This window comes from Lepidochelys kempii, chromosome 15, assembly GCF_965140265.1.
Source record: "Lepidochelys kempii isolate rLepKem1 chromosome 15, rLepKem1.hap2, whole genome shotgun sequence".
NCBI classification, from domain to species: Eukaryota; Metazoa; Chordata; order Testudines; family Cheloniidae; genus Lepidochelys; species Lepidochelys kempii.
In genome coordinates, this window is record NC_133270.1 from 6,657,336 (window position 1) to 6,945,693 (window position 288,358).

General features: G+C 47.5%; 1 protein-coding gene and 1 long non-coding RNA gene across 8 annotated transcripts; one reads left to right on the top strand and one right to left on the bottom strand.

The window, feature by feature from the left end:
* Positions 1 to 3,302: 3,302 nt before the first annotated feature.
* Positions 3,303 to 147,308, bottom strand: RBM19 (RNA binding motif protein 19). Of its 6 annotated transcripts, XR_012155096.1 has the most exons (26): positions 146,670 to 147,307; positions 134,890 to 135,072; positions 133,697 to 133,828; positions 133,417 to 133,455; positions 132,579 to 132,801; positions 128,287 to 128,573; positions 126,240 to 126,320; positions 125,799 to 125,877; positions 124,839 to 124,910; positions 123,012 to 123,212; positions 120,161 to 120,291; positions 119,523 to 119,644; positions 118,862 to 118,958; positions 116,854 to 116,964; positions 115,220 to 115,420; positions 114,542 to 114,659; positions 107,397 to 107,539; positions 105,210 to 105,270; positions 102,984 to 103,063; positions 102,306 to 102,361; positions 100,255 to 100,371; positions 64,209 to 64,314; positions 55,424 to 55,544; positions 38,132 to 38,252; positions 5,835 to 5,929; positions 3,303 to 4,324 (listed from the first exon to the last, which is right to left on the bottom strand). XR_012155096.1 is itself a non-coding variant. In XM_073313160.1 (25 exons), exons 1-24 carry the CDS (start codon positions 146,703 to 146,705, stop codon positions 38,164 to 38,166), a joined length of 2,886 nt encoding a protein of 961 aa, XP_073169261.1. In that variant the 5' UTR covers positions 146,706 to 147,307; the 3' UTR covers positions 3,303 to 5,929; positions 38,132 to 38,163. The 6 variants fall into 6 exon arrangements, 5 of the variants coding, with proteins under 5 accessions (XP_073169261.1, XP_073169259.1, XP_073169260.1 ...); XM_073313160.1 differs by having other exon boundaries at positions 3,303 to 5,929; XM_073313159.1 differs by lacking the exons at positions 3,303 to 4,324; positions 5,835 to 5,929 and adding an exon at positions 19,500 to 19,586.
* Positions 147,309 to 148,491: 1,183 nt separating this feature from the next.
* Positions 148,492 to 174,304, top strand: LOC140898742 (uncharacterized). Of its 2 annotated transcripts, XR_012155084.1 has the most exons (5): positions 148,492 to 148,777; positions 170,321 to 170,491; positions 171,312 to 171,480; positions 172,458 to 172,579; positions 173,905 to 174,304. It is a non-coding gene; the product is annotated as an uncharacterized lncRNA (long non-coding RNA). The 2 variants fall into 2 exon arrangements; XR_012155083.1 differs by lacking the exon at positions 148,492 to 148,777 and having other exon boundaries at positions 169,867 to 170,491.
* Positions 174,305 to 288,358: the final 114,054 nt, after the last annotated feature.

A 288,358-nucleotide genomic window follows, 5' to 3' on the forward strand; every position in this document is an offset into this window, starting at 1 on the left:
GGTTCTGGCCTCCAGCACAGAGACCTGGACACCAGCTCCAACCCCATCCTGGGACTCTCACGTTAGGTGGTCAGGCCTCAGCCTGGGAGGCTTCCTGAATTTGAGGTCACAGGGAACCAACTCAGCTACCCCGACTGGAGACGTCTAGGCAAATAGCAGTTTGCTGACGAGGTCTCGAAGGGGTGCAGCTTCCGCAGGTAGGTATGGGACCGAAGCTCCCTCCAGGGCAGGGGGTCTGTGCTGTCTGTGTCGGGCTATCCACAGCCCAGTACGAAAACTCCCTTCCCAATACAATCCCCTGGGCCACCCCAAAGCATCGCGTTTCCACCCTCCATCATGACATGAAGTGAGACTGCACATCTCCTCCTCCCCCAGGGTTACAAGCCGGGGTCTAGGACCACCTTAGACCAACGTATTCCTGCTACTTCCTCCTTCCACGGGTCCCTCACCTCCCCTGCACATGGGATTGGGCAAACACCAGCTTTCCCCTTCCTCCTGCTCCTGTCTTCTTACCACACCCCAGGACCTGCGACCAACCCTCCCATGCCCCCCTGAAGCCCACCCAGCTCTTAAGAGCCGAGCTCTCTGCCCACCCCCTCCCCTCCTGCCTCGGCCTGTCCAGCAGTGTCGGCGTGTTTGTGGCGAGCATGGTTCCTCATTGATCCAGCTGTCTGGCAGCGAGGCTATCTGATAAATCCAGGCAGCAGTAATGAACCTCCCAACACGTCTCTTCCCAGAGAATAAACCAGCCCTGGCCCAGGCGGTTAATATTTAACTGAATAAGGGCCATAAATATGGAAAATGGGACTTTTAATTAAATAAGCAGCTTTTAAAAGGCCCCTTGGGCTAGAGAGGCTTTTGTTTAAATATGATTGATTTGACACGTCCTTTTCCTCACGCTATCTCGCTCTCGCCCACTCCTCGGAGTCGAACAAGCAGGGACACTCGGTCCCTGGGCTTGTTCCCAGGGGCTAGAGCCAGCCCCGGGAGGGGAGGAAGGGGAGCAGCCCCACAACTGGCTGGCTGCCTCAGGGCTTTCCCATTGGGGTTATCACCTTTTCACAGCACCCTGACGGGCATGATGGGGAGCTGAGTGTAAAAGACGCAAGAAACCAGCCGAGGAAATCTTTGGGTTTGGGACAGTGGGGAAGGTGATAGGGAATGGGCGGCAGGGCTGTGCACACTGCCCTCATGCCCCTGGCCTCAGTCTCGATCCTGCCACATCCCCTGCTATTTCAGTGCTGATATTTCTGCTGATGCACCCCAGTGCCACTCCACAGCCCCCTGCTACTCCTGTTCTGGCCTCCCACACACGACTCTGCCAGAGGACCTCAGGCCGGACCTCGCAGCACCGCTCTGACTCCAGGCCAGGGAGCTTTACCAATGCCCTGCCGCTCCCCATGCCATTCCAGCCCCAGTCTCCTGCTTTGCACTTCCCACTTGACTTCCACTTGACTCCTGGCCTGAGACACTCTTGCAGTCCTGCTTTCCTTAGCAAACTCTGCCAATGTACGTTTGGCCTGCAGCCCGTCTTCCTGCTCCAGGACTGTTCCCACGCACTGTGCTGCGAGCGCTGGAGGAGAACACTTGCTTTTCCCATTTGCACTCCTCCAGGAGAAGGGAGTTTTGCAGTAAAGATAGAGGCTCCATTTCCAGTTAGATTCACTTACTGCTCAGGCATGTACCATGTGGCAAAGCTTGGTTGCCCCAACCCTGCAGCACTCAGCCCTGGGTGGCACAAGTGGGCAACCATTTGCAGAGGTTCACAGGGAAAGGCCAGATACAGAGCCCATCAGATCCCTGGTGGAAGGGGCTATCATTCAGTGGTCTGACTGGGGAATCTTCCCTTTATTATCCATCAACTCCACACCCTTCAGGCTGGATTTCCCCACCCTCCTGCCCTCTCCTCCCTGGGTTGCCCAGCTACTGCAGGGACTTGGGTGCGCTAGGAACTGGACAGAAAGATACTTCCACCCCCTTTGCCTAATTGCTCTGAACTTTCCCGTACTTCACAACAGCATCTTGCTTCAGCCGCAAACGTGGAGGGGGCAAAAGGCTAAGGCTTAGATCCACTGAGATATTTAGGAACCTAACTCCCATGGATCGCAGTGGGAATCAGGCTCCTAAATACCTTGGGGCATCTGGATCCATGTGTCTAGGAAGGTCTTTGCCATCAGGTCGTCCCCGTTGTCCATCAGAGCCCAGAGGTGCAATGTCAGCAATGACAGTTGCTTCTTCACCCTTTCCCCAGGAGGGAGGATTGAGCTGGTGAATTCGCTACAGACCACCAAGGCCTAGCACATGCTGCATCCACGGATCCACTCCTATGAGCTGCTGTATCAGTGTTATATTGCAGTAGAGTCCAGAGGCCCAGCTGAGATTGGGGTCCCATTGTGCTAGGTGCTAGAGACAGGCCGTGCCCTAACCAGCTCACAGTATAAATGGACAGGACACCGGGTGCATGAGCAAACTGAGCCATAGAGGGGAAATGACTTGCCCAAGGTCATTTCCTGAACCCCAGGCGAGTGCTCTAGCCACTAGACTACACTGCCAGATACAAAATTGCCCTGGGAAGGGATATTGGACCGAAACCATGGATTCCCTGCATTCCAGCAGCTCTCAGATCATTGCATCAAAGAAAGGAGGGAGGGCAGCCTTTCCTCTTCCCTGCATCCTCCCCAGAGCTTTTGTGTTGTGGCGACACCCCAGCAAACCTGGAGACAACTTCATATCCCAGACTATTCTGCAGCAATGGGCTAAACCATTCAAGACAACCATGACCACAAGACAGCAGCCAGGATGCCTCAGAGCCTTGCTCAAGTCATCAGAGAAGCAATAGGAACAGTGTACGCAAGCCAAGCTGAAACTGCACCTATCCTGGCTCCTTGGGGAGTGAGAGGCAAGGTCAAGACTTGAGCACTGCTCCCTCTAGTGGTAGGACATTTCCCACAGCGCCGTGGTTATGTTAAAATACATTAAACCACAGTTTCTTTAAAGTTGTTTAACATGGAGGCTCATTTAGGCTTCAGGGTGTTTTTATTTTAAAGCTATTTTGTAGATTCTAGGTTATTTCCTATTCTCCCAGTGCAACTGGATCAAATTTTGTGTATGAAACTTTTTTCGTTGAAAACTGCAGATGTGGCAGCACGGAAACCTTTCGCAAGGTCAAGTCTGGTTCCCAGACCTGTGTCAGCTGGAAACCCTAAAAGTAGTTCTAAAAAAATCAAAGTGTTTCATTTGGATGTTTTCAAAACAAAATGTTTGATTTCTTAGAATAAAATGGTTTCATTTTAAAACTCTGTTAAATTTTTTAATAAAAACCATCAAACCTGGTTACAAATGCTCAACACCGAACTCACATGTTTTGTTTGACTTCAAGCAATTTTTCTTCCAGACTGTTTGATTCTCCAAAACTTTTGAAAAAAATAGTTTTTGGTTTAACCACAAATGATTTTTCTCTTCTGATTTTTCGGAATTGCCAGTGAATTGAGAATCTGTTATATGCGTCTTGTTCTATGTCACAGATACAGGGCTAGCTGCCCCTTGAACCCCTGCTTCCAATCTCACTGAACACACCCCACTCAGCTGTTAGGCCCCTTGCCTGTAACTATACAAGGGGCAAAACCATGATTACCCCATTCTCAGACCAGTCTCTGCTGTAATTCCCTGGGCATCAGCTGTGATTGCTCAGCAGGATCAACTGGGTCTAGTGACCTGCAGGCTTTCCCTTCAGGAGCTGGAGTGAGCACGGGGACCTCAAAGCAAACTTTTCAGAATAAAGTATTTTTAATTTCAAAAAGTAGGAACAAAGCATCAACAGAGCACAGGGTTCTTAACACAATGGAAGGTCTAAGCACATCTGTATCTTACCGAGATGCTTAGGGAGGCCTAGCTTATCCCAAACACCCCCACCTCCAGGGACTGGGGCTCAGACTGCTTCCCTGCAAGTATGTCTGCACTGCAAAACAAGGTGTGTTCCTAATTTGGGTTAAAACAGCAATGAAGACACAGCAACTTGGCTTGTAAATACATTAGGGCTCAACTCAACTCCTCCCATCCCCATTTTTCACTCTTCCTATCTGGTCATCCTAGTTTAAACCCAAATTGCTGTGTCTTGACTGCTATTTTAACCCAAACCAAGAACACGTCTTCGGTTTTTTTTGCAGTGAAGACAGAACTTCAGTTGTTACCAACTCTCATGACCCTGTCATGGGTCTCAGGATAATCATTGTTTTCCTTAAAGCCCCAGCTCCTGGAGTCACGTGGAGATGTGATGATTTCAGCCTTGATTCTTAGAGAAACAGTAAGCTTCTGGCCCTCGGAGCTGTGGAGAAAGCATCAAAATGTGACCTCAGTGCACCCTAGAGGCTCAAAAAGCAGAAAGCAAATTAAAAAAAACCAACAAATTTAGTATTTTTACCTACTCTCACAATTTTAAAGCCAATCTTGTGATTGGTGGTGAGCCTGACTCATGATTTTGGAACATTTGGGGTTGGCAGTCCTGTAACTTGCCTGTCTCCCCCTGTGCTTCTCTTCCTTTCCAAAGTTCTGCAGTTGCCTGCCTGGAAGCCCCCCGAGATTACACCCCTGCTTGCCAGCCAGGTGGCCTCAGCATGGACCAAGGTAAACTCTAAGGGGAAAGACCCTTGCACTGTCCTTTAAGTATTGGTAAGCAGGGCACCGTGAAGCTAACTGTCTCCTGGACAGGAGGGCATTAACCCTTCGTAACCCTACGGCAAGTACTACCATAACAGTCAATCAGACAGATAGAACATATAAAATTCATGAAATATTACAGGCATCTCCCATGTCCATAGGTGCCAAGTCTGTGGGTGCTGCAGGGCTGGAGCACCCGTGGGGGAAAAAAGGTGGGTGCTCAACACCCACCAGCCACAACTGTTTGGCAGCACCCCCAATCAGCTGTTTGGCGGGGCCCCTGATTAGCTGATGGGAGATGCTGCCCAACAGCTGTGGGGGCTTGGGGGAGGGCAGAGAGCAGTGAGTGGGCAGGGGCCTCAAGGAGGAAGCGGAGCAGGAGTGGGAAGAGGTGGAGCACGGGCAGGGCCTTGACGGAGGGGGAGGAATGAGGGGGAATCTTGGGGAACAGGGTGGAGTGGGGATGGGGCCTAGGGGCATTTCTGCCTATAAGGTGCTCCCCCTATGCCCAGGCACGGGGGGGGGGGGGGGGGAGGCGTGCAGCAGAATGAAAGCACAGATTTGGCAAATGATCACGTTTTTATATGCCATCCTACTGTGCTCCAACAGGGCTGAGGGAAGGCAATGCCCCCGTTAGGCCCTGATTCAGCAAAGCTCTTAAGTGCCTGCTTAACTCGACACACGTATTTAAGGCCTGCTGAAATCAACAGGATTTAGGCATACAGGCCGGAGATTTTCCAAGGGCCCGGAGGGAGTTTAGCTGCCCAAATCCCATTCAAAGCCAGTCAGAGTTGGGTGCCGAATGTGCACAGGCACCTTTGAAAATGCCATCCCCCTTAAAGATAAGCACATTTTCAAATGCTTTGCTGCACTGGGGCACAGTGGGGTGGGGCAAAGAGCTGAAGCTGCAGGACTATTCCTGAGCTGGCAAGTGCAGCAAGAGTTACGCAAGTGGGGACAAAACCTCTAGGGGTGTTTGTGCTCCCCCCCATGAACACCCTTTGTTTTAGGGGTTTGGATCTGCTAGAAGTCCTTAGGGTGCCTCCCCCTCTTTTTAAAGTTTTTAAAATGTGTGGAGTGGGGGAAGAAGAAAAATGATTTAAAAATATAATGGCTGCTACACAGAAAGCCTCATTGAAGTGCCCGAGTGCCGTCCAACTGCACCAGCCAGAACGCACCTGCTGTATAGCAGGACAGCCCAGGCAGGAACAAGCATTGCAGGAACTTGGATTTACCGAGGGTCTTTCAGCCCCTGGAGCTCAGCAGACGGTTCCTGGAGAGGGAGCAGAAGACCAGAAATTAGGGCGCACTAAAGCTCATACAAGGAAGGAGTGGAGCCAACATGGCATGCCCGTGCCCCTGTCAGTTTTCTGGGTTGGGGGCCACAGCTGCTTTGGTCATTTGGGGCAATGCTTGGGGCACAGTAGACTGGAATGATGGGCCTAGTGATTCTACCCCAGGCCTTCTGGGTGACTGGAGGCAAGTCACTTACAGTCTTTTGGCCTCCACTCTGAACCTGTGAAATAGGGAGAATGATTCTTTCCTTTCTGCCCCTCTTTGGCTTGTCTCTTTAAACTGTCAGCTCTTTGGGGCAGGGCCTTAGTCTGGATGTTGCTGGGCTGACCACCGTGAAACTCTGAAGAATCTAGCCTGGGCCTTTGAAGTCAATGGGAGTCCCACTCCCTGACCCCAATGAAGCCACACTCCATCTTGCCAGTAACACTGTCTGGGTTCTATCAACCCTTCTCCCGCCTGTCACTCAGCCCCGGAGATCTTATACCACTGCTGGTGACCCACTTGATTCTACTCCTGCCGCTTTGCACTCACTTGGAGACCTGGGAGGGAGGGAGGGAGGGAGACATCTCCCTTGAGTCTGGGGACCAGTACGAGGGTGAGGCAAGAAATCAGAACCGAGAATGAAGCGTTGACTCAAAGAGCCTATGCATCAGGGAACTAATTGCCTTTTATGGCTACAGTCCGTTTCCAGCGTGCACTGAACAAAGGCCCGTTTCTGAATCATAAAGCATTTGACAGTAGTTCCACTTTGTTTAAACCTAGATGCATTCAGAAGGGTCCCTCTCAAGATCAAAATCCTTGATTTTGAGAAGTAATGTCCCTAGCTGAGGCCCTGACAACACTTGCCATTATTACAGTCCATATAATTTTTAAAATCTAAATTAGTGTGAAACTCTTCCATCAGCTACACACCAGTGTAGTTCAGAGTAACCCTGCTGCCTTCAATGGAGTTACACCAGCTTTCCACCAACATCCCCAAGGACAGAATTTGGTTGTTCACTTAACACATACATTTACTTTGTGCACTGAACTCAGCTTGAGCATTTAAACTGGCTGGTTTGGGTGCTGCTCATAAGGCACAGCACTCGATTCCTTCTCCTGTGTGCACTGATGTGAATCAGGAGCGGCGTCACTGAAATCAGGGGAGAAGTGCTGGCCTGAGAGGGGTGTAAGGGAGAAAAAAATCAGGCTCAGTGTCTAATCCAGCTTCTGACATGCAATCCGCACACCACAGGCTTTGGGGGGATGGAGGTGTGTGGTTCACTACCTTGTATCAGCCCACATCTGCCTCCCCTTTCAAAGACGTTAAAAATCCTGAAGGCACATTTTCATAACAGAGACTAGCACGGTTTATTTTATATACTTACAATAAAGCCTATTATTTGTATGTATTTATATTACAGTAGCATCTAGAAGCCTTATCTGAGATAGGGGCCCCATTGAAATAGGTGCTGTACAGACACAGAGTGCTATGAAAAGCACACAATCTAAGCAGACAAGACAAAGGGTGGTTGGGGAAACTGAGGCACAGAGAGGGGAAATGACTTGCCCAAGATCACCCAGAAAATCTGTGGCAGGGCTGGGCATAGAACCCAGTTCTCCTCCAACCCAGCCTAGCTGCCAAATGAAACTGCCTCTAAAAAACAACCTTCAAGCTGAAACTCCAGTCAACGAGCAGTGTCCCTTTGAGAGACAAAGCGTTTGTGGTTTATAGTCTGGAGACATTGAAAAACAAACAAAAGAGCCCAACAGAAGTGCATAAAATCCCCCCGAACAAAGAGACCAGATTTTGGCTTTGGAGAAGAGAAGGTTCCTAGAGCAACGCTCCAGGCAGATAAATGACTTTCTGTTACTCCTACAAGTTCGGCGGGAAGGGAGAGAGCCGGAGAAAAGCAGTGCGAGGGAAGGAGGGGAAACCGGAGAGCGGGTAAGCGTGGATAAAGGAGAGCAGCAGGGAATGCTGTGCAGCAGGCAGGCGCAGGTCCAAGGTCAGCGCTCCCGCTCTGCTCAGTATGCCGCGCTACCTGCCGACTCCACATGAGCACACCCAGGCAGCCTGAGGCTATGCAGAGCCGTGGCCTCTGTCAAGCACATGCCACTGGCAACACAGCCCCCCTCCTCCCCCAGCCGAGAGGCCAGAGCTGTGCTTCATCTCCGTGTGCCAGCTCCAAGGGCGATTTACGGCTGCCCTCGCTGCCCCGCTCCCGGATCCCATTTCACTGCAGGCCGGGCTTTACACAGAAAGCCTTGGGGCATATGCTGCTGCAGTAATTCATGCCGCCTGTGACACGCCACAGCCGCTGCCTTGGCAACGGACGAGGGTGTTACAAGGCACCGTCGCCTCCCTTCTGTGTACAGATGGGGGTGGGTTTGTCTCTGGAACGGGGGAACCGTGGCTCAGCTGCCCACTTAGATGGACCAGCCTGAGATGTGCTAGGCAGGGCCGCATTTGGCTCTTGTCCGGCTACGGTCATGTCAACAAAACAGAACATGACCAAGCCAGCCTATTCAAGCAGAGAGCTGCAATGTCTGAGCTGGATCCCAAGGATCTATAAGATCCCTGTCAGGATCCAGGAGGTCAAGGCACTCACTAGCCTTTTAGCCAAAGTCAAAACATTTTGCTGCAGGTCCCAGTGAAATTACCTGAGCTGAAATTTCATCCCTGTCACACGTTTGTCCGTTTCACGAAAGCATGGAGTGATGGGACAGTTTGGCATCGCTGGGACTGCAGGCCCAAGGAGAGCACTAGCCCAGGACTGGAAAAGCAAGGGGGGTATTGTAGGCCAGGACTGAGCGACATTGGCAGACCTGGGCTAAGGGGGCAGGACTGGAATAGCAGGGGTGCTACAGGTCAGGATTGAGGGGCAGCTGCAGAGCTGATGTGAGAGAGCAGGGCTGGGGGTACTCTATAGTGCTCAGGACCAGGCTCCTCCCTTGCTCCAACCAGAGATCACAACCCCTGCGTTATACAATGTCTGGCTCTAGCCAGCATTATCAGCTACTTCCCTGAGTACTTACATTCACGTACACCCCCAAATAATTCAAAACTAGAGTCCGAATTAGAGGATAAGGTGCAGAGCTACAGTAATAGCTTGATAGGTGTCCCTTAAAGACTTGAGAGGTGCTGTGTCCTAATGATCAGTACCTGTGCCTGGGAGTCGGGACTTCCATGTCTGAACTTGGTAACTTTCACCCAGCATCATCAGGAGAGGGAAAGTGTCTTGGAGGCTATGGTCACAATTCCCATGTGGAAAGAACTGTTTCATGGCAGCCCCCTAGCCCCAATAATCCAACCAGTGCACTGCCAGGGCCCGGACTGCACGATCTCAGATGTTTTCTATCTCTAACTTCTATGATTCTCTGAGGTGTCAAGTTCAAGGTCTCAGTCCTTAGTTTCAAGACGCTCAGCGGCCTGGGCCCTGGACACCTCAAAAATAATCTAAAGCTCCGGGATGAAGATGGTGATCAGCAACTCCACTCCCCAGACACAATAGAACCTTCTACCACCAGGGTAAAGCTCGTTTTTAGACTGTTCAATGAACACAAGCACTGAGGACCATCTCAAACCTCCCCACCTTCTGATTCATGGTGGACTTCTCTGACCTGCCTTCTCTACATGCGGAGCAATGCGTCCATTTAAAAAATCAAAACCAAATGATCCACTGCACATCCGATTCTCCCCTTAGAAAAGGGCAAGAGAATGAATGTACCACAGGAAGTACTCAGAGACTGCTGTGATGGGGGTGTGTGATGGGGCGTTTGTCCCACAGTAGCCCATAAAGGGTTAATAGGACCTTAGGGAGGCTGTGCAGGAGACAGCCAATTGGAGAGGGGCTGTGAGGAGCAGCCAATTATGTCTGGACAGGCCCATATAAGAAGAGCTGCAGGGCAGAGCAGGTCAGTCACTCCCTGGAGCTCAAGGAGGAAGGAAGGAAGGAGGAGGACGACTGGCTGCCTTGCAGGCAGAGGTCAGCTAGCACCTTGGACAGAGCAGTGCTGGGCAGGATCAGGGGAGCAAGAGTGAGCTCCTAGCGGACTGCTGACAAGCTGGGGCCCTGAGACAGGAGCGGAGAAGGTGCTGGGGCTGCGGGGAAGTGGCCCAGGGAAGTAGCCCAGGGAAGTAGGCTAAGGGGTTGGCGGGGACATCGCATGTGGCTGCCATCTACAGGGTCCCTGGGATGGGACCTGAAGTAGTGGCTGGGCCTGGGTCCCCGCCTTTCCCCTAACTGCTACCAAGGAAGTGGCTGGACAGTGGACAGCCGTTCCCCTGGAAGGGGGAAGAACTGAGTGTGACACAGCTGGAGGGCTATGTCTTGAAGAGGATGCCACAGTCCTTGGGGTGACACGGGTCCAGGAGTGGAGGTGATGGCAGGCGAGACACCGCCAGAAGAGGGCGCACTGACTAGCAGAGCTGATCCCTGGGACATCCAGCAGGAGGTGCCGCAGTGGTGAGCCGAGGCCCATCACAGGGTGGATAAGAACCTACGCAGAAGAACACAATAGAAGGGTGACCCTTTGCTGAGTAGGCCGATATAAGAAAGGACAGGGACGTTTCTGGTGAGCTGGGTGAAGTTACAATCCCAAAGCCATGGAGCAGCTGCTGCCTGGCCTTTGGGTGTTGGCAGAGCCCCACCAAAGAGTGTAAGCCACAGGATGATGCAAGTGCCAGTTGACTGGGCTTTGCTGAAGAAGCCATGGGGAAAAAAGCACCTCCTTAAGAATCTGCATTGGAATCTAGGCTGGGCCGAAGCACAAACCCAGCCAGCACCTCCTGTGCTTTGGGGGCGCATAGAGCTATGTCCCATGAAAGATCTGCGGCTCACAGGATGGCCCTGTCTCTGATGCCAGCAGGGTGAATAGAGGGGGAGGAAACACGACTGCCAGACCTTCATGTGCCCCCATTCAGCTATGGGATAGGGCGGCAAACTCATCTGATTTCCCCTTCACAATAACTTGAGATCCCACAGACCGTGGGGCGGGGTCAAGTCAGAATCCAAGAGAGGGTTTTACCAAGGCAAGTTGCACGCAGACACTGATGCACACATGGGACACACGCAGATGGAGATGAACCATTGTATTGTGACTAGGGCTGGTTGACAATTTTCCAGAAAAACAGTTTTCCATCAGAAAACGCAGAGGCATCCAAACTGGAACCGTTCATGGAAAAGGGCTGGTTCTGACAATCTGTTCGACTCCAGATATTTTTGACACCAGTTTCTAAGTAGTCAGAATGTTTCATGTAGACATTTTCTCAACAAAAAATGCCCGTTCTCTGGTTCCAACAGACTTCGCACTTAAATTTCTAAGTGAAGAATTGTTACAAAAATTAAAAGTCTACTTGGAAACAAAAGGTTCTGATTGACCTGGACCAAAATTCTCCATGACTTTCAGTTTGCAAAACTTTTCAAGATTTTGACTTTTCAGCTGGGAAAATTTTTAGATCCCAAATTTTCGAGGGACAGGAAAACCAACCTCAAACAGAGAGGGACCAACAGGAGCTGTGTTCTGCCAAGAGAGAGACAAAGTGCCCTGTGTGGCGAGAGGACAGATGTCCCCTCTTAAGGAGGGTGAACTCTGTGTGTGATTAACATGGATCTGTACTGCTCAGTCACTTTAAAATCATGGACTCTTCCTGCAAATGAATCTAGCCAAAGGGAACGCCATTGCTCTGGCAGAAAGGAGACACACACACAGAGCCCGGCTTCAAATATGCAGTAAAAACGTGACTTAATAGCTTTGTTATTGTTTGACATTTGGGTTTTACTCGCTATAGAAAGTGGCACTAATTACTTCTTAGTTACACAGGAGCTGCAGTGTAACTGGAGCGCAGGGTTTTATGGAGTGCTGCCAACTGTAATTGCAAAGCCGTTTTGTGGGTGAGCCGCACAGTTCCCAGTTCTGCAATGCACTGCCCACCCCCAAAGTCAATGCAGTCCTAAGGGTAGCAGAGGCCTCACGGGGGCTGCATGTCTGGCATTCGCAGTGACCAGTGGACACAGGCGACCACACTCCATACAAAGTGCAATACTCTCTCCGGGCTACAGCTGCCTCTTACAAATATGAAAGTACTAAGGTGAACAGAGGAGGGAGACGGCTCACACCATCCCTCAAGCTCTCTCTGCGTGGCAGGCTGTTAGCTCATGTCCATGGCTGGCTTTGGCATTTTGCTGGGAAGCCACGGGAGTGAAATACAGGTGCGAGCCTGAACTGCTGAGCAAATCTGCCCAGCTCCTGAGATGTACCAATGCAGTGATGTCTGCTGTCTGGCCTGACCAGAGCTCTTCGGTGTTTGTTAGGCTGGAGGTCTAGGTTGGATATGAGGAAACACTATTTCACTAGGAGGGTGGTGAAGCACTGGAATGGGTTACCTAGGGAGGTGGTGGAATCTCCATCCTTAGAAGTTTTTAAGGCCCGGCTTGACAAAGACTTAGCTGGGATGATTTAGTTGGAATTGGCCCTGCTTTGAGCAGGGGGTTGGACTAGATGACCTCCCGAGGTCTCTTCCAATCCTGTGATTCTAAGATTCTATGAATTCTCCCATCGTCCTTTTATGACACCATTTACTTCCTGGGTACCCTGGTGATGGGGCATTAGAAATCTGTAGATAGCCCACAGGCAATTCACCTGAGCCTGTCAAACTCAATCATCCACCACCTTCCCAAGCACATGATCCTCCAGAAGGTCCCTCACCCACGAAGGAGCGAGGTGGCTCTTGACTTTTGCTCTTATTGTTACATTTCACACTAGATTGCTCCACCTCTCTCTCTCCCCGCTACTCCCACCTCCTCCAGCAGACAGATGACAAGTGAGAATGCATTGTCCCATAGAAATGATCTTCCCAGCATAACTCCCTGCCCTTGCATTGTCTGGACAAGCTTGGGTGATTTCTAGTGGCAAAAAAATTGGGGGAAAAGGGGGGAATGGTCATTCAGAAAAGCAGAAAGGAGGGGGAAAAAACCCATCTTCCCATACACTCCCCCTTCGACAGCCTGTCTGCTGGGTGAGAATGAGACACGCCTACCTTGTGAGATCCAGGGGGATTTTGAAAATTTCACACTCACTCCCAGTCTAATTCCACACACTCAGAAACTCTGCACAAAGGTCTCTCGACACTCCCAGCAGCACAATCTGAATTTTTCCCTATGAAAAGCCACCTTCTTGCTCGCCCACCCCGCTTTGCATTTGCTGCCCAGTCACTAGCATGCAGAGCAGGGCACGTTTATTCCGGGTCTGTTTGCCTTTTTGTTTTGCGTGGCTCTGCTCCTGCTTCTGGATGTAATAAACTGTGCTCCAGCTCTGCCTGCATGAAGGAGGTGCAATGGGCTGGCCAGAGGGCGCTTGGCAATGCCACATTCCCAAGGGAGTTGGAACCTCTTGCTCAATGGTTGGGCAGAAGATGGGAGCATCAAGGAGGACAACACACAAGGAGGGTGGCTGAGGTACTCACCTTGTGCTGGGCCAAGCAGACTCCACAAGCTAAGTGGGATCAGGTCTGCTCAGTGCAGCATTGGGAGACCTCCAAAGAACACAAAGGAGCTCAGGACGTGGAGCTGGTGGTTTTACAGACAGCACTATTTTCTTAGGTGATTTAAATACGATGGGACCCACTTAATCCAGTCCGTGGTTGCAGAAGTACTTTATCCTGCTGTTGGCAATGTAGTAAGAAAGATGGCCTAGTAAAGACAGCCCCCAGCTGGGACTCAAGAAACACAGGTTCAGTTCCTAGCTAGGCCACAGATTTCCCGTGTGTGACCTTGGGCAAATCACTTAATCTACATTGTGCATCCCGGGGAACAATACTGATGTATCTCACAGTAGGGTGATAAATCTGCTCAGATATTATGGTAACAAGGGCTGTAAAAGTACCTAGGATAGACCACAGCTGAAGGGGAGGCGGCCTTGTAGACTCCGCCAGTCACGATGGCACAGGCTCCTCTGCTCTATATGTCATGGTTACCTCCTGTCCCACTCTCTGTGGCAGCCCGTGTCAGCAGGTGGCAGGTCTCGGTAAACAAAGTAGGTCCAGCTGCTCCCTTTTGGCCAATTCTGAGGGAGGGGCAGCACCTGTCGCTAAAAAGGGCTAGGCCTTCCCCATGGCAAAGTTGTCAGTAACATTCACCATATTAATGGTGATTCCGTTTAATTTCCACCTTTTCACTACATTTCCTCCACCTATTTACATTTAAGGAGTCCTCGTAGAGGGAGCGTGCACGTAACTATCTGCATGAACAAAGCGACACTAACTATCCCCCGGACCGTGACCTGTTCCCGAATGGAATTGTGTGTGTAAAGTTCCGAAGAAATGAGCGAGCACTAACTTGTTAACAGAGCAGGTTAGACTTAAGTTCCAAGCATTCTGTAGTTCAAAGCCTGGAATGGCGATCCTCTAACTACACTTCCCACAATGCCCCAGGAAGCTTGAGCACACCCTTAAAACCATTTATGAGCTTTTCATTGTGATGGCAGATTGTTACATTAATTTTTCTTTTTTTACTGTAGAAGTGAGGCCATGTGCTATTTTTATTAAATAAGGTGAGACGCATTAAAAAATCAACGTTTAAAAGTTACTGTTCCAGTAACTCCATACACACATAGTATCGGCTCCACTTCCCGGAAGTCCAGTCAGATGATGCCGCTGACACACAACAAACATAGCCCAGCATGAGGAAAAAGCCGGATATTATAAGAGCTTTACTTTTTTTTGACAAATGTCTGGTTAAATTAAACTGCTATAAAAGCATCAGGAGGCCTTACCTTACAATTTTTAATGTCACCCACCTCTCATTAATTCAAATGCTGTCTCAAATGACATCATCAGATAGCAGTTCCTGCAAGGAGGATGGCTTCCTCTTGACTGTTTTTTTTTTGTTTTGGGGTCTCTGAAGCTGTTTTTAGTGACATACCCTTTAAAATTCCTAAAATATATTGATAAAATGTGTATTTCATACCACATTGAAGTTTTCCTTTAAATAGGGGTTGAAACCACCTATGCACATGTACATGCAATGACCAGTGCTTATATGCCATATACTCTCTACTGAATATAGAGTGGCCTAAATTTTCCAAACGGACTTTGGCTGCCACAATATTTTGGGGTGCAGATTGAGATCTGAACACCCGCACTCTGAAAACTAGGCCTCTTTAACACATCTCAAGTTGGGCACTTAATAGTGGAGACAACCCAAGTCTCCAGTTGCTTTTGAAAGTTGAAACCAATGTACGCCGTTGTAATTCCCAACGATTTCAACAAGCTCCTCAGACCAGTTGAAAAGCTCTGCTCCAGGATAGGATTATGAAGAGGTCACTGCAGAATCAAGTTCTTATCTGATTATGTATACGTTAGTAAGGACAGGCTGTGAAATGGGTATCATCTTTATGTACAACTGTCTATGACCCAAGGACCGCTTTCACTGACATACTAGTTCACCGAAGTGTGTCACGGAAGGTCTGTACTGAAAGCCTGTTTCACTCTGATCAGCATAATCATTGCAAAATATAAGTACAGAGAATACGTAAAGAGCTATGTTTTTATACACACACTGAAAACTGTTCTTAAGGTACGTAAAACAGGTCAGCAGAAGGCAGTAAACAGGCTCCATTCACACAATGGACAGGAGACACTTCTCTTCCTGGCTGACCATTGTGTAACGGGTAACAGGTGTAACGGGTAAGCTGGGGTGTACCATTCCTTTGGGAACAGCAGGTCCGGTAATTCTGAGAATGTCCAGTGGAACAGGGGCTGAACACAGCGGAAGGATGCTCAGAGGGTTCGGGGGCCGTCGGGATCTGTCACTAACCTGCAGAGGGACAGCAGAGGCTGTGTAGGCTGGTGGGGGAGTGCTTGTGAGGTCTGTGGCTAGGGGTGTCGTAGAGCTGACAGGCACAGACAAGGCTTCTTCACGCTAAGCGCAGGTGGTAGCGAGGTGCCTTACAAGAGTGGGTATCCCTAGGAACCATAACGCTGCCCCTCACTGGGCTCCAGAGAGGGTTCATTAATGCTTTGAGATCACAGAACAGAGAGTAACAAGAAAGGTTTCTTCAGGTATGTTAGCAACAAGAAGAAAGTCAAGGAAAGTGTGGGCCCCTTACTGAATGAGGGAAGCAACCTAGTGACAGAGGATGTGGAAAAAGCTAACATACTCAATGCTTTTTTTTTTTTTTCTCTGTGGAGAAAGAAGTGGTTCGGGACTATTTAGAAAAGCTGGATGAGCACAAGTCCATGGGGCCGGATGTGCTGCATCCGAGAGTGCTAAAGGAGTTGGCGGATGTGATTGCCGAGCCATTGGCCATTATCTTTGAAAACTCATGGCGATCGGGGGAGGTCCCGGATGACTGGAAAAAGGCTAATGTAGTGCCCATCTTTAAAAAAGGGAAGGAGGAGGATCCTGGGAACTACAGGCCAGTCAGCCTCACCTCAGTCCCTGGAAAAATCATGGAGCAGGTCCTCAAGGAATCAATTCTGAAGCACTTAGAGGAAAGGAAAGTGATCAGGAACAGTCAGAATGGATTCACCAAGGGCAAGTCAGGCCTGACTAATCTAATTGCCTTCTATGATGAGATAACTGGCTCTGTGGATGAGGGGAAAGCAGCGGACATGTTGTTCCTTGACTTTAGCAAAGCTTTTGACACGGTTTCCCACACTTGCCAGCAAGTTAAAGAAGTATGGGATGGATGAATGGACTATAAGGTGAATAGTAAGTTGGCTAGATTGTCGGGCTCAACGGGTAGTGATCAATGGCTCCATGTCTAGTTGGCAGCCGGTATCAAGTGGAGTGCCCCAAGGGTCAGTCCTCGGGCCGGTTTTGTTCAATATCTTCATAAATGATCTGGAGGATGGTGTGGATTGCACCCTCAGCAAGTTTGCAGATGACACTAAACTGGGAGGAGAGGTAGATACGCTGGAGGGTAGGGATAGGATACAGAGGGCCCTAGACAAATTAGAGGATTGGGCCAAAAGAAATCTGATGAGGTTCAACAGGGACAAGTGCAGAGTCCTGCACTTAGGAAGGAAGAATCCCATGCACTGCTACAGACTAGGGACCGAATGGCTCGGCAGCAGTTCTGTAGAAAAGGATCTAGGGGTTACAGTAGACGAGAAGCTGGATGTGAGTCAACAGTGTGCCCTTGTTGCCAAGAAGACCAATGGCATTTTGGGATGTAGAAGTAGGGGCATTGCCATCAGATCGAGGGACGTGATCTTCCCCTCTATTCGACATTGGTGAGGCCTCATCTGGAGTACTGTGTCCAGTTTTGGGCCCCACACTACAAGAAGGATGTGGAAAAATTGGAAAACGTCCAGCGGAGGGCAACAAAAATGATTAGGGGACTGGAACACATGACTTATGAGGAGAGGCTGAGGGAAGTGGGATTGTTTAGTCTGCAGAAGAGAAGAATGAGGGGGGATTTGATAGCTGCTTTCAACTACCCGAAAGGGGGTTCCAAAGAGGATGGATCTAGACTGTTCTCAGTGGTAGCAGATGACAGAACAAGGAGTAATGGTCTCAAGTTGCAGTGGGAGAGGTTTAGGTTTGATATTAGGAAAAACTTTTTCACTCGGAGGGTGGTGAAACACTGGAATGCGTTACCGAGGGAGGTGGTGGAATCTCCTTCCTTAGAAGTTTTTAAGGTCAGGCTTGACAAAGCCCTGGCTGGGATGATTTAACTGGGGATCGGTCCTGCTTTGAGCAGGGGGTTAGACTAGATGACCTCCTGAGGTCCCTTCCAACCCTGATATTCTATGATTCTATGACGCTGGCGAAAAGCAAAGTAATTACCGGTACTATGGGAGAGATTATTACCCACGAGGCTTCAGAATTTGAGTGCTTTTGGTGCCTCTTTCTCTTGGACTCTATTGAAAAATCTCCGCCTACATTTATATCCGCCAAGTCTTCACCACCTCTAGATTTCCTGGGTGTGCATCTTTTAGACTGTCAGCTCTTTGGGGCTCGCACTGGGACTAGTTTTGTGCACTGGGCAGTGCCACACACATTGCCAATGGTAACCACACCACTATGCCCATCTCTAGTTTAACCATTTCATGCCAAGAGTAAATGACCTCTACAAAACGATGACTGATCCGCCAAGTCCAAGGAGTTACCTCTGAGATGACATGGTTCTTTCTCAGACGCCCAGTACCTCTGAGTAGAGACTTGGGGTAGGATTTTCAAAAAGCACTTGCTCAGCATTGGCCCAACTCATACCACTGATTTCAAAGTGAGCAAACCGCCATTTAAAATTCTCCTTTTAAAACCTGAGCCACCAGCTATAAGAGTCACTGACATCTCCCCAGTGCATCCCCATCTAAGAGGGCAGAAAACCACGCGTCCTGCGTTTGAGAAAGGGGCAGTGGTGGGACTCCCATCTCCTGAACTAGAGTCTGCCCCACTTGGCCCAGGTTTGCCCCTGTTCAAGGCTGGGCCATGCCTGGCATCCTGCAACCACTTCCCACTTGATGCTCAGAGCGGGATTTTCAAAAGCACCATGCATCCGCCTAATGCTGCTTCCCAGTGATCTCAATGACAAAACGCCCACAGCCTTCAATGGGAGCAGAGTTAGGCCAACGCTCAGTACATCTGAAACCCCTTCTTTACAGGTGGGAACGAATAGAGACCGCATCCCAAACTCCAGAATCATTTTAGGCAGCCGCAAGATGTAACCTTCCAGGGAAGCCTTAAGACACCTTCCCAGGGAGCAAGCTGACACTGTGACTGAAGGCAGTACTGGGCTCACATCCACTCCCTTGGGAAACCAGGCAAATCAGGCCAAGAGCAGAAAGAAGGGTTTTTTTTAAAGCTATGCAGTGATAAAACATATATATAAATAAATAGAAAATTTGCAGCAAACATGTGTGATCTGTTGCATCCTCTGTTAGCCAGAGCAGTTTTGATGTAAGACAGCAAATCCCAGGGGGAAGGGGGTGAAGTGAAATACTTTATCAGCTGGGTACATATGTAAACCAGTACCCCCGGCTGAAAAGCAAAAGCTTCTTTTCCTTTGAAACTGGGGAAGTGAAAGGCCACTGCTGGCTGCGAGCGTGGACAGAAATGACAGGCACAGAGATGAACACTAACATTTTCACCTTCCTCGTGGGCTCGGATAAACAACCAGTTGTGGTTAACAGAAATAAAAAGGGATTCACCTATTTTTAGTAACAGTTTTGAATTTTTTTTTTTTAACGTACACGGATGTTTTTTAAATTATTCAAGCAATAGGAACAATCGGTTACAAAAACAAACGACTGATGTTCCCTTGGGGAGTAGCTTTCTCAGTCTGAAGGGCCAACTCCCCAGATTGCAATGCTGGTGGGTGTGCACCTCGCTGAGGTGAAGGAGTTAACGTTCTAGCCTGAAATCCTTCTCTGGTTTAACAGGGCCTTCCCCAGGCGCACGCTGACGGGCATGTGTTGCTTGCAGATGGAAAAGGCTCGTCTTCCACCTGTGGATTCAAGGGGCATTTCCCTTTTGGCTTTAAAGGGCCTGGCTACCAGATCTGTGTCTGAAGCAAGAATTGGTCCTCCGGTTTAAAGGCCTGGCATAGCAGGTTCAGATGGCAACAAATGTGCTTCATCTTCTTGGTTGCAGAATACAGAGGTGGATGGATGCCACTCACTCTCTCTGGGTCCATCAGCAGATGACCTGAAGGAACAGAAAAACCAAAAACAAAACACCATGTAGCATTGTTACCTTTCATCACTGTTTAGAAACCAGGACAGAATCTTCTGCTACCAAATGTACACAGTAGAGGCCAATGTAGCAATAGCATGCAGCAGTGTGGAGGTGGGGGGAGGCTGAAAGTGACCAGACCAACGCACTTGAAAGCAGCCAGTCCTTGTGGTGGGGGTAAAGAAACACAGACCCCTAAGTGAAGTCCCCTAAGCCACAGCCCAAGTGAAATGCCCATTAAAAATGAACAGTGCTGCTCCCCAATTCCAGGGAAAAGTTTTAATGCACACAAAATAAAGGTAAGCAAAATGGATGGAGATGAAGGAGGAGGAGAAGAGAGAGAGAGAAAAAAGGAGAGAATGAGTAGAGGGACAGGGAGAGAGGGAGAATGAGAAAGAAGGGGGAGGGAGTGAAAGAGCACACACGCGCGTACCCATCTGGGCAATGCATCACATTGAAATTGCCCCGCATTAAAAATTCACCAGCCAGTGAATTTTCAAGGGATTTGTAGTAATTAGATGACAAAATGCTGGCAAATCTCAGGCTTGCCGAAGATGTTACTCAGGGGTCAAAGACTCGACACTTTTGGCTGGGTAATTTGTAAGTGTCAATCACACTCAGCCATCAGAGAGAAAGGAAAGATCTAACGGCTGAATTCTAACTAAGTCCACTGTTCTTGCCTTCAGCCACCCTGTCTGCTATCATCCCCCCTCGCTCCCGCCTTTATGTAATGCAAACGCAGCCGCTGCCTCTCGAGAGGGACTCAAGACTCGGCAGTTTAAACACAGATTTCTTTTTTTAAACTTCCTGTTTTTATTTTTAAAACCCAGATGCATGGAGAGAGTGAAACCTGTGTGGTTATTTTCACGTGGCTAGAAAGACGACTGCATGGCAGTCCCTGTCACTACAGGTCTTTCCCTGGTCTCCCCAAATCCCAGTGCCATTTCACCTACTGGTGGAAGAATGCATTGGTCCACATCAAGGCTTTCCCTAGCTGACCCTCAGTGTGCCCTAGGCCCCGTCTCAGTGGCTGGCAAATCGGGATTTTCTCATTTAGTCCCTTGCTACGTTCTTAGAATCACTTTTAGACAATGGCCTCTTATCCCATCCCTCGTCATCCACCTGGCTCCCGGGAGAAAAGAACAAACCAAAATAAAGCATTTGCAGTTTCATTTGCCTCACATGATACAAAACCAAGATCTACTCAGGCTGTCACAGAAGACCCAGGCCCCGATCCTGCGATGCACTCCACATCGGAGTCCCTTATGCTTATATGCAGCCCCACTGCATCTGAAGGGGATGAGCATGGGTGCAGGGGTTTAGCTGCATAGAGCCCAAGGGGTCTCAGTGAGCAAACCCAGTAATAAATCACAAGTGCGGTAATCCAGGGAAAACGGCTGCATAAATGACACTGACCTGACCAAGCGAGTAGGAAAGAAAGGAGAGGATTTACTCCTTTTCTTTACTCATGAACCAGGATGCCCTCCACTGACACACTCCCTTGCAGGAGGCTTAGACAGAGGTCAGAAGTTTGGGAGTGCAACAGATATGACAGTTCAGTGGCAAGCAAGATGAGACTTGTAATGCAGTCTTATGAAAGGGTCACCAACTTTCAGTCACCAAGTTACAGACCCGCAGCCAGAGGAAGGGTAAAGCACAGAACTGGGAACGAGGTTTACTGGGCTCAGTTCTTGGCTCTGTTATGACTTCCTGAGCCAAACTCTGCTCTCACTCACATCTGGCTCAATCCAAAGTAACTCCACTTCGTAGTGGCTTCCACTTTAGGGTCTTAACTCAAACTTTGACTAACTGGTGCTCTCCTGCAAGATGCAGCGAAGCACTTAAGCACGTGCTTATCCCCTTTGAAGTCGGTGGGATTCCTCATGTGCTTACATTTATGCACATGCTTTGGAGCTTGGCTGGATCTGGGCCAGACCTCAGCACCTTGCAGCCTTTGAGCCACACAACATTCCTGAGAGGAATAAGTTCCATTTTACGGATGGGGAAATGGAGACGCAGAAAGGTTTGAACATTTGACTTTAATGTGGATGCCTGAAGTTAAGCACCTAAATCTTTATTTTGGTGCCAAAATTAAGTGTCTTGATTGTCCACAGCACCCAGCGGCTTTGATGGGACCCGTGGAAGCTCAGCAGGCTCAACAACCAAGCTAAACTTATTCAGGTGCCTATCGTCAGGCATTCAGTTTTGAAAGTGTTGATTTAAGCGGCTTGGTCAAGGTCCCATCATCATCATCACCATGGCAAAGCCCTAAGGGGCATAGCTCCTTGCAGAATGAACACCACTTGGTCGATCTCTAGCTAGGTCCTTAAAGTGGTCTGGCTGGATATTCAACTTATGTCCATCACTGGCGATCTTAGTGCATCACTGAAGCTTTCAGCCAAGGTCCCCCATGGAGTCACATTCTATTCTCATCTACTACTAGTATAACCCCAGAAGCTGCCACTCTCGCCTTGGGAATCACTCCAGGCTCACACACGTTTAAGAGCAAAATTTGACCCAAGAAACCTGTAGCACAGCTGGGCATAGGACCCAGGACTCCTAACTGAAACATCATCCTCTCTCTAGGGGTACCCTGGGATCAATGCGTTTCAGATCAGGGCTCTGCTGAACCAAACTTCACTCAAGTTTATGGCAATCACCCAATTCCCTTTGATGGCATAACAACCCTATAATTCATAGCTGCTTATTCAGGCCACGTTCGAGATACAACAAAAAACTAATTGATTCACAAGCGTCTGTGCAAGTTATTTTAGGTCACCAAAAATCACAGGGGCGTGTGTCTAGCTGCATTCACTTTACCTATGTTTTATGTGTTTAAACAATGTCATTGCCCACTCTCTAAACCCTGTGGCTCACATCTGTTTCTGGACTGCCAGCAAGGAAGAAGGAAAAGTGGGAGGAGAGGTAACGACTGAGGTAGTGAAGGTGTAGGACTGTCATGAAAAGCCAATGGCAAGTGGCTAAATCTATCCTTTTCATATAGCAGAGATTGGGCACTGCGGCAATGACGACACAATCTAGGGCAACTGGGATTATATAGAGGGGACAATTTGGGCATCAAAACACCAAGAATTTTAGTGTGGGTGCGGCTGACCCATCAGACAGATCCCAGGGCAAAGTAGTCCTACCGTATGTGATAAAGAATTCCCAAAATACTAAAAAATGTAAGTCTCAGAAAAACAGCCCTCTTCCTCAATTCCTCCTGTGGGCTAAATTTTGTAAGATTCTGTTTTATAGAAACACGGGAACAGAAGAAAATTACATTTGAAAAGAAGAAATACACTTTTGTGTAGCAATCTTGTCAAATCTCGCCATAGGGTGGTGTGACCGTTATATCAGTGGTAACTCAACCAAACAGCATTCTGTTGATCTTGACCCATAGAAATGCCCTATGTAAATCAGCTAAGGGGACTGTTAATGTTACTGTAGTTTCGCCTTAATTTAAAAAGTAATTTAACAGCTGTGAAATGCTGCCCAACAACAGAGCAGATTTGAGTTGGGGCTATTTTTGCTAGCCAACAGCAGGATTTTAGTTCTATTATAAACATTTAAATAGCATTAATTTTGTGTTATGGCACCTAGAACTTTACAAAGGTGTCTTTTTTATTGTTATTTACATTGAAAGACATACAACCAAACATGCAAAGTACACATGCTGGCAGGTAGATGCGGGCAGAGCTAAGGTTGTGTGGGGTATTTTATCTCTTCATTTTCCACAGTTCCCTCCTTTTTTTAGTGGAACTTTAACTTTGAACTTCTTGGCTTTCATCCATTTGTGTTTTTAAACTACAACATTCCACTAAAATTTTTTTTTTCCTCCCTGTAAGTTATTGATACATATTTACAACTTTAACTCAATGAATTTCTCCCTTGGGAATAGATAAACTATGGATCTGACCACATATACACACCCACATGTGCACAGCGAGTGAAAGAACCAAGCCACTGCTGTGATATCCCATTGATGATCTATTAGGTCAGACCCTGGTCCCAGGGAGATGCTCTCCAGAATTGCAAAGGAGCCAGCCAATGGAATATACTCTGCATTTAAAGTCTTTTAGGCTTCAGTTGAGCAAAACACTCAGGATAAAGTTTTCAAAAGGATGTAGGTGATTTAGCAGCTTAAGCTCTACTGAAAGATTCTTGGAATCTGAATAAGGCTCAGGTCTGGTCTACACTACAATGTTGCTCCCACCAATGTAAGCCCCTCACTAAACTGACTTAATTGCATGAGAGGCGTAACACTTAGGTCACTTGCAGCCAACAGAAGGAGCTAGTATGGCCATGCAAACAATTTTGTAGTGTAGACTTGCCCATTGGCTCGTAAGTACCTGCGTCACTTTTAAAAATAGGTCTTAAGCTCCTAAGTCACTTAGGTAGTGGCAGTGTGACTTGCAGCCACGGAATACGGGCTCAGGATGCGTGTTTAGGTGTGACTAAACAGGACTGATCCTCCAGCCTCTTCCTGCAGTTCCAGGAACATACCGATTGCCAAATGGGATCAGCCCAGTGCAGTCTCCTGCCTGACAGTGGCCAGGACCAGCTCCTTCAGAGCACAGTCCCAGAAACCTTGCAGTAGACAACTGCAGAACATCCTGCCTATGGAGGAAGTTCTGCCCTAGTCCCTGCCAGTTAGAGGTCGTTGTATGTCCTGGAACAGGCTGATATCATAAAACCCATTGTTTTTTCAAGGACTCTGTTTAGTCATATTGTACATCATCCACTCCCCCCATCTTACAACCCTCCTCAAACGCTTCACTGCCTGCACCCTTTGGTTCTTGCCATCATGGCTTGACAAAAGATAATGCAGCAGAGCGTCAATCTAACATTGTGGTCCATCTAATCCAGGAGCCTGTCTCCAACAGCAGCCAATGCAAAATGCATCAGAGAAATTCCCCAACACCTCCTATAAATACACTCCTATGTGCCACAATGTACCAAGGGAGGAAGTTTCTTCCCAAGCTCAATCTGTTGATGGTTTTATAGTCTGGGATGAGGATGAAAGCTCATCTAATTGCTTTCCCCGGGGAAAGCCATATGCTAGTCTTAGTGACAGGTCTAACCGTTTATTAAAAATGTCACCAAGATGTTTGACTCAGCCATATCCTGCCTCAGTGAGTTCCACAAGTTAAAAAGGGAAATAGTTTGATATGCAATTATTAGTGTTATATTTATTGCCATTAAGTGCCCTCCTTTATTATAACAGAGTACACAGGCAACAAACAAGCCTTTCTGGGCACAATTCCCTGTATATATATAACTCAGCTCCTCTTGCTCATCTTTCCAATGACACATTTATGTTTATAAGCAGTGCTGTGTGCAATCATTGACACAGTACCTTTGTTCAACCTTGTGCCCCGGCCTTAGAGCATTATAACAATCCGATGGGGACTGCTCCATCACTTGCAACACATGCAGTATACCTGCAGAACAACAGGAGGGTACTGAGGGGCAGCCATACGCGCTCTCATTCTGCTGCTGCTACGCACCATCGGCTCAAGCTGCACGGCCAGGGTTTGACATGCTCACAGCCTCTCATGTGAATTATAGCCTTGTGCTCCCAACTCCTTTATTCTCTCTCTGGCTGGTGAAGGTAATGGCAAGAAGAAAGGAGAATTCACAGCTTAGGGGAAAGTGGAGGTCAAAGGTTCTGGAGTTCCAATATTTCTTTATCTTCTCGAGTGACATGGGAAGATGCTCAATCCCACAGACAGTCAAAGAATTACAGCTCTGTATGTCTCTCTTCAGTTTAAACACACAAGGAAACCAGTGTGGAGGAGTTAACCAATTAGTTTGGGGGCCTTTCCAACCTTTTACTCCACAGTTCATAGTTCAGATCATTCTGGCCTAGCCTAGAAGGACTGTAAAGTGGTTTGAGGCGAGACGGAGGTTCCTAGATTACTGGACATCTTCTGTACCTACTCGGAGGTCCGCAGGCCCAACAGATCAGTGTTTCTCTGGGCGCTAGACAACTCAAGGCGAATTGTAACAACTGTACCACACAGGGATAAGAGTCTGGTCGCCATTCCTTCCCTCTGGATCAACTGGGTGTGTACAGGGCCTCAACTCTAGCTGGAGAGTGAGCATCACTACCAAGGGCAACCCAGCGCAGAGTACAGGATGTGTATGCTACTCCCTGAACAGATTGCTGAGACACTCACCCTGAAGTTGGGCTTTTTAAAGTGCCTGGCAGATTCTACTGGTCAGGCTAGAACACCTTCCTCCCTTCCCCAAAAACACATGCTCACTGAAGTCAGCAAAAACATCACTTCATAGATGTAAAGGCCAGAAGGGACCATTCTGATCTTTTAGCCTGACCTCCCAGATAATGCTGGATCATTTAAAGACCTAGAGAACTCTTGCTCCATTTGGTTTGGGGTATTCATTAGAATCATAGAATATCAGGGTTGGAAGGGACCTCAGGAAGTCATCTAGTCCAACCCCCTGCTCAAAGCAGGACCAATCCCCAATTTTTGCCCCAGATCCCTAAATGGCCCCCTCAAGGATTGAACTCACAACCCTGGGTTTAGCAGGCCAATGCTCAAACCACTGAGCTATCCCTCCCCCCATTCATCCCTGATGAACAACACTGGCTGGCTCAAATACACTGAGAGCGCCACAGGTCCATTTCCTACTTCTCCTGCCCCTCCACCGAGGCTCCTAACCTCACCACAGAGAACGGCAACCCAAGTCTAGATCTCACTCTAGCACGCAAAGGGCCATTACATGGAGCTACTGCACCAGCTATAGTGCCGATGCTGAAGTCAAATATGGAAGGCACGTGTTGCCAATGCCCTCAGAGGGGATGTCAACATGTCTGCCTTCCAAACTCGCCCCTTCCGTTGCCATGCCTTGCGGACAGATTTTTATGCTATTTCGTCCACGTACGGCACTGGTTTGCATATTTCACCGATTCCGGTCACATCGTGTACGCATATGCCTGAGCCAACGTTTGTTGATATTCTCTCTCCCTCTCTCCTAGTTCCAGTTTGGGGTGAAAGCCTTCCATATTAGCCAATTTGGATACCCATTTACTGTGAATTACTGAGCCTGATTATTATTCATGAATGGATAAATCTGAAATCTCAGTCTCTGCCATGCGATTTTTCTCCCTCTTGAATGCATATATTTAGGCAAAATAGGAGGCAGTGTGTATCACACAGTCTCTCTCTCTCTCACTCACACACACCATAGAAGGAAAATCTGGACAGTGGCTTTTCACAGCTCTAGTTTACTTTTTAACCAGTGTACATGGATCTGCCACAATCAGCACTGATGTTCACTGAGATGGGACACAGTAATGCAGGTGGATGCTAGCACTGTGTTACCTGAGGTGAGGGACGCTTTAAACTGGAGCAGGAATGGAAACTGGAAGTTACGGGACAGAGAGCCAACACCAGCCAGGAGCTCAGAAAATTGGAGCATTTTGACTGCTGGGTGCAGGAGGCTTAAGAACACATTCCAGCCCAATGCACACAACACTGGCTTACGACGCTGAGAGTTAAAGTCTGACGAGGCAGGAGTAGTTTCGGGCTGCCATGCAATCTTCTATAATTGATTCCAGGTTCTCCAGCAGGGTAGGCAGAGGGTTTTTAAAATTTAAAGGGCATAAATAACGATGAAAGAACGTAATTACTAGCTAAGGAAAGAGTCCAAAAGGCTACATTAAAAAAACAAAACCAAAAAACCCCCAAAGAAATCACAGCGCACCTGCACAAACAGCGGGGACTTGTACTGTGGACTCCACAATAATAATCACTGGCACTTATTGCATGCAGCCGTTTCCAGCCGGAGAGATACAAGGTATTTTACAGATGGGGAAACTGAGACAACGAGGTTAAGCAACGTGACTACCATATTTCCTATCTGCCCTTGCAGTCAAAGGGAATGAGGGAGGCAGTGTGGCCTAATGGAGAGAGCACTGGACTAGACTTAGGAGACCTGCGCTCTAGTCCTAGCTCTTCCACCAGCCTGCCGAGTGACCCTGGGCAAGTCACTTCACTTCCCTGTGCCTCAGTTTCCTCATCTGTAAAAATGGGGATGACAATCCAGACCTCGTCTGTAAAGTGCTTTGAGATCTACTGGTGAAGGCAGGCATTATTAGTATTATTCTAAACTAGAGCTCGCTCATGGGTGGGGAATACTGCAGGCTCTTCCATAGCTGACCTTTGAGAGACTTTGGTAACTTCAGCCGAAACGCCATGTTGCCTGCTTCAACCTGCAATTATTGTGCAGCTACAGGGAACCTGACAGGCTGGGGACCTGGGCTGAACCCCTACATCTTCACACACAGATTGGAGTATTCGCACACACTCCAACTGGAGGCATCCTCTGCGGAAAATCTGGAGCATGGTTTGCAATTGCTTTGATAATCCAGTGATACCCAAAATGGAACAGAGAGTGCATTGGATGTGCATGCCGCTCAGAGAAGTGCAAAAGGGGCTAAGCCACAGGGAGTGACGCGACCACCTTTTCCTTTGTTGGTCGAGGAGAGCAGGCAAGGTTACAGAGGAGAATGACCATCGGCACAAAACCACAGGAATACAGAGTTTACACACACCCTTGCAAGGATCCAGCAGCTGGCTGGAGCTCAGATGTGGAAAGGATTGAGTATGCCGCAACAACCTGGCAAGATGTGAGTTCTTCTTTCATCTCCACCAAAGGGCTGGGAAACAACGTTCACCATGCTGGTTTCTTCTTTGAATTCAGCCTCGAGATGTAGGTAGGGTCTTGTGACAGAATCTTTGTACAAGGTATGTCTTGTAAGGTTTCATTTGAAAACTCATAATTTGCTGCTCAGTATTGTCCTGATCAAATATGTGTGGCAACACTACGTGAAGTTATAAGATTCCCCAGTATGATGCTAAGAGTGCGTGTTCAAGCTCCGCATAGCACCAAACTGGTCCAAAAGGCCTGTCTTGAACAAAAGAGTGCACGTTTGCCTTAATTTGCATTTAAGCAGTAAACAGAGTCATCAAGCAGGAAGGCAAAACAAAGGAAGCTCAGACAGGGGGAAAAAAAAACCAGCAGGGAACATCCTTCCACTAAGACTCTGTCTCCTAGTTCCCAGATGGAAATGTTTTTCAAAAGGGGGATGGAAACTATAAAAAGAAGAGGCAAACACACCAAGCCACCCCTCTTTCTCTCCCTGCCCACCTCATTCTCTGCATCTAAGACGACAAAAGGAAATGGCCCTGGGACTCTGGGAGAGGAGTCCTGACCTGTAAATTTGGTCAGTAATCTGCTGGAGCCTGCAGTGAGACAGTTTGCTTTGGAAATGAGATAGTTTTTTAAGTAGATACTAAAAAGCCTTTTATCTTTATTTTTCTTGTAACCATTTCTGACTTTTATGCCTCATGACTTGTACTCACTTAAAATCTTTGTGTGTAGTTAATAAACTTCTTTTGCTGTTTTATCTAATCCCGTGGTTTTAAGTTGAACTGTCTGGGTAACTCTCTTTAAGATAATAAGCTGGTATATGATTGTCTTAAAGGAAAAACAGACTTAAAATATTTGCACTGTCCAGGAGAGGACTGGGTAGTCCAGGGCATACATTTCTGGGAGAAGATCCGGGACTAGGGTTGTGCTGGTATAACCAAGGCTGGTAAGAGGCAGGGTATAACTGGCAAAGCTGCAATTACACATAGACACTCAGGGGGTGGCTTGCATGCTGGAAGGCTGTTTGTAAGCGGCCCAGGTGGGAGCTACTACAGCAAGGCAGGGATGACACAGTCCTCCACTGGTGTGGATTTTGCCCCGGTAGGTCAAAGGCCTTTATTCAATTAGCCAAACAGATGCTGGGTTATCAGGTTCTCCCTTCTGTAAAGGTACAGCTGGAATAGAGCCCAGAGCAGCCAAAACCCACAATGTATTCACCAGCCAGGGCAAATCCAGTAGAGACAGGAAGAAATCACCTGGACCTAGGTACCAGAGTGATGCAAAGGGACACAAACACACACAGAGATCATCAAGCTTTCCTGAGTAGGCAGCAATACAAGGTGTCACAGAGTCACCGGGTGAAGCTCTGGAACTACTCCATATGAAGCCAGTCAGGACTCTGGGGGAGCCTCCTCTCTCTGAGCAGACTGTCGCCAGGGCAAGAAGCTTACACAGCTTTGACCCTTCCTGGGTCTGACCTCGGAGCATTCAGCATCCCCTTCCTCACTGTGTGTTTCCCGCAGCGAGTCCGCCTGGGCAGGGCTCCTGGGGAAGCCAAAGGGCCATGCACCCCAACTCTGCAGTGACGCTCAGCCAGCCAGTGAAACAGGTTTATAAGCTGACAGGAACACAGTGTAGAACAGAACTAGTTAGCACAGAAATCAATGACTTTCAGCCAAGTCCAACTTGGGGAGTCCTGTGCCCTGGACTCCCCCTCTTCCCGTCCCCCCCAAGCAGACTGCTCCGTTTCCAGCCACCCGACCTCTGACATGCCCATTGCCCCCCCTCCTTGTCTTTGTCCTGCTTCCCGGGCAAAAGGTGTCACCTGGTCGCATCCCCCTCCCTGGTCTCAGGTTATGAAGGGCACTGGCATAGCCTATGTGCAGACAGCTGGACAGCCTCACCTGCCCCGAGGGCCTCAGCAAAAATCACACACCCAGTTCCCACCACCAAAATATTGGTGCAATACACAGGGAAACTGAGGTACCCACAGGATTAGTATAGGACAGTAAGACTCGCTTGCAACATAACAAGATGAATAAAACCCCACTTCGTCACACAAGGATGCAATGTGTGAAACAACACCACAGCAGGCCTGGATGCTGGTTTAACATCTGCAAGCAGATTGGAGGCTATACCCTGTGGTTTCATTTCTGTCTGGGGTATGGGATGGATCAGAGAAACGCCACAGACCCCGGCCAAGATTTTCCAAAAGTGGCTAGTGATTTTGGATGCCCAATGTATGTTGATTTTCAGGAAGTGCTGAGCACCTGCCCTCTAAAATTCCTAATCCTTTAAGATGTCCCAAAAATAGGGGCACTCAAAATCACTGTTGAACATTTCGCCTGATATGTTTATTACTGTCTGTATTACACTGGTATTGTTGTTGTCCCTTAGTAGGTACTGCTGCCACTGAGGCCTTTGGCAATGGACAGCTATGCGTTAAAGTTACGCTAAACCATATTACTTTATCTAACCCAGTAAAAAGGCTACATTCTAATACAGCCCTGTCCCTGTTCTCTCCGCCCTCCCTGTGGTCTTTGGTCTATAGTTCTCTTCTTCCCAACACACAACTGAGCTGGATTCTTAGCTGGTGTAAATCAGCAGAATTCAATGGACCTATGGCAACTGACACCAATGGAGCATCTCATAGACATTTAAATTTAAATATATATTTATTTGTTTTGTGATCCATGACGGGGGCTACTGGTTACTACCATAAAACAAAGAATAAATAATACTAATAATTCCCAGCCAAAATAAACACATTAAGATGGAGGTCATGTTGAGAATGCATGTAAGGCTAAAAATCGATATTGGGTGAATTAACTATAAGGAAAGTGAAGAGTTTGTATTATTCCATCATTAGGTTCATCTGAGACCAAAAGAGGTCTTACGATGGGTGCTACATTTCTTAAAGGACCCATTTACAATTTCATTTCAATTCAAACTAATTAATGGATATACTTGTATGTTGTCAGAAAATCCCTTTTGAGTAAGTGCTGTAATTTCAGGGACAGGCTTCATGGTGTTCTTTGTACATAACAAAGAAGTTGAATCCTTGCTCGAAGAGTAAAAATCAACTCAAATTGTACCATGGAGCTGTGATTAGCTCATATATATTCTCATAATATTCTCTCACACACACACACACAAAACTGTGTAGCTGTGATCAGCACCTCCATAACAATGCACACATACATATATTATATATGTACATACATGTAAAAGCTTCCCCCACCAACATTAAAGAGATTTATTTGAAACTAAATTGTCTGAAAAATTGGCCAATGCCAACTGCTGAATGAGATAAGTATCATTAAGGGAAAAGAAAGTCTTCATTACTTTCAAAGAGGAAAAGCCTGTACACCAATGGGGAATAACATGTTTTAAAACATATCAAAGGGTTAAATTAATTTTCATTAAAATTTAAATGCGGGAAGGCTCCCTTCCCCCCGTCCCCTGCGCCTTTGAATGTTTGACTGGCAACCATTTCATATTTCAATCTCGGCAGAACAAATTGAATTAGATGTTGAAACCAAACTCTGCTCTGTTCTCTAAAGCCTACATGCTCTGCTTGCGCTAATCCTTTTCGTTGCTGCTACAGAGCACAGAGACGCTCAGTAAGAAATCTGCCCTGCCATAAAAGACAATAAGAAAAGAAGGGGGGGAAGGAAACCCAACAAACCCACAACCCCATCAAGCCTTGCTTAAGTTGTCTTCCACGTGTGCTTTAAAAAGACTGGAGTCAGAATCCCCATTCTGACCCCTCACCAGTTGTCATCAGGGTAGAATGGATATCAAGTATTTGTCGTCTTTCCACTCCTCTACTCGCTCCCTCATCATTTTCTACATACCTTTTAAAAATAGTTTAAAATGAACCAGAATTTCGACTTATCTTTTACATGATTTCCACCCACCCACACCCAGCCTTCTGGTTCTCAATTCCAAATATGCAAATTCCATCCACACAAGCCAACTGGAAACTTCCCCATCAAAAGATGCATCTCTACCCAGCCTGTCTTCTCAATTTCATGCCATGAAATCATCATAATCTCAATGACCTCACAGCTACTGGAGATCAATAATAGGCCTTACTGTTTGGTTTTCCCTCCCCAAAGCATAGTTGATAAAGGTACCACAGACTGAGCACAAGACAGGAATGCCACAATGATATCTTTGTAGCTCTTAGGAGTCCTGTCATGGTCCAGATCCCATTGTGCCAGGAGCCTGTACAAATCCAGAGCAAGAAAACGGTGCCCCTGCCTCAAAGAGCTTCCGATCAGTCTAACCCCATCCCTTTTACTGACAAGCTGACACACCACTTTAACCTTTCTGTGCCTCAGTTTACCAACCTGCAACATGAGGACAATGTCCATCCTGCCTCTTAAGAGGGTTGGGAGAATCCATGTTTGCACAGTGCAAAACACCATAAGGGCTGAAGTGCCATTTAGTGGTCTAGTCTTTCTCCACTGCAGAGATGAACCTAAATCTTGGGCTTGGGTGTCAAGCAAACGTGAGTTTGCCTGTTACCAAATGGTGAAGTAACAAAACTACCAATGCAGTTAAGAGATTCATAAATTCCAAGGCCAGAAGGGACCACTGTGATCATCTAGTCTGACTTCCTTTGTAACACCGGCCAGAGAACTGCCCCATAATAATTCCTAGAGTAGAGCTTTTAGAAGAACATCCCATCTTGATTGTAAAAATTGCCAGTGATGGAGAATCCACCACGACCCTTGGTAAAATTACTCCAGTGGTTAATTACCCTCATCGTTAAAAGTTGACCCCTTATTTCCAGTCTGAATTTGTCAAGCTTCCATTTCCAACCCCTGGATCATATTTGACTTTTCGCTGCTATTTGAAGAGCCCATTATTAAATACTTGTTCCCCATGTAGGTACTTCAAGGTCCAGTTCAGCATGACTGGAACAGCAGGGAGCTGCAGACAACATTAAAGGGATGATGGTAGAACCTTTGTTCCCTGTGCCCACAAAGGACTGGAACGGCAGAATGCTATGGATCAGGCCAGAGGTACATGGGGAGAGCTCTGTGTCTATTGTTGTCAGGCTCTATTCCCAGCTGTAACCAATGCTCACCATCCTTTCCCCTCACGCTGCTCCCTCCCCACCCCCACGTCTCTCCTCTTGCTCCCTTCTCAAGAGGGAGGTGTTAACAACAGATGCATCTGGAGGCATCCTTATATTAGAGCCATTCCAAAAGGACAAATGGTATCTCAAGGCCCTGTACTTATTCCAGACGCACGGCATGGAGCAGACAGTTATTTAACCCAGCTTGGATTATTCCTGTGGTCATGTAGCCACCTTTCCTTTCATCAGCAGAGCCCTGATGCTGTGTGTGCTTCCGTCACAAACGGGAGCCTGGGAAGGCAGATATATTAGAAAGGTTATTGGTCAGCTGTAGGCCCAGATGTGTTTTGAGTCACTATTCAGGAGGCCACCGGTGTTGTGGGTTTAACAAAAGTCCAATAATAAGTAAGGTTATGAGCATCCCACTGCTAGGCGTATTGGTAAACGTCTCGCAACAATAGACAGCTATCACAGAGAAAAACAGCCTCTTGCACACTAATATACATCGCACACAAAACACATGCCACTGAGAGCTGGCTGACTATCTGCGCACACAAGGGCCTAGTTCTGAGGACACAGCTAAGACTGAAAGAGGGTATGTGTGTGTGTGTGTGTGGGGGGGACGGGACGATGACCCTTTCCTTAGACATACTAAAACTAGACAAGGAAAAGCAACTGAAAACTAGGGAGCATCCCAGGATTGGCAAGGAGAGTAGATGCCCTAATTGGCCTTCGTCATCCCGTGACCCCTGGGTAACCTCAAGAAGTTTATGAGCAGATGCCTTTCCTGACCTGTTCTACACACACAGTAAACAGGGCAGGTAACATTTTCAAAAGCACACAGATGACTTAGGAGCCTAATTTTCAACTTAAGTTAATGGAACTTCAGCCATTTTGAAAATTGTACCCAGTCCGAGCTCACTTCTTTGTTGGGTTTTGCTTTACCATCAGAGAAAACAACTCAGGGTCATGGCTTTGCCTCTTTTGATTCTGGAAGTCACTCTGGGAATCAGGGGAATTGGAAGACAGACACTCTTGGTTCCACTGCAGGAGGAAGAAATTCGGAATAACTCAGGCCTCTTTCGGAGCCAAAGTTCAGACAATGTGTGTTGCTCTTGGTGGCGAACAAGTCTGTCTCAGGGGGTCTCCACTGTTGGAAGTCAATTTGTGATGGATCTGTGCAATGACAATGTGCAATATGTGTTGGTCACTAACTGCCTGCTCACAAGTCTGATTCCTGGGAGGTGATGGGCCACTGGTGTTACCCTGTTCTGATGGCACCTGTTCCACAAATAGATGGCTTTGAGGCAGAGGGATGAGGAGTGGGCACCCCCTTGCTTGTTTATCTAGCACATGGTCATCAGGCTGTTTGCGAAGATCACCACGACGGAGTTCTGGAGAAGAGGCAGAAACGGCACACGGGCCACTCTGATGGCTGGGTTCTGGGACGTACACATGCAGCCCCCTGTTGCTTGGGAACCAAGCGACTCAGAGCTACAGGTGATGCAAGTGAGCTCTCCATCCTGTCCCTGACACATCTGTGATCAAGATCCTTGCTGGGGAGAGGACTGAGAAGGGGAACCCTTTTCAAGCGTTTGAGGGTGTCAGGCAGCTCCAAGTGACATGATACACTACTATCGCCTTCTCGTCTATCAGGTGTTTCACCGGAGAATAGACTGCCCTGAACCAGTGCTGGAGGGCATGTAGGTAAAGCCTGGCAAGTGGCATCATGTACATGCTGAGGTGGCTGCCGGACTCAGCTGCATCGATGGCCCCAGTGCCGGGTGATCAGCGTCGATGTCATCAGTGCTGATTTTGATGGGGTTTTCTTCCTGCCCTTCTCACTGCTAGACCCCAGGATGCGGTGTCTGCTCAGAGAAGAACTTGCTGAGCGTCACCCCATGGGTTCCTCGGAGGCGGATATCTCCTCCGGGGTGAGGTGACATGCATCAACTGCTTGAGCAGGTGAAGTCTGAGCCATGTGTCCCTGGGCACACGAATCCTTTACAAGAATGATTTGCACACCAAGCACCTACCAAGGATCTGACCCTCCCCCAGACAGACAGGGGCATCAGCTGTGCCCATCGACGAGAGGGATGAGTCCATTGTAGGTCGGGTAGGGCCCAAACCCTGAAGGCTTGGAGTCCATCATGGCAGTTAGCATGAAGCACCCTGCCCTGCTGTGCACGAGTAGCTGTCTCCTGATCTTTTTAGTTTTGGAACGTCCCGTTTCAAAGAATTAACAACAGAGGAAAGTGATGAAAGACTCTTCACAAAACTAATGAGTTTGAAGCTCACGAAAGAGCAGTGGGTCGGACAGTCGCCAGGATCCATGTCGCTGTCGAGGGCAGTCAGAGAACAGAGGGACCATGAGCTCTCAGCTCTTCACGCCCTCACATGGGAGCATGAGGTGGCATAGGGCACGTGTGCAGCCCTGATGGACGCTGCTCCTCCACAACATCCGATCAAGTGCCTGAGGGGCCAGTGCACCTACAGTGGGAGCCCTGCTGACACATCATTAAGGAAGAAATGAAAGTTATTGCATTAAATACACACACAAATTTCTGATTGGTGCAACAATTTAAAACGCTGCCTCGCGCATGTCTGCACACGTAGGTGGTGAAAATGCAGCCACGTCTAGCCACCTGTCCTGAAGAGGAGTTTACGAGAAATCCACCCAATTAAAAAAATATCCAAAAATACATTTACTCCTGGAAACTCAGTAACCAAAAAAACAACTCTGTGTATAGAATATTAAGTTAAACCCGAAGATGTGCAGGGGAAGGCTGGAATTCACCCTAAGGGTGAAATGTGCCAGCTGAAGCTGTCCCCCACACCACAAGCAAATGCACTAAAAAATCTGTATCAGCCACTCTCCTGCAGCCACTCTCCTTGCACGAGAGCCACTGGTTGCGGGCACTAGCGCTGGGTGAGCAGGATTCGCTGCGGGGGCTCAGGAATGAGGTGGAAAGGGAGCTATAACCTGCGATCACAGGCACAGAAGGGTGCAGCAGGCCTGGCTTCTTATTTATTCGCCTGCAACAGTTTCCACAGAAGCTGTTCCATCCTCCCTAGAGCCTTCGAGACTGTGTCCCCTCCTGGCGCCCCACGCCATGGAACTGTAAGGAGAAGACATGAGCTGCACAGCACAAGAGGGAGCAGTGCCAATTACCACTCAAGGCAGCATGAACAAGACACTCTAAGTAGCTTACCAGTCAAAGGAAGAAGGCAGTGCAAAATCTTGAATCCTATTACATGCCACTTTGGGGCTAGGTGGCTTTTGTTTTGTGTCACAGCATTTCACTTCCATCATATTTTGCCAGCAAATTTAGCCCTGTTGAGAAGCATCAGACTGACAAGACCACAGAGCAGGCCTATCTGGGCATGGTACCCACACACTGGCCCACCAACATAGACAGCGTGCTCAGACCTCTGGGTCAGAGGAGCTCACTATGTCCCACTCCATCTCTGGCCTCTCCACTGAGATGGCTAGAGGTCCCAATTGGATTTCACTGCAACAGTTCTGTGGCTACCTGCCCCACTGGAAATGGGACTAAGATCTCAGTCTCATTTCATACCTGCCGGCTAACGGCGATGCCTTTGCTCACTGCAAACCCGAGACTCTGGAGTGGACTGGCTGCATGCGGCAAGGCCTGAGCTAGCCAATCCCCTCCAATACGACAGCTGTCTCCATCAGTTTGTAGCAGGTGACTATAGAATGTCACAGCGGTGTCTGAACAGCACAGCTGTCATCCAGCCCCATGGTAGCATCTCCGTGACCTTGAGGTGCCTGGTCCCTACAGATGGAGCGAGGCAGCACAAGTCAGCAGTGGTGGCAGGAGAAAGGAGATTGCCAAGCTACCCATTTTGCGGCAACAGCTGCTGGCTGCTCTCTAGACAGGCTCTTTGGCAGCCCATCTGTTTCCTCGAATGGAGCAGGGGCAGGTGAGGAACAATTCGGTATTCTCCAGCTCCACTGCCTTTCCTCTCAAAGCCCCATGAAAGTGTATAAAGCGAGCAGGCTGCTGACTGATTTCACCCCAAAGCCCAAACGTGGCACCAGTACTGGACCCAGTTCTGATCCGCCACCCCAGTATTGTGACAAAAAAACTGGTGAGGGGGTGACAGATTGCACACAGGGACATTGCAAACCGGTTGAGAACTGCTTCCAGCTAATGGAATAACCAGCCTTTGAGGCAGTGCCACCTGGTAAGTGGGAGTTGGGACTGCTAGGGTCTTCTCTGAGCTCTGCAACTGACCTGCGGTGAGACCTCAGTCATGACACTTAATACCTGCTGTGGGACTTAATGTTTCTAAAGTGCTTTGGGAAGTTTGGATGAGAGGGGCTAGATAACCAGGGAAGAGCAGGGGCTGTTTCCACACTGAAAGGAAACCTGCCCTTTGCTTCTGTAAGAGCCGCGACCCGCTGCAGCAAAAAGGCACATGCACCTCACAAAAGACCAGGCAAGCGGTGGGCTGCGACCTCTGAGTCTCTGCTAAGCTGCTTATTTTACGATTACCCTGCATCCTCCCCTGCCTCCACCCCCATTTGTCTTTTTGGACCAGCTGTTGCATCCAGTCCGACACAAGGACTGTAACTCTGAGGCAGGGTCTGTCTTCTTTGTACAGCACCTAGCGCAATGGGACCCTGATCCTTGACTGGAGCTCCTAGGCGCTACCATAATTGAAACAATAATAAAACAACTGAAAGTTGAGAGGACTTGCCCCCGCCCCTGCATGGAACACATACCCTCAGACACCAAACAGCAGCTGATGAGTCTGCTAGTCGCCCGCATCGTCATCCCTGTCCTCCTCCAGCTGCTCGAGGATTTCGTCCAAAGCCACAGTACGCTGCTTCTTCTTCGGGGAATCTGTGCAGGCCCAGATGGCAGAGGAGCGGGCGGGGTGAGAGAACACAGACAATTAAAAGACATGCATCTGTACCTCACTGCAGCCAGCTTCTGAGGAGCTTTCCCAACCCCTGCCCATGCTGAGCGGTGCACGGGGCTGGCAACAACCGCATTCAAACGCTTCAGAGCCCGGTGCTGTCACAGCTGGGATTAGAAGCCAGGCATTCCTGGCTCCCAGGCCTGAGCTCTGATCACGTCTCTCCACCCCAGACAAGCCGAAAGGGCCTCCTCACCTTTAGAGAAGCAGAAGGCCAAGTGAGCCTGCATCCCGGTATCTGCACCACAGGGCCTGGGGCAGGTTGTGGGGAGGAAGAGGATGGGCTGTGGAAGCTTCCACAATGCTCTGACTCTTGTGGGCTTGTCTTTGTAACAGTGGGGAGGGCAGGACAGGAGAGGGCTCCTGGGGAGTCTCTCTCCTTCCACTTGCTGTTCTGCAGGATGAGTATGTGTGATGGGGGGGATGGGACGGGATTGCAGATCATCCCCCTTTCTCACCTCTGACCAGGGAGGACACTTGCACCCTATGGGGGGCAGCCAGATGTCACGTGTGTGTGCAGCGCCTATCAGAGGGGCTAATCACAGGAAGCAAAGGGGTGAAGAGCAGGAGAGAGAGGCAGCACACCTGGTCTCAGCGAGATGAGAGCACATGGATGGGGATACTGACTATGAGGTTGGGGGGGGGGGCGGGGGGGGGAGGAGAGCAAGGCAACTGGCAGCTTCCCCACCAGGATCATGTCCCCTGGACGGTGTGCACAGGAGGGAAGCTGGCTGCCCCAATCCCCCCTGCAGCAACCCCGGGCTGCATACGCCATCCTCGTTAGCTTCCTCTCCCCCACTCTAGCTCTCCTGAGCAGCTCGTCTTTAAAGCCCTCAACTATCATTTGCTTCTTCGTAATAATCAGGCTCTGGCAGTGCACAATGGCCTCTGGAAATTGAATTTGCAGGGAGGTAATGGGAGCTGTGGCAGCGGCGGCAGCCGAAAACAGAAGGGCAGGTGCGGCAAAGCATGAACTAAATGCCTGTCACTCTCTTGGCTGATGTTAACAACGCTGGGGCTGTGCCATGCAGACTCAGCCTGATGTAGACCCGCTCCCCAATAAGGGGCACTCCCTGGGGCCGGGTGTTCCGGGGGGTGGCGAGCGACAGCTATGACTCACTGCCTCCAAAGCTGGCGGGAGATTTAACCCCTCTCCTGCTGCAGCTCCTGCGGTGACAGGGCTTTGTTTGGAGGCAAACCCGCACATTGCTTTAAAGAAATATGCAGTGGGATTCCTTGCAGTGCCCACTCCTTTGATGTACCCTGATCTATTGAATCCATTTATACAGGAGCACATCTCATGGTCATCTAAGCCCCCGTGAGGCATTCAAGTCAGGACTGAAGGTCCCACTGCTATTTGTCAGGGAGGAGGTGGATGATCCACCCAGGACAGGGCTACATGCTACATCTGGGGTACGATCCCGCGTCTCCATGGGCCAGTAATGTCCACTCTGGATTGATTGATAGGGGTTATAGTGGACGAGAAGTGGATATGAGTCAACAGTGTGCTCTTGTAGCCAAGAAGGCCAATGGCATTTTGGGATGTATAAGTAGGGGCATTGCCAGCAGATCGAGGGACGTGATCTTCCCCTCTATTCGACATTGGTGAGGCTTCATCTGGAGTACTGTGTCCAGTTTTGGGCCCCACACTACAAGAAGGATGTGGAAAAATTGGAGAGAGTCCAGCGGAGGGCAACAAAAATGATTAGGGGACTGGAACACATGACTTTCGAGGAGAGGCTGAGGGAACTGGGATTGTTTAGTCTGCAGAAGAGAAGAATGAGGGGGGATTTGATAGCTGCTTTCAACTACCTGAAAGGTGGTTCCAAAGAGGATGGATCTAGACTATTCTCAGTGGTAGCGGATGACAGGACAAGGAGTAATGGTCTCAAGTTGCAGTGGGGGAGATTTAGGTTGGATATTAGGAAGAACTTTTTCACTAGGAGGGTGGTGAAACACTGGAATGCGTTACCTAGGGAAGTGGTGGAATCTCCTTCCTTAGAAGTTTTTAAGGTCAGGCTTGACAAAGCCCTGGCTGGGATGATTTAGTTGGGGATTGGTCCTGCTTTGAGCAGTGGGTTGGACTAGATGACCTCCTGAGGTCCCTTCCAACCCTGATAGTCTATGATTCTATGATCACGAACATTACACGTGGTTCAAGCTGTACTGGTTAGAAGCGATTTGACATGTAAATCACATGGGGCCTTTCTGTCCCCATGTTGGATTACAGCACCAGCACGTGATGTGAGCCCTCATGTACACCTTTGACGGTGGCTTTCTGAGAAGGTGCGACATTAGGGATAACCTGCCTGGGTGAACACTTGCCAAGAGTGAACCCAGAGGAGAGCAAGCGTGGCCAGAGTGAATTCATTTCAAGCTCCAGGCGAGCATCCATGGAAAAATTATCACCCAGCTTAGTGACACCAGTCAAGGGAGACCTTTAGCTCTGCTTGCTGAGGATGGCGTCTCTAGGAAAGACAGACAAGCTACCCCCACATTCTCCTCCCATGAGGAAGCACACCTCCACATGGAGAACAGCTGTTTAAATCCTGCTCTCAGACATCAAAAGCCTCACTGGGTTTCTCAAACAAACAAACATACCGTAGGACTGAAGAAAGGTGTAAAATAAATAAATGGAACAAGCTGTGCATTTTCTTTTAGTATTACAGCTGCTGCCGAAGATAAACAACAAGGAAATGTCACAAAGCATCAATACAGAAGAAATTAACCTGACAAAAGCGCACTCCCCCTCTTTCCCCCTTAAACAATTTTGCATTTCTGGAGTTCCCATCTAATGATTTTATTTTTCAATTAATTCCTTGACAGAATGCCAGAATTGGTCTCCCTTGACTTCTAGACTTTAGGAATGCTGTGGGAGACAGGCGAGGGGCAAGGGAGATTGGGGGGGTGGGGGGGAGAGAATATTGTCCTGCCATGGCTTCCGCTCAGTGTCAGACCCCCAGAGACAGGAGGAAGGCTAGAATGATCTATTCAGAGAGCAACCCTCCCATTGTTAAAGTGAGACATAAGGCTGCAGGTGTCTCTTGCTTAAACATGACAAGGAAAATTGGGACAAACTGAAACAGTTGAAAGTCTGGAACCTCACAGCCACCAGTAACCTTAACTCTGCCCTAGGATCCTTACCCGATCGCCATCTACAGCCCCTGTAATGTTACCCAATACCCCAGTCATCTTTGACTCAACCCAGATCACCTTTCTCCTAACTTTCAGGGACGTCAGAATTAGCCCAGCCTCCTTCCTGGATGTTTCCCCAATCTCCCTCCCCTGCACACACAAAACCCTCTCACTCAAGTGTGGTGGTGGTTTCAACCTAGGCTAGCTGGGGCAGCAGGGCTTTCACTGGGGCTGTAACCCACCTGTTTTTCAATGAGGACACAGGCTAAGCCACTCAAGTGCTGAAAGTCCTCTAATGCCTTCCCTCAATTCACCCTGCTCAGAAGGACAGACAAGTTCTCTTACAATTCACTGGGGGGAAAAAGCCATACAGCGGCTCAGCTCACTGAAGTGCGAAGCACCCTGGGATGTGCCCCCAGAAGTCCTAGTGACACACATGCAGCACCAGTGAGGACACTAACTCGACGTCACACTTCACTCTGTTATTGAGAAACAGGGATAACATACTCCCCATATACGTGCACCAAGTCCAAGTGGTACTTTGCGCTACACACTGCACGAAGTGGGAACAGGTACGGTTACTGTCCGACCATAATCATCGTTAACTCACATGTGATAGTGTGCACACAGGGCTGGGTTCAGATTTCAGGGGTGACTCAGGAGTAGCTTTGCTGATGGCAGTGGAGTTATACCAGTGTAAAGGAGATCAGAAGCAAGTGGCATCTGTCTAGGGGAACCAAGAACTGGAGACAGACGCCATCAATCAGAAGGCTGCTGATGGAACCTTAACTATAAACATTAACTCCAAATTTTCAAAATTTAGAGAAGCCCTAATCATCCTTGTGTTGCTTTTTGGTGTCTAAATGGGTTATACCTTATATGACGGTTACATTCATAGCTGTAAAGGGTTAGCAATTGATAGGCAGCTGTTTTAATAAACAGTAAATTGTCAAAAATTAAACATGTCATTAGGTTGCTTATAACCACGGCTCGTCAATTACACCTTCCACCGATACACTTATCTAATACTTACCAGCCTTATCTGCATATCACTATCACTTATTAACCCTTTATAAGCTACTTATTACAGACAAAAAATGTGTTCAAAGAACGTTGCAAAGTCAAACGCTCAAAAAATAGGAGCTGTCGGAATTAAGGTTCCACGGGTCAACCCTAATGTGGCCTTGGGCATGTTATAATAGCATAGGGAGCCTGAGGGTCTCATCTTGCTCTCCCTCAAAAGATCAATATCAACGCGTATCCCTCGAAAACGACAGCCCAGATTGGGGGTTATTGCTTAGCTTGAATAGTTCCGCAGGAGCACAGGATGTTGACAGAGGGCACCGCATCAGGCAGCGTTCAAGTATTTGCCTAGGCACTTCACAGTCACCCCGGGTCACTCCTCAGCTTCCAATGCTCTGCAGTGTGCCTGTACGCTCACCAAACCTGGGACCCGACGCCCCACGCGGGAGAAGGTAGTTCCACCACTTCATGGTAATACCACGCCAGTTGCTTGCCTACCTAGGCTTGTGCGAGAGGTGCGTACTTCTCACTGTAATGGTGGCGGTATAAAAGAGGGAGACAGGCAGTCCTCAGCCTTCCATTTGTCTGAGGAATTTACATGACCTTCAGCCCTATGGCATCTGAGCACCTCACAGTCTTTACACACACCCCTGTGCGGTAGGGCAGGGCTAATGTCCCCATTGTACAGAGGGGAAACTGAGGTACAGACACACTATAACCTGCTCAAGGTTACACAAGAAGTGTGTGGGGGAGCAAGGAATTGAATCTGGGTCTCCCAAGTCCCACTGGACCTTCCACCCTTCTACACTGTCATCCTAACCTGCTAAGGTGCCTATAAACAGCGGCTGAAACACCCCGGGTCTCAGTGGCAAGCCTGTGGGCTTTGTAAAATCTGTCCTTCAAAATCCAAAGTTACTGCCAATGCTTTGCATCCTTTCTGCTGCCTAGACTTGCATGGCTTCTGACAGTTTGAATTTTAATTCTGAATAATTAAAATCACAGCTGAAAGCAGAAACTCACTGAAACGCCACTCTGCACGAATGCCCAGCATAGAAACTGTCCGATCCTTTGCTGTTTTGCAGACAGAACTGGGATTTGGCCAACATCACATGGGAAGCTGGTGGCAGAGTCAGGAATAGAACCCAAGAGTCCTGACTCCCCTGTGGTAGAGACTGCTGCTATGGCTCCCCAGAAACGAGTACGTCCCAAGATGCACATAGCTGTAGCAGGGAGATTTCAGCAGCTGGGCATAGTCAGCTGAAGGGTCTTGAGAGGGGCTGCACAGAGCACTGTGAATGGGACCCTATCTGGGAGAAAGCTTCTCCACCTCCTGGCAGGGGGACTGGCCAGCTAAGGGGATGAGGGATGGAAATGCAGAGCCTTCCACCTCTAGGTCGTCAGCTGCAATCTAGCTCAGATCACTGTGAATGAGCATTACCATTGCCCGACGGCGATGTGGTGGCCTCTGACAAATCAGTTGCCACAGCCCATGCCCTAGTAGGCGAGTGTGTATGTCATCATGTCCCCTGCAACTGGTCACAGCAGGAGACGTCTGGAGACATGACCAGGAACAAAAGGGCCACAGGGAGTCAGCGGCCGTCAAACCATCGGCAAGCTCTACTGTACTGTGCAGGGTGGAGACATCACACCTTGATGGGGCTGCAGGTGGGGAGGTGGGTGTGGGAAGCTTTCTTTCCCAGGCCATACTGCTCTGGGGGTGGAGGAGTTCAATCTGCAGCGCTGCCAAGACAGCACCTTGGATCAGCATCAAATGAAAATAACAATATAAAATACAAGCTGCCAGTGAGGATATGCCTCCCCCTCCCCGCCACTTGCCAATGCAGAAGAGATCTGGGTTCGAGGCCTGGCTCTGCCACAGACTTCCTGAGTGACTGTGGGCGAGTGTCAACCTGTCAGTGCCCAGAATTGTCAGTCTTGCCTATTTAGAATGTAAGGTCTACAGGGCAGGGACTGCTTCTTCCTCTGTGTTTGTACAGCACCAAGCACAATGGGGCTCTGATCTCAGTGCGGTTGCATACATTAGAGGTGGGCGCTCACTCTCCACATAAGCAGGCCCTTGCTCTCCAGACTAGGAACTCCCAGAGACGACACAGGCAGGCAGCTGCTGGGAATGCACATAACCGTTTGCGCACCTTCTAAAAAAGGGAAGCAAATTGGTTTGACTTTGGTGCATGCATTGTGGTTCTGCTGCTCCAAGCTGGTTAAGGTTTGCCTGCTAACTATGCTATTTGCTTTCTTTAGACAATAGCAAAAGCCAATGAGGGCGGGGGCTAACGGGGAATTACCATGGGATTATCACATGGCAGGGTTGTGGCTGTCACACTAATCCGGCAGGGTTTTACTCTCTGGCTACGGCATGTGTTTGCATTAGTTACAGATGCTCTGAAAAACAAAACAAAAACAGAGGCACAAAGCAGAGGGGAAGGGAGATACATACTGGTGAAAGGAACGCGTCTCAAATGAAAACAAACACGGGCTCTGAGGAGCTCTTCAAACACGATTACAGGTGGGGTCTCTACAATGCACCTAGCAAAAGTGGCCACCAAAAAGCCTCTAAAAAACTTTCCAAAGGACTCAAGGATAGCAACACTGGGTTTGATAGTGATAGGAAGTATTACTGGGCCAGATCCTTAGCTGGTGTAAATTGGTGCAGCTCCATCAATGCAGACTGTAAATAGTGGGCCAGATCCTCAGCATCAGTGGAGCTACACTGATTTACACCATCTCAGAATCTGACCCATTATTTACAAACGCAGTGCATGCACCAAAGTCAAACCAATTTGCTTCCCACAGCCTTCTGCAGAGCATCTGGCTGGTCATGTCTGTTCACCACACAGCCTCCTGGAGAATGAGAGGAACTGGTTATAAAATGTTGCTGCCTTGTTTTTTCTGTGCCTCTTTAGCACTGAAACATGAAACAAGTCCCTTGTCATGCCACCCCCCTGCCCCACATGCTTTCCATTTGGAAGCACCCCTATACACACCCACACTTGCCGCCCCCATCTTGCCCATGAAAAGTCACTTTCCCCCTCCTAAGCCTAGTGCGAAATTCCCCCTCTGTCAGTTTAATTCTTTGATCGATGGGGAAGAGAAGGAAAAACGGCCCTGCTCAGCTGGCCTCCCAAGTTACCCCTGGCAGGAGATCGCCGGCCCCGCTGGTGACGGCTGAGTGAAATGTTTGCGGAGCACAGAGAACACAAGTCAATAGTAATTTAACTGGATTGGGAGCAAGTACCTTCCCTGCACGGATTGCAGCTCCCGGGAGAGAGGGAGTGTGTGCAGGATATTACTGGCTCGCTCGGAAATAGTTCCAAAACACCACTTGCCAGAGTGAGGGAGGCAGAGGGAGGCTTGCAGGCTGACACCGGCGCTACTGCTGTCTGGAATTGCAAGGGCTAGAGAAAGCAAGAGGGGGTTGTGTCTGTTCATAGAGGTGTGCCCCTCTCTGAGGCATCACCTCCCCTGGGAACTGACTGGACAGACCAGACTCCAGGTTGGAAAGCATCCACAACCTCCATTTTCCAAAGGCCACAGGAGGATTGGAGTGGTGACAGCGGGGTGCATCCCAAAACGAGCAGGGCTCAGCCCCCAGTTTAATCGTGCACTGGTTTGTGTGCAAAGCAGCCTCAATTGTAAAAGTAACTCCCCCACACTGGAAAAGTATTCTAGGAAAATTCTTCCCATCACCCAACTCCTTCCCTGCAGGAATCCAGAGCCCTACGTAAGTTCTCGGAGCAGGGTCCGATGGAGCCTCGAGTGGCTGAATGCAGATCAGCTGCCATACAGGCTCATAGGAAAGGCCATAAGAGAGAACCCCAGTGGGCCGCCCAGCCCAGAATGTGTCTGACAGTGGACAGCACGAGATGCCTTAGAGGAAAATGGAAGGAACCCCATTAATAACCTACCTACAGGGGAAAGCTTCTTCCCGACACCCCCCCAGTTAGGGCTTGTCTATACAGTGACACTCAGGAGAGCTAATCCAAATGAATTTTTCAAGGGGATTAATTAAGCCACATTAAATCCCTGTGTGGATGCACTTAGTCAGAATTAAAGTGGCCTTAATTCAGTCTAGTTTAATTCACTTCAGAAATGAATTAAGTGTTCACGCAGGGGTTTAATGTGGTTTAACTAATCCACTTTACATACATCTTTAGAACATTCGAATTAACTCTCCTATCTCTCCATAGATAAGCCCTTAGTGTTTGCTTTATAGCCCTGCAATCTAACCCAAACCCAATGGGGACTCAAGTACAAGTTCCTGGGTGGGATAGCTCAGTGGTTTCAGCATTGGCCTGTTAAACCCAGGGTTGTGAGTTCAATCCTTGAGGGGGCCATTTAGGGATCTGGGGCAAAAATTGGGGATTGGTCCTGGTTTGAGCAGGGGGTTGGACTAGATGACCTCCTGAGGTTCCTTCCAACCCGGATAGTCTATGATTCCTCTTGGGCCGTGGCTGGGTCAGCTCAACTCCTGCCCTGTGATCAGGCCGGTGGCAGCTGCGTGTCCCACTCCTGCAAGCTGACACCTCCCTGCACCGTGCGCTCTGTGGAGCGAACGTGCTGAGGAATTGCAGCATCTCTCACTGCATGGTGCACACAGCGCAGCAGGGGGCGGTGGACAGCAGGAGCAGGGCACGCAGCTGCCGGCGCCAGCTCCATGGGTAGGAGGCATCAGTGTCACTGAATCGGGTTCCGGGGGAAGGGTTGGGAAAGGTGAGCTTGGGTTTGGTTCCAGCTTAAAAATCAGACCTGAGCAGAGCTCTAGCTCATTTTATGTCCTTAAGCAGAAGAGTTTCTATCCGTTACATTTGTTTTTTCTTCCCAATGTTACAGTGGATGTTCTCTTTGAACATAAAAGCATCTAATATTTTCTGGAATTCTGCTAAGCTCCTGCCTCAATATCATCTCATAGCACTGAGTTCCACGGACTAACGGTGTGGTGTATAAAAAAAGTATTTAAAATCTTGGGTTGTGTAATGCATAATGTATACAAACCGAGAGCACTAAAAAGAGGCTATACTAATATATGATAAGAGGGCAAACAAACTCCTTGGATGCATATGCAGGGGAATATCAATTAGGAGTAGGGAGGTGTTACTGCCACTCTAGATGGCCGTAGGGAGACCATTCTGGAATACTGCGTCCAGTTCTGGTACCCACATTTCAAAAAGGAAGTTGGAAAAAACATGGAAAGGTTTCAAAAGAAGCTACAAGATGATCCGAGGTCTGAAAAACAAGCGAGAGTCTGAAGACACTATTTAGTTTGCTGAAGAGAAGGCTAAGGGGTGACTTGATGACATTTGCAAAAACCTACATGGGGAAGAGATTTCTGACAGCTGATGGCTCTTTAGTCGAGCAAAAAACAAAAACCAAGATCCAATGATTGGAAGATGAACCTAGACGAATGCAGATTAGAAATAAGTTGCATACTTTTAACAGTGAGAGAAATTAATTCTCTAGCTGGGCCAAATTCTCTAGCAATGGTGGATCCTCCATCGCTTGCAGTCTAGAAGTCAAAACTGTATATCTTTCTAAAAGGTACCTACAGAAGTCATAGGCTAGATGCAGGAATCAGTTGGTGAGATTCTCTGGCCTGTGCTATTTGGTAGGTCAGACTAGATGAGGATTATGATCCCTTCTTTCCTTAAAATCTATTACTCTATACTTTGATGTATAGAAATGCTAAAAAGGGCACCCATCCATATGGTCTAAGACAGTAGTTCTCAACCTTTTTGATACCAGAGACCGGCTTGCTGCGTCCTAAACTGTGTCAGGGAGATCACAGGTCTAGAGACTGCTCGTGGAGAACCACTGTCTAAGAGAATCACTATGAAGAGGATGGAGTTTATTGTTGGTGCAAGTCAAACATTTAGTGAAAGTGTGGCCGCAGTAGTCTTGGAGCGTGCACCGTGTCATCCAATGTTAAAAAAAAATGGATAAGTTGTTACAAACCCATCTCCCTCCTTGTTGGCACTGTGAAGCCTGTCCTACACGTGGACACATGAGGCCACATAATGTTGGCAACACCTGTACAACCCTGTTGTGGTCACAAAGAAGAAGAAACTGAAAAAGGGCTTTTTTAATAACAACCCCCCTCCCCCAAGTGTTTCAAAATACTTTTTAAGTTTTACTATCAATTAGCATGAAACATGGAATGACACGACTACAAAAGGGGTACATTCTGAAACCTACGAGGGATATGGAATATTCATCACATTTGTCCTGCCCAGACATTTGCCTTATTCTAGTATGTGCAGAAACTTCCATGACACTTTAATTGTTTGCTCACATTTCCGTGCAAGTTTTACTAATAACTAGGAAGAAAGCCAGGTGTACTGTAGTCCAGGCTTATGTTCTGCAGCTCTGCCAGCATAACACCACCAGTGCAGCGTGATATAAACGGGCACCACCTCATTATACAAGTCCTGAGCCTGACGTGACCAGAGTCTACAGATTTATTCAGTGAATACAAATCACTTGCATTTCTGGGGCACTTTTGATTCTAAAGGACCCCAAAGCGCTTTGTAAACTATACAGGCATCACTTCACTGCCCACAGAACAGCAGCCCCTCTGGTGTGGCAGGACGCAGCTGTTGAACAATGCACAGTAACACCGCACAGTTTAGGGCAGGAAGCAAAGAATGCTCCATCAGCCCAAGGAAGGGACTGCTGTGCCGTCAGTACGCTGAGGACACCGAGCTCCGATTGTCCTTCTCAGCTGGGATAGTAGAGCAGAAGTGGGGACCAGCATGAAAAGTCGTTCACTCCTGGCAATACAGAAGTGGGAGCTTTTTGGTGGAAGGGAGCACTTGGAAGAACTGGTAACAATAGTGACCTCACCCTTAATGTAGGATGTCTGCTCTCCATGTCTCAGGGTCCTGCTGGGCTCATCTCTGCTCCTGGGCACTCAGAGCCTGGGTGGGCAGAAATGCCTTTTCCTCCTCCTCCTCCCTTTCCTCTTGGATGCTGCCCTGGTCATGGTACATGCCTTGGTGCCCTCAAGGCTAGGTTACTGCCACAGAAGGACTCTGAAAGCCACCTGGAAACCACAGCCAGTTAGGCAGATAGCAGCCCTCCTCATAAGCAGTGCTCATGTTGGTCCACCCAGGGCTGCACGTGCTAGACGAGTAGTTTTCAAACTGTGGGTCGTGACCCAGAACTGGGTTGCGGAATGTCAGGCACTGGGTGGCGGCGGCTCCGATCAGCACTGCTGACCAGGCTGTTAAAAGTCCTGTCGGCGGTGCTGCCCAGCTAAGGCAGGCTAGTTCCTACCTGTTCTGACACTGCGCTGCGCCCCGGAAGTGACCAGCAGCAGGTCCAGCTCCTAGGCAGGGGGGCCACAGGGCTCCACACGCTGTTTCTGCCCTGAGCACCGGCTCCACACACCCATTGGCTGGGAACCAGCCAATGGGAGCTGGAGGGGTGGTGCCTTTGGGTGAGAGCCGCGTGGAGACGCTTGCGCACCTCCACCTAGGAGCTGGACCTGCTGCTGGCTGCTTCCGGGGCGCAACGTGGTCTGCAGTGTCAGGACAGGCAGGAAGCCTGCCTTAGCACCCGCGCTGCAACGCTGTCCGGGAGCCGCCCGAGGTAAGCTCGCACCCCAATCCCCTGCCCCAGCCTTGAGAGCCCCCAAACCCGGAGCCCCTTCCTGCATCCCATACCCCTCATCCCCAGCTCCACCCCAGAGCCTGCACCCTCAGCCCAGAACCCTGACTCCCTCCTGCACCCCCAACCCCCTCCCACACCCTGAATGCCTCATTCCCGGCCCCACCCCACAGCCCTCACCCTGCACCCCAACCCTGAGACCCTCCCACACACCAAACCCCTCATCCCCAGCTCCGTTGGGTCATGGGCATCAACAATTTTCTTCAACTGGGTCGCCAGAAAATAAGTTTGAAAACCACTGTGCTAGACTGTCTGCCAGTCTAACTCTGGGTCCGTTTCAAGAACACAGCCTCCATTCTTTAAATCCCCAAACTTGGATTTGAATCTGGCTCTCCTTAAGATCATCTCTCACCTGCACCCTGCCCATGCCTACCCTATACCTCTGAGGCTGGCAGAGCCCGCTTTCAAACTAAGAGCCAGGAAGCAGAATGCTACCTGGGAGAAGGCACCAGGTAAGATCTCTCCTGCTGGATTTCCCCTACCAGGTAAATGAGGCGCAATCATGGCTGTGCACATTGGATACCACACCCGGATTCCTTCTGGTCAGTGAGCAGCTTTGTTACAGGGACATGTAATCTGCTGAGGGATGTAATCAGTTCAGGTCCTGTTGCCTAGGTACTACGGGGAAGGGACCTTAGAAATCCATGCAGTGGAATAACATTGGGAAGACCGCAATGACTGCTACTGGAGACTGGCCAGGGTAACACAGCTGTCACCCCTCTTCTTGTGCCGTGGGATCTCCAGTGACCACACATGGTCAGGACCTTACTTGGACGTGAAACCACCAGTACAGCACCCCCAGTACATTAGGCGTTATGTCAGTGTCTACTCAAAGCACCAATTACTGTCTCACCAGCACCACGTCCTGCAGCAACTTTGAATCTTTGGCGGGGTCTCTCAATCCAAGCAACCACCAGCTCTGACCCTATTTTGCTTAAGACTGGACAAGCTCACAGCCCGAGTGAGCCTGGGGAGAAGTGGTGGTGGGGTGCTGGCATGGCTACTGGCTGCTAGTGATGCAAGTCGTATTTGAACCCAGCTCTCCAGGCAAGAGCATTAACCCACAGCACTGCCCTACCTGCTATTAACAAAAGAACAGGAAGGGGGGCATTTTTTAAAAAAAACAACAACCTGAGAGTGTAGCCAAACAAAGCCATTTCCCTTCTGCCTGAGAGGCCAGCAAACAAAGACTTCTGCATCAGATTCTTTTGGCACTATTATATGCGCTCTGCTGAATTCACAGGCACTGCGGCCTGCAAAAGGACTGAAAGCTTCTCTCAGCCACGAGCCTGCTGTTTGAACCGCACTCTGGATGAATGAGACACAGCCGGCAGCTTACTTACTTTCCTCTGCTGTGTTCACTTCTCTTCCTCTCCCGAGCTCCCTCCCACGCACATGTCTGCCAGAGCATCCCCCTCTTTGCTTGCTATGTGGGTTCGCTTTCAAAATCCAATTCAGGGGAGGGGGAGGGACAGAAGATGCTGTACCCAGACAAGCAGAGCTTTCCGCCTTCCCTGCTGACGCTTTCTGCCCTCTAAGGCTGCTGATCTTTTGAGCGACTTATGCTCCTCTTTGAAACGTCTACTGCATTGTAAGACGCCATGTTCTCTGTCTCTTGGGAGACACAGGAGAAAGAAAACAAGGCTGTGTCCTACATGGCCAAGGGCCCAACCCCCGTGGCTAAAAGCACGATATAAGCTACCCTCAAATTCAAGGTAAAGCGTACACACTGGGTTGCACATAAAAAACCTGGCTGTCCCATGCATGATCTGGAAGAACCCGAGGTGCACTAAATGCAGGGGAAACCATGTGCTTCAATGGAAATGGCTTGCTGGGAAGCAGAAAGAAGAGAGAAAAATGGAGCGTGCTCTCCGCAAAGGAGGCAGCGCGGGGCCTCAGCAGAGCGGAGCGGGTTCAGGTGGTGTTTGTATGTTCACAGTACGTGTGCCCCCAGCAGGAATGCTCATGGCTGGCAACAAATGAAGAACGTTCTGCTCCATGACTCACTCTCACTCTGCTAATCTAAACTGCGGCCTTGCTCGATGGGTGCTTGTGGTCTGAACAGCTCCCTTATCAGCCGGCGCGGAGCAGGAAGCACGGCTGGAGAGACGAGCACGTGGGTGGTTATAACAATCTGTGCCATAGTAACAACTAGCTGCGTGGCAAGATGGGATGGAGGAGGTCAGGGGAGTAAATGGTGAAGCAGCTTTTGATTACAATCACCAATGACAAGAGTTTGGGGCTCTCAGACCCAGACATGTAGACTTTTTATTCCAACAATCACTCAGAGGACAGTATTAGAGAGTCCCAGCACTGGGCTAGACGGGAAGGGTCAAAGAGGTTTCAGAGCAGAACCGCAGTGCATTGGCACAAAGCTGGGTATTGCACAGCGCATTGGCACAAAACTGGGTATTGTACAGCGTAGACCCACAATATGCCTGGCTCCACCAACGGAAAAAATCAGCCTCTCCCCACCCCCAGCTAAGGTGCTATACTGACCAAAACAATGGTGAAGGTGTATCAGAGAGGCTGCTGATGGAAGGGAGAGATGCAGCTGCAGTTTACCTATGCTTATTTCTAGCCCTTCCATTTTCTGCAATATTACAGCAATGGTATGTGTCTCCCACACGTTCCAACATGGCAGACCGAAGCCACACAGAGCCTGGTGGAACACATTTCCCGTTCAGCTCCCTGTAACGCTGTCAGGTTCCTTTTGGGGGTGGCTTTGAAGGACCATATGCTGGAATAGAACGCTCCAGGCAACTAGGAGATGAGCTAAGTCCTAGATATAGTCACACTGGGCTCTCAGGCAACCACTGAACCCAGGGTCCAGAAGGGGCATTGCTATTAAATACGTATATTTCAGAAGCGCCTCTAGGGCTGAATTTAGATCAGGGCATTGTACAAACGCAAGAGGCTTACAATCCAAGTAAAGAAACAAAATCAGCATCACTGGAGGGACTGAATCCACCAACCTTTCAGTTAACAGCTGCATGCACTTGCTCACTGTCCCACAGAGATGTTTGGTCAAGAACATTCCTTTTAAGTAGATGCCCTCACAGTGGACTCCAGGTTCAAGCCCTGAGTCCAGTCCATTAGGTCTGGCCTCTTACGTATTTCCCTGAAAACAGGGCTAAGCACAAAGTAACTGAATGCCAACTAGAAGTAACAATTAGTGAGGGGCAGTTGCCAGTGCGCATGTAGGGAGGGCAGGGGTTGAAGTCCAATCGGTCTGTTTCCCTATCTCCCAGCACTCTCAAACCAAGAACAATTCAAAGCGAGAGACTGCTCTTATTTTCAGTTCCAAACAGATGTGGCTTACTGAACTGTCTCTTGGTCCACAGCTAAGATCCTGGGGACATGGTGCCAGTTTGGCTTCCAACTTCTATCCAGAGCAGATAATACAAATGCTAGGACATTAAGATCCCAAGGACTCAGGGAAAACAAAACCAGACAGAGAACAAGCGCAGAGAAATCAGTGCACCTGTTTGAGCCCAGTGTGACCTGTTGGCAGAGCTGGCTGATGGGGAGGTTGACAAAGCAGGGGGAGCAGTCTGCATTTTCATTAGATCTGCAGTCACCAGGGAAAGTCAAGATCCGTTTTTTAAATGACTCCTCGAGGTGGCACAGGGGCTCTGGAGACTATGAAAACAGAGGGGGAGGCAATTCTAAGTATATTAGGGACAAATAAATCACCTTCCTTGCAGCTCCCTTCTCCTCTAGGGTCACCTTGAGGAAACCTCTTTCCCCACCTTACATCTCCAACTCCACGTGCCGTGTCTGGAGCTATTTACGTGCACAATTCCTCCCCCTCGGTGCACTGACGCCCCCTGATGGTTCAATTTTATTGGCAGACATTTGCACATGCCAGGCCTCCCTTGTGGTATCTAGGTCACATCAGTGGCTCGCCTATTATTTCCAGTGCTCACTTGCTTTTCTGCCTTTCACCAACAGCTGACTGTCACCCCTTCACGTTCAACAGCTGGTCTGTCTGGTGGGATCCAGCCACACCCCTTTCACTGGAGACTGTCTTCCTAACCTGAATGTCTGTCAAGAACCACTGCCCATGCAGTCCTCTATTCCAGGGTGGGGGAGACGTGAGGTTTGCTTCTCATCGCCATGTACGTAAACTGATGCTTTCAATGCTTCCCTGGAATTACCTATCTCAACCCTTTTTTCTGGAGGAAGCTGGCGTGTGTATGATGGGGGCAGATTGCGTTGAAAGGCTGAAGGAGGAGCATTGATCTCCACTATAGTCCTGGAACCCAGGGGAGAACTTCTTACACAAATATTTGCCAATCAACGCATTGGCCCTTGTCAATGGCTGTCAATAGAAGTCTGCAGTAGGGTTATCCATGGAAATGTCGGCTTCTGGAATCTGATCCAAACAACACTGTTCAACTCTCAACTTCTTATCTGTTCCATTTTTACCTGGACTTCATTCTCCTCCTTCTGGAGGCCTGTATTTCTTGTAAATTAGCCATTCCAGGCACTAAACATGCTACCTTAACACACAGCATATGGGGATGTAGCATTTCAGTGTGCCAAAGCACATAATATCATGCTCTAATGTAGAACTCTTCATCAGTAGATCTCAACGTGCTTTACAAAGGTGGTCAGTAGCACTACCCCCATTTTACAGATGGGGAAACTGAGGCTCGTCAGACCACTGGCTGGGCCAGGAATAGAACACAGTGTCTCCTAAGTTCCAGCCCAATGCTCTACTCACTAGGCCATACTGCACAGTTCCACTGCCTTATTATTCAGAGCCATGGGTATCAAAACAGCTTCCTGACCATTACCATCTCACCTCCTATTTGGGATGCCTGAATATTTGGAATTACCCACAGCACTGCCAGACTAGTGAACCCATATGGACTGCAGAAAATCATTTCATGGATTGACTGCTCCAGCGAGCGCATAAAGGGTCAACATACAGATGCATACAGGCAGGCATGAGCAAAGGAGTAGTCAGGATGTTTCATGACCCCTTTCCTTGGCACAACCTTCATTACCAGGGTATGGCTTCCCGCCAGTGCTCCTCGGTGCGGTTTACTCTAAAAGCACAGGAGACATCCTTGGTTTCCACATCCACCATGCAATACACCTTGCAGTTATGTTCTCGGGTTCCACCATCCATTTGCCAACCCATGAGAACAGACAGCTCCTGGGAAAGAACTGGTCTGACCCATGCCAGATAGGGACTCACTTATCTCAGTTGTATTCACCATCTGGTTGGATGCTACTACATTACCGTGAAAATGCTCGGCTGTTTTCCGTCTCAGGGCCTCCACTGTTTCCTCCGTGTCAGCCCACTCCAAGACCAGCCTTCTGCCGTACAAGTGTGTGCTGTGGCACAGGGCGCTGAAGGCTTTCTGAAGGTTTAAAGGGGGGTGGGGAAAAAGAAATCACATGTAAGGAAACAAACTTAATATCTGTACGGGTTAAGTAATAGACATTGCCCTCCCTCTACCTCAAAAAAACCCAAAACCAAATCTATACGGACTCCTGGAACCCCAAGGCATCCAATTGTGGGGGGAGGGGGCATTACATAAGAATGGACATCCTAGGTCAGACCAAAGGTCCATCTAGGCCAGTATCCTGTCTTCCAACAATGGCCATTGCCAGGTGCTTCAGAGGGAGTGAACAGAACAGGTAATCATCAAGTGATCCATCTCCTGTTGTCCATTCCCACCTCTTGATCCAGACAGGGTGCTGATGTTCTTAAACACCTGCATTATGGAGTCTTCCCCTTGAAATCCAGCTACTCAAGGGGTACATCTACTCTGGAATAAAAGACCTGCGGCACAGCCACAACTGGCCTGGGTCAGCTGACTCGGGTTAACCGGGCTCAGGCTGCGGGGCTAAAAATTGCAGTGTGGACATTTGGGCTCGGGCTGCAGCCTGACCTTTGCAGGGTCCTCAACCTCAGGCTCCAGGACAAGTGTGAACATCTACACAGCAATTTTACAGCCCCTCAGCCAGAGCCCCACAAGCCTGAGCCAGCTGACCGGGTCAGCCACAGGTGTTTAATTGCTGTGTACACATACCCTAGAAGACAGCTCTCTCTGGGGAAGAGCAGTTTTCTGCAGCACGGTATCTTACAAATGCATTTGGTAGGGGCGATGGGAGGAGACATAAAACCAGGTGCAGCTGAGAAACACTGGCACAGGTTGGATGTGCCATTCCGCACTGCCTCCAGGCATACGTTTAGTGCAACACAACAGCTGTACAACCTGGAGTGTGGTCTTCTGCTTAGAATGGGAGCAGTCATCTAAGTCTCTCACACCAGGAAAGGTCAGACTAGATAACCACAGTGGTCCGTTCTGGCCGTGGAATCTGACAACACCGCAGACCATGTCACTCTCCTGTACGTCACAGTGAGTGTGTGAAACACAAGCATGATTCCAGAGCTCAGCTTTATGATTAAGTAGGTCCACTGAGGCAATGCATTTTGAGAACTCCAGCTACTGGGGGTAAGAAGTTTTCCCTTCCATTAAATTCTGGTGATAGCATAAGTCACGGGAGCAAATCCGGATGCATCAGAACCCCAAAATGGAATTGCCTCCTATTTCATTGTTGTGGTTTTGTTTCTCATATAGTAAAAAGGTTTGAATGTTTCCCTATTTGCTATTGCTAAAGAACGTGAGGAAGGACATGACCTCACACTGACACTGAAGGCACAAGTGCTGGCAGTACCATTAACACAACAGACTTTCTAGATCCTCAGCTGATCAATGGGAATGCTCAGGAAACACTGGCTTTTTCCTTGGAGCTCTGCTCGGTACATTGCAGGAGTGCGCCCCGTTATGCAAACACACAGTCAGCATTTCTATAGCTCCATTCATTCCAAGGGACTGCAAAGTGCTTCAGAACAAGCCCAGACACATTTAGGAAGACTAAAATGTTCTCATAAATGTGTCAGATAAGACTGAAATAAAACATGTTTATAAGGTTTGTAAACTGACTTCTATGGGACACCTACAGTGACTTAAATGTATGTAGAGTGAGAAACTAATCAATTCACCAGGAAGTGAAATTGCAGCCATGTCTGGGGTGGAACACAAGAGCTTTTTAACAGCATACAGTAACACTACACAACTACTCAGGACAGGATTTGAACAGCATATGCAATTAAAACAGGGACAATTTAGACAGACAGTATTGTAGGTAGTTACTCAGACTGGCACTGGGTCAGGATACCAGAATTAACCTAGTCTGACTCCTGTCTCCTACAGTGACCAGTCTTAGAAACTTTAGAAGAAGTTGCAAGAATCTTCATAATGTCTCACGTTTGAACTCAAGCCCCTTTCCACCCTCTCATAAATCAGCCTGACTCGGCTCAGCAAACACTCAGGAACCAGATCTTAAGACCCTGCTGAGGGATGGGTCACAGCCTGAGTCTCACTAGGACTCAGGTCCAAGTCCTGTCATTTTGCAGTAGAGATAAAAGGTCTGCATAGTGCAGTGTGAATGTGTGAGCATGGCTGCGGGACCTCGGTCCAGCAATCGTAAATCCAGGTTTATCATGTAGCTTGGACGTTCAAGCGCAGGTATGGAAATACCGAGTCCGCAAGTCCGGGTCCCGCAGATGCGGGTTTACAATGCAGTGTAGACATACCCTTAGGGACTAACCTGCCAAACGGGGGAGGAAAGGGGGAGTATTATTTTTCTTATTGGCCCTACTCTGTTGATGGCTGGTTCCTACTTTGAAGCAGGCAATTTTATAACCAGCATATATGTTTATCCAGACATAACCATGCATGTTCTTATCCATATAAATGTCTAATCCTTTTATGTGACTCCTACAAAGCTCCTGAAGCAATGAATTCCACGGGTTAATTATCTGTTGCATAAAAAAAAATTGCCATTTCAATATATTGCCTGTTTCAGTGAATGTCTCCCGCATTTTAACATTAAAAAAAAAAGTGTGAACAGGAGCTCCTGATTTGCCTGCCCTCCCCCATTCATTATTTTATTGACCTCTCATCTCTCTCTTCTTCTTCTCCTCTGTAAACTATATGATCCTAAACTGGAAAAGGACGGATACATTAATTTTCGGTTGGGTGTATTTTCTCCTCCCAGTACTTTTGCAGCTACAGCTGTTTTTATTTGCCACCGCTGTTGTTTTAAAGGCCTATTTTCACATGGAATGTTAGCCAATTAGCAGAGCAATGTGTTGGCTTAAACAAATAGTCGAGGGGTAGGAGGAGGCCTCGGGAGCAGAGAATTGTGATGGCTGTTTACTTTGGCACAAAGAACAATTCCACCCCTGGCAAACAACTGCAGCTCTAATCACTAGGCCTCATTTGTTAATTTATACTTTTTAATTTCTCACTTCCCACAACCCGAAGAAGAGAAAGGCTGTATTGAGAACAGTCAGGAATGAGCACGTATTGCCAGGGCAGCCATATTTTGCCCTACTGGGGGGTCCAGCTGGTAACCTGCCAGGCAACTGGGCACCTCATCTATATCAAATGAAGCTGCTGCAGCCACCTGTATTGTTAACGCAGGGTGCTGCCCGTGGAGACCACAGGTCCCAGCATGCTGGGATGTTCCATCCAGTCTGCTTGAATATGTTAACCCAATTAGTGTTCTTTATTTCTGTGCTCAAATATATTGACTTAATTTGTATTGCCAGTTTACAGGTTTGTTAATAAATCTGAGCATTATTGATCCTTTGGAAAAAAACAAAAAACATTGCATGCTGGGAACTATAGTGTCTGTGGGACCACCTTCAAGATGACCTCCAAAAGAAGGTGCAGGGGAAAGGAAGATATGTTTGTGCCATTTTTTTATTTCTTTAGGAGATATGAAGAAGGCCTACAAGGATTTTTTTCTTCTTTATTTTTAATCCTCCCCCTTCCTTTTTTTTTAAACATTAGAAATTCAGGTCATGTCTGCATTGGAAGAATCTATGGACAACCAGTGAACAAGAAAGATATTGCGAAGTCACCAGAGAAACTATACGTGTTATAGACGGACAGTGATTTTTTTCTATTCAAACTGTTTACATCTCAAGGACTGAGAAGGCTCCTCCCAAGCCCTCACCTCTGGAATTTCTCCAAAAGAAAACAGGCAAGATGAGACTTGACATTCATGTTATCATTAATATAATATAATGAGAAAAAAATTCTGATGTTCTTTATACATCATAAAGGAAATGAGCAGAAACCTAACTCTCTCTCTCTCCCCGTTTCAGGTCACCTTTTAAGAGGAGGTTGGGTGAATTCAATCCTCAGGATCACACTTTATCCCCATCCGACCTACTGGCTGATAACCAGAGCTGTAGCCAGCTGTTCATCCAAGACTGACACTCATTGGAAGAGACTTCTAACCCTCCACTTACAAGTATCTCTTTACATCGATGTAAAGGAGGGTGGTGAAACACTGGAATGTGTTACCTAGGGACGTGGTGGAATCTCCTTCCTTTGACCTTTTTAAGGTCAGGCTTGACAAAGCCCTGGCTGGGATGATTTAGTTGAGGACTGGTCCTGCTTTGAGCAGGGGGTTGGACTAGATGACCTCCTGAGGTCCCTTCCAACCCTGATATTCTATGATTCTATGATTTAAAAGCTCTAGGTGCCCTTGATTGTTGAAAAATGCAAATCAAAAAGGAACTCCACCACAACCAAGCAGCAGCAACCTCTGCTAGTACAACCCAAGCTAGGTAAATGAAAATACAAAGCATCCTTCCCCCTCCAACTCTCCACCACCCTTACGATTCTCCCCGGCTTTCAAAATGCCTCAGGGCTTGAATGAAAACTACAGGCCTAGTGTTTAAGGAAAAAAGGACATGCTCATGTTTAAAACCTTGCTTCTGAACCCTTGTGGATCTGATTTTACATTGTTTGGTTTAGCTTAATGTAACAGCTCGCTATGGCAGGAATTCTTTGCTAGCTAAGTGCCACTTACAGAGTCCTAAAATTACAATATGGCTTTGGGAGAGTCAGCCAGCTGAGTTAGAGTTGGCTGCTCCATGTGCTGTGAATAGACTAAATCAGCCTAATGCAGTTTTCATTTGCAAATTTAAACAAACTGCACCCCAAAATGCTTTGTAAAGTTCAGTAATAAATTAAATGTTGCTTATTTGTAATCCACTTCCAGGGTGCTGATTAAAAGGCATCTAGAGCCCATGCAGATGTGAACCAACAGCATACAAAACATTTCCAAAAAAGCCTAAAGAAAACCAGCTAGCTAAATCCAGAACATAGCCAGGAAGCATCACACACATGCCCAAAATGTGTTTTCTGATGAGCTATTGAACTGTGGTGCTGCTGGAAGTACTGGTAGCCAGGTCCTGGAAAGGGTTAGAGAGGAGGTAGGTGTTGGGTAAGCCAAAATGAACAGGGAAAGATAGAGAGAGGAAGAGGTGGCCAAGAAGGTGGGGTGGAACAAGCTGATGGAAGGTGTTTTGAAAGCCAGAAGGGCAATTCTGCGATGGATTCCAAAGCCAAGGGGCAGCTAGTCAAGCTGTTTGGGGACTGGGCTGTGCAGATGGAAGAGACAGTCTGCTTGTAATGGTGTCTGATGGCCTGGGGATTTGGAAAGTCATAGATCAAGAGACTGGACCGCTCAGTTAATCTCCCTTGGGTGCTATTCCTCACCATCTCTAAACACTGTTTTAATTTTGGGGACACTGCTTCTTTGCCTCTTCATTCCCCATTGCCCTATTAAACACTCAAGCGTAAGAGCCTTAGGGCCAGAATCATTAGAGGGACAAAGGGTTGATAACATTAGATTGCTGATAAATTTTCTTTCCTTCCTAAAAAGGAAACAGTCCCAGTTGAGGACATTCCCTACAATGCCAGCTGAGCTCAAGTTTGTTTTGAAGGGTTGAACATCTTTCCTGAATGGGCAATTTCTATTTGGAGACCAGATGTATTTTTATATCAGCAGGGGGGAAGGAAAGCAGAAACTCTGCCTGCAGTATTAGCTAAAAACAACCCAACTCTCTGCAGTGAGTACTCCAGGAAACATACAAATAAGCCAGTGCTGCTTTAATCAGAATCAATGTGCTTAGCAACACTGATCTGTGCAAAACAAATTCCTCCATGCAGCCACAAAACCAGATACCTTTAAACTTGACATCCATCTTTCAGAAGAGATGTAAACCAATGACTTGGCCTGCGGTTGTTAAAAATCCCAGGGTGCTTTTTAACCAGAGTTAGGATGTTAAAAACGGCTGCCCTGGCTACATTCCAATTCTGATCATTCCTCACTTTCAGTTATTAGAGGTGATAGCCTTCAGTTCCTGTTCTAACGTGTCTAGGGCTGCTGTGTTCTGCCATACACCAGAGGTGGTTGCATTTCAATAGTGGATTGTTAATCTTACTATAGGAGCATCTTGAGGTGATCATGGCCCCATTGGACCAGGAGCCGTATTAACAAAGTGAGAGACAGTCCCTGCTTTGAAGACTTTACAATTTAAAAGTCAGATGGGAGGTTCAGCTTCAGTAACTCAATTAGAATAGCACCTTACAACAAGAGCTGGCTATCACAGGCTACTTGTGGAATAACAAACATCCTACTCATCATGAGCAAGGGGATCAGAATCTGGTTCTAAAAGACCCATTTGAAACACAATGGATTCTGAGAGAGAGTTAGGTGCCCAGTTCCTTTAGGCTGTTATGAAAATTCCAGTTCACTCACTCAGAGTCATTGTAATTGCCTTGCGAAACAGGTGGACAAGGCAGTTCACAGGAACTAAGAGCACTTTTATCACACAACAAACATTTTAAGTTTGCAGTAGGTTCTTCTTTCACAGTCCGCAACAGTTCAGCTCAGAGGTCTCTCAGTCTGCCTCCCCCCTCTCTCGTTCACATAGCATTGAACCAGGAGCCAGTTATGCAAGGGTTTACAAAATTCAGAATCCTACTCATCGATACATGGTTCATTCTTTTCTTGACGGCCAACAGAATGAACCTGCTGTGCACTTTCTTAACACAATTAAATCCCCCAAAGAAACAGAAAACAAAGCTACTTTCCTCAAAAGGAAGAAAAGCACAAAGCTCTCTCTCGATGCAGGGCAATGCCCCAGCACAACAGGATCTGTGCCCTCGAGAGTTACTGCTAGGTCGGTGTCTAGGGACGAAATGAAATCACACACTGGACTACAGATCTGAGGGATGTTGCCCAGGTGAAACCTGTAACAGGGAAGTCTGCCCCTTTAGGGGCAGGGGGTTTGGGGACAGCCAGCCCTGTTTTGAGCCAGGGCCTCTTTAAGAGCAGATGCTCGGGTCTGGGAGAGGAAGTAGGGTGGTTCTGGTGGCAGGCCGTGGAAAAGAGGGACTCCCAAGCGGACAGTCTGTGGGAAGACTGGGGATGAACTGCCAGGGACAGGGAGTTGGATTTACATTGAACTGTTTTCATGTTAAGTATCATAGGGGTAGCCGTGTTAGTCTGGATCTGTAAAAGCGGCAAGGAGTCTGGTGGCACCTTATAGACTAACAGACGTATTGGAGCATACGCTTTCGTGGGTGAATACCCGCTTCGTCAGATGCGTGTAGTGAAAATTTCCAGAGGCAGGTATAAATATGCAAGCAACAATCAGGGTACGGATAACAAGGTTAGTTCAATCAGGAAGGATGAGGCCCTCTTCTAGCAGTTGAGGTGTGAACACCAAGGGAGGAGAAACTGCTTTTGTAGTTGACGAGTCATTCACAGTCTTTGTTTAATCCTAAAATGATGGTGTCAAATTTGCAAATGAACTGAAGCTCAGCAGTTTCTCTTTGAAGTCTGGTCCTGAAGTTTTTTTGCTGCAGGATGGCTACCTTTAAATCTGCTATTATGTGTCCAGGGAGGTTGAAGTGTTCTCCTACAGGTTTTTGAATATTGCCATTCCTAATATCTCATTTGTGTCCATGTTTTCATGGTGGGGCTTACTAAAGATTGTAGTGCAGCCAGTAAATGGTGCCAGGGCGAAAGGGCCTGAACAGACTCTGGGAGTGGCATTTACTCTTTCCTGGGCCATGGAGACAAGCTGACAGCTTAGGAAGCCTCTCTGATGCATCTGTCCCCCTTACAGGCACAGGTGGCAGGAAGAGGAGCAGCATAGCATGAAAAGCCAAAACCTTCATTTTGAGGCTTGCTGCTTTTTTTTCCTGCCACGAGTCCCAGCCCCTCTGCCTCAGGGTATGGGATACAGCAACTCATTCGAGACAAGGTATAAACACATACAACAGCCAGTAGAGGGTGCTGAGGTGGACAGGCTCAGCACATCAATCTCCAGCCCCAATCAGGACCCCTTTGGTTGGAGCCAGGCTGACATCTGCCATCTACCTGACAATTGGGATCCAGGAACTCCTTGGATTATTCTTATATGTATAAGAATAGTATCTGCTGAGATTGGGGCTCCATTGTGCTAGCCACTGTACATACACATAGCGGGAAACAATCCCTGACCTAAAGAACTTAAATTAAATAGACCAGACAGACAAAGGGTAGGACTAGGGAAGTATCTTTAGACCCATTTTACGAATGGGAAACGGAGGCTCAAAGATGGGAATAACTTGTCCAGCCAGAGTCAACCAGTGACAAAACCAGGACTTGGCCGAGGAATCTTCCTAACTTCCAAACCTGTGTTCGTTCCTCCTGTGATGCTATTCAACGGTGAGCCACACAATACCATTTGGTGGACTTTTACATGACAGCAGAGCTGTCATGACAGCTTCTCTGGCCAGTCAAAAACTCTACTAGATTCATAGATTCCAAGGCCAAAAGGAATTGAGATCATCCAATCGGATCCCCCTGTATCTGAAGGCCTCAGATGGTAACTCCATAGTTTAGGCCTTGCCTACATTGGGAATTAGCAAACATTCCAACCATTGCTGGCCAAGCACCGAGGAAGATGCACCACTGCAAAATCCAAGTGCAGACAAGGAAAGCCACAATAAAGTAAGCTACTGATTGCTGAAATCTGGCCTGAATCCTACCCTAGACAAGGCCATTGTTCTTTAAGTGAAAGGCCAGAAAGCAGACATAATTTGAGGGCTGGAAGGAGGAGGGATAGGGAGAGAGGACTGTGCCACTAAGCTCACCTTGGCATCCTGTTTGGTGAGGAAATCCACAAATCCAAAGCCACGGTGAGATCCTGTCCCGGCCATTTTCTTTGGCAGGCGGACAGTCTTCAGCTCTCCAAAGGTGCTGTGAATAAGAGACAGGGAAACAATACTTAGATAAAAACCCACCTCATTTATGAGCCAAGGCAGTGCCATTACAGAGATGTCCCCTTTCATGTAAGCCTTGCAGGCATTACAGCTACAAAATGATCACTGCAGGCAAATGCTGTACCATTTCTCTAGGCCACATTTAGTGACAGATCTTGGCTACTAAAGGTCTTCCAATTGGATACTCCCCAACACAGCAGAAGACATCTTTGCAGTATTTGGCATGTTTCTTCTCTCCTGGGAAGAAAGTGAGGATTTGTGCTGTACCGCCGTACACAGTGTTGAACACACAAGTACATCTCCTCCTCGTTAACAGTTTAATATTAGGCAGCAGCACACTCTGCCTCAATTTATGGTGAACTCCCCATTCCTTTCAGGCGGTATTTAAAATCAGCCGCTATACACAGGGCACTGATGTGAACCAGGAAAGGACAGGAGCCCATGGGGATAGAAAGCCATGCCAGGCAGGCTCACAGTGCTAGCATGAAGAAAAGGAGTACTTGTGGTCTTTCCAGGAACAGCTCCCCTATCTCCCACAGGTTCCACTCCTCACTCCCTGCGGACGTGAGTATCCTCTGAGCAGCGTCATAACTTGTAAAGCATTAAAGAATCAGGCAGCTGACTCTAGTTACCTCCCAATCCTGTCCAATGGGCTTCTCTTTTCAAGCTATTCTCTTACTTCAGACCCCTTGATGGGCTGGGTTAGAGGGAAACGTAGCTTGTGAGAGCTGAAGGCTGATTCTGAATACTTTACCTTCTCCCCACCCCGCCCCGGAGAGAGAGAGACACTGCCATTTTAGAAATTCCACAAGAGGCAGCTTTCCATTTCTCTGCAGCTGAGCTCTAGCTCCCTTTCTTTTCTTTTTAATGTCCAGTTATCATACACATATGCACAAACTGCAGACAATAAATATTTAATGTGGACTGGGTCTGAATAGATGTGTTATTTTATTTGAAAATCTACACACACACAAAGAGGTTGGAAATACAACAATGTCAAAGAGCGACCGGGACTAAACACAGTAAAGGCCGTAAATGCTCTCGTGAAATGATATAAGCTAAATCCAGAGAGTTAACCCGCTGCACTGGCAGCATGACCAGGCATTCATCTATCCAATTTCCTCAGGCAGTGCGGTGTGTAAATGTAGCATTATGAATCCTCAAAATGAATCTGCACGTCTGCTCCTCGTAGCTCTCCCCCCCACCCCCCGCAACCCCCCCTTTGAGATGGTGCTAAGGAAACAAACAAACAGAATAAAACAGAAGAGACGCAACAGCCTTGGAGAGCAGGAGTGCTCAAGTCTAAATGCGGCAGAAACATTACATTGTTTTTGGTGATGAACCAGTCTCCCACAAGGTGGCTGGTGGGGAATTGAGACTACAAGAACTCCATGTACTTCTCCATTATTATTTGTATTAGAGTGGTGGCTGGGTGAGCCAAACAAGATTGGGGCCCTGCTGGTCTATGCACACCTAGTAAGAGATAGCCCCTGCCCCAAAGAGATTACAGTCTGAAGGGACAAGACAAAGGGTGGGAGGGGAAAAAGAAGCAGACAGAGGGGAAGTGACATGCCTAAGCCACACCAGGTCAGTGATCACATTAAAATGCAGGTCTTCTGGCTCCCAGACCAGTGCCCAAATGACTAGACAACATCAGGTCACGCTTCCAACAGGGGAATGTTGCAGGGCGGATACAAATCAATGATTTAAAAAAAAAAATTAAAAGAATCGGATTTTTTTATTTAAATCAGATTTTTTTTGATAAAATGCTTTTTGAGGAAGAAACTTATCAAAAGACAGTTTTAACTGAGATACATTATAGCTCAAAGATATCTCATCATGGAATAGGGATATAAATTCTAATTCTATAGTGTGAGACAATATATTCATGTAATGTTTAAGAAAAGTTTCGTAAACGAGTTCTAATACTTCATGGATTAGGGACCCAATCTTATGGGGTTCCACAGGCTTCTGTACAGGTTATTTAGGTTAATCTTTCTATCTACCCAATGGGACTCAGTGCTCAGCCTAGAAGACACCATCAGAGATGCTTAGTTTTGCAGCTCTCAAACTGTGGATTTGAATTTCTGTCTCCAGCGGTAACATGCTTGTTAACAGCAAAAATGTTTTTAAAATAAATAAATAAATATATAGAGGTAAGAAATAACAGACCTCAACTCTACTGTCCCTCTGCAAATTTGTGTACACAGAGTCAATCCCTTACCTCTCTTTAAAGTAAAAAGTTTCAAAAAATTCAATGAATAGAAGATTGTTGGGGGCTGAATAGATCTGGACAAGGAGAAGAAGTCTGGAGATAAATGTGAGAAGCGAGGGACATATGTTTTTTGTTAAAATATTTATGTTTGCTGTTGAAGAAAAAAATCCAAAATACTTAATGTTGTTTTAGTTAAATAAAACAATTTAAATGCCTGTCTGGTGATGTTCTCCTCCTAATACAGCCTGGCAAGAAAATCCTCCAAATATTAATGATTAACCTGTTGAATTGGATATAGTTCACCTCCCAATTTACCTTTGGTAAATGAAATAACCGAACAATCATTCATTTTCTGATATAGCTGTAAAACTAACCTGAAAAGTTTTCAAAATAAATCACTTAAAAATGCATAGTGTGTACCTTCTAAAAATGAAACATACGTCTCTCTCTGAGTTGCGAAGAATATGTATTAAGGTGATAACAACCAACAAGAATGCACTTTTATGTAGAAAACCATGATTAAATCGAGTCTTCCTAACTAGTGATTTAAATCAAATCCACCCTGGAATGTTGATTCTTTTGCGGCACTACCTGGTGGCGAGTGCATGAAGAAGGGCCTTTGACAGGGGACATGCACACAAAAGAATATGAATTATACCTTGACCTTATATGATATGCCTCCCACAGGAAGAAATCTCTCAAAGCTACATACAACCATGATGTGAAATCCCACTACCCTGATGTGAGATAGGTGGGCATCACCCCGTTTTAACAAAGGGCAAACTGAGGCACAAAGGCCCAGATTTTTAAATGTATTTCGGTACACTACCATTGATTTTCAATGAGAGTGAGACTCCTAAGTCAGGTGTTAGAATGATGATCAGAAGAACACTTACATATCTGTGAAAATTGGGTCAAAAAGCTTAAGTGACTTGACCCAGGTCACAGACGCAGGCTGTGACAGAGTTGGGAAAAGTACCCTGTTCTTCCGCCTCCCAGGCCTGTGCCTTGCCCATCAGAAGCCCAGGTAAGAGGTCAGTGAGGGAAACATGCTGAACTCTGCCCATAGCTCTCGTGCGTTATAACCACCACATTATTATAATAATTAGTACTAACCCCTGGGGATTGTTTGTTTGGGGAGATGACCTGAAAAAACATTGACATTCAGACTCACCCGAAGAGCAGGAAATCAACAAGAGCGTAAGGTGGGCATACCCACAACCTGGGCGGCGGGACAGATTTAACACACCTGTAGGGACTCCACAAGAGCAAGCAACACCATCATGGGAGCGGAGCATGTTTGAGTCCCTTGGGCCTAGGGGAGAGGGTTGGATGGGATAGACACCAGCTCCACCAGACTTGAGCTACTTACTTGACAGTGGTATCCATGGAGCAGCCGCTGAGGGGCTCAGAAGGGAACGCCCAGAGACCGTGGCCTGGGCAGAAGGGGATACACTAGGACTCCCAACAGAAGCACAGATGACCCCGCTAGGGATAGGCAGAAAAGCCACCCCACTGTGTTGATAATTAGAAACCATAACACAGCAATTACCATACGAGCAGCTGTGAATGAAGTGGAGAGATTGGGCCTTTAATGTTCCCCTTGCCACCTCGGTGGAGAAACTCACACCTCACGTAACCAATTATTCCTTCATCTAGCTATTTTTTAAAGGGAGGGGGGGAAGGGTACAATTACCCTCTCCTGAATGGGATATCCCTTATCCGGGGAAGACAGTTTATGCTTTGAACAAAGGGAGGCGTTCTCACATTTCTAATTTGTTTTAAGGGGTGTCCTGTGCATGCATACGTACAAAGAGGGAGGTGTGCTTTATGGCAGCTCAGATCAATGACATCTCCCTCCCTTCCCTATAACCAACTTTGATGCACACAAATCCCACTTGCCCATAGGTGTAAGTGTGACAATGGGAGGGGTGGGGATGGTTCCCTGATCTGTGTGTCGCAAATTGGACTCATCAGAGAGGGTTGCCGAGGAACCTGGCTGTCGGAGCTAACAACACAAAGCGACGCACTGTGCGGCCCACACCCTCTCCACGTATGAAGGGAAAAACCGTGAGACTCAGAAGTGGCAACTGACCCTTTATTCATGGGACACCCATGACCAGGACCAGAGCTCAAACTCTCTGAAGTAACTAGTAACTGAGGTGAGATGTTGGGAAGGGAATTTGAAATCCCTCATTTGTACTGTGCTACTTACTGCCAATGGAGGAGAGTTTAAAAAAAAAAAGCAGTGATTATGGTATTAAAATTCAGTGAGAGCCAAGGCAGAAGGATCCTCACATACTGAACACCAACATTCCTTCCCTAGTGTGTCTGCCAGGGTTCATACACTGCCTCAGAGTGCGACAGGACTCACAGGGCCATGGGTGCATCACCCTCTCACTCCGTAAAAGATGAGGTGGTGACTTTGCTTCATACCAATCAACATTCATGCAAAGACAACAGCATGTTGGCACTACTGGGGTGAATCATCTATATGGATTCAGGAAAAGAGGGTCACATACTTCTCCTCAATTGTGCACAAGCCCCGATCTGCACCTCTACAACCCACAAATTGCAGGAACTCAATAGAGAGGCGAGACCTGGAGGATTCACCGAGGCAAGCCAAAAGTCACAGGTGGCAAATGAGCAGACTTCCTGTGCAAGACCTCAGCCAGTGGGGCACATCAGTGCTCCCACTGAAACATACACAGCAGCACAAGGGTTTGCAGATTGTCTGCATGGCGTTCCTGGAAGTCAGTAACATTCCCACCACACTGCTAACTCTTCCAGCAATTGAGTGGATTTCCTCTTAACCAGCTGGGCGAACAGAGAGAGAAGCAGACGGAAGCTGCTAGACTCGTCTTCAGCTGGGAGCAGGCGAGTTGGAAGAACGAGCCCATGGCCTGCTGACCGTGAGGATGGTATGTTACTATCAAATGGACTGAGATCCTTGGTTTAGTTTGGTGGATAACAAAAAAGCCTATTTGGCACCTCTCAGCACAGGAAGGTCCCAGATATCTGGTGTTGGCACTTGTGCTCCTTTAATGGTGAATATGAAGGAGAATACAAATGAACATGGCCACACATGCGCCTCCTCAACACACACATTCCCCTGTGCTGCCTGCTGCTGTTGCCAATAAGCACCATCCTCCCTGTCACTGAGGCCTGTAACCTAGGGACCATCACTGACCCCTCCCCTTTCTTTTGCCTTACACAACCAGGCCATGTCTAAATCCTTCCTCCATAACATCTCAAGGTCCATCACCATCTTGCTGTCCACGCCCACAAAAGTCCTTTCCAGGCCCTCATCTCAATTACTGTACCCTCCTCCTCGCCGACACCCCTTGCCCCTCCCTCTCCCCCCTACCCCCATTCATACTCTTCACTCCGGCTCCATCACTCCATACCTGGATACCTCCACTGTGCCCTCGCTTTCCACCATGTTTAGTTCAAGCTTTTTGTCCTCACCATCAAACCCCTTTATAGTCCTCCTGCATTTATTTACCTGTTCTTTTCTATTATTGTGTTGCCCCTGTGACCTGCAGTCACTGCTGAACCAACCTCAGCCTCGATGACCTGTCTGTCCATGTTTCCCACAACTATCTCTGTGCTTTCTTCCACAGCAGCCCCTAGGCCCCTACCCTTTCCTCTTTCAAATTTCCTTCAAGACCTACCTCTGCTGTGATGCCTACAAGAAAATCAGCCAAGAAATGCTGGTTCAGCAAAGCATGTTCTAACCCCAACTGCTCTGCATCTTTGCTGTGTCCTTTCATCCCATTCTCCACCTGAATAATATCTATTTCGACTGTAAGTTCTTCAGGGCAGGGAGCTTTTCTTCCTCTTTGCAAAGTATCTAGCATGCCTTTGGCACTACATAAATAACAGCGATTGTACTAGATGCTTCCATAATTTAGCCCTTTCACATTATACACTTCTGAAATGGTGTCATTATTCTTAGACCCTAGACACTGAGCAAAGATCAATCAGAATTAGTGCGATAAGCTGTTAGTCACTATCTAATCAAAGGAAACTCAGCTGAAAGACTCCAAAAAGGAAAGGGAGAGCATAATTTCACCACTGATCTATACAAATGGTTGCACAAGAGACTACATACAGTGCATCCCAAAAACAAGATGGTTAAAATAATGGTTGCAAGGAAGCACCCCGAGACCCCCCACCCCACCCAAATATAGATGCTAGAAAGCTCATCTCCCATTCCAAGTGAATCCAGTGCCGATTACATTGCAAAGTCTAGTCAAGAAAAGATTTAACGGTTTGCCAGTAACACGGGGCGTTCTGGGCAATGAATGCAAAGTTCCCAAGGAGGCACAAGCACTGTGTAGCTTCTCCCTTCACTGACCTGCAAAATGCTGTCTACAGCATCAGGCCTAAATTCTGCATCATCTGAGCAAAATTTAGTCTTCACTTGGCAATGATTTTCTTTCTTTTCTTTTTTTTTTTTTTTTTTTTTAATAAATCACCCCCAAATAGCAATTTGCCAACAAACTATTCCTCGCCAGTCTCTGCTCCTGCACCGATTTACTGATTACAGAGGAATAATGGCCTCTTTTCTTTTTCCTCCTCCTTTTGGAACGAAGGACCCTGCCAAATAGTTTTGCCCCTGGGCTGAGTCGTGGTCAGTTCCACCCCCTACATGAGAGAGTTAATGAAATACACAGCAGAATGTTCCTCCCCCTCAGGTCTTCAGCTGACTCCAGTACAGCTAATCCCATTACAAGAAAATAACGTGGATAATTCAAGCTAATGAAATCGTTACAAGAATGTGGACAGCCAGAGGTGGACATTCAGAACCAATTTAACAGTCTTTGGTGTTGTTATCCCCAGCACAGGAAATATCTGAAAGGAGGAGGAAGAAAAAAGCCCTCCTCTCTTGTTAGCTTAAATCCTGTTCGAGAGTTCAGGAATTAATCTGCCACATATCTTCCCTATTACTATTATCATCATCATCATCATCATCGTCTCCTTGGTAACCTCAGAAAATTAATGAATGAATGCAGGGGAAGGAGGGCAGGAATGGAGTAAAGCCTGCTGACATGCTGAAACAAGTCTGCCGCTCTTATGGCCAGTAGTCCTGGCTGAGCAATAAGGCAGGAGAAGGTTGTTGGAGGGACTTTCCAGCAGAACAGGCATGGGTCTGCACAGCTAAAGCAATCTTAAGAAGGGGCTACTCCCACAATAACCTCCCCAGGGGCGAATTTGAACACAAAGTTAATGTAATAGCTTCTCACCAGCTGACTTTGCCTACACTAGGCAATCCTGTTGGACAGGACACTGAATACTGACCACCACCTTTCACCCCCCAAACCAGTGTTACAAGCAGGTGTCCTCTTAGCATGGATGAGGAAGAGAACCCAGATGAGTGTGCTTCCCATGCATTATTAGATAGCACTTTTGTCTTCAAACTTGTTCGGCTTTTTGCTCACCCTACACCACAAGGCTTGTTTGGAGGCTTCTCCAACTAGTGCTGTGGAAAGGATTGTGTCAGGAGGCCAGAAACTGGGGGCATGCCTTGTGGAAGAGGGAAACTCATCTACCTCATTCCAGGGGGATGAGGGGGATGAGGTAGATGAGGCTTTCTTCCGGCAGCTCACAGAAGCTACTAGATCGCATGCCCTGATTCTCATGGGTGACTTTAATTTTCCTGATATCTGCTGGGAGAGCAATACAGCGGTGCATAGACAATCCAGGAAGTTTTTGGAAAGCGTGGGGGACAATTTCCTGGCGCAAGTGCTAGAGGAGCCAACTAGGGGGGGCGCTTTTCTTGACCTGCTGCTCACAAACCGAGAAGAATTAGTGGGGGAAGCAAAAGTGGATGGGAATCTGGGAGGCAGCGACCATGAGTTGGTTGAGTTCAGGGTCCTGACGCAGGGAAGAAAGGTAAGCAGCAGGATACGGACCCTGGACTTCAGGAAAGCAGACTTCGACTCCCTCAGGGAACGGATGGCCAGGATCCCCTGGGGGACGAACTTGAAGGGGAAAGGAGTCCAGAAGAGCTGGCTGTATTTCAAGGAATCCCTGTTGAGGTTACAGGGACAAACCATCCCAATGAGTCGAAAGAATAGTAAATATGGCAGGCGACCAGCTTGGCTTAATGGTGAAATCCTAGCGGATCTTAAACACAAAAAAGAAGCTTACAAGAAGTGGAAGGTTGGACATATGACCAGGGAAGAGTATAAAAATATTGCTCGGGCATGTAGGAATGAAATCAGGAGGGCCAAATAGCACCTGGAGCTGCAGCTAGCAAGAGATGTTAAGAGTAACAAGAAGGGTTTCTTCAGGTATGTTGGCAACAAGAAGAAAGCCAAGGAATGTGTGGGCCCCTTACTGAATGAGGGAGGCAACCTAGTGACAGAGGATGTGGAAAAAGCTAATGTACTCAATGCTTTTTTTGCCTCTGTTTTCACTAACAAGGTCAGCTCCCAGACTGCTGCGCTGGGCATCACAAAATGGGGAAGAGATGGCCAGCCCTCTGTGGAGATAGAGGTGGTTAGGGACTACTTAGAAAAGCTGGACGTGCACAAGTCCATGGGGCCGGACGAGTTGCATCCGAGCGTGCTGAAGGAATTGGCGGCTGTGATTGCAGAGCCATTGGCCATTATCTTTGAAAACTCGTGGCGAACCGGGGAAGTCCCGGATGACTGGAAAAAGGCTAATGTAGTGCCAACCTTTAAAAAAGGGAAGAAGGAGGATCCTGGGAACTACAGGCCAGTCAGCCTCACTTCAGTCCCTGGAAAAATCATGGAGCAGGTCCTCAAAGAATCAATCCTGAAGCACTTGCATGAGAGGAAAGTGATCAGGAACAGCCAGCATGGATTCACCAAGGGAAGGTCATGCCTGACTAATCTAATCGCCTTTTATGATGAGATTACTGGTTCTGTGGATGAAGGGAAAGCAGTGGATGTATTGTTTCTTGACTTTAGCAAAGCTTTTGACACGGTCTCCCACAGTATTCTTGTCAGCAAGTTAAGGACGTATGGGCTGGATGAATGCACTACAAGGTGGGTAGAAAGCTGGCTAGATTGTCGGGCTCAACGGGTAGTGATCAATGGCTCCATATCTAGTTGGCAGCCGGTATCAAGTGGAGTACCCCAAGGGTCGGTCCTGGGGCCGGTTTTGTTCAATATCTTCATAAATGATCTGGAGGATGGTGTGGATTGCACTCTCAGCAAATTTGCGGATGATACTAAACTGGGAGGAGTGGTAGATACGCTGGAGGGCAGGGATAGGATACAGAAAGACCTAGACAAATTGGAGGATTGGGCCAAAAGAAATCTGATGAGGTTCAATAAGGATAAGTGCAGGGTCCTGCACTTAGGACGGAAGAACCCAATGCACAGCTACAGACTAGGGACCGAATGGCTAGGCAGCAGTTCTGCGGAAAAGGACCTAGGGGTGACAGTGGACGAGAAGCTGGATATGAGTCAGCAGTGTGCCCTTGTTGCCAAGAAGGCCAATGGCATTTTGGGATGTATAAGTAGGGGCATAGCGAGCAGATCGAGAGACGTGATCGTTCCCCTCTATTCGACATTGGTGAGGCCTCATCTGGAGTACTGTGTCCAGTTTTGGGCCCCACACTTCAAGGATGTGGATAAATTGGAGAGAGTCCAGCGAAGGGCAACAAAAATGATTAGGGGACTGGAACACATGAGTTATGAGGAGAGGCTGAGGGAGCTGGGATTGTTTAGCCTGCAGAAGAGAAGAATGAGGGGGGATTTGATAGTTGCTTTCAACTACCTGAAAGGGGGTTCCAAAGAGGATGGCTCTAGACTGTTCTCAATGGTAGCAGATGACAGAATGAGGAGTAATGGTCTCAAGTTGCAGTGGGGGAGGTTTAGGTTGGATATTAGGAAAAACTTTTTCACTAAGAGGGTGGTGAAACACTGGAATGCGTTACCTAGGGAGGTGGTAGAATCTCCTTCCTTAGAGGTTTTTAAGGTCAGGCTTGACAAAGCCCTGGCTGGGATGATTTAACTGGGAATTGGTCCTGCTTTGAGCAGGGGGTTGGACTAGATGACCTTCTGGGGTCCCTTCCAACCCTGATATTCTATGATTCTATTCTATGAAACGCTGGAGACAAAGCAAACAGATACTCCCCCCCTCCTTTATACAGAAGCGTCTTTACTAACGAAGGAAGAGGTAAGAGAAGTCTAGAACGACTGCACATGCCGTCTCAAACTGTGATCTTGCATGCTAAGCAGGCTGGACAGGGCCAGTATGGGATGGGAGACGGTTCTGCAAGAAATGGTGATGCTGATTCTGCATGGGGCACTCTTTCTTCTGAGTCAGCACTAAGTGAATGCCCTACTACAGTTTTGGGTGGCACTCTATCCTGGGGGTTCCATATTGTGTGTGTCATGGAAAATAGATGGCCCCACCTACTTATGGTCATTTATAGCCCATGGCACTTTTAACAGGAGTAGAATTGTTAGTCTTGGTGTCCAGGCCAAATTCCATCTTGCATAATAATTCTCTGCCTATTTAATCCCTTTGTAGTTTCAAATAGAAATGATACTTAACTTTTCCTCATTTCCAGACCTGCACTGTTGGATAGTGTTGGTATGCCCTACTGGACAACTGCCGTGTTCCAGACCAGAAGGTGGAACTTCAGCAGTGAGTTAAATGATCCTGACTTATGCTGTATGTGCTTTGCAATCCCATTCAATGTATATAGTTCATTTCCCTGAAGATTCTAAGACTAGATTCAGTGAGACAGAGAAGTAGAGTTAGAAAACAAAAGTATTTTAGCTCGCAAGGCGACACCAAGCTTTCCAGGGAAGCAGACTACTCCACGAAATAATGGTAGCAGCTTGGAATGCCGTTTGGCTGGACCCTGTTTAAACATCCCATGGAAATGAAGAGTAGCTATCTTTAAAAGCCAGAGTTAATCTTTAAGGGTAGAGCTCAAGCAGATGCCAGTTTAGAGCTGTGCTAGCCCTTAATCAGCTGCAAAGTTTGATCTGTTAAATAATCCAATAGTTATAACATGAGAATGGACTTGTGGGTTCTATTCTAGACTCAGCCGCAGATTTGCTGTATGACCTTGGGAAAGTCACAACAGCCCTGTTGTTGGTGTTTGCCACCTGCAAAATAGGGATAATATTTACCAACCTCATGGAGCGGTGTGAGGCTTAATTCCTTAATTAATTAGTGCTAGCAGAGTGCATTGAGATAAAAAAAAAGGTGCAATGCAAATGCAAACATTTTCAAGGGGTAAAGAAAAATAATGACACACTCCAAATGGCCTGATGAGTTTTAAGACACAAGAGAGTGATTTTGGTTTGCAAACAAGGCAAACAGCCTCAAGCCCTGTGTGATTGAGAGAGAGAAAGGCTTCAAAATCAGCTGGTCAATTGGGGTTTTGCAGCCAAAGGGCACCTAACAGTTATTCTGTGGCACACACGTGGTCCAAACTAACACAGAAGGGAGTCAGCAGGAGGACTTACTTTCTATGCTAAAAGGAGAAGTGCCAGAGAGGGAGAGGGATAGGGGGTGGGTGGCGGGGCCCATGGGAAGTGCCCAGAATGAATGCCATGGTTAGATTTCTCAGGGTGCTCTCTTGCAAACGTGTCTAATTACAGCCAGACGGCGCTTTCGGCGCACCTGCCACAGCAACTGTTTATCTCGCCGACGAGTTAAAGAGCATCATTTGCAAAGTTCGCTAGGAAGGAAAGCCAATTATCATGTCGCCGGCTAGGCACAAAGCACGCTCGCGCTTTATCTCCCCGCTCGCGCTCCACAGCGCGGCAGAGGAGCCTTTCATGCTAATTTCTGCTGACTTCCCCCACCCCCCTGCTTCGCTCCTCCGTTTGGAAAACGATTCTACAGCTTCTCCGAGAACTGGCCCACCAGCGAACCTGTGAGACAGCAGAAGAGGGAGCAGGAGGTGGAAACAAACAAGCATTGCTGCCAAAAACCAGACCTGTTCTCACGAGGTCGCTCTTCCACCGCGGACCCACTCCCTTTTCATCGCAAAAATTTTCAAACTTCCCCTGATGCAATGAGATGTCAAAAGGCAGCTGGATTAGGCCACCCCTGAATAAGGAGACTATGCGATATCATAATTAGAGTGGTCATTAGTGACACACGCAGCAGAAGGACTTGCAAATGAAGTGTGGCTTTCTCTCTCTCTTTTGAGCTTACTATGAATATAGGGAGAGGTGGGGATTTGTCAATGGGACCAGCTTGAAGTGGTAAAATAAAACGACATGCTGTGAACAGGTACAAAAAGAAAAAAAAGCTGCTGGTGAAGCGAGTAGGATGCAGGGAGTAAAGCTCCTGAGTGGGTGCTCTTTGCAGCTCTTCCAAAATCCTCTCTTCAGCCACTGCATAGGGTGGCACATTTCTTTCTGTTTAGCCTTGCTAGTCACATCTATCCCTGCGCACCCCTCTCACTGCCACTTTGCTGAGCTCATACCAGCCAGCAACTATTGTCTTGTCTTATTCTCACTTCTTTCCTTTTAAGGTACTGTCCCAAACCTACCTTTTCCCCCTCCTCACTCCCCCACCATCGTGCTCACATCCTTTCAGGCACTGGGGGGAGGGACAGCTCAGTGGTTTGAACATTGGCCTGCTTAAACCCAGGGTTGTGAGTTCAAACCTTGAGGGGGCCATTTGGGATCTGGGGCAAAAACTGGGGATTCGTCCTGCTTTGAGCAGGGGGTTGGACTAGATGACCTCCTGAGGTCCCTTCCAACCGTGGTATTCTATGATTCTCTCCCTGTGATTCAGGATTCTAGCACCATGGCTAAGAACCTTGGCTTTGTTCTTCTAGCACTAACTCTTTGCGTGTCTTGCCCTCTTGTCTTTTGACTGTCATGTCAAATCCCTTCTTTTCTTAATGCTCCTGCTAATGGGTTGATGTCTCTCCCCTTCCTCTGCTTGTCAGCCAATACTCTCCTCTCACATGGGACCACCAGTTGACTTATTTGTTTTCATTGTTGATTGAAGTTTTATTTCTGTGTCCTGCTACACCTTCCCACGCACTTGGGATTAAAGGCATCTGTATAGATCACGTGATGTCATGGCTGCCGGAGGGATGGAGCAAGCCCAGAGCTCAGCTTCAGGGTACAGGCAGAGCTAGGAAACATGGTATACAACAGAAGAAATGCATACTGCATCTACAGCTAACAGAGGCGAAGTAGCTGCTTAGAGGATTAAGCACCAGCTTTTGTAGACCTGGATCCCCCCAAACCACAAGCAAAATCCCAGCAGGATAACTCAGTGTTTCCCAAGGGAGATAAGCCCGAGGTGGCTTTCAGTATTTGTTTAACACATTCATTATCATTAAGGCCCCACTTGAATCACAGGATGATTGTCAAATAATTGCATCTGAGTTGTGGACAAGCCACCGAAAATCGTTGAAAGTAATAATGGACAGATATTATTTGCAGTAATTCGGAAAAGCTGACAACTGCAGGAGCCCCGCCATGTGTGGGGTTGACAATGGGAGCTCCTGCTGTCAGCCACCTGGGGCAGAGAGTGGGAGCCCGGGGCTGAGAGTGGGGTCACCTGCTGTCGGCTGCCCGGGGCTGACAGCGGAACCCCAGGGCTGAGAGTAGGAGCCCCGCTGTGTGTAGGGCTGAGAAAAGGGGCTCCCGTTGTCAGCCGCCCAGGGCAGCAAGGGCTTCTGCTGTCAGCCCCCTCACACGGCTAGGTTCCCACTGTCAAAATTGCGAGGTGAGGTGGCTACAATGTAATTTGATGATAACTCACAAAGTGTCCCCTCTGCTTTTCAATAACATGTGATGCATACGGGATAGAAAGCTGTGGGTGGTTCTGCCTAATATACGACTCCACGGAAGTCAGTTTGACCCAATTCCTAAGTCTCTTCTCCCTTCACAGGATCCTACAAGTTCAGGGCCCATCCGTATCTGAGAGACTTTTTTGGGGAGGAAAACTGTAACATACATTTCCAGTATATTAATCCATATATATCACCTCTCCTCCTCCTCCTCTGTTCTCCCATAGAGATTTAAATCCATCTGGGCACGGGCTCTGTTGTTGTTTTGCTCTGTGATCTAAACTTGGCATCTCTCCACCACCACCTCACTCTAGCATCACCTTCCAAATCATTAGCATAGAGAAACCCTGCTGTCCCAATACCCACCCACAGGTCTTATCCATGTGAACTGCATTTTCTGTGGTGCTCAAGGGCCACCATATGTGCTTCTTCTGAGTACTTATTGATCTGCTCTCAACACCCATATGAAATAGGTAACAATTACCCCCTTTTATAGAGGGGGAAACAGAGGCAGACATTTACCAAAGGCCACACTGGGATTTTGAAGCAAAGCCAGGATCAGAATCAGGGCCCTGGTCTCCTTAGTACTAGTCCAGAACCCTCCCCACAAACCCATCCTTCCTCTCTCAAGAGCCCTCTAAGAAGCTAATCACTAGCATCGTTTCCCCTTGCTTAGACTGTTTTTAGAAATGTAACAAGCTTTTGCCCCTTACTCAGTTTATTTTCCTTAATGGTTGCTTATGAGGGATCTTATCAAAAGCTTTCCGAAATTCCCAGTAAATTAGTAATTAGGCAGGTTTTCAGAATGATAATTATGCCCTTCCATACCCCCGATGTATTATTTACCTGAGATGATGTACATAATTAGGGCTCTTCTTTGTAACTGGTATTACGGACACTAAATTCTCCTCCAGTCTATCGTGTAATTACACAGTTAGGCTGCTTGCTAAACAGAATAAGCATAATTCCAAAAACTGGGCAAAAAAAATCCTCTTTCAGCCACACAGGGAAGGGGTTTAAAATGTCAATATCCCTCCATTTAACTCATTTTAAACAGGTGTTAGTATCAGGTTTGGCTTCTTAATTTTGTTTCATTTAATCCCACTTTGCGAGGTTTAATGTTAGTGCAAGATACTAAATTCCGTAAAGAGATTTACTTAAAGCTAGTTTTAAAGGGGCATTTCCTTTCTCAGGTCTGTACAGATTTGCAATGATTGTGGAAGAAGAATTGTATTGTCTTAAATTCTCTCTCTCTTCTCCCTCCCCGCACACTCTTTCTACCTTCCAAATAATGATTATTTTTCGACAGCTTCTCAGCTGCAGCTAGAGGAGAATGACAGACATAGACAGGTACAGTTGCCATGGTACAACTGTCACAGTACTTCAGCTCTACAGTGCTGGCTCCTACAGAATAATTTAACCAGCCATAGTGGCAGTAGGGAAGGTGGGAAATGATGGGTGGCTGAGGCCAAATAATCTAACTTTGCCTGCAGGAGAATCTAGTTCAAACCCCACCTTGGAAGATGCATGTTGGTGATCTCTGCTAGGTCCACAGAGGTAATGACTAAGAGATCCCCAGTGGAATGTCTTTGGAATTAGAGAAGTACAGAAATGGATTAAATTGGAAGAGCTATAAAGCCTAGTTTGCCAGTATCACCACTTCTAAAAAAATATGCCACACAGCAAACTCCAAAGGTGTCTCTACACTGCAATTAAATACCTGTGGTTTTCCCGTGTCAGCTGACCTGAGCTGTAAAATTGCAGTATAGACACTCAGGCTGAAGTCCAAGCTCTGGGACCCTATGAGGGAGGAGGGTCCCAAAGCCCGAGCATCTACACTACAATTTTACAGCTCCGCAGCTGACAAGGACCAGTCACAGGTGTTTAACTACAGTGCAGACATACCCCAAGGTGCCAAGTTCTGCCCTCCGATACACAGATACAACTCCATCTTGGGTCACTAGGTGGTACCTACATGTGTGAACAGGAAGATCTATGATCTACTGCCCCAAACCATGTGAGACACTGTGTGTGGCTGAAGCCAAGTGAGAGCTCCACCCAGGCAGAGCATCCCACATGAGCTGGGGCTCTAGATTGTAATTCTACTTGTGCAGATCAACTTGCAGAAGCAGGGCCTCAGAGTTCAAAAGCACCAAGTCACCATGATAGTGGCACAAAGGCTCGACCACGCCTGAGATCTGAGTGCCCAACTCCCTTAGAAAACCCTCCGCTTGAAAATCCCACTCTAAATGTTTAAATTGCAGCCATGGTCAAAAATAATTTAAACTAAAAAAATAGCCGCCCCAGGAGAGCCCACTACAAATCTACTCTCCCATAGCCTTCTTCTGAATCCGTTTCAAAGGCAGACATTTAAATTCTCGGCTCCATGGAGGACATTAACTGAGAACACATTCTATTGTGCCTTGAGTGTCACCAAGAAAAGCCCCAACTATTTAGCCCGTGTGCTATATGAGTAAACAGAGTATCTGTTAGATACCAGGCTGAGATTATGGTGCTAGCAGCTGAAAGACATTCATTTCAGGTTCAGTTTTAGCAGACTGCATCTGATCTGATGGAGAATAAATACAGAGGCACCAGATATTATTTTTAGGCAGACACCTATCTGAACATAGCTACAATTTGCAAGAGAATTTCCATTCCTGTAAAGCTGCAAAATAACTTTAAAATAAATAATCTGGTTACTTTTGATCAGAACAGAGCAGCACACACAGATTAAGAAATGCAAATATATTAAAAATGAAGTTCAAACTAAGTGTCCCTGTTTTCATTATTTGAGTAAAATAACAATCATGAGATCCGAGTGTGGGGCATGGTCTCCAAAGAGAAGAAACTTCCACACCCACCTCTCAGGTCTTTTTAAAATTGGGACTGGACATAGTAGAACATGGAGTTAACATACCCTTTCAGAGTCTGATGAAATGAAAAAAACGAAATAACCGTTCAGACACAGAGTATTTTTCGTATTTGAATCTTGAATTTGGGTGTCCGTTTCCATCAAACACCACAAATAAAGCCTCGTGTCCAAGTATCTATTGGCTGTAGGTTGTCTCTCTTTATAAGCACCTTATTAAACATAAAACTGCAGTATACAAGAAAATGTTTACCTCCTTATTTGCGTATCAGCCTGTGGGATAATGATAGCAGAAGCGTGTACAGCCTTGGAAATAGCGGCACTACGCACAACGGAGTAGCTCAGCCTTCTTTTGCCAAATGGACACTGCAAATCTAGTAGTTCTCTCTTACGCTCCTGTAGATTTGCTTTGCAATCTCTGTAGTGATTCTCAAACTTTTGTACTGGTGACCCCTTTCACACAGCAAGCCTCTGAGTGCAACCCCCCATTATAAATTACAAACACTTTTTTTTAATATTTAACATTATTATAAATGCTGGAGGCGAAGTGGGTTTGGGGTTGGAGGTTGACAGCTTACGACCCCCCCACGCATAGGTTCACACTGGTTCGCTAGAACCGGCCGTCCAATTTAGAAGCCCTTTTAGAACCGGCTGTCCCACGAGGGACAACCGGTTCTAAAAGGGCTTCTAAATTAAACAACCAGCCAAAAGTGGCACATTAGGCACTGACTCCATGGGTGCTCCGGGGCTGGAGCACCCACAGGGAAAATTTGATGGGTATGTATTCAGAATTTAAACATGCCATACCAACTTAAATCAGTTTTAAAGTAGAGTGAATAAATACTTTTGCCCATGTTACATGACAGAACCTAGTTTTAAGAGTCTGTGTTTGCATTTGTAACAGTTGATGTTGTGTTACTATAATAGAGCTAGTTAATTCTTTTAAGTGGGCTCTCGTCTATATTATGCACATGTACATATCTCACCCTGGTACAAGCCTATACAGACAAGTCGACAGGAAAAATCCTGCAGAAATATTTATTACCAGGCGAGGAAATATGGATGGTCTTTGTGGTTTTGGCACTAGACGGGGACTCAGAAGATGTTGTTTCAGTTTCCACCCTTGCCACGGACTTCCTGTGTGACTTTGGGCAAACCACGTCTGTACCTCCGTTTCCCACCTGTAGACTAGGAACAGCATTTGCTTTCTCCACACTTTGTGCACTCTTCAGAGGGGGGACTGTGTCACTGTATGTACGTACAGTGGCAAGCACCATGGAGTCCTGATTTTTACGTGGAACAATACAGTAATTCAAAGGAATAACAAACAATGGTTACTAGCATGAGCGGTTCCATTCATGAGCCTTATCCTCATTTACGCTACACTGCTGTGCAGGCGTAAAAGGGTCTTACATATAATTTATGCGAATGTTAAGGGCCCTTTATACTACCAGAGCAGAGTAAATGGGCCGTTATGTACAGGAGAATAAGGCCCAGTGTTTGAAGGAGAGTATCCTACATTTTAAACTCAGATTAGTCTAATAAACTGTTGCAAATTGACATCGCCATTTAATGTTTAGAGTAATCACATGATAAAAGCATAGCTTAATTGCACCACCAAAATTGTGTTCTTTGCACTTGTGTGTTTACTAGAATTCCTGCGTGCTTTGAATTTGGTGCATAGGAAGTCCGTCCACTTTGATCATGTAACACTAGATTCTTTTAGTGTAGTGTAGTGTAAATTCTTTTAGATTCTTCATGCTGTCTGGAGGGGAAGAGGAAAAATGGTTTATTCCTTGATCAGGTATTAATTTAGTACAATTCCACAGTAGTTCAGTATAGATTTCAAGAATGTACAAATGGGATTTACTCAAGCAAAGCTGTACCTATCCACAGCTCTCTTAAATATGGTCCCATTGTATTGGCATGCAATATATTGTAAGCAGAGCAAGCCCGTGTAATAGCAGCTGTGAACCCTGGCCACGTAACCTCACTAATTTAATAAATAGACATTGACGAGACTAAGTGGCTGTTTAGATGGCTTTACCACCCTCTTCCATTTCTTCCCCTCCCAACTAAAAGCCTCTTAAATAAAACAAATTAAACCACACACACAAAAAAAACCACCACACTGCCTGAGCATTTTATGGCTCCATTCTTCAGCAGGAGCCAGAAAAATGCAAATGAATCCAGAGACCACAGAACAGCTCACTGAAGACTCAGAACGTTGTACGGGGACATGTGTGTTTTGGTTCCCTTTCTCTCTCCCCCGCCCCCCCACTAAAACATCTGTAATAATATTCAGCACAATGCCATAGGTGTCTGCAACCAATCAGAGGCGATGGCAGACGCTTGCACCTTGCTGACAGGTACTGTCAAAATAGCCTTGCAGTCACAGGCTGGATGATAATGTGAAAATGAGATACAAATGAGGGGCTATCAGAGAGGGGTGGGATCAATGTTCTACTCAGTCCAGTAGCACTGCACACTCTGACAAATTCAAGAGAGAGATGTAACACACCCAAGTCCTATAAGAAGGGAGGAAAGAAAAGGATACCCCAAAATAAACTGCAATGTTTTAAAGAGACATGCCTATAAAGGGAGAGTGGAATTCACCTTTTCTAAGCGGCAAACACTTCTATTAAACACCACCTTGTGTTTATAAGCTGCATTTTCAGACCCAAAAGCACTTAAAGCTAGTGTACGCTACAGAGATCTTTTCCCTTGCTGAAATGCAGCCACTTCTGGGGTGGGACAAAACAGCTGTTTTGTGCCAGGAATGTATCTATATTATTTTGAGAGTTAGGAAGGAGAATAACTTCTCCCAACTGAAATTGCAGGGAAAATGTAGGGATATAGGATGCAATTATCCAAAGCTATAAGTGGGCTAAGTCAACATGGGGCTCCCATTCCTACAGCTGTGAAAGGGTGAAGAAGTCTTCAGGCTTACAGTTCCAAATATAGGCACCTACACTGATTCTCACAAAATATGCATACACCTAGATAAGTACCTGTCTGTGCACCCAGTTGCCAGGGTTGCAGGCAAAAGAGTTACATTTTAGATTTTAAAGATCACAAGCAGTCGTGGTCTGGGTTTTATGTTTCACCTGAAACACAGACTTTGAATAACGTGTCAGAAATAGGTTGACTCAGAGCAGAATAGATTAATAGATTACAGGGACAGAAGGGACCATTGTGATCATCTAGTCTGACCTCCTGTTACTCCTGGGAGAATTCGCACGCACAGAATTTTTTCTTCTCTGCAGGAAATACATTCTGCTGGAGAGGTGCTACAGTTACACCTTTTACCCAGCAGGGGCTGCTGTGGCATCAGGACAAAGGGCAGCTGGTCCAGGGCAGGAGCAGCCCCAGATTCAGCTAGGGAAGAGAAGAAGCTGCATTCTTCACAGCGCCCTGCCTGTGGGGCCAAGTTAGGAGGCATGGCACATGTGACGATGGCCATCGTGGGGCATATGGCTTTCGGGGGGGTCACAGACTGTGGTCCAGAAGGGCTAGTGAGGGGGTTGAATAGGAGTCGGGATGCAGGGACAAATGGGAGTGGGTGGCTGAGTGGGGATGCAGGGCCACATGGGGTCTGAGGGTGGCTGAGTAGGGGGTATGGAAAATACATTTCTGTATTGTAGTTGAAATGAACTATTACTCCAAGTTCTGTATTAATATGCCTAGTAAGGAATCTCTCTGTCAAAAAACATTTCCTGAATCTTTTTTATTGTCTGTATTGTTACAGACATACTTGCTGACAGGTATTTTGAAATAAAGTACCAAAATAATTGAAACTGTTGTGATTATACTGCGTTATTTTGACAAATAAAATACGCAGAATTTTAAAATATTGTGCACAGAATTTTTAATTTTTTGGCACAGAACTCCCACAGGAATATCCTGTGTAACAGCCCCAGGACTTCCCTGAACTAATTCCTCTTTGAACTGGAGCATCTCTTTCAGGAGAACATTCAGTCTTGATTTTAAAATTGCCAGTGATGATGAATCCATAATAAGATTAAGTTGTTCCAATGCTTAATTAACCACCTCTGTTAAAAATCTGCATCTTACTTCCACTCCGAGTACATGAAGTTTCCCCAAGAAGACTGGTTTTAGGTTTGAACAAGTGTGGTTGCCCCATTAAAATAAATTAAGAGTATTGCGCTAACAAAGCGATCCTTAAGCAAACAATCTGCAGCCTTCTGAACTTCAGCTGGAGAAGACCTAGATCAGGGATGACTTCAGGAAGCAGTGTATGGTCTGGTTAATTCAGTTCTAAATCTATGTGCTGCAGATGACAAACTGGGTCACAACTAGGGGTCCCCACAGCTATTTGGATTATGGTAGTGCCCACAGTGTACAACACACTGTACACAGATGAAGAGCTTGCAATCTAAAGAAAGTGGGCAAGTCTTCTTGGAGCAGCCTAAGTCATAGGAGAGAAGTGTTTGGGGGGGGAACCCTTAATCCTAGATGCTTGGAGCAACAAGGTAGTAGTGTTTGTCACTTATGTAGGGCTTTTTCCACAGACTTCAAAGCATTTTACAGAAGTGCATATTCTTATGTAACAAATGGGGAAACTGAGGCATGGGGCTGTGATGTGACTTTTTCAGTCAAGTGGAAAGTCAGTCAGAAGACGAGGAAGAGAACTTGGGTCTCCCAACACCTAGTTTGGTGCTCTATCAACTGGACAATGCTACCTCCCTAATATACATAACATCTGCTCACGATGTCTAGGGAAAGAGGGACTGAAGACAGTAACTTGTCTTTTAAGAAGAGGCTTTCTAGAGGAACTGGCATGTGCACGGAGGAGCAATGAGTCAGAAAAGTTGACTCTCTTCAAGCAGAGTATCTTTTAAGGTTGGACAGTTCCTTTAATCTTCATCTGGAAACAGTCCTACAGAATTGTTCACACAATAAGAGAAGGAAGCTGGTAAGAGCTGGCAGCCTCACACAGTTCAAATGTAACCCTGCAAACCTTGCTGATGAGTTTTTATATAGTATTCCTGCAAATAGTCACTGCTTGAAAAGCTAACAATAAGCACAGTGTACCAACAAAAGTCTCTTCCTAGGGTATTATTTGGAGCAACTGTACCTACACTGGGCCCAACTTTCACTGTACCCATGAAAATGCAGATTCAGAGTCAGGGAGCTCAACAAGGGATTAAAAAGGAACAGAAGGCAAAAGGCTCCTGGTCTCCATTTTCAAAGAAACTGAGCACTTGCAGCTCCAACTCGAGTTTTGGGAGCTCCACACCTCTAAAAAAATATCTGGCCGGTGAGTCTATATGCAGCTCCTCTAAGCTCTCAAAGCTGAGTGTTTTACATTACACATCTTTACTGCACAGAACCTCAGACACAAGCTGCATCCCAATGAACTTTACAGTGGGGTTTTTTAAACACAGGATAAAAACAAAAGGGAGAGGAACATTAAGCAGCATTGGCGAGAGAGGAGAAGGTTCGCAGATGAGGCCAAGGGGATAGCTGAGTGGTCTAAGCTCCAGCTCTGAAGTCCCTAGAGCCACAACCCTTTCTTCTTCTGAGATGGGTAAATTAAAGTTTCCCAGGAAAGGCTCTTTTCAGACAGTAAAAGGCCAAGGCCATGATCTTTGCTTTGATGGACATGGAGATGCCACGAACTTGAGAATTTTGGACTTAAATTTTCAGCTCCTCCACTGTTGTACAACACGCTGCAAGCTTGGCTGATGCCCTCTGCTCCAGACGTGGCTGTACCCCCTCACTGCTGTTAAATATACAGTTAGGAAAATGCTGTGGGATCCCTTCAGGATGAAAAGGTATTACATAAAATACAAGACAGTGTATTAGGAGAGGGGATAAAGACTCAAAGGCAGAGATCCAGCTCCAGATGACTGGAAGTTGAAAGCTCTTGCACCAACAGAGCCGGAGTAGGTGAAGGGACTGAAAGGAGGTAAGCAGGGGACGGGCCCATGGAAGATTTTTAAAATGGGAGAGTAATTTATAGACACAGCCTGACTGTCTGCCCCCTGCCATTGCAAGAATCCTCCCAGTCACAGATGGCAATTGCATGTAAAGAAGGCTTTTACCAAAGTCCAACATGTAACAACTTCCTCATTCCTTACAGGTAGTACAGTTTCCTCTCACCCTTCTCCCGTGCCGCGGTTTGCAGAGTAGACCTGCCTGCTGCAGCAGACCTAATTTCATGAGGTTTTTGTGCAAGCAGCGGGGTGGAAAATGATCATCAGGGGCCATCATGTGGAGACGTGCCCCTCCCGTTTCCTAGATCCAGCCTCCCTCCCCCAGAACCCAGGCAGCCTGAACATGCTGGGCCAGTGCTGTAGCAGAGAGAGGCTACCAATGATCATTCCAAATACCAGCCATTCTGAAGCGAAAGCGCTCTCTGTTCCCATCCCATCACAGCTCCCGCCTTCCCAGACACTGATGAGCAAGACAGCGCAGTCCTGCATGACAGCGTGAAATTAATATGATTTTGGGGAAAGTTGGCAATGAATAATGAGCATCTGAAATACCTTAATTCCACCCCTTGCTTCCACTTTAACCCCTTTGCTGCTGGCTTGCCACTCTGGCATGTATGTGGGCTTAAGGTGCAAACAGTGGCAATTCTGTAGGGAAGCAGCTCTGAAGATGCAGTTGGCTCCATGTAAGCAATTGTATTGCAGAGTATGTTTTTTTCAAAGGCCAGATTACACTAGAAGCAGTTGGGCCTGGTATGAGGAGGTGCTCTGATCGCACCCTGGGCTTTGGAGTACAGGAGTCCCTGGACTGACCTCTTCTTCCAGCCTAAGTGGTGGAGCTCAGATGAATCACACAAAGGAATGAATCCCCACGCAAGGGAACTAGAAACCATGAGGCATTTGCCCCTTCCTCTAACCCCCGGGTCAAGTCAGAAAATGCCCCTGCTAGACTGTCCAGAATAAAGGGTTAGATCATTGCCTCATATCATAAAGGGTAGCAGAAAAGACCTCACAGCTGGGACACAGGGATGAAGCAATTGTGCAAAAGCCAAGAAGGGCCCCAACCCAAGGGGAGTGGAGAGGATATTCTAAAAGACACTCCACTCTTATCTAGAGCTTTTCATCACTAGATCTCAAAGCACTTTACAAAGGAGGTCAGTATCTTTATCCCCATTTTACAGAGGTGAAAACTGAGGCAAAAAGAGGGGAAAGTGACTTGCCCAAAGTCACCCAGCGGCACGGCCAGGAATAGGTCTCTCAAGACCCAGTGCAGTTCTCTATCCACTAGACCCTGTCTCACTCCTTCCTCTAAGCAGTATACTTGTACTGTTCCACTGGCAGGCACTGGCTGTTACATACCCTTATCCACTGTGACAGGGTCGGGCCAGATGGCTTCAGGAGAGTAATAGAAGGCAGATATATTAGCCCCAGGTTAAGTAGGTCTCTTTTCCCTGGGTAAGGTAACAGGGAAGGTTCTAGAACAATCAGGAACCTTCTGGAGACAATTAAGACAGACAGGCTGATTAGAACACCTGCTAGAATCAATTAAGGCAGGCTAATCAGGGCACATGGGTTTAAAAAGGAGCTCACTTCAATTTGTGGTGTGCGTGTGATGAGCTGGGAGCAAGAGGTGCTAGGAGCTGAGAGGGAGAACGTGGACTGTTGGAGGACTGAGGAGTACAAGCATTATCAGACACCAGGAGGAAGGTCCTATGGTGAGGATAAAGAAGGTGTGGGGAGGAGGCCATGGGGAAGTAGCCCAGGGAGTTGTAGCTGTCGCACAGCTGTTCCAGGAGGCACTCTAGATAGCTGAATTCCACACGGCCCTGGGCTGGAACCCGGAGTAGAGGGTGGGCCCGGGTTCCCCCCAAACCTCCCAACTCCTGGTCAGACACAGGAGAAGTTGACCTAAACTGTGGGTTCATGAAAACGGCCAAACTGAGGGCTACTGTGAAGCTCCAAGGCGAGCAAATCCGTCAATAAACGGAAGACCCACCAAGATAGAGGAGGAACTTTGTCACACACACTCTTTTATCTTTCTTGCCTGAAGTATTTAGCTTATAAATTGAAGCAGTTGGTGACTTGCCATCTGATGTCAAGAGAGCCAGCCCTAAGAGGCTACCACAGAACCAGCTTAACGTGACCTTTTCCAGCCTAGCCAAAGACAGAAATGGATGCTGCAGCTTCCTTTTAGTTCACAACTTCCAATCTGGTGAGGCAACCCCTAATCTCAGCATTCTCAGAAAGGTCTCTCCTAGTGCAAGAGTCAGGCTGGCTTCTAATTTCGTCCATGCTTTGGTCATGTGACATAAGGATGGGTCTCAATTCCAATCTGACTTGTCTTTTTCACCAGGAGGGCTTTGGGCAGGGGGCAGGGGAGAGTTTCTGCTGCCCGATTCCCTCTCAAACCAAATCAAACACTGAACATTCCAACTGCTCTTCCTGTTTTTTCAAGGGCTCTATTCCCCAAACCACTCTCGTAAGAGGCAAAAATAAGTAAAAGCTAGATGTCCGTTCACCTGCAAGGCTGAGGTTCCTGGGAGGAAAGGACAACTTACAAGAGGTTTATAAAACTGTACTGTGCCTTTACATAAGCACAGAGAGTGAAGACTTGCTAAAAGTATCTGAATTTTAAAATCCACTGGATTGAAAGGAACACCAATAACATCAGTCCAATGTTGCAGCTTGTTAAAACAATGCAAAGAATGGATTTTGCAAATGTCAACATGAATGGAAAGCATTAGGGTGTCTTTAACAGAATGTGATTATACTAAGACATTCCCATGAAGGGAGGAAGACTGAAAAATAAAATACACTATGTACTACTGAAAAAAAAGATAGGTCAATTTCACTATCTTCATGGTGAAATGCAAAAAATTAAAGTGCTTTTCATTCTCAACATTTCAAGAAATCTAAAAATAGAAAAGGGTTTTTTTTTTTTTTAATACTGGTTTTCAATCTTGATTGTTCCTTGAATTACAAACTTAGAGGTGATCAGCTTTAGATGCCAGGCAACTACAATTTCTATAAAGCAGCTTCTAAAAACCCTTATGGCCAACTTAAAAGCCATCTTAATAGTCAAGCATGCATCTTGGAAACACGCATGCTTTGCCTCTGCCCAACGACAAAAATATTCTTTTTAACAGGTCAGGCAAAAGAATAATACCTTGTAATATGAATAGCATTGAATAGGTATCCAAAGGAGATGCTGAACAAGATTACTGGGACTCAGCAAGTTACTTCCTATGAAGAAGAAACTTAAAAAGCACCCATTCACACACATGCGAACCTTAGAGTCACCGATCAGAACAAACAGATACGGGGTGGGGGGGGAGGATTGCCAGAGGGTAACCCGTTTGAACATGGTATTTCAAACAAAAAACAGAAAAGCATTGATGAAAAACAAGGAACGGGGTGTAGGAAACTAATTAAGCCCCATCACTAGGTTCAGCTTAGTGCATCGGTGAGAGCTACATCAGCAAAAATCATAGTGAGGGACCCTGGAAATTCTTAGTTTGCATTAGACAATCAGCCAGAGTAAGAACAGGCAGTTGAAAATGGCTCAGTGGAGAGGTTTAGGGGAGCAATGAGGAGGCTTGCGGTCTGGAATGTTAGCAATTCACTAAAATCAACTACTGTGATTAATATTCAGACCTCAGAAAGGAAACATACACTGAAGTAACGCTGTCAAGACAGAGCTAAAAATATTATTCTGTTAAACACTTTTCAGTTTCAATTTTTAAAAAGAACACTGAAAACCCATTTAACTTATTATTTCATGGCTCATCTTGGACAGTGAAACTAGACTGGTTAGTTTTGTTTGCTTGTTCCCATGCACTAGTTCAATACTGCTCTGTTGGGGTTTCCAGCACTGCATGAGCAGACCTCAAGAAAGAAAATAAATCTTCATTAAAAAAAAAAAACAACCATGAACACTTTTATAATGTGGTGACAGACAAAGACATGCACAATCCCTGCATTTGCATCTGAAAGTAGGCACTAGTATCTCTCAAAGCTGCATCTGCAATTTGATTTCAATAAAAGCAATTTTATGGAAAGCACATTTTCACATTGTCAGAGGTAACTTGGTGTTTTGAATCCGGTGTGTGGAACTATTAGTAAATCCTCTGGGTCAGGCCTTGTTGTAAGCATGCACCAGGGGTAGATTGTAAGGCCCTGACAACAGCAACACAAACACAAAGTTACAACAGTGTTCTATTATTCTTTATATTTCAATAGCCTCAACAGGCCTTAGTCAGAGATGGACACCCTATTGCGCTCGGCGCTGTACAAGCATAAGATATTCCCTGCCCCACCAAATAGTGCAGATTGGGTGTCCCTGAAATGTGCAAAAGCCTTAGATGTGTGCAAGGGCTGAATGCTGTTAAAAATGCTGTCTACACTATAGAATGGAACCAGACATGACCAGAACTGTAGCGTACACAGGCCCCCAAAACAGGCTAAAACCAGCGCTTAATCTTTAGTCATTTCCATCAGGGAGCAAAAAAAACAGGCATAAAAGAAAAGACTTCGAAGACAAAAGGGACAAAGATCACACAGATGTACAACAGGTGAGGCCACTGCAGCCCAACCCACACACTGTTAATGAATGCTTCTTCCCACCTGTTGTGAAGGCTGCCATTCACTCTCCTAGCAGGAGGCTCACACCTACAGGAAGGAACAGGTCCCAGAGATGCTCTGGAGGAGGGGGAAGTGCAGCCAAGCAGAGAAACTCCATCCCTTTAGGATTGTGAGGCAATGTGGAAAGACACCTACAGCACAGAGGTTCTCAGTCAGGAAGGGTGAGGGCAAGTTGCTGGGACAAATGCACTGATGAAAAAGCATCAATCAGTTTGGTTTTTTTAAAGCACTTAAAGTGTTCCCCAGCTTGCCCCCCACAAACCCCACCTAATCAGAGATTGGATGCATGGGCCGGAACACAAGCATAAGGGCTAGAAATGTAATATTTCACAGATAAAATTCCAGTTTAAATTCTACATCGCAATTCTGCAACCTGTGGAATTGCAGAGCACATAGGGCTTGTTCACAGTTACAGTGTGTGTGTTCATACGTGAGGATCCCAGCTGTCAGACACAGGATCCTAAATAGGAAGCTGAAATCCAGAATTAAACACTAAAGGGTATATCCTCAGCTGGCATAAACTGAAACTACTCTGAGTGATGCCAGTTTAGGATATGGCCCTAAATGATGCATCAAAGATTGCTTTAATTCACCTATAATAAATGTCCAGGTATAGGATCTGCACATCGTATTTAGGTACCACCTTTGAAACTGGGCCTCCAGCATAGAGGTTTTTCACTAGTGAATGTACAGATTGAGCAACACAAACCCGTACAAACGATTACAAACACATGAATCCATCCGTAGTGTAGACACACACCATACACATGCATCTCAGGTGTATTTTAGTCTAGCTCTACCATCTACAGATAGGCCCAATGAAATCAGCTATACAGTCAGTTAAGTAGAGGATATCAGTTCTTCCTCAGCATCTTTAAACCCATCCTTACCTCTTCATTCCTATTCCTAAAATCCATGTGTCCTCATCTCACTTGCCTTGATTACTGCAAGCTCCTCCCTTCTTTGCTTCTCACCTTGCTCCTGGTCCCCTCCATCTAACAAGCACTGCCGTTTGGCCTTTATGACTCCATTTCAAATCCTCTCACCAGCTTCCTCTTCTCTTCCTGAGGAAGTTCAAGCTCCTGATTCACCTTCACAGTCCTGCACAACCCTACTGCTCATGCCCTTCTTGCACCAACCAAGCCTTCCTCCCCAATGACCTTTTTGTCTTCTGTGCTTGGCCCACTCTGGTCCTTCTGCTTACAGACCCTGCTTTACAAAGAACCACCGTTTCCTTTGTTCTTCAACCACCTTCTAACAATAAACCCACTGACAAAAATACGGGTAGGAAAGAGGACTTCTGCTCCACTTCGAAATTAGACGTTTGCCTGGTTATCAGGCATATCATCTGAACTGCATTATCCATGTGCCTTCTCTAAGTAGGCACGGCACCTAGCTGCTCTAAGATAAACCAATGCCCATGTTAATCATGCATCCTTCCCACTCTAGCACAAGCAGGTCATTCCAGCTAGCTTCAGCACTGTGATCATAACAGGAAATCCACCAACGATATAGCGATAGTACCATTATCCACCTCGTAAGAGGCCGTCATTCAGATGAGCATTCAGTACATGGGTCTCTTCGGAAAATCCAAGAGGCAAATCTGTTGCATATTCAACCACCTAATTATTTCCCTCCTCAGTCTGAACATGCTCTAACAAAAATGTATGAGACAATTCTGTAGCTTTCAGCACCAGGAGAAACAGCAGCATCTTTCATTTTAATTTACTCCCTGGGCAGTCCAATGTTCCCCAAGAGACAAAGGGTACTTGTGTGTCTTCGTACATAAATATGATTCCTCAAACAATTCTAGCCAAAAGCTGATATTAAATATAGATCTAATGACAAGTGGCAGTAGCATTTGGTCATTCCAGGATTACCAGGTTTTCCTGTGCTATTTTTGCTCATGCATACTAATTTTTTTTTTATTGGTACGTTGCTAATCCTGACTTGCTGCACCAACAAGGTTACAGACAGAGCTAGTTGAAATCTGACAGAACAGCTTTCTGCCAAGAAATGCAGTTTCCCTGAAACCTAAACATCTCATGGCAACATGTCAAATTCAACAAAATTTTCGATAGGGGAAATGTCTAAACAATTTGTTTAGACTTTCATTTCAACAAGGTAAAAACATTTCATTGTGACTGTTTGATTCAGTTTGTTTTAACTTTTACACTAAAATATTTTATTATATGTATATATTACCTAGGTTTACTATGTTAACATAATATAAAAGCTAAACAAAATTCATCAAAACATTTTGACATTACCAAAGTATTTTGAAAGTCCCAAATTGAAGTGCCCCGAAATTTTCATTTTGTGGGAAATTTCAGCTTTTCAATCAGATTCAGAATAAAATATTTCAGAATTTCCCCACAAAATGGAAATTCCAGTTCCCAACTAGCGCTAATTATGGATCTTCAGTGTCACAGACACCAAGTATTTGACAAATTTCATTAACATTTTACTGTCCTGAAAAAATGTGATAATGCAGTCTGGTCCTTAGGTGAAATTCTGAGGACCTGATCTACATTAGAAAATTAAGTCAGCTTAATTACATCACTAAGAGGTGTAAAAAATCCACACCCGAGTGGCATAGTTAAACCAACCTAATTCCCCCTGTAGACACTGCTAGGTTAATGGAACGATTCTTTCATAGACTTAGCTACCATTTCTTGGGGAGGCGGATCAGCTATGCTAACAGGAGAATCCCTCCCATTGGCTTAGGTAGCGTCTACAATGAAGAACTACAGCGGCGCAGCTACATCAGTGTAGCTGTGCCACTATAGTGTTTTTAATGTAGACGAGCACTAATACAGACGAGTTGATTATCTGTGTTATGTCCTTCCACTGATTTTGTATTTTAGTACACTCAAACTCTACACATCCCACAATTCGTTTATTCAGCATTATATCCCCATATGTGCTGATCTGTTTTTGCTTCCGTTTTATAGGGGTAATAAATAGAAAGCATTATATTAGCATTAATAGCAATCCTTTTTGTTAATGCACATACGTCTGCCTAGTCTTTGTTTCCAGAGGTTGTATGGAGGATTCTTCTAGGGCTCAATATTTTGAACTGTTGAATAGACACAATAATTTGACTGGAAAGATCTGTACTGGGTTTTAAGCTGCTAGAAGGATTTAGCGAGTCATTTGAAAATAAAAATATCTAAAATAACCATTCCCACTTTTAAAATTGCAGCCACAGTACAATAATCAGTGTCAGGTGCTTAGCTATCTAAGCATTTTTAGTGTGTCATATACCCGAGCATATAGGAGCTGAATGTACCAATTAATACCACCTAGCTCTTATATGGGTAAAACCTCACTGTCCATTAATGGACAATTTTCTCTCTTCTGCCTTTGGTTAGTGAAAATTTCTATGGGTTCAAGTGCAGGAAGATATCTTGGGGAAGAGAAAATTTTTTACCAGTCTCTTTACTTGGAGAAAGGTGTGAACATGGAATGTGTCTTGCACTAGACTTCATTATATCTCCGTGTTCCTTCATAATGAGGAATGAAGAGCTCATTCTGGTAACAACTCTTATTTTAATAGGTCATTCCAAGCTTTGAAGAAGTGGATAATGACATAAGAATAACTTTATAAAGATTTAGTTAAAAAAATAAAAAAACTCGACCTATTTTATCAACTGTATCCTTCACCCATACTTTTTTTCTTCCAGAAGAACAGATCCAATTTCCAACTCTTACCCCTTGTAATACAGTTTTAGATTCATGACTGCTTCTACTTCGTCGGTCAGAGGGAACTTACTTCTGTCCTGGCTAGTCTGGCTAGATTGCTCTTCTAAAAGCACTACATCGTGAATTGTGGTTATTTTTTGGGGCGGAGGAGGGGTTGTTTTTAAGAAAATAAGCAACAACAAAGCCTTTGAAAAAGAATAAAATAGATAGACCGTTTATTTTTAGTACATTAAACCTGACCAGTATCATATTCCAATCTTTAATCCATTGGCTTCTCTACAACACAATGTTACTTTCACATAGCAATGTGATAGGCTATATTTATTCCTAGGAACCATAACCTGGTACCATGTTCTGGTATTATTTTCAGCTGTGTTTTTTTCCCCCAATAGCTGTAAACTTATTTCTGTTAAGGGTGAGGTCCATATAAATTTTGTAACCAGGAAGTCTTACTAAATTTGAATGAATTAGACTCCTACAGGTAGGATACAGAGGTGATCAGATGTACAATAATGTATCTACATATAAAGCTATATAACTTAGTGTTTAGACTGGAAGTAAACCTTGAATTTTGGGATTTTCTCTCTCTTTTTTTTAATATGTTCTGAAGGCAAATAATGGGGCTAGTGGGCAGCCTGGTTTTCTTCCTCTGCTCATCTGGAAGCATGAGGCAGTGACAGATAGTTCTAATTTTAGAAAAGGGTTTACACATCTTACCCAATTTATATGCAAGTTCCCCAAAACCATACATTTTCAAAAGAAGCCCCACTCGACCCCATCACAAGCTTTTTCTGAATTTGATTTTATGACAGCTCTTATTCCCTTATTTGGTGGAGTGTGCACCATGTGCATTTATAATTCTACGAAAGTAGCCTACAGTGTTTGCCCCTCAACAAGTCCTATTTGATCTAGAGAAAATGTAAAGGACCTTTTACCATTTTAGTTGCTCCTATTTTAGGAGGGGAAAAAGATCTTTGTAACTTCATATTCAGTGATGCGAGTCTGTACAATAATGCCTCCATCTTTTATGCTCTCTAAGTTGGTGTATGAAGTGCTATGGCTATGAAACAAAGCATTAAGATCAAGACTTCTGACGGGAAGTGGTGATTATGTGGGACCAGCATGACATGTTTGAAAGGAACCTAATTTTCAGAAATTGCTCAGGAGCTGCCCTCTGAAAAATAAGGCCTTTTCACAGGTCTCAAATTAGACACCCAAAATCATTACTCATTTTTGAAAAGATTAGCTTAAGAGACTCTCTCAATATAGTATCAAAGAATTAAAAGTCTTCATCTGAGAAATTTTTTTCGTCTCCCCTCCCCCATTTTGGAAATGGACAGTTATAAATTGATAAACTACATAACTAGCAGCCTCAGCAAAGAGAGCAGACAGACTGAAATATCCTCATTATTAGGGATAGTCCCTCCAGGCCAGGATTCAAGTATGGCGACAGATACAGTATGAGGAAAAGCTTATTTTAGTGTTGTCCATGCTTAGGCAAAGGATTCAGACTCCAGGACTGCCAATGTTCACCATCCAGTGTTCACCATCACCAAATGCACATGAAGAAAATGGAGTACCTTCACTCTCCAACACACTCCCAATGGATTAAAACCTTATCCCTAAACCTCTGAAACCAAAGATATGCACCTTGAATCCCCTGCAAGCTACAGTTTTGGGAAAGCAACACTAATTTAACACCCATGCATGGATTTTCCAAAAGTGTTTGTCTTCATCCTCCTTCTTCCTCTGAAAGTTTTGTTAAAGTGATCCAAAACCCACCACTACCACGACCAGGGTGCAGGTCTTCAAGGTTAGTTTGAATTGGCTAGAGGAGAGTAACAACATAGGACTGCAAGGACAAGGCACCTTTTATATGTATCTTAGCTTGTTAGTATTGCATCCTAAACTATAATCATCATTCCACAGAGAGGCTAAGCACTGTGATGATGGATCTTTGAATCAACAAAATACTAGAGGAGAAAGATGAACAGGGTAAGCTGCAATTCTGAACAATCCATGAACTGAAGACTCCAAAAGTCTGCACTGTTTAAACAAATCAATCATTGTCCATTTCAAACAGCTAGCATTGCTAACACCTATTCTTGGGTACATTTAAAAGGGAGAGTTCATGTGACAAAGCTTGAAAGGTGAAGACATTTTTATAGAATAAAAAGGATTTTAACCTTCTGTGTTTCATATCCTGCCCAGACAATAATTCAGAAGTGGAGTAAAGGAACTGGGTTATGGGACAACATCACTTGGGTGGCTAGAAAGTGGCTTTTAAACATGTGAAACAATAAAGAAGAGGTTTGTCCCTCAAAGCCTTTAACCTCCACAGGCAGAGCTACCACTGGCCTGCAGCGTCATTGTCTGCGAGCAACAACTGCCGTTCCCCTCTTGTCCTTTATTTCCTGAGAAGACTAAGAGTGCCCCCTGCTGCCTTGATGAGGGAAATGCCTCTGGTTCCAAAGAATTGTTTTAAACTAAAAAATTATTATTAAAAAGAAACCCACCAAAGGACCTAAATCTATGGCAAAGACTTACAATTTTAAACAAAACCCCAAAAGAATGCCTGGCATTTAATAATGTTCAATGTGTGCACATTTTTAGCTCTTCTGAAAAAAATAAGTAGAGACATTATTAAATCAGCTCAGTTCTCTCATTGCTGGCTTTTGTTCTGAAGATAAACAATGTGTTCCTAAATATATTGTGTAACTAAGTGAAACTGACATTTTGGTGGAACATTGCTTCCTGATTAACATGCATTGTTCTTAACACGCTTTTGATAATGGGCTATAGAAGCCTCGTGTTCCTTAAAACAGACACTATCAGACTGGTCCCATACCCCCATCTTCTCAACCATGCATTGTTTTTCAAAGCCCTTTTAATAACGTGAAACAAAACATCTCTCTGTACTGATCTTTTATCTTTTGGACAAGTACAGATTCCTCCTGTCCCCTGAATATATTACAGAACCGAAAGCCAGCCCGGCTTTGTTTATTATTTGGTCTGTTGGCTGGTAAACTGTGAATATCAGTTGAGCACTGGCAATTTGACGCATCAAGTTGGTTGCTCTACAACTGGCAGGAAGAGTTAAGTTTGGGGCTTGAAGGGTCTCCTATGATTAGAAATCCAGCGGCAATTTTCCTCCCCATCCTAAGAAATTTGAATAGCTAAGATCCAAATTTTGGGTCTAGACCAATTCTGGGGGCTCTATCACTATTCTGTCAAAGAACAAGCATACAAGATATAAGCGCCTTTAAATAGACAAAGACTTCTGGCTAGAAGAGCCCTCTCTAGTCTATATACGTTCTTTTACTGTGCTCATTACAATAGCATCTGAGCAGCTTCCAGCCATAAGCAATGTGACTAACATACTTCTAACACATGGTTACCTCAGCCTGGTTCCAATTAAATACATACAACATCCCTAGCCCACCGCCATCCCTTGCACAGAAGAATTGGCCAACGAGCAGCGAGGACACAGGATCACACTTTCCTCCTACGGAGGCCTAAGTATTTTGTCTCTTATGCCTTGGCAACACTTCTACATGATTTCATGCTAATACAGTATTTAGAAACCCATGAATAAAAGCTCTCCAGGGACCTCTGGTTTTGCTCACCCCAACATGTCATTGGAGGATTGTTCCCTACACTGTTTTTCAGTGCACAATATTGGTTTTCTTTGAGTGGGTTAAGCATCTGGATTTCCCCCCATGTCCCTTAGGGAATAAACCTACAGTCTAACAGGGTTCATTGTTAGGAAAGCTAGAACACATTCAACCTAACCCCGCAAGACCTGAAGAAGTCCTCTCTATACTCTTTCCAAACACTGACACCGTGAACTCACATCCTAAAAGACTTTGTTTTTATATAGCTGTTTGCATCAATATACCTCAAGGCAGGTCAGCATCATTATTCTCCAAGACACAGAGAGGGGAAGTGACCTGCCCACGGTCACCCAGCAGGTCAGGGCAGAGCTGGAAATAGAACCTAGGGGGTCAGCTGGATTATTTGATATTCCCTTCTGTCCGTAAACTCTATGACTCCCCCAGTTTACTCTAGTATCCGAGCAGATACTCACATCTAGTGAGGAATTTGTTTAGTCATATGTAAAACAATTCTATCTGCTGTCTGGACAATTTCTTGGTGCTCCTCACCCCTCACTTTCTTGGGAAAGCCACGGAACACATTCTGGACAAGGAGACATTTGAGGTCAGATTCTCAGCTTAAGGGACGCAAAGGAGCCAGTTTCTGTCTGTTACCCACCAGCTGAGACCTGCCCCAGTTAAGAAGAGTTGGGGTACAGAACTCAGCTCCTGCACCAACTGTACCAATGCAGCACAGGGAACATGTCAGAAGAGACAGGGATGTATTGGGGCATCTCAGTGTGGATCCTTAGTGGGCATATGATCCCTAGGGGGCCAGACACTGCTGGTGTACATTAGTGCAGCCCCAGGTTGCTCTAATTCAGACAGAGGCTGGAGCAGTTTGGCCCTCAGGATGAAGACACTATCACCCACTCGCTAATGCGCCTCCCCTCCCGCCCCGCATGCTCCTGCTCAAAGCGGAGCTCAGACACAGAAGTAATCTGCTTATTTCATGTGTCCATATCTGCACTAAACAAAAGTCTCACTTAATCCGTAAGACAACAGTTCCGTCATATTTATGATCACACAGCAAGGTCACCTGCCAAAAGCAGCCACCGATGCCCCAGTGAGTAACGTCCCACTGAGCAGATGAGCAGCAGCAGATTTCTTTACCTGAACAGCTCTCTGATTTCCCTCACGGTTGCCTGGAATGGGATATTTCGGACCAAAATCTTGGAGCTCTTTTGCTTCTTGAGTGTTTGTTTTTTGCGGGATGGTGTCACAGTGGGCCTGGTAAATCAACGGAGACATGGTAAGTTACACTGTAGAGAACAGAACACAGACCTCGCTCTTTCTGGTTCCTTCCAGCTTACGAATCTAGACATTCTGGAGTCCAGTTTCCTGATCGATATGCTCAATGGCTTCTTATTTGAATCAATGGATGCTTCATAGACCAGGTGGGAGAACAGAACAGTTTGATTACAGTTATACTTGGAATATATAAAAATCTGCCTCATTATTTTAAAAAGGTCATAGTCTTCCTACGTGTTTGTGCATTATCTTGCAGACAGGACCCCAATCGTAACAGGGGCTTCTGGGCTGGGTGCTATTTCAAGACAAGTAAATAAAGCACTACCTAGGGATTACCATTCTGGAACAGACCAATCCTTCCGCTGATTTGCTGACCTGCTCTGGTACAGCAGGGAGAAGAAGTTTGCAACACTGGCTAAAGTAGTGTAAGTGAAGCATAGCTTGTGCCTTTAGTTTCACTTTTAACTGTTCTCTGACAGGCTGTAAATAGCATGAACAGTTCATACTACTGTGTAAAGCCACCAGGTTTAATTTCAAGACATGGATTCTGGCTGTCCAAGCCAGCAGGAGGCGGAGGCAATTCTTGGGTCTCAATGTACAGAGTGGTGCATTGCCCCACAGCAGCCGAAGAGCTGTACAGATGGGCCATTAAGGGAAGTCCGATGCAGCTCCTCTTGGTCTAACAAAGATGCCTTTAGCATGAAGGAAGGGGCACAGAACAATATCATCTACAGGACAGAGGAGGATGACAGTGGAAAGATGCTTTTCTTTAAGAAGCTGGGAGGAGAATAGCAAATTACCCCAGGGAGACCCTTATGACAACTTTTCTAGTATAGTTCACCTTTAGTCTAGCGTCTCTCACTTAAGTGATGAAATCATTTAGTGTTGCTTTGCTTTCTTCCTTCCGATTCCCAGAAGCTCAGTGCTTCCTTTTTAATTTTCTACTTAGTCTAATAAAAACAGATCGCCACCTAAAATTTCAGTTATTCCTATCCACTTGTTGGTCAATGCATATATGTTAGGTGTAGTATACACCATATTAATAGGTATTATGCACACAGTATTAATATAATACACATCGGAGATGGGAAATTATGTTAACTGAATGTATTATGCTCTTCCCACAATTCTGTTCACCTGCATCATACATCCCACAACACTTTGTGAAGCTGAAGTCAGCTTTGGCATTAGAAAATAGGAAACTTTTCAAAGCAAGGATGCAGGAACCCTTTGTACCAAGTACACTTTGGGAGTATTTTCATGGCTCATCAACACTTGGAATGCAGCAATTCAACCCAAGATATGGGAAAATATAGGGAGGTACTAAGGACAAAGCTGGCATAAACCAGTGGGTTAAACTTACTTTAAGTAATGTGAAAAGCATTCTGTAACTTGTAAAAAAATCATACTATAAACACTACTAGTTGCAACGTGTATCTTTGAAGCACAACTTGTGCGTACGGTGAACATGCTGTGAGATAAGGATTGCTTCCCAGAGGGAGGGTATGTATGTTTCCTTTTCATATTGTCCTACTTTGCCTTTAGACAATAAAATTGGTTAAGATTAGTTATTTGGTCTCTCTAACATTTTTAAGAATGAACAGCGAGTGTAGTCAAACAACTGGCTATACCTTGGAGTTAATATACTGGACTAACACCATTACGACTGCTATTTTTGAAGACTTACACCTGATCATCTGAAAGAGCCCAGGAAAAACATTTGTTCCATAGGATTGTTCCAGCATATCAGGTAAATGTGTATTTAAGACTGGCACTATTCACCAACTGAATTATGAAGTGACACCAGCAACCATACTGTAAAGAAATTAAAGAGCCATTCTGGGCAATCAAGGGCTACTGCTGCTTAAGTGTATTTGGTGCAGAGAAGTCAGACAGGAATCAGATAGACTTACTTTATGGCCCTTTCAGAGATCTTCACATCCAGCTGATGGCCATCTACTGAGCAACCCTAAAAAAGCAAGTTACAAAGTTTGCTAAAAGAGACAGACCTTAAGAACAGAGAAGAAGTTTTACATCTCAATTCTACTTCCTCCCACCTCTCCTTCACCCAAAGCTCTTCTCTTTCCAAGCGCAGTTAATACAGGTGAAGAGTATAAATACAGATGGGGAAGCAGTGTGGTCTAGTAGCCAAGGCATTGGCATGGGAGTCAAGATACCTGAGTTAATCCCAACTGTGCCAGAGATGTGATGCTGAGCGAGTCACTTTCCCTCCCTGAGCCACTACTTCCACTCCCAGCCTGTGTCTTTAGATTTTGGGCCCTTTTGGGCAGGGACCGTCTTACTAGGGGTATGTTCAGCACTCAGCACAATGGGGTTCTGACCTCAGTCGCAGCCTGCAGGGAACTACTGAAAAACAAATATTAGAAGGGTTCTCGGTGCCTCATGACCAATGTTCCCTCTAATTTCTGACAGGCCGTGTGCGCAAAAAATTTCTTCTGTGCAAATTTTTGTACACGCAATGTTTCGCCGTGTGCGCAGGGTTTAGGATCTGTGTGCACACGCACGGCTTAGAGGGAACAGTGCTCATGACCCACCCACTCCTCCCCTTTGGCTGCGTTTCCCACGGTTACCTGGAGCTGTCGGAGGGCTTTCTGAGCATGCTCTGGTTTCTTATACTCCACAAATCCAAAGCCCATAGGAAGTAAAGTGCCTGCCAGAAAGGGAAGGAAAGAGCCCCGTAAATGCTTTGGCGAAAAGCATTCGATAGTGGCCCGCACAATGAATAGGCCCTTGTGACTGGTTAATGACCGACAACGAAAAAGTGAATCAACACTGCTAGATATGGGGTGAGCTTTGCTGGACTAAACCTGCCCCAGAGGAGCCATGGGTAATTAAAACAACTGAAATTGTGACACTTCAGGATAAAGTCACCCTGGAGATGATGCAAAGAAAGTTGTATGACAGCTGTGTACAGTGGAAATCCATTTCATATGTAACTTCTTTGAATGCAACTAAACAAAAACCTAACTATCGGTCCTACAGAAATGATAGCTATGCACATAAAAGGTCAGTGACCATACTGCTTACATACAAATTTGTCCATGCACAGGGTTTCCTGCACTGCTGCAGTTGCAAACTTTTGGAATGAAATTTTCACCATAATCCAGACACAGGCACTCTCTGGGCATTCCTACCATGCCCTATTCGGACAAAGATACCCCCTAATAATTTACGCTTCCTTTTAGACGGATGTAAAACCTGCGGCTGGAGTTTTGACTGTATTTTTATCTGAAACCCACCAAAGAGTTCACTCTGGCCATCAAGGAGGAAATACCTTGCACATGCCAATTAAAAACAATTGTAAATGGAGCCTTAAAAAGGTTTGTCATCTAGGTAGATCCCTCATCAGAAAGGATGGGCTTTTGGCTAGAGCCCTGGTCTAAGACTCAGGAAAGAATTGGCTCTGCCACAAAAATCCCATGTATCCATAGGCAGCTCATTTCAACTGCATGTGCCCACTGCCAATTGTGAAGTGGAGACAATATATGTCCGTTGTCATATTTATAGGGTAAGCTCTTTGGGGTGAGAGACTGTCTCTGCGTACATTCAGTGCCCAGCATATGGGAGCCTGAACACTCTTCCTAGATATGTGAATGGAAACTGCTTGTTAAATAATTCCAGACCAGGAGTTCAATTAATTTGGGAACCAACGATTTCATGCTCTCCACTCTCCCATTGGTTAATGTAAAAATAGCGTCTGCCCTTTAGGGTGGCCCTATTCCCACTTGCCAGACACAGACTTCTCCCTTTATTTCCAAAAGCTTCGGCAGCTGACAGAATGACTATTCACCCCTTCCTGGTTATTCAGACCACTGGGGATGTCAGCAGTACAGCAAGTGCACAGATACAGAAGCAGCTAACTAACTACTGCTACCGAGCCAGGAGCATAGGGCTTATACATATTAGGTCTTCTCCAAACCACCGTGCAAATGTCTTGGCAAGGGAATAAAGGATTGAGATCTATTTACAAGCCAGAGAACATTATCTGATGTCTTTCACTTTATCACCTAGGTTGTGCCCTAAATTTCACTTGTGTGCCAGAGTCCCTCTGAGCGCCACAGAATAGATGCAAACTAAGCATAGTCCCTGTATGGTCACTCTTATCAGTTCTAGGTTATGTACTGAAGAATGAGACATTCGCTAGAGACGACAATGAAAACATAATTAAAGGGCTGTAGATCAAGTTATTTCCTTATTCAGCAAAAGTTTGCAACACCCTAGGCCATGCAACGCTTTTAGGGAACAGGGTCATAGTATCGTAACTTCAGGGATCCATAAGTAAGGCCCTGAGCAGAAAACACAATGGCAAGTTTCCAAACTTTGATGGCACTAAGCTACAGAAGTCATTCTTCAGTGACAGAAATTGATTGTCCTGGAAGGTAGAGTGAAGCTAGACACGGTTCTCTCCTAAAACCAGATCATGTGTGTATCACAGATCATGAGCAAACATGGGGCTGGGTAGGCAGATGTGCCTGTGAGGTTTCTTTTTAAAATTGACTGAACTCTTCACAAGACCTTGGTGTGAAGTAGAGCTTATGACACTTTCACGGAGCCTTCAGCTGAACAACTACGAGTCCCACCATGGTTTAATACTTACCTTTGGGGCATGACCTTCCTGGTTTAGTCAGCACTTAATTTTTGAGGCTTATGTTTTCAGTCATTTCAACATATGTATTTCTGGGCACATAAGGAAGATTTTTAACATCAACTATCCAATTGCCCACACAAATGAACGCAGAAGGCATCACCACCACCAACCCAAGCAGAAGGAAATGCACAACGATTCATAGGAGTACCTGCTTTGTCTTTCTTCTTTGAGATCGTGCAGCTCTTCACAGCTCCCACTTTGGAAAACGTCTGCAAAGAATTTTACATGGTCCTTAGTTCTCTTTGTAATTAAAGTGTAACCCTTTGACAACGTTCCCCTTTTGTAGCAACTGAAATAGACAAAGTCAACCCACAGCGAGAGAGAGAGATGCACACCGAACAAGGAAAAGACACACATCATGCATTCTGTTGTGACAGCCTTTATTTAAAACACTCTCTCAGTAATTATCCATCACACTGCACTATAGCTATGGAAAGATGCAGTAGTTTAGATCACTGCTACAGAATACTGAAGTACTTAAAAGAATGCTTCCACCCAGACACTGGCTCCTTCAAAGCTGATCTAACCATTGCCAGTTCATTACAATATCCTTAGAACATTTCTCTTTCCAGTACCGCATGGGAGGTACCAAGAAGTGCCTGTGGCAGCTCTCCTATGTAATATGTAGGCTCGGAAGGATTCGATTTTTATTGACAAATGTTGGTGAACGTTGATTTCACCGTATACACATGCACACACAAAAAAATATTTCTATCCATGATAATCAAACCTGAAACAGATAGGCAATAAAAAATGCTGCTTGAGAACTACAGTTTAAGGATTTTTACTTTGTATATTTTGATGTGTGATGTTGACAATTTATGTTTTAATGGTTAGAAAGTTTTAACTTTTTGAATCTCAACATCTACTGTCATTAAATAACTGTCTGTCTGACACCCTTCCCCCCGAGTGTCCAACCCCTCCTATAATTTCCCACAACTGTGAAAGTTTACAACAAAAAAATGCTAGCAATAAACATTGCTATTAGCCATCATTTTATAAAAAATAAAAACTGAATTCTGCCAGGCTTAATTATATGTTGCATAGCCCCAATGTAAGTATAAGGTATGGTGAACGGATTGGACCTAATTAGGTACTAGTGAATCTACAGGAGTTTGTGGTTCCCTTAAACCATAGAGTGAGGGGGGATTTGATAGCTGCTTTCAACTACCTGAAAGGGGGTTCCAAAGAGGATGGACCTAGACTGTTCTCAGTGGTAGCAGATGACAGAACGAGGAGTAATGGTCTCAAGTTGCAGTGCGGGAGGTTTAGGTTGGATATTAGGAAAATCTTTTTCACTAGGAGGGTGGTGAAATGCTGGAATGCATTACCTAGGGAGGTGGTGGAATCTCCTTCCTTAGATATTTTTAAGGTCAGGCTTGACAAAGCCTTGGCTGGGATGATTTAGTTGGGGATTGGACTAGATGACCTCCTGAGGTCTCTTCCAACCCTGATATTCTATGATTCTATGAACACATTAATTCTACAAATTCAAGGCCTTTGGATCCATATGTATAGGAAGGAAACAAAGAGGAGGATGGATAAGTTTCCTCCAATTTTGACTACCTGTATGGGAGATTATTGAAACATTTGGTGTTTCAACAGTGAGCTAGGCATGAAAGGTAAGGGAAATGGGGGTACCTCTACTGGGATACAGGATGGGATAACACACTCCAGTCTGGAGATGGATCGCTAGGGATGTCTGAGCAATTAAGTTAGCCTTTGAAAACTGCCTGGGCTGGTAAAGTTTCCAGGTAGACAGTCTACTTGACTGCCCTCTAACATGACAATTGATGTGAATGAAAAAACCCAAGTGCAAGATTCTCTGAGCATTCAAAGCCACCACTAGCCCCAATCTGTGCAGCATAATATTTTCACAACCAAGCTGGAGAACAGCTCTAGCGTGGTCTATAGCTACATCTATTGTCTCCTACCAGCAAAATGGAGAGTTGTTTAGTGGCTGGAAAAGGAAACAGAAAGAACTTCAGGTTACTCTTCCTGACTCTGCCACTGACTTACTGTATGACCTTAGGAAAACTACCTCACCTCTCTACTACTCTTTACCCTAGCAAAATGGCTATGAGACTTTTCTCACAAAGGCCAGGGGGGGCTCAATGTTTGTAGAGGCTTGGATGAAAGATATGTACTGATGAATGCTTTATCGATAGCTTTAAAATACCAAACAGTAGAGCAGCTGAAGGACTTTTAAATCTAGGTTGAGCAACAAACTCACTGTTTGACCCTGACCAAGCCACTCAAACCGAGCTGCTCCATCTAAACAGAACATTGCTGGACACATGCAACACCCAGTCCCACCACCTCTCCCTTTGTTCACCTCCTTCAGCATATCTTCTGTGGTGGCAAAGTTGAGGTTTTTGATGAACAGTGTACATCCTGGAACACTCTCCTCCTCCTCCTCCTCCTCATCTACAGCTATTTCTTCTGAGCCCTTTTTAGCTTCCTCAGTTTCATCACTAGCTGTAAAGCAAAGAACAAACCATAAACACCATAAAATGTAACTCCAGGCAATTCTGGAGACTGAAGAGATTTATTGTATTTTGACCCTACCGTCGGAGTCATCAACGCACAGACTATAATGACTCATCTCTCTAGCTGCATTTAGTAAGTTCTGTGGGTGAACTTGATACTCTTGGACACGCAGCCACAACACGTATAGCTAGCGTAAGCCATGTATTGTTCTTCTAACACCCCTGAATTCCGACGTACAGCATACTACTTTCCAGGAGGCCAGACGCTCTGGTGACAAGCCTAGGTAGATACTTGCTCCAACCCTGGGATCTTGCACAGCTCTACAAGTATCCCTCAACCTTGGCCTGAAATACCCACTGCTACTCCAGTATAGCCCTCTCTTGACAGAGGCTGCTAATCAAGTATTTGATGTACAAGGTCTACTCCTGCATCGGTGCATAAAATACCTCAAAATACTCAACTCACTGACTGGATAAAAGGACAACTGAGGACCAGGTTCAAGATGGCAGCCATGCTCCTAAAGCACCCAGCCAATACAGTAGTGCCTCTGCTCTGCTAGTTTATTTTCCATGATCTATGGACCTTACTCAGCTGAACTGCAACACAGATCGTAGCATTTGGTAATCAACACACAACTGTACTGCTCTTCTGAAATACCACAAGTAATGATGACTCTGCTGTAGTGTTCCTTGGCACTCACCATATTACCTGGGAACTGCCACCACAAACGCAACTGTATCACCTCGGATACAGTCCAGTGTACCACAAAGGAACCTCCAGCACTGAGAGACAACAGCACCCCTTCTGCTATACCACAGAACGACACCTGGGAACCTCCAGCACTGAGACACAACTGCATCCCCTCTGCACAACAGCCAGGAATCAACAGGGTAGCAAATGCTGCATCTCACTTGGCTTACTTAATTTTTAAAAGAGTTTATGGGCCAATCTTCAGTCACCTTCGCTGCGCCAACCCGTTCGCTGCGCCAACCCATCCTCTTCGTGAACAGCTTCTGCTTCAGCCCATTTTGATGGAGGCTGTAGCAAGGTTTGAAAGACTTGTGTACATGAAAGGGAACTTTACGGGTTTTTGTCCATAATCATTTGACTCACCACAGCAAGTACCACGAAGACTCCACCAGCCTTTTTCCACTTTCAAGAAACAAACCAAATGTATTAAACTTCTAATTAATCTTCAAGGGCTCTGGCATGAAATGGCCCTTTTATGCTTTAATGAAAACAGCAACAATGATAACGTTGTCCTTTTAACATCAGTGGAACATGCAGCCATCCTATCTCTGCCGCAAAGAGAAAAGAAAAAGGAAAGGAAAGGGGAAAAGAACTTCACATTTTTCTGAGGCCCATTGTTTAACAACTGAGGAAGTTGGAGAGGCTGTCCAGAAAGGAGGTGGAGAGGAGTGAGAAAGGGAAAGGCAGGCTCAGGAGGGATGCACAACCCAGAGCATGAGGCTAATATCAGAATCTAAACTGGAAATTTGCCTTGTGCTCCAAACTTCCCAGAAAATGATCCACATACAAAGTAGGGAATTCCAACATCTCTATTCACCACCTTCTCCCATCTCCATTCCAAATGCTGGCATTAGGAAACAACCCATGGCTGGCTTCCAGCATTATCAGCAATTCAAACCCACATGCTGTCCTCCTTCCACCTGGCTCCAAGGCAAGGTAGAAGAGTGACAAACACTCTTCCTCCTCACCCAGAGAGGAAGATATCACCAACACAACCTCGCTCTTGGGCTCTCTCCTCCGCAGAAAAGCTGGGCTGCAAAACCAAAGGCAGCTGTCTGGAAGGTCTTCCAGAAATGACAGAGACCCAAGAAGCATGTCTTACAACTATCACTATACCCCCAATCTCTCTAAATGCTCACCTAGCCCTCCACTACCATCGTATCCGAGCACCAAATGTGGTGCTTTCCCTAAGTAACCAGGCTAATTCCTTAGCTTTAGGGCCTGCCCTGAGCACCTCCACTGCTGACTGCAATTCCCCTCTCTCACCCCAGCATGGTATGCGCCAGCACTGGGCACCAACAGCTCTCTCCAGGGCTCACCACATACACACGAGTTGCCAAACCACATCCAGCCAGCCTGGCCTCCCACCTCAGTGATCAGCATAAGATGCTTCAGAGGAAGGTGTGAGAGATCCCTTGTAGCCTTTGGGCCTCATCCAAAGCACACTGAACTTAACAGGGATCTTGACACTGACTGCAAAGGGCTTAGGATCAGGCTTATTAGCTCGCCCCACTACAGTTCATGGGAGGTGGTTGGAGTTTTTTATTGTCTCCAAGAGGAGCAGGATCTGACCCAATCCACTGGAGAGGTGTCGGAAGGCGTAATTGGTGCCAAAGACGTACGACTAGCTTGGCCTTCCTATTGCATCTACCCTTTGTACTGAGTATTGTGCTGATCATCTGCTATTCTGTTGAATAGGCATGTTCTGCTGAGACAACAGTGCCATGAGCTGGGTTGGTTCCAAAGTGTACCCAGATCCCTGCTTTGGTTAAAAAGCTTTTCAGAACCAGACACAAGTCACAGAAACAAGTGATCAACTGTAAATTTCTTCTGCCCTGAAAAAAATGTTTCAAGTTTTTTTTCTTTTGGCCAAGCACTTTCACCCTTAATTGCAAGAGAACCTTTTAGCAATTGCTGGAAATCAGCAAACTTCCGTAGAAAATTCACTGGTTTTGAAGACAAATGGGTTGGAAGAGGGGAAAGATGCCTCCATCTGCAGTTAGCACAACAGTCACATGGGGCTCTGTTGTAATCAGACTAAGGAATTTACTGCTGCCTCCCTCCCACACCTTTCCCCAGGCGTATGGTGCCAAAGGCTGACAGCAAAGACCATTATCAAACTGAAGCAGCTTTCCAGGAGCTCCTGTGCTTAAAGCCCTTTATCTGGAGGTGAGGGTCTCGGTTATGGGGAGATAAAACAGCTGCCCCTATCTTTGTCCCTCCCCCAGTACCTGGAATGGGAAAAGCTTTTCATCGGCTCCCTCCACCTCCCTGATCGTCTTGAAAAGGCTTCCAGGGGGAAAAAAAATTACAAATAATAAAACCTCAGCTATCCAACCTCCTTCCGTACTGGTTTTAAAAGTGTTTAAGGCCCCAAATATGCAAGAGCAATGCTAAAAAGCCCCAGGGATGGAGAGGGGAAAGACATAAAAAAGGTCATGTCCTTACCATAAGAGCAGTGGGAATTCACCCACACAAGGCATGCAGTGGGGCTTGAAATTAACACAGGCAAGCACACAAATGCACACGCTGCTCCACGACCTGCCAGCCAGGCAATCAGCTGGTCTGGGCCCTGCTGCCTGGTGCTACCTTCCTTTGTTCAATTAGAGCTGGGATCCTCAGGCCTGGCCCTTCAATTAGGCTCTTTAGACCCTTACAGGAGGGCACCATGTAACACATGTGGACAGGCAGCTGTGTCACTCCCCTCCCTCTGATGGGGAAATTCTGTCAATAACTGGCTTTGTTATAAAGTTTGGGGGAGGGGTCAATCTGCTTCCATGTCATGTTGTCGATACTAAAGTACCCCATCACAGCTACTGTTGGTGTTACTTCATCCTTCCTATCTCAGTACTGATAGGGCCCTCATCACCATGGTATCCAATCACCCCGAACTCACTGAAGGATTTTTTCCTCAACATCTCTGTGGGGTAGGAAAGCACTGCCCCCAATTTACGATGGGGAAACTGAGGCACCGGGTGGATTCAGTGACTCATCCAGGCAGGCTGTGGCAGAGTCAGGAATTGAACTCAGCTCTCCCAAGTCCTAGTCAGATGCTGTAACCACGATCTCATCCTTCCCCCCACCCCCAAACCATTCCTCTCATCCACCTCATCGGTCTTGCCTTTCAGACTAAGCTCTCTGGGGCAGGGACTGTAATTGCTGTGTGTTCACACAGCACCTGGCACAATGGGGACCTGACCTGGTTGAGACCTACTGGCACTGCTGCATGTTAAGTAACAGCAGCAGATTGGCCTTGCTCGTCCTTTTGTTCTGGGACTGCTTCTCCTACCCTCTTTATAGAGCTCAGTCTCCATTTATACCAATTATGCACATGGAGAGAACTCTCTAGTCGGGGTGGTGGCTTGTACAGTCCCTGTAAGCTATTTATGCTGCCTCTTGGAATAACTGAGACATGAGATGGCTGAGATAACATCTTTTACTGGACCAACTTCTGCTGGTGAGAGAGATGAGCTTCTGAGCTACACAGAGCTCTTCTTCAGGTCTGGGCTATAATAATGTTCATCATAATACCCTTTCTAAAGCAGAAATATTACCCATCAGCTGTCACTTCAGTATCTAAGCGCCAGTGAGGCCAACTCTCAAGTCACCAGATTTGACAATCTCAGGAGTGCGTCTCCTAATGGCAAGATCTTAGACGGTGTGATCATCTCCACTAGAAGTGGAGTTAGTCCCATCCACCAAGACTTTTAAAAATGGACTACACTGAGCACCAGAAACTACTGTATCAGGAACAATCCTGAGCGTCTCAAGGCACTGAATGTGCCCTGCGTTCCCCCTGACGTCCTAACTCCAACGTGTTGAAAGTGAGGAGTTGCTACAGTTCTCTCTTTTGGGGCAGTGGAGCTGCTGAAGGCTCAAGATCAGAAGCTCCAACAGAAGCCACCATAGATCCTCGCACAAAGCCATAAACATTCACTGGTTTCAAAGTTCTCCCACTGGCTGGGCTTCATGGACACAAAGCTGAGAGTGGCAATGAGACTAGCACAATTGCTACCTTGTTCGGCCCTGGTCATGAGTGCCATCTTCTAGCCATGTGTGTGTTTCAGGGGCAGGAAAAAAGGCCTTCAGCCGGACACTTCCTGCCTTTTTTGGCCTGGCTTTAATCTCATCTGCCTAGTTTTCCTGAAACTCCTCAAATCACCCTCCTTCAACAAAGGAATCTGCATATTTTTGGAACCAGTACTGATACTAAAGCACATGAAGCATAAAAACTATTGCACCCAAGAAAGATGCATATTTTCTTGGTCCACACTGCATTTGCATTAAGGGCGAATAAGGGGAAAGTCTAAGCAAACAATTTTCTTTGCATCTCTTCTTTAGTTCCCCCTTCTCTATTCTATCAAATATTCCATCCTCATCCTTCTTGACCTGTTGGCCATCTCTGATACAGTCATCTGTGCTCTTCTTCAAGTCCTGTCCTCCCTTGGCTTCCGTGACTCTGTCCGCTCCTACATCTCTAATTGCTCCTTCAGTGTGTTCCTCGGGGGATCCTCCTCATCCACCCTTCAACTCCCTGTGGAGGTTCTTTAGGGCTCTGTCTTTGGTCCTCTTCTCCTCTCTCTCTGCACCTCATCTCTGGGTAACGTCACTGACAAACACAAATTCAATGACTACCTCTGTGCTGACAACTCAGATTCACCTCTTCACTCCAGACCTGTCTCCTGTCCAGACTAAAAACTCAGCCTGTCATTGACGCTGCCTCATGGTGGGATAGCTCAGTGGTTTGAGCATTGGCCTGCTAAACCCAGGGTTGTGAGTTCAATCCTTGAGGGGACCATTTAGGGATCTGGGGCAAAAACTGGGGATTGGTCCTGCTTTGAGCAGGGGGTTGGACTAGATGACCTCCCTTCCAACCTGATATTCTATGATTCTATGAATCTCTAGACACCAGCTCAAACTAAACATGGCTAAACCCGAGCTCCTAATCTTCCCCTGCAAGCCCTCCCCATTACCTCCTTTGTTAACGACTGGATACCACCATTCAGACCTGCAACCTGAGTGTCATCTTTGACTCGGACCTCTCTCTAAGTCCTCGCATCCAGGCTGCATCTAAATCTTGCCAATTCTTTGGGCATAACACCTCTACGATACAGCCCCTCTTATCCATGCACACAGCAACAAAATTCTCATCACTTCACGGCTCGATTCCTAGAACATCCTTCTCTGGCCTTGACAAATCCCTGCTCGCGGCCATTCAGAATGCGGCTGCAAAGATCATTTCCCTACCCCATCACTTTGACTGTGTCAGCCCTCTTTGCACCCTTCCACTGGCTCCCCCTTCTCCGTTGCATCAAAGATAAGCCAATTGTACTCACTTTCAAGGCCCGTCATAGGGTCTCATTTGCTGTTGAGATGGTGACATTCAGCCCATGAGGTCATCCTCCACTGCCCACTTTTTAAATTTTCAACCCCCTCCGTGCTTTCTCCTGCATTATTCCATACGCTTGGGAGGCGCTGCCCATAAACATTGGCACACCTACCTCATTACCCTCCTCCAGACCCCTCCTCTGTCAGGATGCCTACGCAAAATATGGCAACGGGCAGGCTGTTGGTGTGCACAGATCTCTACCTCTCACGCAGCCCAATACTGTCTCATCGTTCACTTGTACTCCTCGGCGTGTCAATAGCCATCCGTTGCCTCTTATGATGTACTTCAATTGTAAGCCGCTTATGTAAGGAACTGTATTTTTGTTGTGCGCTTCTACAGCGCCTAGCACAATGGGGTCTTGGTCTATATTGAGGGCCCCTGGGTACTATAGTAATACAAATGAATAACGCTGCCCCTGCATTTCTGAGCCACAATCATTCTCCCACACTGCTTAATATCTTAGCTCTATTCACCCCACTGACCTCACATATGCTACCAATTGAACCCCGATACTGCACCAAATCTTAGCCCCATTTCTAACACCAGCACTGGCTTCCAAAAACCCAAAGGGAGAGAATGGCAACAGCAAGCAAGTGCACTGCTGTACCGCTTAGGTCTAGAGACATCTGCTTTCCCAGGTCAGCAGTCAAGTGCTCTGCAGAATGATGGGGGAAGAGAAACTCTGCTCATCTCTAGACACACGATCCTCAAAGCAACTTCAAGAGGGGACTTCAAGTAAGGCAGAGGTTCTCATCCATTTAGGACAAGAACAGCATGGCCACTGCTCTACAGGAAAAACAGGGTCACACACACTACAGTAAATACCTCCTCCCCCAAATAAAAATTCTTACCAGTTCCCAGCCTTGCTTCTCCTTCCTCTTCTGGAATCTCAGCCTGCTTCTTCTCAGGGGGTGGGCAGGAAAAGACACCCATGGGAGCCCACTCGAGATACAGAGGGACGTGCTGAAACTGCAAGGGTGACAGATACAAGGGATGGCTACAAGGCAGGGGAGAAGTGACTTTGCAGATGCGAGGGGGTGGAGGAGAACATAGGTTCAAATCTCAGCTCTACCTTCTCAAGGGACATATTACAGGAGATGGGAGCTGTCTGGAGGTTAAAAGCCACAGCTGCATGCTCTCCCTTCAGGGCGTGTTCTCACTGGGGGTTCAGGAGCATTCTCTAGGGCTGAGTTTGAATGACACTGAAGGACCAGGAAATAGCAACATGGGGGGATTTTATTCTCCTAAAAATGCCCTGACCTTCTCCCCACTTCTAGAGATTGCTTCTTTCAGCCCCTCCACATTAAGCAAGAACTTGCACCCTTTTGAATTTGAATTTGATTACTAATGATTACATCTGAGGTTTTAAGATATTGATACCTGATCAAATTATTCCTACCTGGCTTCTCAAAGTGCCAACACTGGGACAGAGAAGAGGGCAGATTTGCATTAGCCTGCCTAGCCTGGATCTCCTCTCCCGAAGTGAGATTTCCACATTAGACGACACATGTTGCCATCCTCATGCTTACCTTGGAGTAGGCCAGCTTGGTGAAGGCTCGCTTGGCCTCCGTGGGCTCCAAGAATTCCACAATGGCTGTGATCCCTCCTTCCGGGAGCAGCACTCGCCCGAGGCTGCCATATGGGCCAAAGACCTCCTCCAGCTCCACCACTTTAGTGCCGGCAGGGAGATTCTTAACTAGGATCACAGTTTTACTCCGCTCTCCAGCAGCCTGAAAAGGTGTGTGTGTGTGGGGAGAAAAATACAGAGGAGGATTCTTATAAGGGGTCTGAGACTTTGGGGGTCCCCCTGCTCCATTTTATATGCTTCCAGGATACACTGCAAACCCACAAAGAGCTGTGTAAAATTCCCTTCCTGCCATTTGAAATGCAGCCCCAGTGGACAAACTCCATTCACTCACGGGGCCAGGCATCAGTTCCCAACATACAATACATCCACACACACTGCTGATCTCCATTTTCAGTTCAGCTAGCTTCGTATTGCTGCGTGCATTCAAAGAGCTGCCATGTCCCACTCCAGGCTGGGCACATTTCTGTGGTGGGTGAATCTACTCCTGCACATTTAGGGTTCAGTCCTGTAAGGTGCTGAGCAATCTCAGCAACTGACTTCAATGAGAGTTGAGGGGATCAGGATCAAACCCCCATCATTTGAGATACTTGGGTGGGGAGAAGATAAATAAGTCAATTTAGGGTTATGTATTAACACTTACACATGAATATTAAGGGCTGGGACGGAAGGATGAGAACTATTAATGAGCTGTGATCATTCAGCTGGTCCTGCATCAGCCGTCAGCCAGCAAATCCCATCCCCAGAGCTGTGCTGAGGAGGTCTGTGCACAGGGATGGTTAGCATGCAAAGATGCCGTGCAAGTTCTTCTAGCCTAGCACCGATTTCAGACATAGCTTTTACTACTCTACTCAAAACTGGCCCCCCCCCCCCCCCCCAAAAATAAAACAAAAAATCCATATTTGTGAAATGGAAAACCGGGGGGAAAAAATGGAGTAGGGACTTTGTAGTTCACATTTTTATACTCAAGCTTCTCAGAATCTCGTTGAGATTGACCTGAGGCTTCTGATGGATCTGCAGACCTCCAAGAGGAGAACACAAGCAGACTGAAAAGCCCTGAAGGGGGATTTCTAGAGACAGATGGCTGCAAATAAGTAAGAGGGTGAAAGGAGCCAGGTCAAATGTGTTCACCTTCCCTGGCAGCTGGAGAAGAAACATCCCAAATCCTAATGCCACCGACTCCAAGGTTTAAGGTTTTCCTCTGCATCCAGCCATGGCACTGTAAGGACTAAGCACCAGGAACCAATGGGATGACAAGCGTGAAAAGAGCCTCAAGTTTCGTGTGTGTTGCGCACCACGTGATCAAGAGAGCTGAAAGGCCAATGTTCCCAATCCTCATAGCACCCAACTTGCCCACTAAGCCAGGAGCAGACTGCTAACTTACAGACCATTCTCTCTGCTGTTCACCGTTCAAGTATTTATAGATGAGTGACCCACCCTGACATAGAGAGCACCCCCACACTATCAGCCTGCATCACTCTCTCCTGAACACCCAGACACTAAGGTGAGAAGAAATAAGCCATCTGCTGCTGCAGCGAGCAGGGTTTCTGCTGAGCCGGAGCTACTGAAGTGCCTCACCTGACTGAAGGAATCCAGGCTGACTCCATTGTCGATCAGGAACTGGCGGACGTCCTGGACTAGCTGGGTTTCGCCCAGAGCTACCCTCACGGCCACGCTGCCTTTGCCTTCCTGCAAATGAGAGCAACAGTGGTTAAATCCAAAGAGTGACAAAGTCAGGAGCATAAACTACGCTGGTAACAACAGGCCTAAACCAGAGTAACACCCACACCACTCAGACTCTGGCCTAACTGGAGGTTTGCATACAGACAGAGGGTGAGATCTTGGCTCCGTTGACTTCAGTCAAGCCAGAACGTCACCCTGAGGTTAGCTGATGACTCGTAGGCCATATCTAAGCTTTTAGGTCCAAATTCCAGCTGTTATGCATATGTAACTCCCATGGGAACTCCACTCCTTGTAACTGAGGGCATGACTGAATCTTCAGCTAGTGAAAAGAATGGTGCTGAATGCAGCAGTAAAGTGTTATGCAGGGTAGTTTTAGGACCACAGCTATTTCAGCTGGTGTCTACTTGACCAGTTGTGTGTAGTTTTGAGCACACAACTGCAGTAATTGTGAAGCGAATTAGGCACAGACAGTACAGCGTGGATTTTATGAATACCAGTGTTACGAATGACCAGTTGTAGGAACCATGTTCTCCCCACAAGGGAAACAAAAAACAAACAAAAAAATTATCACACAACAAAAGTGATGTTAATGAAGAACAAGTCGACATCCCCTCACATTCTGATGCCTTCAGTGCACTGAAAATTGCTTTGAAGTGCTTTGAACAAGTGATGCAGTGTGCCACACCACAACCTATGTACTGTACGAACTGTAACTGAGAGCTTCAGTTTTATGAATTCCTCAACCCTCAATTAGTTCAAACATAGATTCTACTATACTTGTGCACTTAAATTATCTGAATATCTGCCCTTTGATCTCTCGTTAGGTTTCAGAGTTAACACATGACTATAGTGACTTGAGCAAGGCACACCTTCAAATCTGTGCCATGCTGCCTAAACCAACATTACATCAATCACATCCAACAGGCTTTCTTCACACAAGAGCTAGGAGCTACTTGTGTATTAAATAAAAGCAGTCAGATTCTCCAGAATGCAAGTCACGTGGTTTGGACAATGTGCATACAGGGATCAGACCCAGCCCAGCCACTGGGTGTTTGGTACCACTGGTCCATAGTAATGAGGTGGATACTTCACACGCATGTCACTTCTGATCTCAGTGGACTATAATAATGCAGCTCTTCCGAGGTGAAAGGCTGGCACATGTGAATACTGCTCCAATTATGCAGGCAGAGCCAGGAATGATTTTTGTGAAACATACTTGCTCCTTTTAAAGCCTGAGACACCCAATGTAAGACTCATTAACTCCTCCCCAATATGTCCTCATTTAGCCTAGAGATGAGGGTAGAAACCACATGCTACCTGCTTGAGAGAGGGGGCTCCTGCTTCCTGAACCAGAGTCTGATCCACCTGGCCCAAGTTTGCCTGTTACCCCTGTTCACCAATGGGACCCGCCTGGCGCCCTGCTGCAGCCTCCCACTTATCACTCACAGCGGGATTTTCAAAAGCACCAAGCATCCCCCTAACTTGGCTTCCCATCGACCTCAATGAAAACTCCCATTGGCTTCAATGGGAGCAGCGTTAGGCCAATGCTGAGCGCTACTGAAACCCCCGCGCCAGAGAACAGGAAGGAACATCAGGAACTGCTAAGTAAAAAGAGCTGCCTTGGATGACCCAGGTGCCTGGATATACCTTGTATTTCATTTAGCACTCTGCAAGTGACCCCCCATTCAGATGAACTCCCAGATACCGCCCACATCTAGCTGTTAGTGCTGAGTTAAGAGCCATTCCATGCACACATGTACTAAGGGAAACTTAGTTCATGGTACCAAGAAGCGTGCTAAGAGCCTTCTAAGAAAGACACCCAAAGCAGCAGCCTTTAAGCTGCAGGCCCACACGCTTCCATCCATGGACTGAAACGATGCTTCCCAGCTAGAATCCAACTCACATGATCAAGCACTTGGCTCTTGGTGGCATTGTACTTCTGTGCGATTGCATCCGCCACAGCATTCGTGCCCATGAACAGTGCGTTCCAGTTGTGAGAGCTAGAGGGGGAGGAAGAGAAAATAAAATGAGGCCTAAATCGTAAGATCGTTCACACCTTCCAACTGGCATCTGCCTCAGAGCGACACAGAAAAGATACACTCAGCGGGACAACAAGGATCACAAACTGAATGGGAGGAAGGGTAGAGGAGGATGGGGGAGCAAGTGGGTTGTAAGTAGTGGGAGAGAAAACAGAGAGGCTGCATTTCAGTGGAATAGGACATTCTTCACTCCTAAACAGTTACAGAGCATTGGCTGGGCTCTGTGTAGCCTGCCACTGCTGAAGTTAGGATACTGGATTAGAAGGACTGATCTGGTAAGGCAACCTGGATGAGCCAAAAAAAGATCCCGGTTCTTTGGATGAGCCGAGGACAGAAAGAGAGAAGATGCCAGGACATTAGAGCCAAGGAAGGGGCAACGTAACAGTAATTTGACTGGCCCTGTTCCTTAATACACCCCCTAAAGAAGCCGCACACATTTCAAGTCTGGTCCCAAAGGGGAATTCTGCAGTTAGTGCCATATTAAAACAAAAGGATCCTGCTGTGTGACACTGCCCCCCTCTGTACCTGGCACTGTTTGCTTTGTCCTTGGACTCCTTCTGCTTCTTGTAGGAAGAGGATCCTTCAGCATCTAGGTTCTCCCCTTCTTCCTTCTTTATGGTGGAAGGTAACACATGCAGCATCCTGCCCTAGGAGACAGAGAGTATAGGACCTAATGCCTCTGAATCCACATTCACAAAAGAAAGTCTCGCTGCCTCAAGGTAAGATGAACTACCGTCAGTGCAGCACTGCCATGCAACTTCCTCCCACAATGGCCTTTCAACCTGACCTGAGAGGACCTCCTTCTCCTCTGCTGCTCCAGGCTGGCATCAAAGCAACTCACCAGAGCAGCCCAACAGGGAGTTTGAAAGATCAACAAACTCCAAACTTTTTCCCTTTGGTGATCTCTGCATGGCACCGTGCTAAGAGCAGCCTGGAGTTTTCTGAACCCACTGGCCCACGCAAACTGGTGCTGCTACACCGCTGGCCTAGCACTTCCCATCTTAACAGCACTCTATTCCTCAATGCACTGAGGACATCAGGCATCCCAATTAGCAGTGCACAGTGGGACCACCATAAGCATTTGACCTTCTGGCAATAATCCCTATGATCGAACATCCCCTCCCCCTCAACCTAACCATGCAGGTGAGTTAGAGTCACTGTACCTGAAACACCTGCCCATCCACTTCTGCGAAGGCCTTCACAGCATGCTCAGGGATCATGTAGGTGATGAAGGCAAATCCCTTGGGTTTCTTGGTCAGACTGTCTATGGGGAAATGGATCTCTGACAGGGGACCTGCAAAAGGCAAATCCTTTCCATGACATATACTCCCTTCTCAGGCACTGCAGAGCAGGGTTCTGAGCTGGTGTCTTCTGTAGGAGCCCAGCTGATGGAACGAAGCCATGAGCGTTGGGTCAGCTTAGCACATGCAAGGAGAGAATCTGGGCCTACTCAAGGGTTGTCCTCATGGATACCGAAACCTTTATTTACCAAGTTGGTACAGTAATACCAACCCTAATACCAACTTCCCCCACATCCTACTCCTGAGGGTATTCTGTGTCAAAAATTAAAAATTCTGCACACAATATTTTAAAATTCTGCAAATTATTTGTCAAATAAATGTGGAGGCTCCAGCATGGCATTGGGGAGCACAGGCCACCAGCTGCACAGAGGTGGGAGATCACTGTACATCTCCACCCCCACTCTCCCAAGACACGGACTCAGCAGTGAGGCTGCACCCAACCGACATAGTGCAAGGACCAGACCTGCCCCAGAAACACCCCAGGGCCCTGCCCCTCCTTGCGAGGCGCACCAGGCAGGCAGGCAGGATCCAAGTGTGGGCAGGCAGGCTCAGCAAGGCAGGATCCAAGTGTGGAGGGACTTAGTAGGGGGGGATCCAGGTGTAGGTTGAGATGGTTCTGTGTGGGGCAATCTGGGTACAGGCGGCTCAGTGGGGGATCCGAGTGTGGAGGTGGGGGGGGACTTGGATACACAGGGGCTTGTTGTGTTTTTTTGGTTGCAATGGTAATGGGACTCTGCTGGAGGGTCCAGGTGAAGGACCTGGGAGGAGTGGTAGATACGCTGGAGGGGAGAGTACTAAACTGGGAGGAGTGGTAGATACGCTGGAGGGGAAGGATAGGATACAGAAGGACCTAGACAAATTGGAGGATTGGGCCAAAAGAAATCTGATGAGGTTCAATAAGGATAAGTGCAGGGTCCTGCACTTAGGACGGAAGAACCCAATGCACAGCTACAGACTAGGGTCCAAATGGCTAGGCAGCAGTTCTGCGGAAAAGGACCTAGGGGTTACAGTGGACGAGAAGCTGGATATGAGTCAGCAGTGTGCCCTTGTTGCCAAGAAGGCCAATGGCATTTTGGGATGTATAAGTAGGGGCATAGCGAGCAGATCGAGGGACGTGATCGTTCTCCTCTATTCGACATTGGTGAGGCCTCATCTGGAGTACTGTGTCCAGTTTTGGGCCCCACACTTCAAGAAGGATGTGGATAAATTGGAGAGAGTCCAGCGAAGGGCAACAAAAATGATTAGGGGACTGGAACACATGAGCTATGAGGAGAGGCTGAGGGAGCTGGGATTGTTTAGCCTGCAGAAGAGAAGAATGAGGGGGGATTTGATAGCTGCTTTCAACTACCTGAAAGGGGGTTCCAAAGAGGATGGCTCTAGACTGTTCTCAATGGTAGCAGATGACAGAACGAGGAGTAATGGTCTCAAGTTGCAGTGGGGGAGGTTTAGATTGGATATTAGGAAAAACTTTTTCACTAAGAGGGTGGTGAAACACTGGAATGCGTTACCTAGGGAGGTGGTAGAATCTCCTTCCTTAGAGGTTTTTAAGGTCAGGCTTGACAAAGCCCTGGCTGGGATGATTTAACTGGGAATTGGTCCTGCTTCGAGCAGGGGGTTGGACTAGATGACCTTCTGGGGTCCCTTCCAACCCTGATATTCTATGATTCTATGATTCTAAGGTGTTTGGGAAGGGTGCTCTAGGTGTAGGGGGGATAGGGCTCGGCAGAGAGGTCTGGGTATGGGGGGCTCAGTGGGGGGTCCAGATGCTGGGGGAGTAGGATTCAGTGGGGTGCGGATCCAGGTGCAACTGGTTGGGGCTCAGTGGGGTAGGGGTGTGGGTGCAGGGGGAGTGGGGCTCAGGGGTGGTGAGGCTTAGCAGGAGGGTCTGGGTATGAAGGGGTCTGGATGCACAGGGGTTGGGCAGATGCGGGTGCAGCTCCCTGTACAGGGATCCTCCCCACTGCAGCTGAGGCGTGATGGGTGCAGGAAGGGGTGGGGGTGGGGGGAAGAGTTTGCAGAGCTTCCTGCAACCAGGGGAGAAATCTGGGGGTGGGTCTGACCCAGCCCCGGATGCCATGCAGGGGAAGAGGAAGTCCTGTCCTCCCCAGCCCAGTCTAGCAGCGGAGCCCAGCGCAGGGTTGGAGCCACCAGCCGGGTCTTCCCCAGTCCCGCCTCCTGCCCCACAGTGATTTACCTCTCTGTCGGCTGCCCTGGGCACCCAAAACATATGGCCGGAAAAAGTCGCATGACAGCTCTTGTGGCTTCCCTTTGTTTCCCCTTCAGAAAGTCATTTTTCTGCAGGGAAACAAGCCAGCCAGATCTATCCGGGGCCAGAAGGGGAGGCAGTTCACCACCCAGGCTTTTCTCTTCCAGTGGCACACTGGGGCTCCATAAATCCTACTCAGCCCTGAGCTAGGAGATGTCCTGGAGGTGGAAGGGAATTCAGCCAAGCTGGCCATCTCTATAGCTGGCCTCCATACAGAGATTGCAAACCAGGAGGTCAAACATGACCATGAGTTTTGAAATGGGTTCCAGTTGTAAAGATTTAGTTTTAAAATGGTGCCCATCCCTTTGTATCTGGGCATCTGCAGGCTAAGAGTGCCACAGCCTTCTCTTTCCCTGGCATCCAAATGAGCATTTACAGCCAGGCAAGATGATTAACCCTCAGATTTCTGGGGGGAAACAGGAAGCTGATTGGAGCTCCATTCCCTACCATATTTGGAAAATATTTGCTCCAAGTCCTCCTCAGTGCTAGTGTAAGGGAGATTCCTGACAAAGAGCCTTCCTGACTCAGAGAGGTCCTCCTCTTCCTCATCGTCCTTCTTCCTCCTTTGCCAGGGCTGGTCTTCACCCTTCCGGGTGAGCTTCATCTTCAGCCCACGCTCCTCTCGGAACACCTCAATGTAGCGCCCACCTGCCACACACAACACAGGGGGAACCTTACATCTCAGGCACTTCCAAAGGCCTCAACCAGACCTGAGCCTAGATAATTAAAATATATGGTCATTTCTAAAGATACTGGGCCAAATTTACTGACAATGTAAGCTGGCAAAACTCCACTGACCTCCTGTGGAATACCACCCCCCACACGCCCATGAATGCAGCCCACCCCATCTCTGTGAGAAGAACGTTAATGATGTTTTGGGGAAAGCATGGTGCTCATCAAAATGAGAGCAACACCACTGGCTAGACACCTCACAGAGTCAGGGCAGCGCATTCCAGTTCTCACGACCCCTCCCCATTCCAGTCCTATTGCTTCCACACAATAATGGTTTTGCAATATAGGACCAGCTTTCATTGAGGACTGGGATAAGAGCAGGATTTGAACACAGGGCTCCAGCACTAACCCACTGTGCCATCCCAGCCACATTTAAATCATTGTTTTTAGGTTTAAGACAAATGGAAAGACCAAGACACTTCTCCCAAGTGCATAATGGAGCTTTGGCCTAACACCAGAAGCAACAAAAGAGCTGCATGTTAAAAGTCAGTTCTACTGTAGCTGCTTCTACGGTACCAATCTCAGTGTCATTTTGTATGAGACACAGCATTCCTCATTTCTTGCCCACTGCTTCTGATCATAGAGCACTGAAGTTTTTGAAGATACCAGATAAGTGACTTTGAGAGCAAGCTTGTGGCATTTGGCCTATACAGCAGAGATCCCAAGATCAGGACTGCTCCCCAGAAGGTTTCTTGCAGGAGGGTTAGTGCGGGTGAAAGGTGCTACACGGACAGGTCAGAGCTCGCCATACAGCCAGAAATACAGATACAGCATAGGCTGCCGCACAGCAAGCTTCATTCACACTGCCATGGTGGGACTTTTGGGGCAGGAACGGGAAGACTCCCCAAGACTCTGCCAATCCCTTGACCTCTCTGCTCAGACTCCCAACTGAGAGGGTGGGTTTTGTGATGTGGCTACTGGACTGAAATCCACCAACTTGGTTCACAGAGGCCAGCCAGTCAGCAGAGGACGACAGCTTTCAGCCAATACCAACCTGGGCCAGAGTCCAACAGCTTATTTATGACACGCCCTGCTCTCCCAACCCCATACTACTTGGTTAGGTTGCGACAGTTTAGCATTTGGTTCTTTAATGAATTTGAGTAACAGAGTCAGGGTTCAGAGCAGCAGCTGTGTTAGTCTGTATCTGCAAAAAAGAACAGGAATACTTGTGGCACCTTAGAGACTAACAAATGTATTTGAGCATAAGCTTTCGTGGGCTACAGACCGCTTCATTGGATGCCCTAAGAATGGAATGGAATTCCATTCCAAGAATAAGAATGGAAGCTTATGCTCAAATAAATTTGTTAGTCTCTAAGGTGCCACAAGTACTCCTGTTCTTTTTTGCAGAGTCAGGGTTGTAGATCATGCTGCTCTTTGTTTTTGGCCCGCGACCATGATCAACATCATTTCCTGCCAGAGCAAAATTAAGAGACAGACCAGAATCCACTTGACACTTTAGCAGCAAACAGGGCCTACAGCAGAGCGTCACAACACTTACAGACCCATCAGGGTTGGTAACGAGGACCTACAAGCTGCCCTTACCCATGTATTCCTTGTTTTGTTTCAAGGCTTTCTGTACTTCTTCCTCGCCACTGAAATCAACGAAGACGTAACCTGGAAGGAAATCAGGTTCAACTGAGCATCACAAAGGTTATACGGATGCTTGTATGTACACGCACACTGGCACTAACTAGCCAGTTAAGCACAACCTAATGATGCCAGCTTTTTCTGTATTAGATCTCCATAGACACGTGTTTATCTCCCATTACAAATTGACTCTGGGCTGAAAACAACTATCAGATTTCAGACAGGAAGGGCTCTTTCATTGAAGAGAAATGATTGTTTAAGATGACTTTTGTTCTTGCTTGTGTGCACATAAATGGTCTAAAACTGATATGGCAGCTACACCCCATGGGTTCCATACACTTTAACATACCTCGAAATGACAGGATCGAAGATGCACCCCCCTAAGGTTATGAAAACAATGCACTGTGGAAATATACTACCACCCCTGGACTCATTTTGGGTCCCCTCTGGTCCACGCACCATCACCAATAACCATGACCCAACTCAGTTCCAGGTGTGGTTAAGAGCTGAACCTCAAGGTAAAGAACCTCTAACTGGAATTTGGTTAACAGTTCTATAGAAGATGCATGAACCAGAACAGAAGCCATCTCCCATTTGACTCTACAGAGCTTGGAGTTGTAGAAAGCAGTAAATCCCACTGGTCAGCAAAGCAAGTCAAAGTGGCTCATTGCACACAGGGAACAGAGCTGTAGGGCAAGGGGCACCATTTTTACAGTGTCACGCCTCATAACTCCATTCTAAGGTAAGGCGATTGGAGCAAGTCAAAGGAACTTGATGTATGAGAAATGAGGCAATTCATAGTGATTTGGAATCACAGGTACAGGAGACAGCAAAGGCCGGCACAGGAAAGAGCATTCCTAACTACATCTCTGCTATCTCCTGCACCCACAATGCACAAACCCCTGCAGCCAGTACCTGTCTTATTCCCATGTACGTTTCTTGCAATCCTGATTGCCACTGGCTTCAAGGGCAAGAAGAATTCTTGAACGTTTTGCTGCAAATAGAAAAGAGGAAAACAAGAATTTTAGCAAGTTGGGCAGATTTCGGAGGCCTACTTTTGTAAAGGTTATGAATGCTGAGTAGACACTACAAAAACCTTTCATAAACACAGTCAGGGACAGACAGAGTCCAAGGGACCCTCTACAGTATGAACATACCAAGCCAGATTCCATTCTCATAACTAACCCATTAGCCTGCAGATACCTAGAAGCCCCTGCAGAATACATGATGGTTTAAGTTGCTGGCTGCTGAATGCTAGACCTTGGGAATCCAAGGACCATCGTTCTCTTCCCTGTTACAAGCACGATTTAAGCCCTAAACGAGGGAGCAGTAAGGCTGCGATGGCAGGGCACATACCTCAGTAACACTGAAAGGGGCACCACGCAGTTTCACTGTATACGGTGTGGTAGCTGCATTAGGGTTGGCCCCATTCTTCAGCTGGACAGAGGAAAAAGTGAGAAACAACATTTGAAAAGTCATCCTTGGCAAGAGGTTTAATCTGGAACAGTTTCCAGACCAAGAGACAACCGTGGCCGGCAGCACAGAGGAAAGATGGGAGAGTTAGAGGCCTGATACCACAGAGCTAGTCTTACCAGCAAGCAGGAGGCTGTGGAAAGGACTCAGACACAGAGGACTCCCTCCCTCCCCTCACATACAGAGTCAGGAGACTTGGATAGGGCAGAAACAGAGAGGGGCAGCGCTTCAGCCCTTCCAACAGCCGGAGGTGGGGTAGAGGGTTCAGTTAGGCACTGAAATACTATAGTGATGGGCACACATGGGAAATGAAAGACAAACACCCCTTCTACCCCTGGACAGCAATCAGGGAATCCCAGAAGCTTGGAGATGGGAGGGCTGGGATTCACATAAATGGGTTACCCCTGGATCTCCACCCCATCTTTTATATCAGCTTCTGACAAGAAGATGTGGCTAGTTGGCAGGCCAGTAGGTTATTCAAGCCCTGCCTTAGAGAGCCTCGAGGTTTCAGCCCTCCAGTGGGTCTAACAGATCCCACATATAGCATCTGCCCTAGTTTGGCCTGCAGCTCTCAGTTACTCCATGAGATTCCTGCCTTATTTAAGGTCAAAGGGCTGAGCCTGCATGCGTATAACAAGTTCCCAGTTTCTGCCTGTTCCTTGCTCAGGTACGTAGAGACTGAGCCCCCACAGTCAGGGAAAGTCATAGGTGACACAGTGTTCATAAAACAGCTGGTGATTCCGCGGGGCCAACCTGAGACATCTTAAAGGGCTCCAAATTTTGGAGGGCACCAAGCACCCATCCTCTAAAATTTAGGCCTCTTCAAGGTCTGTCAAGTTGGGCACCCAAAATCTCTAGTCACTTTTCAAAGTTTTGATTAGCATATCTAGTCAGTTACAGTGTAACCTGGGTGAGATAGTAAAACACAGGATTAATCAGTACTAAGGGCAGTAATCCTGTACATATTCCCATTTACTAGTACAATGCCCTGGGCATCCTGTGACTAACAAGGCATACTAGACAAGGGCAGCTGGTAAGATGGCTCCAACTACATCCACAAAGATTTCAGAGTATCTGACCCAGCCTAATGTGTGTCTAAGGATGTAACAGTAAGGGAACGTACCGTTACAGTCCCTTCAATGGTCAAATAATTTAATCTGCTTTCACATTTCTCCATGTGGTGTCCCACAACTTGACCACCCAGGGGACTGATTTTGAGACAGCACTATGGAAAATTGCCCCTCTGAAACAAAACGCTAAACAAGGAGACATACAAAACAAAAGCCTAGGTATTTATATGGCCCCCACCACTGTACTGTCAGAGCACCTCATAATACCCCCGTGAGGTAGGCAACTATTATCCCCATTGTACAGCAGAGGAACTGAGCCAGACACACTAAGTGACTTGCCCAAGTTTGCACAGGAAGTCGGTGGCACAAAAGGGAACTGAACCCAAAACACAAACAGTCCATGCCCTGTGTTATATCCGGGTTTGCCTAAAATCAGGCGCAGGCCCAAAACTTTGCGTCTGCTGCATCTCGAATGGCTGCAACTCTGGTGCTTGCCTTTATGAGATTTCTCAAATGAACGGGGACCTTGCTCACCTCTCCCTGTGATGTCCCCGTTCATGCCTGTGTTTCCCGGCAGCATCCCATGTAGAGAAGGCACGTGAACCCATGTCTCCCAAGTCCCTAGTCACCGGGCCATCCTCCCTCTCTTACAAATATATCTATTTAGAATAGATATAGTGATTATTCATTGCAAACCCAGTGTTATGGGAGGGACAGGAGGACACAGACCTTTAGATTTGGAAATCTCTCCCCGTAGGAACGGAGATGGACTGCAGCTGCCAAGTTCATATCCAGAGCCAAACTGCAGGGGAGCTGGCACTCACAGTTACAATTCAGGCCCATCTCTAATTAGGTTATACCTCCAATTTTGCTCCTTTCGTCTTCTTCCTCTCCACCACTGTCCCCTGCCCTTTGCTATGTCCTGCCAGCTCTGCCCCTTTTTGCACCTGGGCACCGATAGTTTCCAAGCTGCTGGGCTTCTCCTCATCCTCGCTTCCCCCTTCACGCTGCTCGCTGTCCAGCTGGTCCTCCTCACTCTCCTCCTCGGATGAGGAAGACGAGGAATCTTTCACCACTTTAGATTTCAGGTAGTCCATATCAGAGAGCTCTGGCCTGGCAGCTGCCTTTTCTCTGGGGCTCTTCTTTACTGCCAGAGAGGAGAGAGATGGGCATCAGATATTGCACATGCACACACCCCCCTTTTCCCCAGCAGGGCAAATGGCCCATAGCAGCACGAGCCCCCACATTCCTTTTGCCCAGCTGGGCTACTGCAAGAGCAGACACCCTTTACACACAGGAGGTACCAGAGGATGGCTCAGGTTTTCCATCCCAGTACCATCCCCTTTCCTCTTCTCAGGTCAGATGATCAAATCCAGCCACGGCTGGTAAGGATGAGAGGCTGTTACTATCTGATCGGCTGCTGGGTGATACTGATTAGACGGTCTGGTGATTCCCAGCAGAGAGGGGTCCCATCACAAAAATCACCAGTGCTATTGGCATTACACTGTCTCAGCAGATGGGACTAAACAGGCCATGGATCTGAATGTCTCCCTCCTACCATTGAGGGTTTTCCATACAAAGTCACTGTCGGGGAGAATCCTACTCTGCTAATGCTCACCCTACAGGACTCAACAGAAGGTTTTGGCTTTCCAGGCTGTCGGCCTTTCTCTGGCACTAAAAACACTCTGCTATTTAAAAAGTTGGATCAGCAATACACAAGGACAGGGAAACACACGCTACGCTGGAGACCCACACTCTGCATGTTATTGCGTTCTTCATTACTAGTTATCCATATCACAACTGCACCCAAGGCACTGACATGCTAGGCATTATACAGGCATAATACAGGCCCTGCTCCAGAAAACTTCGTCTTAGCTTAGGACAAGGTGTGACAGGTGAACAAAGGTGGAATTGGATGGCAGGGAAGGAGCCATAACTACAGTAATACAAGTGTGGTTTTGCATGGACTAGCCGTGAGCACAACTATAGAGGAGCTGACTTTGGGGTTTGGTTTACAAATGGAGACCAATAGGCAGACAAGTATGAGACTCTCAGCTGAAATCTGAAGCACAGTACACAGCCAGGATATATGTGCATTTGTTCATTGATTCACTGGAGACTTACATTTCTCCAGTTTCCCCATCTGTAAAATGGGGCTAACAATATTAGCCTCCTTTGTAAAGTGCTTTGAGATCTCCTGATGAAAAGCGTTAGATAAGAGCTAGGGGTTATTATTCTTGTCCTCTCTTGATATTTAAAATGTTAACCACCTCCGAGTTTGCCAAGATTCAAAGAGAAATCTTTAAAAAATAGAAGGGACACAGGTATTTGTAAAATGCGCATAAGAACGGCCAGACCAGTCCACCTAGCCAAGTATCCTGTCTTCCAACAGTGGCCAGTGCCAGATGCTTCAGAGGGAACAGAACTGAGAAATCCATCCCCTGTTGTCCAGTTCTGGCCGTCAGAGGCTTAGAGACCCTCAGGGAATGGGACTGCATGCCTGACCATCCTGGCTAATAGCCATCGATAGCCCTATCCTCCAAGAACTTATCTACTGTATATACTCGTTCATCAGCCCGTTCGTTTATAGGCCAACCCCCCCCCCCCCCCCAAGATGGATAGGTAAAAATAGTAAAAACTGTATGACCCTTTCATAAGCCAACCCTATATTTCAGCGGTTGGCAAACTTTGGCTCCCAGCCCGACAGTGTAAGCCGCTGGCGGGTCGGGAGGTTTTGTTTACCTGGAGCGTTCACAGGCACAGAGTCCCTCAGCTCTCTGTGGCCGTGGTTCGCCATTCCCAGCCAATGGGAGCAGCGAACCACAGCCACAGGGAACTGAGGGCTCCATGCCTGCAGATGCTCCAGGTAAACAAAACGACAATGCATTAGATATTCAATTCAACTATTTCATAGGGTTTAAAATCATCAAATTTTGGTGTAGACCTGTTTATAAGCCGACCCCTGCTCTTTGATGTGTCACTTTTTTACCAAAACTATTTGGCTTATGAACAAGTATATACAGTAATTCTTTTTTGAACCCAGTTCTATTTTTGGCCTTCACAACATCCCAATAACAAGTTTCACAGGTTGACTTTGTGTTGTGTGAAGAAGTATTTCCTTGTTTGTTTTGAACCCACTGCCTATTAATATCACTGGGTGATCCCCAGTTCTTGTGTTATGTGAAGAGGTAAATAACTCTTCCTTATTCACTTTCACCACTCCATTTATGTCTGTGAAGACCTCGATCATATCCCTCCTTAGCTGTCTCTTTTCTAAGATGAACAGTCCCAGTCTTTAATCTCACCTCATATGGAAGCTGTTCCACACCCCCAAATAATTTTTGTTGCCCTTCTCTGTACTTTTTTCCAATTCTAATATATCTTTTTTTGAGTTGGGGTGATCAGAATTGCAAACAGTATTCAAGGTGTGAGCATATCATGGCTATATATAGTGGCATTAAGAAAAGAAGACAGAAAATATCAATCTTTTTCCTAACGGTTCCTAACATTCTGTTAGCCTTTTTGACACCACGATCTCTTTCTTGAGTGTTAACAGCTAATTTAGGCCTCATCATTTTGTGTATATAGTTAGGATTATATTTTACAATGTGCATTATTTTGCATTAATCAACATCTAATTTCATTTGCCATTTTCTTGTCCAATCACCCGGTTTTGTGAGGTCACTTTGTAACTGTTCTCAGTCAGCTTTTGCCTTAACTATTTTGAGTAATTTTGTATTGTCTACAAATTTTGCCATCTGTTTATCCTTTTTTCCAGATCTATGAATATGCTGAACAGCACTGGTCTCAATACAGATCCTTGGGAAACCCTGCTACCTACATCTCTCCACCGCGAAAACTGAGCATTTATTCCTAGACTTTGTTATCTATCTTTTAACCAGTTACTGATCTATGAGAGGACCTTCCCTCTTATCCTAGGGCTGCTTATTTTGCTTAAGAGCCTTTGGTGAGAAACCTTGCCAAAGGCTTTCTAAAAGCCCAAGCTCACTGGATTACCCTTGTCCATATGTTTGTTGACATCCTCAAAGAATTCTAACAGATTGGTGAGGCATGATTTCCCTGTACAAAAGCTGTGTTGACTCTTCCCCAACACAATGTGTTCATCTATGTGTCTGATCATTCTGTTCTTTACTATAGTTTCAACCAATTTGCCTGGTACTAAAGTTAGGTTTACCAGCCTATAATGGCCATGATTGCTTCGGGAGCTTTTTTTAAAAATAGGGATCACATTAGATATCCTCCAGTCCTCTGGCAGAGACTGATTTAAGTGATAGGTTACATACCACAGTTAGTAGTTCTGCAATTTCATATTTGAGTTTCTTCAGAACTCTGGTGACTAATTACTGTTTAATGTATAGGTTTGTTCCAAAACCCTCTCTACTGACACCGCAATCGGTAATAGTTACTTAAACATGTCCCCTAAAAAGAGTTCAGTTCAGTCAATTATATGATTTCCAGTAGCACCTAGAGGCTCTGACCAAAATTCCAGCCATATTGTGTTAGGTACTGAATGCATGCACAATCCCTGACCCAAAGAGCTCACAATTTAAATAGACAACATGGACAAAGGGGAGGGGAAAATGAAGCACAGGGAAGTGACTTGTCCCAGGACACCCTGCAGGTCACTGGCAGAGCCAGAGATGGAAACTTACATCTTCCAGCTCAGTGCCTTATCCAAACTTTCTGAAAAGCCTTTGGGTCTGAGACAAAGCAGGAAAAATGTCACTCCTTCAGAAAGAATGTTAGGGAGAACATAGCAAGAGGGTTAATTAAAGGGTTGAGAACAGAGTGGCTGCAGAATCCCAGGTGGATGGGGAATGGGAGAGATTCACTTGGGCAGACAAACCAGGGAGTCTGCAGTTCAGATTGTTCAGGCTCCCTGGAGAGGGACTGAGGGTCTCAGCCTTTGTTACCCACACTGAAACAATAGTTACGGCACAGTTTGTATCTCCTCTTTTGGGATATAGGGCTTGATCCTGTGAGGTGCTGAACTACTGCAATTCCCACCACTTCCAATGGGATGTGAGGGCACACAGCATTTTCCAGGAGCTGCTCAGCACACAGCAGGATCAGGCCCCACATCAGTACACCACTGAAGAGAAGGATGAACAGAGCAGAGGGAAAAATTTACTTTTGGTGCCTGTGGTTTCTTGCTCCTCGTGGCATTTGCTCCTGCCCTCCTCCTCTTCGCTGAGCTCCTCTGACTCATCCGAATCGAAGTTCAGATAGTCATCCGCCGGCTTTGATTTCCCTGTCTTGGGCTCCTCCACCAACGTGTCATTAGCCCATGTGGCCACTTGCGTCCGTTTTTGATGAACCACCAAAAATTCTCTGAATGCCTCATCTCCTTCCAGCTGTTGGAAAAAACCACACACATGAGCAGTGAAGACAGACACAGGGGCAAGTAGCCAAGTTTAGATCAGGGTCACTGTGTAATTCCTCGCAGGTAAGATCTCAGGGGAGGGCGTCAGCTTTTCGCCTGCCAGGGCTGATTTCCCCTCCATGAGATGTGGACAATTACGCTCCATTCACGAATTTACATCCAGTATTATAGGATACGATATAGTTAAACCATCTGTCTCACCTGAATCAACAGCTCTGGAAGAAGCACTCCTTCCTAATTAAAATACTACCAATTAAACACAAGTGCAGACAGTAACTCTGAGGCAGCAAGTGAAATTCTTAATGATATAAAGTATTTTGCCCTTCTATGAAGCACCTTTAACCTGAGGATGTCAAAGCACTTTAAGCACACAACACAGACAACCTACAAAGTTCACTATTTTACAGATGAGGAAACGGAGACACAGAAAGGTCAAGTGACTTGCTCAAGTTGGGAATAGAACCCAGAAGTCTTGGCTCCGAAAACAGAATCAATGCAGAGAGTTCTCAGCAATTTCTACCCCATCCTTTCTATATCAAACCCTTCTCAAATGGACAATTCTCACACACTGCTCTTCTCAACTCACCTCTTTTAAGTTTCCTGTTGTATTTTTCTTCTTTTTATCCTGAAAGAAGAAAACATACATGGTTCAGAAAAGCCTCTCTAAGATATAGCCATGAACCCCATTATACAGATCGGGAAAAAGGCAGAAAGTGCTCACTAAGATCACAAGCGAATGGTAAACCAGGAATAGGACACAGGAGCCCCGAATTCCAGACCCCCTGCTGCAGCCATCAGAGTGCACTTCCACAGACAAAGTTACTGATGTACATGTTGCATACCTGAGGAAAGTGAGTATGACTTACTTCCTTTGTCTCTGTGGGAGCTGAACTTGTTTTGGGCTTATCAGTGGGTTTCTCTGGTGCAGAAGGCTTCTGGGAGTATTTGCTCCAAGCTCTGGGTTTCGATGGGTCACCGAATGATTTACAGAACTCTACCTGAAAAGAGACACCAACAAGGAGGCCCCTTATAACAGGTCCTACGTTTTATTATTTCAGTTGCATTTAAAGCAGAAAGGCTTAGAAACTACCATGCTAAGGGCCCATTCAGAACCATCTGTTTATGGCCCTTCAGTGGAGGGAAGTCTGTAATTATATTAATTATTTCCGGACATACTCAAACAAGCTGTTCTGTTCCACTGTCATCCAGTGCATTGTCTCCGTAGAACAAGAGAAAATGTAAATTTCTTAAATAACTTTAAGAAGCATGTACACAACTTCAGCCCAGAGATCTGAGACTTTAAATCAGCCTAGCACTGGAACAGCACTGCTGGAGCAAAGGATAGAGCAGACTAACAACCAATTCGATTTGTATTGCACACCTGAATCTGACTGCTCCTCTTACCATCAACCTGACCAAAACTAAGAAGATCAAATGCTGCAGATCGTGCCCTACCTCTGCAGTGGCTCCCTTCGCAGAAGAACTGGTATGGTCCCACTGAGTGCATGGAAATAGGATGCTGGGGGAATGCCATATTGATCATGTTGCAGTACCCACACGGCAGATCCTCCTGTTCCTAACCCCTGTATGGACCCTGAGAACATATTCCAGCCACTGGGCCCAAGTGGCCAACAGCTCCATAGCTGCTCTGCAGCTCGTGGGGACAGAGGAAGGGGAGGATTTTATCTCCCAAATATTTGCACAGCACATGGCATGCTTATTCAGGCTGGACACTGGGCAAAGGACTCTTTCCTTAGTGTGTAGCTTCCACAGTACTCCTAGCCCTTGCCAGTGGGGGAGCAAGAGACTAGGACTCAAACCCGGCTCCATGAACAGCAGCAGGGATAATTACTAACACAAGTCACTGGAATGCCTGATAATCACCCCACAAACGAGGCTCCACCACTGAAGTATATATACCCAGCTGGGTTTAGTGAATCTCCTCTCCTCCTCTGCACAGACACAAATACAATTAGTTCATCCTAAAGAGTAAAATAATATCAAGTGGCAAACTTCTCCCAGAGAGAGAAACAAACATTTCATTTTAAGACCAACTCACCGTTATTCTGGCCATGTCTATGAAACTCTTGTTGAAATGATTCATTGCCATTTTGGCTTCATCTTCGGACTTAAAGCCGATAAATCCAAACTTGCGGAACTTGCCATCCTTGGTGAATTTCAGGCTGCAATCAGTCAGCGTGCCAAAGGCTGCAAACAGCTTCCGGAAGCGATCCTCCTTCATCTGTAAAAAGAGGACAGGCACCAGGGAGGCAAATTATTTATAGCACATCAAAAGGGTGGTAGGTGGTTTATAGACAAGTCTTTGCACTGAAAAGCTCACAGTTGAATTACACAAGGACTTCATCTTTATGGTGCCTCAGAAACACAATGTTTAGGGCACCACTGCTGTAGCCCTTATCGCCCTAATACTGAAGCACAGGTTATGTTGATAACAGTCAAATTCCCTCTCAGTTTGCAAGCCAGTCCTGTTGTCTCTATATCTGTCTGTCAGCCTGCAAGATCTTCAGAGCAGGGGCTCGGTATCTGGTGCCTTGTAAAGCACAAGTATGTCACTGATTCAGAATAAACAGCAACCCCTACATGACTTCCATAACTCAGCCTAAGAAGTAAGCTCCCCCTTGACCAGGGTTAGGTTCCTAGCATAATGGTCAGTGAGAGTGAGACCCTTCATAACAAAAAAGCAGAGCAATCCCCAAATTGTGCCCCCTAGTCCTGCAACTTAGGGGCACCCCCTAGCCTTTGTCCCTCCAGCCCTACTCCCAAAGAACTCACCTTAAACCTGGCCCCAAACCCTCCTTGCCCTTCTCCAATATGGGATATCTCCCCACACTGGCCTCTCCCTCCCCGCCCCCCCGCCAAGGCTTTAGCCCACGCCGCACCACATGGGACCCCTCCGACTGTAATCTTCCCTCCTCCTCCTCGCCAAGTGCACCCCCCAGTTTACCTCTACTCCCCCCTGGACCCTAACCATCCCTCCCCATGTTGAGCCCTTCCCTCACTTCACCTCTCGTCCCCAGGGCTACATCCTACCCTCCTCTGCACATAGGGCCACCACGCAAGGCTATGCTCACCCAGTTGTTGGTGACACTGGGCACTACTCTAGTTAACTCGGGAGGGTGGAAGACCACGAGTGTCAGTGAAGCCCCCTTGCTCTAGGCCCAGGCAAACTGAAGCCCCTCCGCTCCTTAAACTTTCTGTGACCCTGCAAAACCATGAGGAAGCTAGCACACAGACAGGTTTGCACATGGCTTGCTAGCCAAAGCCAGCTTCGGCCTGGAAAACGTATAAATAAGGCAGGAATGTTTAGCAAAAAATAGTAACAAATAGAACCAAATAAGGCAAGGCTCGGGCAACGCTACTGAGGAAAAACACAACTGGCTGCTTTAGCTAATTGGCTACAGTACTGTACAGGGCAACAGGTAATTGGTTGCATAAGCTTGTGTAGTAAAGTAGGCAAAGATATAAAATGTATACTGAAATCTGCATGCGGGGCTGCAGGACTTGAAACAGTTCAGTCTCCCTGCGCCCTATCTAAAGCTTCAGATAAATCTCTCCGCTTCTCCACCCCATTGTGGTCATTGGTGCGACGCACACCGGGCAACGAACCCAACTGTTGCTTGCCTCGGGCACTCTGTGCTGGCAACAGTTCTTGGAGCCCAACGTGGGGCTCGAGGCTGCTATTCAGCCTTGCCCAGACCCCTCCTGGTGGTCGACGGACTGCGGCGACAACCGACGCCCAGCACGCACCGGTGTGTTCATCGGGAGGCCTCAGAGGAGACGCGATTTGCTCGACCTCGGAGGGCACAACGGTGCAACGCGCCCCTATAGTGGAGAAGCAACTGCAGGCAACGGTGGGAAACCAGTCCCTTGAAAAAGGTAGGAACAGTCCAGTGGTCTGGACTTTCTCTGTTAAGACCTGGGGACGCCCAGTGTTGTCCGGGAATATGGGACAGGGACAGAGTACTACAGGCAGGGCACAGTGCACGCCCCTAGAATGCATTCTAGCAAACTGAAAAGTGTTTGGATCGAATCCAATAACAAAAAGCAAATTAAAAAGGTTTTGTACAGTAGCCTGTCCTCAATTTCGGCTAGAGGACCAGGAACGGTGGCCACCGGGAGGATCAGTCAATTATAATACGATCCTCCAATTAGTTCTGTTTTGTCAGCAAATGGGTAAATGGAATAAACATCTGTATGCGCAGGCGTTTATGGCTTTAAGAGATAGAACAGACGTTCTACAGAGATGTAATTTGACTCCAACAGGACCGGTAGTAGCTAATGTTAGCCCCCAGAACCCCCCCCCCCAATGTTGTAATGGCAGATTCAGTATCCCCTTCGGCCCCCACACCCCCACCTTATAAGGGTAGAATGCCTTGGGTTACAGAGATTGCCCCCTCGGTGGGACTCTATCCTTTGATTACCGAGACCGTTGTGGCTCGCCCAGGGGCAGACGGACGCCAGGCCACCACCATGCAAGTTGACACCCATGTGCCATTCAATCCAGTAGACGTAGCAGCTTTTAAAACACAGGCTGGGGAATTCTCAACGAACCCAAGCTGGTTTATTTCAGTTTTCGAGGGGTGCCTCAATAGTCACAAGCCGGATTGGGACAACTTTAATACCCTCCTGAAAACCTTGTTGTCTAAGGTAGAGCAAGATCAAGTTACAGCTAAGGCAAGGGAGGAGGCATGGCAGAGACACAAAAGGGAACCAAATAATGTCCCCACTGCCGAGGACGCGGTCCCCCAGCAGATCCCAGGTGAAACCCGAATGACCCCATACTCATGGCCCATCTCACCTCCTATAAGGAGTTACTTTTGCATGGACTCCGACACTCGGCTGTCCGACACAACAATTGGGCAAAACCGTATAAAATAATACAGGAACCAAAGGGAAGTCCGGTTGCCCTTTTACAGCGCATTCGGGATGCCATTCGGCAGAATACTAACGCAAACCCCAATGGGCCTGACTATGGCACAGATTTTAAAAACTGCAAACCAAGCTTACAGTCTAAAAAAGAAAAAAAAAAAAAAAAGGCAATGTAAAATACTGGTAGCAGCAGTGCAGGCTGGCACAAAGGGAAGACCCCGGGATGTTAAGAGTGGACGGGGAGGAAGGAACAGAGGACGAGAACGTCCGGGCCCGCAGGAGAGACTTCTGGGTCGCAACCAGTGAGCCTTATGCCGGAAAAAGAAACACTGAAAAAATGAGTGCCCTGAAAGGGAGCGTGCCCCCATGATGGCGGCAGGGGAGCAGAAATAGGGGTGTCAGGGGAGACGCACCGCCCTGCCCCCAGAACCCCGAGTAAAAATGCGGGTGGAAAGCTCGAATATTGATTTTTTAGTGGACTCTGAAGCGGCATGGACTGCCATGAACCGACCCCTTCAGTTGCCTGTGGCAGATTCCCTTACCGTGGTGGGCGCCACAGGCAGAGGCACCACGTGCCCAGTGTATGCCCCAGCGAAATGCGCTTTGGGAAACAGAACTCTCTCTCACAAGCTGGTATACCTCCCTGACTGCCCAACGCCTCTGCTGGGACGGGATCTGCTCTGTCGCCTACGCGCCACCCTGCATTTTACTGAGGATGAAATAACCCTTACCTTACCCCCCGAGAATGCATGAATCATGTCCCTTGCAGTTGAATCCTCAGCTCTACAAGCCCCAAAATGAAGCCAGTGGGAAGACCACGTGTACCCCTTAGTGTGGGCAGCAGGGGTCCCAGGAAAGGCCACCCACCAAACCCCCGTCAATGTTCAGCTCATGCGAGGGAAGGGCCCAGTGCAAATCAAGCAGTATCCAATCAAAAGGAAAGCCAGAAAAGGTCTGCAGAAGACTATAAATCGGTTCCTAACGTACGGCATCCTGCAAAAATGCCAGTCAGCCTGGAACACTCCCATTCTGCCCGTACAAAAGCCTAATGGCACATATCAATTGGTACAGGACCTAAGGGCGGTAAATAAACGGGTTAAAACTCTGCACCCCCTTGTCCCGAAGCTGTATACACTACTGGCTTCTACAGGGGGACCGTATACCCATGTTTTGGTCCTCAATCTAAAAGACGCTTTCTTTACCATTCCAGTTGACACCCCCTCTCAGGAAATCTTCTCCTTCAAGTGGAAGGACCAAAAAAGGGTTAAAAAGCAACTTTGCTGGACAGTGTTGGCCCAGGGATTTAAAAATTCCCCCACCCTCTTCGGCCAGGCTTTGGCCAGGGACCTAAAGAAGTGGGACAATAAGGGAAAGGCCCTCCTTCTGCAATATGTAGACAATTTGTTACTTGCCACTGTGGGCCTCTCTCCCTGCCTTGAAGCCACCATAAGCCTCCTGAACCATATTGGGCTCCAAGGATATAGGGTTGCATGGAGTAAGGCTCAAATCGTCCTCCCAAAAGTACGGTACCTAGGGTTTCACAAACGGCAAGGGGAGCGCCAGCTTTCAAACAAAAAAAGAAAGCTATATGTCAAATCCCTACCCCAAGCACTCGTAAACGGCTCAGGGCTTTTCTGGGTATGGAGGGCTTTTGCAGGATCTGGACCCCAGAGTTTAAACTATGGGCTAAACCATTATATAACTGTGTCAAGGGAACGGATCATGATCCCTTTCACTGGTCCCCAAAAGCCAACAAGGCATTTAGAATCTTTAAAAAAAAAAAGGTAATGAAAGCTCCAGACCTGGGTCTGCCGGATCTCTCTAAGCCATTTCAATTGTATATACGTAAACAAAAAGGGATGGCCCTGGGAGTCCTAACCCAGTTGTTGGGGACCTAAAAACGTTCCGTGGCTTATTTTTCTAAACAACTGAATCAGGTTGCAAAGGGTTGGCTGGCATGTTTACGGGCAGTCGCGGCTACTGCCCTAGTACTCGAGAAAGCCAAAAAGCTAACACCGGAAGGGGTTATGCAAATATATACTCCCCATATAGAATCATAGAATATCAGGGTTGGAAGGGACCTCAGGAGGTCATCTAGTCCAACCCCCTGCTCAAAAGCAGGACCCATCCCCAATTAAATCATCCCAGCCAGGGCTTTGTCAAGCCTGACCTTAAAAACTTCTAAGGAAGGAGATTCCACCACCTCCCTAGGCAACGCATTCCAGTGTTTCACCACCCTCCTAGTGAAAAAGTTTTTCCTAATATCCAACCTAAACCTCCCCCACTGCAACTTGAGACCATTAGAATCATAGAATATCAGGGTTGGAAGGGACCCCAGAAGGTCATCTAGTCCAACCCCCTGCTCAAAGCAGGACCAATTCCCAGTTAAATCATCCCAGCCAGGGCTTTGTCAAGCCTGACAAAGCCTGACATTACTCCTTGTCCTGTCCTCTTCCACCACTGAGAATAGTCTAGAACCATCCTCTCTGGAACCACCTCTCAGGTAGTTGAAAGCAGCTATCAAATCCCCCCTCATTCTTCTCTTCCGCAGACTAAACAATCCCACTTCCCTCAGCCTCTCCTCATAAGTCATGTGTTCCAGACCCCTAATCATTTTTGTTGCCCTTCGCTGGACTCTTTCCAATTTAACCAGATCCTTCTTGTAGTGTGGGGCCCAAAACTGGACACAGTACTCCAGATGAGGCCTCACCAATGTCGAATAGAGGGGGACGATCATGTCCCTCAATCTGTTTGCTATGCCCCTACTTATACATCCCAAAATGCCATTGGCCTTCTTGGCAACAAGGGCACACTGCTGACTCATATCCAGCTTCTCGTCCACTGTCACCCCTAGGTCCTTTTCCACAGAACTGCTGCCTAGCCATTCGGTCCCTAGTCTGTAGCTGTGCATTGGGTTCTTCCGTCCTAAGTGCAGGACTCTGCACTTATCCTTATTGAACCTCATCAGATTTCTTTTGGCCCAATCCTCCGATTTGTCTAGGTCCCTCTGTATCCTATCCCTCCCCTCCAGCATATCTACCACTCCTCCCAGTTTAGTATCATCCGCAAATTTGCCGAGAGTGCAATCCACACCATCCTCCAGATCATTTATGAAGATATTGAACAAAACCGGCCCCAGGACCGACCCCTGGGGCACTCCACTTGACACCGGTTGCCAACTAGACATGGAGCCATTGATCACTACCCGTTGAGCCCGACAATCTAGCCAACTTTCTACCCACCTCATAGTGCATTCATCCAGCCCGTACTTCTTTAACTTGCTGACAAGAATACTGTGGGAGACAGTGTCAAAAGCTTTGCTAAAGTCAAGATACAATACATCCACTGCTTTCCCTTCATCCACAGAACCAGTAATCTCATCATAAAAGGCGATTAGATTAGTCAGGCATGACCTTCCTTTGGTGAATCCATGCTGACTGTTCCTGATCACTTTCCTCTCATGTAAGTGCTTCAGGATTGATTCTTTGAGGACCTGCTCCATGATTTTTCCAGGGACTGAAGTGAAGCTGACTGGCCTGTAGTTCCCAGGATCCTCCTTCTTCCCTTTTTTAAAGATTGGCACTACATTAGCCTTTTTCCAGTCATCCGGGACTTCCCCCGTTCGCCACGAGTTTTCAAAGATAATGGCCAATGGCTCTGCAATCACAGCCGCCAGTTCCTTTAGCACTCTCGGATGCAACTCCTCCGGCCCCATGGACTTGTGCACGTCCAGCTTTTCTAAATAGTCCCTAACCACCTCTTTCTCCACAGAGGGCTGGCCATCTATTCCCCATGTTGTGATGCCCAGCGCAGCAGTCTGGGAGCTGACCTTGTTCGTGAAGACAGAGTCAAAAAAAGCATTGAGTACATTCGCTTTTTCCACATCCTCTGTCACTAGGTTGCCTCCCTCATTAATTAAGGGACCCACACTTTCCTTGGCTTTCTTCTTGTTGCCAACATACCTGAAGAAACCCTTCTTGTTACTCTTAACATCTCTCGCTGGCTGCAGCTCCAGGTGCGATTTGGCCCTCCTAATTTCATTCCTACATGCCCGAGCAATATTTTTATACTCTTCCCTGGTCATATGTCCAACCTTCCACTTCTTGTAAGCTTCTTTTTTATGCTTAAGATCCGCTAGGATTTCACTGTTAAGCCAAGCTGGTCGCCTGCCATATTACTATATGGTCCAAGCCCTGCTGAATACCAAGGGTGGTCTCTGGCTCACCCAGGCTCGGATAGCTCGGTATCAGGCTAAGCTGTTAAAGAACCCTGAGGTCACCCTGCAGCCTTGCCCCACCCTCAACCCAGCCACCCTCTTGCCAGAAACAGAGAAACAGAAACACAACTGTTTAGAAATCATAAATGCCCAATACTCCAGCCGCCAGGACTTAAAAAATCAGCTGCTCCCAAATGCGGATTTTAAGTGGTACACAAATGGTAGCAGCATTGTCATAAATGGGCAAAGGAGGGCGTGTTAGGCTGTCGTAACCCTCCATGATACCGTAGAGGCCAAGGGGTTGTCCACCGGGACCTCTGCCCAGCTGGCTGAGCTGGTAGCCCTAACCCATGCGCTCAAACTGTCAAAGAGAAAGCAGGTCAAATTTTTACCGACTTAAAGTGTGCCTTTGGGGTGCTACATGCCGATGCTGGCCTGTGGAAGCAAAGGGGAATGCTAACGGCCCACGGCTCCCCAGTAAAGTACAGGCCCCAAATTCTCCAGCTCCTAAAAGCCATACAACTCCCCTCAAAAGTAGCGGTGGTACACTGTAAAGCTCATCAAAGGAAAAATCAAGACGTGGCCAGGGGCAATGCCAGGGAGAACAGAGAAGCCAAGCATGCCACCACATTGACTCCACCGGAAGCTAAGAATGCCCACATGCATACCCTTATCCCATCAGTGGGGAAGCTTCCAACCCCTCAGTACTCTGGGGAAGAGAGAAAACTAGCTAACAAACTCGGACTTCAGAAAAAAGAGGGATAGCTTCATTCCCCGGAAGGAAAAATCCTCCTACCGAAGGGTCTAATCCGGCCAGTACTGCAGCAGCTACACCAAACCACTCATGCTGGCAGGGAGGCCCTTATCCAGCTAATGGAAAAATACTTCTTGACTTCAGGACTCCGACCCCTGGCTACCCAGATACAAGCTGACTGTTTAGTCTGCCAAAAAATAACCCTCGGCCAGGACATCCAGTAACACCAGCTACCTTGGAATCCAGGCCCCGAACTGGAGTGGCAAATAGATTTTACTGAGTTTCCCCAAACTCAAGGGTTCAAATATCTCCTCGTCTCAGTGAATCAATTCAGCGGATGGCCTAAAGCCTTCCCATGCCGTAATTGCACCGCCAAAACAGTGGCCCTCAAGTTTGTTAGGAAAATTATTCCCCGCTTCGGACTCCCCCAACGGAAAAAAATCTAACAATGGAACGCACTTCACATCAAAAATCGTTCAAAACATCTCAGATGCCTTACAGATCCCCTGGAAACTCCACACGCCATGGAAACCGCAGGCCAGTGGTGTAGTGAAGCGTACCAATCAAACCCTTAAGCAACACCTCTCAAAAGTGTGCCAAAAAGCCTCCCTGCGATGGCCCGATGCTCTGCCCCTTGTCCTGCTCCACGTCTGCGCTCTCCCAAAGGGTAAATTAGGGCTTAGTCCCTTTAAAATTATGTTTAAAAGGGCATGGCCTATAAATGGAGAACCAGTTCTGGCAGGAAAGTGGAAAATGGGGTGTGGTTTTTTGTCTCAGCATATGTGCTCTCTGTCTGCTGTTCTCTCTTCTCTCCACAGGTATACCAAAGACGCCCAGCCTCTTCCATTAAATGCCCCCGTCCACTCCTTGCAGCCAGGTAACTCTGTGCTTGTTCGTACCTGAAAGGACAAGCCTCTCCAAAAAAAGTGAAAGGGACCCCACACCGTCCTGCTGGTTTCCCACACGGCGGCAAAGGGACACAAAAACTGAATCCATCACTCTCGCCTGAAGGCAGTGCCTACTCCTCCCCCAGCGGAACGGTGAACCATCCAGCCCATCACCACATCACCCTCCAACAATCTTGAACTCAAATTATTGTTTAAAAAAACATAAGCACGGGGAGGGGGTGGGGGGGCTACAAGGGCATATACACCATGAGGTCTCTCATAGTGGGTGTCATTTGCCTAGTATTCCCCATATCTCTCGCTCTAAAAAAAAGATAAATAAAAAACGTTAATTTCAATGTAAATACCTATAAGGCCTCAAAATCGCCTTTGCCCGTAAATTTAATCTATCCAACTGCTGGATATGTTCCCAGATTCCCCTACCATGTGGCCAGCTTCCCTTGGAGGGCAACTGCCCCCAACTGGTCAGACCTCTGTGATGGGTGGATAAAAGCAAACGCCACTCGGTTGCAAACGCGGCCCACCTTAACAGAAAACTGTACTAAAGAGGCCAAGTTTAGCAGCAACACTAATCCCTGGAAACCCTACTGAAATGCGACCCATGCCCCCAAACCCATCCAGCTACGCTCCGTCCCCATGGGCCTCCTTTGTTATCGCCAGGAAGCCACTGTTAACCATACCTGGTTTGCTGGTAATAGTACCTGTCAGTATTATTTGTCCCCGTCCACGAATACCACTATTCCTCTATGTAATAGTGCTGGCCAAGACAAGGCGAAGGGCTTCAATGTTATACCCCCTTAAAAGCCGCAGCCGACAAATGGGGCCACAATGGCAAGGCAGCCAATGAACAGTCTTTTTATGTCTGTGGTAACTCAGCCTATAAATGGCTACCCCACCGTTGGCACAAAAACTGTTATTTGGGACACCTTACCCCTCCCCTTCGGGTCATGGCCCACCTCCCATCGGGCTGTCCCCGGCATCAGCGGTCCCTGTATGCCACCTTTGAACCCATTAGTAAAAAAAATAAATTCGGTATAATCCTTCTCCCAGCATATGGGGTGGGTAAATTGGCCAAGCTCTATTGCCAGCTCTCTCTATTCCTCACCAAGTTAGCCAATAATACCTTGGCCATAACGAAAAGCCTCAACACGAAACTTTATCAACTCCAGTTGTTGTCCCTGCAAAACCGCCAGGCCCTAAATTACCTTTTGGCTGCACAGGGCGGGGTGTGTGCCCTAATTGGAAATAAATGCTGTACATATGTCCCAAAAAAGTCACAGGATATTAACAAGCACATCCTGTCAGCCAAACAGGCTCTTAACCAGTAAAAAGCCCTAAAAAAAAAAGCCCACTATTTTTGACTCTCTGGGAATGGCTGCCCAACCTGGGGGAAGGCATTATTCGTCTCCTGGTCACAGGTGCCGTGTTGTGTATTATCATTCTCCTCTTGCTTGTTGTAAAACATACATATACAAAATATGTGCCTCCCGCGCCACAAAAACCCCATTATATCCTCTTGTTAAGAATTCTAACTCCTCAGCACTTAATCACTTATTGTCCTTAAAATATAAAAAAACTCAGTTGTTGAGTTGAGTTGTTGCAAGCTTGTTAAGTGTTCTCAAAGAAGGGAGTTGTTGGTGACATTGGGCACTACTCTAGGTAACTCAGGCGGGTGGAAGACCACGAGTGTCAATGAAGCCCCCTTGCTCTAGGCCCAGGCAAACTGAAGCCCCTCCGCTCCTTAAACTTTCTGTGACCCTGCAAAACCATGAGGAAGCTAGCACACAAACAGACAGGTTTGCACATGGCTTGCTAGCCAAGGCCAGCTTCGGCCTGGAAAACGTATAAATAAGGCAGGAATGTTTAGCAAAAGACAGTAACAAATAGAACCAAATAAGGCAAGGCTCGGGCAATGCTACTGAGGAAAAACACAACTGGCTGCTTTAGCTAATTGGCTATGGTATTGTACGGGGCAACAGGTAATTGGTTGCATAAGCTTGTGTAGTAAAGTAGGCAAAGATATAAAATGTATACTGAAATCTGCATGCAGGGCTGCAGAATTTAAAACAGTTCAGTCTCCCTGTGCCCTATCTAAAGCTTCAAATAAATCTCTCTGCTTCTCCAACCCGTTGTGGTCATTGACGCGACGCAGTTGGGCAACAAACCCAACTATTGCTTGCCACAGGCACTCTGTGCCGGCAACACCTTTCCCCCCAGTTCACCTCCTCCTTGGTCTATAGCCATCCTTCCTCCTCCCCCAGTCCCTCCTCCCAGATTTACCTTTGCCCCCGACTCTCCACCCCCAGGCTATGCCCATTCCCCCACCTACCCCAAGAGGGGACTTCCCACCAGAGCTCAGGTTTCAGAGTAACAGCCGTGTTAGTCTGTATTCACAAAAAGAAAAGGAGTACTTGTAGCACCTTAGAGACTAACACATTTATTTGAGCATGAGCTTTCGTGAGCTACAGCTCACTTCATCGGATGCATACCGTGGAAACTGCAGCAGACTTTATATACACGCAGAGATCATGAGACAATACCTCCTCCCACCCCACTGTCCTGCTGGTAATAGCTTATCTAAAGTGATCATCAAGTTGGGCCATTTCCAGCACAAATCCAGGTTTTCTCACCCTCCACCCCCCTACACACAAACTCACTCTCCTGCTGGTGATAGCCCATCCAAAGTGACAACTCTCTACACAATATGAGCTGTAGCTCACGAAAGCTTATGCTCTAATAAATTGGTTAGTCTCTAAGGTGCCACAAGTCCTCCTTTTCTCTCTACACAATGTGCATGATATTCAAGGTGGGCCATTTCCTGCACAAATCCAGGTTCTCTCACCCCCTCACCCCCCTCCAAAAACCACACACACAAACTCACTCTCCTGCTGGTAATAGCTCATCCAAAGTGACCACTCTCCCTACAATGTGCATGGTAATCAAGGTGTGCGCATTCCCCCGCCTCCCCCCCCAAGTGGGGAACCCCCCCAGGACTATACCCATCCCCCCAAGTGGGGACCCCACGGCGGGACCCCCCCAGGCGGATCACCCCCATTCCCCCGCCCCGGACTCACCCCGCTCGGCAGGTTCTTCACGATGAGACGCGACATGGCAGGGAGGGGCCCTGGGCCCGCCTGTTCCCCACTCAGAGACGGAGCCCCCCGCGCTCAGCACTGCTCACGCCGCCCGCTGGCCGCCGCCATCTTGCCCGCAGCGAGTCACGTGATTTCCCCAACGGCAGCAGGGCACGCACGTGCGAGGAGGCCAAAGGACGGAGAAACCTTACGGGAAGGGGCGGGGGAGGGTCGGTCCCCCCCTTCGTGTAGCTAATGCGCATGCGCGAAGCTGGGACCTTCTCCTCCTGTGGGCGCAGTGCCGAGGTGCGGTCAGCAGCGGGCGCTGGCAGACGGGGGAGGTTGCAGCCCCGAGCTACGGGGCGGGAGCGGGCTCAGTCCGGGCCGGCTCACACCTGGCTTGGAGTCTCCGCCCAGGCTTGGGGCCCGCGGGCAGCGGCGCATGCGTCACCGCCGTGACTCGCCGTGCTGCGCTTGGGTGTGTCTCTGCTCAGGTCCCTCCCCAGAAACGCCCCTTGGCCCGTCCAGCGCCTGGAGCCGCGGGCAGCCGCCGTGGCCGGAGTCAGCCCCGCGCACGCGGGGGCATTTCCGGGGAAACCCAGCGAAGGCGTGTCTCCTCTTCCCAGCCGGCCTTTGGTGCCCTCCTCCTCTGCCCGCCCGGCCCCTGCCCCTTCTCGCCCGGCCCCGGCCCCGGCCCCTTCTCGCCCGGCCCCGGCCCCTTCTCGCCCGGCCCCGGCCCCTGCCCCGGCCCCGGCCCCTTCTCCCCCGGCCCCGGCCCCTTCTCGCCCGGCCCCGGCCCCTTCTCGCCCGGCCCCGGCCCCTGCCCCGGCCCCTTCTCCCCCGGCCCCGGCCCCTTCTCGCCCGGCCCCGGCCCCTTCTCGCCCGGCCCCGGCCCCTTCTCGCCCGGCCCCGGCCCCTGCCCCTGCCCCGGCCCCTTCTCGCCCGGCCCCGGCCCCTGCCCCTGCCCCTGCCCCGGCCCCTTCTCCCCCGGCCCCGGCCCCTGCCCCGGCCCCTTCTCGCCCGGCCCCGGCCCCTGCCCCTGCCCCTGCCCCGGCCCCTTCTCCCCCGGCCCCGGCCCCGGCCCCTGCCCCGGCCCCTTCTCGCCCGGCCCCGGCCCCTTCCCCTGCCCCGGCCCCTTCCCCTGCCCCGGCCCCTCCCCCGGCCCCGGCCCCTTCTCGCCCGGCCCCGGCCCCTCCCCCGGCCCCGGCCCCTTCTCGCCCGGCCCCTGCCCTGGCCCCGGCCCCGGCCCCTTCTCCCCCGGCCCCGGCCCCGGCCCCTTCCCCTGCCCCTGCCCCTTCTCGCCCGGCCCCGGCCCCTTCTCGCCCGGCCCCTGCCCCTTCTCCCCCGGCCCCGGCCCCTTCCCCTGCCCCGGCCCCTTCTCGCCCGGCCCCTGCCCCGGCCCCTTCTCGCCCGGCCCCTGCCCCGGCCCCTTCTCGCCCGGCCCCTGCCCCGGCCCCTTCTCGCCCGGCCCCGGCCCCTTCTCGCCCGGCCCCGGCCCCGGCCCCTTCTCGCCCGGCCCCGGCCCCGGCCCCTTCTCGCCCGGCCCCGGCCCCGGCCCCTTCTCGCCCGGCCCCGGCCCCTTCTCGCCCGGCCCCGGCCCCCGCCCCGGCCCCTTCCCCCGCCCCGGCCCCTTCTCCCCCGGCCCCTTCTCGCCCGGCCCCTTCTCGCCCGGCCCCGGCCCCTTCTCGCCCGGCCCCGGCCCCTTCTCGCCCGGCCCCGGCCCCTTCTCGCCCGGCCCCTTCTCCGGCCCCTTCTCCCCCGGCCCCTTCTCGCCCGGCCCCGGCCCCGGCCCCTTCTCGCCCGGCCCCTTCTCCGGCCCCGGCCCCTTCTCCGGCCCCGGCCCCTTCTCTCCCGGCCCCGGCCCCTTCTCGCCCGGCCCCTGCCCCGGCCCCTTCTCGCCCTTCCCCTGCCCCGGCCCCTGCCCCGGCCCCTTCTCGCCCAGCTTTGGTTCTCGTCTCCCAAGGGTGAAGAGCTTTTGCCTAACCCCGGTTGCTGGGCTCCACACGGGGGCCCGGGTGAGACGGAACCGCCCGCAGCACGCCGGAGCTCAGACTGGATGCTCGAATGGTCCCTATGGGCCCGAGACGCTGTGAAACTCTTTGGCCCAGGTTGGTGGGGACCAAGTCACGCCCCATCCTGCCTGCTCAGGGGCTACGCGACAGGCGCTGAGCTGGCGGCATCGGTCCAGCTCCTGGTAGGAGGGAGGGTGAGCTAGTGGTCAGGGCGGGGGCCTGGGAGTCCGAGCTGGTTTCTAGTCCTGATTCTGTGACCTCGGGCAAGGCACTTTGGGAGCTGTGCCTTGGTTTCCCCAGCTGTACGCTGGGGTTCGTGATGCTTGGTCACCTTTGTGATGTGCTTTGAGATCCTCAAAGGGTCTGTACATCCACACCTGAAGTGTGAGTTGTAGTATTCAGAGTAACAGCCGTGTTAGTCTGTATTCGCAAAAAGAAAAGGAGGACTTGTGGCACCTTAGAGACTAACCAATTTATTTGCATCACAGACCCACCACAGAGTGGGCATTCACTGTGAGTCCCAGCAGAGAGGCTAAGAAATAAATGAGCCTAAAGCCTGAATTGTCTTATTACTCCTGCATTTCCAGGGCAGGTTTGAGGCACTTTCCAGGGGCAGAATGAGGGAAGCACTGCATCTGTAGCTGCTCTGAGTGCAAGCAGAGAACTTCAGTGTGCCGGGCTACCAGCATGAAACCCCTCCTCTCAGGAGTCTGTGGACTGGCTCTCCCCACCCCTAACGTACAGTGGCCAAAGGGAGGTCCCACCCTCACTTATTCGACACTTGCTCATCTGCAAGGCCTTGCCCTGTCCATAGCCAAGTCCCTCATAAAGACACAGAGGTAGCTCCTCAGCTGGTGTAAATCGGCATAACTCCACTGACTGCCAAGCTACCTCCACCTAGTCTGACCCCAGCCTCTGCCTGCACTGGCTTGTGGATACATTGCCTGGTTGGTGGTCCCCTTCCCCGGACTTCTAGCGCCATTATTCTGTGATTCTATGATCCTTGGGTTGGGAGCTCTCAGGCACGGCCCGCCTGTCCTGGAATGTCGGGAAAGCACCGAGTTCATTGTGGGCGCTCCCGTAAATAGTATGTCTTGGGAACGAGGACGCGTGGCTTAGCTGCTGGGAGGGGGAGGCCCAGCCGACAAGCATGGTTAATTCTGCCCAACCTAGAACTCTTTCCTCTCCAGCTCCTCACATCTCTTCCCTCATCCCGTTCACAGCCAGACCAGAACCAGCGGTGGCCTCCAGTTTCTGAGCTGGATGCTGCTGGGCCATGGGACTGGTACCAAATGAGAAGGTGGCTGTAAAGGGGAGAAATATCTTGTACCTCTGCTCTCAGCTTTCCTGGCTCTGTGGCCTTATCACCGGTCCAGCCATACTACCTGAAACAGTGTGCGTTCTTGGACAGCAAGTTCTCGGGAGACTGTTAAGCAGAGTGTCCTTTATGCCCATGCATGGCTTGGGTTACATACGGCTAGGCTGAGCAGCCATAATCCATTAGCGCTCATGATAATTGCTCACAGCGGCACCCTGACTTGTGGAAAGCAAGGGCCGAACATCCAGAGAGAATGAACCTCTGGCGGCAAGAGGAGGCTGCAGAGGGATGGAATGGAATCAGAGATGAGCGAGTCAAACCATGGAGACAATCAGGGCGAGGAAGATAGCGTTCTCAACTGCTGCAGGAGTGTTGTTCTGTCCTGCTACTTCCTGCTGTCCCCCCCACACTCAGCAGCCAGAGCATGGCTTGCATGTCTGTCATTCTCCCTCTGTCCGCTCTCTTTTGCCCCACAGCAGCTAGCAGGGAGGGGTTCAATTCCCAGCTCTGCCACAGATGTGGGGGCCTGCTAATGGCCTACGGCAGCTCGGAGAGGATGGTGGGTGTGGGCCGGGGGGTTGTTGGTTGGTTGCTCATGGGGGGCTGGAAAGAGCCCAGCCTGGCAAGCAGAGCCCACCTCATGGGGAGGGGTCTGTCTCTTTTCAATCCATGGCCTACATGCAGGGGCTGTGCTGCTAGGGATTGGGCTTGGATGGCTAGATGGATGAGCACTTTCCCTCCAAGGGGCCTGAGAACAGCTGCTGGTTGCACAGAGGAGCTGCTGGAGTGGGCTCAGCCCTGCTGGCAGCTGGTAATGGCTGGGGTGGCCGGAGAAGAAGACAGAGCTGCGGGTGGATGGCTGCGGGGGCAGAGAGCGGTGGGGCTGGAGGGGAATAGGAAGCCTTGTGTGAGGTTAGATGTAGCTTCTCTTTGGGAGGGGGGCAGGAGGAAGAACCCAGCTGTCTTTTGAACGCTGCAGTTCAAACACCACCAGTGCACCTGATTCAGCAGGTCCTGCTGTGGCCTGTCTGTGTTCCCAGCTCTCCCAGCAGTGGGACATACAAATGCTGCTGCCCTCCCGGGTGTAATGCAGGGGCCCATCTGCTGCCCTATTTCCACACAGGCAGGACCTCAGAGTCCTGTCTCCATTTCCAATCCAGCCCCAGCTAAGGGCATGAATAAATTCACAGCCATCGGTTTCTCCTCTGCAGAGCAGGGTGGGGGGGTCAGCGCTAGGCACAGCAAATAGTGACTCAGGACTGAAACACGTGCTTGGAGATCAGCGGATTGCCTGGAACAGGTGGCCACTGGGCTGTAAATGAGCCTGTAGCTCCAGGTGCAGAGAGGCATGACTGCTGTGCATGTGCCCAGAGCCGTCCCTTGGGTACGGCGAATTGGGGCAACCGCCCTGGGCCCCGCACTTTGGGGGACCTCAAGCTTCCATAAAATCATGAGGCGGGAAACAAGGAGGTGAGCGGCAGGCGGGTGGGCAGGCAATGAGGAGCCCCCCTATCAGAACCTGCCCCTCCCCACAGCGCCTCCTGCCCACCAGTGGGCCCTGCTGATTAACACCTCCCCCTCCCTCTCAGCGCCTACTGCCTGCCACAGATCAGATGTTTCGCGGTGTCGGGGAGAGGGCTGAGGGCGCAGTGCACTTGGGGGAGGGGGCAGAACTGGGCGGGGAAGAGACGGGGTGGGAAGAAGCAGGGTTGGGGTGGGGCCTTGGGGGAAATGGTGGAGTGGGGGCGGGCCTGGGCAGAGCTGGGGGGGCTCGGTGCCTATGTCCTGGGTCCTGCTAGGGATGGTCCTGTATGTGCCCCCACAGTTTGAAAACCTCTGTGCTAAATGGAAGGCAGAAATCTGGGGATGGGGGCAAAGAGCCCGCTGGGATCATTGGTATTTTGAATTTTCTGGCCAGATAAAGTGTATGTTGCAGAATTCCCATAGTATTAGAGCAGGTGGAGAGGTAAAATAATAATAATACCTCCCTCTTATACAGCACTTTGCATCAGTAGACGTCAAAGTGCTTTACTATGAAGGTCAGCATCATTATCCGTATTTTACGGATGGGGAAACTGAGGGGAAGTGACTTGCCCAAGGTCACCCAGCTTGCCAGTGGCAGAGCCAGGAATTGAACACAAGTCTCCTGAGTCTCAGTCCGGTGCTCTGTCCACTAGGCAATGAGCCTGAGAATGACTTGAGGAATTCCCATACCAGGCACACAAAGCCATACTGTGGCATCTTTGGTGAGATTTAGCAAATTCCCATCCTGAACGGTGATGAAAAGCCAAAATCTTGAAAATTTTCACCAATCAAAAAAAATAAACAAAAACCAGCGCAGATCAATTGAAATGTTTTGTCAATTTCAAGAGGTTTTAAAAACACATCTATGTACTAAAAATTAACTTTAATTTCTAAACAAAAAGTTCATTTGAATCCAGATTTTTCCTTTTGAAAATGTCAAAACAAGAAGTTTTGACAATTTCTAAATTCCCAACTCCAAACATTTTTAAAGTAGAATTTCAGCACTGACCCTTTCCCACAAAGAGTTTTGGTTTCAATGAACTGGCATTTAAAAAAAAAAAATTATGGAAAGATTCCCAACCAGCATTCCTGCTCAGCACTGAGATATGCAGGAGATACACTTCCTTCTATTCCGAGGTAAAATCCATTAGCATTCTAAAACCATGTAATGCTATTCTTCATGCAGTTAGAGCCAGGAGTTCACCAGGAGTTAGGCTGGATATTAAGAAAAACTTTTTCACTGGAATGCGTTACCTAGGGAGGTGGTGGAATCTCCTTCCTTTGTGGTTTTTAAGGTCAGGCTTGACAAAGCCCTAACTGGGATGATTTAATTGGGGATTGGTCCTGCTTTGAGCAGGGGGTTGGACTAGATGACCTCCTGAGGTCCCTTCCAACCCTGATATTCTGTGATTCTAAGGCTGAACCATGGCAGCCCACAATACAGAGAAAATGAATTTAAAGGGCTTGCATACACAAAGAATTAGTTCAAAGCAAGCTGGGGTGTGACTCTACACTGCACTAGCCTGCCACAGACCAACTGTCCATGTGGATCCTGCTGCTGCTCATTACCCGCTTGTTAGTGCATTTAGATCTAGACCTGTTTCAAAAGACTAGATGGAAGCACAGTAAGGACCTGTTGTCTGGATAGTGATTTGGACGGCCCAAAGAGTTAAAGGTGTTTATAAACTTTTTGACTTTCCACCATTAAATAGTAATAGGCAGGTTTGTGTTTATTTTAAACAGGGCTCTGGTTTTATTTGGTTACTTATTAAACAGCCGAAAGCATTTGTTCAAATTGAAAGTATATTGATTGAACACAAGAAAGAGTAATACATTCAAAACAAGCTTGTATATTGAAATTATGATGGAGTGATTATGCAAAACAAACTTAGACCTGATCAAAGTCTCCCTCCTTTTGTAGTCAAAATATTAGAGTTTATGTTTAGAGCAACCTTTGATGGAAAGGAGAACGTTAATTTTACTCTCACTTCCTTATCCAGTTTTTACCAGACAAGGTGGAGGAGAGACAGAATAGAAAAGATGGGTGAAATGCGGCTTTTGTTGAAGTTTTTGGAACACTGAACTGCTGGTTAGTTACAAGTGGATGCTTTGGCTGGCAAGTGGACCAAGACACCTGATGCTTGGACCCTGGTTAGTTATGATCTGTTCAGGGCTGTCATCTGGTTGGAGCATTTCTCCTTACACAAGGCAGGTTTGGATGGATGCAATATAATTGACTTCATGATTTGATGAAAAGTCAAGAGAAAGAGAACTTACACTACGTTACAGCATCCGGGAACCCCCAGCACTGAGACACGCCTGCATCCCCTCTGCAAGATCACAGCACCTGGGAACTTTCAGCACTGAAACATCCCTATACCCCTCTGCTAGATCACAGCACCTGGGACTTTGCCACTTTGTCACCTCAAATCAATGTCCACTAATTTTGGGCATCCACCTTGAGACATCTTGATCTGATCGTCAGAGAACCCTAGGGTTAGAAGTAGGGTGACTATACATCCCGTTTTGGCCGGAACAGTCCTTTTTTTAAGCCCTGTCCTGGCTGTCCTGCCTTTTTTGGCAAAAGTGGGCATTTGTCCCATTTACTCTTGCCAACTTAATCAGGAAGTTTTTTTGCTGTGGCTCTGGTCTGCTTCAGCTGGAGTTGTGGGTGCTCAGCTCCTCTGAAAATCACTACTTAAGGCCAGATTTTGAAATATCTTTAGACTTCTAATGATGCAGATAGGTGCCTAGTGGGAATCTCAAAAGCACCTGGGCCCTAGCTGCATTTTAGGCACCTAAATACCTTTAAAAATCTGGTCCTTCTCAGGTGGGACACTCAGAACTATGGGACACTTTTGAAAACATTGGTCTTAACCTCCTATGCCTCAGTAGCCACCCACCAGGTTAGCCCTTCACCTCCTCCCAGGGCAGTGAGTGTCATTATTCTCAGTAGCCTAGGATCCTGCAGGGAGGTTGGCCTGTGAGTTCATTACTAAATATTCCAAAGATGTCATGAGATCTTTTTAAATGCAAGGCAAATGCAGCGGGTCTGAATGGAGGGCACACAATCCGGAGAGGGGAAGAGAAAGGAAGGCATCCTGCCCTAGCACGTCATGGTTAACTCATGTACCAGGTCCCCCCCATAACATTCCTAGCAGAACTTCATCCCCCAGATACAAAGCACAGCCGTGGTTTATGGTAGCAAGCAAACACCATGGGCATGATTCTCCAGTGCCTTGCATCTTGTGCAGTCATTTACACCAGTGGGTGCAAAACACCACCGTATCAGAGCAGTAGCATTTTATATCCACTTTGCACTTGCCTTGCACGGGTGAAAGTGACCGCATGAGGTGCGGGACAGCGATGAGTTAGGTCCTGTAGCTTTCAGTGCCGCAACAGCTTTTGAGGATAGCACAGTAGAAACTGACGTGATAGATGACCAGAGTCCAGTGCGTGATCTTCTAGCTCTTTGGGAAACTTGCCTTTTTTTGCTGTAAATCACACATCTTTTCTTTGCCCTATTATATTACAAATATGCTGGAAATCTTTGTTTGTGCCAGGTTATTACTGTAAGCAGTTTGACTGAGCTCTCCCCTGACATCTAGTGGTGAGCTGATGTCAGAGGAGGGCCCTGAAGACATTGAGTGGCCAGCAGGGAGGCTGGAGGAGAGGTGCGGGGAGTGGCCAGCAGGGAGGCTGGAGGAGAGGTGCGGGGAGTGGCCAGCAGGGAGGCTGGAGGAGAGGCGCGGGGAGTGGCCAGCAGGGAGGCTGGAGGAGAGGCGCGGGGAGTGGCCAGCAGGGAGGCTGGAGGAGAGGCGCGGGGAGTGGCCAGCAGGGAGGCTGGAGGAGAGGCGCGGGGAGTGGCCAGCAGGGAGGCTGGAGGAGAGGCATGGCGAGTGGCCAGCAGGGTGCCTGGTAGAGAGGCGTGGCGAGTGGCCAGCAGGGAGGCCGGCGGAGAGGCGCGGCGAGTGGCCAGCAGGGAGGCTGGCGGAGAGGCGCGGCGAGTGGCCAGCAGGGAGGCTGGCGGAGAGGCGCGGCGAGTGGCCAGCAGGGAGGCTGGTGGAGAGGCGCGGCGAGTGGCCAGCAGGGAGGCTGGCGGAGAGGCGCGGCGAGAGGCCAGCAGGGCGGCTGGTGGAGAGGGCCAGAGCAGAGCCCCGCAGAGAGGCAAGGCTATGGGCTGTTGGGGCGACGAGCGAGTGCCCGAGCAGCGGAGGGTGTAAGGTGCCTCCTTACCCGTCCCCTTCCACGCAGGGTGGGAGGTGAACTCTGTGGCTGAAACTCTGAACTCTGGGGCTGCGCTGGCCAAGGACAGCAACTGTGAGTGGGGTACAGAGAAGGGACAGGCATGTTAAAGGGACTTTTGGGTTGCTGGACTTATGACTGTGAGGGGAAAAGGACACTGCCCAACTTACTTGGGGATGGGTCTTTTGCTCCTGGTTTGTTCATGAGCCCGAGCTGCAGTGTCTTCCCAAGTTAATGCTGAGCTAATTCCCTCCTTTTATTAAAAGGTTTTGCTACACTGAGACTCTGTGCTTGCAAGAGGGGAAGTATTGCCTCTTAGAGGCACCCAGGGGGTAGTGTGTAATTGTCCCAGGTCACTGGGTGGGGGCTCAAGCCGGTTTTGTGTGGTATTATTGAAAAGGAACCCCTAGACCAGTGTTCTTCATTGCAAGGCTTGTGAGCCAGTGGCGGCTCTCATCGACCTGAAGCGCAGCTCCCTAAGTTCCCTCTGAGCCGCTTGGCCCTGCAGCAGGCTATAAATAGCCATGCAGCAGCTCTAAAGGGCCACACAGCAGGGACCTGGAGAGGAGAGAGGTAGGGGTGGGCAGGAACTGGGGAGGGGAGCAAGTTGGGTCTTGCAGGGCTGCTGTGGGCCTCTCCCCTGGCCCCGGAGCTCCCGTGCCGCCTGCCGGCAGGGGGGCAAAAAAGAGCCCCTTCCCCTGGAGCTAGCTGCTGCAGGGAGGAAGGGCTGGGAGGAGTCCTCTAGCCCCAGCCGCAGAGCAGCCTGCCTGCACCCCAAACTCATCCCTGGCCCCACCCCAGAGTCCACACCCCCAGCCAGAGCCCTCCCCTTCCCCCTGCATCCCAACCTTCTGCCCCAGCCCTGAGCCCCATCCTGCACACCAAACCCCTCATCCCCAGCTCCCCCCTAGAGCCCTCACTCCCAGCCAGAGCCCTCACCCCCGCATCCTACCCTCTGCCCTACCCTGGGCTACCTCCCACACTCCGAACCCCTTGGCCCCACCCCATGTGGCTCTCACATTGAAGGTTTTTTGCCAAAGTGGCCCCCACTTCAAGAATAGTGAAGAGCACTGCCCTAGATAGTGAACCTGGCCCTTGTTGCTGCTGGTTCCACCTTGCCGAAGGTTTACTTTACCATCTAGGTGTCCTGGTGATTTTACTTCCCCAGGATTGCTTCCATCTACCTGTTTTTGTAGTGCCCATTACTGTAGTCCCTACACACTTTCATTCCACTGAAGAAAACCAAAGGAGGACTTGTGGCACCTTAGAGACTAACCAATTTATTTGAGCATGAGCATTTATTTGAGCATGAAGAAAACCAGTGTCTACCCCAATAAACACTTTAAATAAAAGTGGAGACCTCCAGCAGCGATGCCACTCGTGACCCGAAGAGGGAGCTCTTTGCTTGTCTAATGCCCTAAGATTCAAAATTAGATGCACAGCAGGGAGTCTTGAAATTCAGGAGTGACTGAGCCAGAGGCAGGGAGGAAGAGAGTCCCCAGGTGTGGTTTGTTCTGATGTTAGTCTGATGGGTGTACATGGGCCTGGCTGTGTTGTGGGATGTTTAAACCCGTGGTGGGACCATTGCTGTTGCACAATTTGCCCTTACACACGCTGGGGACATTTGCCAAGCTCTTCTGGCCAGTTCACTGGCTCTGTGCCACCTCTACTCTCCCCTATACCTTACGGCTTACAGCTTACAGCTGCTTCGTGCTACTGGAACTGCACCAGAGAAACCCCCAACCTAACAAAAGAGCCACATGACTCCCCCCAGCCCCATCCAGAAAAGACCTAGGGTCTGATTCTGATCTCAGAACTCCACTCCTGACTCCTAACCTTAAAGACCAGTTGGGCTTGTGTTCTCCATCAGATAGGCATAGGGTCCAGAGGGTGGGGGGAGGGTGGCAGGTGACCAGTTTTCTGCAGGGAAGTCCGGTCAAAAAGGGGACCTGACAGTGTCCAGTCAGATCTACTGACCCAATGTCCAGTTGCTGCGGGCCGAGGAGGTGGGGAGGCACCGGGTCATCACCCGCACCAGCCCCTACTCAGCTGGGGCCACATCCTATCTGCACTGGGCAGCTGCAGCTCCCAGCCCTGGTTCTGCAGGTGAGGCCCTCCCGACCCAGGCACAGAGGGGTGAGAGGAGAAAAGCAGCGAGCGGCCGGTGGAGGGGGAAGAGAAGCAAACAGTGGGGCAGGGCTTTGGGAGAAGAGGCGGGGCAGGGCCTCAGAGAAAGGGGCAGGGGAGGTTCTGGCGCTCCTGCTGGAGTGTCTGGTTTTTAAATATTTCAAAGTTGGCAACGCTAGGTGGGGTATACCTAGGCATAGTGGGGTGAAGCTGAGCAACAGGGAAGTTAGACGGACTCCCTCCAAAGGAAGGATGGCACAGTGGTTTGGGCCCCTAACCTGGGATTTGGGATATCTGGGTTCATTTCCCTGCTCCTCTACGACTTCTTGTGTGACCTGAGGCAAGTCACTTAGCTTTTCTGTGCCTCAGTTTCCACATCTGTACACTGGGGAGAATAGCCCTGTTCTGTCCCACAAAGCATCTGAGCACCTCACCATGCCTATCGTTTTACGGGGACCAGAGAAGTATCGTAGACAGGCTGGCGTGCTGACGGTGAGGTCTATGAGATGTTGGAACAATCTTCCTAGTTTCAGTTGCTGGGGCTGGAGAAAGAACTGGGAGACATCCAGCAAGGACCAGTCCTGCCCTGGCTGGCTAGACCTTCTCCACAACTGACAGCTCTGACGTTGCTGAGCTCGCTAGCATCCTACATGTATCCAGACCCTGTTCCTTTAGAAGAGTTGATTGGCAGAAAGGATATTTGTTTGCTACATGTCAGCAACCAGCACCCCATTTTGTTCCCTTCCGAGCTGGTGATGGGGGATCACCAGTTCCTCCATGGCTGCAGGTGAGTGTAGCTCCATTGACTCTGTGGATTGACATCACCCGAGAAGCCAGCCCCAGCTCCGGATCAGTCCTTTAAGGCCAAATTTTGGGATTGGGAGATGAGTCTCTCCATGTTTTGGTGCCCAGTTTGACACCCCCTTTTCAGAAGGTGCTGAGCACCCGCCCCCTGAGAATCAGACTCTGTGCAGGTGTTTCAAGGGTGGTGCCCAAAACCCTGAGTCACTGTCAGGGGGCAACAGGGTCTGCACACCCTGCAGCAAGCGACGTCTGGCAAAGCAAGGAAGTCCTCTATGCCCAGAGGGCATGCAGCATGGGCAGAGGCCGTGCCTGCTTCCTCTCGGGGACAATCCAGCCTTCCTAGCACCCAGATAGTACTGCCAAATGCTGATGAATCAGGTAATCTCTCCCTTTATCTGTTTGGGGCCTGGTACAGATCCACCCCCTGCCACTCCCCATTTAACAGTGATCCCAGCAAAAAAACCTCCCTCCAGGGAGGCACTTCTCACCACTGGCCCCATGACCTTTCCCCACCTTTCCAGCTTAGGAGGTTGGGGCAGGCAGAAGGATGTACCTGGCATGATGCCCTGTCGCTCGGTGACAGCTTTCCAAGGGGGCCTGAGATCTGCGGGAACCCTATGGGGCTGCAACTGCAGGCACAGGTGAGGGAAGGCAGCAGCCCTGGATAAAGGGTGGGGGATTCCCACCCTGGCCTTCCCCTGCATGCTTCTTTCCACTTCTTAGAGCCCCCTTGCTCATTCCCTGGCTGGCAGCATAGTCATCTGTGTCTTGGGGGGGTTGCGGGCTACAAGGAAAGGAAGATACCCATGCGCCAATAACTATACTGGCAAACAGAACCCAGCCTTCCTCACGGAGCAGTCTCTGGGCAGTGTCACGGTGCCAGCCAGCCGGTCTCCCTCCCTCCCCGCACCTCGCCTCCTGTCCCTTCACAGGGCTGTCGTACCCGTCACTCGGAGTGAGGGCCGGCACTGACAGAACCGTGCTCACACTGATGCTGGCATGTCCAGACCGTGTCCTTGCCTCCCCTGTCCTCTCCAAGACGCTGTGGGTCCCTGGAGGCCCAGGGCAGCCCCTGCCATCTCTGTATGGAGAGACAACTCAGCCCAACCACCAGGGGTAGGATTCAGGGATGGATTCAGGAAGGCATCTCGATATTAGACAGTAATTCCGTGGCCTTTAATCTGACTAAGGCCCAGCTCCTCAGCTGGTGGAAATCGGCATCGCTCCGCTGACTCGGAGACTTGGTGTGGTGGTCACAATGACTGCAGTGGAGTGTTGCCGATTTACACTACAGGGATGCAAATTACCAGCAACTTCTCTCCATTCGCAGCTCCCCAGGGGACGTGCAGGGAGATGGAGTGTACTTACCCAACCTGGAATGTGGCCCAGACACTTGGGCTGACCCCAACTCCCGTGAAAATTACCAGTGGATCTTTAACATCTGCAAGGGGGCCCCAGCCTTCATTTTCTCTCTCTGGTCCAAAAGACCATGATGGCACCCAACATTGCTAACTCCAAGCCTTTCAAAAAATGGGGGGCCTCAAATATCAGGAGATGGTTTTTAATTTGCTTTCTGGCCCTTGAGGTTACACTTAGATTATGTTTTCAAAGCTTTTCTCTACAATCACACGGGCTAGAAGCTGCATTCATTTTAAAAAGTTAGAGTTCCCCACTGATTCCCCTGACTCTGGGAGCTGGGGCTTTAAGACAGACAACTCACATGAGCGAATAGCCACTGATGGACCGATTCGCCAGCATCCTAGCTAGTTATTTTTTTAACCCAGTTATACTTTCGGCCTTCACAACATCCCCAGCAACAAATGCCACAGCCTGACTGTGCGTGGTGCGAAGAAATATTTCCTTATGTTTGTTTTAAGCCTGCTGCCTGTTAATTTCATTGGGTAACTCCCAGTTCTTGTGTTATGTGAAGGGGTAAATAACACTTCCCTGATCACATTGTCCCCAGCGTTCATGATTTTATAGACTTCTGACATATTCCCCGCCGTTGCCTCTTCTAAACTGAAGAGTCCCGTCTTTTTAATCTCTCCTCCTGTGGAAAGTGTTCCATACCCTAATCATTTTTGTAACTCCTCCCTGTACCTTTTCCAATTATAATATACATTTTTTTTAGATGGGGCAGCCAGAACTGCCCCCCATATTCAAGGTGTGAGCATACCATGGATTTATATAGTGCCATGATCATATTTTCTGTCTTCTCTCTTTCCTAGTAGTTCTTAGCAATCATTGTTCGCTGCTCTGACGGCCGCTGCCCACTGAGCAGATGTTTTCAGAGAACTCTCCACAATGACTCCAACATCTGTCTTGAGTGGTAACAGCTAGTTTAGACCCCTCACTTTGTATGCATAGTTAGGGTTATATTTTCCAAGGTGCATAACTTTGCATTTATCAACATTGAATTTCATCTGACTTTTTGTTGCCCAGTCACCCAGTTTCGTAAGGTCTCTGAATAACTAGGGTGTCAGCCACAACTCCCACCTACGGTAGGAGCTCAGATACCATGGTGATGGGTTAGGCTGGCACAAAGGGGATCTAGGGCAGTATGATGGGGTGCTCTGCTCACCGCAGGTATGGCGCCTCCTCCTGGCTGTTCTGCGGAATAACTTACCAGGTTGACACCTCTCCCCACGACTCTAAATTGTCCCTCCACCTCTGTCTGCAGCCCCTCTCTCACTCCAGAAGCTGCTGTGGCCTCTTCCTGACTCAGCCCCCCAGCCAGGTCGCTCAGCGTTCCCCCTTTGTGGGTTTAGTCCTTCAAAGTCCCTGTCACTCACACAGCGACCCAGGCAGACTTCCAGTTCACTGCCCCCACCGGTGCCACTTCCCCAGGTCCCACCCTCTACTCCTGGTTCCAGGTCAGGGACCCTCTCGCCAGCAGCCAAAGTCTGTTCCCTTCTTGACCTCACTGCCTTTCCCTGAGCCCCCTCCTATCTTCCTGCCCGCCCCCCTGTGGGTTGGCCACCTCCTTTCTCCCAGGGAGTGGCAGCAGACTGCATCCCTTCAGCCCCCTGTCCTGCTACAGAAGGCCCATCTGTTCCCACACAGGTGAGCTTCCCCTAATTAGGGCTTTCCACTGAGCCTGCCTAACAGGTTAATTGGCCCATCTGGCCTCCATGAACCCCTTCAGGGTGAGTGTGGGGTGGACACCCCATCCCAGGCAGGCCTAATACCTTCCCCTCTGGGCAATCCCCCCAGCACAGCACGGGCCTCCACCAGACCCAGAGCCTCTGCAGGAGACCCCTCCCTTACAGCACATGGCACATTCCAGGGCAGGCCAGAGAGGGGAGGGGCATATTGGGGGCAGGAGAAGGCAAACCCTGGTGGGTTTTTCCCCCTGTAGCATCCCCAAAAGGACATGGTTTTGGCTGAAAAAGCTGAGGCAACCAAATCCACAAGGGGTTAAATCAGGGATGCTCCACTGAAGCCAATGGGCATTGAAATGAGGGGGGGGGGGGAGCTAATGAGGGGCAGCCTGCAGAGGGGACTGAACCAAGCCCCAGCTGCTCCTGAACTGGGAAAGCACAAGCTGCCTCTGCACCCATGCAGGAATGGATCTGGCCTTCAGGGAGCAGGGTTTCACCTAGCTGCCATGAGGCTGACCGTGAATCAGCCTTGCCTCCTCTGTTGGGCCAGTGAATGCCAGCCTCCCCGACACTGCGCAGCCAGGACAAGGCCCCAAAGTCTCCCAGGGAGTTAACTTGTCAGCAGGAGGTTCTGTAATGTATCACAAGCCAACAAAGAGCCGCTCCGCCCAGCCCAGCAAAGGCAGGGCACATGCTGATACCACGCCCTGCCAAGTTCTTTGCTTCTCAGAGCTCTTGGCAAAGGCGGGTGGGGAGCACAAGCTCCATTTTACAGCTGGGGAAACTGAGGCACTGCAAGGGGCAGTGAGTTGCTTGAGAGCCTACAGCAGGCCAGTGGCAGAGCTGGGATGAGAACTCACCTCTCTGAAGGATCACCACACAGATGTCCTCGGGGGGCGGGGAAGATTATCAAAAGGGCTCAGCTCTATAAAGAAATGAGCAGATTTTCAAGAGAAGCGAGGAGCTGAACGCTCCAGGCATGGATACCAAGCACTTGGAAGTCTGTGCCCTCTGTCACCCAGAAAGGTTGTTCTTTAACCCTTTCCTTGTTGCAGGACACGCTCAGGTAGATCCTGGAAGTGTGCCAGGTGCACCATGGTTAGGCCAGGCACCCACCATCCTGCGAACGGAAGTGGAATGAACTCTGCTCTTGGGATCAAACCTAGCATCTAGGAAGGGGTTACACCGATTGTTTTTTGAAGCAGGCATTTACTGTAGAGATGTGTGTCTTTTAGTGGGTCTGTTCCCTTCCAGTCCTTTAAATAGGCTCCATCGAGGACCCTTGGGATTCCCAGAAACTGCACAAGCAGCTGGGTCTTTGCTCTCCCGCTTCCCCCCCCCCTCATCTCCATGATGGTGGCCATCAGATCAGAACATTCAGGGCCCCTAATGGACTGGGCAGCCATAGCTCTGGCTGTCATTCTCCTGCCTTCTTGATTCCCTGGACCTCTCTCCATCAAGGCCATCAAGAAGCTGGGGGCTGGGAAGGGGGGGGAATGGTGACACTGAATTGTGCTTCCAACAGGAGAGGGGGAAAGAGGGCTATTAACAAGATGGTCCTTCTGTACGTTCAACTCGAACTGTCACAAAGCATTAGGTGACCTGCTCATCGGAGGAGCTGGACGGGGAATGGCACCGCGCAAAAGAGCAGGGGTCACCTTGCAGTTAAATAGTATTATGGGCTGCCTGCAGCCAAGCGGCTGAACTTTCCAAACCACCTTCAGATATGGGAGCCTGAGAGTCTTGGGGCCATTGCACAGCAGGGGGATGGAGGGGCTGCGATTCTCCCCCAGGTGGCTAACACGCCCGGAGAAAAAAGGACGTATGCTTTTTGATTTGGTCCTTGAAGTTTAGCCAGCAGGAATCAGGGCAAAAGAAAGGTCGACCCTTTAATAAGACAGGCAGATACTGCAGCTCCTATGTACAACTAGGTAGGGACATATAGGGAAGTTACAGCCTGATTCAAAGCCCATTGACATCCGTGGAAAGACTCTTCTATGCGCTTTTTGACTCTTAGTACATAGCAGCTAGGAGATGGAATCCTGTAACCAGCTGGTAGATCCCATCAGAGGCCATGAATCCCAGCCCATCTGGCAAGGTTGGGGAGCCAGAATGGCTAAGGTCAGCAGACTCCTGCAGAAGCTGTGATCCTGGAGATAGGAGGGACACTGGCTGCAACTCTGGCACTGAGACAACTCGTAGAACTTTACTCATCAGAGAGGCAGGGTTTTCCAGGCTTGTAACTGCTAGTCCACGACTGGAAGGACGGACACAGCCCCGGGGGAACCTTCATGCTTGTCTGATCAGGAGCAACTTGTCTGGAGCTGGACGCTGGTGAAGGTGAACGGGGAAGGTAAGACCCCAAGGGGGAAGCTCCTGTGAGTGCCCCTGCTGTTCTTGCCAGGCAGTCTCATGCCACTCCTTTCCCTGGCAACAAGTAGATGGCCAGAGCTCTGAGAGGCACCCTAAGAGCAGCTTCATGCCAGGAGTAGAGATGCAGAAGCAGCAAGTGGATCAGTACCACTTGCTGCAGGGGCTGGAGATGTGTTAGCTGCATCAGTAGGGAGTTAATACTAGAGCTTAACTGTCATCCCTTTCTGTCCCCCAAGGACCCACAACCAGGAGACCATTTGACAAGGTGATGGGAGCAGATCAAGAACAAGTCAATTTCCCTCCCCAAGTGACCAGAGCTGGTTTCTTCCAGACAGGATGAAGCTTTAATGAATTCACTTGCATTCGCACATACATCACAGCCCCATGTCAAGCCTGCTGGAGTGGACAGCACTTCCTCTTAGCGGATGAGTTAATGAAGCTCCTTCCTAGCTCATTGAGGAGAGCCCTGTATTTCTGGGGGCCAATGGCTGTGTGGGATCTGTATGTGATGCCCCCTCGCTGTGGTTAATTCATCTCCCTAGCATTAGTGTATGTTCACAGGCAAGAGCTGCTTCAGTGGCAGTGACAATCTCCTCTCTGCAAAGGCAAGGGGCTGAGTATATTCCAGAGTCCATGCCAGAGTGAGCCTGGGTATCTGTATTCTAGTTCCTCCTCTGCCTTTTCCCAGCAGGTTGGCCTCTTGTCTGGGCCTCTCTTTTCTGGTAGTGAGCGACACCCTTTGCTCACACAGATGCACCTGACAATCAGCTAGTCTGGAAGATGGTTCACTGATTCAGCATTGCTTAATATGCTAGGCACACAGAGCATGTGTGTGTGGGCGGGGGAGTTGCCCTCCCAGTGCCACATTATATCCCCCTGACATGATGGCATGCCAATGGAATTCCAGCACTTCAGAGAACACCCCCACTTTGTGCATTAGTGAAGCCATGCACAAGGTCTCCATGTTTAACAAACCCTGGCTACCTCCATACAAACACCGTGGAAGGATCAAAGTTGGGGCCTTCAGCACCAAGAGCACAGGTCCTTAACACCGAAACTAAAGGAATAACTCCATCAGGTCTGACTAAGTAGCAGGCTGTTACAGTTACTAGGCCAAGCCACTAGAGGGAGACATGATCGCACACACTAAGCATCTTGTGCATGGATCCATCCCCTTCATTTTTTCCCCAACAGTTTTACAGTTGTGTTATATAGTCATGATCAAAGCCAGGGGGTGGTGGCTGGTCTAAATTCTGCTGCTGTTGAACATGGTTAAACTATTCATATTCTTACAGTAGTAACTAGAAGCCAGGCCCCTACTTTGCTAGACACTGTACACATTACAGGAGGTTGTCCTGGCCTTGAAAAGCTTACAGGTAAGGCTGGTAGAAATTTTTTTGTTAAAACTGTTTATTGGTGGAAAGTTGGGTTTTGCTTAAGTGATTTTTTTTTTTGGCTAAAATTTCAATTTTTCGGTGAAAAACTGAACACCTGAAAAACCAAAATATTTCAGTCTGGAAATGATCATAGAATCATAGAATATCAGGGTTGGAAGGGACCTCAGGAGGTCATCTAGTCCAACCCTCTGCTCAAAGCAGGACCAATCCCCAACTAAATCATCCCAGCCAGGGCTTTGTCAAGCCTGACCTTAAAAACTTCAAAGGAAGGAGATTCTACCACCTCCCTAGGTAACGCATTCCAGTGTTTCACCACCCTCCTAGTGAAAACGTTTTTCCTAATATCCAACCTAAACCTCCCCCACTGCAACTTGAGACCATTACTCCTTGTTCTGTTATCTGCTACCACTGAGAACAGTCTAGATCCATCCTCTTTGGAACCCCCTTTCAGGTAGTTGAAAGCAGCTATCAAATCCCCCCTCATTCTTCTCTTCCGCAGACTAAACAATCCCACTTCCCTCAGCCTCTCCTCATAAGACATGTGTTCCAGTCCCCTAATCATTTTTGTTGCCCTCCACTGGACGTTTTCCAATTTTTCCACATCCTTCTTGTAGTGTGGGGCCCAAAACTGGACACAGTACTTCAGATGAGGCCTCACCAATGTCGAATAGAGGGGAACGATCACGTCCCTCGATCTGCTGGCAATGCCCCTACTTATACAACCCAAAATGCCATTGGCCTTCTTGGCAACAACGGCACACTGCTGACTCATATCCAGCTTCTCGTCCACTGTAACCCCTAGGTCCTTTTCTGCAGAACTGCTGCCTAGCCATTCAGTCCCTAGTCTGTAGCGGTGCATGGGATTCTTCTGTCCTAAGTGCAGGGCTCTGCACTTGTCCTTGTTGAACCTCATCAGATTTCTTTTGGCCCAATCCTCTAATTTGTCTAGGTCCCTCTGTATCCTATCCCTACCCTCCAACGTATCTACCTCTCCTCCCAGTTTAGTGTCATCTGCAAACTTGCTGAGAGTGCGATCCATACCATCCTCCAGATCATTTATGAAGATATTGAACAAAACTGGCCCGAGGACCGATCCTTGGGGCACTCCACTGGATACCGGCTGCCAACTAGACATGGAGCCATTGATCACTACCGTTGAGTCCGACAATCTAGCCAACTTTCTATCCACCTTATAGTCCATTCATACAGCCTGTTTAAGTTGCTGGCAAGAATACTGTGGGAGACCATGTCAAAAGCTTTGCTAAAGTCACGGAACAACACGTCCACCACTTTCCCATCATCCACAGAGCCAGTTATCTCGTCATAGAAGGCAATTAGATTAGTCAGGCATGACTTGCCCTTGGTGAATCCATGCTGACTGTTCCTGATCACTTTCCTCTCCCCTAAGTGCTTCAGAATTGATCCCTTGAGGACCTGCTCCATGATTTTTCCGGGGACTGAGGTGAGGCTGACTGGCCTGTAGTTCCCCGGATCTTCCTTCTTCCCTTTTTTAAAGATGGGCACTACATTAGCCTTTTTCCAGTCATCCAGGACTTCCCCCGATCGCCATGAGTTTTCAAAGATAATGGCCAATGGCTCTGCAATCACATCCGCCAACTCCTTTAGCACTCTCGGATGCAGCGCATCTGGCCCCATGGACTTGTGCTCGTCCAGCTTTTCTAAATAGTCCAGAACCACTTCTTTCTCCACAGAGGGCTGGTCACCTCCTTCCAATGCTGTGCTGCCCAGTGCAGCAGTCTGGGAGCTGACCTTGTTAGTGAAGACAGAGGCAAAAAAAAAGCATTGAGTACATTAGCTTTCTCCACATCCTCTGTCACTAGGTTGCCTCCCTCATTCAGTAAGGGGCCCACACTTTCCTTGACTTTCTTCTTGTTGCTAACATACCTGAATAAACCCTTCTTGTTGCTCTTTACGTCTCTTGCTAGCTGCAACTCCAGGTGTGATTTGGCCTTCCTGATTTCACTCCTGCATGTCTGAGCAATATTTTTATACTCCTCCCTGGTCATTTGTCCAATCTTCCACTTCTTGTAAGCTTCTTTTTTGTGTTTAAGATCAGCAAGGATTTCACTGTGAAGCCAAGCTGGTCGCCTGCCATATTTACTATTCTTTCTACACATCGGGATGATTTGTCCCTGTAACCTCAATAAGGATTCTTTAAAATACAGCCAGCTCTCCTGGACTCCTTTCCCCCTCATGTTATTCTCCCAGGGGATCCTGCCCATCAGATCCCTGAGGGAGTCAAAGTCTGCTTTTCTGAAGTCCAGGGTCCGTATTCTGCTGCTCTCCTTTCTTCCCTGTGTCAGGATCCTGAACTCGACCATCTCATGGTCACTGCCTCCCAGGTTCCCATCCACTTTTGCTTCCCCTACTAATTCTTCCCGATTTGTGAGCAGTAGGTCAAGAAGAACTCTGCCCCTAGTTGGATCCTCCAGCACTTGCACCAGGAAATTGTCCCCTACACTTTCCAAAAACTTCCTGGATTGTCTGTGCACCGCTGTAGTGCTCTCCCAGCAGCTCTCAGGGTGATTGAAGTCTCCCATGAGAACCAGGGCCTGCGATCTAGTAACTTCTGTGAGTTGCTGGAAGAAAGCCTCGTCCACCTCATCCCCCTGGTCCGGTGGTCTATAGCAGACTCCCACCACAGCATCACCCTTGTTGCTCACACTTCTAAACTTAAGCCAGAGACTCTCAGGTTTTTCTGCAGTTTCATACTTGAGCTCTGAGCAGTCATAGTGCTCCCTTACATACAATGCAGCTTCCCCACCTTTTCTGCCCTGCCTGTCCTTCCTGAACAGGACTCATGGTAATTGCAGCTGGGTGGCCTCATGTACCTGTTGCCTCTATGGGCTGGTCTCTTTGGTAGTCTGACCAGATTACATCTCCCAGTATGCACCATGGCCTCCCATGATGCACTGCCTCCCTTCTCCAAGAACTGGAACCGTGGTACATCATGGGAGATGGAGTGAGACCAGTGAGCCTGGCCTACAGTGGAGAATGTGAGCATGAGGACCCCAAAATTCAACTCCTGTGAGGCACCCCGGCAGCACTTTCAAATTGAAATCTAGGGGGTTGACTAAAATTCTTGGATTTTGAATTTTTCTCCCCAAAATTGAAATTTTGCGTGGAAACCTCATCTCCCATTTTCCAAACAGCTCCACTTACAAAATAAGCCAACAGACAGCAGGTAAAACAAAGACGGAGGCACACAAGGAAAGAAGTGGTCTTGTGGTAGCGTGGCCGGAGCCTATGAGATGAAAGCCCAGCCAAATAACCCAGACACAGAACCAGACACAGAACACCCGCCTGACTCCCCTCACTGGGGCATGGTGGCAGCGGAAGGGTCTCTGTTGTGTTGTCATTTCCTCTCAAACAGCATTTCTAAACTGCTCGTTACCGTTCAAAACCGGTTGCTTTCGGGCCCTGCTCTGATTAACATGGACATGCTCGGAGGCTGTGTTGTCTAGTGGTTTGAGAAACAAGTAGTTTTCATCTACACGACGCGCCCCCTGGTGGCGGCATGTAGTGTATATGTAGCTACATGCCACAGTGAAAAATGAGCTGTGCGCGCCCTGTGGGGCATTGCTACACATGGCAGTGAAAGGCTCTGGTAGCAGGGAATGCTTCAGCCTTTCCCCACTGCCTTCCCCTGCCAGACCCTTTCCCCATGGCAGGGAAAGACTCTAACAGTGGGGAAGCAGCAAACGCTACACTGCTAAAATAGCAGTGCCGACAGGGAGGCACTGTTTGGGAGACTAGGGGCATGGAGTAGATACCCACATCCTCCAGGCATGTCTTTATTCCCCTAAGCCGTGCCTCATGGTCTACGCTGCTTTTATACCCCTGCTGGGGGGCCACATGCGGACGTGGTCTATATGCTGCTGAAAGAAGCATGCCGTGGAGAGGTGCCCTTAGGGCAGATTTCTGAAGGCTCAGAATCCAGCCTCCTAAGCACTGTTGAAAAACTGTCCCTTAGTCTGGTGCCTAAATGGGACGTGAGCTCTTTCGAAAGCCTGAGCCTTCACAGCTCTGATTCGTTAGAGGTACGAAACATTCCCAGCTCCCAGTGACTTCAGTGGGGGATGCTCAAGAAAATCAGACCCTTACCTTCTCCCTGCGCTTGTTTCCCTCTGTTAAATGCGGATAATGGGCTAAATTCATCCTTGGTGTAACACCATTTACTGGGGTCAAATCCATCCCTGACGTCACTTTTACCCAGTTTTAGAAGGTGCTTTGAGATCCGCAGCTGGCGGACACTCTACCCCCGTGAAGCGTTAGTAGTCAGTATCACTCTGTGGAAGAGAGTTGGTAAACGTTGCTGTTTCCTTTCTTTCACCATGTGCGGCTGCAGGCTGAATGCGAACTGGCTGCTGGGTAGCAAAGAAGGCCAGGAAGCCTGCATTGTACATGAGCAGCAACAGGAGTGTGGGGTTGGCAACGCTCCCCTGAGATGCCTTCTGAAGGGGCACACGCAGCTGACACTGATCAACGTCATTCCCACCGTGGGGCTGCTGCGATTCATAAACAACTGGGGGTTACATTGGAGTGGGGAAAGAAAATTACAGGCCCTGTGGAGTGACAGGGAAGCCTTTGAAATACAGTGATTTATAGGCCTGCCCTCTCCCCGCCCCTCCTGCAGAGGGGTACTCCAGCACAAGGATCTGAACAGAGATGCAGAAGAACTAGGAGCCTTCTTGAAGGGCCTCCATCACCTCTCTTGTTTCTTGAGCAGGGCTCCCTGATGAACATCCATTCTTTGGTCCATGCACCGAGAGCAAAGCTGGGCAAGAGGGGATCCCCTGTACTGTGTATCTTTTGGACTGCTGGGACTCGGACCAGCCTCCTCTGCTGTTGCCTGTCCCAGCCTGATCAGGAAGCAGATAATACTTGTGCCAGTGATCAGGTGATTAACCAGCCACACAGAATAACTCTGCTGCGCTGGCAGCTGGGAGGATGAACTGCTGTAAGGTTCCAGAGGGCAGTAATGCCGCCCGTGCTGGTCTCTGCTGGAAGAGTGCGAGTGTGTTCCTGTTTGATACAAACACACTCCTCTCGGGAAGAGTATTCTGGGAAAGGGCAGCAAATAGAAATACTTGTGTGTCGGATCCCCATCCCCTCCCTGTGCTGGGTTGTGTGTCTTCCAGATGTAAACTCTTTGGGGCCAAGATTCTCTCTCTGTCTGTTTGTATAGTGCCTAGTACAATCGGGGTCCCCTTCCTAACTGGAGCCATGGGGTGCTATCATAATACTGTGATAATCCCATAATCAACAACAACAGTAAATAGGTGAGTTGGGATGTGGAGCTCCCCCGCCCCCAACTAGGTCACTTATTTGAATTAGCCTGTGGAACTCATTGCCACAAGTTATGATTGAGAGCAAAAGCTTAAAGGGATTCAGAAAGGGACTGGACATTGATATGGATAATAAGAAAAATGACAAAGTTAGTGTGGTATGGATTAAAGAAATGAACAAGAGTTTTGGAAAGGACACAAACCCACCTGTGCTTCTGCAATACTTTTAGTACTAATAATTATGATGGGCATAACCCAGACTGTAACTAACAGGGGTTAAGAAGAAACTTTCCCTGGAGGCAGGTTACTCCATCATTGTCTGCTGGGTGGGGGAGTGGGGGCTCTTGCACCTTTCTCTGATGCTTCTAGCCTTGCTAGTGGCAGCAAGGTCTAGGTGCTCTGATCCACTCTGGCAATTCCTATGTTCCTAAGGATCCAGAAATCATTATTATCTGATGACTGTTCACCAGCCTCTGGGAAATGAGCTGATGAGTCTCACTTCGTGCCTGGTGGACAGATCTGTCTACCTATCTAATGTCACCAGGGACAGCAGGGACTGAACAAATGTGGCGATTGGCTGCTCAGACATCGGAGCAGGAAGGTAAAACATGGATAAGACTGACCTCTCCCTCTGGATGGTTCTTCCAAGACAGAGGGAGGCATATTGGTGGGATGTTTGCCCTGCACAAGATACTTAAATTCATAGTACCCAAGCACCTCACAATCTTCACCATACTGATGCTCCAGACTGTGAGGCAGGGCACCCCATTTTACAGACGGGTAAGTGAGACAGAGAGAGGCTAACTGATTTTCCCAAGCTCTCACTTGCAGTCTGTGACAGAGCAGGGAATCGAACCTGTGTCCCCTAAACTGCAGGCTAGCAGACGAGCCCCTGGACCACCCTGCCTCCATTCCCTAGCTCTCAGTTCCTAAGGTTGCAAAGCCAGCCTCTTTCACTAGAACTGGTCAACCTAGTGGCTGTGGTTGGGACCCTCCATTTGTGTGTGTGAGGTGGGTCAGGAGAAGGGAAGCCACCCAACAGTGCCCCCCAGTCCCTCTTCCCAACCCTCTTCTACCCTCAGCTTCCTTCTCTGGGTGGTGTGTGTGTAAAGGGGCTTGGGGAAGGTCCACGCAGCAGCTGCCTTTGATCAGCCTAACATGTGGGAGACAGGAATGCCGCCTCATGATCAAAGGTGGGAACTCGGTGACAGCCAGGACTTGGCAAAACCTCATCCATATTAATAAACAGGGGTGGGGTTACCAACCCACCCACGCAGCCCAGTCTGCGGCCAATCAAGACTCCAGGGGAGGAATCTCGGCCCACAAGGTTGGGGGAGGGAGAGGAGAGATGCCCCTGAACTGTTTCACAATCAGTGCACTTACAGATAGAAGAAATACACAAGCAGCCTAGTCCGTTCTGTCTGCCCAGCCAGGGCAGCAGTGCTCCTTGCATTGGATGATAACACCGAACACTGGGAGTATGGTGAGCAGGGGGCACAGACTCGCATCCATCTGATCACTCCCTGCTCCTTTTCCTTCTGCGTAGCCAGTGACGCACATTCTTCTTTCCCTTTCAAGATTTCTAGAAAGAACAAAGCATCTGGGAAATAAACAGCAAGCAGGTTAGCTGGGGAGACACGTTCTGGTGGCAAAGAGCACAGATAGCACATAAAACACCTTGGAAGGATTCGATTTTAGCGGTAAATGTCGATTGCACTGCGCATGAACAGACAGAGGAAAAAATATTTCCACTGATAATCATCCAAATTTACCGATTGGCAGAGTAAGAAAAATGCTGCTTGAAAACGTATTTGAGTTTGATTTAAGGATATTTACTTTGTGCGTTTGCCGTGGGATGTTGGGAATGGGTGTTTTAGCCATTCTGAAGCTTTAACGCTTTGAATCTCAACATCAACGGTCATTAAATGATTATTGGCTGACCTCCTATAATTTCCCATAAGTAAGAAAGTTTAAAGTGATAACAATGGGGGGGGGGGATGCTAAACCCCTATAATCTTGCACAACGGCGAAACTTTAAGAGATAAAAATTTAAAAATGCTTGAAAACAAAGATTGATATTATCCATCAACATTATTTTTTAAAAATATATCAAACATTGCGGAGCCTGCACACGCACCTAGTGCATCGCTCCCAGGTTATCGTTATCCACGTTCCTCCCCAGCCCCCCGTCGCCCCCCAACACACAGCAGATCCTTTAGTTGTCTCCCAAGCAGGCGGGACATACAAAAGAGCCAGGGAGCTAGATGCTGGCCTCCAAATCTCCGATCAGTTGAGACCCTAGGGCACATGCCATCCAGCCTACACAGGGCTCCGCTCCCAGCTACAGGACACACAGCCTGCAGAGCGGCACTTGCCCTGGGAGATACAGGCACCATTCAGGCCCACCCAACCCTAGGATCACATACTGCTAAAAAACAGAGACTGACGCCCACCTCCCATGTTCACAAAGGGCTTGGGACACTGTCTGCTTTTAAGCTCTCAGAGACTTTCCCAGTCAGTCAAATTCCCAGCCTCCTGCCCTGGCTAGCCTCCCTCAATTAATCCCTTCTTGACAATACTGCCCCCACCTTGTAAGAAGAGGGAAAGAAAGAGGACCCAGAGCTTAGGGGCAAAGGACCATTCCAATGGTTGCTCTGTCTCCTCTGTACAAGACAGCCTGTCCCCTGTCACTTTGCGCCTGAGATGGCAGAGGGAGGGCTGTCCTAACACTTTTATCATCCCCATAAAGATGAGGAGAGGGTTAAAAGGTCACTGACTATAAAAACAACTCAGAGGAAAAGGGGAAGTGGCCAAGATGAGTTATTCTTCTCTTGAGAGACAGCTGGGTTCTAGAAAAGGGGAAATCCAGGTCCACGCTCTTCCCTCCATTACAGACTCAAGAGTCCCACTAGGTCATGTGGCCTAGGTGCCTGTATAAGGGTGCAGGATTTGTGGGTCTGCCTTCAGCCCGTGAACCTATCTGATGTCACCTTCTCTCTCTTTTCCCCACTAACCCACTGTGCAGCTAGATCCTTGCTGTTAGTCTGGGAAACTCCTCTGGGGGAATTGGCTTGACCGAGCTGTAACGAGCTGAGGCCCATCTCAAAGGGGTGAGGACACTTAAAGGCAGGATTCTCAGCCAGGGAACTGCCCGCTGATGGAGAGAAGAGCGATCTGCTGCATCGGCACAACCCGGGCACACTGAAAACCCTTCGCGTCACCCACAGTGCAGCAGAAGCAGAGTCTAGCAGAATTTGCCTAGAGGGGGAGGACTTCCCTGCAGCGTTAACACAGGGGATCAGCCCTGGGGTAGCCTAGCCTGGGTGTGAGCAGCCACAGTGCAACACCCAACCCAGGTTGTGTCCTTACAGGCGCTGTGCTTCACCGTGTGTGGCAGTTGGACTGCTGGGGGCACATCCCAGGATTTGTTGTGCTGCAATAAAATGAGCTGCTCTTTGATTCTTTCCCAGGGAATTGCAGGAGAACTGGTCTGTCTTTGATTGTGCCTCATACTACAGAAGCAGAGTGGGCCAGACCCTGGACTGGGATCAGGTTCTACTTCCTCGTCTATCAGGGGACTGTTGCCTCTTGTCTTAGACTTAGATTGTAAGATATCAGGGACCGTCTTCCTGTTGGTGCAGCGCTTAGCACAATGGGGTTCTGGTGGGGTTTTGCAAGTAGTACAAATAATGGTATCTACAACACAATAACTTTGCCTTTAAGGCACAACTTAGGCCCTGCTAGAAACACGTAGTGACATATGAAGCATGAGAAGAAATCTGGAGCTATGTCAATATGACCACCTAGCTCTTAGACAACACTTCTCATCAGTCAAACCCAAAGAAAATGAGTATCCTTATCTCCATTTTACAGAGGGGGAAACTGAGGCACAAAGAGGGACTTGCCCAAGGACACTAGGCAGGTCAGAGCCAGGATTAGGAACTGGGTCTCCTAAATTCCAGTTTGGAGACCTAGCCACTAAGTCACTCTGCCCCTTACACTACGGTAACAGAATCACACCAAAGGATCTAAGAGCAGAAGGGTTCCTTGAGGGAGAAAGACATGGTTTTATATTAGGCTCATCACCGAGTTCCGGCCCATGCTGACCTTTCCTGTCTGTGCTCACTCTTAGCAAATTCAGCCATGCTCAGCAAGCAGCTTTGCGAAGGAGAATGAAGATGCTGCTACCATTATAGTGCCTACAACGCCCAGGTGCTACACTTCTACCAAAGCTCCATCCAGCCCTGAGCTTTTCCATTTCCTTTCATATACATTGGGGGGGGGGAGGTCACATTACTTATGTATTTATTTATTTTTGTTGAACAAGGCGCCGCTGTCACTGTAAAGAAAGAACCATTTAAAGGCCTGATAAGCATTAATCATGGAGGACCACTCTCTCTACCCGACTGCCTGATAATGAGTCAGTCAGAGCTGGAGTTTTGAGACAGAATTTATCAGCAGGCTCTGGGAAAGTAAAGAGATGAAGGTGGCTGCTAATCCCAAAGCCAAGTGATAAAGGAGGGACCATGCCAGGGGCTGTAGCAGAGACTGAGCCTACGTGCTCTGGGTATCTTGGCTTTAGAAGGTGTCGTGGACCATGCACAAGAAGCACAGTGTGCATGTGAGAGAGATTAGGGGAGGTAAATAGCAGTAGAAAATAGAACCCCAGAGAGAACTTGTCTTTCTACAAGAATCTACTCAAGGATTGGGTCTGTTGTACAAACCCTATTTTAAAAAGCACCAGTATTTTGCATAGGAATGATCCCAAAACACAACAGCTTCCAACTCTGCAGCTAGCAGCACCGGAGCCATCCAGCTAGAGGACTGCTGCAGCATTTGGAGCTGCTAGGTGGTGGACAACTGGAGTAGTCATGGCTCCGGAAGGGGCTCTGCTTCTCCCTGTCTCAATTCCACAGAAGGGCAGGTAGAACCAGGAAGTTCTGGGGGCATCCTATCCGGATTGTGGAATAGTCAGAAAAAAGACCCACCCAAAAATCCACACTGGGTTTTGCACTGAGCTCAGTGCATGCCAGGTCAGGACTATGGTGCAGGCTGGGAAGTGTGGACACGTGTACCGTATAAGCTTGTTCTCATCTGACTGCACCAAAGTAAACCAGGGCCCTGGGTTTCTGATGGACGAAGGATGGAGTTGGAGGGTGCAAGGAGCAGTGGTGCAAGGAGCTCCCAAATCCCACTCCGCATGGGCCCCAGAGCCTGGCAGTGCATCCCCAGCATTTGGCCCTCTCACAGTTCTTTTACTTCCGGATGTTTTGCAGACATTAGTGAAGCACCAATGGAGGGGACGTCTACACTGCGACCCAACTGAGCTTGTGCCCTAAAAATAGCAGCAGAGCCGCAGCAGGTCAGGCTACCTTCCCAAGGGGAATGCCGGCTGAGACATGAGGTTTATGCTGGGATGGCTGGCCTCTGCCAGCATCCATGTCACTGTGGCTATGCTGCTATTTTTAGCATACTAGCTCAATCAGGGCTAGTGCGGGTACATAACTCCCTGCTCGGGCAGACACCTCCAGCTGCAATGGTACCTTAATTGCCCACTCTATAATAAACACCAGGCAGTGCATTCCCTGCGCTCAGCTGCACCAGGAATCGAAGACTTGCCAAACCTACGTCCTTCAAGCCATTCTCTCCCTATGCAGCATGCCAAAGGATGGCTTTGCTTTGGCGGGCCTGGTGCCCTGAAGAACACATAGTACTGGAGGGAAAGGTTTGTACAACTTCCCTATTACACCTCAGCTGAGCTCGGGGCTCCACTATGGTAGGCATGAACACACGCACTAAGAGACAGTCCCGGTCCTGCAGATTCTACAGTTTAAATACACAAGACAGACAAAATCAAACCAACCGGATAGCTTTCTTGCCAGGGTAACAAGCCTTGTGGATGTGGGGGAAGTGGTAGACATATAACTTGATTTTAGTAAAGCTTTTGATACTGTCTCAAATGACCTTCTCAAACAAACTCGGGAAACACAACCTAGATGGAGCAACTATAAGGTGGGTGAAAAACTGGTTGTAGTTATCAGTGGTTCACAGTCATGCTGGAAGGGCATAACCAGTGGGGTCCTACAGGGATCAGTTCTGGGTCTGGTTCTGTTCAATATCTTCAGCAATGATTTAGATAATGGCATAGAGAGTACACTTACAAAGTTTGCGGACAATACCAAGCTGGGAGGGGTTGCAAGTGCTTTGGAGGATAGGATTAAAATTCAAAATGATCTGGACAAACTGGAGAAATGGTCTGAAGTAAATAGGATGAAATTCAATAAATACACATGCAAAGTACTCCACTTAGGGAGGAACAATCAGTTGCACACGTACAAAATGGGAAATGACTGCCTAGGAAGGAGTACTGCGGAAAGGGATCTGGGAGGTCATAGTGGACCACAAGCTAAATATGAGTCAATGCTGTTGCAAAAAAAAAAAAAAAAAAAAAAGCAAACATTATTCTGGGATGTATTAGCAGGAGTGTTGTAAGCAAGACATGAGAAGTAATTATTCCGCTCTACTCCACCCTGATTAGGCCTCAACTGGAGTATTGTGTCCAGTTCTGGGACCACATTTCAGAAAAGACGTGGACAAATTGAGAAAGTCCAGAGAAGAGCAACAAAAATGATTACAGGTCTAGAAAACGTGACCTATGAGGGATGAGTGAAAAAACTGGGTTTGTTTAGTCTAAGAGGGGACATGATAACAATTTTCAAGTACATACAAGGTTGTTACAAGGAGGAGGGAGAAAAATTGTTCTTCTTAACCTCTGAGGATAGGACAAGACACAATGGGCTTAAATTGCAGTAATGGAGGTTTAGGTTGGACCTTAGGAAAAACTTCCTGTCAGGGTGGTTAAGCACAGGGGTAAGTTGCCTCGGGAGGTTGTGGAATCTCCATCATTGGACATTTTTAAGAGCAGGTTAGACAAACACCCGTCAGGGATGGTCTAGATAATACTTAGTCCTGCCATAAGTGCAGGGAACTGGACTAGATGATCTCGCGAGGTCCCGTCCAGTCCTATGATTCTATGAAAGTGTGGGAGGGGAAACTGAGGCCAAGAGCAGGGAAGGCCCAGACTTGCCCATGGGCACCCAGCAGGTCAGTGGCTCAGTAAAGAGTGGGACCTAGATTCCCTAATCCCAGTCCAGTTACTGGCATACTTTGCTTCTGTAAGTATCAGGAGCAATCAAGGGTCCAAGCCAATATTTACTTGCTGAAGGGTTTGCAGGGGACACGGAAGATACAGGAAGCCGCATGGCTGGAGGTGAAGGGTGGAACTCAGACCTGCTAGCACTGCTGGTACTGGGCAAACAGCCCAGGACATCCGTTCACATCCACCCCTTGAACAAAGAAAAGGCAGGAGCCTGTGGTCACTCCCAGAGGTAGCCACCTCTGTTTTATCTTCCCAGGTGCTAGAAACCAAAGTAGGATCCTTCTGGCTGGGTTCAGGGCAGCAATTTGTTACCAACAGGTACAGTAAGAATGAGGTGGGTGTGGGGGACAGGAGAGGGAGAGGGGAAAGAAGGAGAAACGGATCAAAGAAGGGTAAGAAAGGAAAACCTAACAGCAACTCTAAAAGCCAGGAGGAGTTTGAGCGAAAGGAGAGGTGCAGGCACAGGGGAGCGAAACAGACAGGAAAGAGAGAGAGGAGCGCATTGCATTGGCACAGCCTGTCAACACATGACAGAGCAGGGAACGGCTCCGAGGCAGCGTTAGGGACAGGTCATTGCTGACACTTCGACATGGCAGGAGACCAGCTAACTGAGCAGACAAGCCCCGTGCATGAGAGAGAGTGGGAGGAGGATGCAGGCCGAGATCAGAGCCCCTCAAAACAGAACCAGCTTGGCATCACCTTGGCAAGGACACAGGCCCCCCTCATGCCCCGGGCAGCCAAGGCGCTGTCAGGGGGGTAGGTGTGTCAGAGCAACTGCTCCTTTCTCTCTCACCAGAGGACAGGCCGTGCGCCTTGGCAGCAGCAGGAAGGACTCAGTGTCAGCTCTGGGGGAAGGTTTGGATCTCGCCCCCCGCCCCACCGACATGCATCTTGCAAACACTTTCCCTATCAGAGAGGCTTTACATGACGAATATTGAAAGCACCTGCCTGGCCTGGAATGGAATCAAAGGCCCTGGCGTGCCATTTGAAGGGAACAATTATCCCCGGCCAAATGCTGTGCAAAAGAATGTAGGGCATCGTCTCATTTGGGAGCCCCCAAATAGAAGCAGAGCGCAATTAAAATAAGCAATGCCAGATGGTTTATTAGCAAATACAGAGCTGGGGGCCGAGACTTGTTTACACATTCCAGTCAGTGGCTTAGGAGCTAGTATATCACATGCACGCTCCCCTGCGCGCGCACACACCAGATGATGGAGCAGGGCGGTATTTCATTTGTTGAGAAACGTGGCATGCAGATACTGCAGTAGTGAGCTCATCAGTCCAGTAGATGGGATTAGATTAGATTATTGCATTACCACAAAGGATAAGCCCTTAGGAACTGTAGTATTAGATTAACAGAATGTAAGGCCAGAAGGGATCTAGTCTGACTTCCTGAACATCACAGGCCATGACATTTGAGCCAGTGAGTTACAGCCATGTTGAGCTCAAGACCCTGCATTCAGCTAAAGCATCACCAGCGCTTCCAGAAAGGCATCGTCCAGTCCAGATCTGAAGCTATAAGAGCGGGAAAATCCAATACTTCCTATGGTTGTTGGTCCCATTGGCTACCCACTCCCACTGGCCTTATCTCTAATAGGAATTAGTCTGGTTTTAACTGCCAGTCATCGGTTCTTGTGCTGCCTTTCTCCACTAAGTCAAAGAGCCCCTAAGGAGCCAGTGTTTTCTGCATGGGAAGATCCGTATACACTGCAATCAGGGTACCTCTCAGTCTTCTTTTGAGAAACTAAACCGATTCACCTCTTTAAGTCTCTCATACTAAGGCATTTCATCCAGCCCTCAACTCATTTTTGTGGCTATTTTCTGTCCCTTGGCTGCAATTTAAGGATGTTGAAAAGCTGGAGACCAGCTCTGTTCACAATATCCCGTTATTTTTCTCACCAATGCCGCACACAGAGGTAAAAAACACCTCCTTGCTCCTGCTCCCGTTTTCACGTCCAAGGATCGCATTAACCCTTCATGCCACAGAACTGCACTGGGAGCTCATGTTGAGCTCTTTGTCCTCTGTGACCCCTAAATCCTGTTTGGAGTCACTGCTCTCCAGGTTACCGCCCCCCATTCTGCAGGGGTGGCCTGCATTCTTTGTTCCGGGATATGTGATATAGCATTTGGCTATATTAACCCACGTTTTGTTTGAATGGGCCCAACTTCCCAAGCAATCCAGATCACTCCGTATGAGTGCCCCATACTCATCATTATTTACCACTTCACCAACCTGTGTGTCATCTGAAAATTTTAATGAACAGTGATTTGATATTTCCTTCCAGATCATTGATGAAAACAGTAATAGTGTTGGGCCTACTGCAGACTCCTGTGCAGCCCCACCAGAAATACCCCCATTCAAATACAATTCTCCACTGACAATGACTTCTTGTGATTAGCCAGTTCTCACTTCATTTAACATGTGCTTCATTGATATTGTCTAGGGCTATTTTTTAAATTAGAAATAGGATGGATCACTTCATGATTCCCTCTTCTGCTCATTCCCTCTGAAGCACCTGGCATTGGCCACTGTTGGAAGACAGGATCCTGGGCTAGATGAACCTTTGGTCTGACCCAGTATGGCCGTTCTTATGTTCTAATGTCCTGCAACACGAAGTTAAACACCTTACAAAAGTCTAACAATTGCATCTATGCAATTACCTTTATCAGCCAAACTTGTCATCTCAAAGAAAGAAGTCAGGTTGGTTAGACAAGATCTAGTTTCCATCAAACCATGTTGAATGTCATTAATTCTAATCCTGTGGACACAGCAGATTCCTCACAGAGTTCCCCTTGCTGCCCCACTCTTATCAGATGTTTGATCCTGCATCTTAACTAGTGCTGATTTATTGGGGCAGATGTGACTCAGACTCCAGCCTTCACAAAAGGGAAGGGAGAATCGCCCTTGTCGGTGGCACTGCTTGTATGTGTAAAGTTCAGCAGATGTAAATGTTTGCAGGATCAGAACCTTAGTGGATGAACTTTTGGGCCAGAACCTTGTCTCCAAAAGATGCGCCCCTATGGCATATATCCGCTAAGGGTAATTAGCCACAGGAACAAACAAGCAGGGATAGAGAAAGAGGAATTTCTTTCTCTTGCCATCTTCAAATCAAAACAGGATGCCTTTCATGAAGACATGCTGAAGTCAAACACAAGTTATTGAGCTCAGCGCAGGAATAACTGGGTGAAATTCAATTGTCTGTGCTATACAGGAGGGCAGAGCAGATAATCTAATGGTCCCTCCTGGCCTCTTGAAGTCTATAAAATGTTAAAGATGTTGAAATCTTGCAAGCAGAGGGAGACTGCAGCCCCAGCTGGGGAATCACGTGGGAGCTCTTGTGAGTTCTCGGACCTCCTGAATTGTCAAACTCTCTCCAATCCTGCTTTGCTGACAAGATTTCTGCGGCCTCGGCCTTTGGTGTAGTACCAGCTCTTGCCATTTGAATCCCAAGTCTCCAGATATCGGGTGTTTCTTAAAGCTCCAGCTCCTGGAGTTACGAGAAGCTCTGCTTTCACTGAAATACATTAAAGCTTCCAGCGCTCACGGTGGGGGAGAAAAGCTGGAAACGTGACCCAAGTGTAGGGTAAAGGCTCAGAAACCAGAAGCCAAGAAGTACGTACCCAAAATGTTGGTGTGGTTTTTTTTTAAATCATGATTTTTTAACATGTGATATTGGCAGTAATGGCTTCCTCCAATATGGACACAGAAAAGACATATTTTATTATCATTATTTGTGATTTGTATTATGGTAACGCCTAAGAGCCGCAGTCTCAGACCCAGACTGCATTGGCTAGGTGCTGTAAACACAGAACAGAAAGGTGATCTCTGCCCCAGATAATTTACAATCTAAGGGCTAGTCTAGACTAGAAAGGCTTTGTCCATACTGGCAGAGCCCCTCACTGAAGATGTAGCTTCTACCAGAATAAGGACTTCTTGTGGTGGTATAGTTAAACCACATCCTTGAACAACATAAGCTATCCTGAAAAGAGATCTCTTTTGCTGGTATAGCTGCATCTACACAGGGGTTTTTGCCAGCATAGCCATGTCCGTTGGGGCGTGTTTTTTACCACACCCCAGGGCCCAGACTTGTATAGCTAGGTAAATGGTGGCAGAAATCTTGCTGGTGATAATTTGTCCTTTAGCTCAAATGACACAGCTGTGTGCTTTCAGAACTGTGGGATGAGGTACTAATCCTGCCTCCCTGAGAGTCTGTGATTTATATCTCACGAATCAGTTTATTTAATTTTCCTCCTGCCATTCCAGTGGTTATTGTCAAACTGGTTGCATAAACTAAAAAAGTCTTTTTAAAGCAATGTTGTGCATAGTTATTTTGATGATAGGGCATGCTCTGGAAAACAAAAAGCCACCAAAAATTCAACCTTATTGCTACTGACTTTGCATCAGCAAAATCGTGTAAGTGAATGCATTTTATGAATCAGCTTTCATAATCATCTTGGAAAGCTACTAAAAATATTCAATGTTCCTTAAAGGATTGTTTTTACAAGTTGGAAGTTAGTAGTGCCTTACTCTTATGTAGCACATTTCATCTGTGGACCTCAACGCGCTTTACAAAGGAGATAAGACATCACCTTATTTTACACATGGGGAAACTGAGGAATACAGAAGAGAAGTGACTTACTCAAGGTCACATATTACTAGTAGAAGCACAAATAGAGCTCATGCTTCCTGAGTCCACTCTCATCTGCTAGCCATTGGCCCAACACAGTCACACAATGTAAGAAAGTACCTGTCCCATAAGTCAAATGTTTTATATTTTTCCCTAGTATTTCAATTCAAACTGTTTCAGCTTAGGCCCGGATTCTGTAAGTGAGCAGTTCCTGGCACCATGCAGGCCCAACTGTGTTGATCTTCTCAGCACTTTACTGTGTTCCGTAGTCAAAACTAGAGTTTGCCAGGAACAGGCTTTTCTATACTGACGTAAATTCCACGTTTTCAATTTTTTTTTCCTGTTCCAAAACAGACCACAACCAAAAATGTGGAAATTTCCTGAGAAATGAAATTCGGAAGAAATTTTGTTTGGATTGATCAAAATGTTTCCTTCCGATTCAATCTTTAAAATGTTTTTAAATATAAAAACCAACAAATTTCATGTTGAAAAGCCATTCTGAAAATGTCAAAGTGGGGCATCTCCATGTTACCAAAATGCCTTGCTTCATTTAAGTTTCCTAAAACAAAATTTTGTTGAAACGGACACTTTTTCAAAAAATTTCAATTTCTACCAAAAAAAAAAAAAAAAAAGACTTTTTTCATCACCCCACCCTTCTGATCAGCTGTAGTCAAAATGTGTTCATTGATCCATCCTGGCTTCCCAGGAAAAACTGGTGTAATTATTGGGAGTGATTTACAAATCGATGGTTCTCGATGTAGAGCCTCTGGGGGGAGATCTGTGTTCTCCAGAGCATATTCATCCTGGAGCCATTTCTACACAGGCCTGCTGCCAGACATAGCTGAGAGCAGCCCTGCAAATGCCATAACCTGCTCTGGCTGCCCTCACAAAAGGCCTTTATGCCGGCTGGGTACTGCTGGGCTGCTGCTTGCCCATGCCTTGGGCACTGGGGAATCTCTGGCTGGCTTTGCATGGCTGGAGTGGTGGCAGGGTTAAGAATCTGTCGCATTGATTTCAGTAGATTTTGGCGGGTGTACATGAGATCAGAATATGGCCTGTAGAACCATATCAGCTAGAGATGGACAAGTGTGCCTCAAGCTCATCTGTGCTAGGCAAGGCCTGTTTCCTATTGTCCAGTCTAACTTAAAAGGAGTTAAGCAATGGGGCTTCCACTGGCTACATGGGAGACTATGTCACAGCTGAGCCCATCTGTCAGGACAGGTTCGTCCCAAATATCAGCATTTTTTGTTGTTCATGTTTCTGCTCTTCCTGTACCCTAAGCCGTCCTTCTCCCGTCTGTGTTTACAGCCCTGTAAGCCAGGGCCTGAACCGCTCACTGGACACCTCTGACAGTTTATATACTGCTGCGAGGTTCCCTCCAACAGTAGTAAGAGATTTTAGTGCCCCTTTAAGTGTTGTTAAGTATTACAGCAGATCTTCCCAGGGGAGGAATGAGAACAGGCTGTTCCATCTGGGAAACACTCCGCAGCCTTCCTGTTACACAAGGGCTTGGCAGCGCCAGCCTGCAGAGCACCGGCTCCATCCCGAGCGGCTAACAAAAGGCAATGGATCCCCAAAAGCAGCCACGGACCCTCAATAGCTCTAGCCGGAGAGCTGCAAGCCACACAACAGCTCAAAGGCCACAGCAAAGAGCCACCGCCGGAGCCCGGCATGCCATGCAGCCGCAGCCAGGGGCCAGAACTCTGTACACATGCTGGGGGTGGGAGACCCTCTTCTCCCTGCCTTGCACACACTGCTTCTGCTGTTTGTTTTTGTGTCCAGAGCCAGAGGAGGTACAGTTGCCAAGCAGAGGGGGCTGACACCTCTAACGAATTACAGTCATCCCAGCTCGAGGTGAACTCCAAAGCGCCTGTTTACACAATCGCTGAACTCCCTTCAGCCGCTCTTTGGTGCCACGAGTCCCTCCAGCCTTGATGGATCCCAGCCGAGTGGGCGCAGAGGCTCGTGTTTATCATGTCAGAGTGACAGGCTTTGGATGGGGGAACAAGTTGCTCTATTTCCTGGCGTATTGGCCACAGGCGTGATAAGATGCCCACCCAATGCTTGTTCCAGAAAACAACCTTTCCTGCCTTTTCCCCCAGTCACTGCACAGAAGCCTATGGTTAGAGAACACCTCACACCAAAGCACTTTAGAAACGACAGCTGCTGGGGATGGCTATGATGCTCTGATGGGAGTTCAAGGAGCCCAAGACCATACAGGATTGGGCCCTAGTGGGTAAACTAGAGCAAATATTGGTGGGAACGCATTTGTGCAGTTTAGAAGTGAATTCCCCGTTCCTGGGGAAGAGTCACCCCTGTGCAAAAGGCCAGCCCAAGGCCTATCCACCACATAACTACCGTAGGGCTTTATTCGGCTGTCCATCTCCGTACTGCCTGAACAACTTAGGTCTCACTTAAGCCCATGCGGATTAAGCCAGTGCCTGAACTTCTGGCTTAAGTTGTGCTCACAGTCAAGGACTTCAAGCAGCCAATATGGAAGCCATGGATCAGCAGGGCTGAGGGAAGCCCCAGTGACCCCATGTATCCCCTAGCCATGTCCTCCCATACACCAGCAGCAGATAGAAGCTACAGTACAGCTCTCCAGTCACTGGAAGTACCCCATACACTGGGGAGATACTCCCGTGGCTAGTTATGTGGGCTCGGTGGCCACTTTCTGCCAGTTCAAAGCAGCCAGGCTGCACCCAGGTCTGACAAGAGGGGGAGAAAATGGGGGGACAATCGTACGGGACCCTGAGCTCAGGGGGAGCCCAAAATGAAGTGTAAATGAAGTGAAATGGGAGGGCGAGCCCAAGCGAATGTGATACACCGGGGCACAGTTCTTTAATGAGCCTGCCCTAGCACTAATAGCAAAAAGGAAACGGGACAGAAACCTAGGTTTGCCTCAGGCCAGCCAGTAGGTGGAGACATCACAAACTGTAGCTGGCTGTTGATACACGGAAGGGAAGGGACAGTATTCGGATGCTAGACTTCTCTGTGAAGTGGCTTGTGCTCCGGTTTTATTTCAGCCTAGAATGACCCAAATTGTACCATGACACGCTCTGCCATCTGTATGATCTCCTCTAGTCCATGCTGATTTCCCTGCTGCAGGCCTCTGGGCAGCAAACCCTCACGGGTGGTGAAAGATGGAAAGCACAGAATTGACACCGTGGCCATCAGAGGAAGCGTTCCAGTCCCTGCTGCTGGGGCTGACCAGCTGAAGGACCACAGAGTTCAATCGGGTTAGACAAGGGACTGGAGGAGCCGCACTGCAAATAGCGAGGAGGGAGCCAAAACCATAGGCTACACGCACATGCGTGCATGCACTCAGCCGCGTTGCTTGCTTTAGCCTTGTCAGCATATTATTATAGCCCAGCCTCCCTTCTCCAGGACTTGGAGGAATAAGACCTCAGGGCTAGCCCTTGGGGGAAGAGGCTTCTCCTTCCCCGCTCATCTCCTGACCTCCTCATTTTGTTCCAGAGTTATTTTTGGAAATAAAAGCTTTTCTTCCTCCCCGAGCCCTTGCATCTATCATGCAAAGTGCCATTTTAAGCATCCTGCCCACCCAACCAGAAAAATGGCAGTGAAGCCAGGGTAGAATTAACCTTTAGAGCCACTAGAGGAAAGGAGAGGCCTTCTCGACTGATTAACCCTCCACTAGCACGGCCACCTGCATGGAAAGACCTCATCGGCATGACAACGCAGGGAGGGGCGGCCACAAGTGAGCCAAGCTGCGAGGTCTCAGCATTCTTCTTGCCATTTGGTTCATTGGATGAGAGCTCTGAGAAAGGAAGAGATGAAAGAACAAAAGGGCGGATAGAGAGAGGAGAAAAACAGAGGGATGAAAGGGAAAGGAGCATGGCAGGGATTCTGCAAAGGATGGAACCTGCAGAAGAAAGGGGCTTGGAGGGCAGGGAGTGCCAGGAGGTGGGTGGATTGCTGGGTGACTCACCAAGGCAGGGGGTGTAGCTGGCACGGACAGGTGCAGGTGGATACCAGGATGGGGCCAGCTGGTGAGAGCAGCCTGGAATCCTCAGCAGCCTGCAAGACCACAAGGCACAGGACAAGAAGAGTTCCCAGCTGACTGGTGACAAGTTGCACAGACGGGCTGGCTGCTCTTTCTGTGGGATTAAATAGTTGTCTCTGGGGGTCATCTGACCTGGTCCTTACTCATGGATTGGCTGCTGCAACATGCTTGAAGGATGAGTCATTGCGGGCTCTGGCTGAGGGTTTAGCTCACAGTGACGTGCCCATGCCTCTATGCATCAAATCTCTGCTCTCAGTAGTCACTGGCCCAAGCCCCTGTGTGCTTATTACTAATATCACAGCACCACCTTAGGCCCCCAGTTATGATTTATTGTGTTGTGGTAGCACCTAGGAGCCCCAGTCCAGACCTGGACCCCGTTGTGCTAGGCGCTGTACAAAGACAGTCCCTGCCCTGGAGAACTTATAGTCTATGTAAATGAGATCAGGGCCCCATGGTTCTGTGCACACTGTATACACACACTGGGAGATGGACCCTGCCCTTGCAGTCTAGACAAGACAGATAAAGAGAAACTGAGGCACAGAGAGGTGAAGTGGCTTGTCCAAGGACACACAGCAGGTCAGCGGCAAAACTCGGAATAAAATGGTCACATATAACAACAGGGTAGTAGCCAATAAATAGTCTGCAAGCCCTCTAGCAGCAAGCTCTGTGTTCTTATGTTTAGAAAGGTTCCAGAAGAGCCATGCAAATATGTAGCTAGGCCTTGCACATAGTTAGTAAATCCTGTTATCTGGACCCCAGCATGCTCATGTGGCTCCTTCAGATAGCATTTGGTGTGTAGAGGGCACAAGGCTCAACAAAAACCCAGGTTTCTGGATCCCCATCCCCTGCCCTATCTGCAAGGCCCCACTGCTGGCCTGGTCTGGGGCCTGAAAACACCACTGGTAACAGAAGGGGTGTATTGGCTGTACGGGTCCTTCCCACAGATGAAAGCAGCTCCAGGTGTGTAGCTGAGCAGTTTGAAACTCGCACACCTTAGACCTCAGGCAGCCCTTACTCTGGTGAGCGCCCCCTGCTGCCATGAATCCTATAAAACTGTAGTGCAGTGACGGGGCAATGCTTCCCAGCTGCATGTCTGCAGGGGTATTTGCGCTTTCGCTGTCCACCCGCGTCACCGTGCACTGACGCAGAGTTACAGTGGGAAGCCATTGAGAAGGCTCAGGCCCAGCGTGCTGACCCCACCTGAGCTCCAGCCTCTTTCCCAGGATATGCTGATGGCAGCCCTCGCTGCAGGCAGGTGCCTGCCCTGTGTGCTCCATGCAAAGACATTGCACGTCTCTGCAGCTCACTTGTGGCTTCTTTCCAGACATGGCCCCTGTCACTCTCCACGGGAGTGTTTTTCTTTGGCTCCTTTTGCCTTTGTTTTCATCTTTTCTTCGAATGGCTGGAGCCCTACCCACAAGGGGGAGGAATGAGGGACGAGGGCTCCAGGATCTGACGACCTCTTCAGCGCCCCCAGGGCCCAAACGCTGTCAAGTCAAGGACATGCTTGGCATCTGTAGACATTGAAGTCGACAGGGTTTCTATGCCGACGCCAAGGAAACAAATCCCCATCATTCATGGTGATGGAGATGATGGCAGGAGACTGGACAGGCGCCAGATCCCAAACAAAGTCAGAGGGAACGGGAAAAGGCACACGTGCTGCTTGGTGCCAGCGTGGCTGCTACAAACATGTCAGGGCAACAGGGCTCCAAGGCAAAGGTACTTCCTAGAACGTTAACTGCTCCATTGCCACATGGATGAAGTCCACTAAGAGACCTGGGCACCAATCCCCAAAGGTATTTCGGCACCTAACTCATTCATTTCATTGGGAATTAGACTCTAAATCACTGTGTTGTGTAGGGACTCGGAGCCTTTAAATTCCACCTGCCCTCTAGGAAGGGAGTGGGGTGGGGTTTTTTTAAACAGCAATTCAATGGACGTATGATGACCAGCATCTTGGCAGGGAGGAGCATGGGATTGAACCGGAGACCTCCAGAGCTTTAAATTAAACAAACAACCCAGCACCTAGACTTGTGCTACAGGCCCAGTTCTTGTAAATAGTAGCTGGAATAGACACCTAGCCTCTGGGGATTGGGCACCAAGAGGGACATGAAACACACACAGACCAGTGGATTGTAGATACGCCATGTAACGCCAAAAATCCCGTGGGATTTTAACACTCCAAGACCGCAGATTACGTAGTGAGAAGTTGGATGGCATCACAGGCACCAACTTTCCAAAGTGCCTGGGGTGCTTGACCCACATCTCTGCCCCAAACCCCACTCCCACTCCACCCCTTCCCCCAAGGCCCCACCCCCTCCCTGCCTCTTCCTGCCCTGATCCACCCCCTCCCCTGAGTGCGCTGCGTCCTCGCTTCTCCCCCTTCCCCTCCAGCCTCCTGCACACAGCGAAACAGCTGATTGCGGTGGATGGGCAGCGCAGGGAGAGAGAGGGAGGCGCTGATCGGCAGGGCCTGTTGGTGGGCAGGAGGCGCTGTGGGAAGGGGTTGGTGCTGATAGGGGGGCTGCCGTGCGTGCTCGAGCCCCAGAGCACCCACGGAGTCAGCACCTAGGGACAGCATATTTGGGTACACTAGAATGTGCAAAGTGATTTCTGAGTCAGGGCACTAACTTTTCTAAACTTGTTAGAATAATGACCCTGGGCAGTGGCTGCAAAGGGAAAGATCTTTTGTTTTCATTTTTCCCATTTGGAATCTCTCCTGCTCTTCCTCTTTTCCTTTGGTTTGCATCCTGCTGTGCGTTATTGCCAGAGGTTTCGGCATATCTCCACAGTAGCCTCATCATTTACTTTGCTGCTCAAGTGCTTTATGGTTTAAAGACAGCCCGGAGGATGCACGCTCTCTGTAGGTGGAGACCCCCTGCCTCGGCATTGAGTCAGAAGAAGCTGTTGCAGCATAGCTCCATCTGCTGTTGCAGAATGGGCCACGTAGGTCAGCAGAATACAAGTTGCAAAGATGGTACAGAAGCTGGTGCATCAAGGAGCTATGAGACATGGACCCCTTGGTGTGTCCTTCCTACTGCCAACCCCAGATATGTGCCCCTTGCAAGAAGTGATGCAGCCTTATAAAAGAGGCAGGATGGAAGAGGGGTGGCCCAGAGCGAGGATTCATTTGTCTTGTTGCCATATGTTCCTGGATCCCCTTCCAAAGTCCTGGCTGACTCCTGGGTTTTTCCTGGGTCTGAAGATCCAATTCAAGTATAATCCCTCTGAATGCGACAAATGTAGGATTCCTGGCTTCCTCTTTGTACAGGCTGACCTGGCCAGAAGTTGGTCTTGGTCACCTGTGTCCCTAGCTGCAGACAGCCATCAAATCCCGCTCACTGACACAGCAATGCTAGAGATAAATACAGTAATACCGAGAGATACAATGGCCACTCCGGGGTAGCATGAGAAGGGGATGTGGTGAGTGCAGGGACTGTTGCTGGAGGCGCCAAGACAAACTGCAGACCATAGAAGCTGTGTGGCCTAGTGGATAGTGCACTGGACTGGGACTCAGGGGAAGGGGAAATATATGCTCAATGTCATGAAGGAATAACAGTGAGGTCTACTATGGGGAAATTCACTCCTGTCAGTGGGATCTGGCTTGTGGATTTGGTGTTTCCAAGACCACACTGCATTGTAAACCTGGGCTTACAATTGCCGGACCTGGCTCTGACTCAGCCCCCGACAGAGGCCCAGGCCCTAGGTCCTGAGGGCTTGCTGCCCTGAATCAGACTGATTTGTGCATGGATGGAAGAGGGCCTTGGGCTTAGTGTGCCGCACAGACGTACCCCACGAGGTCTGGCACCACTTAACTTACATCTGCCTCCTAGAGCTGAATTGGTGCCCAGGCCTTGTGCTGGCTCCCTCAGGCCGTGGAACAGTCTGAGCAGCAGGGGAAGCCTCTTTGTCAGGGGCATTTGAAATAAGGCTGGTTACAAAGATTTACAAAATGGATGGCAGGGAGCAATCGGCTGGGGGCAGGGAGAGAAGCAGAGGGGGAATAGACTGGGTGACCCTGAGGGGGCTTTTCTACCTCAGCCTGAGCTGAAAACAGGAAGGGAAATGGGTAAGCGTCCTCTGCTATTTGAAGGGTACAGCTGCACATGCCTCTAGCAAGGAAAGACATCACCACAAGATGTCACCAGAACCCTTTGAGCAAAAAGAAGAGAACCCAGTGTGTTGTTGAATGTGCTTATCTGCACCATGGACAGGAATTCCCGGGCCTTTCCTTGTGTCCCTATCGCCTGTCACCGTCTGCTGCAACAGGCGAGGGATGGCAAGGGAGTATTACCAGACAGCTGTTCTACCACCAGGCCATCACTATGGTGACTGCCTGGATACATCACTCAGGGAGTAAGCTGGATAGCAGCAAAGGTGAATGATACTGGGGTGTAGGCATGGGCTGGCTGTTTGCTGTCAGTATGTAATGAGAAAAGGAGTACTAGTGGCACCTTAGAGACTAACCAATTTATTTAAGCATAAGCTTTCATGAGCTACAGCTCACTTCATCACGAAAGCTTATGCTTAAATAAATTGATTAGTCTCTAGGGTGCCACAAGTACTCCTTTTCTTTTTGCGAATACAGACTAACACGGCTGCTACTCTGAAACCTGAAGTATGTAATGAGCTGAATCCATACTCTGCATCCAACATATGATAACAAGGGAAGGCATGTGGCCTCCTTTAATGAGAGGACCAATTTCTCCATATCCGTCTCTGAAGTTTACCTTTTCTGGGGAATCCCCTAGAGTTATTTCACTGCAGCCTTTCACCCCTCCAGAGACCGGGGGTCGGAAATCCTAGATCACAAATTAATTAAATTAGCTGCTCTCAGTCACGTCTTTAGAAAACGTCCATTGTTGGGCATCTGCTGTGATGGGCAGTGTCTGCTCAGGCTAGGGCTGAAATGACATGGACTGTTTTAGGTAGGTAGGCAGAGCTGTGTAGTCTAGGACTGGAAGAGAAGGGCTGCTGCTTGGCATTGGAAGAACAGTGTGGAGTTCCACAGCAATAGCAGGGAATGCTGCAGGTCAGATATAATTTGCAATGGCTGAGCTGAAAAAACCAATAACTTAGTAACACTGTATGGAATAATTGATTATACACAGTGTAATTAGTTATTACCTGAAAGCAGCCCCTGGCCTCATGAGGGTATCACTTTTAGGGACACTATCCTTCACCCCAAAGTAAAATAAAAAAAAAAAGTAAATAAAGCAAGCTAAGAAAAAGAAAGCCAAAGGTGGCAGCCAGCTCTTTCCTAGTCAATGGGATGATGGACATGGGCCAAGTTGCACATGGATATTAAGTGTTTGTGGACTCCAGCCTTGCGTTGAATGAATAATAATTAAGCAGCTGCAAATCTGGATTCTCAATGAGCAAAGGTGCAGAGTTTTTGTCCTTGTCAAACAACCTTTCTCCCACACGGCCCCCGTTCCCTCTTTATCCACAGCCCACGGGAGTCAATGGAAAGACTCCCCCACTGATTTCAGTGGGCTCAGGGTCAGCCACAGAATAGCAGATATTCTATATGGGGCAGAAGCTGGCAGGGTCAGTGACATCAGACTCATGCAACTCCTCTGAAAGAGCTGGACGGAGCAACACGGAAGTTGAGGCCATGCAGATGTTGTCCTTTCTGGAGCTGAGGAGAGTTCTCAGCGCACGGACAATGCTTGGTGCGCTGCTCAGGCCTGGCAAATAAAGAAGGCTGATGTCAATAGGGATAGTCCCCCAAAGGCTGAGCGACTGGAGTGGTGGAAAGGGACTGCACATACCCTCCCACTGGAAACCAGACGGACAGATGGGGGCGAGGGAGGTGGCATGAAGGACTAGCCCAGCCCCAAAAGTGAGAGGTGTCAGTCACAAGAGGAACACGGGGGCAGGGACTGTCTTTTTGCTCTGAGTTTGTACAGCACAATGGGATTCTGGCCCATGAGTGGGGATCCTAGGGGCTACCGTAATACACCTAATAGATAAAGATAGTAATTCCCCTATGGAGAACCAGGAACTAAAGCTGGAAAACGCCAGGACACCAGCAGGGAGCCATGGTGGCACAAGGGATGTGTGTGGAAAGTGGTGTCACTGCACCTCCTTTTGGCAGCTTTGGTGCATCTGACCCCAAATCCGTATTTAAAACTAGGTTTTTCTGAGCTTCCCTGGGGTGACCATTCCCGAAAAGCAGCATTAAGGGGAAAGGCTTTGACTTCCAGGAAGGGCACTGGGCTAGGAGACCTGGTGTCTATTCATGGCTTTGCCATTGCCTGCAGACAAGTGACTGAAACTCTCTGTGCCTTGGTTTCCCCATCTGTCCAATGAGGTGAGTGGTGATGGCCCCTGGTGGAGCTCTATGGATACAGAGTGCTCCTTATGGGCTAACTAGTACATATCATTCTGTGACCCCAGCCATGTGCAGAGAAGGTGGGGCCAACTCCATGCCAGAAACCCAGCCCTGCCATCCAGAAGGGAGAGCTCCTGGGGAAGGAAGAGTGATATTCAGGGGAAACATTAAACAACAGTTTCCTTTCGATTGATGAGACAGGAGCCTCTGCCCAGTTTATGGCCAGATCCTCAACTGATGCAAACCAGCATAGCTTCACTCAAGTCAATGGAATTACTCCCGTTTACATTAGCTGGGGATCTGACCCGTCCACACCATGCTCCTGGTGTCACTGCTGGAGGACACCAGCAGGGGGGTCAGAGAGGCTGAATTTAATGCCAAGCTTGCTTTTTCCAGGGTAATTCCTAGCTGAAATTTACTCATGGGCAGATGCCTCTCAGTCAGCCAGGTGAACCCTCAGAGCCCTGCACTTAGCAGTCAGGACTAGGTGCAGCTTTCTTTGCAGCTACCTGGAGGGGGCCAGTGCTGAAGAGGGAGGGGGCTGGTTTGCTAAGTGCTTTAGAGGTCTGCTTTCTTCTGGGAAGCGCTGATAGCTTCTGAAGGGAAATAGGCTGGTGCGTGACTTTACTCTTCACATGCAGCTTTTTCAGCAGAGCCCCAGCTTGCCTGCGCGTGCTGACACCTCCTCCTGCTTCCCACCTGCCTGCTGCTAAAAGCGGACAGAAAAACCCAATCCCTGCCTCACGAGTGTGGTGACCACGGGAAGGGCAAGGGAGGCAAGGGACAGGACAGGACAATTAAACTAAGTGTCCGTTTCCCATCCGATGGGCCTCCCGCTCCCCCTTGTCGGTCTTGTGCCCTGGGAGATAAGTGGCCGGGGCGGGGGCAGAGGGGGGGCGCTGTGGAGATATGGAGGAGGGAGTGGCTGCCTCAGGGAGCCCTCTCCCTGGTGAAGGGGCAGCGTTGAAGCCACACTCAGATCTGGCCTTGGATTTCAACCAGGCCCAAAGCTGGATCCCCGTTTGGATCAGGGCTTTCAAGCACATCTCTAGCAAACCCCTGGTACAGACAGGGCCAGCCCCTCTGCAGAGCAGGATGGAGTCCCCAGATCAGAAACTACAGGATGCTTGAGCTTAGCCTACAGGCTGCAAACCCTTGGCTCCAGTCTGAGAATGGGCAGATTCCTCATACAGCCTGTTATCCAGCGCAGGAGTCATGTCCTTCTGAGGGGGCAAGCTATGTACAGTCTCTTCTCCTCTCAGAAAACCTCCTCTGGGTTTTCCCCACAAAGGGGGGTCCACAGCCCAGGACCCCTGACTTCAGTCCTTCTGCTCACTTACCCTATGGCTCTCCTTGGCCCCTCTGCCTCTTCTCTCCTATCCCAGCTCACAATCACTCACCCACACAGCTATCAAGAGAGCGTAAAAGCTTTATTCTGGGGAGCCACATTTTGCCAACAATGGCTGTTGCTCTTTCATAAAGATCCAGTGATTTCCAGCTGGCCAGGTGCTAGTATAACCATGCGCAGAGAGCTTGCACAGGATCCATGGGCTTAAATAAGATCATAGAATCATAGAATATCAGGGTTGGAAGGGACCTCAGGAGGTCATCTAGTCCAACCCCCTGCTCAAAAGCAGGACCCATCCCCAATTAAATCATCCCAGCCAGGGCTTTGTCAACCTGACCTTAAAAACTTCTAAGGAAGGAGATTCCACCACCTCCCTAGGCAACGCATTCCAGTGTTTCACCACCCTCCTAGTGAAAAAGTTTTTCCTAATACCCAACCTAAACCTCCCCCACTGCAACTTGAGACCATTACTCCTTGTCCTGTCCTCTTCCACCACTGAGAATAGTCTAGAACCATCCTCTCTGGAACCACCTCTCAGGTAGTTGAAAGTAGCTATCAAATCCCCCCTCATTCTTCTCTTCCGCAGACTAAACAATCCCACTTCCCTCAGCCTCTCCTCATAAGTCATGTGTTCCAGACCCCTAATCATTTTTGTTGCCCTTCGCTGGACTCTTTCCAATTTATCCACATCCTTCTTATAGTGTGGGGCCCAAAACTGGACACAGTACTCCAGATGAGGCCTCACCAATGTTGAATAGAGGGGGACGATCACGTCCCTCGATCTGCTCGCTGTGCCCCTACTTATACATCCCAAAATGCCATTGGCCTTCTTGGCAACAATGGCACACTGCTGACTCATATCCAGCTTCTCGTCCACTGTCACCCCTAGGTCCTTTTCTGCAGAACTGCTGCCTAGCCATTCGGTCCCTAGTCTGTAGCTGTTCATTGGGTTCTTCCGTCCTAAGTGCAGGACCCTGCACTTATCCTTATTGAACCTCATCAGATTTCTTTTGGCCCAATCCTCCAATTTGTCTAGGTCCCTCTGTATCCTATCCCTGCCCTCCAGCGTATCTACCTCTCCTCCCAGTTTAGTGTCATCCGCAAATTTGCTGAGAGTGCAATCCACACCATCCTCCAGATCATTTATGAAGATATTGAACAAAACCGGCCCCAGGACCGACCCCTGGGGCACTCCACTTGACACCGGCTCCCAACTAGACTAGATCAAAGTGGTACCTAGGCTTTCTGCTGGTACATGGGTGAATTTCACCAACTGCAATTGTGATTGAATGCCTGGAATAGGGGGCAGAGTAGTTCTCTAACCAGGTTGCGGGAAATTCACAGATTCTTAATTCTTATTAATTAATTCAGAGTGGCCAACCTTTGAAAGCTGCTTGCCAGACAGTACTGTAAATCAGCTGGGAGGTTGGCGGCCTGTGGGCAGCTATGGGTACATTCTGAGGCATGCTAGTTTATTATTATGACAGTAGCCCATGGAGACTGCAACCGAGATCAGGGCCCCATTGTGCAAGGCACTGTACAAATACATAGAGAGAGACAGCCCCTGCCCCAGGAAGCTTATGCTATCATTAGACAAGGCAGACAAAGTACCCAAGGAAAACAGAGAGAAGTGACTTGCCAAAGATCACACAGCACATTAGAGCAATAAATAGAATCCAGATGTCCCAGGTAGTGCGCTACCCACTAGACAACATTGCCTTTCCACTTTAAAATACGAATTTTAAGCCTCAGGTTATCAAAACTGATCTCCTCCTATTCAAGCCCTGGTATGATTTTGTACAAATCGGAATGCTAGCACTGGGAAGTTGCACACCACTGGCTGGGCATCTAAAAATCATGCCACTGATTTGAGACAACAGAGATGTTCCACTATTGCCATGTATACATGTCTATTTAGTCCGCCGGCTTTCATATGTCACCAGCCTCCACCACAACCTTATAAAAGAAGCCTGCAAGGGGATTTGAGTGCAGCGTTTAACATAAAAAAAAAGACCTCTGTTAAGGTTACAGGCTGATAGCCAAACAAGAGGTCATGATCTAAAGCTGGTTCTGGGCCAGTTTGGAGCTGATACCAGGAGCAATTTCTTCTCCAAGAGAGTTTTGCAGAATATGGAATAGACACTGGGGCCTGAATTCAAATTCTCTTGAACTCATTGGCAAAACTCCCACTGACCTCACTGGAACAGGGGCAGGGCCCAGGACAGGCAAGCTGCTAATGTTCAGCAATAAGGAACCACCTGTTGCAAAACAGGGCTTTTCACCCAGAGGCTGATGGAGAATAGATCAAAGGAATCAGAATGGTGTGATTTTCGGAGTACTACCAAGCCTAGATGTTCAAAATGAGGAAGCAGGCCCCCTAAATATCATGAGATTTAAAAAAAAAAAAAGATAATTTGGGTTTTCTTTTTATTTGTTTTCTGATTTTTGAGACTTTAGAGGTCACATTTTCCAACTTCTCTCTGCAGCCATGAAGGCTTTTTCCAGTAAGAATCCCCATCCACTTTTCAAAGGTGGGAAGCATCATCATTCCCTTTTATAGATAGGGAAACTGAGGCACAGAGCGGTAACATGACTTGCCCAAGGTCAGCCAGCAGCTTTGTAGCAGAACTGAGACTAGAATCCAGGCTTCTGATAGCCCAATTAGCCACTAGACCAGGGGTTCTCAAACTGGGGGTCAGGATCCCTCAGGGGGTTGTGAGGTTATTATGTGGGGGGTCGTGAGCTGTCAGCCTCCACCCCAAACCCTGCTTTGCCTCCAGCATTTATAATGGTGTTAAATATACAAAAAAGTGTTTTTAATTTATAAGGGGGGGTCGCACTCAGAAGCTTGCTATGTGAAAGGGGTCAGCAGTACAAAAGTTTGAGACTCACTGCACTAGGCCACACTGACTTGCCATTAAAAGGAAAGCTGAGAAGCCTAGATAATCACATGACTCCAGGAGCTGGGGCTTTAAGAAACTCTCCCTCCTCCCTCACCGGGAAATATCACAGGAGTTGGCAACACTGTTCTCCATGGACTTCAAGGCCAGTGCTGAGCACTCTGGAAAATCCCATCCCAGTTATTCTTAATCTTTGACCTTCTCTGCGGAGATGCATTAGCCTCTCTGTATAGCCTCCCCGATGCCTGAGCCATAAGTGGGATCCTGCTGAGTTTATTATGGAGGCAGAGGTGCTGACTCAGCAAGGTTTCGCAAAGCTAGGTTCCCTCTCCCCTCCCCCCCATTTAGATCAGGTTGCGTTGTTTAATGGACTGGTTTAAAAAAGGCATGTCTGTTGCAAGCCCCCACTGTGTCTTATAAAAGTCAGTGCTGCCAACAAGCTGTGAGCTAGGCTGTATGGACTCGCTGCTGTGCTTAGAGGCAGGTTATTGCCTTGTAAAAGCCCCGAGCTGGAATGAGCAGCACTCTATATGGGCAAATCAATGCTGCCCTTTGATTTGCTAAATAAAAAAAAACAAAACAAATTAGATGTCAAGGAATATTCAATATGTTTTGCTCTTTGGTGTCCAGAAGGAAAGGAAATTATTAGCCCATTAACAACTGCCCCTTGGTCTGTTTTTCCTGATTCAAAACAAAGCGCTTGGAAATTTGCAACTGGGTCAGCTTGAAACATTTGTTTTGCCTCTGATCACTTGCAACACCCTGTAAACTTGGTGGCTTTTCGCTCCCTCACTAAGGGGATTTCTCCTGTTAGTTTTTTTCTATTTGTCTCCAACATATGGAGCAATAAAAAACAAGCTCATAGCTGGTGTTGTGAAATCGTTGTGGGGAAAACAAAATTCAGATCTGCGTGACCTGGCAGAGACCCGGGCCTGAAGGAAGCTCATGTTTTTATTAGCCAGGAAATTGCAGGCTCAGCTCAGGTTGTGCTGGGTATCCACATTTGTCCAAGTTTCACATCATAACCTGCATCTCGGTAGAGTCATTAATATGGAAGGAGAAATCTGCATGGATGGGATGGTAGCTTGATGAGAGGGATGAATCGGTGAAGGAGTGAAAGATGGATTGTTATGTAGATGGCCAGGCGGGTGGGTGGGTGGCTGGCCGGGCAACGGATGAAAACCTGAGTGAAGAGTTGAACAGATGGAGGATAATAATGGAGAAAGAATTTGGGGAAGGATTATTGTATGTCTGGGTAGATAGAAGAAAATGAAAGAAAGGAAAGGGGCATGAGGCAAAATGTAGGGATGGTTTATAGCAAAGTGGCAGAGTCTTCTATGGCCCTGACTGTTCGCAGGCATTAGAACCTTGCATATAAATGCTGATTGATCCCTGCTGACTCATCGTGCCATGTGAGATCACTGGGGATTTGGGAGGAATGGATCTCTGGGCAAAGGGAACTAGATATGGGACAGAGAGATTATCCACTACAGGAAGAGCCCTACAAGCAGCCTCGCGTGGAAAAAGGCTTGGGCTGGGATTTATGTTGACGTCTGGTTGTTTCAACTGCCTATAAATGATCCATCCCAGGAAAATGGGGTGAGTTTGGGGACTGGGCTAAGAGTCAGGACGCAGCCCATTCACAGGGTTGGATAGATGATCATGAGAAATTATACTACTGTTAGCATTAAAGTAGATATCAAAGGCCCCAGTCAGGACCTGGGTCCTATTGCACTTGAAGCTGCAGAAACATAGAGGAAAAGACAGTCACTGAAGAGCTCAGCGTCTGAAACGGAGCATGTCGGACAAAAGAAGTCTAGGATATATTAATTAGCTCCATCCACTCTGTTGAATTAGTACTTGTACCTTTTAACAATGGGCCATTTCCTCATCTGGTATAAATCACTGTACAGTAGCTTCACTGAGGTCAATGGAGCTGTACTGATTTACGCCTGTGGAGAAGTTCATCCAATGTATATTTTTTGTCTAACTTCTTTTTAACAAACCATCCATACTAATTGCTTTTACTCAGCCCACGGTCATGTGTGCTATGCATTATCTGTGCATACACATTTTACCTGGTTTCCTAGCCTCTCATTCAGCTTATGACCTCTGGTTCTTGCCCCAGGCAATAGTTCATATGGACTTGTCACAAAACTGCTATTTGCTGTGAGAACCAAACAGGAGATTAACAGGGGACCTCGCACCACCTCTAACTGCAAACCATGGCGAGGTTCCCTGTTACTCTCCTGTTTGTTTTCCAAAGAATAATTACCCCAGGGCATTCCCCAAAACAAAGACTCTGTATTATACTGGTTCCCTGTTACAAGTTGGCTTGCCCCATGGGCTGGAGAGCCTGGGCCAAAGCTAAACCTGCCTATGATGGCCCCCACCTGAGAGGAATCGGGTGACTCTAGTAGACAAGGAGCAGGAAGCAACAGGGAAGAGCCAAGCCAGTGGCAGAGGCAATTGCAATCTCTGTCTCTCTCTCTGGGCAGGGAGGTGGATGAGAAATCTTGGGTTGGGAGAACTTAGGAGTGGACTTTGTTTTGGGGTTTGAGCTACTGAGTTTATTTTATATTAATAAACCCAATCCCCAGCGAGGGGCATTGTGACCAAGAAAAAGCCTGAAGTGGAGTTTCTTTGAGCAGTCCAAGAGGGGAGACAGGGTGTATATGAATACAGGTGTGCATGCCGCTTTGATTATGGGCATGAGGGCATGTGTTTGTGTGCTCTGTGCATGTGCAATTTGGATTATTAATTGAGCACATCTGTAGCATGTGGCTGCGTGAACTTATCTGAATGCTATACCTATGTGTATAGCGCACGCGCGTGTGTGAAAGGTCGGAATGACTATTTCTGCCCGCTGCCTTGAGCTCAGGGAGGGGGATGCTATGGGCTGAATTCCTTGATAAGGACTATGTGAACACCATGCTTTGTGCTATTCTTTCCTTCTTTGCTTTGCTTCCATCCAGGGGCTCGTGAGCAGGGCCGGAGCTGGGGGAGGCGAGCAAAAGGCTGGCATTTGTAAAATTGTGTCCAGCTGTCATCACTGGCATTTGTCAAATGAAGTGACCACTCTCAGGACAGGTACTATTTCAAAAGTGGACATCACTTTAAAAAAGTGCTAATGTACGAGGCTGTCAGGTCCCGGCCTCAGGAGCAAGATCAGTTCTCTGATGTTTGGGGGAAAGATAAGGAAGCAGCATAATCGCTGGCTGTGGTCTGTCTCTCTAACGTACCCTGGGGAAGGGACCTAGTCTGGGCTGTTTCTACAAGTCACTCAGCAGAGTGCAACCAAACCTCATCTTCCAGAAACTCTCACTCATTGAGCATCCTCCCAAGCATTACAGTCATCCCTATGTTACTCCAGGCTGGGAAGGAGGTTGTTTCGCAATAGGTTATTCCTGATTAAGCTCACAGTGCTATTTAATGTATCAGGGACCAATCATGTGTTTGCAGAAGTAACAATATTCCACACACCAAACAGACTTGCATAGTGTACTGCCATAGCACCTTCAGGCTCCTACTGAGAGATGGGCCCCCACGGGAGCCAGTGTGGCCTAGTAGATAGCATAAGGGACTGTGTAGCAGGGCACAACTCACCCAGAGGTGCCTCCTGCTGGCTGTCCAGAAAATTAGCATTCCAGCCTCTGGAGCGCCGTCTGCAGGCCAGTGTCCCGCTTGCCGCTGGCCCTCCCGTGTATCTCTTGGACCCCGGTGCCCCTTTCCCTTGGGTCCTGCCCCTGGCAGAACCCCCACAGTCTCTGGATCTTCCCGGGGACCCCCCAACCCCCTATTCCCACCTCGCCTCAGTATATGGCTACTGCCAGTCACCACCTAGCCCTGTTCACTGGGGCGGACTGCAGTGTAAAGGCCACTCATCACAGGCAAGCGGGGTTTGGACCTGCTGCCGCCGCCTACCCTTGGACTGCCCTGTTGCCTGGGGCTTTTGCAGCCTGGAGCCTCCCACCTCCTCTGGCCTTCCCCAGCCCTGCTTCACCTCAGGTACCCTGATACACTCCCCAGCAGCCAGGCCCATCTCTCTCCATAGCTAGAGGAGACACTGTCTGAGCATCTGGCTCACAGCCCTTTTATAAGGGCCAGCTGTGGTCTGTTTGGGGCATGGCCCCAGCTGTGCCTACTTCCCCAATCAGCCTGGGAGCTACCTGCCCCCAGCCACAGCCCTCTCCTCGGCTGTTTTAAGCCTCTCTGGGCAGGAGCGGGTGACCATCCTGCTACAGACTGGGACTCACAAAACCTGACTTCTGTTCCTGGCTCTGCCACTGATCTGCTGGGTGACCTTGGGCAAGTCATGTTACCTCTTTGTGCCTCAGTTTCCCCATCTGTAAAATAGAGATAATGATACTGACCTTCTTTGTAAAGTGCTGTGAGATCTACAGCTGGAAAGTGCTTGAGAAGGGTAGTATTATTATTGTGCTAGGCACTGTACAAACACACAGTACGAGACAGTTCTTGCTCTGAAGGGCTTAGTAGTTTAAATAGACAAGACAGAGAAAGGCAGCTTGATTATAAATGGGAAGGTAAAATATAAAGGGATTTCATGACTTGTCCAAGGCCACTGGGGGAGTCTCTGGCAGAGCTGTGAGTCACCTCAGATCTCCCATGTCCCACTCCAGGCCCTGAACCAGGAGCCCATCCCCCAGCTCAAAGCTGAATTAATAACGTATATTTAATAGAAACAAAAAATTATTTCAAACTGAAAAATAAAAACTTTTCATTTAAAAAATGTCAAGATGGGTCATTTCAATTGTTTTGGAATCTTTTTAGAGGTTTTTTTTCCCCTACAATGAAAAATGTGGCAAAACTGACACGTTTTTGAGAAATGTTTTGGTGTTGCCAAATCTGCATTTTTTGCGGAAAAAAAGTTTGGCTTGAAAATTTTGCCCAGCTCCAATTGCAAACTCCTCAGGCCAGAGACTGTCTCTTACTATGTGTGTTCCCAGTGCATAACGCAAAGGAAATCCTGATCTCCCATAGCTGCTAGTGTAATATGAAGAGCAGTGACAGGACAGCAATACCATCTGTGAGCTAAAAGGGGACCATACATCTTCTTATTTCCTCTCCATTTTCACCGAGCTGCTTGGCTCCTGCCCTTAATAATGGACCTTGGTGGATTTTGTTCTAAACCTCATCCCATTAGCTCTGCACTCTTTCACAATCAGAGCTGCCAGCTCTACACAGTGACCTTTTAATGCCACCTAACTTGGTTTAATTTTAAAAGTTCCCCTCCCTTTTCATCCTCCTTATCTAACCCTCTGTAATTCCAGACAGGGAACATGATTTGGAGAGTTTTTTGCTATCTCCCCCAGGTACTGAGACAGATGGGCAGGGCCATCTGAAAGCTGTTCCTTTAGTCTCATCTCCTCAGGAATGAAAGAAACATTATTTGTTCATTTCCCTTCTTTGTTCTTTACCTGGTTAGCACAGAAGTGATCAAACCCTAAACTGGAAGGGTCTGGTCTGATTTTAAGAGGTCAGCAATGGACTGTTAAGCGGGCCACCTAGTTATATTGTTCTGGCCATTCAGGGTACAGGTATGCTGCAGTAAAAAACCCAAACATGACACCAAGTCTCAGAGCTGGAGTCAATTGGTTCAGACTGGCAGGGCTTGGGCTGGAGCCTGGGCTCTGAGACCCCCCCCCCTCATAGGGTCTCAGAGCTTGGGCTACAGCCCAAGCCCAAATGTCTATTCTGCAGTTTTACAGACCCACAGCCCGAGCTCCTTGAGCCTGAGTCAGCTGACAGGCCAGCTGTGGCCACGCCAAAGGTCTTTTATTACAGTGTAGATGTGCTGTGCGAAGCTGACCATCTGGGGTATACTGTTCTGGTCATTCAGAGTCAGCTCCAATGCCCACTGAAATCAATGGGAGCCTTTCCATTAACTTCACTGGCATTAGATTGGGTGTTTAGTCCATCTGGGCTTCCCCATTCTGTTCATCTGACAATGTCCACTTCTTTTAAGATTAAGAAGGGGAAGTTAATCTTTATATTCAACTCAGGTGAGATTTACAACCGTGTGCAGTAGGCCAGCACACTATTTTGAGTTTCTGGATAAAAATGTTTTCTGGCGAATTTGCTGAAAAATGCACCAAAACTATTTAGAAATTTGGGTCACATTTGGGGAATAGTTTTGATATAGAAAACTTGAAAAAAATTGGGAAATATTGAAATGTTTTGTTCTGACATTTTCAAAATGAACCATTTCAACATTTGGTTTGAATCCACATTTTCAAAATGACATGTCATTTAATAGAGTCCAAGGCCAGAAAAAACATTTTGAATTGGCATTTTATTTAGAAAATGTCACTTTAAATCAACATTCAAAACATTTTGTTTGACCTGAATAAATTTTTTTTTTTTTTAGTTTGGTGAGGTAAAAAACAAAACAAAACAGTTTAAGTTCAAAACTAACCATTTTTTAAAAATGTGTTTTATCAGAAAAATCAATTATTTGCTCAGCTCTAACTTTGAAGACCTACATGGCCTGACTCTCTGCAAAAGGATGAATTTCTTAGAATTGCTACATCAACAGATCACAATGTTGACAAAGAAGATCCATCGTCACTTGGGATCAGAAGGGAGTTTTGTCCCATGGGTCTTTCCTTCCAGTGCTGCCCTCATAATGGACTCCAGCCATGAATAGGTGATTCCTATTCTTCTCACACTTTTTCTCTCTTGGGGTGAGAGGGGTCTTTGGTCTTCACCAGACTCTAACAAGTCTAACTCTGCTATGCTGATACCACCATGACACCTTCTGTTGTGACGCTGTTCGTATTCACAAGCTGAACTAGCTCAATACCAGGATGGGAGACCTCTGAGGAACGTCTAGATGCTACATAAAATGGTTTTGGTGGCTTAACTGAGAGGAAACTTTCCACAACTTTGCAGCAGTGTAGACACAGACTATGTTTAGCATGATTAAACACTAGTCCCAGAAGGGTTTATCCAGAACTAGCTGACATGCTGCTGAACATGATTTGTCCATCTCTACACTGACTGTGTGGCCGGCATCTCGTTGATTAGTTTGACTCTTCAAAGTCATGTTCCAACATGATAACAGTTTGGAGTGAAGACAAGCCCTTTGTCAATAATGATTGCAGCTGGTTGAGAAAAGCATTGTATTTTGATGAAAATATTTGATGAAAATGAAAACAATTCATTTTTGCCAACGTATTTTGGGTTTTCAATGAAAACCTGAAAATCCCAAAAAGGAAAATGTTTCAGCCTTTGACAACCAAAATATTTATATGAAAAAAGAAAAGGAGTACTTGTGGCACCTTAGAGACTAACCAATTTATATGAGCATAAGCTTTTGTGAGCTACAGCTCACTTCATCGGATGCAATGAGCTGTAGCTCACGAAAACTTATGCTCAAATAAATTGATTAGTCTCTAAGGTGCCACAAGTACTCCTTTTCTTTTTGCGAATACAGACTAACACGGCTGTTACTCTGAAATCTGTCATTATATGAAAAAGGGAATTTTCCATTTGATCAAAAAGTCATTAATCACTGAAAAAAAGTTTAGATGAAAATGTTTCAACAAGTCTCATACTGAACAATGCCCCTGTTTGGTGGTGTTGGTAGAGCTGGTCAGTTTTCTTGTAGGAAAAATTTCAAATTAAAAAATGAAAGTTAGTCAAAATTAATGTTTTTCATGGGAATGTGTTGATTTTATGGGAAAAAAGTAAAAATATTTTGTTTTGAGAGCATCAAAACCTTTCATTTCAATAGGGCCATATTGATTTTTTTGCTTGTATAGTATTGTAATTATTTGATTGTATTTTATTATTGTATAAATTTTTACTTGTATATTATATTACAATATTAACTGTAATATTTATGTACATATATTTAAAATTTTGTTCTAAAATTCAAAACTAAATGAATGGAAACAACACTATTGAAATGAAACATTTTGATGGTCCTGAACTGAATGTTTGTTTCACTGTATATTTTAAAAATTCCTGAACCAGAATTTTTTTTTCCTGAAATGTCAGAATTTCTCATCGAACAGAAATTCTTGTTCCTGATCAGCTCTGTTTACAGGACACTGTTCTTTGGGAGATGCCATCTTTCCATAACTCACACAAAGACACCCTGTGATCCTTACCACTTATGATAATAAAATATCCCATAGCACATTTCTTTCTTCCTTTGTCACTAACATATTTTGTTTTCTGTTTTCCATACAAACAAGACAAACACAGGAAAACAAATACTAATAGAATATTTTTAAAATTAAATAAAATTATGGTTAAATGCAATATACAATTCTAGATACATGGAGGCTTAACTGAAAAATCTCACTGAATGTCTTGACTAAACTATATTTCTGAAAAAATGTAAATGTCTCTGAATTATTCGCTGCTAACCACAGTAGCAAACTGTTTTGTTTGAGTAGGCTGGGAAATCCAATGGGAGTGGGGTGCTTAGCTTCCTCAGGGTCGATTGAAAATTTCAGTCTGAATTTATTGTTGTTTCTTTAAAAGGTAAATAAATGTAAACGATAAAAAAGAAATACTTTTATGCACAATGCCGAATTAGCATGTGGCACTCACTGTCACTACATATCACCAAAGCTAAGACCTTAGTAAGATTTTAAAAGCGGATTAGACATTTATATGACTAATGAGATGTCCACAGTTACAGGATAGATAGGATAAATAGGTCTTAATAGGGAATGTAGGTTCTCATGCTTCAGGGCATAAGCCAATCTTTAATTGTTGGGGCTTAGGAAAAGAATTCACTTATAGGCTGTTTGTTCCTGAGTTGTCTACTGGGAGATTTTCTGTACCTTTCTTCTGAATCATCTGGTGTTGGCTACCAGGATACTGGAGCAGATGGGCCATTTTTTGATTTGTTATGACAATTTGTGTGCGACTGTCAAGAAGCTGTAGACACAGATGAGTATCCAGGTGTAAATACTGAGGCAGGAAAAAAACAAATTACCAAAGTTGTTCAGATACCCCAAAATAGAAGCATCAATTAGACTCTTCAGCAGCTTTCAGCCTTGACCAGCTCTTCCCCAGCCACCAAACCTCACAACAACTAGTGGTAGGTTTCTTATCATGGGCATCTTACCAGTAGGGATAGGGAAGGCATCATCGTCCCATGTCTAGGGTAACTATCTGAGAGGAGACCTGATTCCATTGCTTGGTTGCCACTGACCTGTTCTGTGACCCCCTTTGTGCCTGTTACGCCTTCCAGGCTTTGTCCAGCTTGTCTATTTAGACTGCAAGCTCTTTGGGGCAGGGATTGTCTCTCACTATATGTTCGTATAGTGTCTAGCATAGTGGGAATCCACTGTCACTCAGGACCTCAAGGCATTACTTTAAGACAAACACATAATAACAACAACAATAATATGGGCTTTCATGGGGTTAATGAACTCTTGTGAGGCAAAAAGTCAGTACAGTTTTACTATCCGACATCTTCTACCAGAAAATCTCATATATAGTGAATCTCTTAAAACGTTTCTTCGTAAAACATGATTTTACTATGGAACAAAAAAAAAAATAAGAAATTACTTAGAAAAAAAACTAAAAAGAGCTGGGAGTTGGAGGATGGATTCATGAATAATGTGTGAAATAAAGTATCCCTACGTCTAAAATGCCTAAGCAGCTCCAAGATTATATAAAAACAAGGAGTCCAGTGGCACCTTAAAGACTAACAGATTGGTTTTTTACCCATGAAAGTTTATGCCCAAATAAATCTGTTAGTCTTTAAGGTGCCACCAGACTCCTCGTTGTTTTTATGGATACAGACTAACATGGCTACCCCCTGATACAAGATTATATAATGACTGGAGGTACAGACTGAATTTTTGAGAGCAAGTTTCCTTGAGCATATTTACTACTTCTGTCCCGGTGCCTTCTGGGAAAAGGGAAAGTTCAATCTGGGACAAGGAAGCCAGAGGATGAGGATGTCATTCCTGCGAGTTCCTCAGGGGATAAAAAATCAAGAGCCAACAATGAGAAAGATGGTGAAGATCACACACAAAATACAGGGAAAATCAGAGCAAAGAACTGTGCTGTGAATGGGCTGAGCCAGAGAGAGTCCAAGTACCCATAATTCTCAGTGGTGTCTGTTGGAATTGCTGGTCCTCAGCACCACCCAGAATCAGGTGCTCTGTGACCCACAACAACAGAGTAAAGCCTCTGCACCAGAACTGGGACAATCTCTTTTCATGAAGTTTTGATGGTCCAATGACCCATCTGCCATCTGGGCAGCAACTAGAGCTGTGAGCAACTCAGCTGTTTTGGCTGGCAAAGGTCTGTGGTTGGTTTAAAGTCATCAGAACATGGGGCTTACCAGCTGTATCAGACCAATGGTCCATCTATCTGCATCCTGTCTCTGCAGGAGCTTCAGAAGAAGATGCAAGAAACCTCCAGTAGGCAGTTACAGAATAACATGCCCACAGAAAAAGGTCCTACCTAAACCCATTAGAATCATAGAATCATAGAATATCAGGGTTGGAAGGGACCCCAGAAGGTCATCTAGTCCAACCCCCTGCTCAAAGCAGGACCAATTCCCAGTTAAATCATCCCAGCCAGGGCTTTAATTAATTAGAGCTGGCTTAGGCCCCGAAACATCATTTGCTTCCTGGGGTTGAATCCACCAGGAGACTCACTAGCTGATTCAAGTTCAAGTGCATCCAAAAATCATAGCTGAGTTGCCACATTATGTCTAGTTTTGCATGCTATAACCTACACCTGGCTCAGGCATTTGAGGCTTACGGTGTCGAATCCTTTGGGTCCCAGTTCAGTCCCTACTTCTGACAACTTGCGCAGGAGTATGGTTTAACACTGACAATCATAAACTGATCCATATGTACCAGAAATTCCAGGCTCTACTCCTGACTGGGACTCCAGGTCCAGATTCTCCCCAGTCTCAAAGCACCGAGTGCAATGGGAGGGAACACAATGTGCTACACCATGCTTACAGGTTCAGGAACTTCAGTGACCTTAGTTCATTGAATGTAGACTAAGTTATACAACCCAAAGCCAGCCAAGTGGGGCCTCATTTCAGGCTTCCTCAGTCAAGTTTTCTACACTTTGCTGGGGGCGGGATATGCAAAGGCACACTGGGCAGTTAAGTGCTCGACTCCCTGCTTTTCAGAAAGGGCCGAGGACCCATCCTGTGAGAAACCAGGCTCCTCTAAGGCATCTCAAGTTGAACACAGATAACTGACTCTCTAAATAATGAGACAGTTTTGAAAATCTTGGCTATGCCCAAGGACATTTCTAGGCCAGGAGTTTCATGCTTATTTGTGCGGCCAACTATGAGATCATCCTTAGAGAGAGGCTAATCATTTTAGTGTTAATCCCTATTTCCCCTTCTTTGAAATGTTAATGGAGATCCTTCTCTAAGGACCTCCAACGAGAAAGCCCCCTCTCTCTCGCTGTCCTCTGTAAGGACCTCCAAAGAGAAAGCCCTCTCGCTTGCTGTCCTCCATTGAAGTTACTAGTTTAAAATCCCTTTGAGGCTGTTCCCCTCATCCACGTCAATATGAAATAAGCCACTTGACTGTATTAGCCCTGATGACCACTTCCATTTAACCCTACTGTTCTGTCTCCAAGGCCCATCTCCTTGCAGCAGGGCAGGGAAATATCAGAGGCACCCATGTGACCTTTACTGGCTCAAAAGGTAGAGACTGGCTGTGGGAGAAACACCCAATTATTTAGCAGCTGTCAGGGTTAAGCTAAGTAACCCTAGGATGGGGCAGGTTGAGCCATGTGTGTGAGAGAGCAATCTTCCTAATGCAGAATGAGGAAGAGAGCAACGTATGAATTAAATACATTGCGCAACGCCAACGAGATGGATGCCTGGTTTTCGAAGAATGAAAAAAAGCTGGGGATGTCCCTCCAGACGCGGGAGCAATGGGCTCTGAGCAGACAAGCCCCACCAATTCATCAGAGGACGTCAAGCTCTCAGAGCTGGCGATGGGATAAATCAAACTGCAAGAGGGGATGAAAAAAAAAGTGTCGGAGGGGGAGTTGGGGGGGGAAGAGGGACGGAAAGGCAGTGAGAGGGAGAAAAAAAACTAGATCAAAGGCAGAAATTCATCAGAGATAACGGAATTATTTATTTTTCCTGCTGCTAGTGGGGATTTTTTCCCCCTTTGAGGCCCCCCAGATCCTCTGGGTTCCTACGTCTCCAGCCAGTCTGTTATTCTCAGGCATCCCACCCCATCCACAAAGCAACATGTTCATTTCATCACACTGCTCTACTTTGCACAGCAAGACCTTTTGATCTTCGTCTTTTCCCGTGTTTACGCGGGACAGTGCAAGAAATATATTTACAGTACATGAGGCTCTGGCTGATGCTGTCTGTACTCATTTGCACATTAATATTGGGAGCGGGGAGGAGGAAAGAGCGCTCCTTTAATTCCCCCATCATTTGTTAAAATGTTTATTTATAAATCCACAGGGCCATTTGTCTGGTTATTACTCACGGCCTGATCAAATAATAACTCAGATTCTCTGGGTCACACAAGACAAACCAAATATACTGTAGATGGGGGTCTTTGTATAGCCTGTAGGTCCATCTTCTTGCTTTGCATTTTGTGTGTCAGGGACTTGGGTGGGCTCAGGGGACCTGTACTGACACATGGCACTCTTCATCTCTAGGGGTGTCAGTTCAACCCTTGCCTAGGTCAATAACAACTGAAAATTGTTACTGCAGGAGAGCTTGTCCTGGGCTGGCTGGTGGGCTTAGGCTAGTTCCAGGGCCAGCTTACAAGAAACCACTAACTGGCCCCCTTCTTGGCAGTCTCAAGTATTATATGGATTCCACAGTTGCCATCTAGCCCCTTCAGTTTGGGAGGCACATTGTAGGTTGGGGGGAGAGTGAGAAGGGAGCGCTCTTTACTGCACTTGCAGTGAAGCTAAACAGAAGGCTTCCCAGTCCCCTCTAACTGAGGGCTGGGCTTTCTATACCTCTTTGGGGCTTTTTCTATTCCTTTAGCTTTGGGTTGAATAGATTGGCACCATTGGTGAGCTCTAATCTCTCTTTTCAAATGCTTTGCTTTGGTCTTCATTGCTTTTCCTAACTCTTGGAACAGGACTACTCCACAATATCACCCCATAGGCCATTGCGAGTCAGTAGCTGCCATTGTGTTCCGGAGACATCACAACGCTCCTACTAGCAGCACCGGAGAATGGAACGCATGTCCTAGCATGATGCTTTCTGGGAAATATAAGCTGTATAACACAGGATCTTCTTACATTGACCCGGGAAATTGTGTCTTAGTATGTTGTGGTCAACAATGTAATATGGGGAATACTGAGCCAGATTCTCTGCTGGCATAAATCCACTGAAGTTAATGGAGTTATTGTGCCACTAGAGAATTTGGCCCAGTGTGTCTTGGCACATGAAGAGCTGGGATCTGATGCTGTAGTACATTGGGTTCTGGAAATGGCACCATGAATGTCCGTTGAAAATGATAATTACGCTAAACTTCGCAGCCTTGGGTGGTATTAAAAAAACCGAACCAACCTCCTCAGTTCATTAGAGAGTTTCATATTTTATACATGTGGATTTAAAATGCATATAAGGTGTAATAAAAAACTCACAGTGGAAGAAATGTTAAGTTTGCTATGTATATATTCTTTACGGTCACTATTGATAGAGGTGTCTTTGATAACTGCTGTTAGTCTAGGGGTTTGTAATAAAAACAACTGGAGTCAGTGAATGCAGATACCTGCCCTGGGACAGGTGTGTATAATCTTTTATAACCTTGATCTATGTCATATGACCAAGGCCAGGAAATAAAGAGCAATCTTTCCCTCCAGCATGCTTGTGTGCTCCAGTACGGTTATAAATACCTCCAGAACAAATGCATGTAGCATACACACACATGATCTGTGTGGAGGGGTAACCACCACTCATACCCCACCCAGATGGAAGGATATTTTATTACCTGTGTAAATCTCTTGTTGGCCCTGCCTAACTGGGTGCTTTCCTTTAACACTATCTAAGACAGTGGTGGGTGTCCTGGCCTACAGGATCCTAGAGTGTGTGCAGGGGAAAAACCATCTGGAGGGTTATAGCTGGTTATATAGAGAGCTGTTGGGGAGATGGTTGTTGCTCTCTGTGCACCATCCTCCTGTCTGAACTGTAGCTTCCAGCTAAGGAATCTCAGGAGGAAAAAGTCTCATGTACCTCCCCTGTCCACCAGAGAAGAGCAGGCCACATGCATATACATTCTTACAAAGTTCAAAGGGCCCTTTGGAGGATAAAGCCATAGATCAGCCAAGCTGTTCAAACCAGTTGAGAGGAGAGATGGTCTTGTGTTAAAAGCATTAGACTGGGGGTCTACAGCTTTGGGTTAAGTCCCGGCTCTGCAAATTGCTTAATCTGTGTCCATCAGCTATGAAATTGGAGGGGGGGAGGAAATGCTTCTCAGAGGTATAGGGTAATTTGTTTGTTAACAGAGCTGGTTCAAACCTGGAAATTCCATACCACAGGACATTCCAAATTCCCCTTTATCTCAAATCAGAACAAAAAATCCAAAATTTCAAAGTTTCCCACTAAGTAAAAATGCCCCCAAATTGTTTCAGAAATATTAAAATGATGGTTTTTAACTTTTTCTTTGCAATAATGTTGACACACTTTGTTTCTGCTTTTTCATGTTGACCTATTGAAACAAAAAACATTTTAATAATTTTTCATTGAACATTTTGATGAGATCAGTATGTTCCCATGAAAGGTTTCAATTTAGTCCAATCAGCATTTTCTGACACGTGCTCAGTCAGAACATTTTTGACCAGCTCTGTTCACTAATGTTTTGAGGTGCTCAGATACTGTGGTGATGAGGGCCATATAAGGCAATAGATCCAGTCAGATTCCTCCACCATTTGTCTGTGGAATGCAGACATTTGAAATGGATTTTTTTTTAAAAAAAACCTTATTCCAATATGGCACCTTTCTTGGATTAGTTCAATAACATTTTCAAATATAATAGTAATAACGAGATCTCTAGATCTCAAAGTGGTAGAAACTCTAAGTATTAAGGTTGCAAACCATTTCCATTTTTAACCCTCTTGTTTTCTGGAGCTCACAACTTTGCGAAATTATGTATATAGGAAAAGGATATTTTAGGAATGGCTAATATCAGGTTTTGGTAGTCTTAGTTTAAGACTTCTTGCAGTTACTTTAATCCCCCTTCTCTCACACCACACACACACGTACACGCACAGCTAGCTGTAGTCTCCCTCGCAGTGGTGTAGGGGGAAGCGCACAAAGCAGAACTCTCAGCAATTAACAGCTCAGAGTGGATTCTCCCCCCCCCTCCAGTCCTAAGTTGGTGAGTCACAGCTTTGAAATCTGCGCTGGATGCCAGCTGAAAACAGAGGCTTTACATGATCAAATTGACAGATGATGCAAGGGCTGCCCTGCTAGGCACAGACTCATCCATATTCCGAGTTAAAAGAAATATTGCATTTTTAAGGGTAAAGAAACATATTTAAAAGATAAAGGAAGAGAAAAGCTTGCTGGTCATTAATTATAATAATAAAACAGAGGAGGGGGGAAAATTCACTTTAAAGACACGTTAAAGCCCCCTAATCTTCAAAGAGATAAAGGAAGGCCAGCTGCCCCCAAGTGAAAGAGACTCCACCAGGAGGCAGCCGTGATTCCTAAGCTGAGGAGCACTGGAAAAGTTACTCCCGCATCCGGCGTGAAAATAGGCCAGGGAATAAACTTGAACTGAGCTTGACTGAGTTCAGATGCTAAAAGGGAGGGGAAGAAGGAGAAGAAAAGCTGGACTGAGGGACGCTGTACATAGGGGGCAAATGGCTGATGCCAGCTCAATGGATTCACGGGCCTGGGGGAAAGCGCTACTCACTGGCCTCACGAGTCATGAAGTTAAAGGGAGAGTGGAGTGCTCTCCTTTGAATTAGTCATGTCCTCCTCCCACCCCAAGAATATGCTTTAAATGCCTACTGAATACTGTGCTTTCCCCAGACTGTGCAGATCAATGACTGTAGCGAACACTGGTGTGGTAGGTTGGTTTGACTAATGTTATTATTATCAGTGTCTGGGTTTTGACTATGGTTGGACCAGGACTGGTGGGTATTTAGGCCCAGATCCTCAAAAAACATTTATGCTCCTATCTCCCACTGAAATCAGTGGAAGTTAGAAGCCTAAATACGAATGAGGATCTGGGCCTTTAGAGCCTGATTCAAAGCCTTTTGAAGTCAATGGGAATCTTTCCCTTGACTTCAATGGGCTTTTGTCCAGGCTAAAGGTCCATAGAACATTTCCCGTGTTGGGTATGGCATTGGACAGATGGATGTGAATTAGGTGGAAGATAATGTAGAGGGCATGGTTCTCCACTGCCTCACACTTCATGCAATGATTTACACACACTAGTAAAAAGTGGGTGTTGAAAACTACCAGACCTGAATGGTTATCATCCTCAATCATCATCATCTCGTATTTTTATTGCAGAAGGGCCTAGGAGAGCTCTCGTCATGAACGAGAATCCCATTGTGCTAGACACTATACCAACACAGAACAAAGACCTTTGATTGCAGTAAATGCCTACACAAGAGATGGAAGAGCAGAGAATCTGGTCTAGTTCTCCACTTTTCTAATTTGAGGCCCACTTAAACTTCTTGAACTCACACGTAAAACTTGTTGAAATCAATATTATGCTTAGGATTCACTTAAAATTTGGCATTGAACTCAGTGAAAGCAAATGAAAAAATAATTTTAAAAAATAGAGAATAGAAGATTATTTTTATGCTCAGGCTTTGTATGACACAATCTGTCCAGGGAAGAGTGGTTTTGTTGAATTCCAAGTAATTCCCCATTCTGTTATACGATAAAAAGAATTCTTATGTGTATGCATACAAGCTTTTAAAGGTTCTAGAACAGCCACATCTTTAAGATCAAAGGCCTAGTAGAAAGGACAGTCAAAAAACCATGGAACAAATGGCTAGTTTTATACTGGCTGGGCCAGCAAGGTCACTGTAAAGGAGAAATTGGAGAATTCTCAATCCTACATGCAATGTATAAAGGACCCTGTTTGAAGTGGATTGGGAATGGATGCAGAACAGCAGCCAAAACCATCAGTGACAAGAAATGTTTGAACCAAAGCAATCCGCATAGGTAGGTCCGGAACCGGGGATGTATATTTGCTGCCAGTACTCCTCTCCAGTCTTCACTTCTTCCTTCAAGAAAATATTGTCTGCCCTCTAGCAGTCTTGGCTGAGAGCAATTGGGAAAACGTCATTTGAAATAGGGGCAGAAGTTAGCCGATGTAGCAGGGGTATGAGTCACTGAGGGAAGTTTCTCCAGCACTGCCATGATAGCAAGACAGCCTGTAGGTAAGAGATGGTAATTAAGCGTGGGTGTGGTTGTGTGTGTGTGTGTGGGGGGGGTGGGGGTGGGGAGAAGGGGAAGATGTCAGTCATTTGGAGGTGTAAGTTACAGTCCAAAATGCAGAGCTTTCTAGAGGGAGTTAAACACCATTATCCACTTAAAACGTTCCTCACTGAACATTTGAAAGGCGTTTCCTAGCAATGCAGAAGCTACAGACATGCTGAGGAAATTAGAGTTTGCTGCCTCATGCCTAGATTGTCGCTAGTGCTTTGTAAATGCAATTTATTGGATTATTAATAATATTCTGTTATACTTCTTTTAACAAGAACCGAATCCAACTTGGGATCTGCCATCTGGATGTAAATCATTTCAAACAAACAATATAACTCCACAGAGTCCAAACTAACTAGCTTCCAGGAGGGCTTCTGGAGTTGTAGCCATGTGCCGCAGCAGATTAATTCACTAACCTGTCTGTGAGAAGGTGCCTTTCCTGATCTGCTCTACAAACACAATGAATTTACTGTGTGGAATCCAAATTCATCCCCTTCCCTGGGGTTTAGCTTTATGACAACAATGAAAAACCAACATGGTACCTTAAAAATCACCTCAAACCTTCTCCCCAGGTTTTGCTGCTCTCAGGGTTCCTCCTTAGGGCTGCTTAGACCACAGATCCTGTCCTCTCTGAGAAACAATCCCACTTCCTCTGTATCTGGATGGAGTTAATGGGTCATCTGCCTCAGTGAGCCAATAGAACCCACCCATACCTTTCCCACCAGAATCAGAACTTACTAACAGATCGGGGTTGCTTTGGCCAAACACAACCAGCCAATTACACTTTCTGTCCGGGCTACTAGAACAGAATGAGAACAATTAACAGTCAATTAGAATGGAGTTTATTGAAAACAAAAAAACAAACAAACAATATAAAGGTCAAGATCCGAAGAAAACCAGTCTCAAGTATCCTGCTCCCACTTTACATAAAAGGAAACAAACAAAAAAAAATAATTGAATCTTCACCAGAAGGATTCCCACCAGATAAACCTTCACCTTAGTGCATTTTCTAGTCTCCATTGTACACATCACAAACCCAATAATCTGTCGCTTGGTCAAAGTGCAGGACTGGAATAGCAGAGGTGAGAGTTTCAAGGACACTGGCAGAGCAATGAGTGAGTCTGGGCTGCTCTACACCCACAAGGCCTGCTTTTCCTCATGGCAACTCTGGCAGATCAGGAGTAACTCCACTGAAGTACATGGAGATGCACCAGAGTAGAACTGGCCCAAGTGAGAAGAGAATCAGGTCCACAGTTTTGTTTAAAAGGGAGTGGGGAGATAAATAGAGTAAGTACGTATGTCACCATCAACACTATGCTTGGCTTGGGATCAAATTGTAAAAACACCTTTTAATTAGAGCTGGGTGTAATATGGATTTTTCATTTGATTGGACATTTCAAAACATTGGGGGAAATTGTTTTGGGTTGGACCAGCCTCCTGAATTTTGAAAAAAATTTGGCAAATCAAAGAGTCAGAAGAATGTTCATATTGAGTCACACACTTCATTCTGATTGGCCCTTTTTAGGTTTTTTTAAAATAAGAAAATTTTGAAAGAGTCTTTTCAAACAGCTTGAACAGTTTAGCAAAGTCAGCATGAATTCGTGAAACGTTTCAGTGTTGCCAGATCTGTATCCCCCCCACCCCCAAAAGCTGTACTTTTAATGTAGCTCAGAGCACCCCCCATGGACCCCAATGCTACTGCTTGGTAGATGTTACTATTCCCTTTTTCTACAGATGCCTTTAATACCCACCTAGCCAGAAATTGGGTTGTTCCTGATCCATCCTTTACTCTCTTGCTGAGCAGTTCCTTTTACACCCATTCCTGGGATTACTTGTCTGGCTTTATAGAGTCCCTTTCTGTATGCGCCCAATCTGGGCCGCACATATAGTGAGCCATCCAGACACACATTAGATCTTGGAGGAACTGATGGTGAAATGAAGCCCGATTCTCACAGCTTTGGCAGGCTCAGAGCCCCAAACCTATTTCACTCAGGTGAGGTAGGTTAGAAATAGCATATCCATTTTGTGGATGAGTTCAGTTGAGTTACAAAGCAAGCAAGTAACCTGCCAAAGGTCAGATAGTGACTAAGCGGCAGAATAACTCAGGAGTCCTGACATCCAGCCCCTGCCCTAACACACTGCTTGTCTCAAAGGTCTGAGCCAGGGAGTGCCATCATTGATGGACCAGCATCTCTCTAGCCTCAAAGGGCCCTAGAGGCTCTTAAAAGTTGTTTCCAGTCTAAGAGCTGAGCTAGCACTGAGAGTATATCATGACGATCAACACCACACTTTCTCTTCACCTTGCCCGCCAAAACTAACAAACACCCAGCTCCTCATTCATTATTCTAATTCCATTGTAAAACATGCCAAAGCTGGCTCTGTCTGAGGTTTTACTTGATTTACTGCCTTTGCAAAAGAGGCAGGGTCTAATGAATTGGGTAAGCTTGCAGGTCAAGTTATATAGGAGCTGCAAAGGACGTCACAGCTATTCCAACCTCTCCCAGCAGGGGTCACACTAGAGGGAGTTGGATGGAGTGCACAGGTAATTCAGATTCCCTCAACAAGAGTCATTCTAGAGCATGGTGCAGGAGCATTGGCTGTATAGTACGTCACAGCTACTCCTGCCATAATCTCCACCAGCAGGAGTCGCTGCAGGGAATGGAGTAAGCGTGTTGGCTGTGGAAGCTCCCAGACACCTTACTAGGATGCCTGTTTTTTTTTTTAAAGGTTACTTTCTCCTGTATCTATCTGGACCATTATTTCTGCAAGTAGACTGTCACTTTGATGGTTTAGACGCTCAACAGGGCTTTAACCCTTCACTGTCCCTACTGCTTGGTTGCCACTGAGAATGTTTAGAATGGATCTCCTCTGACTTTTTCCTCGAGGAGGCATCAGTTCTAACTGAAGCCAAGTCTGCATGCAGGTTCCTGAGAGATATTATGCCAAGTGACATGCTATGTGGGTAACGAGACCGATTCCTTAGCCATCTCGCAGCATGTTGGTCAAAGGACATTGTCAGTTAGTCTGCCTCCTAAGTGGGAAGGTGGGGGGGAACTGCCCTCATCAGTTACAAACATCTGTTTCTCCCTGATCAGGGCAGACCAAAGCCCAGTAGCTGTTATCTCTGCCAGAGTGAGACTCAGAGTTGGAGGGTCTTTGAGTTACCCAGGGCTATTACAATAGGGCTTTATTTGGCATGACATCTTCCATGCAATCTCTGCGCCCAGTTGCCAAACATGGGTGTCTAAACTTAAGTGCCTAAAGACACAGTCACCTAACTGGATACTTTGACACTTGAATGTTAGGGTTAGGCTTGCACCAGCCCCTGAGGTCTGAGCACACTTGAACTTGGTACGAGTCCAGATCAGAATGCTGTGACTGGTCCTAAGATCTATAATGAACCTAGCCCCCAAGCCTGCATTAGAGGGACCTTTGGATCTGGATCAGAACTTTGTATCTCAGTCCCATCCCTACAGAACATGGATTTAGGTGCCTACATTTAGGGGGTCCCCAATATATCCATTGCTGGGATGGGGAAGGGTGTGTGCATAGGACCCCTTCAGTGCCACCAAACCCTGTTGGAAAAAACAATTAGACAGTTAGCCCTGGTCTGCACTTTAAATGTAGATGGACTTAGCGATGTCACTCACACCCCTGAGCGCTGTAGATGCAGGTAGGTCAATGGAAGAATTCTTCCATCAACCTAGCGACCACCGCTCTGGGTGGTGGGTTATCTACGTCAATGACAAAACTCCTTCTGTCAATGTAGGAAGTGTCTTGTAGCGTAGACCTGCCCTTAACATAGCCTGGAGTGGCACTGAACTTTTCTATGCCCCCCACCCCCTCTCCCAGCTAGGTAGAGGGAGCGATGGTTGAGGGAAGCCTTGGCAATGTAGCACCATTAGCTCTATGTTGCTGGGGAGCTGAATAATGATGGGGGCCTCAGAGGCAGCATGAAGATACCAGGCATTGGTATGGAGGGCCAAAACCTCCTGCAGTTCTCCCAGGATCAGCAGCTCTTAAGGGGTAAACATGTGGTAGATCAGCAGGGAAGCAAACCCCACCCCCAGGGAGACAGATCCCAGGGATACTGCATGAGGAACGGTGACAGAATGTACCCCAGTGTCCACACCCTACACACGATTGTAAAAGTCTTTGTACAAATTGTGCCTTGTGAGATGTCACTTAAAAAAAACCAAACTCATAATTTGCTGATCAATACTGTCCTGATAAAATGTGTGAGGCAACACTGTATGTGAAGTTACACAATCCCACTGTATCTTAACTCATGTTCCAAACTGGAGTTGGCAAACAGGCCTGTCTCGAACAAAAGAAGGTGTGCCCTGCTTAATATGCAGTTCAGCTGTAAAGAGCAGGAAGGGAATCAAAAAAGCTCCAAGAGGTGAGGAAAAGCAGCAGGGAACATCTTTCCCTATAGGCTCTGGGTGTCCTGAATCTCAACTGGAAATGTTTTCCAAAAAGGGGATAGACATCATAAAAATGAGGGACATACACCTCAAGGCACCTCTTCCCTCGGTCCATCAATTCACTACACCAGAAGAGCGAAAGGAAGGAGCCATTAAACTAGACAAGGGGTCCTGACCTAAGAATTTTGTTCAGTAGGACTGTTGAGCGCATGTGGTGAGAAAACTTTGCTTTGAATTTAACATAGTTGGTTACATCAGGCACCCGTTGCATTTTATCTAGGAATGGGGGTGTGTTGTGGTCACTCTGCAATATAACCCAGGCTAGTAGGAGCTCAGGTATGTCTGACTGGCTACAGCACTCACACAGGCACAGCTGGGAATGACTTGCATGCTGGAGGCTGTTTGTGAGCAGTCCAGGCTGGAGGCTAGAGCATCCAAGCCGTGTAAGGGGCACCCCGCATTAGAAAGGGGGGTGCAGCTACTCATTAGTCCGGATTGTACCCAGGGACCCTCCCAGCTGCTTCTGCCCTCCAAGAGCATTGGATCAGGTGAGCTAGGTCTCTGGAGAGCAGCGTAAGGGAGAAGCTGGCACTGATGCTGCCTGTGATGGGGCTATCCAGGGGATGCTGCTGGTCTGACACCCTGGTGCCTTTCTCCATTCACTCTACCACAAAGAATCCACCTCCCAAACAAACCCAGGAAGCTGGAGTCAGACACTCACACCACCAGCCCTCACCATGGACACGGTCAGCAGCTCTCTCCCCCCACAGTGCCCTGAGCATGACTCCGGCTACAAGTCTCTGTGTGTAACAAGAGCCCTCCTCTTGACTATATACTTTCAGCAACGGCTCCAGTCAGATTGTATTTTAACAGTCAGAAAAACAACAGGGACATGGGTGTTGGGAAATGATGAGAGGGAGGCCAGGCAACCTGGATTTTCCTATGGTGGGTGAGAGGGGAGGGGTCCAGTTCCCAAACTTAGTAAGCCTAAATGGGATTGACTCCATGTTGCTCCTACTCTGTTGTTTTCTCTCCAGATCTTTTAGTCTGGAAGCTGGCAACAGGCCCCTCAGTGTCTTAACGGCACATCCATTTCCCTATTTTGTTCCTACTCTTGCTCACGTCTGCTGTCCGAAGTTTTTAAGGTCAGGCTTGACAAAGCCCTGGCTGGGATGATTTAGTTGGGGATTGGTCCTGCTTTGAGCAGGGGGTTGGACTAGATGGCCTCCTGAGGTCCCTTCCAACCCTGATATTCTATATTCTATAATCTCCAACAGCTGGAGATGGGACACTAGATGGAGAGGGCTCTGAGTTACTACAGATAATTCTTTCCCATTTGTCTGTCTGAGGGTCTTGCCCGCATGCTCAGGGTCTAACTAATTGCCAGATTTGGGGTTGGGAAGGAATTTTTCCACAGGTCAGATTGCCAGACACCCTGGGATTTTTTCCACTTTCTCACCATGAGGCATGGGCCATTTGCTGGTTTGAACTAGAGTAAACGGTCAATTCTCTGTAACCTGAAGTCTTTAAATTAAGATTTGAGGACTTCAGGAAATTGGTCAAAGGTAATGGGGTGGATAAGGGATGGGTAGACGAGGTTCTGTGCCCTGCAATGTGTAGGAGGTCAGACTAGATGACACAGGCCCTGACTTTCCAAAATGCCAGGGGGTGCTCAACCCCCAGCACTGCCTCAGGCGTCGCCCCCACTCCTCCCCTTCCCCAAGGCCCCACCCCTGCCCTGCTTCTTCCTGCCCCACCTCTTCCTGCCCATTTCTGCCTCCTCCCCCAAGCATGTTGCATCCTCGCTCCTCCCCCCTCCATCCCAGCCTCCTGTACACCATGGAACAGCTGATTGTGTTGGGATGGAGGCACTGCGGGTGAGGGGGAGCTGATAGGGGGGCTGCCAGTGGGTGCTCAGCACCCACCATTTTTTCCCCGTGGGTGCTCCAGCCCCAGAGAACCCACGGAGTCGGCGCCTATGCTCGATGATCAAGATGGTTCCTTCTGCCATTTAAGTCTATAAGTTGCTCCATATTAAGTGGCAGGACAAGATCAGCAATAATGATACTCACAGCTGAACCTACCAACCACCTCTCTCAGCACAGGTTTAGTTTTAGCAGCTTTCTTGGTCTGAACATATTAGGATGGAAGACCAGCAAGTTATGAAGCACATTTTCCAAGGGATGCCACTACATTGGCAATGATCACATAGGCACCAAACCCTTCAGTAGTGCAATAAGACCACCAATGATATAGACTGAACATCCAGCCAGACAGCCAACGACAGAGAGAGATCAATCCAGGGGGTGCTTAATCTGCCAGGAGGCTATGTCCTTTTGGCATCAGCCATGACGACAATGAGAAATACTGCAAGCAAAGCAGCAGCTTCATATAGAAACGCAGAGGAGTGGGGAAATGAAAATAAGGCCTTGTCTATACAAAAGGGTTGCACTGGTTTAATTCAAATACGTTTTTAAATCCATCTAAACACTCTTTAAACCAGTTGGCAGCTGGTTCACACTGAAACCAAATTAAGCAGACCTGATTTAAGGGTGTCCACAAGGAACCACACTAGTTTAAGTAAGTCCATTTAAATGACAATTTTAGTTAAACCAGTGCAACTTGTGCATGTAACAAAGCCCTAGGAGATGCTTCAGATGCATGGGGGCAAGATAGAGAAGGAAATAGTTCCTGTAGCTTCAGCCAGTGAGGGGCCCAAACCCAGACTGGTTCCAGATGCCCCAGATTTGATCCAGATAAAGATCCAAAAACTCTGTGCCTTGGAGCCCTCTGCAGTCTGGGCTGTTTAGGTAGGAGCATGCAAATTAGGGTGACCAGATGTCCCGATTTTATAGGGACAGTCCTGATTTTGGGGGCTTTTTCTTATAGAGGCACCTATTCCCTCCCACTCCCTGTCCTGACTTTTTACACTTGCTATCTGGTCACCCGAATGCAAATCGGCTGCATGGTGCCCAGGAGACATGAATACATTTGGGGAGCTCACACAACCATGATTTAAATAGCACATGGCCTGTTTGTAACGTGTTAAGAGTCATACCCCCTCCTTTCCCACCCTGCTTCATCTTGAGCCTTGCCATGGAGCAGCAGATAGAGCCCTGTAAATAAACAACAATGGGAAGGATACCGTAGGTTCTCCAGGAAAGCTCTTGGAAGCTGAGCTGGAGACGAAGAGGGAGAGGGAGGGGGAGAAAGGTGTGTGTGTGTGGGAGGGGGGGAAGCTGACTGATGGTGATTTAGAACCTGTCTGAAAAGCAAACAAAAGCAATTGAAAACGGCATCATCTAGGAGAACTTGGTAGGCTGTATTTTCACAAGTGAGGACTGATGGTAAGGCTAGTCTAATCCCCCAGCGGACTTTCCACACCTCCACACAGAGTCTGACAAAGCCAGCTGTTTTGTCTTGCAGCTGATTGTTGAAATAACATTGCTAGACCCTCACACTATTGAAACGTGTGTGTGTGAGAGAGAGAGAGAGAACTGAAAGAGAATATTAGAAGAAATCTGTTAGGCTTTCTAAACCCCACAATATTCCCCAATTTCAAATCTTCCTGTAATAGCCAGGTTGGCATCTCACGTCCTGGTAGTAATGGACAGTGACCCTCAAATTGTTCAGGCAGGATCAGCATCTTTGATCTAGAAAAAGGACTTGAAGTCTCTTGAGAACAGACTCTGGCTCTTTGCTGGGACTCCAGCTGATTTTGGGCACATCAAAACCCCACAGGGATTGCATTCTGTTGGCTTTCAGTCCCAGTTCGAAGCACAAGTTCATCAGAACATGGCAAGAACAAATTCACAGAGGTGCAATGGTAGCCTGCTGCCTTACATGACAGTTCCCGTCCTGGCTGACACACCAGGATTGAATCATAAACCTCCACAAAGAACACAGATGGGTTATGCCTAGCTGGGGCTGTGACAGATGCCCAACCTCTGTGGATTGGACACAGAGCGTGATCTGTAACACACACTCACGAATGGGGGAGGGGGAAATGAAGGAGATGGGCTCCCCTCAAGCTTTTCACTGCCTTCTTACTATCCATGTAGTTGCAGAATTCATGCAACCTCTGCCGATCCCCACAGCTTTTTAATTGTTAGTTGCATAACCCATCCCTAGTGGCTCAAAAAAAATAAACCCACCACATTTATTATTTTTAAATCTCATGTCTTAACTTTTAAGTTAATCCTGTATTGGGGGGGTGAGCAGGGATCTGGTGCATGATTTTTGAACACGTAGGGTTGGCAATACTGCAGGACAACAACTTAAGCCAGACATCTGGGAACTTAGCTGACTACACAATAGGCAGATTCCAGTTTATGTATGTGGTGGCAGGCTGGTATGTACGTAGCTCTCTGCATGCAGGTCTACGTGCATCCATGCTCACATGAAGCTTCCTTCCACCCTTCATGAGCTTCCTAAAGTGTGCCATTATTGCATCTCCGGTTTTATTATTCCCATAGGAGCACCTGAGAACATCTGGAATCCAGATCGGATTTGATTTGCTCTTTTCCTCTTCTTGAAAGAGGGTATGGGAGGGAAATGATTGACACTTGGCAGTAATACACGGGGACATTAAAGTGGAATACTGGGTGTCAGTGGGTCGTACTGAAAGATAGAGCTGTCTGAAAAAAAACTTCAACAGAATACTTTTCTATCGGAAATCACCAAAGTGATTTAGCTTCACCAAAGTCTAAATGCTTCATGGGAACAGGTCAATTTTCATGGGAGGACTTCCTTGTTTCATATTGATAACGTTGGAGTGTTTGGTTTTGATAATTGTTTCACCTTTTATGTTTGAATAAACTATTAATAGCATCTGATATTTAATATTGTATATATTTTATGTGATAATGCTTTGAAATTCTCAAAACAAAATGTTTCTGAATCAAAAGCTTTCAGAATTTCCATTCCATGGTAAATTTCAAAATTTTGACTTCATTTCAATTTGGGATGAGAGCAAAATTTCAGTGTCTGAATTTCCCATGGAACAAAAATTCCATTTTCCAACCCTCTCTGCTGGAAACCAAATCAAAGCAGTTTTGACCCTGTCTAGCCTGGCTGACTGTCTCCTTCCCTGCACCCCCATCTTCTGGTTCTTAATGGGTATGTCTACATAAATACCCACGGCTAGTCCATGTCAGCTGACTTGGGCTCAGGCTATGGGGTCGTTTAATTGTAGTGTAGACAGTTGGGCTCAGGCTGGAGTCCGGGCTCTCGGACCCTCCCTGCTTACAGGATCTAAGAGCCCAGACTCCAGCCTGAGCTTCTACACTGCAATTTTACAGCCTGTTTCAGCTGATGGAGGCCAGGCGTGGGTGTTCAATTGCTGTGTAGATATACTCTGAGAGGGGACAGAGAGGAGGGTGCAGGAACAGTTGGGGTCAATGAGAAAGGAGAGAAATAAGGCACACCACAAGAGATTTTGCTGTGATGCCTGTAAAGTGCTGAGAAAGCAGACTGGAATAAAGTTCTCCCTGCACACAGTCATTTACAAAGCAAGTTATAATGTTCATGAAAACTCAAAGGCTAATAGCATGGGCTACAGGCTGGCACCACGCAGACTGTGACAGTGTACCTCAATCCTGGCCCCCGGTGCTGGATGCAATAGTCCTGCCACTAAACACACTCAGACTGCCCCCAAAAGCAACCCAGTCCTCCACCTGCGGCAATCCCTGCTGTTCCAGTTCTGGGACATCTGTATCATCCTAGAAATACCCATTCCATAATCCTAATCCATTTTTTGGAATAACCAAAGCAAGGCCTATCCCCAGGAATCCATCTCAGCTTTTGCACTAGTCCCACTGTATGCTGGGACAAGTTAAACTCCAATTATGTCATGTGATCCTTCAAGAAAGCAAAGTGTGCTCAAGAGAATGTGTCATGCTACTTTTTAAAGTATATTTATTAATTAGAGTCAGTTAGGGCACAACAGAATGTCCTCAGGGTATGTCAAGCTCTTTGTCTAGAACAGCAAAAAGTGTTTCGGGTGCAAAACAAAGTAGAACATTTTAGCTTTTTGAGTTAATTGCTCCCCCTCAAAAAAAATCCTTCTTTATCAGACAATTTTTGCACATTTTGATCAATAGATATAGAAAAAAAAGACTGAGCACGTATTGCTTTTGAGTGGCTTCCTCCCCACCGACCAGGGGAGCAAGAACACTGCAGGAGGTGGCCATCCTGTAAAATCCATTGACTACTTTTTTATTCCACTACTATTCTAGCTAATATTACAGCAGCCCCGCTAACGTTCAGAATTACCCGAGGGGAACGGTACTTTAACAGGAAGTGTAATAAAGCAATGCACTAATTCTAGTGTGTGAGTGCCTTGCCGTCATGACAGTATTACTCTAGTGTTTGAGTCCCAGAACAATTATTTAAAAATTTTGAACTTGTGTTTAGCTGGAGCCGATCAGACACATTCTTACTCAAAGTTAAGGGACCGGGGGAAGGCCTAATCCCTGAGCCATCCAATAGCCCAGGACTTGAGAGCCCTCAGTTCAAGTCCCTGTGTCCCTACATGCTTCCTGTGTGACCTTTGGCAAGTCACTTAACCTCTTTGTGACTTGGTTCCTCATTTGTAAAATGAGAACAATAGAACTTCCTCACCTCAGAGGAGTGTTATAAATATGTACTCCCAGATACTAGGTTATTGGGGACTGTATAAATATCCAAGGATGGGTCTTCATTTAAAAAAAAAAAAAGTGTTGCTGATTAAGTTTAACATAGCAGCTCAGGCTCCTCTTTAGAAGGAATTGCTGGGTCCTCCCTGCTACTTTAAACCAAGCCTGCCTTTTTGTAAGGAGGACAGATCCTATGATAGAAAGAAAGCAACAAAGAGTTAGAGCTCGGGGGTTCATGGCACCCAGGCCTATACTCAGACTACTAGATCGCCTCCCCCCCCTTTCTTGTCCAAAGATAGCCTTGAGTTACCTACAGAGGTGCCCTCAAAATGTTCTTAGCTATAGAATCATAGAATCTCAGGGTTGGAAGGGACCTCAGGAGGTCATCTAGTCCAACTCCCTGCTCAAAGCAGGACCAATCTCCAATTTTTGCCCCAGATCCCTAAATGGCCCCCTCAAGGATTGAACTCACAACCCTGGGTTTAGCAGGCCAATGCTAAAGGCTATAACACAGATCTAGAGAGTGGAGCCGTCTGGAAACGTTTGGATACTGCAGTGATGAGCATTGGACAGACAGAAAGGGTTAGGACAGGGGATATTTATGGAGCCCCCACTCAAACGCAGAGGCAGCATTTAATACATTCTGCAAAAAGAACCCATCCTGGGTTTATAGGACACTCCCCTCTCAACTTGAAGGCTCCTGAGGTCAGACTATTTCCCTTGTATGAGAGACTGAGTGGTGGTGCCTTTTAGTTAACATGCTGTCGAGTGACTGAAAATGCCAGCATGATAATACATGTGCTGAAGTGCGGATTAGTGCAGTGGAGCCAGGAGTGGAATATGAAACCACCACAAGGCAGCTTCTGAACAGAAAGAACATTGCAGAAGAGTGACTCACCCCTCGCATACCCCCTCATGGCTGGGCATAACATTGCAGGCACTTGCTCCTCAGTCACCTCCACCAAACCCCATTCAGGTCTGCTGAGGATCCCCTTCTTGTGATGTGGCCCTTCAGCTGGGTTATGTTCTGTCCCACCCTTCCCAGGGTATCAATGTCCCAAACAAGTCAATGTCCTGACTCATTCACAGGACATGTGTCCAATAACTAAATTAAGCCAGACCATCAGGATCACCTGGACTGGCCAGGACAGGGGGAGAAATGGATAGCTCAGTGGTTTGAGCATTGGCCTGCTAAACCCAGAGGCGTGAGTTCAATCCTTGAGAGGGCCATTTAGGGATCTGGGGAAAATATTGGGGATTGGTCCTGCTTTGAGCAGGGGGTTGGACTAGATGACCTCCTGAGGTCCCTTCCAATCCTGATATTCTAAGAATAGTTGCTGCATCACAGGTGAAGCTAGGCCTGATTTCCCCAGCCTGTGACAGATGACATAACATGCCTGACCCTGCTCTTAGCCCCTTATTGTCCAGCTTAAACTATTCAATTTTCCATTTAATAGCGATGGATTCCCAGGACTATTTTCTTCCTACCCCATTGTTAACTTTTGCCTTAACTATAGATGGATCCAACCCCCTGATCCACCTCCCACCCCAATGCCATCTCTGAGGTTTGGGGGGTGTTCAAAACTGAATCGGAGCAAAAATGCTGCAGCTGGTGGTTATTTCGATACAGGGGGCCAACCTCCCAGATCCTAAGCTTTAAGGGATTAAAATTTAACTCTGAATTTTACAACTTGGGGCCTATTTCCAATCATGACCCATCTCCGGGCTGTGCGTATTTCAGATGTGGGACCCCAATGACCTCTCCGAATCCAGACTCGGTGTTTAACCCGGAAAAGGAGGGGGGGGAAAGGCAAAGAAACATAAAGGCCCCGAGTGAGTGAGCTCTGATGCACTTTAGCTGTGAATGCAGGTAACGGGCAGACGCTGCCTCAAGAAGAAAACAATTCCATAACCCTAACCTTAGACATTTTCCTGAACAATTGAAGGAAAGGAGGGGGAAAAAAGCAAACCGAAGGCCCCACATCTAATTGATTTCCTGATGCAGACTCCTGTTTTATCACTTGCTATTTATTGAGTACCTGCACTGGAGAGCTGTAGGGTTTCTGTACCCCTGGGATTTCTCTCCTCCTCCCTTCCAGACCTCAGTGAGGATGATGGACTCATTCGCTTCCATTCACCCTGTCAACAGCCCCCAGCCTTGATGGAGATGGATTACAAGCAGTGCAGGCAATCAGGTACACTTCATTAATACTGCATTCCCCTGGTTAGCAAGCGACCGCGTGCAGCATATGCTCGGTGAGTCCCGCATGTGTGGTGCCGGCCCGTTTACCGCAGGTTGCCGTTGTGTCTGTGGGGGTGGGACTGAGGGAAATGCAAAAGGATCTCTCACATCTGATATGATCCCTACGTTTCTGGGCTGTTCCTAAGAATGGGCTGAACCAGCTTTGATAAGAATCCTGTAGTGTATTTAACTATGCAATTGTCTCTTGGTTTCTAGGTCCTGTGATCGTATATCTCTAAGGACTCTGTCATCTACAGAAAAAGCCAGCCATTTTGTATTCATTTCAGTACAGACTGTTAGAGGAAGCAAACATACACTCTGTGCTTGCCTGGAAATTTTACTTTCATTCTTTCTTGTTCTTATTGTAAAGCAAACGACATTTTGACAAAGTATGTTTGCTTTTTGTATAGAAAAGTATAACAGGTCAGACCCCTCCTGTATATTGATCCTGAATCAATACTTTGTAAGGTTTAGTTCTTTCTTTTTCCATGTTTACTCTCCTCTGTATTTCTGTCTTCCATCAGGGGCCAAACACAGAATCAAACTACCATGAGAGAAACTTTGCAAGAATCTTGCAGGAGGAAGCCTCTTCTTTTGAGACTTACTTCTGGGAGATATCCCCTCATTACTCCAGACCAGGACTTTGCAACAACCAAAGAAACACCTGTACCCCTCCCCTCAGCAAATGCACCAGAGATTCCACCCTGGGTTTTACATTGAACTTGGTGGACAGGACTTTGGGAGGTTAGCTTGTGTTGGGTAGATACTCATGAAACACAGATCAGAAAACCTCAGAGTTATGTACTGTTATAGAGATTCAGCGGCTTGAGTTTAGGAGCCCTCGCTGGGTTCAGTGGGAGTTATACCACAAATTAATTTGGTCCTGTGGCCCCAGTTCAGGGATGAAATTACACTAGTTTAAACCCACCACGTGTGCAGGGCTATTGAAAAGGAAGTGTAAAGCTAAGCGTAATGGTATCTCAAAATGAAGCAGAGAGGCACAAAATGGTGGCCTAACAAAAGTCAGTTTGAGTTGTTCAAGAGAAGGAGTACAGAAAATACCTGAAATAACCTGAAAAGCCAACAGTGGAGCTTATTTCCTAGACTCCTGAAATAGCAGCATGAGGTCAGCAGCTGAGACCAGAGCTCTCAGGACAGTTGGGGTCAATTAGAGGGGCTGGTGTTTCTGGGAGCAGGGAGAGACGCCCGGTTGAAGGGCTAGTTTTGGAAGGATTCTGAGTAGGGCTAGTTGAAATTTTTTTGAACTCTTTTTCTGATGGAAAACAGGGATTTTGACAAAATGAAATTTTTCATGGGAAGCATCTGCTTTCCCAGAAAATTTTGAATTTTTGTTAGAAAGCAAAAACCTTTTTGTTCAAAAACCTAAATACTTTGGCTTTTGAGTTTCCAATTTAAGCAAAATCAAGTTTTCCTCAAACCCTCTCACCTTTTCCAACCAGCTGTAATTGTGACACTTGTCAGAGGGGAAACCAGGTGTTTCAGGTTCTCCTGATACAACAGATGCCACAGAGAAGTCATCTGCTTTCCATTACCACCCAGTGACCTCATAGGGTCCCTCTGTTCTACATAGGCAGTAAATCAATGGTCAGAGCTGAGCAAGGGGTGGAAAAAATGGTCCATGAGTAAACTAAATTAGAAAGAGAATTTCTACTTGACTGTAATTGACTATTGTAGTAAGTTATACCTCTTTGGAGCCCCTTTGGGAAGAAAGTGGGCACTCCTGTTGTCTCCACAGATCCTGATGGGGTTGCCCCAGGGTCTTCCATAGCAGGGACCAAGTAGTCTAAATGATGCTGCCACAGCCCACAAAAGGTGGAATCCAGAGCCTTCAGGAGAGAGGGAAACCAGCCACTCTCCTTTCTGAGGCCCTAGGCAGCCAAGGGTCATGAGCTTTTTCTCCAAGACAGCAACCCTTGCTTCCAGGAGCTGAGGAGCTCTGGGTGATAGCCCCACCTTTCAGACCACCACCCCAAACATCGTCTTTTGTAAGGACCTGCACCGCTCCAGACTTGACAAGCATCACAGATGCTCCCATTTGGCTGACTGTGCCCACAGGAGCTCTTTAATGCCTTCTCTGTAGGGGTGGGGATCTGCCCCACCACAGCTACCCTCTCATGTTTGTTTCCTGCCAGCATCTGAACCTTCCAAGCCTACCTGGGCCAAAAATGGTGAAAAGTGAATTCTGGTCATGAGTAGTCACGGAGGATGAAATTCACACTTGTGCACTGTTTAAGTTTCATGAAGGCCACAGAGGATTGTGCTGGCAGGGGCGTATTTTCCCCAGTATGTGCTGGCAGTTAATCATCTAAGTCATCCAATCATGGAAGAGAAATATGAGGCCATGCCTCGTATTGCTAACTAGCATAGCACACGTTGAGGATATGTACCCAAACTGTTCCAAAATGATCTGCACCCCAAGAATTATTCACCAATCCTTTGCCATTACAAGCCCTCTGGAGAATTTCACCAGCTGTTCACACTCCAGAACAGAAAAGGGAAAAAACCCACATTCAATAAATATTAGTGGCCAGTTATGCAGTCAGTTCAAGATGTAGGAATCTTAGATACCACTGTGTGGTGGCAGTTAGGACATGCTAACTTTGCCGCAGTGACCACTGTACCAGGGCGTCATGTCAGAAAAATGTTACAGGGGCAGTTGTGTTACTATCCCAGCTTCTGCCTCCTTGCTGAGGCTGTAGCCACTCATAGGGGAGGTGTTAGTGTTTTGGTCTCATCCTCGAGCGGGGCGGTGAGGTGGGAGGCCAGTCCAATTCTGGGGAGTAAGGAGGATGGTGGGCTGGGAGAGAGGTGTCTCACCAACAGCCAGCCCTGTGTGGAATTGGGGCCTGGCTATCTCCACATTCAGCTCTGACCTAGGCCACCACTGCTGTCTGGCTGGTGGGGAGGGTGTGCGCGCCAGAGTCTGCTCGAGACAATCTGCTCCCCCCCCGCCCGCCCACCAATAGACCTAGGGTGGTAGAATAAGGCTGGTTGCCTCTCCATCATGATGGATGGGTGGACAGGCCAAATTTGAGTGAGTGGCATGGTGATCTGGTGGATGGGGTTGCAACATCAACTCAGATTTGGCCTGCCTGCCTGCTCCTCCCTCAGGACAGAAGGGCAGCTGGGCCAAATCTGTTGCTTTAGGCAGCTGCCCAGAAATTTGCCACCTAAAATCAGGGGAGGGAAGGGTGGGGAGCAGGGCTCTGTCCCATAGCAAATGGTGCCCCTGCCCTGTACTCTCCAACATATCAAAAGCACTCTAGATTTCTGTATTACTGTTTCACTTACTTATTGCATGGGAAGATGGGTATTACCAGACTGGATTAGACAAATCGTCCATCTACTCAAGAAGGCAGTACCAGCAGCTTAAGAGGAAGATGCAAGAAACCAAGCAGTAGGCAGTTAGGGGTAGCCTGCCTTTAGGGAAAGTTTGTGCTTCACATCCATTAGTAATGCTGCCTGAAATGAAAATTTTGTCCATTGAAAAAGGGACTAAAAAAGGAAAAAATTTTAGCAAAACCAATACTGAAATCCTTATAAAAACCTGGTTTTTGGTTAAAAAAAAATGATAACTGCTTGATAAAGATTTGAGACTCCCTCCTTCTCTCTCAAAACAAACAAAGCAGTACACAAAAAAACTGCAAAAATAAAAAAGGTTCATTTTGAAGCTTTTGCTATGAAAACACCTTTGAAATTTAGTATTTTTTCCACAAAATGTTTTTCATTTTAACCAGTTTTGTTAGCAGCAGACTTATGTCCCTAGCTTGACGGTTTAAATCCCACCCCACTCTCTTGCTTTTAAATCTAGACTAAAACACCTCAGAATATTCTTCATTATCAGACGCGAGCAGGTGTCTTTGTGACGGGACGGTAAAGTTTCTTCATAGCTTTGTCATCTCTTGGCCCCTCACGTCCCTTGAAAATAAATGCCTGCGTTGTGCTTCAAAGGATTCATTTTCCAATACATTGCAGGAATAGAGGGGAAGGCAAGTAGATTTTTTCACTGGGGCGGGGGGAGGGAGAAAGAGGGGAAGAGATTGGGTAGTTTGTATTCAGCAGCAGGTAGATGGCCTTTTGATCCCATGGGAAGCCTAGGGCACAAGGGCCTATGGATAAGACTGAGGAGACTGGCTCCACAGCAACTCCTCTTTCTCTAATTCCCTTCTGAAGTGCTGGAGCCACTGTCACTTCTCATTAAAAGAGGCAAATGCCCTTGTTTTAATTTCCAACCAGAGCAGACTGGATAATAGTATTAACCCCAGCAGGGGGTTGCAATAGACGGCACCTCCTTGCTTCAAATGTTTGGACAAAAAAAATTGCTCTCATTAGGGCAGAAATCCAGAAGATGTCGCTTTTATACCCTTGTCTCAAATGGTATCGAGTGGCTTTGTTCTGTCTGAAGTCCTCCTCATCTCATCAGAGTAAAACCAGAAAATATAATTGGTCGCAGGCCACAGCTTGTTGTCAAGGAGCCAGAGAGTGAGACACATATACACAAGGGAAGGGAAGGTCAGTGGCATCAGACTCGTGATTCCCAATTTTCTCTTGAGAAAAAACTAGGTCATCCTCAACACCACCAGCCACAACCATTTTGCCCCTTCCTGCCCATTACCAGACTGAAGTGGCAGCCGCTAAGGTAAAAGGGTCTCTGCAAAGCCTCTGACTTGGCTGTAAAAATTGGCTCGGGATGGAGAACTAATCACTGACAAAGAACCATAGCTCGGGGGTGGGGAATGAATGATTTGTTTACAGCATTAGCCCTTTGATTTTAATAGGATCCCCAAACCCAACGCAAATTGTCTGGGAGATTCTGAGTCAGATTGACATGTGGCATAGGTAGCCATGGAGAGGCATAACAGATGGTAATCTCCACCCCCAGAGGGCCCTCCCAGCCCTTGGGTGCTGAAGGGTAAAAATGCAGCATATCTTTCTACTTTGACCCCTCCCTCCCAAGCAAATTGGTAGGGAGTGATGGTACCTCGGCTCCATCCCCCATTCGGCAGTACACATGAACTGGTGCAGGATGGAGGAGTAGTAATCTGCTAGGTCACTGGTTAGGGCCAGTATCTAATTACAACCCTCTTAGTGGGAGGGGGCATCAGAGAGGGGATTGTGCTTCTACATCCTTTGCGCCTATAGCAGCCCTGTGCTCTGGTCTGCTTGTATAGGCTCCATCTCACCTTGCAGACTCTCAATTTTGAAACGGTTTCTGCAATATCTCATTTTTTGCAGGGGTTGTTACTCCACAATAATGTTACCAAAATGTAACTACATGACAGAAGGCTGCAGACATGCAGAGACTGGTCATAATGGGGTTGGCCAAGGAAGTGGTGTTCAGCTTAGAATTAAGGTTAAATTGGGTTCAAGGGTGAATCAGGAGTAAGGGTCAGATGTGACAAGGCCTTGAAAAGGAAAAATGGCAGGACTGGAAACTGGCCCTTCCCAGTTTTGGATCCAATCCAGAACCAAAATAGTAGAAGTAGATAGCTGGTTTAGTATCCAATTCTCCCATAGCCCAGCAGGGCTTGGATTTGAGGTGATAGTCCAAATCTATCTGTGGGTTTATAGACATGAGGTCTGATTCTCTACTGTGTTCCAACAGTTTTTAAACGGTGGGACTCCAGTGATCTAGGTAGACCTATTCTGGGAACGCTGGTTGGGAAATGATTATTCTCCCCCCCATGAAAAATTGTTTTGACGAAGAAAAAGATCCACCATTTTCTGTTTCTGGGGGAAATGTAGTTTTCCATTGCCAAAAAAAGCCAACCAGCTACAAAACCCCAAAAACTAGAGAGGAAAATGGAATTTTTTCCATGAAAATTCCAGTTTTGCTGGGGAAAAAAAAAAAAAATACACTCCTCCTCACACAAACATTTTGATGGAAAATTGTCAACTAGTTATTAACCTTAACTGAAGGAGGGCACTGGAACCCAATGGTTGACCTCCATTGTTGGCAATAGGTCATTCATTCTCCTAGTGAACAAGCATGTCCTGAATGTCCTTCCACCATCACAAGCTGGGAATGCTTGTGTATGGTGCCAGTATATGCCACATCTCCCTGAACCCTGCTCCATGTGCAGGAACAGAGTAACTGAGATTCAGACCCCAAATAATTATCTCCCTCTGTCTTAATGCCCTGATTTATTTAGGTTGCCAGGAGCAGATACTGGGGTCTGACAGGCAGGCAAAGATTTATTTTTCCATAATAGCTTGTTCTTGTCTGTAACTGATAACATAGCCTGGAGAATTCAGAAGCTTTTCAGGACAAACACTGGAGAGCAGCTGATGGGCCACCATCTTGTCTGACACAGGGACTGAACTGGAGACCTCTAGAGCTAAAAGGGGTGATACTAACAACTCTCCTCTAACCACTGAGCAGTTTTTCTGAAATGATGCCCTGGTACAGTGGTCACTGTGGCACTGCACATGGGTATCTGGATTGTACAGAGGGGGACCTGTAACCCACACGCACCAGGTGTTTACAGCAACAGCTGGCATTAATCAGATATTTTCCTATGGACACCACTAGTACCACAGAGTCCGATTTCAGTGTGTCTCTGCAGAGCAGCTGTCTACTGTGGGATCTGCAGACAGGTTACATACACCCCACGTGAGTAGGGCTGGTGGGATTTGGCCCATGACAAGCAGCCCGGGCGACCCAGACCCAAACGGATGTCATGAGCAGGCAGTACTTGACTCTACTGAGACACTAAGGGGATACCACAGCAGACCCTGCCTCTCTAGGCAAGAACTGGTGTGGAAGTTGGGGGCGGGGGTAAGGCAGTGGAAAGGAAGGTGCTTCAGAAGACAAATGCAGCAGTGCAGCCAGGAGCTGAGCAATAACCAAGAAGGAGGAAGGCTCGGCCTTAGAGAGAAATGGCTGTAATCAGAACCACACCCGTCTCCTCTGCTCAGAAGTGTATTGTCAGCTGAAAAGCAGCAAGTCTGGTTTGGAGGGAGGTTGTGGGGGGAAAATTACAAGAAAGTGTTCAATTAATTCCTCATTTACAACACAGCATTGGGCATATTGCTGGTCTCAGTCTCTGCCTCTCCCCCTCCAGCTGAGCCGAATCACCTACTGTCAGTACGTTTAGAAACAGGCTGGAAATGAATGTTTCTTTCCTGTGGGGTAACTGTCACAAAGGATAAGAGTTTTCTTTAGATTGTTTGTTATGATTCTATGAAAGGTACAGAGCCACGTTTTAGAGAGACCCAGCTGATAGAGGCCTGGGAATAGGGCGAATAAAGATTAAGTGCTCAGACTCTCCCACCAAATGCCTGAAGAGGCAATATTGCCCATTAGGTAAGATACTGAATTGGGAGTCTAGATTTTCTTGCCAATAAAATGAGAATAATGATTAACATTTACCTTCCTTTATAAGGTGCTGTGAGATCTCAGATGAAAAGTGCTTTATAGGAGTTGGTTATTAACTGCTTAGCTATTGGGTGGAGGTTGAAAGACACAGAATGAAAATAGAGCTGGTCAAAAAAATGTGACCCTGCCTTGAAAAAATGTGGTTTGTCAAAAATGAAAAGTTGTCTGAGAACATGTGGATGTCCATGAAATTCAACAGGAAAAAGTCAAAACAATTTGTTTTGACTTCTCATTTTGTTAAGGTCGAAACCTTTCATTTCAATAAGCTACAAAATTGTAAAGCCAAAATGAAATGTTTTATGTTTATATTTTAAAACAGTATATATTTAATATTATGCACAATATTGTGATATATTAAAATATTAATTGTAATATAGGACAAGAGTCAAATTAAAACTTTACCTTCTCAAAAGGACACATTTTTCTCAAACTGAAACTGTTCATTATCTAAATGAAACATTGATAGTCCTGAATCAATTTTTTAAAAATTTTCATTTCACAGGAAATGTCAAAATTTCAGCTTTTTGTTCCAAGTTAGAACAATTTTTCTCCCCCAAAATGTTGGAATTTTCCATGGAATAGAAATTCTGGTTCATGAGGACTTTGGACTCTAGGTGGTCAATGGAGTTAGTCAAGAAATACCTTATTCCCCCCCGCCCCCAAAAATGTGCATGGAAATTAAACTTGTTTTCATCAATTTTGGGGGGGTGGGGTTCACTGAAAAAGCACAATTATTTTAACTGCCAAAAAACTAAACATTTTAAATGAAAAGGGAATTTTTTCATGAAAATGTCTGCTCTCCCATAAAAAAAGTTTTAATAGACAAATGATTGTCCAGTTCTAGTCATTAACGTAATGATTTTTACAGAAACGTAACAGCAAATAGTATGGATAGTTAAAGGCCTTAAATTGTGTGCCTCAGTTCACTGAAGGCATGTTGGGCTCCAGTAGAATGACACACCTTGTTGGGTAGGATTGCAGGTGTTTGTTCTAGGACAGCAATGATTTAACTGTGGTCGCTGGAGCTTTGCTGGTGACCCATGGAGACCTGGCTGGGCAGATGGTGCTGTCTACTCTGCCAAATATCTAGCCTATTAGTTGCATTAAAAGAAACTAAAAATGCTTTAAATCCTGTCTTAATGTTGCTTGTCATAGAATATCAGGGTTGGAAGGGACCCCAGAAGGTCATCTAGTCCAACCCCCTGCTCGAAACAGGACCAATTACCAGTTAAATCATCCCAGCCAGGGCTTTGTCAAGCCTGACCTTAAAAACCTCTAAGGAAGGAGATTCTACCACCTCCCTAGGTAACACATTCCAGTGTTTCACCACCCTCTTAGTGAAAAAGTTTTTCCTAATATCCAATCTAAACCTCCCCCACTGCAACTTGAGACCATTACTCCTCGTTCTGTCATCTGCTACCATTGAGAACAGTCTAGAGCCATCCTCTTTGGAACCCCCTTTCAGGTAGTTGAAAGCAGCTATCAAATCCCCCCTCATTCTTCTCTTCTGCAGGCTAAACAATTCCAGCTCCCTCAGCCTCTCCTCATAACTCATGTGTTCCAGTCCCCTAATCATTTTTGTTGCCCTTCGCTGGACTCTCTCCAATTTATCCACATCCTTCTTGAAGTGTGGGGCCCAAAACTGGACACAGTACTCCAGATGAGGCCTCACCAATGTCGAATAGAGGGGAACGATCACGTCCCTCGATCTGCTCGCTATGCCCCTACTTATACATCCCAAAATGCCATTGGCCTTCTTGGCAACAAGGGCACACTGCTGACTCATATCCAGCTTCTCGTCCACTGTCACCCCTAGGTCCTTTTCCACAAAACTGCTGCCTAGCCATTCGGTCCCTAGTTTGTAGCTGTGCATTGGGTTCTTCTGTCCTAAGTGCAGGACCCTGCACTTATCCTTATTGAACCTCATCAGATTTCTTTTGGCCCAATCTTCCAATTTGTCTAGGTCCTTCTTTATCCTATCCCTCCCCTCCCCTTGTCTGTGTAAGTTAACCCACTGCTCATTGTGTGCCCCCACCCATAGCTGCTGAGTGTTACAGCTGCTGGCTAGACAGCCCAGTGTTGTGTGCTTTTCCATACTGGAGGGCCTGAGTTCATTCCCTGCTTTGTCAGCCAAGATGGAAGCTGGTAGAGAAGCAATTACTGTAGTTGCCAGTGATGCTAGGTTATTGTGACTGAGGGAAGTGGCCAGTGGGAGAGGAGGTGGTAGCCATGAGACATATCTACTGACCCATACCATGAAGAAGTTAGAATATTCCTCCTCTGGCATATATCCCCGCTGGAAGGGATTGTGCCTCAGGGATGGTAGTCTGAGCCTGGCCAGCTTTAGTGGTGGGTGCAAGAGGGGATGCTAGAGCCCATTGGTTCACCTTCACTGCTAACTATTCCACCCTTTGGGGGAAGGGGAGTTGTGCCCCTCCTTCAGGAGGATGCAAGGCCTATATTTGGAGATGCAAAGGATCCTTGCACCCACTACCCTCCCTCCTTTGTGCATCTGGGCAGGTGCTGGGCCACAATATGGAGTGTTCTGATCCACCTGGGAATCTTGCGAGAGCCTGCTCTGCTGCAAAATTGGGCTGGAAATCTCAGACACCAGAGTTTGGCCAACCCTGGATCCCACTGAATAGCAAAAACATTGTACCTTAAATGGTCATTTGTCCAAGACTGAAGCCCATGACTGTACTTTGCAATGCCTGCCTTAGTTGTGGGAAGGGAGAAGACAGACATTCTCTTAATTCTTCATTTAAAAAACTGCTATCCCCTAAACATGGCTCTGTCCTTTGGAAAGACAGACAGGCCTACAGGAATTAGGGGTCAGAGTGACGGTGAAGGAATTAAAGGCTTGGAATAGATGGTTTGTTCCATAATTGGACAGTTTATCCACAGGTTGGGGAAGGATGGGATTACATTATATCCCATGTGGGAAAAGTTTGTGGGATTAGATAGAAATACACAAGGTCTTACAGCTGCACAGCTATAGTAGCCATTTCAAAACATTACAGAAAGCAGAAGGAGAAAAGAGGACAAAAAAACCAAAGTAATTTTATTTTCATATAGATACATCAATACTAGTATGCAGCCACCTCTGCTCTGGAGGAGACTGCCGTTGTCAGGGTCTATGGGTTTGAATTCCCTCACCCGAGACTGGGGCTAGCTGGTTTGGCCCTCAGTCTGGTAAATGAGTCCAGCTGGTCTGTGACAGAATCACCTGATTGGCAGCCTGCCTGATTGGCTGCAAAGAGCCATTCAGTCTGCATTTAAGCTCAATAGCTGTGGCAGGTTGCTGGCTTATCAATTTGTGCAGCAAATTCAGTTAAAAGCTTCATATTTTTAGGTGTGATATTTGACAGCACTTGGCAGAATCAATTGACTAACAGTATTTTTGGAACTTCCTGGGGTGTGGATAAGAAAGTGGCAGTAATGCTGTACAGAGAGCTAACACCACCAATTATTGGCTATGCCAGGTCTTCACTTTGGCATCAAAGCCGATTTTGAGAAAGCTTGATTCAATCCAAACTCAGGTGTTGTAAATTCCCTGTGACGCCTTCATCACAATGCTGATGTACTGCAGATAGCTGTGGATGAAATGCCTGTTAATTCTCAAAGTAAGTTTTTAGATTTAACCTTTTGAGCTAAAGTCACTGAAAATAGTGAAGAGGCAAAAACTCAAAATGTCTCAAGTAAGTAGGAATAAAGCAAGGGTGGGCAAACTGTGGACTGAGGGCCACAGCTGGGTATGGAAATTGTATGGTGGGCCATGAATGCTCTCAAAATTGGGGGTGGGATGCAGGAGGGAGTGAGGGCTCTGGCTAGGGGTGCAGGCTCTGAGGTGGGGGTAAGTGTGCAAGAGGGTGCTCTGGGCTGGGACTGAGGGGTTCAACGGGCAGGAGGGGGAATCAGGGCTTGGGCAGGGCTTGGGAGGGGGTCAGAGGTGTAGGCTCTGAGTGATGCTTACCTCAAGCAACTCCCAGAACCAGCAGCATGTCCCCCCTCTGGCTCCTACATGTAGGGGCAGCCAGGCAGCTCTGCATGCTGCCCTGTCTGCAGGTGCTGCCCCTGCAGCTCCCATTGACCATGGTTCCCAGCCCATGGGAACTGTGGGGAGGCACTTGGGGCAGGGGCAGCATGCAGATGCCTCTACATGTAGGAGCTGGAAGGGGAGGGACATGATGCTGCTTCCAGGAGCCACACGGAGCGGGACAAGCCTTGGACCCTGCTCCCCAGTGGGAGCTTGAGGGCTGATTAAAACTTCTGGAGGGATGGCTGTGGCCCCCAGGCCATAGTTTGCCCACCCCTGGATTAGAGCATCAAAGGATCTTAGTGAAAAGAAAAAACTAAGAGGTTAAGATCTATAGCTTTGGAGGAATGCATTATAAGTGAAAAATTATACCAACTGAGGTAGATCTGGAATTATATAATGACATTAAAAGAGGAAAAGGAGTGGTAAATGTGCAAGATCTGCCAAATGTATACCAATGGCTTGAAAAGATTTAAGTACAGGCAGAGTGGGAACAACATTCTCTGTTTTTTCTGGGAATCAAGAAAGCTGTAAGACTATCAAATTCTGTAGTTGTTCTGAAGCTGAATTGGCAGGGATAATGCTGGCATTAAGTGGAGTCACAGATGTGTGCCTAGCCACCATGGTCATCCTGTTTCAACTCCTTACTAGGACTATTGGTGATCAGAAATAGCACTTCAGGTATCAGAAACGATACACTTAATGAAATATTACTGGTAACCACAGAACAGATGCAGGTGGGTGTAAATCACAGTAATATCAGGGATTCCAGTGGATGTCAGAGTGGTGGGCAAAGACTTGAGACAAAGTGGCAAAAAATGCTGTCAAACATGAGCAAGTTGATTTAGAGATCCCTTTAGGTAAACTGGAGATTAAAAATCTCATTAAAAGGAAATTGAGAGGAGTGGCAGGAACTATGGGCAAAGAAAATGAAGGAAAAAGATTCTGTGAAATAGGGTTAGGCGTCAAAAATTCTGATATACTCCAAGGGCCTGGTAGAGAGAGAGAAATGGCTATTTAGAATTTTAAGTGTCAACTTTCAGAGTAACAGCCGTGTTAGTCTGTATTCGCAAAAAGAAAAGGAGTACTTGTGGCACCTTAGAGACTAACCAATTTATTAGAGCATAAGCTTTCGTGAGCTACAGCTCACTTCATCACATGCATATTGTGGAAACTGCTGCAGACTTTATATATACACAGAGAATATGAACCAATACCTCCTCCCACCCCACTGTCCTGCTGGTAATAGCTTATCTAAAGTGATCATCAGGTGGGCCATTTCCAGCACAAATCCAGGTTCTCTCACCCTCCACACAAATTCACTCTCCTGCTGGTGATAGCCCATCCAAAGTGACAAATCACCAGCAGGAGAGTGAATTTGTGTGGAGGGTGAGAGAACCTGGATTTGTGCTGGAAATGGCCCACCTGATGATCACTTTAGATAAGCTATTACCAGCAGGACAGTGGGGTGGGAGGAGGTATTGGTTCATATTCTCTGTGTATATATAAAGTCTGCAGCAGTTTCCACAATATGCATCTGATGAAGTGAGCTGTAGCTCACGAAAGCTTATGCTCTAATAAATTGGTTAGTCTAAGGTGCCACAAGTACTCCTTTTCTTTAAGTGTCAACTGTGGCTCAAATAGTTTTGAGTCTAAAAAAGAAGGTTTATGTGGAATGTACACAGTCTAGGAAACAGTTGATCTATGGAAATACAAAGGGGGTACCATCAAAAGGGGGTATTTATCTGAATAACAGAGGCCCTAAAGTATTCAAATTTTCATTGCAACACTTACGAAGAGCACCAGGAAAATTGGGTCCTATTAAAAAAGCAAGATTGCAATTCTTTAAAAATACTGGGAAAGGTGAAAGACCAATTCTTGAGTTACTGAGGTATCCAGTACTTGATGGTTACAGACTCAGCAAGAGAGTCTGCTTCACCATAAAACAGAAGGAGGTTGCTGGCTATGCCTGCAGTTGTAGTGTCTATGCCTCCCTTGTTCCCAGCCTTGCTCCCTTACCCAGCTTCTGACTCCAGCTCTGACCCTTGGCTCTAATTCCTGGCTCCTGTCTCTGGATGTAACCACTTGACAGGGAGGTCTGGCTCTAATCACTAGGTATGACTACCCATGTCCCAGTCCCTCAGTTAACTGCTGTCAGGAGTGAGATTTTATACAGGACAATGGCAAACCCCTGCTCTCAGAGAGCTATGGGAGTTTTATATCTGTGCAGAATAGGTAGAAAAGACTCCTCAACAAGACTAGCTTAGAAATAAACTTTCCTCTGGTCATGTTAGGGCATAGTTTATCATTGCTGTTTAGTGTATTTCTCGGAGGTACTGGCCACTGTCAGAAACAGGATACTAGATGGGCCACTGGTCTGATTTGGTATGGCAGTTCCTGTGTTCTGAAAACCACCATGCTCTAAACTGCATGGGGCTCACTTTCTTCCTTAGAAAGAATGAAGGGCTGAGCCATAGTGATTTCAACCAGTGGCTCCAGGAAGCCTTGGATGCTTTGTCTTCCCAAGCACATACCAGCATGCCCATCAGTTTTGACTTGCTCTGCCACTCACAGGTAGGATGACTAGATAGCAAATGTGAAAAATCTGGACAGGGAGGGGGGGGGGTAATAGACACCTATTAAATAGGGACAGCCACAAATATCAGGCCTGTCCTTATAAAATAGGGACATCTGGTCACCCTACTCATAAGGGGTGTGGTCACCTTAGGCTCCTGCCAACATAACTATAAAGTAAGTTCCATATGCTGGATGAGAGACCAAGCCATGCATCACATGGTGGTATGAGGGAGTTTGGGGTGCCTTCATTTCTCACAACAATGAAAGCCCTTACCTTAGGCAAGTCTTGTCAAGCAAGTGCCAAAAAACAAATACAATCCTGTTATACCACCAGCAGCTGTTAGATTTGACACTTTAGAGAAAAGACACATTAGAAAGATGCGTGAGTGTTTTATTTTTGTCAGGAGTAAGCATGATCTAGTGGATCAGGTCCTGGACCAAGTGCTGGGAGACATTGGCCGAACCCCTGGCTCAGTCACTGACCTGCTGGGTGACCAGGGGCCTCTGCCTCCCCTCACTTTGTCTGTCCTGCCTTTTTAGACTGTACACTCTTTGGGGTAGGGTCTGTGTCACTATGTTTGTGCAGTGCCCCACACAACAATCAGATCCCTCCACCTGTGGGTAAATTCCTTTGAGGGTCTGGAACCCATGACTGCAGGCTCCTTAGTAGCAGCTGCAGCCACACTGCCATTCGATAACTCTAGCAGAGCAACAGACAGCCACCTCGGAGGAGCCTGCTCATGGAGGCCCTGACTGGCGGTGTCTACTGAGTCCCCCGGTTGGCTCCAGCATTTAAGGTCTGGGAGAAACAGTTGGAGGCTCTGTGGAGCTAGGCAAACCCTGGCTTCTTGCCTTTCCTGATTCCTTGCCTGGCTCCACTACCCCAATCTTGGCAGACCCAGTGGACTTTTGACTTGGCATAGCTCACTGTCTCCAACTTAATCCTGCAGCAGGACACCTGGGCAGATTTTGGCTACTAGCCTTGACCAGTGCCTGCGATCAAGATACTTATAAAAAGAAATTAAACTATGTGACAGGAATATTGCTAAGAATTAAAAGGAGGGCCCAAGGCCAAGATTTGGGGATGGGGTGTGTTCATTATACAGACAAGCTTGAACAGAGGAGTCTAGAATTAGACCAGAATTTACCTGACACTTAGAGGTATTTAGAGCCAAGGTTCTGACCTAGTTTCATCTTTAATATGAATAACTGTTAAACCTATGGCCCCGCTTACATGCTCAGTTACACAAAACTTCCACCTATTGACTTCAGGGATAGATCCATGAGCACAGCTGAGAGCAGAATTGGGCCCTGTGACATTTTCATTTACACCAGGACATCAGTTTTACAGTTTGTGATTTCACAACCCCTAAATGCTTCATGTTAGAAAGCAGGACGCCTGGGTCCTCAATAGGCTATTGCAGGTATTTCTAGCCCCCATGGGTCACAAAATATCAGACCTTAAAACTGTTGGTCCACCACTGAATATTGCCCAACTTGGACCAGAGCAATCATTTGTGGTTTTTTTGGGCGGGTGGAGGGAAGGGGTGAGGAGTTATTCCTCATCTGCAAAGGGAAAGAATGAATTGTTTGTTGCATTTGTTCTTAACTGGGTGTCTGCTGAAAGCTGCTCAGAGGTTTGGCATGTGTGAATTAGCCCTGGCTGAGGAGGTAGATGACTAGGCAGAGAGCAGGTGAGCTACTCCAAATTGAAAAAGAAATGCTGCTTATCACACAAGGATCCCATATATCACCTGGCTGCAGAAATAAAGGCATTTGCAAACCAGATATCATTAACCCATGTGGTGTGTGTTTTTACATGATGCATAAGTGGCTTTTGCAACCTGCATAGGACTGGAGCTTTCAATTGGCTGGCAGTTACATCATAATCATAGCTTGAATGCACAGGTTCTTGAATGTTTTCATTAAGATGTAATATCATTTCATAATAGTAATTAGACACCCAGGGGCAATACATCTCTTGGGGATTATTGCCTTTAGCTTTGTGCTGTAGGGTACATGCTATAATCACAAAGCAATGCACTGCCTGTCAGGTCACATTACTTAAACACAATTTATACAGTCACCTATTAGGTGAGATAGCTGGATTAGGGCCATAAAATTGTATGGACAGTGGTGGCTATAGTTAGGATGTATAACTGTTCCCGATAATGGTTTGCAGCTGTGATAGCTCAGCCTAGAAAAAGCCTCAACACCAAAGCTAGTTCTCACCTCTTACAAGCTGGTTAGGAGGTTAGTCAGCCCACTGAGCTGCTGAACAAGGCAATGGATTTAGGAGGTAATTCTGTGGCCTTTTACTTCTCTGCGTCCCATTTGGGGCCTGTAGATAGAGTCAAGAAACACCCAGCAGACCAGCTCATTCTCTACCCTGGCTCACAAGTGCTGCCTGCAGGGATTTTCATTGGTCAAGTCTCAAGGTGGATTACCTTGACTGTCTGCTGCCCATAAACAATCTCATCATTTATAGGATTTCCTGGAGACTGGAGCAGTGAAGGAGGAGGAGGGGGGGGGGGAAGAGAAGGCTGGACTCAGGTGGTTTTCCTACAGTGAATTGTGTCACTCCAAAGTTATTTCACGGGTTTGTAGTCAGACTGGGCATCTGCAGGAGGCCAAGTGTCTGAAAATATAGGGGGAAGGTCCCCCTGTTCCAACACTAAAGGACAGGAGAATTGCAGCCAGCAGGTGACCCCAAACAGGTGCTTCCTACCCCTGCTAACAGCATCTGGAGAGACATGAAGGGCCTGTTACAGCCTATGCTGTCTGGGACAACTTCACAACTCATGTTTCCCATGGTCACCCTGAACGGCCTCATGAAAATTCCAGGGCCTGAAGAGGCTTTAAGCCAAGCTGGTCAGCAAGGAGTGCTTGGTTCCAGCCCTTCGTGGAAAGTTCTCTCAGGCGCCTGCAGGAACTCTAACAAGGTGGCATTTGTTGGGATGCAGCCATTTAGGACAATCACACTGGCTCAGACTCTCCAATGCTGTGCTCCTCCCTCCCACGTGCTCTTTACCTTTCTGTTCAGGTGGAGGAAGTTGTAGCTCACTCCCAAAAGTGAAAAGGTGAGGGGCAGAAAAGGCTGGGGCTGGTGACTTTTCTTGACAGTCTTGCAAGGCTGAACTTCAACTGGTTTCCTAGCAGTCTGTTGATGGTCTTCTTGATAAGGACTTTGACCTGAACATTAACCAACAGATTCAGATTCCAAAGTGATTCAATGTTCATTCAGGTAGTCTTGATCCTTCCAGATGCTAAATAATCTGGCCCCCTGTCCAGCAAAGGACCAAAGCTAGGGATCAGCCTGATGGAAGTAGTACTCACATGCTTAAATGCTTTGCCAAATCAGAACCAGATTGTGCCAAACCTTGCAGGAATCAAGATCCCAATGTTCAGGTCGGTAACAGTAAAGAAGCCGATCAATAGAAGATTCTTGAGACAAGGACAGTCTTTGTTCTGGGTTTGCACTGTGCCTAGCACAATGGGATCCTGGATCAAAGCTAGGGATTCTTGGAGCAATGGTAATACAATAATAATAAAACTGATGAGTTCAGCCTTTCAAAGTCCAAGTAAGAACCTGCCATCAGATGGCCACTAGGTGAACAGAGTTTCTACTCCACCCCTAGTGCAGGCACACACATGTTCCCTTCCAAGGGGGTTCTTTATTCTTACCTTTAGAGAAAAAAAAATATAAATCTTGGTCTTGTCCCTGCTGACTTTCTAATGTTTCTCCTTGCTAGATCTCCTCTCTAGTCAGTCACATTTAGCAACAGTCACACAGATCCTTTTATGCTCCTGGAGTGGCACTGAGGCCCACCTGGTCTGACTGCCAGGAGGAGTCAGCAGATTAGCCCTATGCAGGTTCCTAAGGCCCTAGCAGCCCATCATAGGCACACACAACTCCCAGTGACTTTAGTGGGAGCTGTGCCTGTATCTTGGATGGCAGAAGTGAATCTGTAGGCCAATGTGTAGCAAACAGGCCAGGAAGCAGTTCAAGGTAAGGATGTTAAATTATATCTGCAATGTACAATAAATACCTGCAACTGAGTCTAATCTTCTTTACCAGGGACACCACCAATCTCCTCAGAGCAGAGGCCTAAGTTGTTGCTTTAAGGCAAATTCAAGTTTTATTTGGAGACCAGAACACAAGGACTACTGGAACTGGGGAAAGACTGGTTCTCCCCTTCCTTGCCCCAAGTGAAATCATTACGCTAAGCCAGTGGTTTTCAACCTGTGGTCTGTGGACCCCAGGAGTCCTCCGACTAGGTTTAAGACTTCTAAAGGGGTAGATACCTCCATTTGAAATGTAGGGGTCTGCAAATAAAAGGTTGAAAACTACAGCTCTAGGAAATAGGAGTTAGCTTGGGCTCTAGAAGAGGAAACGACCTTAAAGGACAGAAAGATATGGGCCCGATTCTCATCTCCCTTACACCAACTTCACTGGCTGCAATTGTTTTTCCTGCTTTGCACACAAGTCAGAGAGATCAGAATTGGGCCCTATTGCATTAAACTAGAGGCAGGTCCACCCTCAAAACACAAATCCAAACACCCATCCCCTCTGCACTTCACAATTCAGCTCCAGCCTTGGTAGCTCAAGCCTGTCCCAATAGGTTAGACATTTTGGCTGCCAGGTAGGGCTTTGTCCCATCTGCTAGCAGCTGCGCTGGCCTCTCCCTGCATAACAAAGGCCACTGTAGTTTAAAAGTGGAAACCTGTTCTGCAGGCCATACAATGAGCTAGTGACAAGCTGAATCCAAAAGGAAAGCGAACAAGGAGAGTGAGTAATAACCGCCTTTCCTCCTTTATTGCAAGGATTCCTTTTTCTCTTGCTCTCCCTAAGGCTCATTCATTTTGTTCTTTTTCCTCTTGCTGTTCTGTTTGACTCTTCTCTTGCTTTCTTCCCTTGCCTTCCTTCTGTTTTCCTCCCCCTCCACCCTCTTCTTCTTTTCTTCTCACCCATTTTGAGTGGCCCAGGTGTAATACCCTAGTGGCGTGTTTGTCACCTATTTATCCCCTTGATGTGTGCATCTTTGCAATGGATCATTTGTATACCTAGGTTTGAGAGGGTTAGGTATTTGTCAAAATTATAAATCAGTACAAACGGAGTTCTGCCAAGCCTGTGTACACTGTACCTTTTGGAATATTCTACATTTCCTGCATGATGATTTGTTAAAGGTTTGGTTCCATGTCTCCCTTTGGTTAGAAGTGACTTTTTTTTTGGGGGGGGGGGGGGAGAAAGAAGGGGAGAACACTTGTTTTGTTTTTAATTTTTATAACATGCTTCAAAGATTGGCCTAGCCAGCTCCTTGGGATTGCTCCACTCATTCTGCAGCTCAACAGAAATGCTGGTTGTTTAAGGGCCTCCCCCTGCCCAACAGATTCTCCAGGAGTGCTTTGCAAAATTCTCCTCCCCACCACAGTCCCAGAGCTTGTTAAGTGTTAAATTACTCAGGAAATAAATCATGGTTAAGGGCAGATTTCAAAGCTAGAAGAATTCCCCATTTAGGCAGATGGGTTGAATACTCATTTAGCCCCACAAGCCGCAAGCCAAAAATGAGGCAAGCATCCAAGGGATCATCTCTCAGCCTCCCAGCAATCTTGAAGCACAAACAACTTTTAAAGTGGCCTTTATTTTTTTAAAGGGTGAACTTTATGCTCAGGAATGAGAGAATCAGGTGGTTTACAACCTGGCAAAATGAAATGGGCCACCCCTCCATTCTGGCTATGCACTTCAATCCAGACCTGACACACGCCCTGCTCTTCCAGTCCTGCCCTAGATAGCTCAAATCCCGTTGCTAAGTCAGTCCTAGCCCCTGCACTCCTGGCTATCCTAGTCCAGCTGTGCTGCAGATCTGTCTGTGCATCTTAGCTGCAGCACCCTCTGCTAGTCCAGTCCTGCAAACCCCTACAACTCTGCCAGTGCACCTCAGAACAAGTCTGAGCTTCAGCACCCTCCTGCATTCAGCTCTGGAGTGCCTTACACAATTAGGCCTGTGCACTTTTATCATCGCCTGCAGCACCCCACCTGCCACTCCAGTTCTGGATCAGTACCGCCAGCTCATCCAGTGCTCCTCAGTCCTAAACTGCAACACACCCCTACTGTTGTCATGAGCAGGGCCAAAGTCAGGCCATTGAGGGCTCTCTACACCCCCAGTGGGGCTTCCTGTAGACAACCGCACCATCGCCTTGAGGTGGCAGCAGGTTTCCCTTAACTCTTGAGCCTATTGTATCAGGCGGTCTTCAGATTCAGGCAGGCATTGGATACGCTAGGGTCATGGCTCCAATCCTTTCTTTGCTTCTATGAGGGCTAGAAACCCAACTACTTTTTAAATGGAACTAAAGATTCTGATCTCACCCCCTGACTCCAGGAGTTAGAGCCCCAGGCCCAGGCCCATACTGCCTAGGTCTTAATCCAGCCAGACTCTTGAACTCCTCTCAGCTCTGTTAATGCCCCTCAGTCATGACCCACAGCTATTCCACTGCTCCCAGCACTGGAGACCTTTTACACCAAGCACAAATAGCCACTGTAGACTGGGATGAGACAACAGCAGCAGCCTTGCAGCCCCACAAGCTGTGTTACAGTTCCTATTGCTGCTGCTGGGGCCAAAAAGGAACATTCCAAAGGGACCTCTGGTTATAGATGCACCCCTGGGACCACAGAGGGACAGGGGGGTTATCAGCTGCAGAAAGCCCTTCAGTATTAGAGGGATGTGCACGGAGGAGGGAGAGGGAACCATGGAAAAAAGTAAAGGGAAGTGTCACACAGCCAGTCCACCTCATCCCCCTGGGGGGTGGTGCAGGCCCACCATTAAAGGGAATAGGCCTCCCTTGGGCTGCAGGGAAGCACAGCCCAGGGCCAGAGTCACCTCAGTGGGCCATCCCCTAAAGGGGATAGGCAGGTTGGGGGGGGACCCAGGCCCTCCCTGCTCCACCAGGTCCCAGCCCAGGGCCCTGGTAGTGACAAATGGGTTCACCACTATGTTGGTGGGGAATTCACCTGCAACACACCAATTGCTGCCAGGACACTGGCTAGACCCTCCCTGGGCTAGTTCCTACCGTGACTCCTGCAGGGTGTCTTCAGAGTCTCGGGCTCCTCAGGCAGTGACTGCAATCTCCTGGGGGTGTCTCCAACTCCCACAATCTGGGATCCTGGCTGTGCCTCAGCTGGAGCCAGCAAGGTGCATCCTCAGGGACTAACCCAGACTAAGCTATGCTTCTCCCCTTTATACTGCAGCAGCAGTTGGAGCATGCTCAGCAGGGTCAGAGGGCGTGGCTTCTGCTGCTAAGAGCACTGCTTTAACCCCTTCTGCTCCAGTGTGGAGCCAGTACACCCCATCTCAGGGAGCTTGCTGCACTCATACGATTCTGCCAGCATCCCTGGAGGTGCTGGGAGGAACAGTAGCTGTACATTTGAATGACTGATTCTCAGGGGCATCTCCAAATGCTTGCCCTCCCCTCCGTATGACTTGTTAATTGCCATGGGGGAGGTTTCAGCCCCACTGGGGTTATGCAATTTCTATGCCCATTAGACAAGAAATCACCTTTCTGTTATCTCTGCTCCACATGTCTGCTTACATTAGGGGGCTCCCTCACCCACAGAAGTGCTGCTGAGCTGGGGTCAGGTTTTGGGATGGCCTCCCCTCTACTCTTCATATCCAATCTGGGGCTGGAACCAGCTTAATAAGAAAGAACTCCCATGTCTTGTTTGATGCTTGGGGTGGCAGGGGGATTGTTTCTGTGCCTTCTTCCTTATACGTTACAAACTAGGATAATGCACAGTTGCCATTAGGGATCTGAGTGCTTTTGGCCTGGATCCTTATTAAGTTCAGAGAGGAATTAACCCAGGTCCTTGCTCTGTTAGCTCAACACCCTCCACTGTGCTTGGAATTAGGAGGTTACCCATGCTCTGGGTTTGGGCCCAAGGATTAGGGGCTGGGGATCCTCCCTATGATTGCAGTGAGCTAGGTGTTCAACCCACCTAGGCCCCACGGGGAGAATGCATTTCTCTGCCGTCTTTAAATATAGTTTGTTGCCTACACTTTACAAAGGGTAAAAGAAGAAAGAGTAGGGAAAAGCTGATTTTTGCCCCATTTGCCTGGGATCCCAGCCGCCTTGCTTCTCTGCCCATGCCCACGGCTCTAGGGTCACACGGAGCTCTGCTGATGCTTCTCAGACCAGACCTGCATCCTTTTGTTTCTATCCTCCCGGGGTCCCCACTCAGCTCTGCTAATGCACCTAAAATCCACCATGCAGCACCCCTTGCTAGTCCAGTCCTGGGTGTCCACACATTGACGTCCCTCAGTCCTGACCTGCACCACACTCCTGCTTTTTTCAGTCCTGGTCCATCCCCCAGCTCAGCTAGTGCATCTCAGTTCTAACAAGCAGCATCCCCTGCTATTCCGGCCCTAGTTCTCCCCTGAGCAGAAACTGAAAACGCCACCAATCTGTGCAGCTTTTTCAAGCGGCACAAGTGATATCCCTAAGTCGTTTCTGTCCTGGTGATGAAGGGGAGCCTCCATAGGGGAAGACTTAGTTTCCCGACCCACTGCCCTGCATCGCCCTCCAGCAAGATCTGCCTAATTTGGTCATGGCAAGGTGTGAGAATGAGTCCTTGTAGGTTCTCAACACACTCTCAGAATTGAGGTGATGCCTGTAATGAAAGGCAGCTCTTGCACATTGGCTTATGAGGGCAAGCTTGACACGGCCCAGGCAGCACACTGACTCAGTCAACCGGAGATGGTAAAACAGTGCAGCCTCTAACAGAAGTAAAGCAGTGCTCATTCCTGCTGTATGGACTCCATCCGTCGTACACCGCACACACAGTTCATGGGTAAGTCACACACATGCCTGGGGAGTGGGGATTAGAACCCTAATTCCCAGAGCTCTAAAAAGCACAGGCCTCAACTACTTGCATCTCTTAGCATCTCTCTAAACCACTGCATGAGTCAACCACTAGAGGGCAACATCTGTATATCTAGGCTTGGAAGAATGAGATTATCGGTAAATGTCTGCAAGTCTCGATTTCACTGTACATGCACAAACAGACAAAAATACATCTCCATCGATAATCATTGAAATTTACAGATGGGCAAAGGAAGAAGAATGCTGTCTGAGAACTTACTAGACTTGAAGGATGTTTACTTTGTATATTTTGACATGTGATGCTGACAATTTGTGTTTTAATGTTATAACTTTTTGAATCTCAAACCCTACTTTCAACAATTATTTCCCCCGCCCCATAACTTCTTGCAACTGTGAACATTTAAATTAATAAATAAAAATGCTTAAACCCCATAATTTTAGTCAACTGTGAAAATGTAAATAGATAAAAATGCTTAAACAAACATCAATATTATCCATCAAAATTAAAAACTAAAAATTGAATTCTGCTAAACCTACTTATATCACAGTATGGTGATGAGACACATCCAGAGAACAGGGCAATATGGAATGGGGCTTTAGGAATAAGGTTGACAATAATGTACTGGGAAACAACCCTCTGGGCAAAAGAGAGGGAAAAGGAACCTACAGATGAATTTTCATAACCCTGCTGTATGTTCTACTACAGACAGGGTTGATTTCTGATCACCTGTGACTTGTGATTTTGTCTCCTTGAATGCTTTGGTGTCAGCCCTTTAGGCAGCCTAAGTGGATAGCAGACAATTCCTCACACACACACACACACTTCTGGTCCTTAAATGAAGTTGGCTGGGTAGGTGGGTGGGAAACATTTTTAATTTCACCCCATGGCAATGGAAAGGGTTAATCCATCCCGGGGGAAGTCCCACAGGATCAGGTGTTTGTCTCTGGATGTTCACGATTTCTCCCAGGGCGCAGATTTAATGTTTTCTACTATCACCAGGGATGGGGAGCTTTACATTTTGTCTAGCTTCTACACCTCTGAGGTGCAACAAGAGGCTCCTGATTTGGGAGCAGGGCCAGCTGGCTCCAGATTCCCCTAGTTCAGATTTTAGGCAACTTGTTCCACTGAACCACGGTTCAGAGTGGATGTTTTGTCACCCACAGCCTGGGTTCCACTTGTTTTGCCTGTGGTCCCCAGGGAGTAAATTGTGCTCACACTCTGAAACATGCCTGCTCCTTTAACAGGGATGCATGAGAAGCCTCTGCCCGCTGTTTGCTGGTTTTCTCCACAGAAGATGCGTTTACTTCCCAGAACCGTCCCTTTAACAGGTCAGGTCTCCATTGCATCTTCCCCTATGAGTGCCATGGCTGTAGGTTTCTAGTTTCCTCAGTGGCTCATTTCACAGTGTTGCCATTCATAGTTTGTTTCATCTTCTCCTTAAAGAGGCAAGCGCCACAGTGGGCCCCACCATATCCTAATAAATGCCAGAGGAATTTGTGATTAAGCCGTTCCATTAGTGTTTTATCCAGCAGGCTTTTGATTTGGTCGGTCATCAGCCTCAGGCTTTGCCCTGAGCACCCCCACTACCTCCATGTTTATCAGGCCCCGAGTGGTGGGAGATAGGGAAGGACTACGATAAGACTTTTCAAGTGGCAGTGTGCTGTAAACATTCCCACTGGTGCTGTTAGATTAGAGCGCTGGGAAAATGCCTCAAGCCCCCCCCCCCCCCCCCGGACCACCAATGTGTCATGACAGGGCTAGGGGCTGCAGAGTTGTTGAAAAGCCAGGTGGGAGGAGCTGGCGGGGTTGAGAGTGCATAAACTAAAGTACTTGGCTGTCAGGCAGCGGGACAGGTTATTGCCTCACAGGATACATGGCTCAAATGCAGTGTGTAATGCACACCCACAGGGCCCAGTTTTCCTGGGTGCTGAGCATTGACTTCAGGGGAGTTGGGATTGATTAGCCCTCAGGATCCCAGGCCCCTCTGGCCTATATATATCCAGGCCAACATTGAAAGTGTCTTGGGGTTTGGCTACTAAATGGAGATATGAGTAGCCGACCCTCCAGCTGTAGTTCTGGACACAATCAGTAGGGGCTGTGTTTAACAGGTCAAACCAGATAATCATCACAGACAATTTTTAAATCGAGATTTTTCTGAAAGATCTGCTCTAGGAATGATTTGGAGGAAAATTCTCTTATACAGGAGGCCAGACTAGATGAGCACAACGGTCCACTCTCGTGTAGGAATCTATGAATTCAGTAATCCCATCCAGCCTTAAATTCCGTGACTCTAGACGCTTCAAAGCCTTTCTTGTTCTCCCAATGAGGAACATAGAGCGGGTCAAAACTCTGCCTTTCCATTTCACAGGCAAATTTCCAAAAAAGTGTTTTCATTTGAAATGAAAAATATTTTCAAAGTTTCCTGCCAGAAGGAATTTCTGAACATTTCAGTTTTGGAAAATTGTCATTATGGAATAGCAACCTTCTCTGGAACGGAAAGTTTCCAACGTAAGAAAAAATGTCATTTTGAATCTGGGAGGGAATTTTTTGTTAAAATCAACATGTTTTCCAAAGGTTCCAATTTGGATGAAAATGACATTTTGCATCAGACTCATGTTTCAAGAAAAAGCGCTAGTAGAATTCCTTGCTGTAATTCCATAACAACTTCCCAGTTGCCACAGGCTTCCAGCGACAGCCAGAAATCTGCAGGATTTACCCAATAATCTGGAGACATCCAAGAAACATATATATTTGGGGGAACAGAGGCTGTCTTATTGTGCTGTATTTGTGAGTGCAAAATGGTAAGGTGCTATTGTTCGGCACACTACTCATTTTGACTGGTGTAAGTGACTTTGCACAGTGCTGAGCAATGGAGAAGCTGGTCCGCACGCCTATAATTTTAACTCTGACAACATGTATAAACTAGCTCGTCTCTGCCAATGCACATCAGTTCTTGTTGTAGACCTGGGGTGCCTGGAATAATGCTACAATGGATGGGTTCCAATGTGCAGTGTCGGCAGTGGATTTGCAAGTCCAGTGCGGCCTCACCAGAAGAGGAACGTGAACCCTTATAGGGTTTCACAGAAAGTGATGCTGGTGGTACAGTAGGAGGTGCTCTTTCCCCTGGGAGGGCGCTGAGCCACTGCCCCGGCATGAGGTTTGCTAGAGCCATGCAAAATCTTCTCAGCCAGACCCAAAACTGCATAAAAATGTGAAACCTAGAACTCAGATCCTACTGATCCAAAGGTGGCCAACATGGGCTCAGCTTATAGCAAACCAGGGCTCATTTATTGGGCCAGATTCTCAGCTGGTGTCAAGTCAGTTCAGTAAATTCACAGGAACTGCTCCAATTTTCACCAGCTGAGAATCTAGCCCACTGCTTCACATTTTTCAGCATAATATGGTCCCATCTCTAATGGAATCCAAACAAACCCAATTGACTCGGGTACCCCTGAACTTCATGGCTGTCTTTGCAATCTGAACCTAAAGCTAAATTTTGCAAATGGCCCCACACATTAATAAATGAGCTGAAACAAAAAACTTTGGATCCAAACAGCCCTGAACATTGAGACATTCAACATCCAGCTCTGGATCTCAATTATGCTGCTTGATCCTATGATGTGATTTCAGCTGAGCCTCGCTTTGAGTTTTTGAATTCAAAAGAATTCAGAACTCAAAACAAGACTTTTGGGGTGCAAACCCACATGGGCTGCAAGTGACGAGAATGTTTGCAGGAATCGTGTGGAGAGAGAGAGAGAGAGATTCCCATCACTCTTGCATTCAGGAGCATTGCATTCATAGCAATAAAGGGCCAAATTCTGCTCCCACTAACTCCCGAAGTCAATAGATTTACTCTGAGTTACGCAGATGTAAATACCAGCAGAATTTGGCTCAGGTGCTTTTTGCGTATCGATGTGCACTGCGAAAGAGTAGTCACATTTCACCCCAGAGGTGGCTGCATTTCAGTGGTGGGTATAATAACCTTGTATGTAGAGTCTGTAAGAGCCTTAGCACCAAGGCTTCGCTGGTAAGACAGTGGGTTTACATCAGCTGAGGCTCTAACCTTTGGTAAGACTAGGGAAAAATAGGAATGTAAAATGTTCTTAGAAACCGGTAGGAACAAAACAGCCTTGTATCAGCCTATGATCTGAAACATGATTCACACATGTAATGAGCATGATCCAATTCCCATTGCCACTGAGTTCAGTGGGAGCAGGATTGGGCCCCTTGTGTTCTACTCAACTCACAATCCTGTGCAGTCTCAAAGGTACATCCTCTCCCATAGGGTGGACCACCAAGGATCCTGGAGAGGGGTGCAGGGGCAGTGATGCTGGGGTCTCTCTGCAGTCTCAGTTCCCAAATGGAGGGAGATGAGGTTGAGAAGTGGTTCCATATGGAACAGGACCCAAAGCCAAAGTGAAAATCTATCCGTGAGGCTGGCGACTGGCATCGCAAAGCCAAGACCGAGGCTTTTGCTACACAATACGGCATTGAAGGAGGAACACAGAGCGGCAGCGGAATGCATCCTGCAGATCGGATGACGCCCGTGTCTGCTACAAACCCTGTGCTCTGCAGTTTCTTAGTCACAGATTATAAATCCACAAGTGCTAGTGTTGAGGTGCAACGGCAGGGGGAGGAGAAGAGGGAAACATAGCCCCCCAGCATCTCCCCACCCCTTGTGCATTTCTAGTGGCCAGTGACTCTGATACAGACATGGGGCAGATCTTAATACAGCAAAACCTACATGAAATGCAGGAGGAAACAGTCGAGACAGACAGTCAACCGGACTTCCAGTTCTGCTCTTGCTTACACCAGTTACGCATTAACTTCAGTGGAGTCACTCCTGATTTACAAAGGTGTGAGACCAGAATAAAGCCCAAATGTGTTTACAAGGGTCTGACTGCTGCTGGATGCTTCATGCACTGAATATCAGCCCCAATTCCCATGCTGGGTTTTATGCTGGTGTGACTCTAGTCACACCAATGGAGCTCACCCATATTTATGCTGGCAAAAACAAACAGGAGAATCAGGCCCACCCATTTGGGTTTAGAAACGAAGAGTCGGATTCTCTGGTTCACATAAGCAGCACAAAGTGACCTTCAACTGGTCAGAGATTCCCACTGGAGAATTCACACTGTATAGGGCAGGGGTGGCCAACCTGAGCCTGACAAGGCGCCAGAATTTCCCAATGTACGTTTCCAAAGAGCCACCGTAATACGTCAGCAGCCCCCACCCATCAGCTCCCCCACCCCACTCCCAGAGCCTCCCATCCCTGCCGATCAGTGCCTGCCCCTCCCTCCCCGCACCTCCGGATCAGCTGTTTCATGGCAAGCAGGAGACTCGGGATGGGGGGGAGGAGCGAGGGCACGGCAGCCTCAGGGGAGGGGGCGGGAAGGGGTGGAGTGGGTGCAGGACCTGTGGCAGAGCCAGGGGTTGAGCAGTGAGCACCCCCCGGCACATTGGAAAGTTGGCGCCTGTCGCTCCAGCCCCAGAGTCGGTGCCTAGAAAAGGAGCCGCATACTAACTTCTGAAGAGCCGCATGGGGCTCCGGAGCCCCAGGTTGGCCACCCCTGGTCTAGGGGGAATCTCTGCCACGGAAAAGCCACCTGCCATGCCAGCTGCCCCCACCCCCCAACAAAAGCAGGAGGAGGGGGCATGTTGGGAGGACGGCGAGGTGGAAGGAGGTATACTGGAGCTGAAATCTCCAGCGGAAGGACCCCTGCTGCTTTAACGGCTGCTGGGGCTGAGCAACTGGGGATCATGGAGTTGCAACCAGCTCCCTGCAGCCACCACTGTCCACTAGGTCAGAGCACAGCTTGGATGAGGTGGAAATTCGGGCTGAAGGAGATTCAGCTCTGATCTCATTTACCACCAGCATCAACATGGAGCAACCCACTGCCTTAGTGGGGTTGCTTTGGATTTATAGGGATGTAACTGAGGGAGACTGGGGGTGCAATTTGGAGGTAGGAATGGACTATGCACCCAAAAAGTGCTCCTCCCTGCTCTCAGCCAGAACGTCTTGGGTCTGCCACAGGGGAGGAAACGCACACAGCCATCGTTTATCATTGTTCTGGCAGCACCTGGAGGCCCGAGTCAGGGAGCAGGGCCCCACTGTGCTAGTCACGGACACACAAAATCATTCCCTGCCCCAAAGAGCTTACAATTTCAGCATGTGTTAGTGGAAGGAAGCTTTTTTCCTGCTTAAATCTGGCATTGAACTAGCCCTCCCTGTTCCATTTGGGGGACAGGCCTCCTCCCCACACACCAAGTGCAGAGATGAATGAAGGGTGGGGGTGGGGTGGGAAGGCTTTTTTCTAATTTCCCAATTGGCGGAGGTTGGGGTTGACTAGCATTGCAAGTGAAGGTTCATTCTGGTATTTATTTTATCTGAACTAGTTTGCACACACACCCCCAATAAAAACCAAATAGCTGCCCCACCTACCAGCCTGGTGATTTATTATTGGGCTGGGTTTTTTTCTTTTTTATGCTCATTCTTCAGCAGTTTGTGTTGCTTCTTCGCATTTGGATTGTGTTTTTTCTTAAGTGTCATCATAGAGATACACACATACAAACCCTTCCATACACACCCACAGTGTCACACACACCTTGTCCCGCTGACCTCTTGTCTTACACCGAGACTGCAAGCTCTTTGGGGCAGGGATCAGCTCTTTGTTCTTTGATTGTTCAGCACCTAGCACAATGGGGTCCTGCTTCTTGACTGGCCTCCTAGGCTCTACTGCAAACAAAAAATGACATCAGCACTACTACCGCACAGGGTGAGGTCCTAAGCCAGTGCAAATTGATTTCAGTGGAGCTAGGCCCATTTATATCAGCCAAGTATCCTGCCCACAAAGCCATACTAGTTTGCTCGTTTTGTTTGCTAATGCATCATTGCAAATCCTCCCTGAAACACTGCGTGGTGCCGTGAGCTCATTGGACATCACTCCTGCTTGAGTCTATTCTATTTTCCAGCCGAGGACAGATCATAAAACACTCCTGGATCCAGACTATCTGGAAGCCATGAGGAAGGCGGGGGAAATTTCTTTGAAGCAAACAGCTGGCCTTCTATGCTGCTTTGATGCAAACTCCCCCTGCCCACCAATAGCATCTTGGTCTCCACATCACTTTCATAGCTTCTACGCCGGCAGCGCTGAGCTCTGGGGTCCTCCCACTTTCCCCTATTGGTTCCACAGTGAGTAAATCTCAGTCCTTTCATGACTCTAATTTATTATTTTTACATTTGCCGTGGGTCTCTGGCCCTGTTATTAATGACAACCTCCAGGAAAGCTCCTCAGATGCAGAGCTTGATTTTCTGCCCAGGACCTGTGGACAAGTTTTTCCAAGACAACCTCAATAAAGCAGCAGGTTTCCATTAAGTCAGAGGGAATGGACTCCTTTACTTTTGGGATATTGAAATCCTCTGGAGCGGGATAAATCTTTCAGTTTCTGAATTTCTAGCTGCACTTTATTTTTTAAAATAAGAAAACTCCTTGTTGTCTTACACTGGCATTAGCACCATCCTTCAAGAGATGCCCAGACTGTGGCCCGGGGCCTGCATGCAGCTTGAGATATCCTCAAATGTGGTCCACTTGTGGTCTCAGCCCTCTCTGCAATTGGCGGGTTGAAGCACTATAGGGTTTTATTCGTGGGGAACACAAGCAACAAATGATTCCCAGGAGTCTGTCAAAGGTAAGAAGGCAAGCTAACTTTATGGAGGTGTGCATTCTTTTATGATGAAATATGCAAATATGTATGCAAATTAGACATGGGCCTTAACCAGTTACAGCCCTCTGTGTCAGAGCAAGTGAGTGTCCCCAGTGTAACTCACCAAATTGTGTCTAATCGGAGTACAAAATATTTTATATTCATTGATAAGTATGCATCCATCTCCAAGCTTCCTATGACATGTACTGTGACTTTTTATAAACCTGTCAAATCTTCCTAAAGAGTAGCATAAATGTTTTCTACAATGCCATTGTTGGGGGTGGGAGGAGAGGGGAAAGAGCGCTGGTAGATAGCTTTTGTATATGACCATGAATTCTTTAAATCAGCACAGTATAAGATAGTATGGACCAAATTAGTGGCGGCTGTATCAGAATCATAGAATATCAGGGTTGGAAGAGACCTCAGCTGGACATCTAGTCCAATCCCCTGCTCAAAGCAGGACCAACCCCAACTAAATCAGGTGACTGACAGTATAGAATTTGACTTAATTTGCTTTTAGCTTGTGCCTTTTGCATTCAATGTACTCTAGCACTTTACAAAGCAATGGGCTAAACACAGTACTGTCAGTTCAGATGAATACAGCTGCTCTTACGTGCTCAGCATGCAGCTGTGAACTTAGAAAGATTCTTTTATAAGGATGCTGGCGTTACTAATAAAAATTATACCCTTATATCTATATACTGTAGCTCCTTTTATCAAAAGGACTCCCGTGCATAGAAAGGGATCGGTTGCTGAAATCGGTTCAGAATCTGTTAATGGATAGAAGGTCTACACAGCAGTCTTAAGGAAAAGTGGAGAGCAAAGACAGACAAGGGATATAAATATTTAAGCTTTGTGTGGCAGGGAATGTCTTGTTATTATATGCTTGTACAGCACCTAGCACATGGCCTTGGGGCCCTGATCTATAAGGTACAGAATAGATATATACACACACAGAGCCAGGACAGTCCGACGCTTTCTGAAAAGTGCCATTCCAACTTTAATTTGCATCTACACAGCCACCAGAGAGAAGAATAAGGGCCTGTGTGGATTCCAGCATAGATTATCTAACCCTACCCTTATCCTGTTAATAGGGGATTTGAGCCTATGTCTTTTTGATTCCAGGGCAAATGTACGGCCAGCGAGGCCTGTCAGAACAAGAAATGAATGATGGCAGGAGTAGGGATATGACTGTAACATCAGCTAATATTAATGTACCAAATGGGTCAATTTCAGGGCTTAAAAGTCCCCCTGAGATGGACTCGTGGTTTAAAATTGGCATTTAGGCTATCAGACATTATGTTTTAACTATCAAAATGGCCCCACTAGCTGATTTTTCAGAGGCCAGTTTGACTGTCCTATGCGGATATAAAAGAATCGTTATAGAAAACAAGGGCCAGACACCAAACTGGGATCAGCCCTCTATATGATAATAAAGTGATAAGTAATAGTCAGCATGGATTTGTCAAGAACAAGTCATGTCAAATCAACCAGATAGCTTTCTTTGGCAGGGTAACAAGCCTTGTGGATATGGGGGAAGTGGTGGATATGGTATATCTTGACTTTAGTAAGGCTTTTGATACGGTCTTGCATGACCCTTCTCATAAGCACATTAGGGAAATACAACCTAGATGGAGCTACTATAAGGTGAGTGCATGACTAGTGGTAAAACCATTCCCAGAGAATAGTTATCTGTGGTTCACAGTCAAGCTGGAAGGGCATAACGAGTGGGGTCCTGCAGGGATCAGTTCTGGGTCCACTTCTGTTCAATATCTTCATCAATGAGTTAGACAAGGGCATAGAGAGTACATGGATAAAGTTTGCGGACGATACCAAGCTGGGAGGGGTTGCAAATGCTTTGGAGGATAGGATTAAAATTCAAAATGATCTGGACAAACTGGAGGAATGGTCTGAAGAAAATAGGAGGACATTCAATAAGGACAAATGCAAAGTACTCCACTTCGGAAGGAGCAAGGAATTGTACACATACAAAATGGGAAAGGACTGCCTAGGAAGGAGTCCTGAGGAAAGGGATCTGAGGGTCATAGTGGACCACAAGCTAAAGGTGTGTCAACAGTGTAACACTGTGGGGGAAAAAAAAAAGCAAACATTATTCTGGGATGTATTACCAGGAGTACTGTAAGCAAGACACAAGAAGTAATTCTACTGCTCTACTCCACGCTGATTAGGCTTTAACTGGAGTATTGTGTCCAGTTCTGGGCGCCACATTTCAGGAAAGATGTGGACAAAGTGGAGAAAGCCCAGAGAAGAGCAACAGAAATGATTAAAGATCTAGAAAACGTGACCTAGGAGGTAAGATTGAAAGAATTGGGTTTGTTTAGTCTGGAAAAGAGACGACTGAGAGGGGACATGATAACAGTTTTCAAGTACATAAAAGGATGTTATAAGGAGGAAAAAGAAAAATTGTTTTCCTTAACCTCTGAGGACCAGAAGCAATGGGCTTAAATTGCAGCAAGGGAAGTTTAGGTTGAACATTAGGAAAAACTTCCAAATTGTCAGGGTGGTTAAGCACTGGAATAAATTGCCTAGGGAGGTTGTGGAATCTCCATCATTGGAGATTTTTAAGAGCAGGTTAGACAAACACCTGTCAGGGATGGTATAGATCAGGGGTTGGCAACCTATGGCATGCGTGCCAAAGACAGCACGTGAGCCATTTTTAATGGCTCGCTGCTGCCTGCCGGGTCCCAGCCGCCGGCCCCGCTCAGCCTGCTGCCGAACCCAGGCCGGCACCCCGGCAGGCAGCAGCATGCCATTAAAAATCCTGCCCGCCCCAGCCTACTCTTCTCCGCCCTGCCCCCTCCCCACGGGGGCAGGATGAAGAAGCTTGGTCCTGCTGGCTGGTGCTGGAGGGCAGGCAAGGTCCCCCCTCCCCTGCCTCGTCCCCCAGCGTGCTGGGGTCCTGCCCCTCCTCTCCCTCCCTCCCCGCTGCTGATCGGCTGACGGCCCTTGCAAGGGAGGGGAGAAGTGGAGCCGCAGCACGTCCAGGGAGGAGGTGGAGAAGAGGTGGGGATGGGGCCTTGGAGAAGGGGGGGGAATCAGGGCATATCCCCTCCAGCCCCCTGCCGTGAGCCGCTCTGGGCAGGGGTCTGGGAGCACCCCCACGACCCTAGCCCACACCCCCAACCCTCTACCCTGACCCCTGCACCCCCCACAACCCCCGTCTTGACTCCAGCACCCTCCACACCCCATGCCTTGACTCCTGCACCCTCCTCACACACCCCCAGCCCTCTGCCCTGACCCCAGCACTGCCCCACGACCCCAGCCTTGACTCCAGCCCCCTTCACACATACCCAGCCCCCCCACACCCCATGCCCTCCTGCATGCCCTCACATTCTCACTCCCACCCTGAGCACCAAACGGGAGCTCCTGCACCCCCCCCCCCACATTCCTACCTGCACCCCTTGCACCAAATGGGAGCTGCCCAGGTAAGCACTCCACACCCCAACCTCCTGTCCCAACCCTGAGCCTCCCTCCCTCATTCTAGCTCCTAGCCTGACCCTACACCCCAATCCCCCAGCCTGCTCCTTCACCCCCAGCCCTATGCTCAGTGCACTCCCACCCTCAGCTCAGTGCAGAGAGAGAGGAAGAGAATGGGCTAGAACCAGGGAGAAGGTAGGTACCTATTCTATGTGGGCAGGGCCAGGATCCCAGACCAGCAGTGGGCTGAGTGGGGCTGGCAGCCGGGACCCTGGCTGGCAGGGGCCGGCGGACGGAACCCCAGACTGGCAGCGGGCTAAGCCACTCAGCCCACTGCTGGTCTGGGGTCCTGGCCGCTGGCCCTTCTCAGCCCGCTGACGGTCTGGGGTTCTGGTTGCCGGCCCCTTGCCAGCCGGGGTCCCGGCCGCAGGCCCCGCTCAGGCTGCTGCCGGCCTAGGTGAACGGAACCCCAGGCTGGCAGCGGGCTGAGTGGGCCGGCAGCATAAGATCAGCATTTTAATTTAATTTTAAATGAAGCTTCTTAAACAATTTGAAAACCTTGTTTACTTTACATACAACAATAGTTTAGTTAAATTATATATATATATACACTTCTAAAAAACGTTAAAATGTATTACTGGCACGCGAAACCTTAAATTAAAGTGAATAAATGAAGACTCGGCACACCACTTCTGAAAGGCTGCCGACCCCTGGTCTAGATAATATTTAGTCCCGCCATGAGTGCAGGGAACTGGACTAGATGCTCTCTCAACGTCCCTTCCAGTCCTACAGTTTTATGATTCTGTGACACAAAGGGCCTGGAAAGCAGCCAGGTTTCCCAACCTGGAGATTATTTTGGGGAGGGAGGTTTCACCAGCATGTGTTGGCAGATGTAGTCCTTGGAGGTGGGGGTGTTCAAGGGCTAGGATGTGTGTGGCTGGAGCAGCATACTTAATAGCCAATCTGCTTCAGTGTTTTTCGCTCTCTTAGCTGCACTAGTGAATTCAGCATCTAGCCCTTACATTTTAAAAAGGCACTCTGGGTATGTCTACACAGCAAACATACCTTGGTGGCCACAAGTTTCAAAGCCAGGACAACTGACTTGGGCTCGTGAAGCTCGTGCTATGAGGCTGAAAACAGCAGTGTAGATATTCCTGCTCGGGCTGCAGCCCAGGCTCTGAGAGCCACCTGCCACACCCGGTCTCGGAGCCTGAGTAGGAACAACTACAATGTTTTCATCCCCGTATCTTGAGCCCGTGTTTGTAGAGCCAGGCTCTGAGACTCCCTCTGAGAGCTTTGTTTTTTGCCGTGTAGCTATAGCCTCTGTTTCTCACATGGACTTATGCTCTTTGATTGAGCTTTCTAAATTGCAAGTGTCAAAATTACTTGACTTTTTACATATAATAAATGGCTCCCTACTACACATGTATGCAGACCACACACTCAGGGCTAGACTGGGGGTGGACTGCAAGGTGCAAGTGAGCAGCAGTACAGAATTGTTTGCAACACATCAGCTTAAATTGGCAGGGGCCCTTGAACGTATAGTACATGTGTAACGGCCAGAGTCATGACATAGGTACACCTTGTCATGGGAGTCAGGTCACATATGGTTAAAAGAAAGGGAAAGGCTGTACTGGAGCTGGTTAGGGCCTATGCGGATGACCCTGATAATAAGGCATGGTAGTGTGACCTAGTGGCTGGAGTCAATAAAGTCATCCTTCCTCACAGGGCTGTGTGGCCCAATGGCCAGAGTCAATAAAGTCACCCACCTTCACAGGGCTGTGTTGCCTATTGGCCTGTTGGGGAAGTGGGGCACCACCCAGGGGTGTGTGGCACCCAGGTAGGGGGACTCGGGCCCTCCCTGCTCCTCTGAGTCCCCATCCAGGGCCCTGGCAGTGGTGAGGGTGCTCGCCTCTGAATCCTTGGGGGATCTCCCCAAGACACGCTGACCTGTTCCCCAGTTCTCCAACCAGAGCAACATCTAAGTCCCCTGGGCTGCTCCCTCCCGTCTTCCTTAGCCGTGGTCCACAGTTCCCCAGGGTCTCTGGGGTCCTCGGCTGGTGCAGCTCTCGATGGCTTGGTCCCCTCTCTGGGTTCCGCAGGCAGCCTGGAATCCATCTGGGGCTCAGCGCACCTTGGCTTTGTGGTCGGGGCCTTTAGCCGTTCCCGGGAGAGAGCTTGCAATCTGCATCCTTCCCCTTCAGCAGCCTGGGCAGACTAAGCTGGCCTGCTTCCTTTTATTGTCCTGTCTCCAGGCAGAGCACGCTCAGCAGAGTTGGAGGGGCGTGGCCTCCTCGGCCTGCAATGCATAGTTAACCCTTTCTGGGCCAGGGAGGGGTAGGCACACCTCCTTACAGCCACCATCTTGTCTGACACACTGTGCATGTCCAAAGCTAAAAGCATGACCTGCTACAGCACTAAATCTTTGTGGGGTAGGCTGTGAAAGCCTCATAACCTCTCTGGATTGAGTAGAGGAGGACCTGTAACACACTCACCAGTGAGCTGCATGCATTTAATACTAGTAAGCTATTACACTTTTTATGTCCTATGCACAATGAGATCAATTTATGGCTGTTGTGGGAATAAAATATATTTTGTTTTTTAACTTGAGAGTTTCCATTTAAAGAATGCCAGCCTGCAAGTCAGATAATGCAGGGTTAACACTTGCAGTGTGTTTGATGACCTGGGGTGGGGGGATTGTTGTAGAAGTTCAAGGTCTTGGTCCTTGTCTTCAAAGCACTAGGCCTAGGACACCTAAAAGACAGTCTAAAGCTCTGGGACAAAAACCGTGGTTGAGCACTTCATTCCTCTGGCACAGCAGAGCTCTCACCAATAAGAGTAAATTCTCATCTCTGCAGGAGGTAGAACTTTCTCCAGGAGCTGGTCCATGACTGTGGAATGAAGTCCCCCAAGAACTCAGGACCATCACAAACCTCCCCACTTTCTGCTCCAAGTGCGAGGCACATTTCTTTGACCTTGCCTTCTCTAATAGAAACACATAGCAACAAGGATATTTATTTAATAAACCTACCAAAAGAAGACACTCGATTGCACATGTTTTTCCCTCTGGGGAGAGGATAAGAGAAAAAATGTGTATGACAGTATATAGTCACATTGCTTAATGCTCTGCTGGAAGATGCTTAGGTACTACAATGATGACCATGGTATAAAAACATATATAGAATAGAATGGGCAATTTTCAGTGTTGCTGAAAGTCCTGAAAACATTCAGGCACAGAATCGCTCTGGCTCCATCCTTCTGCAGTAGTTTTATGCTTCACAACAGGCCCCCATATCCTGTTAAGCAGTGGCCAGCTGCAATAAACACAGTCATTAACCACATTTCAGAACAAATACATAATACTATGTGGTATTTATATTTTTACCACCCCAGTGGGACTTTGGCAAGTAAATAATATTTTACCACCATGGGCCAAATAACCGTCCTGAAGTGGAAATATCATATTTCCTTTGCCTGTAATAACGACACTATTGTTCCAAAGGGGATGTCAGCTCTATGTTCCTGAATCAACTAGATCCTGCGGAATTTCCACTATTCTCTCTTCACTGTACGATGACCTGCAATACTGGGGCCTGATCCAAAGCTCTCACTGACGTCAATAGAAAACCTCCAGTTGACTCAACTAGGCTTTGGACCAACACTATGACCATTAAAGAGAAGGAAGGATTAATGGGTTTGGTTAAAGCAAGATGCTGCAATCTATCAGCCTGCAACTCTTTGCCCGTCCTCCACCATCTCTTTCTCATGGGATTCTTGATCTGATGGGGATGTACAGAGGGAAGGATCTCAAGGCATCAGTGAAAACAATTAAATTTTTCCTTTGTTTTCTCATCCCTATTTCCTTTCCTTCTCCTTTATAAAAACAAGGAAATTAGATAACCAAACTCCCCCTCCCCCAGGCCTTTATTGCCCACATAAGGTTGAGAATTTATAATTGCACTGAAGTCAGGAAATCCCAGGTTTACATTTCCAAATAAACCATGTGCTGACTGCATTGGGCATATGGCCTTCTCCATGATCTCGCCTACTACTGATGAATACACACACAGCCGTAAGCAGAGACATGCCAGGTACGTGAGTTTCCATGAGAATTTTAATCTCTGCATTTTCTGAAATTTGTTTAAATTCTCAGTCTTAATGTTTCACTGACGTAACTTCTTACACTGGCACCAAGGCCCAGATCTTCAAAGGTATGTAGGCACTAGCTGTCATTGAAATCAATGGGGTGTTTGTCCAGATCCTCAAAGGCATTTAGGTATCCAATCCTGCCACTTCCATTGACTTCAGTGGGAGTTCTCACATGAGACTTCAGGACGGGGTCCTTATTTTCCAAATGCTGTGACCACATTTGCTGAGCTTTGAAAGTCAGCATCCTCTATAAATATGCTGTTATTTAGGATACTTTGGGCTACACCCTCCCCTCTTATACACACAGATGGATCCCACTGCAATCAACAGATTAAATTCTACAATGGGGTGCATAAAGGTGGCTCCTTTCACGTCAATGGGAGTTGCATGTTTGAATGCAGAATTTGGCCCTGTCTGTACAGCTGGTGACTTGTTAGAGAGCTACAGAATAAGATAAGGCTGCCCCTTTGCTGTGTACCGGTACTGTGTTCACCTAGTGTCTGGCCAGTCCTCCCTTCTTTTTAATGGAAGGATCAACTCCTCAGTTCAGGTTCTATAACTCCAACAACGGAAACAGCTGCCCATTCCCTTCTCCACCCTGGATCAATACTGTCCCTGCCAGATCCCAGCCACAGCATTCGATGGCATATATTATTTATCACTAATTGGACTGGATGCTTTGTGTATGCCAATGAATCAATTAATTCATGAGTATTTTCCATCAGGTTTCTGAGCACCCTCAGAGAGACTTGCAGCAGCAACGACAGGCAGCAAAGGGCTTGTGGGGAGTTCAGAGGGGAAGATAAATCTCAGAGAAGTTTCCCCTTTGCAAGGCATTGGTGAACTGAGCTGGAACCCAACACAAAGCAGAACTTACCTTGCACACTCACACCTTTCTGAGGTCCAGGAGAAGACTTGAGCCAGCTTTATCTACACACTATCTACATCTCCATCACCTTCCTCTCCCCTAATGACCCTACCTTACCTTAAAGGGTGTACTGCTGGGGATGGAACCCTTCTGTCCCACTACTCTCCCAACCTGCTCAGGGATGGACCACTGTCCTCCTCTCACACTTATAGTCTGCAGGGGGTAGTCAATCCTTGAGGGAGCCTTTGGGATCTGGGGCAAAAATTGGGGATTGGTCCTGCTTTGAGCAGGGGGTTGGACTAGATGACCTCCTGAGGTCCCTTCCAACCCTGATATTCTATGATTCTATGATCATTTTGGATGCAATTGGATGGCCTCCGTTCCAGGCTGTCCAAGGTGCAACCACCTTACGGTCTTAGGTCTTGTCAATACACTAACTTGCACTGGCTAATTTGAACTGGTTTAGTTAAAGTAGTGCAAACCCCTGTGTGCAGGATCTTCTTGTGGTTGAAGAGCAGCTTATTGCAGTTTAGCTTAACCTTGTTCCTAATCAATTTAAGCTAAATCCAAATAAGCCAGGCTAACGCTGAAATAAAAGCATCAATGTAGCAGCTGGTATTTGTTTAACAAAACTGGTTTCAAAATCACACCTGAAGTTAAGGTGGCACAGTTCTATGTGGATGAGACCGTAAGTGCTCAGACACCACAGTGAGGGGGGTGGCATAAGGACTAGAATAGAAAGCAGTAGACTAGACTTTCCCATTTCCTTAGTCTGGGATCTTTCCGGGGGTTGTGTGTGAATCCACCTTCACTCCAGCCCATGGAAAAGACCATCAGCTAAGTAGCTACCCATCTGCTTCCCAACTCCAGTTAGCAGCGGCAGGACCATGAAATCCCCCTTCAGTCCTGTTGCTGCTAATTTTAATGTCAGTTTATCTTCTACTCTGGCTGGGTAAAACAGCTTGTGAAGGAGAAGCAGTGGGGCTGCAGGGACATTTCTGACTCCTGCTACTGGATGGGAATGTGGACTGTTGGCCCTGAAGAACTTTCCCATGGATTAGAGGGGCAAATAGATCTTTGCTGACTAACCAGTTCAGAGGGAGGATCAGGCCAACCAGTTGCCCCTTGAAGCTCCAGCCTCTACAGATCCCTGGGAGGTCGATAGGAGGCAACTGCTTCCTTCCTCCTAAAAAAACAGTTAAAGCTAAAGGAAACTGGGGTTCTAACGACTTTGGGAGGCTGACAGGAGACATGGTCCCAGAAATCCTGTTGAAGGGAGGTGGGATATAGGGGCAGAGGGCTAAGTCAATAAATAAACCAGGTTTCTTATGAATCTACCCGGTTTTGCAGGATCTGAATGGAAGGCCTGATCCAAACCCCATTGGAGTCAATGGAAGACTTAACCAAAGCACAGAGGAATCATAACCCCTTGAATGAGCGAAACTCATCCACGTTGCCTTGCTGGACCTTCACACTGCAGGCACTCTGGCTGCATAGGAAGATGTATATCCACCTGGATGGTTCCTCTCTCTTGGTCTAGCTTCGCCTTCTCTCTTGGTACATACCAGGACATCCTCACCAGCTGACTGGATCGATTGCTCCTTATTCCAGGCCAATCAGAGAGAAATCAGGCCAGAAATCAGGCAAGAATAACCTACTCTTCATTTGGAATTCAACCTGCAGACGGACCTCAGAACACACTCTACTCATGGAACAGCCTCACCATGGAGAGGGTTGTAAAGTGGAGCAGCCCCAAGCACCAAACTGGCCATGGACAGCCCTCAGGATTGGGGGAGCTCACGGGCATGCAGCCACCTTAACCTGACTCATGGTGGAGGTCACTACACACACATAAGGAACAGACCATCTGCTGAAGTGATTACCCTCTAGTCTAAATAGACAAGCACGAGAGAGGAAATGACTTGTGCAAGGTCAGAGTTGGGACCTGCATCTGCTGCATTCCAGCCCACTGCCCTATTCATTGAACCAGACTGCCTATCTTATGAGGCATGCATGATTACTAGGACAGTACTAATCACGATTACTACTGGAGTTCATGCCCTGCTGGGAGAAGCAGATAGCATCTAACCCAGATAAATGCATCTCTGTCTCTCTACTTCAAGCACATGCCCCTTAGCACAAAGATGACTGCTAACTGTATGTGACTGCTTACTGTATGTTCAATGCCACTGATTTCCACAGGCCACAAGATACCCCAGGAAGGGCACAGGCCTGTAAGTTGTGCGGGAGATGCTTCCTGCGCCCGTCACAGTGCTTCTTCAGCAATCACATCGGGCTGCTCCATGCTGATTCCCAACAGATGTTGCACTAATGAATAACAATGTAATCTCAGTTCCTTAATATAGTGCTGGGGCGTGATAACTCTGAAATTGCTGTCATCGTCGGTGCTGGGATGGTCTGGTCATTGTTCAGAACTGTCCTCCTCTGATGATTATGTGAAGGGGAATTTATTTTCTTCCATCCACTCCCGCTCCCCTCCCTCCCCCATATTAAAAATATTTGGGCATATATATTTAAAGGAGCTCAATAACAGGCCAGGACGTACATTTTGATGGGGGAAGCATGGATTGGAAATGGGGAAACCACATATAACCATGCCTAGCACAGAACACACAATTCAGTATTGTACACATCAAATCAGTGAAAGAACCCAGGAGTCCAGGCACTGCAGCAGCAACCATGATTATTTGCAACATATTTGGCCATTGTGTGGGGGTATTCATGAGTGTAGAGCAGAGGTGGGCAAACGTTTTGGCCCGAGGACCACATCTGGGTATGGAAATTGTATGATGGGCCATGAATGCTCATGAAATTGGGGTTTGGGGTGCGGGAGGGGGTGAGGGCTCTGGAGTGGGGCCAGAAATGAGGAGTTCAGGGTGCGGGAGGTGGCTCTGGGCTGGGACAGGGGGTTGGGGTGCTGGGGGTGGAAAGGTGAGGGCTCCAGCTGCGGGTGCAGGCTCTGGGGTGGAGCTGGGGATGAGGGGTTGGGGGTGCAGGAGGGTGCTCTGGGCTGGGACCAAGAGGTTCAGAGGGCAGGAGGGGCATCAGAGCTGGGGCAGGGTGTTGGAGTGCAGGAAGGGGTCAGGGGTTCAGGCTTCAAGTGCACTTACCTCAAGCAGCTCCCGGAACCAACGGCTCAAGCAGCTCCCGGAACCAGCTCCTGGAACCTTTGGCTCCTACGCAGAGGCATGGCCAGGCGGCTCTGTGTGCTGCCCTGTCTGCAGGCGCCGCCCCTGTAGCTCCCATTGGCTGCGGTTCTCGGCCAATGGGTGCTGCGGGGGCAGCATGTGGAGCCCCTTGGCTGCCCCTATGCGTAGGAGCCAGAGGGGGGACATGGCACTGCTTCTGGGAGCCGTGCGGAGTGGGACAAGCCCCCGACCCTGCTCCCTGGGTGGAGCACCGGAGCGGGGCAAGCCCTGGACCCCATTCCCTGGTGGGAGCTCGGGGGACAGATTAAAATGTCTGGAGGGCCGGATGTGGCCCCGGGCCATAGTTTGCCCACCCCTGTCTTAGGCCTTGTGATAGCCTGAGGGACAGCCCTCTTGCTAACTCCTGTCTAGTCTGGACCCCTTCTGGGATGAAAAAAGTACAACTAAAAGTTAAAAAAAAAAATCCCACTCTTTCTGCTCCCTCTTGGGCTAGTCCTTTAGGCTCATTCTCCAGCCCCCCTGAACTTAATAGTTCTTATTTTGGCCTTGTATACCCTTTCCTCAGAGCTGGTAGGGTAACCCAGACCCACCCTCTGCTCTGCATTCTGGCCCAGAGACCCCATATTGAGTAGCTAGGTCTGCTCCATCAGACATGCTGCTGTTTTCCTAGGTCACTTCCTACCTCCAAGCCCCATGTGGTGCGTCCCTGCAGCCTGGGCTAAACACAACCTTTCCTCTGCTTCCCAGGCCTCTCACTTCTTCCTAAATTCTCCCAGCACCTTTTTTCTCTGCTGGAACACCCACCCCTAAGGATTTCATTTCTGGGCCTTGCCCCTTTTCTGGGCCCACACAGAGATTAATTCCATCTCTGTGGCTGTCTTCAGTTTGCCTTCCCTAGGCCCTTCCCAGAGCACAGGAACTCCCTCCCTCCTGGGATCCTCCTCTAACTGAGTTCTCCACTCTGTTTATGCAGTCATCTCAGATCTCCTCACAGTGGGGTCAGTCATTATAATAAAGTCTCCATATCGCATTCAGCTGGGGGATAGCTGCCAGGTCTGATTCTGGCTTGCCTTAAAAAGCCAGTCAGCCTGTGACACAGCCCTCTTGCACATAAATCAATTGCGTCCATCCTACCCAATAGGGAAGTCCACTGGCTTCTTTCACAAGCCATGTGTCACATTCAAGTGTCAGGAATGGGGAAGGCTAGATTATGAGGGGCACAGCTTTACTGGGGGACACCTCCTATGGAAATTTGAAGGCCCTTTGGTAAACTTAGTTTCTGGGAGCTGAATGTGATGTTCTTGGAAGCAAGTGTTTGAGAACATTAAGTGTAGTTGGGCACTGCACAAGTTTCGCCCACCCTTCACTGCAGTCTTGGCCTGCACCTGAGAGCTGGTCAGGAACTTTTTGACAAAACTTTTTTGTTGGAAAATCCCAATCTGTTGAAACCTTAACTGTCTGCCAGAAAAGGGCCAGTTTTGCTGAATTTCTGTTGCAAACAATTTTTTTTAAAAGCATTGAAATGGTCAAAATGTCCCATTTTGACATTTTGTAAATGAAAAAAATTCCAGGTTTTGGGTCAAAGCGCCTTTTCATTCAGAAATGTAAGTAACTGATAGGGAGTTTGAATAAAAGTTAAAAATAAAGTGAAATCAAAATTAAATATTTCAATTGACCCGATCCACACTTTTAACTTTTCAGCCCAATTCACGGGACAGGAAAAAATTTTGAAATCTTGAAAATTCTTACCAGATGGGAAAACCTGTTTCATGCCCATCTCTGCTACACTCCTGCTATTCATGTCCTGCCACTCTGCTTTCCTTAGCTACGGTCAATACATCTTTACCCTAACCCACAGCACTCTTTTGTATTCCAGTCTTGGGTTCTCCACCCACGTCTGCCAAGGCACCAGGGTTTCAAGTTACACAATTTTTTTGGTCACAATATTTTTTTCAATGAACTTTTCAACCAAAATTAATTTAAAATAGTCACTTTTGTTGAAATTGTCTGGTTTTTCAACAAAAACCAATACCCTACATTTTTTGGTAAAAATGTTTGGGTTTTGAAAACCAAATATTTATGTTGAAGTAACATTTTTGTTGTTGTTTTAGGGTTTTTATTAAAAGAAAACCATTTTCCTTGGGAAATTTTGAAAACATTAAAAGAAAATAAGAAATTTCCAGTGCACAATTTTTTAGCATTTTTCAAGCCGCTCTTTTTCCAGCACACCCCTGTTATTTCACTCTAGAGTCTTTTCAGAACAGAGACGGCCAGTTATGGAAAACAGTTACAGTCTGTGGTGGTTTTCTGACAGAGACAATTGTCCACTAGAGACTAACCTGAGAGCCTCCCAAACGCTATTTCATTTGTGACTCAAGAAATCTTTACCCAGAAGGTTCCAGAAGTGAGGGGCCAGCATGTTATTCCCTTGCATCTCATTGCTTCCCATTGTGGTTTTATTTGAGTTTTATGGCTATGCCGTTTATTTTCTTGAAGCATTGTCTTGGCTCCAGTAGGGAGCTCAATAAAATGGCTGTGAAAACATTTTGTTCCAATGTGCTGCATAAAATATGGCAAAACACTGTCCATGGTTAGAGGAGATTTTTCTGGGGTGCAGCCTGGCTTCTAATCTGGAGCAGCCTCTTTTCTCTCTCACTGTCCAAACAACTGAGGAAATGTTATGGCCAGGTAAGATATTCCTGTTTCCCAGTTTTAATTGAGCCCTGAATATTTCATGAACTATTCAGGGATCGACAGAACCAGAAATAATTTGTCTTTATTACAAATAGTACCAAACTGCAAAATTCATGTTCACAATACATCCAGATTTGGCTCTGAAGTTTCAGTTTGTTCCATTATAAACCTGGGACCCATTTGCAAAAGTGGGATATGGATCTTGAATATACCAATGTTTGGGTCTTTTGGGACATGGGAGTTTAGCGTGGGACCATATCTCATTTCCTTATGTTAATGGGTGAATTTCAGAAGATTTGGAGTTTGAGTTTGTTTTGAGTGAGCACCCAGGTCTTTGTATACTTACTTATACAGAGCAGGTCCAAACATCCTGAACCCATTGGGTCTTCAAAACTGAGAACTCAGTCTCATCAGAACAGGTCCCTTCAGCTGGGAATTCCAGTTATAGGTAGTGTGGGGATGTGGACAGCTGTTGACTAGAAACTGGACCAAAACCCATCAACTTATTTCATTCACGGAAAAAACAGCCATTATATGAGAAAACTATCAGTAATTACCAACTTGGGTGAGCTTCAATCTATAATCAAGTAGAGGTGCAAGATGGTTCTGTTTCCTCTTCCAATCTCCCGAGTCAGCTTTGGTTTTTTTCTTGAAATTAATCCATCTTTAAAAAAAAAGAAAGACAAAGAAATGGTCACTCTCACTTACCTGGGCTAAATCTCAGAGGAACTGATCCCAGAGGGACCCATTCACAATTGCTCTATGGGAACAAAGAATTATCAGACCAGAACAGGGAATAACACCCACTTTATACCAACACAAATGATGACACAAGGCACAGGGCAAATGTGTAGCAGGCTAACACAAAAAGAATGCCTGAATTATTCAGCATAACAAAGAGATTCATCGGATTTCGTTAATATTACATATCCTAAGGGCTGGGGAAATGCCAGCTGGGCTTCTTTAACTCTGGATTGAGCTGGGATGGCTAAATCCCATTCTGAGAATATGATCTATCTCCTGCTCTTTTTATAAGTCTCCATTTGTCAATGGCCACAGCAGACATCTCCATGACTAACCCTGCGATCCTTGGGTCTGGAAACAGTGCCAGTAAAGCAGATGGGAACTCAGCTGTAACTCAATCTAGCTTGCTCTGTGTAAAATGTAATAAGAAGGAGGCCCAGGCCCGTGATTGTAAATTTTCCTTCTGCACCATGCCTGTCCTCCTGCGTCTCTCTCTACCAGGCTATTCCTGCAGCTGGGCTGTTGTATACTGTCCTGCTGCCTTCTTGACTCAAGGATTCCAGGGAACAGCAGTTGGCACTAAGGCAGATAGCCCAACTGGCAGGAGGAGGGAAGGCTGGCAGGAGATGGGGAAGAGTGAGAAGAAAAAACTGGTATGCAATTAAGCTACTTGTACCCAAATAAGGTAATTGGATTGGTCTGGGGTGGGGGTCTGACAGGAGGGATGGAGACTTCTGCATTCCATATGCACATATGTACGGAGCAGTTCGGGAGGGGAGGTCACTTCCGTGGCACTGGTAATCACTAACTTGTGTGCAGCTGGGGAAATAACCAGCCTCTAACTGTGTTTTTCTTTTATCTAAAGGTTTTAATTGTAAAGAAATAAACTGAAGTGAAAAGGTCTCTTCCCTCCTCCTCTTTGAGACCATCTCGTCCCAGGTTCTCACAGGCAGTTGGATGCTACAGTAAGGCCTGTAAACAAACAGAACTGAAGAAAGGTAGTGCTACCTATAGCCTCCATGGACACTGTGTCTTTCGTATTCTTACGCTGGTATTCTCTACCGCTCTCCTTAACAAGAGCCCCCTCAGTTCACACCTTATTGTTATCATCATGTGTCAGCAGCCCAGGGGAGAGGAAGTACGGTCTAGTGGTGAGTGTGCTAGTTTAAGAGTTGGGAACTAGGAGTTCAATTCCCTACTCTGCAACAGACTTTCACTGTGACCTTGGGCAAGTCACTTAGTCTCTCAGTGTATGTCTACACTGCCAATCCCCCTCTCCCTTGAAATGTAGCTACCACATTAGCATTATCACCTTCCAATAGCACACAAACTTCTGAGAGGGACACTACGCTGCTATTTTGAGCCCCACAAGCACTAGTCAATACAACTCATTGGCAAAGTAGGGTTTTGTTGTTGTTGGTTTTTGCAGTGTAGTACCCTATGTGCCTTAGTTTCATAGAATCATAGAATATCAGGGTTGAAAGGGACCTCAGGAGGTCATCTAGTCCAACCCCCTGCTCAAAGCAGGATCAATCCCCAATTAAATCATCCCAGCCAGGGCTTTGTCAAGCCTGACCTTAAAAACTTCTAAGGAAGGAGATTCTACCACCTCCCTAGGTAACGCATTCCAGTGTTTCACCACCCTCCTAGTGAAGAAGTTTTTCCTAATATCCAAGCTAAACCTCCCCCACTGCAACTTGAGACCATTACTCCTTGTCCTGTCCTCTTCCACCACTGAGAATAGTCTAGAACCATCCTCTCTGGAACCACCTCTCAGGTAGTTGAAAGCAGCTATCAAATCCCCTCTCATTCTTCTCTTCTGCAGACTAAACAATCCCAGTTCCCTCAGCCTCTCCTCATAAGTCATGTGTTCCAGACCCCTAATCATTTTTGTTGCCCTTCGCTGGACTCTCTCCAATTTATCCACATCCTTCGTGTAGTGTGGGGCCCAAAACTGGACACAGTACTCCAGATGAGGCCTCACCAACGTCGAATAGAGGGGAAGGATCACGTCCCTTGATCTGCTTGCTATGCCCCTACTTATATATCCCAAAATGCCATTGGCCTTCTTGGCAACAAGGGCACACTGCTGACTCATATCCAGCTTCTCGTCCACTGTCACCCCAGGTCCTTTTCCGCAGAACTGCTGCCTAGCCATTCGGTCCCTAGTCTGTAGCTGTGCATTGGGTTCTTCTGTCCTAAGTGCAGGACCCTGCACTTATCCTTATTGAACCTCATCAGATTTCTTTTGGCCCAATCCTCCAATTTGTCTAGGTCCCTCTGTATCCTATCCCTGCCCTCCAGCGTATCAACCATTCCTCATCTGTATAATAGGGATAACAACACTGCCCTACCTCGCAGGGGCATTGCGTGAATAAATAAGTCTGAAAGATTGTGAGGGGCTCAGCTACTATGGAAATGGGGCTGTATAAGTATCTCAGGCAGACAGATTACTATGTTTGCTTAAACTACATTTACTATCTACTATGATAGATTACCTAGTTTACTATGAGCCTATTAGCTCTCACAACCTAATTAGGTTTGGCCTGGATCATTCTTTGGAAAGGCCAATACTCTGCAGGACGTAAGATCTTGCTATGGAAAGAGGTGTTGTTCCATCTGACCAATCGCTGACTGAATGTCCCTGTCAGGGGTCACTGTGCTACTGGAAGGTGGTAGGGCAAAGGAGGTGACTAAATTCCAGGTCGGATAGAACACACCAGCTGCAGGTCAGCTTTGAACCCTCCTGTTTAGCAGAGAGGGAGACTTAAAATGGGAACTGGGAGCAGTAGGGTCTGAGTCTAGCTGCTGCTGAACGGGTGCCACATCACAAAACCCACTCCCCACCACCAGACCCTTCTGTGGCTGCCTCAGCAGAGAGTGCCTTTCATTTGGCTCTAGGTCAGGCTTCAGACCCATTGTGAGGCAGCTGCATTGATGCTGGCTATGCTATACCCATGATGTGACCAGAGAGATGGGTTGAGTGACCAGGACCCCAACAGCTTTTACCAGCACTAAAGCACTTCAAGTTGCAGTGGGGGAGGTTTAGGTTGGATATTAGGAAAAACTTTTTCACTAGGAGGGTGGTGAAACACTGGAGTGCGTTACCTAGGGAGGTGGTGGAATCTCCTTCCTTAGAAGTTTTTAAGGTCAGGCTTGACAAAGCCCTGGCTGGGATGATTTAGTTGGGGATTGATCCTGCTCTGGGCAGGGGGTTGGACTAGATGGCCTCCAGAGGTCCCTTCCAACTCTGTTATTCTATGATTCCCCATGTAAGTTGCATGTAGGGGGCAGATTGGGCATCTGAATGCACACACATAGGCCTAGTTCTTACAGCTGTCCCAGCTGCCTTAGAATGGCTCATTCCAGTGTGCTGGTTTGAGTTCAGCCATCTGACTGTGGGCAAAGAACTGAAACACCCAGACGCAGGTCAGAAAGCCACTTGAATCTCCTTCCGAAAGCCTGCAGCACATGGAACTGGAGTATCCCTGGTGGGAGGAAAGGGAATGGAGCCGCCAAGAGCCTATCATCTCTCCACCTCTTCAGAAGAATTTTTTCCCCCCCAGGTGAGGTATCACATGACAGTGGCAGCTGTGCAGGGGTAGAATATACTGCACCTGTGTGCAATGTAGCTGCACCATTATTAGCATTCCTAAACAGCTGTAATTTGGGATGGAGGGGGTGGGAATCTGATGTCCCAAACGACAGCATCTCCATTGCTTTGTATTAAAACGGCCTGTGATGCACTTTGCAATAAATATATGAATAAATAGCCATTTTAAAATGAGATTCAGGCAAGCTCTTTTTAACTGAATTTCCTCAGCAGAACTTTAGCAGGGGCTCCTCTGGTTACTTCCTACTCTTCAGATTCCCTCACTGTAAAAGCCATTACTTAGTACCTCCTGATTTATGGCGCCTGAGAGCACACATCAGCTTAATTAGGAGAGCTGCTTTTAAGGAGCATCGTTTAAAGAGGCACTGATGGCAAAGTGGCTTCAGCCCCAGATTTGACCCGCGGTGTCATGAAATTGATATGATCAGGTATGGAACCTCCTCCAGATCGGAAATATCAGTTATCCTCAGTAAAATCACCAGCTGCCAGCCAAGTTAAACAAAGAAACAAATGCTCCCTACAAACCCCAAAGCATTTAACTGATGATGAGGGACTTTTGTGCTCAGGTGAATTTCACCTTATGCCGCTAAGCTTGTATACCAAAATCAGTGTGACTCCATTGACTTCAGTAGAACGATGGCAACCGACACCAGCTGAGAATCTGCCCCCAAGGGGTTTCAAAATGTAATGCTGTGTTAGTGGGGATGGGATGTACCAATTCCACACTGGGCCAGAAGGGGTTAATGGGCTCATACAGCCTTGTCCTACTACACCTGCAGTAGGCATTAAGCCTGAATAGAGGCCCTGCAAGGGCTGAAGCCAGCTCAGGCTGGGGCTGACCAGGAAGGAGAAATGATGGCTAGTTGGCCCTCAGTGAGAGAAGTCTGGCTGGTGCCACTGTCTGGAGCTGGTCCGCTGGTAGACAGCCTCCCTGGTGGAAGGTAGACAGGCCTGCCATGGGGAGCCCAAGTAGATGTGAAGAAAAGCTGGGGGAAGGAAGTCTGCCCTGGAGTCTCTGGGGGGAGTAGGATGGCTCCTGCTACCAGGGGAGAAGAGAAAACTCTCTATCAGTAGACCTGCCTATGGGGTAGAAAGCGCTAAGAAGCTCTGCAGTGAGCTTGGGGAAGAGAGAGACAGCAGCTGATCCACTGGGAGCTTGTGCAGAGGCTATGGGAATAGAAAGACCTTGGATAGAGCATGGTAGGCAGTGGCTGAGGGATGTAGTAAGGGGTCTGGATAGTCAGGCTTTACTGCTTATTAAAGAGTTCCTGGATCGGAACCCTGTGGAGAGGGGGGTCCTAGGTTCCCCCACCAGCCTGCTGAGGAAGGTAGAGCAGAAACCCCCTGCTAAGGGGTAAGGGCTATTGAAACCCACTGATAGCAGGGGTAAGGACTAGTGAGGCCAGAGCAGGACAGAATGCCCCATGAGAAGGATAGCTTAGTGGATTGAGCACTGGCCTGCTAAACCCAGGGTTGTGAGTTCAATCCTTGAGGGGACCATTCTGTGTGACAGTTGTTTTTCAGTGGGAGGGATAGCTCAGTGGTTTGAGCATTGGCCTGCTAAACCCAGGGTTGTAAGTTCAATCCTTGAGGGGGCTATTTAGGGATCTGGGGCAAAAATTGGGGGATTGGTCCTGCTTTGAGCAGGGGGTTGGACTAGATGACCTCCTGAGGTCCCTTCCAACCCTGGAATTCTATGATTCTATAAGACGGGACTGCTTTTTTTTGTTGGACTTCTTGCTTGTGAACTATAGAGATACCAAGGGTTGCTGCCCCAAAGAATGAGATTTATGGCCCCAAAGAGAGATGCAAGACCAAAGTGTGAGACTTTTCAGGTTAGGTCATTGCTTTAAAAAAAAAAAAAAGAACATTTTATCAAAGTTAAATATATAAATGGGGAATTAATAAAAAGTCACCAAAGAAATTACTGCTGGGGAACTCAAGTGTCCTGAAGAGGGTTAATAATAATAATTAATAACAGTAATCCTAATTATTAACCATATTTGACTTACATAATCAGGGAGGGATTTCCCACAGGCACAAAGGCAATTTGTGGGTTGTGAAGACACTGCTCTATTTGTGTGGTGTATTTCACTTCCCAGATGATGAGTTACATCTTTTTCTTCTTGGTGGTCACAGGACAGCTCCTGGTGACACAACGTACATTTAAAAAAAAAAAAAAAAAAAAGAGTCTTGCTTGCTACTGGGGCAATCAATGAAGGGCCATGAATTCGCAGTGTAGTTTAAATTTTGAACTGTATTTTGCAAAGCCTGCAAACTTTTGAGCATGTACTGCTTGTTTTTTGGGTGAACTCATTTTTTTGACTCATATCCACACAAACCAAAAAACTTTGTGTCGCCTCCTCTCATGCACATATAGAATGCTGGCCTGGAGTCTCCATGACTACCAAACTACACAAGCTTGGAAAGCAGCTTTCCAAGCTTTAAGCCTCTTCTCTGAGGCCCAGGATGTATTGTTGTCTCTTTCCGTGCCTGAGTAACAATATTTTAAATCTCTAAATACTTACTCAAAATGAGTAATTAGGAACGTGTGTGAGTGAGGTAGCATGCTGATGAGTGAGTCTCACATGCAATTAGTGAGAGTTGATGTGTCTGGAACTATATGTGGCCCAGACAGAGGGCCAAGTTGCAAAACCCCCACAAGGCCAAAGTGGCTGTCAGCAGGGGATGCAAAAGGAGAGCCTGCCATGCCCAGCCAAGTGGGGGTGGGGGTGGGGGTGTCAGCTCACACTGATACCTACTACTAAGACTAGTCAGACTTTTTTTCTCACCAAAAAACAAAATTCCCTTTGAAAATAGTAGTTGTTTCCCCCCCCCCGCCCCCAACTCCATATTTTTCTACAGGAAAGTGGGAAAATATCCAAATTGACAATTTTCTGACAGGAAAATTTAAAACAACAATTTTTTTTGAATTTCCATTTCTAAATAAAATGGAATCTTTTCTTTCATTTCAACTTAAAATGGAATTTCAGTTCAGTTTTCTCTCTTGGCTTTTGGGGGGGAAATGTGGATAATTTTGCAACTTTTGTTTTCCAGCCAACCCCAGAGCTGGTTGCAACTCTTCTGAATTTTGAAATTTGGATGAAATTAAATTCAAAATTTGATTTAAAGCAAGAGAACTTTTTTACAAAATCTCTCTCTCACCTACCCGTGATAGTGCTGGCGAAATTTTTTTTTTTAAATTGACAATGTTCAATTTCAATTTGGGGGGAAAACTGAACATGTTTGTGGCGGGGAAAAGACAATCCATAACGTATTTTCCCTTTTCTCCCCTTCCCCCATCCCAGCTATCTCTTGTGTTGTTGATTAAGGCTGTATTAGGTTTAATTCAGTTTAATTTGTATATCTAAGTAATGGCAGGGCTTTTAGATCAGGCAATGCTTTTAAAAACATTTAAACTAATCATTAAGCAATAAATTGCTAGTTATGGGGCTGATCACTTTTTTTTCTACCCCTGGCTTCCATTCCATATGAAATCTAGCTTGGTGCGTAAGGTATCCCAGCCTCTTTCCACCATACCTGGTTTGTACTTTCTCTTTCATGAACCCTCAACCTGTGGACATTAAAAAGGACCATGGAGGAAAATGAGGATTTGTTGCTTTTATGATGCAGTTGTACTACTGCCCTTTCCTTTGGGTTGCTGGTTGAGCTACAGTATTAAAGAGATGGAGTTTCTGTATGTCTGTGTATGGTGAGGGATAGGATGATCAGATAGCAAGTGTGAAAAATAGGGATGGGGATTGGGGGGGTGATAGGAAACCATATTAAAAAAAAAAAAGCCCCGAATATCGGGACTGTGCCTATAAAATCAGGACATCTGGTCACCCTAGTGTGGGAAAAGACTGGGGTGCTTTACCTAGAGTGCTAGTGCAGAGGTGGTGTGGGGAGATTGGCTGGGAGGGAGGAAAAGAATGGAGTTATAGGACTCGCAATCATTGGACTTAGTCTTGCAAGTAGGAGAGGGTGGAGGGTTCAGTGCTTAGGGTACTAGCCTGGGGCAGCCTGGATTTAATTTCTTGCTTTGCCACAGACTTCCTGCAAGTCCTTGGGCAAGTCTCTGAGCCTCTCCTCCCCATCTGTAAAATAGGGATAATAGCACGTTTCTACCTCCCAGGTATGTTGTGAGGATAAATACATTAAAGATTTTGAGGGGCTCAGATGCCGCAGTGATAAGGACCTAAGAGAGATTGGTCAGAGCAGTTGGGTAGGAAATTGATATTTTTGGTTCCAATGTTCAAAGGCATTTACTGATTTTTGTTTGTTTGTTTTTGGTGTCTTACTTTTGGAGTGTCCATCTTGGGCCCGATCTTCAGATGTGCTGAGAACCTGCAGCTTCTGTTGTTCCAACTGGAGTTGTTAGCGATCAGGAGCACCTACAGACCCAAAGTATGTAAGCACCCCAAAATAGAGGGCCTTCCATTTGATTGGGCTTGGAGAGGGCTGAAAGCCTGAAAAACTAGGCTGGAATCATAGGACTGGAAGGGACCTTGAGAGGTCATCTAGTCCAGGTCCCTGCACTCATGGCAGGACTAAGTATTACCTAGATCATTCCTGACAGGTGTTTGTCCAACCTGCTCTTAAAAATCTCCATTGATGGAGATTCCACAACGTCCCTAGGCAATTTATTCCACTGTTTAACCACCCTGACAGTTAGGGTCCCAGAAGAAAAGGACTTCTTGTGGGAGTTCTAGGACTTCCTGCTTCCTTTCTTCTGGAAATTTGTTCAAGACGTGTTATTGAGGTATTCAGGGGCTTCTGCTGGGCAGCTGTGTCTGGAGCCCTCTACTGTCCAGGAACAGCGAACGTGAAAGGATCGTGACTAGATGGTTGAATAGACATTCTCTTTGGACTCACGTGCTCATGGGAGACTGTAGTTGCTGCCATCTCTAACACTGTGTCAATCAGCTTCCTTGGAATTCTGCCTCGCTGGGGGGAAAGGGCTGTGTGTGAAGGAGCCTTCTACACAGGAGCACCATCAGCGGCAGTCCAGCAGCACTAACCTGATACTGTCACTGGCAAAGGCGCCAGGCTTAGTGTGCATCTCTGCTGCCCTTGTTCTGTCTTCATGTCTTAAATCAACTATGGCGAACCACGCCCGCTCCCCCCTATTGGCTTCTGGGACTGTGGGTTTGGGCTATTCCTTCATCCGTCTGGATGAAGCCTGCTGGTGAGGTGAGCTTTCTCTTAACGTTACAGCAATCTCCTTGCATGGCAGCAGAGACCCCCCTCTGTCAGCAGCAGCTTCAGCTTTCTGTTCCTCTGGGTCTCTCATTCTCACTGGCTGCAGGGGCTGGGTTGCTCCACTACTAACCTGAGTGCTATTCCCACCTCTGCTACTGAACTGCTGTATAAAAATTGCAAGTTTGCCCCTCATTTGTCCCTGCAGTAAAGCGGAGATGATGATGATTGGCTTGCTTTGGAAAACGCTTTGAGGTCTATGGATGACAAGTGCTATATAAATATTCTCATTACCAACTTCAGCTGCGCTACCTCAAACCTCCAGGTACGCGTCCCATATTTACAGTGTAGGGCCCAACGTCTGAAAATGACTGGTGATTTTGGGTGCCTAACTTGCAGCGCTTAGGCCTCAGAGGGTGGCTGCTCTGCACTTTGCGAAAACCAGGCCCCTTTAAGCGGAATCAGGCTGAGTAACCCAAGAAAGAGGAGTCCAAAATAACTAGACGTGAAAAATCTTGGTCCAGGTACTAGGAAGGTCCAAGCCAAGCCCTTTAGCTTTCAACCCAGTCTGCAGCACCGGGTGTCCCCCTTCTTTTCCCATGTGTGCTCCAAAACACTTCAAAGGTGACCAGCAATTTTTTTTTCTTATGAAAATTTTCACAGGAAAACTTTCTTCACAACTTTTGAGGTTTTTGTCAAAAATCCACTTTTTCCTCTTTTTTTTTTTGCAGTTAAAAGTTTGGGGTTTTGACCACCAATACCCCAAAACTTCTGGTTTAAAACTGAAAAAAAAATTTTAAAAATGCAATATCCTGAAAATTTTCAGTGGAAATTTTTTTTTTTGAGCCGGGAGACCATTTTTGACCAACTATACCCATCTCTTTAAGCAGTCATTTCAGGCAGGTGCTCTCCTGCTCCATTCCCCACCCAGCCAAGCCCTTGGAAAGTGCCTTGCATGGCCGGAGCTACACACCTGTCACAAAGCAAGGCAGATTCTTCTACCCTGACACTTCAACACAACCCAGTTCGCTGTGTCTATTTTTAGACAGCTGATGAGTAAACTGGTGTGAAGCACTATGGGAAACGAGATGCAAATGCTGTTGTGGAAGCCCATTACTGTTTTATGGAGGTCACCCTGATCTAATTATGCCACTGTTCCTCCCAGCCCCAGCTTGACCCTGGCTGATCCTGAAACGGATTAACATGTCTTGGTCACTTGAGCGTGTGTTGTGTGTCTGCTCTGGCAGAGCAGCGGCTGAAGGTCTGGCCGTATCTCAGTGTTGTTTTGACCCCAGCCTTTCTTCCCCCCCACCCCATGCCAAATCCTTCGCAGACCTGTTGAATAGGGGCTTTCATTTCAGTGACCTCTGGGGTCATCTGTTTTCGGAGCATGAAATATGGCTGCCCAGTGGTCAGAAGCAAAGAGATAAACTTCACTGAGGAGCCTTAACAGGCCAATGAGCCGTGACTAATGATGATTGTGGTTTGTCTTTCTGGAGTAAAATTTATTGGGCAGCTGACCACTTAGTGCACTGCCTGGGGGATTAACCCTTTCAGGTATGACTAAGGGCTTGGATTTGTATTGGATAGAGAGCTCCTTCTTTCAAACATTCACCCCAAGAGGAGGTTGTTTTCATGCTCCTGAACCAATCCCCTATCCCATCCTGAGCAGGACCTTTCTCCATGCCTGGCACTGCCGCTTCTCCCCAAATTCCTCTTAGCCCCGCTCTAGTGTGGGACATCTTAATTTTTTTACCCTTTACCAAAGAGCCAGTCCCGGGCTGGGTAGGGGCTTTCCTCACAGCTGATTCCTACCATAGTAGCATACCATTACCATATCCCTAATACTAAGAGTCTCCCCTGTCACTTCCTACAGTCAGAAAAGAAGGGAGGCCTTGAACTCTAAGTCCTGCACTGAGTTCTGCTGAAATGCAGCTGGATCGGCCTCGGGGCTCAGCTGCCAGAATGGTGTCCAGACACAACTGGGACAGCCTAAGGGCTCAGTTACCAACAGCCAAAGTGCTAGGGACCACTTCTTACACCTCACCAGTGGTCTCTAAAGGCACACAACTTGGAGGCTGTTGCACTGTAACTTATGCTTGTTTGTTTGACAGTACGTCGCTGGTGTACCTCCCGTCCATCTCTCAGTGTGGAATGGCATGGCTTTGCACACCTAGTATAGCAACATTTTTGGCTGCTGGGGCCTAGGCACTGACTTTATTTTATTTTCCCCCTTGGGCACTCCACTCCTGCTCCACCTTGAGGCCCAGCCCCCGCTCTGCCCCCTCCCACAGACCCCAGCCCCCGCTCGGTGCTTTCCGCCCTCCCTCAAGTGCCTCCCGCCAGCCGCCAAAAAGCTGTGGCTGGTGGGTGCTGACCACATACTATTTTTTTCCATGAATGCTTGAGCCCCGGAGCACCCACAGAGTCAGCGCCTATGTGCTGGGGAGTTTATAGTTTCCTTTGGAGAAAGGCAAAAGTAACTGGGATGGTGTGAAGCTCTTATACAGGTAGGAGTGAAGGAAAGAGCGGATTGACAGTCTATTCCACCAATCACCTGGAGAGATGGGGTGGGACTTCCCTTCCATGCAAAGTGTTCTGGGTAGGGAAGTCTTCTATAAAACTCCCTTGGCTTCCAGCTGTGAATTAGTTGTCAGAGTAGGTGTTGTGTGGAGGAGAGTGGGCATGTTGGCTGTCATGTTATAGAAGGTATTCCTTGTTGCTTTTACTTTTAAAATAAATCTAGAGTTTTTTTAACTTCTCTGACCTGGGTTTTGCTGCTGTGCTCTGCCACAATAATAGTCTACCATGTTGCCAGCTGGGCTAGAGCTGCTCGAAACAGTTTGAAATGTTGATGATTTTTTAAGTTGAAATTCAATATTTTAATAAATTGTTGTGGAAACTTTGTCTTTTTTTAACCTGCTCTAAACTGGGACCCCTATTTTCTGCCCTAGAGAAAAAGGGTGAATCATAGAATCATAAAATATCAGGGTTGGAAGGGACCTCAGGAGGTCATCTTGTCCAACTCCCGGCTCAAAGCAGGACCAATCCCCAACTAAATCATCCCAGCCAGGGCTTTGTCAAGCCTGACCTTAAAAACTTCTAAGAAAGGAGATTCCACCACCTCCCTAGGTAACGCATTCCAGTGTTTCACCACACTCCTAGTGAAAACGTTTTTCCTAATATCCAACCTAAACCTCCCCCACTGCAACTTGAGACCATTACTCCTTGTTCTGTCATCTGCTACCACTGAGAACAGTCTAGATCCATCCTCTTTGGAACCCCCTTTCAGGTAGTTGAAAGCAGCTTTCAAATCCCCCCTCATTCTTCTCTTTCGCAGACTAAACAATCCCAGTTCCCTCAGCCTCTCCTCATAAGTCATGTGTTCCAGTCCACTAATCATTTTTGTTGCCCTCTGCTGGACTCTTTCCAATTTTTCCACATCCTTCTTGTAGTGTGGGGCCCAAAATTGGATACAATACTCCAGATGTGGCCTCACCAGTGTCGAATAGAGGGAAATGATCATGTCCCTTGATCTGCTGGCAATGCCCCTACTTATACATCCTAAAATGCTATTGGCCTTCTTGGCAACAAGGGCACACTGTTGACTCATATCCAGCTTCTCGTCCACTGCAACCCCTAGGTCCTTTTCTGCAGAACTGTTGCCGAGCCATTCGGTCCCTAGTCTGTAGCGGTGCCTGGGATTCTTCAATCCTAAGTGCAGGACTCTGCACTTGTCCTTGTTGAACCTCATCAGATTTCTTTTGGCCCAATCCTCTAATTTGTCTAGGGCCTTCTGTATCCTATCCCTACCCTCCAGCGTATCTACCACTTCTCTCAGTTTAGTGTCATCTGCAAACTTGCTGAGGGTGCAGTCTACGCCATCCTCCAGATCATGAAGATATTGAACAAAACCAGCCCGAGGACCAACCCTTGGGGCACTCCGCTTGATACCAGCTGCCAACTAGACATGGAGCCATTGATCACTACCCATTGAGCCCGACAATCTAGCCGACTTTCTATCCACCTTATAGTCCATTCATCCAGCCCAGAATTCTTTAACTTGCTGGCAAGAATACTGTGGGAGACAGTGTCAAAAGCTTTGCTAAAGTCAAGGAACAACACGTCCACTGCTTTCCCCTCATCCACAGAGCCAGTTATCTCGTCATAGAAGGCAATTAGATTAGTCAGGCATTACTTGCCCTTGGTGAATCCATGCTGACTGTTCCTGATCACTTTCCTCTCCTCTAAGTGCTTCAGAATTGATTCCTTGAGGACCTGCTGCATGATTTTTCCAGGGACTGAGGTGAGGCTGACTGGCCTGTAGTTCTCAGGATCCTCCTCCTTCCCTTTTTTAAAGATGGGGGCACTACATTAGCCTTTTTCCAGTCATCCGGGACTTCCCCCGATCGCCATGAGTTTTCAAAGATAACGGCCAATGGCTCTGCAATCACATCCGCCAACTCCTTTAGCACTCTCGGATGCAGCGCATCCGGCCCCGTGGACTTGTGCTCGTCCAGCTTTTCTAAATAGTCCCGAACCACTTCTTTCTCCAGAGAGGGCTGGTCACCTCCTCCCCATGCTGTGCTGCCCAGTGCAGTAGTCTGGGAGCTGACCTTGTTCGTTAAGACAGAGGGAAAAAAAGCATTGAGTACATTAGCTTTTTCCACATCCTCTGTCACTAGGTTGCTTCCCTCATTCAGTAAGGGGCCCACACTTTCCTTGACTTTCTTCTTGTTGCTAACATACCTGAAGAAACCCTTCTTGTTACTCTTAATATCTCTTGCTAGCTGCAACTCCAGGTGTGATTTGGCCTTCCTGATTTCACTCCTGCATGCCTGAGCAATATTTTTGTACTCTTCCCTGGTCATTTGTCCAATCTTCCACTTCTTGTAAGCTTCTTTTTTGTGTTTAAGATCAGCAAGAATTTCACTGTGAAGCCAAGCTGGTCGCCTGCCATATTTACTATTCTTTCTACACATGGGATGGTTTGTCCCTGAAGCCTCAATAAGGATTCTTTAAAATACAGCCAGCTCTCCTGGACTCCTTTCCCCCTCATGTTATTCTCCCAGGGGATCCTGCCCATCAGATCCCTGAGGGAGTCAAAGTCTGCTTTTCTGAAGTCCAGCGTCCGTATTCTGCTGCTCTCCTTTCTTCCCTGTGTCAGGATCCTGAACTCGACCATCTCATGGTCACTGCCTCCCAGGTTCCCATCCACTTTTGCTTCCCCTACTAATTCTTCCAGGTTTGTGAGCAGCAGGTCAAGAAGAGCTCTGCCCCTAGTTGGATCCTCCAGCACTTGCACCAGGAACTTGTCCCCTACACTTTCCAAAATCTTCCTGGATTGTCTGTGCACCGCTGTATTGCTCTCCCAGCAGCTATCAGGGTGATTGAAGTCTCCCATGAGAACCAGGGCCTGCGATCTAGTAACTTCCATGAGTTGCTGGAAGAAAGCCTCATCCACCTCATCCCCCTGGTCCGGTGGTCTATAGCAGACTCCCACCACGACATCACCCTCGTTGCTCACACTTCTAAACTTAATCCAGAGACACTCAGGTTTTTCTGCAGTTTCATACCGGAGCTCTGAGCAGTCATACTGCTCCCTTACATACAGTGCTACTCCCCCACCTTTTCTGCCCTGCCTGTCCTTCCTGAACAGTTTCTATCCATCCATGACAGTACTCCAGTCATGTGAGTTATCCCACCAAGTCTCTGTTATTCCAATCACATAATAATTCCTTGACTGTGCCAGGACTTCCAGTTCTCCCTGCTTGTTTCCCAAGCTTCTTGCATTTGTGTATAGGCACTTGAGATAACTCGCTGATCATCCCTCTTTCTCAGTATGAGGCAGGAGCTCTCCCCTCTCGCACACTCCTGCTCATGCTTCCTCCAGGTATCCCATGTCCCCA

Excerpts from the sequence above, each read along its gene's own strand:
- RBM19 (XM_073313158.1), bottom strand. The coding sequence starts at position 146,705 with ATGTCGCGTCTCATCGTGAAGAACCTGCCGAGCGGG. Across the intron at positions 126,321-128,286 it reads CGAAAGGAGCAAAATTGGAG|CTGAAGAATGGGGCCAACCC; the intron begins GTATAACCTAAT and ends TCCTCTGTCCAG. Across the intron at positions 100,372-102,305 it reads ATCTCTGAAAGGGCCATAAA|GCCCACTGTGACACCATCCC; the intron begins GTAAGTCTATCT and ends TTGATTTACCAG.